At 43.2% G+C, this 255136-nt stretch overlaps 2 protein-coding genes across 6 annotated transcripts; one reads left to right on the plus strand and one right to left on the minus strand.

Moving 5' to 3' along the window:
* Positions 1 to 270: 270 nt before the first annotated feature.
* gjc2 (gap junction protein gamma 2) lies at positions 271 to 192199 on the minus strand. Of its 5 annotated transcripts, XM_048563395.2 has the most exons (3): positions 191869 to 192199; positions 168857 to 168954; positions 271 to 9215 (listed from the first exon to the last, which is right to left on the minus strand). In XM_048563395.2, the coding sequence occupies exon 3, from the start codon at positions 9193 to 9195 to the stop codon at positions 7960 to 7962; it is 1236 nt and encodes a 411-aa protein (XP_048419352.1). In that variant the 5' UTR covers positions 9196 to 9215; positions 168857 to 168954; positions 191869 to 192199; the 3' UTR covers positions 271 to 7959. The 5 variants fall into 5 exon arrangements, with proteins under 5 accessions (XP_048419352.1, XP_059496122.1, XP_048419361.1 ...); XM_059640139.1 differs by lacking the exons at positions 168857 to 168954; positions 191869 to 192199 and adding an exon at positions 156351 to 156493; XM_048563404.2 differs by lacking the exons at positions 168857 to 168954; positions 191869 to 192199 and adding an exon at positions 113211 to 113389.
* Positions 192200 to 240183: 47984 nt separating this feature from the next.
* LOC125449184 (5-beta-cholestane-3-alpha,7-alpha-diol 12-alpha-hydroxylase) lies at positions 240184 to 249967 on the plus strand. The gene has a single exon (XM_048524862.2). It carries the CDS (start codon positions 240228 to 240230, stop codon positions 241899 to 241901), a length of 1674 nt encoding a protein of 557 aa, XP_048380819.2. The 5' UTR covers positions 240184 to 240227; the 3' UTR covers positions 241902 to 249967.
* Positions 249968 to 255136: the final 5169 nt, after the last annotated feature.

Genomic DNA, 255136 nt, shown 5'->3' on the forward strand with positions numbered 1-255136 from the left:
AATATATTTTAAATGTATTTTTCTTAAATACATTTTCTACCTGTCTCTATTGGGATGATGATACATTTCATACACTGATACAGAGTGGGTTTTCATCTTTAGATACACGTAAATAATATTTTGATGAAACATAAATGTATGTGTTTATACAGATAAGGCAAGAATATATATTATATTCTCATCAGCTTTGCCCTGCTCGTTAAAACAAACCAAGATGACAAATGTGATTTTGTAATGAGTTTATTAAAAGATATTCAAAACATTCAATGACAAGCAGAAAAATGAAAACTGGATTAAAATTGACACTTCTTTTCATCCAAGAGGAGGACAGATGTTTCAAAAACAAGTGATGTGTTTGCTTTGATGATGAATTTGCTGATAGCACATTTTCTACCACTAGCTCTGTTCATTTAATTTAAAGGTTTCAGTGCTCGTTATGCATCAGGACACAGTGAACGAGCATATTGTGCACGTTATTGCTTGTATTTTATCTCCCTCCCAGAAACAGTGTTAGCAACTGGATAACAGTTTTTCTTTTTTAAAAAAATCACATCATACATGGGGTTACTTTATTAAAACCCCTCTGAAGAAAATCAGAGGCTAAAAGAAGCATGTTATTTTCCTCTTGATCAATTCAAGTATCTTCCAGGTTGGAGGAATGTAGACAGCTTTGAAGATAAAACACTTAGCACATGTATTAATTTATCCAGTAGGCGACAGAAAGGCACCTCTTTTATCATGAAATAGCTTACAGTTATGAGATAGAATGTGGTATTTACACTTAATGAACCACTTTACTTTGAATTAGGAAAGAAATCTATCTTGTTCATTTCTTAATTCTTACCCTATATTCATAGTGGCTGTATCTGTAAAGGTCAATTTCTTTTTGCAGGTGAAACCCATCACCTAACGGAAGGCAACAAAAGTTTGTTATTCTGTTAACTGTGTAACAGACTAATCAACTGTCTGGAAAGAAGTGAGTGGTATTGTTCATACAACAGCTGCATTGACAGACTGTGGTCTTCAGAACATCTGACAGTTTTTGGGAAATCTTAGACATGGTGCAACCCTAGTTTTTAGAGATTATTGTACCATTGAGAATTGCCATTAGGCTCATCGGTCAATAGATGTAAGTTTGGCCTAAATGTATGTACAAAACAGAACTAAATACAGATGCTAGTCAAATAGATTTTGCATTTTAAAAAATAAACTGCATAAATGTTTTTTGATACAGCAGACTTAAGGTCTGTAGTTCCAATTTTTTCTCTTTTCTGCTGCCTATGTAATAGACTTTATGTTGAGAACATTTATTGATTATTTATGATTAATTAATAATGGTGTTAATAAACTTTATTTAATTATTAATTCCATTTGTATAATGATTGAAGATCATTATTAAGATTATTCTTTTTCAAGCATGTAATTTATTGTCCAATGGTGCTAACTTGGATTTTCTGTTTCCTAAGATGTACTCTAGCAAAAGACATTTTGATTTCTGGCACTTAGAATTAAATCAAATAGTGATCAGTACTGCAACTTTGGACACAAGGATGTTGTGTGGATTTGACACAGCTAGAGGACTGTTATGGATTCCAGCTCAAAGTTCAATCACAGTTCACAAAAATGGTGCAAATTTGGTCAGTACTTGGATACACGTTACAGGAATTTTCACTGCCCTTGTTTTGGAATTATGGCATCCAATTTTCCCACACAAAGGTGAAGAAGTCAAAAGGACGAAGCTAAGAAGTAGGGCTCTTCACATTGGGAGTTCATCTTTCAGCAGTCTGATGCAAAATAGGAGACTGAAACAATGTGAAGGAAGAAATATGCTGGCCTCAGATATAGCAGGCCCAGCACTGGGCTGTGTTGGGGGTGCTTGGAGGGGGTTCAGGCCCTGGTTAGATTTTTTTGTTATAATTTTATTATTTTTCTCCTTAAAAAGAAACTTGAAAGGGTATCACCAAAGGGTAACAGACAAGGGACCTAATAATCTCTGAGCTCTCTTCACAGCCACAGACAACTGGTAACTTATGGGACCCCTAGTGCATCTTATATAGAGTTAACACTAGAGGTGTGTACATCATGAGCCCAGAAGTGGAATTTTGTGGCACAATTTTTTTTAAACAGCCACTGAATGTGTTACACAACAACTTAGTTTTACAGACTGAAATTTATACTTTTCACAGGAAACTCCATTGGCAGAATTGGGAGAGGGGCCGAAACGGGAGATGGGCAGAAACTCCAAAGAAATAACACTATTGACTGAAAACAGTTACTTCTCTGATATCCATATTCTGCCAATGGGGAAGTTCGTGGAATTTCAGATCCTATATAGTTAAGGAAAACTGGCAGTAATTCAATCATCTTTTTGAGATGCACAAGGAATATTGTCACAATAGAAATATGATTCTATAAGATGCCAAAATGTCTTACATCCAAATTCTCAACAGTATGTTGAGTCTAAAAGTTGAAGCAGATCATCCACCTGCTTGCTTCCAATTGTTATGAAAATTAGGAATTTCTGTAACAAAGGACAACTGGTGTGAAATTGATCTTGGCCATTGATGCAAATTAATTACATCATCCTCCTTTACCAGAATACTCAATGTTCAAATGGCACTAGTACCAATTACTGCTGGTGTCTGGGCTTCTGCAGAATCAAGGTAGCTGAACTCCAGCATAAGTTTTACATTTGTGCTATCTGATTGCCTTGACGTAGCTCAACCTCGGTCACAATCTCAAATGACTAAAATGTCAAAAACTGTTACCAATTTCAAATTGACTGTCATTGCCTTTTATGTGGCAGATGTTTCTTTTCAACCCTACAACATTGTGAAACTGCATTGGAAAAGGGGCTTTTTGCTGTAATTTTATTTCATACTCTCGTATTTTGAATCACCCACTAGTGCATTTAATTTTAAGTATAATCCAGTTAACACAATACAACTGATATAATCATCTGTTAATTGGCTATCTACTATTACCAGCACAAATTAACAATGGACCATTCTATTTCAGTAGCAAATTATCTACATTTTAATTCTTCTCCCAATGAATAGCCAACAAGTTGGTCAGTCCATGTTTTCTCTGTTTTTCAATGAAATATGACTAAAACGACATCGAATTCTTAATATAAATAAAAAATTTGTTTTAAAAAACTGGTTTCTCAAGAAACTTGCACTCCTTTACTGCTTGAAAAAGTGCCATGGAAAGTGACTTAAATCATGCCTCAATTGCATTATTTTTTACAATGTTTAAGACAACAACAGATGACTCAGAAAAAAAAATGTTTGTGATATTGCTGTGATCTTTCTGCAAAATCTAAGTCATTAATGATCTTTAGACAAGGAACTATACTGTCCTCACCTGGTCTGGCCTGTGGGTTATTCCAGACCTACAACAATGTGTTTTAACTGCACTCTGAAATGGTATAGCAAACCATTCAGTTCCAAGAGCAACGAGGGAATAGACAACTAATGACTTTACTGGTGATGCCAAGTCTCATGAATTAGTAAAAAAAATGTTTAATTTCTATCTGAAAATAGCTACATCAACTATTAAGGGTTTGATTCTCCTATTATTTTCTAATCATGCTCAAATATAATTCCTTGAAAACGATTTTCACTTCCAATATATCATGTAAGTAATCATTATAGATAGATATAATTAGTGAATGTCTTTATATTATTCAATTATAGAGGAAGTTACAGTTGAATGTGTTTGTGCAGCAGGTGTCATTCAATAATGATCAGCAAAAAGATCACAATTTGAATTTTCTCCTGCCTTAACCTTGGGTCGTTGAGATCAATTATTGTAGTCCAGCCACCACGAGCTCAGTGGGCAATCTAGCTCAGAATGGCGTGGAGTGATACTCTTGATCCTTCTGGCTTGGGAGATGCCCTAATTAATTCTACAAGACCTGGTGATGAAGGTTACCATTCCACAACTCACCTATGGTCAAAGAATTACAGAAGTGGAAAAACCAGCCATTGTTATCAGAAGTGCTTTTGATAAAAATGTTATAGCTTGTTTGTTCATTCAAATATGTTCCATGGGATCCCATTATCTACAGTTCAAACATTAGGCTTTGCAATGTTAGCACATGGATGGTTAGTGCATTTTTATGACAATCCATGTTCATTGAGAGGCAGTAATTAAAAAGTGTCATACAAACGTGCCATGTGTCTATGTGCTAATAATACAAAGCGCAGCTTTTTGTTTCTAACTCCTTCAAGCATCTTCTGAAATTCTTAGCTCAGACTTAACCCAGCTCGGTTCAGACCAACATAGATTGTTGTTTAAAAACCACAAATTGCTGGAAAAAGTCAGCGGGTCTGGCAGCATCTGTAGATAGAACACAGAATTAACGTTTCAGGTCCAGTGACCGTTCGTCATAACTGGATTGAGATTTGTTCATCTCTATTTTCAGGTAACCTACAACTCAATATGTACAGATCATGTACAAATACACAATATAAAATTTAACATTTATATAATATATAGATATAAAACTAAAAATGTTGTAAATTGACGTGACATGCTGTAAATGCACTGTGAGTCTTACCTGAAACATTAATTTATTTCTTCCAGATCCTGATCAATCTGCTGTGCATTTCCAGCATTTGTGTAATTTTAGAAAGAATTACTGTATGCAGGGAAAAAAATCTGAGCTAGAAATAGTTAGCTAAGCCATTGAATTCAAATTTCCTTTCAAAATCTCATCTGATGTATAAACATTTCTTTCCATAATATAAATGCAAACCCTCTAGATCGAAGAATGTAATTACTGTTTTGTGCTGTCATTTTTCATCGTAAAAATTTACATCTAAAGAATTTATTTTCATGAGCTAAGGCACTTAGTAAAAAGAATATATGTTTAAAACAAAAACTATAATACAGTCTATAAATGACAAGTGCCAAATAAGCAAACAAATTGATCCTGATTTTCAGTGCATTGGAAAATAAAGTTCACAGCGTATAACATCATCAACTGGGCAACTTACTGCCAATACACATTTGTGATCTGATGACTATTGTTCAGACGTCATAAACCAGTTCTTATGGGTTTGTATTTCCATTCAATCCATTCATTGTCCCATTATTTCGAGTACATACTTAAAAGGCCACATTTGCCTTTTAATCAATAAATTATGGTATAGTTTTAAGAATAAACAATGCCAGTAAATCATAAATATAAAGAGAAAGTGTGAGAAAAGCACAGCAAGTCAATCCAGTTCTCAAAAGATCAGCTTAGTTACATTTCCACGCTCGGTTGTTTGATTAGGAGCATAACATCATATTGTGATATTAGTCAGAGAGAGGAGTGAAAGAACAATGTATTTATTAATCAATAACAAAATATAAAAATTTCTGAATTGGGATTGAAAAGCAATAATGTGCATTCTGCATCTTGCATGGTGATAAACTGAAAAGTCTGGTGCACCAAGAATGCTTTACTTTCCTGTTCAACATAATTTTTAAATTGGAAAGCCTAATGCCCAATGTTGCACTGAACATTGCTGGATGGAGAAACAATTCTCCCAGCTACTCAGTTTCTGATTTTGGCTGCATTGTGGATAAATCTTAAGGAAAAATCTTCAACTTTAACAGAAGGAAGGAAAGGGAGAAGTAGAAATCACGATCTTCTCTCAGGATAACGCTAATCCCTGGCAATTCTGTAATTTTACTAAATGGCTCAAAGAAATGTATCGGGAGGTTGAGAAGCAAGTAACATAAAGCTTAGTTATTTTCTCAGTCTTACCTGGTGAACAATCTAAGGAGACCAGTGGGCTAAAAGTATAATCTGATAAACAAATGCATCACTGTTCACAATCAAAACATGTGAACTATTCAGACTGTTGCTAAAATCACTGCATGGATATTACATGATTGGGCTTTATTGTGACACTGACAATGGATTCTACTTCTGACTCCCTGAAAACTGAGCTTCAGTGTGAAAGGGATGGTGATAAGTTTAAAATTCCAGATGGCAAACTGGCAAATAACTTGGGAAAAGCTTAGTTACGTGCTTTATATCATTTAGCGTGACGTGAAATAAACTTAGACTTTGATAAACAAAATTTGTTTGAACTGCAATGTGGCACACATGACCTCGCCTTGTGAGATTCAGTTATCATATAGGAGTAGCAGTTTATCCTGATCATTCTGGGCAGTAACTTCCAACAGTTGATTAATCCTCTGCTGAAACCCATGCAGTTTAATTGATTTTTGAACCTTATGTAAACAAAGCATTATTATTGCCATCATTTTTTGTTTCTGTTTATCTATTTCAATCTGTTTTCACAATACCATCATACATTATGATGAAGGATCACACTTCAAACATCTGGTACTTGGCAGGCACCAAGCAGAGCCACTGCAAGTGCGTTCTTCTCTACTGTAAAATTTTTCAATTAGCCGGCTGTGCATTTCAAACATTTTCTGTTTCTAATTAAGGATTTTTGTAAGTCAGAGTTTCAAAAAGATTAATTCTTAAACAATTTGGATTTGTTTTTCCTGGTCATATGAATGGTTGGAAGAGGAAACAACAACACTTATTCTGTGCATAGTTTCAACTGTCACTTGAGGCTAAAGTGCAGTGTAGCATAAGCTTTAATGTTGAAATGCAGCGTACAAATCGGTTATTATTGTTATTAGATGAACCTGAATTAGGATTAATGCACTTCACTAACGAACACCATTGTGTGATAAAGCTACTGCAGAACCAAAATTCTAAAGTGGCATCTTAAGACAATGGCAACATTCCTTCAAATTTGTCTGCCCTTTTTTTTAAATAAAAGGCTTGCACTTCCCAACTCCTCTTCCCATCAACACTTTTTCATATAATTTCCTCAATCCTTAATCATAAAGTTGAGAATGTCCAATCTACAAATGTTTCTACACACACACTTCCTGACATTGCTCAGACAACATGTCAAATTTCCCTTCCTCCCATACTCTATATGCCTTTTAGGACAAAGATGCATAGCTTTTTTACATTTAACGCAGGTATATTTGATTTTCTTTGAAAATGAAACTATTTTATCTATGAAATGTTCACATTATAAGATGAGGTCATTTCATCAAGGTTAAAGAAATGCACAAACTCTACAGAAATTGAGACAAGAGCGATACAGCATGAAATTGTCCTAGATTTTGAACCAAAAGAGAGTAAAGAGTATTAGATAGGACAAATTTTTTTTAGCAAGCAAAGGACAACAAACAATGTGGCTGGAGAGTTTGTCTTTTCTAAAGCATATCAGTGTTTATATTTCCCTTTTACAGTTCGTCAAAGTCCTGACATTTTGAACCAATCCATTACCATAAGGTGAAGTGGCTACTAAAAGAAATTGGATGATAAGTAAAATGATAGTTGCGGTTTAATCATTTGTAGCCATAATGGAGTCAATGGTTTGTCTCCTGCAAAATAGGCACACAGTGAATCAGGTAAAGAAAATTAATAGCGACCCAACAACTATTTAAATTTTCAAGTGAAAACAACTATAATCTTTATCACTACAAATGCATGCATTCTTAATGCAGTAACTCTATATGTTACTCCATTTTAAATTTGAGTACAATCAGATACCTAGTGGTTTATGGGGAGTTGAGAGGGACAGCACTATGAGCCCAACATAAGGCTCTGTTCAATAGGACCAAATGATTAGTAAAACAATTTCTATATATGATTTGTGGGCCTCTCAGTTTTGCAATCATCGATTTTGATGGCTAGGAAATCAGCAACACCACCTCTGGCATCTGGTTTCAATTTTCTGATTTGCACCATCATTGAACCAGATTTCACACTGGGAGCCTTGTCTCACTAATCTTATAACCCAAGAAGCTGTATTGTTATTATGTTGGTTATCTAAAATAAAATAGACTGTAGTAAAATGTGCAGAAAGTGGCTACTGCCTTTTTTAAGGGACTATTGTAAACTTAATTGACTATAAACAGAAGTTAAATCCAAACTGATGTTTTTCCATCTCCAGATTTGCTACTGGAGCTGCCTTTCTCTGAGACAGGTTTGGGCTTAGCACCCTGTTTCTCATGAGCAGTGTTGACATGGTTTTGCTCCACTACAGTACCTCCTGATGTTGGGCTGCTGGTCCTGGATTTGAGTGCATTCTCTTGACTGTTATAACTCTGAAAAGCAATGTCCAACTGTTCCTGGGCATCTTTCAGGTGCTTGTGGAGTCTGGCCAAGTCAGGCGGGATGTTGTCATCTGGACTAGTGGGCTGTTGTTCTTGGGCTACATTAGCTAAGTTTTGCTCATGAGCCACAAGACCATTTGGAACCTTGGTGGATTTGTCCGATTTGACCACCAGATTGTAGCCAGGTGGCGATAATGGAATGTTCCGAGGATAATGGTAGGGGAAAGGTCGCATGTTGCTCTGGTTGCGCCGTTTGCTACGGATTATATCTCTGATGGTTCCAAAGCCCAGATGGAACATCTCACAGATATTAAGAATTAGGCAAAGGCAGCTGACTACATACATTACAATGAGGAAAACTGTCTTCTCTGTCGGCCTTGAGACAAAGCAGTCCACAGTGTGAGGACAGGGAATTCTAGTACAGACATAGGATGGATTAACTTCAAATCCATATAGAAAATATTGTCCCAGAAGGAAGGCCACCTCAAATAGCGCCCTGAAAATCAACTGGAAAACATACATTTTCATAAGACCTTCTTGCAAAATGCGTCGTCTTCCATCATGCTTTTCATTACTACTGACTCTTTTCTCACTTGCTGTTTCATCATTGATCATTGGCTCCTCCTCATCCTCATCCTCTGTTTGCTCTGAATTACGGTGGACTTGCCATCGTACTGTTGGCAGTCTTTTTTTCTTGAAGAACTTGTTCTTCTTTTCTTCTTCGGTAGATCTGGCAATCTTGTGGATGGCATAGCCAAGATACATTACAGATGGGGTAGATATCATGATGATCTGAAAAACCCAGAACCTCACGTGGGAGAGAGGTGCAAATGCATCATAGCAGACATTCTCACACCCAGGCTGTTTGGTGTTACAGACAAATTTGCTCTGTTCATCAGAATATATAGACTCCCCTCCAACTGCAGTCAGCACAATGCGGAAAATAATCAGCACTGTCAGCCATACCTTGCCAACAAAGGTGGAATGATTGTGGATTTCTTCAAGAAGACGTGTTAAGAAGGCCCAGCTCATATTTGTCATAAGGACTCCTCATCTAATATCTGCAATAGAACAAAAATGTTATCGACTTAATCCGTTGACCAAGTGCATAATACAAGAATTAAACACACGAAATTGTAAGCTTAGTGTCCAGAATGTAAAAATTTAGTTAATCCTCTTAGACTTAACATTACTTAAAATAAAACCAATTCACAACAATAGGATGTCCCAAAACATTTAACACCCAATGGATTACTTTAAAGTTATTGTTTTGTAGAAAAATGTGGACGTTAAAATGTCTGAATAGATTGTTAGGTTGTGGAAATATTGTACAAGAGAATTCCCAACTTTTCTTCAAATGTGACCATCCAAACTAGAAACTGATGCCTGGATTTAATCTTGCATCCGAAGGACAACACAACTCTCCCTCAAAACTGCATGGAAACCTAAGTCTAGATAATGTGCCGAAAGCTTTGATAAGGGACTCAGCACCCCAACCTTCTGATTCAGAGGAAACAGCATCATGGCCAAGACCTAAAAACTAAATTAACACATTCATGAAGAGACGAAAACTCAGTCCTGTGCACAAAGTCAGCAGTGAAGCCATAATAATATGAATGGGTTCATTTTCACAAGGATTCTAAAGCACATTGGTGATTATTTTGGCTGAAGAGATGTGGAATGCCATGGAGTCTCCCTCCTTGGAAGGATACTGTGAAACTAGAGAGAGTTCAGAAAAGATTTATAAAGATTTTACCAGGGTTGGAGCATTTGAGCTCTAGGAAGAGGCTTTCCCTGAAGCATCAGAGGCTGAGAAGTGACCTAATTGAAGTTTATAAAATCACGAGGGGCATGGACGGGGTAAAAAGGCAAGGCCTCTTCCCCGAGGTGGGGGAGTCCAAAACTCGAGGGCACAGGTTTAAGCTGAGACAGGTAAGATATAAAAGGGACAGGTAAGATGACTTTTTCATGCAGAGGGTGGTGCATGTATGGAATGAGCTACTAGAGGAAGTGGAGGAGGCTGGTACGATCACAACATTTATTTGGCATCTGAATGGGTATATGAATAGGAAGGCAGTAGAGCAATATGGGCCAAATCTTGGCAAATGGGACTAGATTTAGATAGGATATCTGGTCAGCATGGATGAGTTGGGCTGAAGGGTCTGTTTCTATGCAGTATATCTCGATGACTCTAAGAATGAAGCCTGCATCATTTGTATTACACCATGGATATTCTACTTTTTCGGGCTATTATACAAACAATACATGAAATGAAACATCTGGTATTGTGTTGACAGTGACCTTACGATCATGAATTTGTTTTCCAGTCAAACTGACAGAAAGAATCAAACATTCTGAGGTAACTTACCCCAAAATTATGCCTATTTTGGAAAAATGTGCAAATTCCAATCCTCAAAAGCTGGTTAATGGTTCATGTATATTGTAAGTCTGTACACAAATATTTGTCATTGACTTTTTGTGTGGGACTGTAAATTTGTGTCAAATTATGAATAGCTCACCGCAAACTTGTATCAGTTTTGACAAGATTTTGCAAAGATATCGCCCAACTCACTGGGAAAAATTCAATTTAGGCGAGAATGCAAATGGATAGTATTACATTTATATGTTCTTTGGTCATATTGCTAGAATTCTCTCCCTAAATGGCTCAACATCACCATAACCCTCATCTCTTTATAACTACCCTTTCTAATCCATTTTAAGCTATTTCAAATCTCTACAATGCAGGTGGAATTATTCAGCCAATCAAGTCAGCACTGACCCTCCAAACAGTTTCCTACAACCTCTCAGGTTTACTACAGTTAACCCACCTAGCCTCACATGACTGGGCAGTTTAGCGTGGCCAATCCACCTTACCTGCACATTTTTGGACTAGAACATAGAACATAGAACAGTACAGCACAGAACAGGCCCTTCAGCCCACAATGTTGTGCCGACCATTGATCCTCATGTGTCCCTCAAATTTCTGTGACCATATGCATGTCCAGCAGTCTCTTAAATGACCCCAATGACCTTGCTTCCACAACTGCTGCTGGCAACGCATTCCATGCTCTCACAACTCTCTGTGTAAAGAACCCGCCTCTGACATCCCCTCTATACTTTCCACCAACCAGCTTAAAACTATGACCCCTCGTGATAGCCATTTCTGCCCTGGGAAATAGTCTCTGGCTATCAACTCTATCTATGCCTCTCATTATCTTGTATACCTTAATTAGGTCCCCTCTCCTCCTCCTTTTCTCCAATGAAAAGAGACCAAGCTCAGTCAACCTCTCTTCATAAGATAAGCCCTCCAGTCCAGGCAGCATCCTGGTAAACCTCCTCTGAACCCTCTCCAAAGCATCCACATCTTTCCTATAATACGGCGACCAGAACTGGACGCAGTATTCCAAGTGCAGTCTAACCAAAGCTTTATAGAGCTGCAACAAGATCTTACGACTCTTAAACTCAATCCCCCTGTTAATGAAAGCCAAAACACCATATGCTTTCTTAACAACCCTGTCCACTTGGGTGGCCATTTTAAGGGATCTATGTATCTGCACACCAAGATCCCTCTGTTCCTCCACACTGCCAAGAATCCTATCCTTAATCCTGTACTCACCTTTCAAATTCGACCTTCCAAAATGCATCACCTCGCATTTATCCAGGTTGAACTCCATCTGCCACCTCTCAGCCCATTTCTGCCTCCTGTCAATGTCCCGCTGCAGCCTACAACAGCCCTCTACACTGTCAATGACACCTCCGACCTTTGTGTCATCTGCAAACTTGCTGACCCATCCTTCAATCCCCTCATCCAAGTCATTAATAAAAATTACAAACAGTAGAGGCCCAAGGACAGAGCCCTGTGGAACCCCACTCACCACTGACTTCCAGGCAGAATATTTTCCTTCTACTACCACTCGCTGTCTTCTGTTGGCCAGCCAATTCTGTATCCAAGCAGCTAAGTTCCCCTGTATCCCATTCCTCCTGACCTTCTGAATGAGCCTACCATGGAGAACCTTATGAAATGCCTTACTGAAGTCCATATACACCACATCCACAGCTCGACCCTCATCAACTTTTCTAGTCACATCCTCAAAGAACTCGATAAGGTTTGTGAGGCATGACCTACCCCTCACAAAGCCGTGTTGACTGTGGGAGGAATCAGGAGTAAACTCACACAGACACGGGGAGAATGTGCAAACTCTACACAGACAGTCACCCGACAGTGAGCCACCACACACTGCAGCACTGAGGAACTATGAAGAGCAGAAGAAAATCACCTATACAGCGTATTCGAAAAGAACGGATACCCAATGAACACAGTCTGCCGATTTCTCAGCAACAAACCCAAACAAACAGACAAAACGGGCCCGGAAACCATAACCACTCTCCCCTACATCAGACATTTCCGAAATGACTGCCAGACTACTTGGACCCCTTGGCAGCAGGGTAGCCCACAAACCCACCAACACACTAAAACAGCAGCTAATGAACTTAAAAGACCCTATACAGACAACTAGCAAAATGAACGTCATCTACCAAATACCTTGCAAGAACTGTGACAAACACTACATTGGACAAACTGGCAGAAAGCTAGCCACCAGGATACATGAACATCAACTAGCCACAAAAAGACATGACCCACTATCACTAGTATCCTTACATACAGATGAGGAAGGACACCACTTTGATTGGGACAACACATCCATCCTAGGACAAGCCAAACAGAGACATGCATGAGAATTCCTAGAAGCATGGCATTCCAACCGGAACTCCATCAACAAACACATTGGCTCCAAATCAATCTACCGTCCCCTGAGAAAAAGAACAGGAAATGACATCACCAATTCAGGAAATGACATCACCAACCCAAGGAAACCTAACCAGATAAATAGAAAGTGGGACATAATACCAGCGTTTTATCGGAGGCTCACTGTTGATGTTACCTAGAATGGTGATGAAACATCTGGGAACAAACCTTCCAGCTCAGTGAGCCAGCTTACATCTGGAACAAAATAAAGACCCACTCTTTTGTGGACCGAGAAGAGGAGAGCGCGACTGTGTTGGAGGTGGAAGGAAGACGTCGGGTTGGCTGTGCACCCTTGCAACTGGTGGATCTTAATACTGGCTTCGGCCTAACGCTGGTTCAGGGGAGCAGCCAACCTGCAACGATGGCTGCGGCGAGTGCTCGTGCCCCCGGTCAGGGGGTCCGGAACACCATCCGCGTTTCCATGAAGAAGGTGGGTGAAGGTGCACCTGTGGACCGTACCTTCTTTGTGAAGAGGGTCCTGTTGGACTGTTGTGGGTTCACTGCTGCAGACATTTACTGCCTGCAGAATTTCCCTGGAGGAGGTTTTTTTGATGTAACCTTCAGGAGTGCCAAGCTTTGCGAGTGCTTCCTGAAGGTCTTCAAGGAGAAAGGAGGTGAGGGCCACCTCTCTGTACTGACCGCTGTCCTGCTGTTCATGATGCTGGTGCAGAGGAGCTGTACGGTGAATATACACATGTACAATCCGCATGTGCCAGCAGTTGATGTCCTGACCTTCCCCGGAACGTACATGAAGGTGGAAGGGGACCTAACCAACATCATGGACTCCTTCAGGATTTGGACTAGTAAGAGGCAGGTCAGGGTGACGCTGAGGATGGGCTCGGACAGGAAAATCGTACACCCACCGTCCAGCTTCGCGATCGGCGGGAGCAAGGGCTACCTGACCTACGCAGGGCAACCTAAAGTCTGCCATGCCTGTGGTAGGTCAGGTCACATGGCGGCCGACTGCAAAGCCACCATCTGCAGGAACTGCAGGGAGGAGGGACACCTTGCAAAGGATTGCCCAAAAAAAAAATGCTGCAACCTTTGCAGGGAAGCGGGCCACCTCTATAGGGCATGCCCACAGCGGGGGACCACCTACGCCCAGGTCGCCAGCAGGGGCAATGCAGGGCCCAGAGGAGAGGAAGGCACCAGGGCCCTGCAAGGACCCCCCTAATGTGCAGGAGGGCCAGGTCATGCAGGAGGGCCCAGCCCCGCAGGATGGACCCGAGGCCAGCAAAGCACCCCTGCAGGCTCCGCTCCCCCCCAACAACCCGGAGTCAATAGAGGAGGCGACAGGTGACCCAGGGGAGTGGACGATGGTCCGGAAAGCAAAGAGGAAGGCGCGCTAGCGGGCCCAGGCACCGCAACCATCAGGTGGGAAGAGGCAGCTACAGGGGGGCTATAAGAGCTCCTCTGACAAGGGAGATTCGGAGGAGGCCCGCCCAAAGCAGAAGTTAAAGATCGCAAGGGAGAAGGAAAGCAGCATCCCGCTTCCAGGTGACGGGAGGCGTTCTGAGGCTCCCTCCGACACCTTGGAGGGCCCCCTGGAACTTTCAGGCGGCAAGGAGGAAACAGTGTGTCCCCAGCCTGACCCAGAGCCGGACTCTCCTGCCTCCGTACCCCCGATGGGGGGATGCCACCCGGAAGGCAGCACGGACGGTTTCCTGTGCCGGAAGAGCATCCAGCAGTTAGCCCGGGCAATGGGCATGAAGGGACAGATGGAGGGGCTGGACCTTGGACTTGGGGAGAGTACTGCAGTCACTGCCCACAATGGGGGTACGGGTTGCGAGCAATAATGTGTGCAGTGTCAAGTCCACCGCAAGATGTGTGTCCACGTTGGCCTACCTGACCACCGTCAAGGCAGGCCTCCTGTTTCTGCAGGAGTGCAGATACCGCACCTCAGCAGGTACAGGAAATGGTCGGGCGCCTGGACCTGTGGGCCTTCGATCTGGTCGGGGGGTAATGACTGTCGCTCCTCGGGCCTGGCTATTCTGCTGCGGGGGCGCAACTTCATCTCTCAAGTTCAGGAGGTGGGGGGGGGGGGCCTCCTCGTGGCTGGTGTCACCTACAGAAACGCTCCCCTGAGGCTGATCAACGTGTACGCCCCAGCTGTACGGAGTGAGCGGTTGGCCGTCCTGCAGCGGCTTCCACCCCTGCTGGCTACGTCCAGGCCGGTCATCCTAGGCGGAGACTTCAACTGCATCATCGATGCAGATGGAAGATCCGGCGTGGGGACAGCGGGTGGGGGGAGTCAACTGGACGTCACGTCCAGATTCCTGATGGGCACGGTGAAGGACGTCAAGCTGCTCAACGTCTTCAGCACCCCTGCATACGGAGTGCAGCGGAGATACACCTGGTCGCGGCCAGACGGGTCTATCCTTTCAAGGATAGACTTCCTGTTTGTGTCACGGGCGTTCTTGGTCAGGTCCACCAGCGTCAAGCCGGTGTTCTTCTCTGAACACTGCCTGCTGCTGGCTGACTGTCACTTACAGGACGACCAGCAGGCCGGCAAGGGGACTTGGAAGCTCAACACGACTCTGTTGACCCCAGAGAACATCGCGGAGCTTAAGAGGGAGTACGCTGGTTGGAGAACTGTGAAACCCCTCTTTGAGTCTCCGGGCGACTGGTGGGAGACGGTGAAGGAGAACATCAAGAGGTTCTTTGTCCTCAAGGGTGTTCGGAAGGCGAGAGAGAGGCGGGGAAAGCTGTCGCAACTCCAGAAAAGGGTGCAGGAACCTGCTCCTTCTACAGTTGATGGGGGTCGATGTCACGGAGAACCTCCACAAGGTGAGGGGCTAGCAAGCCTCTCTCTTCGCCGCGGAGGCCTCCAGGATAATCTTCTGGTCCAGGGTCCGCTCCGTGGAGCAGGACGAGACGTGCTCACGTTTCTTCTTTCAGAAGGTGCACAAAGAGAGCTCTGTGCTTAGCTGGCTGAAGGAGGACGACGGCTCGGTGACGTCGTCTCGGTCCGACATTTTGAGGATCAGCAGATCCTTCTATGCCGGACTGTACGACGCAAAGCCCACAGACAGCACCACCTCGGAGTCGTTCCTGTCGTCTATCACGGAGGTCTTAGACGACGGCACGAGGGAGTGGCTGGACTGGCCGATATCCCTGGACGAGCCGACCAGAGCCCTCAAGTCCTCGGAAAGGAATAAGACTCCCGGGAGCGACGGCTTACTGGTCGAGCTGTATTCCACTCTGTGGGACCTGGTTGGCCAGGACCTGCTGGAGGTGTAAGGGGAAATGTGCAAGTCCATGAGGAAGGGCATCATCACCCTCATTTACAAGAGGAAGGGGGAGAGGGAAGAAATTAAGAATTGGCGCCCCATGTCACTATTGAACGTGGACTACAAAATCCTGGCCAAGGTCATAGCCAACCGGGTCAGGTCTGTCCTGGAGTCGGTGATTCACCCTGACCAAACCTGTGCTGTGCCGGGCAGGAAGATCGCTGAGAACCTCGCACTCATCAGGGATACGATCGCCTACGTACAGGACAGGCAGGTGGACACCTGCCTCATCAGCCTGGACCAGGAGAAGGCCTTCGACAGGGTCTCTCATGCTTACATAAGGGACGTCCTCTCCAAATTGGGGTTCGGGGAGGGCATCCGCAATTGGATCTGGCTGCTCTACACCAACATTGTTAGCGCAGTCTCGATCAACGGGTGGGAATCGGACAGTTTTCCCGTCAGATCTGGAGTCAGGCAGGGCTGCTCGCTCTCTCCTGCCTTGTTCATGTGTTGTGTGGAGCCCTTCACCACATCCATCAGGAAGGACATGAGCCTGAAGGGCGTGACTATCCCAGGCAGCGGAGGCCTTCAGGTCAAGATCTCCCTGTACACGGACGACGTCGCCGTCTTCTGCGCCGATCGTCGGTCGGTGAGTAGGCTGTTGAACATCTGCGGCCAGGTTGAACTGGCCTCGAGTGCCAAAGTCAATAGGGGTAAGAGCGAGGCCACGTTCTTCAGGAACTGGGACGACCGCTCCTTCATCCCCTTCACTGTCAGGACAGACTACCTGAAGGTGCTGGGTGTTTGGTTCAGTGCACGCCCCAGCTCCACCAAGACTTGGGAGGAGCGTATCACCAAACTGAAGCAGAAGCTGGGCAGATAGATGCTCCGGTCCCTCTCCATCGTGGGTAAGAACCTGGTTGTCAGGTGCGAGGGGCTTTCGGTACTGTTATGTGTGGCGCAGGCCTGGCCTATTCCCTGGACCTGCTCCGCTGCGGTCACCCGGGCCATCTTCCACTTCATGTGGGGGTCGAGGATGGACCGGGTCCGCAGGGACACCATGTACAAAGACCTGGAAAATGGGGGAAAGGGCGTACCGAACGCCACCATCGCCCTGATGGCTACCTTTGTGTGTGGCTGCATCAAGCTGTGCGTAGATCCTCAGTACACAAACACCAAGTGTCACTACTTACTGAGGTTCTACCTGTCCCCGGTATTGCAAAGGATGGGCCTGGCCTCGTTGCCGCGGAACGCTCCGAGTAGTTGGACCGTCCCATACCACCTGTCCTTCGTGGAGAAATTTTTGAAGGGAAACACTTTTGACCACAAGGCCATTAGGCAATGGTCAGCACGTAGTATCCTCGAGACCCTTCAGAAAAAGGAGAGGGTGGATCCCGTTGTGTGGTTCCCCACGCAGACTGCCAAAGTCGTTTGGCAGAATGCCTCATCGCCAGAACTTTCAAACAAGCACAAGGACATTGCTTGGCTGGCAGTGAGAGGGGCTCTGCCAGTTAGATCCTTTCTGCACGCCCGGAATCTCTGCGCCATCGCACGCTGCCCTCAAGGCGGCTGCGGGGGAGGGGGGGGGGAAACGAGACTGTCGATCACCTCCTTCTGGAGTGTGCCTATGCGCAGGAGGTCTGGAGGGGGATGCAGTGGTATTTGTCAAGGTTCGTCCCGAGCAGCTCCGTGACACGGAGCTCCGTGACACGGGACTCCGTGCTCTGCGGGCTGTTTCCCGGGACGCACACCGAGACCAACATCAACTGCGCCTGGAGGACCATCAATGTGGTGAAAAACGCTCTTTGGTCTGCCAGCTGAAAGAACTGACCCCGACCGAGTGTTGCAGACTGGCGCACTCCAAGGTCCAGGACTACGTGCTGAGGGACGTGCTAAAACTTGGGGCAGCCGCCGCCAAGGCGCGGTGGGGAAAGACCACCGTATGAAACCCCTCGTCCAGAATAGAAAAAAAGGGCCCCATCTGGTAACTGGGCCCAGCTGGCGCCTTCCCCAATTGGTCAGGGGGCCAACGGGGACTGTGTGGGGAGATGACTGCTGGGTATTTTCTTTGCTTTGTTTTTTTTCTTCTTTGTTTTGTGTTTTTCCTTTAGTTGGTGTACGTACCCCCGGGTAACCCGGAGTGGCTTGCATGACTGGGTAGGTGTATAAATATGTTTTATTTTTTGTACATCTTATGAATAAAGTGTATTTTTTCAAATAAAAAAGAGTGACAAAACATCTGAAAACTAACCTTCCAGTTCAGCGAGCAAACTCACATCCAGAAACTCAACCGGAGCTACAAATCTTCTCAAAACTCGCTCACAGTCACCCAAGGCTGGAATCAGACCCGGGTCCCTGGCACTATGAGGGACTGTACCACTCTATCTCCCCTATTATCTCGCCTTTTGGACATTTTTTTTTACATTAGAAGTAAATAGCACAAAGTCAGCTTGATGAACTTCAACTCTGACAGCACTCAGTTCTGAAAATCTGTTCAGGAGGGGAATTCAATGCAATTAGGGGACAGGTCTTTTAAAGAACAGCAGCATTCCAAGTTGGGGAGTGGGAAACAACATCTGACAGCAGCAGTGACAGCCGATAAATTGGAACAAGGCGAAGTGAAGGTCTTCCCCATTGATTGGAAAACCAGCAATGTGACACATCAGATGAAGGTGGGTGGGTAAAGGCAAAATACTGCAGATGCTAGAAATCTGAAACAAACAGAATGCTGGAGAATCTCAGTAGGTCTGGCAACATCTGTTGAGAGGGAAACAGTTAACATTTTAGAATTAGGACCTGAAGCAGAGAAACATAGAAACAGGCACAGGTATAATTCGGCCCTTTGAGACTGCTTCACCATTCAATAAGATCGTAGCTGATCATCCAACTTAGTTCCCTATTCCTAATTTCTCCTTCTTAGCCTTGGCACCCTTTAGTCCCTTTATGTCAAACTCTTTATTGAAAAAAAAAATCAACATTTGGGAAAAGACCACTTTCTGTGGCAGAGAATTCCACAGGCTCATCATTCTCTGTTGGTGAGCCCTCTTCTGGAGTACTGTGCCTAGTTCTGGTCATCCTGTTTACAGGAAGATTATTATTAAGCAGGAGAGGGTTCTTGAGATATACCAGGATGTTGCCAAGAATGGAGGATTTGAGTTATAAGGAGAGGCTAGATAGGCTGGAGGAGCACAGCAGGCCAGGCAGCATCAGAGGAGCAGGAAAGTTGACATTTTGGGTCAGGATCCTTCTTCACAAATGGGGGAGGGGGAAGGGAGTTCAGAAATAAATAGAGGTGGGTGGGGCTGGGAAAGGGAGGTGGGATTGTGATAGGTGAGTGCAGGTAGGCAGTGGTGGCGATTGGTCAGTGAGGTGGGAGGAGCAAATAGGTGGGAGAGAAGATGGACAGGTTGTGTCAGGTCAAGGAGGCAGGGATGACAGGGTGGGTGGGTCATGGGATGAAGTGGGTGGGGAGATTTTGAAACTGGTAAAGTCGACATTTAGGCCTCTGGCCTGTAGGCTTCCAAGGCCGAATACGAGGTGCTGCTGCTCCTCCAGTTTCCGGGTGGCATCCTTGTGACACAGGAGGAGGCCCCACCTCCTTGACTTGACAAAAACTGTCCATCTTCTCTCCCACCCAAAGGCTCCCCCCGCCCCACTGACCAATCCCCATGACTGCCAGTCTGCACTCACCTATCACCATCCCACCAAACTTTCCCTGCCCCACCCCTCCTCTCTGTTTATTTCTGAGCTCCCTTCCCCCTCCCATGTTTCTGAAGAAAGATTGAAGAAGGAATTCAGGAACTTTTGAGCATAGGAAACTGAGGAGAGATCTTATAGAAATGTATAAGACCATCAGAGGCATGGATAAGGTGAATGCACACAGTCTTTTTCCCAGGGTTGGGGAATCAAAGACTAGACGGCATCAGTTTAAGCTAAGAGGGGAAAGAGTATATAGGAACCTGACGGGCATTTTCTTTTAAAACAGAAGCTGGTACGCATATGGAATGAGCTGCCAGTGGAAATGGTTGAAGCGAGTACTTTAACACCATTTAAAAGGCATTTGGAAGAATACATGGATAGAAAAAGTTGAGAAAGATATGGGCCAAGTGCAGGGAAATAGGGTTAGCGCGGATAGACATGTTGGTCGGCATGGACCAGTTTGGGCCAAGGGTCCGTCTCTGTGCTGTAAGACTCTATGAAATGCCTTTAGCTGCTTGAGTTCTAGCTCACAGTTTCTGAGTTTGAGGGGCAATTGGAATAGCTACAGAGTATCAAAGGATAAGAGTTTCCTGGATTATATATTCTAAGAGGTGGTTATCCTGTAGGTAGTTTGGGTTCAGTGGAGTTGATGGGGATCATCCAGAAAACTATGAAGAGGTAAGGGAATCTTCAAGGTGCATCACTCTCTAGTGGTGCTCAGTTTTGGAGTCTGTGGGAGAAGAAATTGGCTTAACGGCAGAATGTAACGAGTTACGGAAACAGATTATTTTCAGACCAAAGCCTGAAACAGATAGTGCGTCTCTCCAAGAGTCAATGCTAGGACCACTGCTTTTCTTATTAATAAAAATGACTTGGATATTAGAATGCAGAACAAATGAATTTGCCAATGATACTAAGTCTGGATGTGAGGCTGACAGTGAAGATGATACCAATCAAGTGCAGAAGAACATTGGCTCACAGAATGGACAGATGAGTAGCAGATGGAATGATAGAGGAAAGTGAGGTGATGCTTTTGGCACGAAGGAATAAGAAACTAAACTTCAGTTTTAAAGACCATACAGAGACCGAATGACACCAAGGTCATATCTGTAATCCTTCGTAGGTGAAAGAAAATATTGAGAGAGCAGTAAGCAAAGCATAAGGGATCTTAGGCTTCACAAACAGTAACTGTATATAATGGCAAGGAAGTTGAGCTGAACCTTTCTGAAGCTCTGATCACAGGAAATCAGAATTGTCGCAGTACAGGAGAAAGCTATTTAGCCCATCATGTCTGCACCAATTCCCCAAATGAGCATCATGACTTCACAGCACCACCCTTGCCTTTATACATTAACCTTGCACATTGTTTCGATGTAAATAATCATCTAATGCTCTTTTGAATGCCCCAATTTAATCTGCTTCCACCACTCTTCCATGAAATGTAATCCAAACAGAACCACTCTTGTGCGAAAATTTCTTTTTAACATCTAATTTACTCCTTTTGCAACGACTTTAAATCTGTGCGCTCTTAACCTGTTTATGAGTCAGAACAGTTTCGCCCTGTCTATGCAACCCAGATCTCTCGTGAACTTGAAAACTTCAATCAAATGTCCTCTAAGGCCAAAACTAGAGTACTGCATCCTGTTCTGGCAGTTTATGAAAGATGGACGAGCCCCTGAGAGAGTGTTGACAAGATTTGCCAAAATAATTCTTGGAATCAGTGTTTTAGTTACAGGGCTAAGTTGGAGAAGTTAAGGTTATTTGCCTGAGAGCAAACTAGCTTCAGAGATTTGATAGAAGGAAACCAGATGGGTACTTGAAGGAAATCAATTTACTGCTACAGGGATACAGTATGGTAATGGGACTGATTAGATTGTTCTACAGAGACTCAACATGGATTTGATGGGCTGGTCAGCTTCCATCTGTGCTGTAACAATCTACATCTATAAAAAAGCAAGTTAATTGTGGTTGTTCAATCAAAATCATGAAAACGTAGTAAAATTAGTTAGACCATAAGACCATACGACATAGGAGTGGAAGTAAGGCCATTCCACCCATCGAGTCCACTGTGCCATTTAATCATGGCTGATGGGCATTTCAACTCCACTTCCCTGCACTCTCCCCGTAGCCCTTAATTCCTTGCGAGATAAAGAATTTATCAATCTCCGCCTTGAAGACATTTAACGTCCTGGCCTCCACTGCACTCCGTGGCAATGAATTCCTCAGGCCCACCACTCTCTGGTTGAAGAAATGTCTCCTCATTTCCATTTTAAATTTATCCCCTCTAATTTTAAGGCTGTGCCCACGGGTCCTAGTCTCCCCGCCTAATGGAAGCAACTTCCCAGCATCCACTCTTTCTAAGCCATACATTATCTTGTAAGTTTCTATTAGATCTCCCCTCAACCTTCTAAACTCTAATGAATACAATCCCAGGATCCTTAGCCATTCATCATACATTAAACCTACCATTCCAGGGATCATCCGTGTGAATCTCTGCTGGACATGCTCCAGTGCCAGTAAGTCCTTCCTGAGGTGTAGGGCTCAAAATTGGACACAGTATTCTAAATGGGGCCTAACTAGAGCTTTATAAAGTCGCAGAAGCACATCACTGCTTTTATGTTCCAACCCTCTTGAGATAAACAACAACATTACATTCGCTTTCTTAATCACGGACTCAACCAGCAAGTTAATCTATACAATGCCTCCTGGGTCAAAAAGTATTGAAAATGGAGCTCCTACCTTCCACTCCACAGGTGCCTGAGAGTTTGAAATATCTTGCCTCCCTAAGCAGCAAATAGCTACTGCCAAAATGGGCATAAAGGCATGATCTGGGTCTTACTTAGCCATGAAGCAACTCAGTTACACTTTGGCAGGAGACTCATAGAATAGAATAGAATCAAATAGAATAGACTCCCTACAGCGTGGAAACAGACCCTCCAGCCCAACAAGTCCACACCAAACATCAAAGCATCCCATTGAGACCCATTCCCTATAACTCACCTAATCTACAAATCCCTGAACACTACAGGCAATTCAGCATGGCCAATCCACCTAGCCTGCACATCTTTAGACTGTGGGAGTAAACCAAAGTGCCCAGAGGAAACCCACGCAGATACAGGGAGAAAGTGCAAACTGCACAAACAGTTGCCCGTGACTGGAATAGAACCCAGGTCCCTGGCGCTGTGAGGCAACAGTGCTAACCACTGAGCCACCGTGCCGCCCCAAATTTGAATTCAAATTCCACCATCTGCCATGGTGGAATTTGAACTGAAGTCCCCAGAACATTACCTGGGTTTCTGGATTAACTGTCCAGTTAAAAGTGTAAGGTGATTCATTTTGGAAGGACAAACTTGAAAGCAGAATACAGGGTTAACGGAAAGATTCTTGACAGTGTGGAGGAGCAGAGGGCTCTTGGGGTTCATGTCCACAGTTCCCTGAAAGCTGCCACCCAGGTGGATAGAGTTGTTAAGAAGGCATATGGTGTGTTAGCTTTCATTTAACAGAGGAATTGAGTTCAGGGGCTGTGAAGTTATCCTCCAGCTGTTAAGAAGGCATACAGTGTTTTAGCTTTTATTAATAGAGGGATCGAGTTCCGGAACCAAGAGGTTACGGCGAAGCTGTACAAAACTCTGGTGCGGCCACACTTGGAGTATTGTGTACAGTTCTGGTCACCGCATTATAAGAAGGATGTGGAAGCTTTGGAAAGGGTGCAGAGGAGATTTACTAGGATGTTGCCTGGTATGGAGGGAAGGTGTTACGAGGAAAGGCTGAGGGACTTGAGGCTGTTTTCATCAGAGAGAAGAAGGTTGAGAGGTGACTTAATTGAAACATATAAAATAATCAGAGGGTTAGATAGGGTGGATAGGGAGAGCCTTTTTCCTAGGATGGTGATGGACAGCACGAGGGGGCATAGCTTTAAATTGAGGGGTGAAAGATATAGGACAGATGTCAGAGGTAGTTTCTTTAATCAGAGAGTAGTAAGGGAATGGAACGCTTTGCCTGCAACGGTAGTAGATTCACCAACTTTAGGTACATTTAAGTCGTCATTGGATAAGCATATGGACGTATATGGAACAGTGTAGGTTAGATGGGCTTGAGATCGGTATGACGGGTCGGCCCAACATCGAGGGCCGAAGGGCCTGTACTGTGCTGTAATGTTCTATGTTCTATTTAAAACCCTGGTTTGGTAACATCTGGAATATTGTGTCCAGTTCTGGTCGCCTCATCACAGGAAAGATGTGGAAGTGTTGGAAAAGGAGCAGAGGAAATTTACCAGGATGTTGCCTGGAATGGAGGGAAGGTTTTACGAGGAAAGGCTGAGATAGCTGGGGCTTTTCTCTTTAGAACGATGAAGGATGAGAGGTGATTTGACAGAGGTGTACAAAATGATCAGGAGTATAGATACAGTGGACTGCCAGAGACCTTTTCCTAGGGTGGAAAGCTATTACAAGGAGGCATAGTTTTAAAATGAGTGAAGGTGGATATAGGGGAGACGTCAGAGGTAGGTTCTTTACTCAGAGAGTGGTAGAAGTGTGGAATATATTGCTGGAGAGGGTAGTGGAGTTGGCCTCATTAGGGGCATTTAAGCAGCTATTAGATAGGCATAAGGATGACCGTATAAGGTAGGGGTGGAGGTTAGATAGGCCTTAGGATTAGGGTAAAAGTTCAGCACAACACCATGGGCTGAAGGGCCTGTACTGTGCTGTACTGTTCTATGTTCTTTGTGCAGCGATAATACCACTTAGCCATCGGCTCCCCACATCTACCACCTTTCTCTCACTACCAAAATAGCTTATCTGTGGGAAGACACTGGTTGTACCACTCACAAAATTCCATCCTGGAAGGGCTGGTAAACTTCAACAAGTCATATTTATGGTAAGCAAGAAAATAAATTGTCAGGCATAGATGAATTTCCAAGCATTTTTTAGGCAGATTGTACAATATGTTGTTTTTGATGAACATGACAAATTGTCTGTTTACCTATAGTGCACTGATCTGCAGAACTTGACATTTAACTTAATAACTCCCAAATATAGTACTAGAAATATGATTCTCTTTTGGAGTGTTCTGAACAGACATTGAAATTCATTCAGATGTCAATGATTACCTTCACAATTCTCTAAAAAGAGCATGTAGAACTGCATAATGTTATACAGATTAATGAAACATATTAACGAGAGAAATAAGTATCCAGGGGCTGAATTTTACCAAAAATTGGCTCTTTGTCAATTTCAGGGAGCTTCACAGAGAGGGTTTCTTTGTGAGTTCTAATGTGTAATCTCATGTAATTTTCTGCAAGTCTCTTCATTGTATATGCACCACGCTTCTAGTGCTTGTGCTCACCAGCAGCAAATGTACTCACTGCTGCAGGAACTTTCTGGGATTTTCATCATCCATAGCATATTTAAAGCCCAGATATGTACCAGGCAATCACTGTCAGCCATGAATAGTCCTTCACAGAGCATGTAATGGGATGGAATCAACAGGAGAAAAGCTTTTAGGAGCACATACACGGCACAGGTGACATCTTGTAGCAAATAGAAGCTCAGATTCATAAATATTGCCACTTCACATTTTTGCCTGCCTGATCAACTATCATTGTAAACACTGCTACAAGAATCAAGCTACTCAGGTTATACATCTTTAGCGTCAAAACATGTTTGAACCCTGTCTAAGGAAGTGCTACTCTTTCCATTCAATCTAGCATTGTTTAACACCTTGTCATTGGTCAGGATTGACTGTGGCCCACTCTCCTGGCCCATTGGCAAGGGAAGTCCCAATGATCAGTGACCACACTTCTGATCTGTGTAGCTGTTGACTGATTTAATCATTACTTGCTTCTCTGGTTGCAATGAACCTGCAGGGCTGATCATGGTCCACCCCCAGACTCTATTGATAAGGAACACCTAACTCTAACCATGTAGCTGTCTTGAGGTGTCTGGGGCTGCTGCCCAGAGGAGTAAGTGGCGAGCTGGAGCAGCCCGATTTTCATGTCAGGAATTGCCGCTGTCTTGTCTCTCTGCCACGTGGGAGAATAGTAAATTGCACTTTAATTAGGTGAGAAGAAGTAATAATGAGATGTTAATACATACAAATAGACCTCTCATCGCCCACTAGCAAGATTCTCATTGCACTGTTTAAGCCTTCAATGTTTTTCCTCTAGAATCTCATTTTTTCTGAGCTTGCCTTATTTTCCCAACTAACTTACCTCTACTATCATTCAGAGACTGGGCAAATTAAGTCCAATGTGTCTACATATTTGACATTTTGGAATGAGTGCAACAGCTTCCCAAAGAAATGGGCTCACATTTTATCCTCTCTTTATATTTTTTTTTGAGGAATTATTAGATCCTAAAATCCCTTATTATAGTTTCTGACTCCTAATAATAGTCTTAATTTTGTAATTTCCCGAAATCATTACAGAAATGTATACACAAAGGTGTCAGTCCATTTTTATTTACAGAAGCAAAATGCATTTCAACCATTTTACCAAAAGGTGATTTTGTATTTCTCCGCAAAATGAGAGTTGAAAAGATAAGGAATAATAACATCACATCTCCCCATCCCCCTTTCCTGATGAAGGGTCTAGGCCCAAAACGTCAGCTTTTGTGCTCCTGAGATGCTGCTTGGCCTACTGTGTTCATCCAGCTTCGCACTTTGTTGTCTTGGATTCTCCGGCATCTGCAGTTCCCATTATCTCTAATACTGTATCCTGTTCTCTTTAGGTTCCGAATGTAGTAATTGGTTTTTTGTATTAGTCAATTCATACATAGAATATAAAAAGCGGGGACTGCCCGCTGTTCGGGGAGAATCGCTTATGGAACTCGGCACTCTGTGCCAGGTTGTGTACAGCAATCCTGTAAGGCTAGTAGTTGCTTAATAATGAAGGATTGTGTTTTTGTAGCCAGGCCAGTATCTTGTTATTACATCAAGCCTGTGAGGGTCTCTGAAAACGAACCTGACATGACCATAACTCCATAAGATCTCGAGTAATCCTAGACAAGGACAAGAGTAGCCCTTGGGTGACGATGTTTAATTGGGCAAGAGCTAATTACATCCAGATTAGGGTAGAACTGGGGAATAGGGATTGGGGGCAGTTATTTGAGGGCAAATCTATGTCTGGCAAGTGAGAGGCTTTTAAAGACCAGTTGCTTTAAAGTGTAGGACATGCATGTCTCTGCAAAACTGAAAGATAGGAATGGCAGAATCCAGGAATCATGGATGACAAAGGAAATTGTAAACTTAGTCAAAAGAAAAAAGGAAGCATACAGTAGGTTTAGGTCAGCTACAAACTGTCAAAGCTCTTGAGTATGGAGAAATGAGCAAGGAACTGAAGTGCAGTATTAGGAACGTTAATAGGAACCATGAAATGTCTTTAGCAAACAGGGTCAAGGAGAATCCCAAGGCTTTTAATGCATGTATTAAAAGAAAGAGGTTAACAAAGGAAAGAGTAGGCCCCCTAAAGGACAAAAGAGGAAGTTATGCACAGAGCCACAGGAAGTTGGAGCGATCCTTAATGAGTACTTTTTATCGGCATTCACAGAGAAGGATGCGACTGATGTTAAGATCAGGGATATAGTAAGGGAATAGAATGCTTTGCCTGCAACTGTAGTAGATTCGCCAACTTTAGGTACATTTAAGTCGTCATTGGATAAGCATATGGACGTACATGGAATAGTGTAGGTTAGATGGGCTTCAGCTCAGTATGACAGGTCAGCACAACATCGAGGGCCAAAGGGCCTGTACTGTGCTGTAATGTTCTATGTTTGTCTCATAAAAGCATAAATAATCACTCATCATTTGAATAATCATACAACTGTATAAGTAAATTACTAACAAAATGAGTCCACTTCCAACACTGCGAGTAATGCAGTAGATGTGTTATTTTCACATCGACTTTCAGACAACTAAAAGACTGGTAATTGCTTCTGCCAGAAAACAGCTTATTCTTATTGCCTGGCTCCTGCACACTTTTGATACCAATTTGACTCATCAGAATGGCACCTTCTACATATCTAGAAGCATGTGTACAGACTTATATGTCTATCAGTTGAAAGTTACATGAGAAATCGCCTCCTTTTGAGTTCTGCACCACTTGGGTTTGGTATAGATCAGATCCTGACTGTCAAAGTATACTGCTGCTTTTAATTTGCTGCAAAGCACTTTACAGAAACATAAAATGTCCCATAAAACTACACAAATGCCCTCTCAAAAAGATAATAAGTCCTTGTTCTATTGGTTTTTAAGTCTTTTTGGATGAGTAAAATAAACACATACATGCAACTGAAATGTTTATCGTGATGATGTTCCATTTGGTTTGGTGTAGGCATGACGGACTGAACACACGACGCACTGAATGCCGTCCCCCACGCTGTAACAGTTCTATGATTCTGTGACAATCCCTTGCAAACTTTGCATTTTTAAATATTTGTTCATGGGATGCCAGCATTGCTGACTAGACTGCATTTATTGCTCAGAGGATAGTTAAGAGTCAAACACATTGCTGTGGATTTGCAGTCACATTAAGCCAGACCTGGTAAGATTGGCTGATTTCCTTCTCTGGAGGACCATATATGACAATCAATAGTGGTTACATTTTACAGACTAGCTGTTGGAATGACATAAAATGCCAAATTTAAAATGTCTTGCTACTCTGAATTATTACATTGGCAGCAGGTAACAGTCAAAAAACTTGGATTTTACAAGTGATCTTATCACATGTAGCAGAGAATTCACACAACAAAGTCCTGTAAACAGAAAATAAGACAAACAGCTACATAATGTTTCTGTGGTAGCATTGTTTGAGGTGGAAACATTAGCTAGGACACGTGAAATTAGCTCTCCGCTCCGCTTCAAATAGTGGCATATGATTTCTTAAATGCTGAAAAAAAATACAGGCCATGGTTTAAAGTCTCAACTAAGGAAATGCTTGCTTAGTTATGCAAAGTTGTACCAATAATAGGCTATTTCCTCAAATCCATGATGGGGCCTCAATCCACAACTGTTCAAAGATATTATTTAAATCTTTGAAATAAGGGAATCAAATCACGTAGTAACTGTTTCCATTCACAAACTGAAACTCTTAATCAAATAACTAGCCAGCTATTACATTATAGAAATGAAGCTAAGTTAAAATACATCTGAGTACTTACGTAAACATGTTCCTTCCCTTTTTTAAGAGAAGTGCAAAAGTTACTTGTTAAAGTTGGTTTTAAGAAAGGAGATTTAACTCTCAAAGGAGCTCTGTCTAAGAAAATAGCCTGCTTCAGCCTATACTGACAGGCTTTAAGCAACTTCAACAGGCTCCACCTTTATGCTTCATCATGTCTAGACAGGGATCATTTTAACTCACTCGCTTTCCACTGAATATGCATTAACCTTCTCTGCACTAACGACAGCATGAAACATAACTAATTTCTTTTTGAAAATAGAGAAACAGCACAGATTTCTTCTTCCCTCACCCATCGATTACAGTGTGAAACTTACTGGAAGTACAAACACGCAGGCAAAAAGTTTTAACAATGTTGAACTTGGGCTGTACTGCCCATCACCAATAATTAAACAAAAGGCAACATAAAAGGTTGGATGCATAGCAGGTTTTATTTTAGGAATAGGCAGCCTGCATGAAGGTCCAGTCTCTAGTTCACATTCCTCAGACCAAACACTCAACAACAGTTACAACCTCAAATATCCAAAATCCTTTTATTGTCATATATGGCGAAAAACTTTTACAATGTCTGCCTTCTTATGGCGACATCTTAAGTACAAGTACCCAGGTACAATTCCTGGATACAGTAAAGAAATAAAAGTAGTTGCACTACTTACAGAGTTGAAAACCCTTAAACAATTACAAGTTTCATTATTGTTCTCTAACTTTTAATTAGGATTTTTTGTCTTATCTCATAATCATAGTTTAGCACAAAGCTACTCAGGCAAATTCAGCTATTAAAGAAAAAAAAGTGCATTTTTATGAAAGAAGCACTGTCATTCTGCTAAGAGAGCATCTGTGTTATTTTAACAGGGTTAACAGGAATTGCTACGAACACCAACTTTGAAAACTGCAGTATTCTAAGTACTGTAGTTCACAGATGTTAAAATCTATTTGAATTATGAAATATGAAATGGGTTAAAAACTACTTTAAAATAGGAGGAACAGAAATTAGTGCAATTAGTGAATAAATTAATTGCCAAAATCTCATTCAACCATAACTGATATACATTCACAAAACTACTGGCAAATTTTCACTCACGCAAGTACACATTTCCTTTCAAGTAAAAGATTGTGGAGGGAAATCCTTTTGAGAGAAGGAATGAAAGTGGTGTGTTTTTTTTTAAAATGATAAGAAATTGTAAAAGTCCTGATATCTAAAAGGACTTGGGTCTCTTTCTTCATAAGTCACTACAATCCAGCAATGCAGGTGCAACAAGCAATTTGAAATGGCATGTTAACTTTTATTGTATAAGGATTACAGTGCAGAAGCAAAGAAGTCTTACTTTAATAATACAGCATACTAGTGATACTGCACCTGGATTATTCTGGTCACTTTGTGTAAGGAAGGACATACTTGCTTTTGCTTTAGAGTGAAAGGCTGATTCCTGGAAGGTGGGCTGTCTGATGAGGAAAGATTGAGCAGACTGAACTGATATTCTCTCTGGGCTGGCATGAGTTAGAAAGAATGAGAGGTGATCTCAAGAAATTTACAAAATTATGAAAAGACAGAGTAGATGCAGGAGAGATGTTTCCCCTGCCTATGGGTTCTAAAACCTCAGGCGTGACAGTCTCAGAATAAAAGGCAAACCATTTAAGACTATGATAGAGAGAAACATCTTCACTCGGGGTGGTTAATATTTGGAGTTCTCTAGCCCAGAAGGCTGAGAACATTCAATCATTGAACATGTTCAAGACTGAGATTGCTTAAATTTTCAAAAATCATTGACAGCATGATACATGCAAAGCGCGGGGAGATAACATTGCAATTGATGATCAGCCAAGATTAATTATTTGAGTCAAACCTGGCACAAAGGGAAGTGGTCAGGGCTGTTGAAGATTAGCCATCTCAGCTCTATGATATCTCAGCAGCTACTTCATCAATGTCATAAGGTCAAAATTGGGGATGTTCATTGATGATTGCACAAACAACATTCAAGAATCCTCAGAGAATGAAGTAGTCCATGTCCAACTGCAGCAAGACCTGGACAATATCTAGGTGTGGACTTACAAGTGGCAGTCAATGACCAGCTCCAGCAGCAGAGAATCTAACCATCATTCCTTGACATCAACAGCATTACCATTGCTGAATCTGATGCTATCAACAGCTGGAAGAAGCACAAGATAACCTAGGTTCTTGATAATATTCTATTCCTCACTGCTAACTCTTCTACTAGCCCACATCATCCTGAAACCCCACAGCCTATCCACCAACTACAAGGGACATGTCAGGAGTGTGACATAATAATCCTCATTCATATGGATGAGTGGAGTTCCAACAACACTCAAGAAGCTTGACACCATCCAAGTTAATTGGCATGATATCCACAAACATACAGTGCCTCCATCAAAGCAGCAGTAAAGAAGACCTACAGGGTGCACTGAAGAAATTCACCAAAGTTCCTTAGATAACACCTTTGAAATCCACAATCATGACCATTTAGAAGGATTAGTGCAGCAGATACTTGGGAACATCATCACCTGCAAGTTCCCTTCCAAGCCAATTTTCATCCTGACTTGGAAGTATATTGTCTATTTATTGTTCCTTCAGTGTTGTTAGGTAAAAATCTTGGATCTTCACCAAATTGCATTTTGGGTTAACCTACTTGAAATGGCAGTGGTTCAAGGATGCAGCTGGCCACCAGTTTCTCAAGGGATGGGCAATAATTGCTGACCCTCTTCATCTCCCTCCATTGCCTTCCTCTACTGGAACTTCAGGCTTTCTTTACAGAGCGAGATCTGGAGAGTCTAACACCCGGCGCTGAACTTCCTCATTTACGGTGGCTCAGTGGTTAGCATTGCAGCCTCACAGCACCAGGGACTTGGGTTCAATTCCAGCTTCAGGCGACAGTCCGTGTGGAGTTTGCATTTTCTCCCCGTGTCTGCATGGGTTTCCTCCGGGTGCTCCGGTTTCCCCCCCACAGTCCAAAGATGTGTAAATTAGGTGGATCGGCCATGCTAAATTGCCCATAATGTTCAGGGGTGTGTGGGTTATAGGAGAATTGGTCTGGGTGGGATGCTTCAAGGGGCAGTGTGGACTTGTTGGGCCAAACAGCCTGTTTCCACACTGTAGGTAATCTAACCTAACCTTATTCTAGGTTGTCTTGCGCTAAAGAAAGAGTCAAGATAACCATACTAAACATGGGCCACAGTACAATCAACCTGCAATGGATCGCCTACTGAAGAAAGGTACAAGGAGTTACATTCTGTATTTTTTATTAATGGTTTTGCAAAGTAACACCTTCATGTGATAGCATGGAAGTACTGGATGCTTTTGTTATTGATTTTTAAACACCATTTAGAATGGTCAAACAAAGTTTTTAAAATCGGAACAGCACTTTTCAATGACAATACTTTACTATTTTTTGAAAATTTGATGCTATTAGAAAAACCAGGTCAAGGAGCAGGGCTCATAAATGCAGGACTTTGCCAAGGTTAAAAATGAATGAGAGAAAAGATGAGATAAGATCAAAAATTAGTCATTAGGGAATATAACAGTTGATTTTGAAAACCTATAAGATTGTAGAAGAAAAGAAATTGGGTTATATGGCTTCACCTTTAATCACATAATAGTCAGAAAACAATATGCATCTGGCCAGGTTCTATATGTGACTAAATCAGGAATTCCTTAGATTGAATGTTGTGGAAGAATATGTTGGAGCAATGGACAGACAGCAATAGAGAAGGCTATGAGTACTGGTGTAAGCACCTCTGCTTTACTGTATTGATGTTGGTTGTATTTAATAAATTATATGCAGAGTTCCAGTATCTACTGTCTGGTGAACTGGTAACCAGAGGAGGAAGATTTTAAATAACTGGCGGAAAAACGAAGCAGTGATGGGACCTTTGTATAATGAATTATGAAGAACTGGAAAGGAGAAAGCCAATTTAATGGCAAATTTCAAAGCAAAGTGGAAATATACTTGAAGAGCAAGTCTCCTTTCTGCAGAAGGATGCTCCTGCTCTCGAGGGAGCACAGCAGAGGTATAACAGGCAAATTCCGGGGATGGCAGGACTGACATATGATGAGCGATTAACTAGGTTAGGATTGTTTTCATTGGAACTCAGGTGAATGAGGAGGGATCTCATAGAGACTGATAACATTCTAAAAGGACTAGAAAGGATAGATGCAGGGAGGATGCTCTCAATGGGGAGTGCGTCCTGAACCAAGGGTCACAGTATGACGATTCAGGGTAGACCATTTGGGACAGAGATGAGGAGACATTTCTTTACCCAAAGAGTGGTCAGCGAGTGGAATTCATTACCACAGGAAATAGTTGATGCCAAAACATTGGATGTATTCAAAAGGCAGCTAGATATAGCATTTGGGGCAAATGAGATTGAAGGTTAAGGGGAGAAAGCAGGATTAGGCTACTGAGTTGAAAGATCAGCCACAATTGTGAAGAATGGCAGAGCATGTTCAAGGGACCGAATGGCCTTGTCCTGCTGCTATCTTCTATGTTTCTACATTTTTATTCACAAGAGCTGCCAATGTACTTTAATAGAAGGTCATTCCAGTTTAGTATTCAAAGGAAAAAAAACATAAGTTATACTATACTACACAAGAGCTATTTAACAATTTCATTCCAAACACCAGAAGGAACAACTTATCCCCTTCACCTCAGTAATAACCTTATCGTCACACAAACGTCGGAAACAGCATCAAATATGTCTAAGCTAAAGCTTCTCGTCCAATTGGAATGGCTACAATTAGTTTCCTCTTTTGAAATATAATGTTAATTGCTCAATTCGCTCTTCAATTAACGCCTCTCCTTGAAACCTTTAAAAATGGCTGCTAACCTAACTCACTATTACTTTTCAACATGAATTCCTTAAACTCATGTTTTCAACAGTCTTGTATGATGTCTTCCTCTCTGACACCTCCATAACCTTCTCTCTTTAGCTTTCCAGAGATTTCTTTCCATTGTAAGTTTGCAAATGACACCAAAATTAGTGGTGTAGTGGATAGTGTAAAAGGCTAATACAGACAATAATGGAGTCTTGATCCGATGGGCAAATGGGTCGAGGAGTGGAGAATGAAGTTTAATCTAGATAAATGTGAGGTTTGTATTTTGGTAGGGCAAATCAGGGCAGGACTTATGCACTTAATGGTAGGTTCACAGGGACTTTTGCCGAACAAAGGGACCTTGGGGTGCAGGTTCATAGTTCCTTGGAAGGGGAGTTGCAGGTAGAATTTTTTTTGAAGGCAGTGTTTGGTATGCTTGCCTTTATTGGTCAGCACATTGAGTGTAGGAGTTGGGAGGTCATGTTGTGGCTGTACAGGACACTGGTTTGGAGACTTTTGGTTGCTGCATCCAATTCTGGTCTCCTTGCTGTAGGAAAGATGTTTTGAAACTTGAAAGCATTCAGAAAAGATTTACAAGGATATTGCCAGGGTTGAAAGGTTTCAGCAATAAGGAGATGCTGAATATGCTGTAGCTTTTTTCCCTGGAGTATCAGAGGATAAGGGGTAACCTTATAGAAGTTTATAAAATCAGGAGAGGCCTAGATAAGCTGAATAGTCAAGGTCTTTTCCCCAGGGTAGGGAAGTTCAAAATCAGAGGGCATAGGTTAAAGGTGAGAGGGGTAAGATTTAATAAGGACTGAAGGGGAAACATTTTCACGCAGGGCAGTGCATTTATGGAAAGAGCTGCCAGAGGTGGTGATGGAGGCTGGTGCAATTACAACATTTATTTGGCACCTGGGCTGGTAAATGGGACATGAAATGTGGAATGTCTGGTTGGCATGGACGAATTGGACCGAAGGGTCTGTTTCTGGATTCTACATCTGTATGACTCTACAACTTCTAGTGCTTCAGGACTCCTACCCCGTGCTGACTACATTGAGAATGCTAACAGCACTCCTTCTATAATTGACCTCTTCTTTTTGATTAACGTGCTCTGAGCCCTTTCTCTATGGGTTGTAAAACCTCATCAGCAAATACTTCAGCTATTATCTCCCCAGGTGGCTGTTCATCATTTAGCTAAAAATCACATGGCTTCTTATAAATAGTCTTTTTAACTCACAGTTAAAAATGATTTTCTCGCTTTAAAAACATGAATATATTCGTTTCAATGAAAATATATTTTGAGAGAACTGAAAACTAAAATGCAATTTTCCTTTACTTTAGGACCTAAGTTCCCAAATTAAATTTAAAATATCACTGATTGAAAACTGTGGCAGTGTATTTACAAATTCTGAGAGGTATTCATGATTATATCTTACCTTCTCTTTCCAACCTTTTAAAACAGTTTTAGGTCAAACATGTGACCTCTACAACGTACAGGTTTAAAGCTGGTTCTTGCCATACAATTGTACGTCTTCCTTTGAGTAGTTATAACTTTCGCTTGAACATTCCAATCTACAGCGAACATGTACAAGCACATGTACCACTGAGGCATCCAACAAGTTTCCAGCTTTGAACATCATACTGAAAAGAAGCAGACTTACCACAAAATAATACGTTGGATCAAACAGTATATCATTTGGCTCCATACGGCATTAAGGCAGCCAAAGGGTGCTGTCAGATTGCTTCGAAATCACAACCATTTTTGTCAATCTCAGATGTGCTCAACAGCCATGTTAATAACCTTGTTAATGTTGAAGCAGCCTATTAAACCTCATGAGAAGTCTCTGTATTCTGACTGGGTGTTCCATTAAGGTAGAACTTTATTGGCTTCATTTCAAACTTGCAGCAATAGGGCTTGTCTAGCATAATGTACAGCTATTGTCTGAGGTCCAGAGTAAATGACCTCTCTTGCACCCCCAACATAATCTCATTAACAACATTATGGGTGCATCTACACCACATAGCCTGCTCTGGTTAGAGAACGCGGATCCCCAACTGGCACTTATGGACAGGCAATAAATGCTGGCCTAGCCAGCGACAGCAACATGTCACGAATCAACAGAAAAAGTTGAAGGACATGTCAGTTAGGAAAGCATAGATAACAGAGTGTGGAGCTGGAGGAACACAGCAGGCCAAGCAGCATCAAAGGAGCAGGAAAGTTGATGTTTCGGGTCAGGGCCCTTCTTCAGAAATCATCTCTGACTCCAGCATCTGCAGTTCTTGCAATCTCTAAGTTAGGAAAGCATGTTATGTTGAGGATACAAACAGCCTTCAAAAGAATATAGATAGGTTATGTAAGTGGGCAAAAATTTGGCAAATGGTATACAAGGCGGGAAAATGCGAATTTGTCCATTTTGGCAGGAAGGATGGAAGTGCAGTATATTATTTAAATAGGTTGGGAATATGGAATGCTGCAGGTACAGCAAGTATTTAGGAAGACAAATAAAGGATGAATTTCAAGGGGACTGGTTCTAAAAGTAAGTAAATCTTGCTACAAATATGTAGGGCATGGGTGAGATCTTACCTGGAGTAATGTATACAATTTTGGCTGAGGGAACAGCATTCTTGCATTGAAAGCAGTCCAGAGAGGTCTCTTGTTTGATTCCTGGGAATAATTTATGAGGAGAAATTAGGCAGATTAGGCCTATACTTACTGCTAGTTAGAAGAATGGCATATGTAAAAAAATCATGTAGATTTCTGAGGGGTCCTGAATATTTCCTCTCATGGGGAATTCTGAACTAGGGGACAGTTTAAAATTATGGGAAAAATCTTTTGCTCTTGTCAATGGTGAGCTTGGAGGTGGAAAGGACACTTAACTAAATAAATTTGTGGCGGCTTCAATTTGCCACATTCCTACCTCTACCGGAGTTATTTTCAATGAAAGAGCCAATTGCTCACCATTTAAGGGTCTCAGCTTGCATCACTGCATTAACCCAAATGCAGTAGGTGCTTGTTACAATGCGGCTTCCATAATCTGCTGAGTGCCTGTGACTTCAGAGAACTGGGGAGAACCATTGATCAAAGACAGTGCCTGATCAAGGTCAGGACATTGAGTAGAGGCTTGACCACTGGGAGTCATGTCTTGCCCTTGCTTTCAACTGCTCTATCCCCATCTCATTGCGACTCCCAACCTGTGAAATCTCCCCACACACGTACCCGTAACTGGACTATGTTCTGCGTTAAGACTACCATCGTTTTTTCTTTATTTTTCTCATTTTTGCTTGGAACTGCGAGTTAAAGTTGTGAATCGAATTTTGAACACCAGCTTCTTTTGAAAAAAACAGAACAAATAAATTGATGTTTGCATATGGAAGCTGGCTTAGAAAGATAAGTGCAGGTTGATTACCGTTCCAGGAATACGTATGTTCCAACACCAGGATGTGTTATGGTCAAGGACTAGCAACTGGTTAGATATTGCATTGGTCAATGAAGGAGAAGCCAGTCCAGCCAGCTAAACACAAAGAACGTTGAAAAAGAAGGCAAAACCATAGATTGAACTGGTTTTATTTGGGCAGAAGGCTGCATGCTCAGAAGCTGCTGGATTGGGAAGTTGTGTTTGAGTTACTCTCTCTAGTTTTATGTTTAATTAAAGAATTATTGGATGTGCTGAGAAGAGAGTCCCAGTTTATAAGAAATAAGTGAATATCCCTTCGAGCCTGCTGGAAGCTGTTTGCATTGACCGGTAACTCTGGAAATCAAGCAAGACCCAATCCCATGTGCTATAAAATAAAACGTCATGCGAGGATTCCATAAAGACCTAATATTCACCATTGAAACACTTACTGAACGAGCAAATTACAACTCTTATTTACTTTGTAATTTAATCCTCAATGGTATCCGTCTGTGTGTCAGTGGGGGTTATGATTAAAGAAGATTGGATTTAAATCATAGGCTTTAATTGGATTACCTTGTGTGTTTTTTTCTGCTAAAGTTATAGTATTAATAATAAATTGTTAATTTCTGTTTGTTATAAACTTGCTGTCTGATATCTGTTATTCTTAAAAGCCGGCTAAGCACAACTGGGCATTTGAGGGTCATTCAATGTTTTAATTTCACTGTATTTTAAATGGAAAATGCTAAGCTCAAGAGCAGGTGGCCTCTGATTGGTCAGGTGGGATTTCTGGGCTCAGAATATGATTTTAGACTGCTGGCCTTGCAACTGCCTGATAATCATTAGATTGGCAAGGTCTTTCCAGGAAAAGACAGTAGGGCATTTCTTGCCAGGTCTCTAGCTGGCAGACAAGACCCTTGCAACTTCACTCACTGTGGACCAGCTAGCAGGAGTATTCACAGACATCTTTAAATTTTCTTTACTACGATTTGAAGACCCCATCTGCTTCAAGACCACCATCATCCCAGTGCCAAAGAAAAATCATGTAGCATCCTCACTGATTACCTCCCAGTGGATATGACCTCCATAATTATGAAGTACTTCAACAGGTTAGTTATGGCTCACATCAACTCCAGCCTACCAAACTATCTCGATCCTTTGCAATTCGCCTACCAGTGCAACAGAGACACAGCAGATGTCATTTCTCTAGCCCTACACTCATTCCTGGAACATCTGGATAACAAAAATACCTATGTCAGTTATCCAGTTATTAACTACAGTTCCGCCCTCAACACCGTAATTTCAAAAAAACTCATCTCTAAATTCTGAGACCTGGGTTTAGGCTCCTCTCTCTGTAGTGAATTCTTGACGTCCTGACCCATGGGTTGCAATCAGCAAGAATAGGCAATAACACCTCCTCCACAATAATCCTCAAGACTGGTGCCCAGCAAGACTGCGTACTCCGCCTCCTATTATTCTCCTAATACACACACGACCGTGTGGCCAAATTCTGCCCCAACTCCATTTACAGTTTGCTGACGACATCACCGTTGTAGGTCGTTGTTTGAGATTTGATGAAACAGAATTCAGAAAAGCAATTGAGTGCTGAGGAGCATGATATGAAGGCAACAACCTTTCCATCAAAGTCAGCAATATGAAGGAGCTGGTCATTAACTTCAGGAAGCAGAGTGGAAGGCATGAACCTGTCAGTATCAGTGGTGCTGGGTTGGAAATGGTCAAGAGCACCAAGCTCTTGGGAGTGACGATCACCAATATGTCCTTATCCACTCATGTCAACACGGTGGTCAAGAAAGCATAATAATGTCTCTACTTCTCAAAGAGGCTAAGGAAATTCGGCATGTTTACAAGAACTCTTACCAATTTTTAAAGGTGCACCATGAAAAGCATCCTATTTGGATGCATCTCAGTGTTTTATGGCAAATGCTCTTCCCAAGACCCCAAGAAATGGCAGACAATCATGAACACTGCCTAGTCCATCATGCAAACCAGTGTTTCATCCACTGACTCCACCTATACTTCCCACAGCCTCAGGAAAGCAACCAACATAATTAAAGACCCCTCTTCGATTATACTCTCTTCCACCCTCATCCATCGGGCAGAAGATATAAAAGTTTGAATACACGTACGAATAAATTCAAGAACAGCTTCTTCGCCCATTACCAGACTTTTGAACTGACCTCTCAAATGTTAATTCTGATATCTCTCTAGCACCTTCTCTGCAGCTCCAACACTGTATTCTGCACTCTGTTCTGCAACCTGATGCACTTTGTATGGTATGATCTGCACATATACCACACAAAACAACACATCCACTGTATCTGTACACGTGACAATAACAAATCAATTAATCGAGTTGATTTCCCTTTTGAGTCTCTTTTTAGAACAAAAGATGAAGAGAAATCTATTCTCTCAGTGAATTTTATTGTTTGGAATTCTCTTCTTAGTGAGCAGTGGAGTCTGGATCACTAAATTTATTCCAGGCTCAGTTGGGCAGATTTATTATTGTCAAGTGAGTGAGGATTATGGGAAAGCTGGCTGGAAAGTGGAGTTAAGTTCTTATTTTACTGTGGAGCAGGCTGAAGAGACCAAATCACCAAACAATTACTGCAATTCTCAACGTCCAAGCTCCGGGAAGTATAACTGTAAAGTCATAGAGGATGGAAACAGACCCTTCAGTCCAACTCCAAACTGAACTAAACTAGTCTCAATTACCCGCGTTTGGTCCATATACCTCTAAACCTTTACTATTCACGTACCTGTCCAAATGTCTTTTCAATGTTGTAACTGTACCTGCATCTGCCAGTTCCTCTGACAGTTCATCCTCCAGCATTTGAAACTAGACATTACAAAACTGTGCATTCCTGACGCATGGAAAGAAAGGAAAACACTGAGCAATATGAGCTTAAAAAATCTTACTTGAGCCAGATTTATGGCTTGTTAGCAAACTCCATTACAGTCTGAATCACCAATGAAGCAATAATCTCATGCTAAATGAAAAACAAAATGCACTAAGATTTCGATAGTCTGAAGCACTGGAACCCTTAAGATAGCATTTGGGATTTTTGCCAAATGATCTGTTCAACATCCGGATTATTCAAACAACCAGACTTGCCAGATCCAAGTTTTGATGCTTTACAGTTCATTAAAAAAAACAGAATATTGTTAAAAAGTAGGAAGATGAAAAGGTCATTCAGTATTCATCTCATTCCAATACAAGAGAGAGTGTCTGGTTTAAACCCAAACATATTACTTTCACTCAATCTTGGCATCAAATGTGGGAAGAACTTCCTTGTTACCTTTAGGTTAAAGATAAAATTAGTTCAGTTCACTCCTTAAAATCATGCTTTTCTCATTGTGATTAAAGTTTGTCACTCAAATCAGGTCTTGGGAGTGGAGGTGACAAGATGGGATTGATGTAGAAATCATATCAATTATTACAGCAATAGCTTTAAATTGAGGGGTGAAAGATATAAGCCAGATGTCAGAGGTAGTTCTTTACTCAGAGAGTAGTAAGGGAATGGAACGCTTTGCCTGCAACGGTAGTAGATTCGCCAACTTTAGGTACATTTAAGTCGTCATTGGATAAGCATATGGACGTACATGGAATAGTGTAGGTTAGATGGGCTTGAGATCGGTATGACAGGGCGGCACAACATCGAGGGCCGAAGGGCCTGTACTGTGCTGTAAAGTTCTATGTTCTATGTTCATTGTTATTAAACAATGGACACTAATTAGACATCATCTGGAGCAGATAAAGAGAAGTCTGGAAGAATGCTGCAGGCCAGGTAGCATCTGGAGGAAATGAGCAGTCAACGTTTCGGGTATTACCCTTCATCAAGACCACATGTGGGGGTAGGGAGCGCTGCTTAAAAAGATGGTGGTGGGGTAGCGGTGGAATGGTGTTAATGGGAGGATATCTGCGGCACTGCTTAAAGCTCTTGTCACAACACTAAAGATCTTTGAAATGGGGTGGACTGTGAACAACTATAGATGACTGCATCAATTTCCATTTCCTACTTTTGGCTGGAGCTGGAAAACTTTTTAAAATTTAGCTTCCAAACTCCACCCTTCATTCATCTTCATATAGTCCATATCCAATGCATCCCTTCCCTCCCTCACTCCTATGTCTCCATTCCAAGGGATAGACTTCTCCTGGTTTTGGAGAGGACACATCACAGTATATGGGTGGCAAGGTGGCCCAGTGGTTAGCACTGCTGCCTCACAGCGCCAGGGGCCTGGGTTTGATTCCGCCCTCAGGTGACTGTCGGAGTTTGCACTTTCTCCCTGTGTCTGCATGGGTTTCCTCCAGGTGCTCCAGTTTCCTCCCACGGTCCAATGATGTGCAGGGTAGGTGGATTGGCCATGCTAAATTGCCCATAGTGTTCAGGGATGTGTAGACTGGGTGTGTTATGGGGGGGATGAGTCTGGGTGGGATGCTCTGAGCATTGGTGTGGACTTGTTGGGCCAAACGGCTCGTTTCCACGCAGTAATGATTCTATGATTCAATGATTCTATACGTGATAAGCTTGCTGATTCCCACAGCTACCTTAACGAATTTGTACCAATCTACCATACAAAAACTCCACATTCAAAGGATTATCTTCTGCATTTTCAGTACGTCCTGCAATATGCCACCACCAAATATATCTTCTCTTGTCCCAAATCACCACTCTAAAGGAATCATCCCTTGACAATACCGTGGCCCACTCCTTAATTACTCTAATACATTATTGTCTCCACATGGCACCATTCCACGAAACCATCACAAGTGTAACACCTGTCCTTTCATCCTCTCTAATTTCACTATACGAGGCCCCAAACAATCCTTTCATGTAGCTCATTAGAACTGTACTTTAGTACTTCTCTAATCTATTATCACTGCTCAAAATCCAGTAACATCTTTAGGGGAGGACGAAACACAAGGTGGGTGACTACTTTGCAGAGCACTTCTGCTCAGTTAGCACGTATGCCCGAAGTTTCTAGTTGTTTTCCACTTTAATCCATGCTCACATTTCTGTCCTTAGCCTTGTGCACTGTTCCAATGAATCTCAGTACAAATTCTTCTACTTAGGCATTTTACAGCCATCCTGCACGCAACATTGAGTTCAAAGATTGCAGATTATGAACTCTGTCCCAATTAGATACATGTTTTCCCTCCCAAAATGTTGGTCCAAACCCTGCTTTGTGTTTTTGCTTCCAGGGTGAGCTGCTCAACATTCTGCCATTCAGGTTCACTCTGGACAATTATTTTGTTTCTCTACTACAACCATTACCATTCTCTTTTTCATTTTTGCTCAATGACACTTTTGTTATCTAATCTCTCCCAACCTTTACCCAACCCTGTCAAAGGATCACAGGACTTAGGAGCGGGAGTCCGCCATTTGGCTCCTTGGGTCTGCTCTACCATTCAATAAGATCATGGTCGATCTGCTTGTGATTACAGTTCCATTTTCTGTCCGCACCCTATAGCCGTCAACTCCCTTGTCCATCAAACCTTGAATATATTTAAAGGCCCAGACTCCACTACCAGCTGGGCAAGAAAATTTCACATACAAATGGCCCTTTGAGCGAGAAAAAATATTTCTTCATCCATGTTTCAGACGTCTTTCTCAGAAGGGGAAACTTTTTTTTAAATATTCTCCCTACCCAAACCCCTCAAGATCTTACTCGTTATAATAAGATTAACATTAACAGGCGGCACGGTGGCTAGCAACGCTGCCTCACAGCACCAGGGACCCGGGTTCAATCCCAGCCTCGGGCAACTGTCTGATGCTCCGAGGTTCGGTGTGGACTTGTTGGGCTGAAGGGCCTGTTTCCACACTGTAGGGATCCTATTCATTTTTGAAAACTCCAGCAAATCTAAATCTAACCTGTTCAACTCTACTCATAATATCCCCCTTGTTCTTCCTCTATCCCCTCTACTTTCAAAGGTACATAAGCCTACAGATTTCAATCTTCCTTCAGTTCAGAATCAATGTGCTGAAAATTATCATGGGTGGGGGAGCTCTTCCGTGCCCCTGACTAAAAAGTCAGAGGCTGACCAGCAAAGAAAAGCTCTGTTTTGCAGTAATAAAATGCTGCAGGTGGCATGAACAGGTTGAGAAGGATATTTACATCCTTTACTGGGAAGGAGGTCACATCTTCTGGACTAACAGTCCTGGCAGCATCAGAGATTGGTAGCTGATGCTGTCAATACCTTAGGCAGCCTATAAGGAAGATAGCAATCAATCTGGAGTGAAGTAAATCAAGGCAGCATTGGCTGGGAAAGCTTTGCTTACCTTAGGGAGAAGTGTGATGGGATATGAGGGCAGATTGGAATATGGACACACAGGAAGGAAGGGACTTGTATCTTCTCAGGGTTGTCTCTGATGGGCAAAGTGGACCCTACAAAGACTGAGAATAAAATGCCTGCCCACTTCCACATGACCTCTTGAAATCCTGACTGGCTGCTGCAAACAGAATCAATAGCAGCTTTCGGAGGGAATTGGATTTATATTTGAAATAGAAGAAAAAGTGCAGGGCTATTCGCAAGGAGTAGGTAAGTAGATTTTTAACTGGACAGCTTTTTTATTGAACCGAAACAGGTATGAAGGGCTGAATGGCTTCCTCCTGTTCTACATGATTCTAAAATACACAGGCAAACATGGCAGCAACTCAGTGCTTACCAAAATCCTACCAAGGTTGGCAAAGCTGGGGAGGTGAGGGAGTGTAGCACTAGAAGGGAAGAGAGGGTTGAGAAAAAGAGTATTTTGAACATTTCAACAACTAGAGGACGCTAATGCAATGAAAACTGCGCCAATTGAAGAATTTAGAATAGATCAGTTGAGATAAATAGGATATTTATGGGTTGCTTGGATGATGGAGGGGCATTGGCCAGCAATCCTGCTCATCCTGGCCCACAAAGGCAACATTAAAACTATAGTAGAATATTTATTTACTGTGTATGGCTCTGCACCCATTCCCTGAGAAGATAGTTACTGTATACAACTCTCATGCACTGGAGTTAAATTACACTGCTGTCTGAATTATGTCACCAGACATACATTTTGAAGACTTCACACTCCTCTTTAAACCCAGAAGTTAAAGTGGGTGCTTTAACAGAAAGACTGCACAAATAGAGAAGTAAGAATACTGTCCTTATTTTAATACCCCTACAACCAATTTTCCATCAAATGTTGCTGGGGTTGCAACAATTGTCATTAAACCAAAATGATCTAACTTTAACAAATATATTAGTGTTATTTTAGTTAGGTCCGAAAACTAATTTATTTTACTGTACTTCAATCTTATCGTAGAGCTCCAAGGTTTTAAAAGTAAAATCTTTAGTTGATTTATATGAAAGTTACATCATCTGGCGCCACAAAAAGTTTGCCCTTGAATGGTGCCAAACTAAACTGATTATCAACATGAAGGGGAAAAATTGCTCTGCTGCAGTCAATGGAAGTATATGCATTTACAGAAAAGGATTCCCATTCTTGTCTTGGTTAGACTGATGTAATGTTTGTGTTTAGTTGTGGTGCATTTACTTACTTACACTTTGATATGACTGGTGCCTGTACTTGAGCATGTCAGAATCAATTGTGTGAGAATCACTCAAAACATGTGGAGCGTAGTCAAATTTGCTGTTGCATGTCCCCAAAACACCCAGGAAAATTCAATCACAAACTGAGGGGGTCCTGGTGAACAAAAGGAGACTGTCCAAATTGGGGGAGGAGCTGCTCCTCCAATTATGGCCATTTTTTTCTCACATATGCTGCTGATAGCCTTATAGTGAGAGAAGCAGGCTGCTATTTGAGCAATATAGGAAAGACATGCAGCAATAGTGTGGAAGGCAGTGTATACACATGTAACCTTAAATCATTTGTGAAGTTTTTCTGCGTGGCTCCACTTTAACTCCTGGGTTTCAAGAGATGTCTGAAATCTTCAAGAAGTATGTCTCGGGATGTCATTCAGATAGCAGCACAGTTTTAACTCCAGGCTGTTGCATTCTGTACTGCCACTCATCTTGGGGAAAGCTAGTTGCAAATGGATATAGAACCAAAACTGTAATTTAATATGCTTACAGCTTTAATGGTATCCTTGTGGGCCAATATTCTTCCATTAACTGAGCAACACAGAAAAATGTTTATGTCAACTGTTCTATATTAAGTTATCCAACTGACACAATGTTCATAAAAACATAGAAGATAGTAGCAGGACGAGGCCGTTCGGCACTTTGAGCCTGCTCCACCATTCATCACGATCATGGTTGATCGTTCAACTCAATAGCCTTTTCTGCTTTCTCCCCATTACCTTTGATCCCATTTGTCCCAAATGCTATATCTAGCCATGTCTTGACTACATTCAATGTTTTGGTATCAACTACTTCCTGTGGCAATAAATTCTACATGCTCACCGCTCTTTGGGTGATGAAATGTCCCCTCATCTCCGTCCTAAATGCTGTACCCTGAATCCTCAGACCGTGACCCCTGGTTCTGGACACACAAGCACCAGGAACATCCTCCCTGCATCTACCCTGTTATAAGTGTCTATGAAATCCCCACTCATTCATCTGAACTCCAGCAAAAACAATCCTAACCTAGTCAATTACTCCTCATATTTCAGTCCCGCTAGCCCTGGAATCAGCCTAGTAAACCTTCACTGTACTCCCTCGAGAGCAAGAGCATCCTTCCTCAGAAAAGGAGACCAAAATTGCACACAATATTCAAGGCCCTGTATAACTGTAACAACACATCCCATTCCTGTACTCAAAACTTCTCACAATGAAGCCCAACGTACCATTTGCCTTCTTTACCGCCTGCTGCAGCTGCATGCTTACCTTCAGCAACTGGTGTTCAAGGACACCCAGGTCCTGTTGCACACTCACCTCTCCCAATGTATAGCCATTCAGGTAGTAAGCTGGCTTCTTGTTTTTGCTTCCAAAGTGAATAACCTCACACTCATCCAAATTATACTGTGTGTGTCATTGAAATGCCCACTCAGCCAACCTTTCCAGATCATGCTGAAGGATCTCTGCATCCTTGTTACAGTTCATCCTCCCACCCAACTTGGTATCTTCTGCAAACTTGGAGTTGTTACATGTTATCCCCGCAACCAAATCATTAATATATACTGCCAATAGCTGGGGTCCCAGCACCAATTCCTGTGGCACCCCACCAGTTACTGTATGCCAATTTGAAAAGAACTCATTAATTCCTACTCTTTGTTTCCTCTCTGCCAACCAGTTTCTTGTCCATCTCAACACATTTCCCGCAATCTCACGTACTTTAATTTTGCACAATGATCTCTTAGACGGGGCTTTGTCAAATGTTTTCTGGAAGTCCAAATATATCACAACAAATGGCAGTCCCTTGTTGACTTTACTAATTACATCTTCATAGAATTTCAACAGACTTGTCACGCATAACTTCTCCTTCATAAATCCATGCTGACTGTTTGATTCTGCCACTGCTTTCTAAATGCTCTGCTTTAAAGTTCTTCATAATGGATTTAAGAATTTTCCCTACTAAAGATGTTCAGCTTACTGGTCTCTAATTCCTTGTTTTCTCTCTACCTCCCTTTTTTGAATTTTGGAGTGCCATTACCTATCCTCCAATGTGCAGGTACTGTTCCAGAGTCTATAGAATCCTGGATGATGGCCACAAATACATCCACTATTTCTTAAGCCACTTCCTTAAGTACTCTGGGATGTAGATTATCAGGCCCTCAGGATTTATACATTTTCAATCCCAACAGTTTTCTGAGCACCATTTCTCTACTAATTGCAATAGAATCCTCTATCTATTGAAAGGTTCCAAACATTTTCTTCTTTTCTGTTCGAGATTGTTTGCAGCTCAACGTACATATATTTTAATGACCAGCCACCATAGTAACCAACTGCAAAAATCAAAATTATGATCAAACAAGCCAGATTCCAGAATCTAATGACTCAACAAACCATCATCTGGAATCATAACAGAGTTCTATTTCATTAGGATTTTTACTTTAATGTTATCACATCAAAACATCTCAAATAATGTTAACCACTTGAGGTACATGTTAGAGAAAAACATGCTGCCATTTAGCTGTGGCCTTACCTGTCTGTGAAAAATTGTGTTTGTGGTGATGGCCAGTTGTATATTGAGTACGTCAGTTATTTAAAAAATATTTTTGTTACTAATTCATGCCTATCATCTTTTGCCAAATTAACAATTTAAATTGAGGTGTCTAGGAAATTCTGTGATATGCCTTTAAGTTTAATGCAGCAGTGATAACTATTGAGGATGTTGATTCCAATTCTATTTCTATGCAAATCCAAATGCACTCACATATCAACACAAAAACAAAGTATTTATTACTTGACTGCATCAACTACTAAAGACGTCAATATCTATGAAAAAAGTGCCCCTGAGAACCAAAGGTAGCCCTCAAGGAAATCTCACATTAGCACACTAGAAAATCCCAAGAGGAGTCCTCGAGAAAATCTCAGGAGGAGTTCTCAAGAAAATCCCCAGAGGAATTTTTGAGAAAATCTCAGGAGGAGCCATTAAGAAAATCTCGAGAGGAGCCCCCTGAAAAAAAAATTGACCCCTGATAATACCATAAGTTATCTTAAAAGTTGATAGGTTATATAGAGGAAATGAAAATTGGGGACACAAAAGGCGGCAAGTTTTGATGTTCTGGAGGAAAGAAAGAGTATTATAGCCCTCCCGAATCTAACAAAAATGATCGATCTCCTCACTCCAGATGCTTAATATCATCACTTTATAAATACCTGAGTAGGAAACTTTCAAATTCTTTTCTGCAACTAGTTTGGAGAAAATGAGAAATAAATGTTGCAATGGAGATTTTGGACAGGAAGGTGGGAAATGGAGCTGTCTTTATACAAGGAGAAAAAAAGGATGTTGAACTGTAAATAGGGCTCATCTTTGGTCCATTCTTTTTGCTGAAAAAGACTACGTACTTCTACAATGGATGAATATAGGAATAATCAAGTTACCTGATTAATATCACTACTGTTAATCATTGATAAAATGATTAACAAGCTACAGAATAAGAAAATACTATTGATCTCAGCCTTAAAACAGTAAATAAAGTGAAATTTCAAGAAGATGCAACTCTGAAACTTCATAGAAATTTCAGAATCCCGACAATGTGGAAACAGGCCATTTGGCCCAACAAGTCCACACCGCCCCTCCAAAGAGCATCCCACCCTGACTCATTCCCCTACCCAGTTCCCCAAGTCTAAGCCACCTAATCTAAATATCCCTGGACACTATCAGCAATTTAGCATGGCAAATCCACCTACCCTGCATATCTCTGGACTGTGGGAAGAAACCGGAGCATCTGGAGGAAACCCACGCAGACACGCAGAGAATGTGCCAACTCCACACAAAGAGTTGCCAGAGGGTGAAATTGAACCCAGGTCCCTGGTGCTGTGAGGCAGCAGTGCTGAGCCACCATACTGCCCCTTCTTACTGCCTTTCACACCCAAGCAAAATTGCAGCATCTTGACCTAACACCACACAATTTGACTAAATTGCAATGGTTAATGTCTTTCCACTTAAAGAATGAAACTGACACCACAATGTCATTTAAACCTATTCCTAGCCTAACATTAACTTCAGTCCCCACTCATTGGATCTTTGTCCAGCTCTTTTTCAAGGAGTTGGTTAATAATATCTTAAAAGCTCTTGAAGACAGGGTACTGGGAAAATAACTTGAATGATGAAAATAATATTAATTTTGGCAAGATCTCTTGCAGTATTTTAAAATCTTGGAACATAACCATTATAAATCTCCACCGTTCTAATTAAAGTATATTTACTGCTGTGCACAAAGGAGACTGCTCATGTGGTTCTTTTCTGAATTCCTCCTTACAGAGCACTGAATCTTTGTTGAACAAATGTACATAAAATTGTACAAATATATTGCAAACATTATCTCAACAATGATCTATACTGAGGCTGATAACAAAAATGAATGCTATATACACTCACTGCCAACAAATTCAAGAGGCCAAAACAAATTTGTCAAGAAGCTCGAAAGGCTAACAACCAAAGAGCAAAGAAGACATTTGCCTGGAATCATACAACTCAAATAGCAAAGATCAGATATGAGGAATTGCCAACAAGATTTTACAGGCACTGGCTGATGTCTATTCAAAGAGAAGGATGGTGACGGGGGAGCAAATCTGCAAAAAATTTTGAGAAGACAAAAATAATTGAGTAATGATTATAGGGGGTTTCATTTATCCTTTTACAGGCAGGGAAAAAGAAGCATAAAAGGCAAAGGGGGAAGGGAGAGAAAACTTATTTCATTAGCATACTTATACTGCAAAAATTGTTGGAAGGCAGGTAGTGAGAATGACATGAAGAGTCCACAGAGGTACATAAACAGGTTGAGCAAATGGGTAAAATCTTGACAGATTAAAATAATGTGGGAAAATGTGACGTTCAGTACTAAGGCAGATAGAAGTTCCACAAGTAACGGGGAAGGCAAATAGAATATTGGCCTTTATTTCCAAGAGAATGAAGTATGAAGATAGCAAATCCTTGCTAAAACTATAAACACAATCCACCCCTGGAATACCAGGAACAATTTTGGTCCTCTTATCTAGGGAAAAACGTTCTTGCGTTACAAGCAGTCCAGAGAATGTTCGCTTGGTTGACCCCGGGTACAGAGGAACTATCTTATGAGGACAGGTTGACTACATTAGTCCTGTTCTCATCGGAGAATAGAAGAATGACAAGTGACCTTATCGAAACATGGAAGATTCTTAGGATAGATGCGGAAAAGTTGTGTCCCCTTACAGAAGAACCATTTACGAAAAAGACTAAGAAATTTCTTCTGAGTGTAGTGAACTATGGATTTTTTTTAAATCACAGAGCACAATAAAGGGTGGGTCTTTAAATTTAATCAAAGCTGAGAAAGATAGGTTTTTAATCAATAAGGGAATCAAGGATTATAAAAAAAGGAAGCAAAGTAGAGTTGAGGTGTATCAGATCACAAATAAGGGAGCAGACTCAATGAACTAAATCGCCTACTTCTGCTCCTACATCTTATGGTCTTATTCCAACAATGTAGGTAGCAGTACTGCAGATGCTGGAAATATGAAGAGAAGCAGAAGATTGTGGAAATGCTCAATAAATCTGTAGAGAGAAAATCATAGGCTGAAATAGTGCTGGACATAAATTTTGAGGAACAAAAATATGCATGTTTTGAGTGGGATAGGCTGGGACTTTTCTCACTAGAGTGCAAGAGGTTGAGAGGCGACCTGAAAGAAGTTCATAATATGATGGCAGGTATAGATAGAGTTAACGATAATTAGCTTTTCCCTAGGATGAGGGATTTCAAGACTAAGGTGCATATATTAAAGGTGAGAATGGAGAAATTTAAAAAAGATACAGGAGGCAAATCTTTTTTACACAGAAGGTGGTTCACGTGGAATGCATTTCCAGAGGAAGTGGTAGATGGAGGTACAAGTACAAAGTTTAAAAGCTATTTGGACAGATACATGAATAGGAAAGGTTTGGAGGGATATGGACCAGCAGCAGGCTGGTGGGACTAGTTTAGTTGGGGATTATGTCTGGTGTGGACTGATTAGACTAAAGGTTGTTTCCGCGCTGTATGACTTCAAGACTGTATGTCAAACTTTCTTATTTTTGAAAGCAATACACTGAAACTAAGATATATTTGGCACCAAATAAACCTTTGACGGTCATTCAATGCTGTTTCTGTGTTTCTCATAATCCTTTCCTTTAATTATCCCATGCTAGAATTCTGAAAAGTTAATTACTGCTAGTGACCGGGGTTCAATTGCATCCTCGGGTATGAAGTTTGCACATTCTCCTTGTACTTGTACGGGTTTCCTCCCACAGTCCAAAGATGTGCAGGTCAGGTGGATTGGCCTTGCTAAATTGCCCAGTGTTCAGGGATCTGTAGATTAAGTGTGTTAGCCATGGGAAATGCAGGGTTAGAGAGAAAGGGTATTGGGATGGGTCTAGGTGGGAAGATCTTCAGACGGTTGGTTGGAGTTGTTGGGCCGAATGGTGTGTTTCCATACTGTAGGGATTCTATGATTCTATAGTAAGTACTAAATGAAATCTCATGCTACTCAGTAAACACCAGGAAAATTCAGTTTTTAAGGGGCTCCAATATACTGCCGTGAATCTACAGGATAAAGGCAGCTGCCAGAATATTGTGCCATGGTTTTGATGGCATGATTGTCATGGTTGAAAAACTGAAGTACATGCAAGTTTTAGATGTAGGTGGGGGGATGCAATGAAGCATATGAATGCCAGGATTGACTCAGAATTGATATAGACACCACACGGGGGGTGGAGCAAATTGTGCAGTATCTAAAGCTAATAAAGCAGTGGAAGAATAAAGCTTTCACAGATAAATTCGCTGGCTTTGACCACTCATTTAAGGTGACTGCACGTCTTGCAGCAGTGAGGTATATGTGGCTTGATTCTATGGCTAACGGCTTCCACTGCCATTTGAATGTGCACAGAGCATCATGTGACTTTATGTGACTACAAGACATCTATCCTACTCAACTCCTTCACTAAGGCCTCCAGAACAGTGTCTGAAAGCTTTGGAGCCCAATCCCTTCCAAGTTTTGCTATTCTTCCACGTATCCAGGGACAAATTCATTTCTTGAATGTCCACTAACAACCACTTCAGCCAAAATACTCTCCCAATTTAAAAGATTCAGGTTATCCTCAAGCAGTACACACTTGCTTTCACATGGTACGAACCATTCATGTTAGTGCCACCTCAAATAACTGAAACAAAGGACCATGAAGTAGGATTCAGCTCCAGTTGATTCTTGTATGTATGTATGTATGCAGAACCCATTGGATTTCTATTTTCTTGCCAATCATTGTATCCTTGGCTGGTGATCTTTAGGTGCTACAGTATGTTTGTAGCTTATTCAATCTTTCTTCACATCAGAATACTATCGAGCTTTATTACTGAGATAGTAGGATCTGCAGATGCTGAAGAATCTGAGAATAACAAGGCGTAGAGCTGGATGAACACAGTAGGCCAAGCAGCATCAGAGGAACAGGAAGGTTCTTCTGCCTTTATTCAAGAACCTCAGTCATTTGCTCCAATAGCACTAAACTCTAGCTAAGGCTATAATTGCATCGAAAGGAACAAGCTGGTTTGAGCAGCTGGAGAAAACAGTGCCTTATATATCACAAAGGCAGGATTTGTTTCTATTTAAGTTTCAAATTTTTCAAATAACTTTTTTTCAAAGTTATAGATCTTAATGTTACGATGTCAATTCATAAAGAGTTGAATAATATAAATATATATGGAACTGAGTCAGAATCATTCAGATAAGTCTGTCCTTTTAGAAGTCAAATCCTTAGGTTGACTTTGCTTGAATTAACACTTTTATACAGTTTAGCAGTAAAAAACTAGGTGAACAACCAAGGCTTTCTGTACATCTCCTATCTGAAATTCAGATAAACTGAAAAAGCCCTTTAACTTTAATAAGTTTGACTTTTAAAAGCTACAGACTGAGGGAGGTTGTGAAGAATGACAGCAGTAAGGAGTTTAGAGTTCTCAAAAAGAATGAGGGAGAATAAAAAGTGCTATGATTCATAACTCAAATGGTTGAGCACACAAGGGATATAGGGTTATTTTCACTGGAAACAGAACAATCACATGGTACTGTCTGTCGATTTAGTGGGAAGTGACCAAGTTCTGAATGAGTTTTGGAACAGCTGTAGTTTTAGTTCAGAAAGCTATAACATGATAATCACTGTTGGCAAATGAATGTTTCCATCATTCTTCTGACAGCTACCTGCTTTAATGTAATTATTCATTTATTTCAAATGAATTTAGACACCCACTAAAGTGACAGGCAAAGAAATGCCTAATAAGCCTATTAAGTACTCATGCTTAACTCATCAACAGCAATTTCCAGGCTAATTGCTTGTCTTTTTGAGATAACAAAGTGTAGAGCTGGATGAACACAGCAGGAAGGCTAATGTTTCAGGCCTAGACCCTTCTTCATTTTTTCTTCACAGTTTAGAACTCTCCAATATCTTCCAGTTCATATGAAGGTTCATTGAGGTTCCTTGAAGGTCAACTTTGTTTCTCTTGCCATAGAAGCAATTTTTGTCTCCATTTAAGATTTCTAGCCTTTGGTTTTTCCAAAAATGTTGGAGGCTACAAACAGACAGAAGCCATGAGAAATAACTGAAGGTTGGGAGAAATATAATGGTATTTCTTGTGAGATTTCTAATTCCTTCCCTTTTATAGCTATCCAAGCTGGAAAATTAAATTCTATCTAGTTAGTTAGTTGGGAAGAAGCATTATTAGTTCTGAAGCTACTTAATGTGATGCAAAGAATACATGTTTGAAAAGAGAGAGAATCTGGCTGATGGTACTACTCGACAACAAGATTCCAGAATAAAATTTCACTTGACAGATCACATTTTTGATACATATCAGTGACACGCATTTTCCCACCACATGCTGGGTAGAAATGAGACAGCAACAAGTGCCAAAGTGAAAGTCAGAATGTCAGTAAGGCAGTACTCAGTGGCTCCAGCTCGCCCCTTGCTCCTCCAGGCCTCCATTGTGGACTGCCGTCAGTAACATGTTAAGATATACCTATAGGCAATGACTGCCCACATCCATGGAGGCTGGTGCAGGGAATATGCCAGCCTCACCATGTCATCATATCACATATCTGATCCACTTAAATTCTCCACTTTGGAGAGCACCATTATCTTTCATTATAATGTTGCTGCCAGGTCACTTTGCATGCAAAGATTTGCACCCATTTCATGGATCAGACTAGGTGCGTCTCAGGATCCTTGCTTTGCGCTCATTCAATCTGCACCTACTTGGACACTCACAGCACCTCTGCCTTGCCTTGCCTCTCATGCTTTGTCACATCATTCAGAACTTAAAGGCTCACAGCACATCTGTGCTCCATTGCCATTTAGCGCAGACACAAAGCCGGGCACCCTGTCATGGTGGTCAGCCATCAACGTCAAGGGGGTGGATATGTTGCTGTCAATATCCTTTTATATGCAATGCTGTCTTTCTTGGCTGATGTTAGGGAGTGGGTTCGGGGGTACAGGCTATCAGTAATCACATTGTATTTATAGTCTCTAATGTATTTGCACATCATGGCTTGTGCTGTTTACACTGGGGATTAGGTCCCTAATTGTCAAACGTCCTTGCAGAGGCATTCCACAGCCTTTCATGCTGGAATATTTTAGGAAAAAACAATTTATGGGATGGGCATTGCAGGCTGGCCAGCATTTATAGACCATCCTCGGTGCCCTTGAGAAGGTGATGGTGAGCTCCTTTCTCAAACGTTTGCTGTCCATGTGCTGTAAGTAGACCCACGATTGTATTAAGGAGCAAGTTCCAGAGTCTTGAACCCTTGTTTCATTGTATCATGGATTATACTGAACCATCCCTTGCGTATGATGGCAAACACTGGCTGATGCGGATGTTTCACACATTCCCACACAGATTAACTGGAAGCATGACCAACGATACAGCCACAGCACAGGGTTACATCAGTGGCTATTGTACTAAGAAGGTTCGGAGAAACCGAGGAGGAATAATTGTGCCATCAAGTCCAGCAGCTACTGAACAACCTCCGCATGAAGTGATCATAACTGAAGGTGCCGTCTTGTGCAGGAGGTACACAGTCTATTGTCTTCAGTACTATTCCAGACAAGCAAGCAGTGTGCCGTAGACAGAGAATGTCATGGGACACTATTGCAGAACTATGGCAAACTTCTAGAATGGGACCTGTGACCTGAAGGCATGGTGGCCATCTTGTTCTGATTGTTGTCAAGGTGACAACTGTGCTAGAATTTTATACAACTGATTCCTTCCAAGAATCTGAGTATCTATATTTATCTCACATCTCTCAACCCACAAATGTTTCAAGGTTTGTACTGAAGCAACTTGTGTCAAATCACACCACATCATCTAGTTTGCCTGAGACAATGCCAAAATTGTAACCCAGACAGTGGAGTTTGCCAATATACCCAGATTTCTCCAGGTGTAGGCCACTATAGCTTGTATACATATTGTGTTGAAAGCACCATATCATAATGTAGCAGTCTTCAGGTTCCACTTCATCACATACAAGTCAGCTGTGATCATCAGTACCATATCTTAGATGTCTGCACAAAGTACCTGAGAGCTGCTATGATGTCTACATCCTTCAGGACTCACACATTCCTGCTTTGTTTCAAGGGGCAGCTGCCATAAAATGATGGCTGCTGGAAGATAGGCTACAGGCTATGGCTGGTGATCTTGTTATGCAATCCCCTGACTGAGGCTGAGCATGGATACGCATTCTTCAATCAGGGCTATTGTGGAGCAAACAATAGGTCTCCTGATGCTTGGGTCATTCTCAGGGACCCTTGCTGTATGCTCCAGATGCTGCACAATTGAAACAGGTAGAGAAAGAACGTGATGGATACTGAAGAGATGGAAGAGAATCATCAGCCTTCTGAAGCATTTGCCTCATAGCTTACTCTGCCCAGGTGTTTTAAGTGCTCATTCAGATGCTTCTTAATTGTTGCCAGAGTATCTGCCTCCACCACCCTCTCAGGCAGCATGGTCTATATTTCTTCAACCCTCTGGGTGAAAAACTTCTTTCACAGCTTTCCATTAAATCACTTGCTCCTCACCTTGAATGTATGGCCCCTGGTCTTAACCATGTCTGCCACGGGGAAGAAATTCTCACCACCTGCTTTGTCTATAACTCTCGTTATTTTGTTTCTCAATCAGATTCCCCCTCACCTGCCTCTGCTCCAAAGAAAACAGGCCCAGACTATCCAGCCTCTCCCCATAACTGAGACTTTTCATCCCAGGCAACAATCTGGTGAATATTCTCTGCACCCTCCCAGTGCAATCACATCTTCCAATCGTGTGATAGCCAGAACTGTACACAGTATTCCACCTATGGTTTGACCAATGCTGTATAAAATTGCAGCAAGATTTGCTCTTATATTCTGTACCTGGCTAATGAAGGCAAGCTTGCCATGTGCCTTCTTCACCACTGTCTACTGTGCTGACACCTTCCAAGATCTATAAATTTGTACACCAAGGTCTCTTTGTTCCCCAATACTCCCCAGTGAGTACCCTTCATTGTACATGTCCTTTCTCCGTCAGCCCTCGTAAAACACTTTGCACTTACCAGGATTAAAATCCATCTGCCATTGCAGTGTCTAATTACCAGCTGATCAATATCGGACTATAGCTTTAGGCCATCCCCCTCAGCCTCAATAAACCCACCAATTTTTGTGTCATCTGCAAACTTACTAAGTGTACCTTCTACATTCACATCCAAGTTGTTACTGTAAAAAACAAAAAGCAATGGTCTCAGCACTGAATCCTGGAGGTACACTACTGGTCACAGGCTTCAATTACAAAAACAGCCCTTTACCATCACTCTCAGCCTCCTATTAATAAGCCAATTTTGGATCAAGTTCACCAACTTGCCTTGGATACCCTGGGCTCTTACAAACCAGCTTTCCATGTGGGAGCTTGACAAGGCATTACTGAAGTCCATGCGAACCACATCAACTGCACTATCCTCAGCAACATGTTTAGTCACCTTTTCAAAAAAACAACAATGGATTAGGCATGTGATGATGCAAAATAGTAATAGATTTAGGAATGTTAGCTTGTATTTGCAATGAGTGTCACCCCATGCCACCTCAGAAGCTTTTCCATTTTGGATTCTCCAGCATCTGCAGTTTCCATTATCTCTGGCTACCATATCCCAGTTGAGGGGAGAAGTTGACAAGGAGAGTGCTTCATGGTAACCTCTGCTGATGATTGGGCCGGTGGAATTCATTGCCACGGAGTGCAGTGGAGGCCGGGATGTTAAATGTCTTCAAGGCGGAGATTGATAAATTCTTGATCTCGCAAGGAATTAAAGGCTATGGGGAGAGTGCGGGTAAGTGGAGTTGAAATGCCCATCATCCATGATTAAATGACAGAGTGGACTCGATGGGCCGAATGGCCTTACGTCCACTCTTGTGTCTTATGGTCTTATGACAGGAACTGAACACACACTGTTGGCATTACACTGTTTCGCAAGCCAACTGTCAGGCAACTGAGCCAAATTGACCCCTGCTTGAAATATATTGAATAAGCGATATGACTCAGTAGCAAAACACAAAGAACTCTGTTTACAGCTTAAGCATTCAATGAAACTGTTGGCAGTGCTGCAACGTCTACAGAAACAAGTTGGCTGGGGAGGATGGTGGTGGAGGCTTGATGGTGAAAATAAATTGTTTATTTTTGTCATAATTTATTATTTGGAACAGTCTGGGATTTTTTAAAAAATGTACATTTACAAAAATGCTGATCTGAATTTATTAGTTCTCAAGATTTTGTTTCCAGAAAAATATTTCAATGTTTACAAAATACATAGCATTTTGCAAGGCTTTGAATTTCAAAGTGCCGCAAACTAAACCAGTCCTGCTGCAGAGATTCAATGCATGCAGAAATGAAAGATTCATTTTAATTCAAATTTCACTCTTTAATAGGTTACAATTAATTAATTTTACTTCTCTAGAACAAATTCCCTTAAATACACAAGTCCTAATACCTTTGATAGATTTTGTTATCCAATCTCAGGTTTAGAATTAACAACTGACCTACCAGCCACTGATTCCACAGCACGAGTTCCAAGCGTCCACCAAACTTTGCACTGAATGTTTTCTAATTTCAATCCTGAAAAGTCTGTCTCTACTTCTAAACTAATTCTAACTCCCCCAGCATAGAAAATTGTTTTCCATTTACTCTACCTGTTCCGCTAAATACTTTGAACACTTCAATTAAATCATCCTTAGTCTTCCAAATTTCAGGGAATGCAACATTAATTTGTCTAATCTCTCCTCAAAATTTCATCCTGGAAATCCATGTACTATTCTGGTGAATCTACAATACATTCCAAGGCTAATATAGGCTTCCCGAGGTGCCAACCCTGATCGGCTCTCAGTATACTTTGTGTGGGTTAACCAGGGCTTTGCATAGCTGAAGTACAACTTCTACACCTTTTTTTCCTCATCCTCCCGATATTGAGGTTTTTAGCCTCTTTTGACTACTTGTATGACTGTTCATGATAACTTAATGGCCTATGTACCTGGACACCCAAGAGTCCTTGGATCACTTTGAAAGTACCCTGTTATATCCTTTTTAGGTCCAAAGTGGTTGTCTCATACATGCATATATTAAAATTCACTTACCATCATTAATCTCAATCACTTAATCTTGGTATTTTTATTATTTAATTGATAGTGCAATTTATAATTTTCCTGATGATATTATGAGATTTGAGGAGACAGGCTAGAAAACTGCCAGCTTGTCCTCGGGACTGACGTAAATTGGGCACCCTGGGTGCAGACAAGCAAAGCCAAGATGGGACATGAGGCCCGAAACAAAAACAGATTGCTGGTGAAACACAACCGGTCTGGCAGCATCTTTGGAGAGAAAGTAGAGTTAACATTTCAAGCCCAATGACCATTCTTTGGAACTTGGACATGGAGGGACTTGCAACGGACTGTACATTTTATTCAGAGACAATACACCTGCTCTTACAGCTGGATTCTGAGATAACAAGGGTGAATGAACACAGCAGGCCAGGCAGTATCAGAGGAGGAGGAAAGCTGACATTTCGGGTCTGGACCCTTCTTCAGAAATGGGGAGGGAGAAGGGGGCTCTGAAATAAATAGAGAGGGGGGGAGATGGTGATAGGAGGAGGATAGTGGAGCAGATAGGTGGAGAAAGGACGGACAGGTCAAGGAGGCACGGATGAAACTGGCAAAGGTGAGTGCAGGCAGGGAGTTGGGATGGGGGTTGGATTGTGAGGAGGGAGGGGCGGGTAGGTGGAAGGGAACATGGACAGGTCAAGGAGGCAGGGATGAGAGGGGGTGCTGGTCTTGGGATGAGGTCAGGGGTGAAGAGATTTTGAAGCTAGTAAAGTCCGCATTGAGACCATTGGGTTGTAGGGTTCCAAGGTGGAATATGAGGTGCTGTTCCTCCAGTTTTTGGATGGCATTGTTGTGACACTGGAGGAGGCCCAGAATGCACATGACGTCCAGGGAGTGGGAGGGGGAGTTGAAGTGGTTCGCGACTGGGAGGAGGTGTCATTTGTCACGAACCAAGCATTGGTGTTCCACACAGCGGTCTCTGAACCTTCGCTTGGTCTACCCGATGTAGAGGAGGCCACATCCGGAACAGCGGACAGAACAGACCACATTAAACAGATGTTCACCTGCACATCCACTAATGTGGGAGGTTTTCTTGGGGCCTGGGATGGAGGTGAGGGGGGGAGGTGTAGGAGCAGGTGTAGCACTGTATGGCCAGAACTAGTATTCACATATACCTTGGTCTATCAAGAGTTAATCAAATATTTCTCAACCTAGTCATTCCATGTACAGACTTAACTGAGACCTAATTTACTTCTTATCATTTCATTGGATAGGACTGTCACTAGGTAGGCCTTCCTTTGATTGCCATCGCTAATTACCCTCGAGAGAAATCCCTTTCATAAATTGCTACAATCCTTGGGATATAGGGACATTCAGCACTGATAGGAAGGGAGTTGTATCATTTTGACCCACTGTCAGTGAAGGAACAATCTTATAGTACCAAATCAGGAACTTGTGTGACTTTAAGGGAATTTTTACACAGCAATGTTTAAATGCATCTTGCTGCCCTTGACCGTCTAGACAGTAGAGGTGGCAGACTTGGTCCACTGAGAAGTTCTGTGTGATCCACCGAGCTAGTTCTCCGTGCAAGACTGCAGCAGCAACTGCAACAGGGAAACAGTATGCAATTGGAGGAAGAGCAAGCAGTAAAACGTGAGTGATTTAATTTAATGAAAGGCCGGGAGCAGTGATAGTGCGTCTGCAGCACGAGGGCTAGGAGGATTTCAGAGAGACACTGGATTGAGATGGCGGGTGATGAAACTTGAGAGGTCGAGTAAAATTGAGAGTTGGCTGCCACTGCTGAGAGAACAGGAGGATTTGAAGAGGTCAGGAGGATCAGTGGTTACAACAACAGTACAGATCAGGATAACAGGAGCATTAGATCTGGAAGGAAGCAAGCGTTGCTACCTTCACACCTCAACCATACCACTCCTCAACGCTATTAATCATCAAACCTTTTAGGCCTGTGTGAGGGAACGAATGTGCTTAAGTGGGCGTGCGCATGTGGATGACTGTGAGGCAATGGGGTGCATGTGTTTATGTGGGTGGTGTATGAGTGAGACTGAATCAGTGACACACCCTGCCCCTCCCCTCTTCCTCCTACATCCACAAAGCAGGTTGAAATAAGAGGAAACTGCACGCCGGAAGGTGACCCAGTTTTGTCTGATATCTACATGACCCACCAGAGGCTAACCAAAGTCAGTGTTAGTTAAACCCAACTCCTTAGCTCAACCATGTTCCCTAGACACTTCCCTAGTGATGAGGACTTTGGGTACAGTATTTTTTCTCTCTTTAGCTGAACGTAAAGAAAGCTTTTGTTAGTTATCTGTTGAACTAGACACACTTTGTACTGATCACATTTAGTAAATACTCCAATAAGTCGACCAATTATTGCTTTGTTTTTGTCCTGCAATTCATATTTATTATCGTGGCAAACCTCGTTTTTTTCGCTGGTCCGTGGATGAAAGTGGCGATCAAACTGAACCAAAAATCTGAAGCAAGAAGGTTGGACAATTGTTTTGTGGATGGTACACACAGCAATCACTAAATAAAAAACCGAAAGAACTGCAGATGCTGTGAATCAGAAACAAAGTTGTAGTTAACGTTTCGGGTCCGGAGACCCTTCCTCTGAGCTACTGAGGAAGGGTCACTGGACTCGAAACATTAACTCTGTTTATTCCTTCACAAATGCTGCCAGACCTGCTGAACCTTTCCAGTAACTTTGTTTTTGCACACAGCAATCATGGTTTTGGCAGCAGAAGGAGGGAATGTTTAAAGGGTGCCAAGCTAAAAGAGCAATTTTTAATCTTGGATACCTATAAGCTTCAAGTGTTAGAATATCTATTCAGCAGATTGACTGTAGTACACTTTTGCTTTGTAGATGGTGAACAGGCCACAAATTTCCAGCCTCTATCCTAGAGTCCAATTTGAAGATATTAGAAAGGCTCCTGCCTGCTTTGGGTAACAAAGTGTGAAGCTGGATGAACACAGTAGGCCGAGCAGCATCTCAGGAGCACAAAAGCCGACGCTTCGGGCTTAGACACTTCTGATGAAGGGTCCAGGCCCGAAGCGTCAGCTTTTGTGCTCCTGAGATGCTGCTTGGCCTGCTGTGTTCATCCAGCTTCACACTTTGTTATCTTGGATTCTCCAGCATCTGCAGTTCCCATTATTTCTGATACAATTATGCCTGCTTTGGGTACATAGAACAGTACAGCACAGAACAGGCCCTTCAGCCCACAATGTTGTGCCGACCATTGATCCTCATGTATGCACCCTCAAATTTCTGTGACCATATACATGTCCAGCAGTCTCTTAAATGACCCCAATGACCTTGCTTCCACAACTGCTGCTGGCAACGCATTCCATGCTCTCACAACTCTCTGCGTAAAGAACCTGCCTCTGACATCCCGTCTATACTTTCCACCAACCAGCTTAAAACTATGACCCCTCGTGCTAGCCATTTCAGCCCTGGGTAGCTCACTTCAAGTTGGCAACTTATTTCGTTCTAATGATTTTTGTCTCTCTGCTACACTGCTTCTGCCCCAAAACAGGTGAGCAGTAATATTGGTCCCAATGCTTCCATGAGAGAGCAGAAATAGCATTTATCCCACAAAAAATAAGCTCTAATAATAACTATGAGGCAGCAGTAAATTTAAAACTACACAATCTCATGCTAAATGGTTGACTCCAACATGTTCTAACGTGCATTTTTGAAAGAGGGTGTATTTCCCCCTGGAAACATTTTAATTTTATGTTAGACTAGTTTAATTATAACCCAGCAGGATGGAGTTAAAAACAAACAGAATTGTATTCAAACTGTTCATCAACTTTCCAAACTATAATGCACATGATTAACTGAAGTTACAATCCACAGAGCCATAAATTTAGTTTCAGACAATTCTGCAAATCCTGCTTGAGCCTATTTAAATGGAATACCTAGTACTTTCCCAGACATTCTTTGTAATTCCGTAAGTTTATCGGGCAATGAACTAATGAAATGATAGATGTTAACAAGATGTAAGTTAAGTGCATGAATTTCATAATTTTACAGCACAAGTCTACCGTTCACAAATAACAGTGAACAACTATCTACTCCTTGAACTTTCTTATTTTTTTCTGTAAACCTATGGTAAGACTGTCATAGGAAACCAGTGATGTGAGAAAATGGGGCAAGAATGTAGGGGTTGTTTGCCTTTTACATGAACTTACACTTTAGTGCAGACCTGAAAAAAAGGCTCTGTGTCTAATATCCAGGAATGAGGTAGGAAACACTCACAGATACGATTAGATAATTTTACACTCTGAACCAATCTCAGATTGCTGAAAGTGAGGATTAAGATGAGATACCAGCAGTTGTTATAAATATGAAGCTTCTAAATTATGGAATTTATTGATACACAGCTTGGGCTGAATTTCCCAGTGGTGGTGAGACCCTGACCCACAACAATAAAGGAAATCCCAAGTCTGCGCACATCGCCAGGGTACCCTGCAAAACCTTCTTGGACAAGACATCAAACTGAAGGATGCTAACATTTCCATCCTGGGGCTGCTATTATTTCAATGAAGTTCAATGCAAGATGGAGAAACAATGTATCATTTTCCACAAGGCACTTTATGCCTCTAGCACTCAATATTGAGTGTTACAACTTCAGAGTACGACCGCTGTGCTCCATTTTTTGTGCAACCCACACTCTTTGCCAGACCTGTCTTCTTTGTGTCTTATGTAACAGTGTGAAGCTGGATGTTCACCAGCATCTGCAGTTCCCATTATCTCTGATCACAATCTTCTTTGTGTCTTGTTGACATTGTCCTCAGTAGAGTGGACCCATTTTTGCTTTTTCATAGCTAACACTTTCAACCTATACTCAGTTACCAACATCATCACTGCCTTGCCTTTTGCTCCAGGCACCCTCACAATCTATTCCATTTGTTCCTCCTCCCTATCTTCATACAGCATTAAAAAAACATTCTCCAGCTTCTTTCAGCTCCAAAAAGGAGTCAAATTGGACTCAAAATGTTAACTCTGGTTTCTGCCTCCACAGATGCCGCTAGATTTGTGAATTTTTCCAGCATTCTCTGTTTTTATTCCAAATTAAAGCATAGTAGACAAGTTCCCGAGACACGGGACCCAAAAGAAGGCTAGCAGCCCCACTGCTAAAAGTTGGTTAGAAATTCTGTGTTGGTGTACCTCTTCTTCCACATTACACCTGAGGAAGAAGCAGAGTTAGAACGCTAGCATTTTCAAGTAAACCTGTTAGACTATTACCTGGTGTCATGTGATTTTTGCCATGGTAAACAAGAGATGGCTAGAGCTCACAAACTGGAAATTCTGAAACTGACATAAAGCATCAGAAGAATTGCTGTCACAAGTGTGAAGGAAATGGACACGGGTAAATAAAAAAAATCAAGTTCAGGTTGGAAAAGACGTGTGCTGTGGGTCAGGAGCAGGCAGAAACAATCGTTTGTGGATTTTGGGAAGGAGATGGAAGCAGGATGTGTCAGGTTGAGGGAGTCATGGGGTGATCACCAGATGAAATGAGATTACTGACGGCGTAGACACAGCAGCCTGGTGTTCAGTGGTGGATCATCGTCCAGAGGGAGATGGATGGAGATGTTCGAGAGCTGGTGCTTTGCCTCTGCATTGTGGAGGTTAGTACAGCAGACAACTGCACCACGCTTGTTAGCGGCTTGATAACAAAGTCATGCTGGTATCTGAAAGCACAGAGTGCAATCAGTGCAGATGGAGCCGGGTTTGAATGGATAAGGGAAGGGACAGAGAAATTAAGGCAACGGAACAGATGTTGGAGTGGGCCATTCTGGACCTCAAGCCTGTTCTGTCATTCAATGAAAACATAATTGTCTGTGGTTTAACTCCATATACCTGCCTTTGGCCTATATCCCTTAATAGCTACGCCTAACAAAAAGTTAACAATCTTGGAATTAAAATTAACAACTGATCCACTGCTGTTTGAGGAAGAGTATTCCAAACCTCTACCATCTTTTGTGTGTAGTAGTGTTTCCCACCATCTCTCCAGATTGGTATGGCTCTAATTCTCAGACCATGGCCCCTATTTTTAGAATCCATAACCAATAGAATAGTTTAATTTTATCCATTCTTTCTTTTCCTGTTAATATCTTGTCGAGCTCAATCAGAATTCAATCTAATCATTTAGATTAACCTTTTAAATTCTTGAACTCAGATTACACTTAACTTCTAAATTCTTGGGTCTGGACAAAGCAGATGGAAGGAAAAGGTTCCCTCTTCTAAAAAGATGAACACCAGAGGAGTTTTAACATGCTTTGCAGCAGAAGCAAATTCAATGTAAAAATAATGTTTTTCACAGGTCCAGATTTGGAATGCACTTTCTGGAAGTGTAGTCAAGTCAAGGTCAATTGAGGCATTCAAGAAGGCATTAGATGACTATTCCAATAGAAACAATGTGCATGGTTATGTGGAAAGGGCAGGAATTTGGCACTGAATCAAAATGCTCGTTGAATTGGTGCAGCCATGATGGGTTGAATGGCCTCCTCACGCCCTGTAACAATTCTGTGATGCTATAAAATGTTTGCTCAAGTAGCTGTTTGAGACAGCTGCAACAAATAATGTCTATTTTATTGCTCTCTCGCTGAATGTGAGAGTTCTGTAAAACTGCATTAATAACCACGGATTTTCTCAGAACTTAAACAGCCTTATGACAATCATCAGCTCTATCTGTGGTTTCTATTGTGTATTCAGCTAAAATGAGCAAGTCAATATTCTCTAAACACACCAAGCCCAGCACAATATGGCTTTATGCTATTGAAATTCTAAAGTTTTCCAAGTTTAGTAAAAGCTCCAGTTGGCAACACAGGCAAAGAAATTGCAGGGTGTGATGGTGACATCTGACTGGTCTCAGAGTAAGTTAAATTCTCCCAGTTTTTTAATACTATAAGTATTTTCAGTGGACAATTGTTCATTTATATTTCTTTACTTGCTATATGAATGATTATATAGGCATGGCCCTTACGTCAAAAGCGCATTAGCATGCTAATAACATAAGGATGCCACTAAATTTCTGAATTTGAGTTAGTAAGAAACAATAATAGTAATTGAGAAAAGCAAGAGAGAGATTTGCTAAAACTAATGTCAACCTGTGATAGTTACTGTGCTTCTTTAGACTTTTAATCAACTAATCATTTTCAAGACAATGTTGATTCCCAACTTCCAGTGATAGCAATTTTTTTTAATTCATTCACAGATGTGTGGGCATTACTAACAAGGCCAGCATTAATTTTTGCCCATCACAGAATGTGACATCAAGAAGACACTAGGAAAACTGGAGCAAATAGGAATTGGGGGAAAATTCTGTGTTGGCACAAAGGAAGATGTTTGTGGTTACTGGACGTCAGGCAACTGAGCTCCAGGGGTAATGGTACAGGTATGGGGAATGAGGTCAGGGTTGGGGTTAGGATTAATGTTAAGTTAGCTGCATCACAAGAATTCCTCAGGATGGTATCCTCAGCCCAAACATGTTCTGCTGCTTCAACAACAACCTTCCCTCAATCATAACGTTAGAAGTGGGATGTTTGCTGACGACTGCGCAAGGTTCAGCGCAATTTGTGACTCCTCAGATACTGAAATTGTCAGAGTCAGATCTACAAACAGAAAAAGGCCCTTCATTGCATTGCACCCATGCCAGTCAAAAATAACCTAATTATTCTAAGATAGTACGATAGACATCTATCCTGGGCCTGCTGCAGTGCCACAATGATGCCACCTGAAGGTGGCAGGAACAGCACCTCATATCGCTTGCCTGCAGCTCAATGGCATCAACGTGGACTTCACAAGCTTCAAAATCTCCCCTCCCCCAAACGCAAACCAAAATGAGCCCAGCTTGTCTCCCCCCCCCCACCTTAACCTGTCCATCCTCCCTGGACTGATCTATCCCCTCCCTAACTCCCCACCAACACTCACCTTTACTGGTTCCACCCCCGCCTCTTTGACCTGTCTGTCTCCTCTCCGCCTATCTTCTTCTTTATCCATCTTATATCCACCTCCCCCCCACCCCATCATTTATTTCAGAATCCCCTTCCCGTCCCACATTTCTGAAGGGTCTAGACCCAAAACGTCAGCTTTCCTGCTCCTCTGGTGCTGCTTGGCCTGCTGTGTTCATTCAGCTCTACACCTTGTTATCTCTTACCCTCAGGTGAAAATGTTTTTCCTCACATCTTCTGTAAACCTTCCACCTCTTACCTTAAATCTAAGAACCCTGGTCATTGATTCTTCCATCAAGGGCCAAAAGTTTCTTCCTGTCTACCATATCTATGCTTCTCAATTTTATATCAAAAATGCCTCCTCTCAATCTCCTCTGCTCTAAGGAAGACATCCCCAGTCTGTTCACATCAAAAGGCCTGAGGACACTGTAAATCAGAGACAAAAACAGAAATTGCAAGAAAAGCTCAGCAAGTTTGGCAGCATCTGTGGTGAGAAATCAGAGTTAACATTTCAGGTCCAGTGACCCTTCATCAGAACAGAGTATCACCTCTTCACTGCCCTCTGGGCAATAAACGCAAGCCTAGTCAATGATGCCCACATCCCATGAACGTATTTTAAAAACAAAGGTGTCCAATCAATGTGATGAAGAGAGTGAATGTTGAAGGTGGTGGTTGGATTACCAAAGGACAAAGAAAATTACAGCACAGGAACAGGCCCTTCAGCCCTCCAAGCCTGCGCCGATCGAGATCCTCTGTCTAAACCTGTGATCTATTTTCTAAGTGCCTGTATCCCTTTGCACTCTGCCCACCCATGTACCTGGCCAGGTACATCTTAAAAGACACTATCGTGACTGCATCTACCACCTCCACTGGCAACGCGTTCCAGGCACCCACCACCCTCTGTGTAAAGAACTTCCCACGCACATCTCCCAAAAACTTTCTTCCTTTCACTTTGAGCTCATGACCCCAGTAATTGAGTCCCCCATTCTGGGAAAAAGCTTCTTGCTATCCACCTTGTCTATGCCCCTCATGATTCTGTAGACCTCGATCAGGTCTCCCCTCAACCTCTGCCTTTCTTATGTAAATAATCCTAATCTACTCAACCTTGAGGTTGGTTGGCTTGCCGAGCTGCTTTGTTGTTCCGCATATGTTTCATTACTGTGCTTGGTAACATCTTCAGCGCAGCCTCTGCTGAAGCATCGGTGTGTTTTCCCCACCTGGTTTTTTAAATCTGGGGTCCATTGCGATGGATTGCCTCACTTCCGGGTTTCCTCCATAATGGAATGTATATGGGGTCGAGTTCAATGTGTTTATTAATAGCATGCTTCGTGGAGTGCCATGCTTTCAGGAATTCTCATGCTTGTCTCTGCCTAGCCAATCCCAGGATCTTGGTGTTGTCCCAGTCGAAGTGGTAGTTCTCCTTTTCCACGTGGATTGAGAGCAGTGAGTATTGGTCGTGTCTTTTTGTAGCCAGTTGGTGTTCATGCACTCTTGTTGATCATTTCCTTCCTGTTTGTCTGATGTAGTGTTTCTCGCAGTCTCTGCAGGGGATCTTGTAGATGACACTGATCCTGTCCATGGAGGGGGGGGTGGGTCTTTAGTTCAGGTGAGCACTTGTCATAGCGTTGATGTGGGCTCATGACTCTGATGCCTATCGATCGTAGGAACAACAACATATTCCCCCGTTTCTGCCTGTAGGGAACCAACATTTATCTTGGCCAATTTCTTTCTCTTCACATTCCTATAGAAGCTGTTAGCATCAGTCTTTATGTTCCTTGCTGAATTCTTAACTGCTCCCAATCCTCAGATTTATTATTTTTCTCGGCCAATCTGTACGTTTCTTCCTTGGGTCAGATACTACCTCATACTTCTTTTGTAAGCCATGGATTGGCCCTCTTACCCATTTTGCTTTTGCAACAGACAGGAATAAACAGTTGTTGCAGTTCCTACATGCATTCCTTAAATGATTGCCATTATCTATCCACTGTCATCCTTTTAAGTAACTCTCCCCAAGGTCTCTCTATCAAGGTCAACTCAGGCATCATATTCTTGTCGTTCCTTTATTAAAGTCCAGCACCCTTGTGTCCAAATCAACAACCTCACTCTCCATCTTGATAAAAAATTCCACAATGTTATGGTTGCTCTTCGCAAGGAGTCTTGCACAGCTAGACTGGCAATGATTCCCTTCTTATTACACAGCACCTAGTCTAAGACGGGCTGCTCTCTAGTTGGTTCTCCACACACTGGTCAAGAAAATGTGGAGTTTAAGTTTCGCATTCGCCATGTGTGACTTTTGTTCAGGAGGAGGTAACCTTTTCTCATGCAGTTACCCCATTCTTCGCTCATTACCTACACTTAGACATGAAGCTCAGCAAATTTTGTAGTGGAGGTGGATAAGTCCTCATACCTGCTGATACATACTGAGGCTAAAACTCTTGACAACCAAATTTGATAAGCAGCTGAACAAAAATTCACTCACTGCAGCTCGTGGATACCCTGCAGCTAAGCATTCTGGGACTTGCACCCTTTCCGATCAGCTGCCCACCTTGACTTCTGACCGTGGCTAGTCTCCTTGACCCATGCCCATTTCACTCAATGTCTCTCCCTCAGAAGTCCTGTGTTCCTTGCAATTTAGACCATCCAATCTTAATCTTGGCATGCATAAACAAGCATTCATACATTCACACAATGCAAAAAAGGCCCTTCAGCTACCATTAAAGTTTCGCTAATCCCAATTTCCTGCACTCATCCCATATTGTTGAATGTTGAAATATTTCAAGTGTTCATCCAAATATTTTTTAAAGGTTGTAACATTTCTGGCCTCCACTACCTTCCCAATGCATTCCAGATTCCTACCATCCACTGAGTGAAAAAGTTATTTTTTCCCCCCCACATTCCCTCTGAATCACCTTCCCCTTACCCTAATTCTTTGCCCTCTTGTGACTGACCCTTCAAACAAAGGGAACAGTTGCTCTCTATTCACTCTGTCCGCTCATACCACTCATAATCATATACACCTCAATCATTTCCCCTCTCAGTCTTTCCTGCTTTGAAGAAAACAATCCAAACTATCTAGTTTGTCCATCTAGCTCAATTTCTCCATCTCAAGCAACATCCTGGTGAACCTTCTCTGTACCCCCTCTCATGTTATCACATCCTTCCTTTAGAGAGATGTTCAGAACTGCACAGTACTCCAAAGCTCCGTACATTACCTCCTTGCTCTTATACTCAATGCCACGACTGATGAAGGCAAGTGTCCCACATGCCTTCTTAACTATCCTATTCATGTGCGCTGCCAACTTCAGGGGTCTGTGAATAATTACCCCAAGATCCCTCTGCTTCTCCAAGCTACCCAGTGTCCTGCCATTCATTAAGTACTCTCTCATCTTGTTCCTTCTTCCAAAGTAAATCATTTCACACTTATCAGGGTGAAATACCATCTGACCAAACCATCTACGTGTTCCTGTAATTTATGGCCATCTTCTTCGCTAATAACCACAATAAGAATCTTGGTGTCACCTGCAAATTTGCTTTACATCCCCCGCCTCCATTTTCATCTATAATCATTTATATTATACCTCAAAAATGTCCTTGACCGCATCTGTTGCATTTCCTGCATTTCTGCCCTCAAATTCCCTCCCCACAACAAAACTATAGACAGAATCCCCCAGTCCTCACATTCCACTCCACCAACCTCCACAACCAGCATATCATTCTCTGCCACCTAGAATCCGACCCCACGGCCAAAGAAGTCTTTCTCTCCCCACCCGTATCTGCCTTTCACAGGGACTGCTCACTCCACGACTCCCTCATCCGCTCCACACTCCCCACTAACCCCACCATACTCAGCACCTTTCTCTGCAACCACAGGAAATGCTACATCTGCCCCTACACTACCCCCCTCACCACCATTCAAAGCCCAAAGCAAACCTTTCATATCAGACAGGGGTTCAACTGTACATCCACCAAATTGGTCTGCTATATCCGTTGCTCCTGATATGGCCTCCTCTAAATTGGTGAGACTAAGCGTAGACTCAGAAACCATTTCTTAAAGCATCTGAACTGTGTGTGACAAAACGACAACACCTTCTGGTTGCTAGCCATTTTAGCTCTCCCTCCCACTCCTTGGGTGACATGTCCATCCTGGGCCTCCTCCAGTGTCACAATAACACCACACACAAACTGGAGGAGCAACACCTTTATATTCATATTGGAAGCCTGCAGTCCGATGGTCTAAACATAGAATTCACCAGTTTTAAAATTTCCCATTGCCCCTGCCTCATCCCACGTCCAACCCTCTGTCTTACCTCTGCCTCCTTGACTTGACGCAATCTGTCCATCTTCTCTTCCACCTCTCCACCCCAACCATCCCAGTGACCAATTCCCACCATTCCCTATCTGCATTTACCTTTCACCATCACACATCTACCTCCCCCAGCCCCACCTCTATTTATTTCTGAGCTCCCCGTGCCCCCCCCCACCCCCCGTTTCTGAAGAAGAGTCCCAACCCAAAAAGTCAACTTCCGTGCTCTTCTGATGTTGCCTAGCCTGCTGTGTTCCTCCAGCTCTACACTGTATTGTCTTGGTTACACACTAATGTCAGGAAGAAGGCCACATCATCAAGTTCATTCTTCTAATATGAAAGCTGTGTTTCCCATCCACAAAAAAAACATAACTGGGAAGGGAACTTAATTCTGTTAAGCTGGTCTATTAAGCAACCTCTAGGAGAGGCAAGTGTATGTAAAAAGGTTTCTTGACACTTCTGGCAGAAAGCTTAACCACTATACCACAGCCAACACACCGGAAAATGGATGGATTAGTGACTAGTGATAAAAATTCTTTTTTATAGATTCATTCCCAGGCTAAGCCAGCATTTATTGCCCATCCTTAATTGTCCAGAGAGCAGTTAAGAGTCAACAAAATTGCTGCAGGTCTGGAGTCACATGTAGGCTAGACCACAGGAGGGTGGTGGATTTCCTTTCCTGAAGGATATCAGCAAGCCAGATTAGTTTTTCCTGACAATTGACACTTTCATGGTCATCATTAGACATTTTGGGATTCAAACCCACATAATTACTGGGGTCTCTGGATTAATAGTCAGGCAGTAATACCATTAGACCATTGCCTCCCCATCACGTACAGAACATAGTGTAAATTTTCAGAATATGGTCTCAACCACAAGTATTATTTCTCAAGCTTAGTGCTCACAAAGGATATGGTTAAACCATTTGATCCACATTAGTGGCAATAAAATTGGGTTCCACAGTACCAAAGATGGAATAGCAGACATGGCCCAAGAATGACCACAAAATGACCGCAGAACTGTACCATGTCCGTCAGGAAGGCTTTCAGCTTTACAGAAAGCTGAGGGTGGCACTGACAGTGAACAAAGAGATGAACAGAGATAATGGGAACTGCAGATGCTGGAGAATCCAAGATAACGAAGAGTGGGGCTGGATGAACACAGCAGGCCAAGCAGCATCTTAGGAGCACAAAAGCTGACGTTTCGGGCCTCGACTCTTCTTTCTGATGAAGGGTCTAGGCCCGAAAGGTCAGCTTTTGTGCTCCTAAGATGCTGCTTGGCCTGCTGTGTTCATCCAGCCCCACACTTTGTTATTAAAGAGATGAGCAGTTGTTTTTCATTTCTCCACTAGTGGATCTCTCAAGGCAGCAGTGAACAAGATAGAACTCCATTTATTGGCAGGGGGCTCTGTCACCTGCTGGGTCTATCGAAAAAGAGATGCAATTTGATGGTATTCTCTAAGCCAAAAGGTTAAGCAGGCACATGGGTTTGTCTAAATAGCAGGATTCCGAATGGAGCAGGGAGCCATCATGCCACCTGGCGTAACATACAAGTATTAAAAGAGTACCATTCCATCAATGTGAAGTTGATGGGCAACCTTGCACAAAACTGTAGAATGTGAATACCCATAACATGGCAGTGGTCATGACAATTGTATCCTGATGCAGTCTACTGCAACTACCATCTTTGGGCATCCAAGAAGAATCAAAGGATGGTCACAATGAGACCAGTACACCCGGGTGATAAATCTGCCCTTTCTGCCACGATCTGGCCACATGAGGAGAATGACCAAACAGTGAAAGCCATTAATATCATGGAACAGACTATCACAGTGTTCTCAATCGACAACACCTCTGCCTGCAAATCAGTGGAAACCCCGACAATACTTTCTAGAACATATCTCCAACCTTGGTCCAGTGCATCATTCACAACTTCACCATCTTGACGGTGTTAATAACACCAGCAGGTATCAGAAGGCCACCTATGAAAGACGATGAAAAGTAGAAAAGTAGAGAATCTGGCTGGGAGTATGCGGACAGGACCATTTCACCATGGAAGAGCTTCCTGAAAATACCTACTAAAACTCTGCATTTCTTAGGAGGTCATTCCTTCACCACTGTGGCTTCATCATTCTTCACCTTACCATCCATTCTTAATTCTCTAATCACAGCATGCTATTGGCTAAGGTCCTGAAATAAAGTTACCAACAAAAACTAATCTTACATCTTTATCTAAAAGCATTAACTTAGATAAACAATAGATGTTAACTTACGTTGCATTCTTTTAGTCTTGCATGTTCCTTTGCCTGTACTAGTGTCCTACGCTGTGCTACCCCACTGGTCGCAGCAAGACTAGCCAAGGTAGTCGGTCATAAATGAATGTGGGTGTCACCTCTCTGCCCTGGTGCTTCTGTTGCAGAAAGCTATGTAGAAACCATCAAATGTTGCCTCATTTCAGTCAATGCAGTGCCATTTGAGAGGGTCACTGCCGTCCAGAACCAGAGCCTGGTTTGAAAATGTGCTCATCTTACACGCAGTGATATACAGAATTCCCCTTGTCCTCACCGATCACCCCAACAATCTCCACCACTTCTGGCACCTGCAATCTGACCCCACTACGAAGGATATATTTCCCTCCCCACCCTTACCTGCGTTCCAGAGAGACCACTCTCTCCGTGACTCCCTCGTCCGCTCCACACTCCGCACTAGCCCCATCACCCGGCACCTTTCCCTGCAACCGCAGGTGGTGTTATACCTGCCCCTACACCTCCTCCTTCACCTACATCGCAGGCCCCAAAAAAATCTTCCACATTAAACAGGTGTTCACCTGCACGTCCGCTAATGTGGCCTATTGCATCTGCTGTTCCCAATGTGGACTCCTCTACATCGGGAAGACCAAGCGGAGGCTCAGAGACCGTTTCGTGGAGCACCTACTCTCTGTTCACAACAACACCTCCCAGTCACAAACCACTTCAACGCCCCCTTCCACTCCCTGGACGACATGTCCATCCTGGGGCTCCTCCAATGTCTCAACAATGCCACTCAAAAACTGGAGGAACAGCACCTCATATTCTGCCTTGGAATCCCAATGTGGGTTTTACGAGCTTCAAATCTCCCCACCTCATCCCAAGACCAGCCCCCCTCTCATCCCCTCCTCCTTGACCTGCCCATCTTCTCTCCCACCTACCTGCCCCTCCCTCCTCACTGACCAACCCCCATCCCAAGTCCCTACCTACACTCACCTTTACTGGCTTCATCCCCACCTCCTTGATCTGTCAGTCTTTTCTCCACCTTTCTGCTCCACTATCCATCTTCTATCACCACCTCCCCCTCTCTCTAATTATTTCAGAGCCCCCTTCCCCTCCCCCATTTCCGCAGAAGGGTCCAGACCGGAAACATCAGCTTTCCTGCTCCCCTGATGCTGCCTGGCCTGCTGTGTTCATCCAGTTCCACACCTTGTTATCCCTGTTACTCTTGCAGCTAAGCCAGCAGCATGATTGCAAATATGCTAGCTGCATACTAGCATTAGGCAATTGAGGAGGTAGCATGAGATTTCACATTGTCTTGCTTGATGGAAGCGATTGCAATTGATACCCAACCACCATCTCTGAAAATGATTATAGACACATTTTTAATCCAACAAACTTTATATAATCTTAAAATGCAGTGTAATGTGATGAGAAATACCTATCTTCATGACCTGAATTGCTCTGAGTTGGCGAAATTATCAAAAGATTCATAACTATGACTTGCATTTCTATAAGTTAGCTTTATGGCCTTGCAGTAATAGGGGTGACTTTAGAATCAGTAAATGTTACAGCAAAAAACATGGCATTCTATTTGTATAGTCTGCATGTGTGTTTTGTGTTAGTTAACTGTTGAACATCACTCTTGCATGCTCCCCAAACCTTTGATATTGCTTTTATCCAAAGCTAACCATAAGCCTTCATTCACAGTAACATTCATGTAAATCCAGTGCATCTTTTTCATTGATTTTACATTCTTCCTCTGAAACAACATAGAACACAGAACACAGAACAGTAGAAGAGGACAGTACAGGCCCTTCGACCCACAATGTTGTGCCAAACTTTATTCCTAATCCTAAAATATATCTAACCTCTACCCATACCTTACACTATCATCCATATGCCTATCTAATAGCCACTTAAATGCCCCTAATGAGGCTGACTCCACCACCCACTCCGACAATACAGTCCACACCCCGACCCACTCTCCCTTGACGTCTCCCCTATATCTACCTCCAATCAGTTTAAAACTATACCCCCTCGTAATAGCTACCTCCACTCTAGGAAAAGGTATATGGCTGACTACTCTATCTATACCTCTGTTCATTTGGTACACCTCCATCAAGTCACCTCTCATCCTTTGTCGTTCTAAAGAGAAAAGCCTTAGTTCTCTCAATCTTTCTTCATCAGACCTTCCCTCCATTCCAGGCAACATCCTGGTAAATCTCCTCTGCACCTTTTCCAACACTTCCACATCTTTCCTGTGATGAGGCAAACAGAATTGGACAAAATACTCCAGATGTGGCCAAACCAGACTTTTGTACAGCTGGAGCATAACTTCACGGCTCTTGAACTCAATCCCTCTATTAAATGAAAGCTAACATACCATATGTCTTCTTAACAACTCTATCCTCAACAATGATAATGGAAACTGCAGATGCTGTAGAATCCAAGATAACAAAGTGTGGGGCTGGATGAACACAGCAGGCCAAGTGCTCCTGAGATGCTGCTTGGCCTGCTGTGTTCATCCAGCACCCCCCTCTATCCTCAACAACTTCTCTTTTGATTCCTCCCACTTTTAACCTCTCTATCCACCTGGGTGGCAGCTTTCAGGGAACTGTGGACATGAATCCCAAGATCCCTCTACTCCTTCTCACTGCCAAGAATCTTTCCATTAACCTTGTATTCTGCTTTCAAGTTTGTCCTTCCAAAATGAATCATCTCACACTTTCCAGGGTTAAACTCCATCTGCTACCTCTCAGCCCAGCTTTGCATCCTATCAATGTCCCTTGGTAACTCAGAACAGCCCTCCACACTGTCCACAATGCAACCCATCTTCGTATTGTCTGCGAACTTACCAATCCACCCTTCCACTCCTTCATCCAAATCATTTACAAAAATCACAAATAGAAGAGGACCCAGGAAGATTCTTGTGGTACATCACTCGTAACTGAGCAACATGTTGAATATTTTCCATCCACTACCATCCTTTGTCTTCTAAGGGTCAGTCAATTCTGAATCCAATCTGCCACATTTTCCCTATTCCATGCCTCCTTACCTTCCGCATGAGCCTACTATGGGGAATTTTATCCATCCCCTCACTTAACTCCATATATACCGCATCCACTGCTTTACCTTCATCCAGGTGTTTGGTCACCTCTTCAAAAAATTCAATAAGGTTTGTGAGGCATGATCTACTCCTCACAAATCCATGCTGACTATCACGAATGAAACTGTGCCTTTCCATGTGATCATAAATCATATCTCTCAGAGCCCTTTCCAATAATTTGCCCACCACTGACACAAGACTAAGTGGCCTGTAATTTCCAGGGTTATCCCTATTCCCTTTTTTGAACAAGGGAATGTTGTTTGCCTCTCTCTAATCTTCCGGCAGTTGGATAGTGAGGAAGAAAAGATCATCGCCAAACACCCTGAGATCTCTTCCCTCACTTCCTATAGAATCCTTGGGCAAATCCCATCAGGCCCAGAGGATTTAGCCATCTTCATTCCTCACACATCTTCCTTACTAACATCAACCTCCTCTGGCCTACCAGCCTGTTTCACACTGTCCTCCTCTACAACTAGGTCCCTTTCAGTTGTGAATACCAAAGAAAAATATTCATTAAGGACCTCTCCTGTCTCTTTAGACTCCGTGCACAAATTCCCTTTACAATCCTTGATCACCCCTACCCTTTCTCTGCTTATTCTTCACATATGTGTAAAAAGCCCTGGGGTTTTTCTTGATCCTATCTGCCAAGGTTTTCTCATGCCCCCTTATAGCTCTCCTAAGCCCTTTCTTCGGCTCGTTCTTGAATATCCTTTCTTTAAGGCATAAAGGTGCTTGCTACTGAGTTAGATTTAAGTTGACTGATACAAAATTAGGTCTGTCTGGAAAAATAAAACCATCAGTTAATCAGGGTTTTCATACAGCTTGATGGTGGTTTATACATCTATTCAAGTTCAATAATGTTTTTGTATAATTGCATGAACGGAATTGTAAGCTGAACTTTTGAGACATTTGACTGATGACTTATATGTCAATAACACTACTTAAATTTGTTGAAGGAGTTCAGACAAAGTTTGCAACCTTACCCTCTCAGCTTCTGACATCATTAGACCTTAGTGCACAACAATTGGTCCCAAGTATTAATTTTCCTGTGTTTAAGCTAGGTAAAACCATAATCTGAGTAATACTATGCAATTTCTCCTAGGTGCCTATTATCTCAATCATTTTAATTTTCGTGCAGATATTCTGCCACAATTTTCAAAGTTTAATACTATGTTTGCACAAAAAAACTACAGGTTATACAACTCATAAAAAAGTTGGCAATAGCATTTGGCTGATGGTGTAACTTTTTTTAAAAGCAGAAATATGACATTGTTAAATGAACAAGCTGAATCATGCTGTTTGGTGTAAGCAATTCTTACAAGAACGACAAGTCTTAACAAGCTATATGAGAACAGCTTTATCTAAGTCATCACAGATTACAAAATTTTTGCTGATGGGAGTTATTTCCAGTTTCATCAGAACTCTGAAAATCAGGGGGATTTGGCAATGATCGCGGGCAGTAGTACATACATGTTGGAAGCAAGGGTAGGTCACTTGCCCCTTGAGATTGCTCTGCCATAAGGTAGAGTCACAGAGTCCTACAGAGACAGGCTGACCAAAATGTCCATCCATGCTAACCCCCATCTCCCTACACTTGGCCCATATCCTTCTAAGCCTTTCCTATCCACATATTTGTCCGAATGCCTTTTAAATGTTATTAATGCATCTGTCTCAACCACTTCCACTGGCATCTCATTCCATATGCATACCACCCTCTGTGTAAAAAAAGAGTTGCCCCTCAAGTTCCCACGTATTCTTTCTCCTCTAACCTTAAACTGATGCCCTCTAGTCTTCAATTCTCCAACCCTGGGAAAAAGACTGAGTGCATTCACCCTTTGCCTGTCATGAACTTATACACTTCTATAAGATACCCACTTCATCTCCTATGCTTTAAAGGAAAAACAAAGAGTCCGAGCTCATCCAACCTCTCCCTACAATTCAGTCCCTTGAGTCCTAGCAGCATCCTTTTACATTTCTTCTGCACTCTTTCCAGTTTAACAACATCCTTCCAAAAGCAAGGTGACCAAAACTGAACACAATACTCTAAATGCAGCCTCACCAATGTCCAGAACAACTGCAACATAACTTCCCAACTTCTACATTCAGTGCCCTTACTGATGAGGGCTAGCGTGCCAAAAGCTTTCTTTACTGCCCTGAGTACATAACCCCACTTTCAGAGAACTGTGCACCTGAACTCCAAGGTCGTTCTATTGCACCACACTTCTTGAGGCCCTGTCATTCACCATGAAACTCCTACCTTCATTTGATTTTCCAAACTGCAATACCTCACATTTATCCATATTAAGCTCCATTTGCCATTTCTCAGCCCACTTCTCCAGATGATTAAGATACTGCTGCAATTTCTGATAGCGTTCCTCACCATCCACAATACTGCCTATTTTTACTAATTACTAATCATGCCTTGTACATTCTAATCCAAATCATCAATATAGACAACAAACAAAAATGGGCCCAGCACCAACCCAAGGCACACCACTAGTCACAGGCCTCCAGTCAGACAAGCATCCTTCTAGAATTACCCTCTGCTTCCTATCATCAAGCCAACTGAGTATCTGATTTGCCAATTCTCCCTGAATTCCATGCAATCTAGCCTTCCAGAGTAGCCTACCATGTGGAACCTTACTAAAATCCATATAGACTACGTCTACTACCCTGCTGTCATCAATCTTCATCACTGGTCACTTCATCAAAGAGCTCTAACAAATTATGAGGCATGATCTATGCACGAAGCCAAGATGACTACTCTTATCAAACCCTGTATTTCTCAATGCATGTATATCTTATCCCTCAGAACCTTCTCAAGTAACTTACCTATCACAGATATTAAGCTTACTGGCCCATAATTCCCAGGTTTTTCTTTGCAGCCCTTCTTGAATAAGGGTACAACATTCGCTACCCTCCAGTCTTCCAGGACTTTACCTGTGGCTAACGACAATGCAAAAATATTAGCCAGGGTCCCCGCAATTTCTTCCCTATCACCTTGCAGTGTTCTTGGATATATCCAAAAGTCAGGAGATTTATCCACCTTCATACATTCTAATACTTCAAACAGTACTCCTCTACTGTGATATAGACTGTCCCCAAGATATTGCTACTAACTTCCCCAAGTTTCCAAGGAGTCACATCTTTCTCCACTGTAAAAACAGACGAGATGTAATGATTGAGGACTCTGCCCATCTCTAGCGGTTCCACACATACATGTCCATTTTGGTCCTCGAGGGGTCCTATTCTCTCTATAGTTATTTTTTCTCCTTTGGCATACTTAAAGAATCTCTTTGAATTCACCCTAATCTTCTCAGCCAAAGCTATCTCATGGCTCCTTTTCACCCACCTGATTTCCTTCTTTGGTAAACACCTGTATCCCCTTAATACATCCAGGGATTCCCTTGATCTCAGCTGCCTGCTCCTGAGCCATGCCTCCTTTTTGTTTATGGTCAAAGCCTCAATATCTCTTGTCATCCAGAGTTCCCTACTCCTGCCAACTTTTGCTCTTCACCCTCACAGGAACATTTAGACCTTGAACTCTAGCTATTATTTAAAGGCCTCCCACTTGCCAGAGGTTCCTTTGTCTGAAAATAAACTACTCCAATCAAACCCTGCAAGCTCCTGTCTAATTCCAGCGAATTTAGAACTTGAACCTATGGACTCATTTTGTCCTTCTCCATAACTATTCTGAAATTAAAAGAACTATGTTCACTGGTTCCAAAGTGCTCCCCCACTGTTACTCAGTCACCTGTCCTGCCCTATTTCCTAAAAGTAGGTCAAGTTTCGCCCCTTCCCAATTAGGACACTCTATATACTGCTTAAGGAAACTTTTCTGCACATATTTATCAAATTCCACCCCATCTAACCCTTTATCACTACAGCAGTGCCAGTCGGTGTGAGGAAAATTAAAATCTTCCCACAATGATAACACTATTGCTCCTGCAGATCTCCCTGCATATTTGTTCTTCTAAGTACCACTGACTATTTGGGGGGCCTATGGTACAAAGCCAATAATGTCAGCAACCCCTTCTTATTTTTTACTCCACCCACAAGCCTCATTGGATAATCCCTCAGTTATTTCATCTGACTATTCTGTTTCTGTAATGGCTATAATACTATGTACCTATCTACGCCCTCAGTTCAACAGTTTTACCTGTCAGCTCTCTTGCATTGAAATAGATGCAATTTAATCCAACAGGCATTCCTCACTCCTGTCCTGTTCCATCCTGACCTGCCTCTTCTAGTTGCCATTTCTGAGTACTGTATCTCCTTCCAGCCTCACACTTGTCTCCCTGCTGTTTAGAATTCCATCCCTCTGCCAATCTGGTTTAAATCCTCCCTTGCAGCACAAGCAAGTTTGCCCACCAGGACATGGGATTCCCTCCAGTGCAGGTGCAACCCATCCCTCTTAAACAGGCCACCTCTGCCCCAGAAAAGATCCCAACGATCCAGGAATTTGAATCCCTGCCCTCTGCACTAATTCTTTAGCCATGCATTTATCTGCCATATCCTACTGTTCTTAACCTCACTAGCATGTGGGTCTGGAAGTAATCCAGAGATCACCAACTTCAAGGGCTTGGTTTTTAACTTTTTTCCTAGCTCTCTATACTCACTCCACAGGACCTGAGCCCTATTTCTAGCTAAAATACTTGTGCCAACACACACTACTTCTGACTGCTCACCGTCCCCCTTGTGAATGTTCTGCAGCAGCTCCAAGACATCCCAGGCCTTGGCTTCTGGGACACAATACAGCATCCTGGATTCCCATTTGTGGCCGACAATCTTCTTTGTGTCCCCCAAACTACTGAATCTTCTGTCACTAAGGTCCTGTTTACCTTTACCCTTTCCCACTGCATCCCAGAGTCAGTTTTAGTGCCACCAATCTGGCTACTGGTGCTTTCCCCAGTCAGTCATCCCCACCAACAACATTCAAAATGGTATACTTGTTTTTGAGGGGAATGCCCACAGGGGATTCCTGCACTTCCTGCCTACTCTCTTTGCCTTTTCTGGTGGTCATCCAGCTACTCTCTACCTGCATCTCAGATACGACCACCTCACTAAAACTCTTATTTGTGATGTACTCAGCATCTCGGATGATCCTGACTGCATCCAGCTCCAGCTCCTTAACACAGTCTCTCAAGAGCTGCAGCTGGGTGCACATCCCATAGGTGCAGTCAACAAGGACGATGGAAGTCTCTCTGATCTCCCATGATTACAATCAAAAGTTATCTCAACTCCACGTTCTCACCTATCTTGATTAGTTTTCACTCCCTTGCTTCCCAAAAATCTATCTACCTCCCTTATTCTTTCATGGGACGTGGACATTGTTGGAAGGCCAGCATCATTTGACCATCTGTAATTGCCGATATGATTATCATGCAGGAGAATTATACTGTGAAGAGGCTACACATTTAATGATCCCCTATCCCCTTAACCCCCACTTGCTTCATGTTAGCTCAAAACAGCAAATAAACAAAGAAAAATAAAATATAAACACTACTACCAACAGGGTCTGCTGCTGCATGCAAACATGGTACAGTAGCAAGGTGTTGAAATAACTCCACAGAGGCTGACATCCCATCACCAAGTCACCCTTTATTTAGACATGAACATTCCTTGACTGTTTATTCAGAGTCAGATAGAGAGTGTGAGTATTTCTGACACTCACCCTTTTTATATGTCAGCCAGGGCTCCTTGATTAGACCAGAGTAACAGCACCAATCCACGAACGCACATTCTATGATATCCAGCTGGCTGACCTCATTACAATCAGTATATTCCCCCTCCACACGCTGAGTCCATGGACTTGAACCAGTCCTTTTTCTTGGAAAGCCTCTTGGGGTGTTTTAGCAGTACACTACATTGGACAAACTGGCAGAAAGCTAGCCACCAGGATACATGCACATTAACTAGCCACAAAACGACATGACCCACTATCACTAGTATTCTTACATACAGATGAGGAAGGACACCACTTTGATTGGGACAACACATTCATCCTAGGACAAGCCAAACGGAGACACACACCAGAATTCCTAGAGGCATGGCATTCCGGCCGGAGCTCCATCAACAAACACATTGATTTGGAGCCCATCTACCACCCTCTGAGAAAAAGAGCAGGAAATGACATCGCCAACCCAGGGAAACCTAGACAGATAAACAGAAAGCGGGACATAACACCAGCGCTTTATCGGAGGCTCACTGATGATGTTACCTAGAATGGTGACGAAATGTCTGAGAACGAACCTTCCAGCTCAGCGAGCAAACTTACATCCATTTCACTCTCTATTTCAGTATTGAGGTGGCTACTTCTATCATGTCCATCTCTGATTCAGAGGGCTTAACAATTGACAGAGAGGGCGAATCCATGGCCTCCAGCAGTATTTCCAAATGTTCCGAGGGGCAGGGCACATTTTGCTCCCACACCATTTGCGGCTTCGCAGCTTTATACAGTTCGCATATTTATTCGGGCTATGACAACTACCCGAACTTTCTATGTCACTGGTCCTGGATTCACATTGATCATACCTCTTACCCATGCAGGACCATTTCCGTGATTCTTACACCAACTTTGGTCCCCTGTATCAAAATGCTTTGTCTCGTTAAGCTGGCCAAGAAGGGATGTGTGGTCAGTGATTATCATAAATTTTCATCAATACAAGGTATTGGTGGAACTTACTGACTCCAAATATGACCGCCAATCTTTCTTTTTCTATCTGGGTATATTTACGCTCTGCATTAGCTAAAGCCATACATTAGCTATTAGGTGTTCTTTTCTATTGGGCACCTCGGAGCTAATGCCACCCCAATACTGTACGGGTAGGTATTACATCTCAATACTAGATCTTTCTGGGGATCACACTGTGCCAACACTTTAGAGAATTATAGCTGTTTCTTCACCTCATTGCAAGTTAGGGCTTGTCTATGCGACCATTCCCAAAGCTGACCCTTTTTAGGAGCTGGTCCAAAAGGTGCCAGCATGGATGCCAAGTTATGTATGAACTTTCCAAAATAATCAAAACATCTGGACAGACGTGGAAACTGGAGCACCTCTGATCACCCACACTTTATCTACCAACAGGTGCAACACAGACTGTCAACTCTGTAGCCCAAGGAGGTCACTTGGAGGGCCTGGAACACACTTTTCCTTCTAAGGCATACACCTACCTTGGAAAAACACGTTAGGATTATATCCAAGTTCAAAAGTGTTTCTTATTAGTTTTACTTGTTATCAGGGAATCACATAGATAAATATCGACATTAATTGACCTTGTAATATGTTCTACACAGTCCAGTGAAAAATTGACCAGGCTGACAATACCCGAACTTGCAGTCTTGTATATTGGTATGAGCCCTTATGGGTATCAACTGTAGCATACTTCTGAGAATCCTGTTCTAAAGACAACTGCAAATAAGCATGACATATGTGTCCAGTTTCATGAAGGACAGCCCACCATCATCTCTGCATGTAATTCCTCTATCCACAGGATTAGATTTCATTTCCAGCTGTGAAAAATGGCTTACTATTTGTTTAAAATCCCCACAAAGGCGAGCTGACCCATTAGACTTCAAAATCAGTACAACCGATACTACCCATTCTGCAAATTAGACTGGTTTGATGATTCCTTCATTTTCCAGCCTTCTGATTTCTGCCTCTACTGTTATCCATAACGCAAATGGCACTGGGTGGATCTCGAAGAATCGCAGAATTGCTTCCTGGTTAGCATGCATGGTAGCCTTGGCTTCTCTGATAGTCACTAGACATTCCTGGAAAACTTCCAGGGATTTAATTAAGATATCACTCAGGCATCCATTTCTAATTGAAAAATGTCAAATCAATCTAGGCGAATCTCTCGCAACTAATTTCACCCTATTAAGCTTCAGCCCAAACCCTTTACTACAATCACTGGTAACTAGTTCTGCAATCACAGACGTGGCCATGCCAGTATCGACCTCCATTAGAGCCAGATGACCATTTGGCTAGACATTTACCTTGATTGGTTCCAATTTTGATTTTGCTAAGCAATTTGACTGCTCCAAACCACATGTCGGTGGGCTTCCCAGTGTATGAACTCTCTTGAATACCCCCCTGATACCAGCCTATGAGTTCTCTTACTTAATTTAGATCTTGTAGGGCTCTTTTACTGTCTTGAGTTTGTATGTTGGCAATAACTACAATGGCTTGCTGGCCAGGATTCTCAAGAAAATTTTAACCATTTGGCTTTGTTTTGGGGTTTTACAAGGGCCAACCTCGAGTGCCTCTGATCATGATATGGCCTCAGTAAAACTACGCAATGGCCTCCACTGAACATAGTTGGACTGGTGAGGGCATTCACTTCCATCAGAATATCCTGCAATTCAAATGCTCCTCTTGCCGCATTTTCCAATGGTTAAGTCAGTTGTAGTGCCTGTTTGAAGCCCAGTTAGGTTTCAGCTAGCAATTGTCTTTCCACAGTTATTGGTCCCTCATCCAGATGGTCTCTAAATATCTCATTAAAGGCAGAACCAAAGTCACAAGTTTCTGCCAGTCACCTAAAACCTCGTCAAAAATCATGATACAGATTCTCCTGGTTCTCAAAATGCCAAGTAAAAGCAATAATGTCTCAGAATTAGAGGCAGCTTGGGGTCATAATACTCCTTAACTATGTCAGTCAGTTCTTGAAAAAGTTTTAGTATCTATTGCCTCAGGGTAGAGTAGGATCCTAATGACAGAAAAGGCTAGAGCCTCTGCTACTTATAAGAGTTGTACATCATGGAAGCAAACCCTTCAGTCCAACTCGTCCATGCTGACTAGATATCCTAAATTAATCTAGTCCTATTTTCCACCTTTGGATCTTAGTCTTCTAAACCCTTCCTATTATGTACGGATCCAAATACCCTTTAAATGTTGTAATTGTACCACCCTCCACCAATTCCTCCTCCTTCATGAAAATGTTGCCCCTTGGGTCCTTTTTATAACTTTCCCCTCTCATCTTAAACTTACGCCCTCTAGTTTTGGACTTCCCGACACTGGGTAAAAAAGACCTTGGCTATTCACCCTACCATTACCCTCATGATTTTATAAATTGCTAGAAGGTCAGCCCTCAGCTTCCAATGGTCATGAGGAGAAAGCCCTAGCTTATTCAGGCTCTCCCTATAGCTCAAACCCTCCAGCTCCAGCAACACCCTTTCAAGTTTAACAACATCTTTCCTATAGCAGAGAGCGCAAAACTGAATGCAGTATTCCAAAAATTTCCTAACCAATGTTCTGTACTGCTGCAACATGACACCCTAACTCCTACACTCAATGCACTCAAAGGCAAGTCAGCAAAGCCCTTTTAAAAACTTTCCTATTTTTATATTTCATTACCTTTGAAATGAATACCAGCTTTTCATTTGCTTTCTCACTCACTTACTCGCTTACTCACTTTGAACTATGTGATTCATGTACCATGACTCCAAGCTCACTGTATCATAGACTTCAGCATCTAAATATTATTCTCTCCATTTAAATATTATTCTTCATACCAAACTGCACAAGTTCAAGTTTTCCCACATTATATTCCATTTGTTAAACATTCTTCCCACTCATTTAATCTTTATGGACACTACTTCCTTCAGATACCTACTTTCCTTGCTATCTTGGTGCGTTGGCAAATTTAGCTATCATATATTTGGCTCCTACATTCAAACATTGACAGAGATTATAAATAGCTGAGGCATTGAAAACTGATCCCGTGGTACTCCACTAATTACAGAATGTCAACTCACAAAAGACCCTATTCTATGCTTAGACATTGATAAAAATGGATCTTAAGCCCTAGTTTTTCACCTTACACTCATTAAGAAAGGATACAAGGAAATCATCTTAGAAAGGAAACAGCAGGTTACACAATATGAGAAGAAGGGGAGACTGAGGAAGACATGGTTGAATATAAAATTATCACAGGCATAGATAGGGTAGACAGGAAACAACTTTTCCCCTCGGTGGAAGGATCAATAACCAGGGAGATAGATTGAAGGTAAGGGACAGGAGGTTTAAGAGGGTGGTGGGAATCTGGAACTCACTGCCTGTAAGGATGGTGGAGGCAGAAACCTCATAACATTAAAGAAGTATTCAGATGTGCATTTACAGTGCCAAGACGACCAAGGCTATGGGCAAAGTGCTGGAAAATGGGATTAGAATCATTAGGTGGTTGTTTTTGACAGGTGCAGATTTCTTCTGTTCTGTAATCCACTATGCTGTAAAGGGGCTAATTAGTTGGATTACGGTTTGTATCAAGTCAGGACATGTTGTGGGTAGACACCTAAGACTTGACAGCCCCCAATGAAAATGATGCAATGTGCAGACACATTCTTTTTGTCCATGAAGGGCTTTGCACGTGAATAAATGTAGCTTCTAGCATGCACAAATAAATCACATCTCAAGGCTCAGTCCAACAGAATTCTATCCAAATTTTCTTTCCCCAGTGTAGGCCTTCAAGTTACATGTGCAGCAGCAACTTCCAGAATGCTGCAAACTGTCCTGGCAAGACAATCACCGCTAAGGTGTGGAACATTGGAGCACCCGTGTATGTACAACTGCACTACTTACAGTGAATGCTCACTGATACCCTGGCTGACAATTTTTAACTGGTTTTTAGTGTACCTTTCTGCTCACTTAAGATTATTTAGTAAATATTATCCAATAGCAGAATCACGTCTAAAGTTTTGACACTATGTTCAGAGTGTCACAAACATAGCCAGAATGCTGCTCAAGGTGGCTAGTCAAGAGATTTGTCATTGAGACATACAACCTATATATCTGGCATCACACTATCAATGAAACTTACACACACGATGGATAGGCCAATCATCATTTTGGTTTGATGGCAGCGTCCCATCAATGGAGACCATACCATTCAGGTATTTACTGCAAACTAGCAACATGAGGTACCTATTCCTCAAATTTTTGAATAATGTCACCAATGTATTGCATGTATGAAATACAGTATCACAAACTATTAATTGCAGAACACCATTCAGCCCACTGTGCCTGCGTCTACTCTCTGAACTTTTTGGTTTTGTGCCAACTTCCTGCATTTTCCACATAACCCTGTACATTGGACAATTATTTAAATAGCAAAAGAGAGGAGATGGTCTAGTGGAATTATTGCTGGACTATTAATCTGGAGACCCAGATAATGTTCTGGAGACCTGGGTTCAAATCCCACCACAGTGGAATTTGAATTCAATTTTTAAAAATCTGGAATTAAGAGTGTAATAGTGATCATGAATCCATTTTTGAAAAAGCCCATCAGGGTCACTAAATGTCCTTTAGGGAAGGAAACTGCCATCCTTACCTGGTCTGGCCACCAATGACTCCAGCCCCACAACAATGTGGTTGACTCTTAACTGCCCTCTGAGCAATAAATGCTGGCCTAGCCAGTGGCACCCCCATCCCATATATGAATTTACAAAATTGAAACAATGGGCTGAATGTTATGTTTTATTGGCAGAGTGTCAGTTTTGTCAAGTCTTCTGAAGAGTTTCTAGCCATATCTTTGCAAATCACTCCATTAACCACCTACTCTGCCCCTTGGGCACTTCTTCTGTCTGATTCTAGTCCCAAATCATTCCATGCCATTCCTAGAAAAAGTTAGTGAGAGATATCCTGGAACCGACCAGCATCTTTTCCATCAGTGCCATCTTTAAGAGGCTGTTGTGCATCCATAAGAGCACTGTTAGTTCAGAGCCACTCTGCACAGTTCCTGACATTTGCCCGAGGCATGGCAGACAAGGGAAATTTATCACCCCAAATTGCAGCAACATGTGGTACAGAAACAAGATGGCCTCTATTTCCTTTCCCAGGAAAGGAAATAGAGGCCATCATAACAGAATGTGTCAGGCTGGTCCAACGGCACTACCAGGTCAAAGCAATCTCACATTTCTGTGCATTCCTCCAGACAGCTAAGGTGATCAATGACTTTCTCCACTCTGCCAGTGTAAGTACCACCAGCTTCTCTCCAAAGGCTCACACTCAATCTCCTCTCTGATACTATACACACCCTCCACTCTCATTATTGTGATGATACTGTTGCTTTACAAGGTGTATTTTGACCTGCGTTTTTTTAAATGAAGGAAGGTTGAGTCAAAGGCTGAGCGGTCCATTCAACGCCACAAGAGTAAACAGTTTAAGGCCTTGAATTTTTTTTTTAAAAGTTGGAACAATGGCAGCAGCCTGAATGGGTGGAGTCAAGCTCCCACACAACCAGCATTTTTAGTTTTGGCTTTCTGTGGTTGTTAAGATCTTGAAGCTGGATGTGGAAACTCTTACTCCTCTCTCTGTTACAGCTAAAAGCTGGGGTTCTCTTCCTGCTCCTATAATTGCACATGAAATTATTCATTTTACTGATTTTGCCGTTGCCAAGTTTCTATTTATGCAATGTTACTAAATTGGGAGCCAGTCAATTAGTAATAGTTAATAGAAATATTATTTTGTTAAACATTTCAATAGAATTACAGTTAAGCCAATTCTTTTATTTTGTCTGATTTTAATGGTAGTGTTGTAATAAAGTATTTTTACTTAACGTTGACCAATTAAATTGTATAAGAACACAACACCTTATACTTGCCTTTAAAATAAGAAAAGTGCAGGGTCCAAGCTATCTCCTTAATGTATTTTGAGAGGGTTTAGTCTGGTCCATAACACCATTGCCTGCAATATCTTCCCTTACTGTCACCCAACCCAGGCCCTAACCCCACTAATGCCTACATGCCCTCTGCAATGTCTACTCACTTGGACTTCCAACACAATGCTGCCACATTTCTCACCATAACCAACAACGATCAAATCATCTGAAGATTACACCCAATGCCCTCTTTAGTACCTTAATTGAACTCAGGTCATGCATTCCAGTTGCAGCCTGATTAATTTGCTAACTTGGCCTCAGATAGCATGGAAGAAGTCCGAGAGAAAATAGAGAGGACTGCACAGCATACATTCTATTTCAGCAATAACAGCTGGTTATTGGAGGAAGTATAGTTCTAAGAATGAGAAACTTCCTTGAACTCAGCCTGTTGTTCTTGGCTTGGAAAGCCAGTTGGAAAAATGAACATCCCTGCAATCAAACTCCTTCAACAACTTTTTGCAGCTTCCTCCTGTCGGTTTCTTTTTTGATTCTCTAGGTAAAGAAATGGTTAGAAGGACCCTGACAAAGAGAAAAGTACATCACCAGAAATCCCTCAAAAGTCTAAGTAACAACAATATCCCCCAATAAATTAATACAAGAAATTAATTTTTTAACACCTGATTTGGGTAATGTCAATGGCTGCATGAAGTCTCTCAAACAATAAGTGGATAAAGACAATAATGTTTTTGTATCTCTGTCAAACTTTGACTTTGACTTAATTCCTCAGATATTTTTGTAACAAAAGCAACAAATAATCCAACATCACTATTAGCAGCTAACTGTACTTTTCAAACAACAGAAACTGGTTCTGAACTTAGAAAAGAGGCCTTCCACAATCTCTGTCTGAATTCCTTACCAGTACTCTCCCACTAACAAGGCTTCAGCCTTGAATTTCTTTGATCTTACTTCCACTCCAGTTTGGTAACTTGAACAGAAGTGCGTCAGAAATCCTATTTACGCATGTCATCCCAAAGTTCCAATAGCAATAATCTAAGGAAATCCTTGGCCGTTGTTTTCCTTGTCTTTCTGCATCCTGAATGAGTAGGAAGTAGAGTGCTAGGGCTCTAGATAGGCAAAGCTCCAAAAGCTAAACATTTCACTTGCATTCAACTTTCCATGACAGGCTAACAATTAATTCACATATCACCAATGTTGATAGCAGCTTCCTACAACTGGCCATGCGGTCCTCCAATGACTAGACATACTCTCCAACTTAAAGTAACAGAAGCCCACCCCCACCCCCAATACAGCATTTCCTATTTGTGTGGATGTAGAAATGAAGTCAGCCCAGTTTCACACATTTAGGAATGCCATGACAATTAAACTTATTAGCGGCCATCACTCCAACAGGTACTTAGTGAGACAAGTAACTGAAAGTGTGATCAGCAAGGACATCTACGTGTGGAACCACACGAAATGGGAGAGAGACTAAATGAGTATTTGGCACCAGGGTTTACTGTGGAGGAGGATATGGAAGATAGAGAACTTAGGGGAATAGATAGCAACATCTTGAAAACATGGCCATATTACAGGTGTGGTGGTGCTGGATGTCTTAAAACTCAAAAGTAGATAAAGCTCCCCGAGCTGATCAGGTGTACCCTAGAACCTTGTGGGAAGCTAGGGAAGTGATTGCTGGGCCCCTTGCTGAGATATTTGTATCATTGATAGCCACAGGTGAGGTGCCTGAAGACTGGAGGTTGGCTAACATGGTGCCACTATTTAAGAGAAGGAGGAAGGAAATGCCAGGGAACTTTAGACTGGTGAGCCTGACATCAGTGGTGTGCAAGTTGTTGGAGGGGATGCTAAGGGATAGGATTTATATGCATTTGGAAAGGCAAGGATTGATTAGGGATAGTCAACATGGATTTGTGCATGTGAAATCTCATTGACTTAGTTGAGATTTTTGAAGAAGTAATGAAGAAGACTGTTGAAGGCAGAGTAGTAGATTTTAGTGAGACGTTCAAAACGGCTGCTCATGGTAGACTGTTTAACAAAGTTAGATCACACGGGCTGCAGGGAGGACTGGCCATTTGAATTCAGAACTCACTCGAAGATAGGAGACAGAGGATGGTGGCGGAGGGTTGCTTTTCAGACTGGAGGCCTGCAACCAGCGGTGTGCCATAAGGATCAGTGCTGGGTCCACTGCTTTTCATCATTTAATATACATACATTGAATAGATGTGTTGGGAGGTCATGTTGCAGCTGTGTAGGACATTGGTTAGGCCACTTTTGAAATACTGTGTTCATTTCTGGTCTTGCTACAGAAGGATGTTGTGAATCGTTGACAGGGTGAATAACCAAGGTCTTTTCTCCAGGGTAGCACAGTCCAAAACCAGACAGCATAGGTTTAAGGTGAGAGGGAAACAATACTAAAGGGATCTAAGGGGCACCTTTTTCACTCAGAGGGTGATGCATGTACGAAATGAGCTGCCAGAGGAAGTGGTGGAAGCTGTACAATTATAACATTTAAAAAGGCATCTAGATAGGTATACGACTAGGAAGGGTTTAAGAGGGATATGGACCAAATACTGGCAAATGGAATGAGATTCATTTAGGATACATAGTCGGCATGGACAAATTGGACCGAAGGATCAATTTCCACGTACAGCTCTATGGCTCTATTACTCTACGTGGGAACAGGTCTAAATCTAGAGAATTCACTTTGAAAGGTAAGGTACTCCTTTAGACCAGGTCCCCAGACACTTGTGGGATAAAAATGCCCTTTGATGTAGGTAAAACACTCCTTGGGAGAGGCAAGGTAACACATTTGGAATTGCTAAAGGCAGACATGCTTGTCAGTAAAATGTACATAAACTCATTGAGACTATCAAGCTATCAAAGAACTGTCAAAGCTATCAAGCCCATAAGACACTTAAACAAATATTTTAGTTTTTGAACATAAATTTTTTTGAAGAGTGAAAAATCCTTCCTTTCTGTTTCGATCTGTCTGTTGACATTAGCCAGAGGATTTCCATTTCTGGATCATTGCAGCATGGCTGATTTCATAAGAATCTACTATCACAGGAAGATGCCTTCCATTTCACAGTCTGATTGACAAATGCAAAGTGATTTTGGACACTGATACAGGAACTTTAAATTCCAGTGCTTACTGTTCTTTTAAAAATTATTCACTTTTGGGATCTGAGTATCCTTGGACAGGTCAGCATTTGTCAGCATCTAATTGCTTTTGAGAAGGTGATGGTGAGCTGCCTTCCTGAACCAATTCAACCCATGTACTGTAGGTACGCCTACAATATCATTAGTGAGGGTATTCCAGGATTTTGACCCAACATCACTGAAGGAATTTGACACTTAATAAAAATGTAGGAATTTAAATACTGTATTAGTTTTATGACAGACAGTGTTTTTTCTCAATAAAGTGGTCTGAAATATATTTATTTTACTTCACAAAACTTGACTTTTCACTTATTTATGTAGGGGTCCTGAGGTCTGTGCATGCCTTATACCAAGAGAGTTGACATAGTAGGTGAAAGACAAAGTGAGAATTGGGCACGTGGTTTGACACTAAGTTGGCCACAGACACTATGAATGAGGGATGATGAATGAGGGAGAAATTTAGCAGGTCTGATACCACCTGTATAGAAAAAGAAAAGAATCATTATACCCGAAATGATAACTATTCTTTCTCTCCACAGATGCTGCCAAACCTACTGAGTTTCACCAGCAATTTCTGATTTTGTTTCTGACTTCCAGCATCTTTGAATTGCAGTTCTTTGAATCCACCCAGGATCACAGGTGATGTACAACACTCCTCAGGCAGCTGTTCTCACCACATTATGAGATCCATATTCAGTGCCATGCATTGTCATATACACAGTTTATTTCTGTTGCCATCAGTGCGAGCTCACGCTGGCTCACAACTGCCCTGCCCTCAGTTCCAATTTATCTTCCAGCTCATTCAATATTCTAAACAAGAAACTTTTTCTTTTCCTTACAGGCAAAAACATCCTAAAGAAGGGTCAATGGTCCCAAAATGTTCAGGCTGCTTTCTCTCCAAAGATGATGCCAGACCTGCAGAGTTTCTCCAGCAATTTCTGCTTTTGTTCTTGTTAATGAATGAGAGACAAGAGTTGGCACAGTGGATATGAAAGGCCATGGGGCTAGAAGTCATAGGGTGTTACTGTGGGCATAAGGACCTATGGGGGTCATCTTGGGGCATATGCTGGCATTGGGATATGAGGCGGTATTGTTGTGAGTCAAGGTTGTAGGATGGCATTGGAGCTATGGGGGATGAGGGTTGGGAGAAATTTGTGATTCAATTTATTTTAAATTAACATTCCTCATTGGCCAGGCTCAGAGAAAAGCCTTGCCCACAGTCCAAATCCTCAGCTTTTGCTCTTGTTCTGGTGTCGCTTAGTCTACCTCAGAGGTAACCCCGTCACTCTGGAATAAAAATCTGACCTTTCAGGCCAGCATTTTCTACTGTTGTTTGCAATGCTGGGAAATGTCCTGTTACTGTACTTCTGATCCAGGAGTGAAAATCACCAGGTGTGATGATCACCAACAATCTGTCCTGGTCCATCCATGGTGGCATGACAGTCAGGGAAGCACAACAATATCTCTACTTCCTCAGGAGGCTAAGGAAATTCAGCATGTCCACAAGAACTCTTACCAATTTTTACAGATTCACCATAGGAAATATCCTATCTGGAGGCATCACAGCACGATATGGGAACTGCTCTTCCCAAGGGTCATGAACACAGCCCAGTCTATCATGCAAACCAGCCTTCCATCCATTGATTCTATCTATACTTCCCATTGCCTCAGGAAAGCAACCAACATAATCAAAGGCCCCTCCCACCTTGGTCACACTCTCTTCCAGCCTCTTCTGTTAGGCAGAAGATGTAGAAGTTTGAATACACATATGAACAGATTCAAGAACAGCTTCTTCAAATGTTAATTCTGATCTCTCTCTCTCTGCAGCTGAAATACAGTATTTTGTACTCTGTTCTGCCACCTTGATGCACTTTGTATGGTGCAAACTGCCTGTGTAATGTGCAAAACACTTTTCACTATGTACCAGTACATTTGACAACAATAAATAAAACTCAAATTTCAAACACCTAAAATGTGCCAGTGTTCTGTGTGGAAATAGGCCCTTCGGCCTCACGAGTACACACCAAGCATCAGATATCCCCCATCCCTCAGACCCATCCCCCATAACCTACCTAATCTACACATCTCTTAATACCAAGGGCAATTTAGAACGGTCAATCCACCTTGGCTGCACATCTGTGGACTCTGGGAGGAAACCAGAGAACCTGGAGAAAACCCACAGATATGGACAGAACATGCAAACTCAGCACACACAATCACGTGATGGTAGAATCAAACTTCCCTGACTGTCATGTCAACATGGATGGACCAGGACAGATTGTTGTGATCATCACACCTGGTGATTTTCACTCCTGGATCAGAACTACAGTAACAGGACATTTCCCAGCATTGCAAACATTGAGACAGCAGTGCTAACTACTGAGCCACTGTGCTGTTTGGTCATTAGTAAAATGAGATCAACTATTAACCCCACCACACCCAGCACCTTCCCCTGCAACCGCAGGAAGGGCTACACTTGCCCTCACACCTCCTCCCTCACCCCTGATGACTTTCCATATTAAGCAGAGGTTCACCTGCACATCTGCCAATGTGGTATACTGTATCCATTGTACCCGGTGTGGCTTCCTCTACATTGGAGAAACCAAGCGGAGGCTTGGTGACTGCTTTGCAGAACACCTCCGCTCAGTTCGCAATAAACAACTGCGCCTCCCAGTCGCAAACCATTTCCACTCCCCCTCCCATTCTTTAGATGACATGTCCATCATGGGCCTCCTGCAGTGCCACAATGATGCCACCCGAAGGTTGCAAGAACAGCAACTCATATTCCGCTTGGGAACTCTGCAGCACAATGGTATCAATGTGGACTTCACCAGCTTCAAAATCTCCCCTTCCCCCACTGCATCCCAAAACCACCCCAGTTCGTCCCCTCCCCCCACTGCATCACACAACCAGCCCAGCTCTTCCCCTCCCCCCACTGCATCCCAAAACCAGCTCAGCCTGTCTCTGCCTCCTTAACCTGTTCTTCCTCTCACCCATCCCTTCCTCCCACCCCAAGCCACACCTCCATTTCCTACCTACTGACCTCATCCCACCTCCTTGACCTGTCCGTCTTCCCTGGACTGACCTATCCCCTCCCTACCTCCCCACCTATACTCTCCTCTCCACCTATCTTCTTTTCTCTCCATCTTCGGTCCGCCTTCCCCTCTCTCCCTATTTATTTCAGAACGCTCTTCCCATCCCCCTCTCTGATGAAGGGTCTAGGCGTGAAACGTCAGCTTTTGCGCTCCTGAGATGCTGCTTGGCCTGCTGTGTTCATTCAGCTTCACACTTCATTATCTTGGATTCTCCAGCATCTGCTGTTCCCATTATCTCTATTAATGAGTCTTAACAAGTAGAGGCACTGTCTTCAAAAGATGTAGCTTGCTGCATTACACCAATAGGTGCTTGTTACATTGACTAGTTAGGTATCATGACTAAGATTATAAGCAGCAAGGAATGACAGTTCGACTCCACTGTGATCTTGAGCTCGATTCCTCTTTGCCCCAGTCAAGACTGTATATCATCATCAGAAGTTGTGCAGCATGATACAGTCTCTAATATCAACCCTTTAGGGCCTTTGTCTCATGCAACACCATTTGAAAAAATAGATTAATACTTTGCACATAGGATCCAATTTTTACCTCTTTCAGAAGCTGACAGCCCCTGCTGTGCATTTCTAGAATTATATGATTTATTTTCAATCATCTACTTTTTGTTGCCTTTTTGACATAGCTGAATGTTATAATATGAAGTGTGCAGATTAAAGTACAGGAGTAACTTTTTGGCAAATTATATCAAAAATCTATGATTCATCGGGGTTTATAAGACCATATGACCTGTGTTAGCTCTCTGAAACTGCAAAAACTTAGTTAATTTCTTTGCTCATTTAACATGTTTTTTCCCAAATATTCATCCATCATCCTATGAAGTGCTATTTACGGCTTCTGCTTCGGCTATTTAAAGCATTAGATGAGACAATGAAGTCTAGGTGGAATTTGGGCCCAGTCCACGTGCCTAAAGAAAAACGTAGAAATAAATTGAGAAAGAAAACGTTGCATTTATATAGCTCAATGCACAACCTCACAGACTTTCAAAGTACTTTTGAAAAGTATTTCACTGGCTATAACACAGTCACTGTTGCAGAAAATGCAGCAATCAATTTGTACACAATAAACGACCAGAAACTATGAAAGAAATCATGTGCTTTATAAAAAAATGTTGCTTGAAGAATATATATTGATCACATCACCGAGAGAACTGTCCTGTTCCTCTTCAAATAGTGCAAGTGAGCAATAGGACCTTTGGCTTGTAAAGAATAAGAACACTGACTCAGCTGAAGCAAATGTCAACCTCCTGTTCTAAGCCATTCTTCTCTAGAATGTCAAATCTTACCTCCATCAACTTTGTTTTCCATCTATCACAACACTGTTGGTGTCCTTCCACCTAAAAGGATTGCAGCGGTGCACAAAGGAAGCTCACCATCTTCTCCAGGGTAATTAGAGTCATAGAGTAATACAGCACAGAAACAGACCCTTTGGTCCAATTCACCCACGCCAACCAGGTTTGCCAAACTAAACTATTCCCACTTACTTGCATTAGGCCCATATCACTCTAAACGTTTCCTTCCATATACCTGTCTAAACAGCTTTTAAATGTTCTAACTGTAGCTGCATCTACAACATCCTCTGACAGTTCATTCCACAAATGAACCACCCTCTGAGTGAAAAAGCTGCTGCTCAGATTTAAAGGGGACCTTTCTCTTCTCATCTTAAAATTATGCCCTCTAGTTTTGAACACCCCTACTCTAGGGAAAAAAAATCTGTTATTCACCTTATCTATGCCCCTCATGATCTTATGAAGCTCCATAAGGTCACGCCTCAACCATCTATGCTCCAGTGAGAAAAGTCCAAGCCTATCCAGCCTTTCCTTATAACTCAAACCCTCCAGTTCTGGTAACATAGTTGTAAACCTTTTCTGCACACTTGCCAATTCAATAACATTCTTGATGGCCAATAAACATTGACCTAAACAAATAATAGAAAATGTAGACCATTCAGCCCATCAAGCCTGCTTCACCATTCAAGATGATCATGGTTACTCCTTAATCTCAATGCCATACTCTGCCCAGACCTCTTAATGCCTTTAGTATATAGATATCTCCTTCTTCCTCAAACATATTCAGTGACTTAACCTTCACAGTTTTACAGGGTACAGAATTCCACAGGTTCACCACCCTGAGCGAAGAAATTTCTCCTCATCTCAGTCCTAAATGGCCTAACCCTTGTTCTAGACACATTCACCTCCGTCTCCCAAAGGAGGAAAAGTTTGTCCCTGCATTTTGTCTGTCCAATTTCTATCCAATCTCATTTCATACAGAAAACTTGCCATCCAAGGAATCTCTCTAGTAAACCTTCACTGAACTCTATCTATGGCAAGCATATCCTTTCCTACAGGGGACCACAACTATACATTGCACTTCAGGTGTCATCTCACCAAGGCTTTGTATAGGTGCAGTAGGCATCCTCGTTCCTGTATTCAAATTGTCATGTAATAAAGGCCGTTTTTCTTCCTAACTATTTGCTGATGCAGCCAGTGACACCAATATCTCACAACCACTTTTTAAAAACACAAGTTTGTCTTTACTTAACAGAAACAGAATCATTTAAAATTTATAGCATAGCACACAGTTATTCAGCGTTTTGTGTGCCAGTGGTAATATCATGTCAATTCTCCTTACTATCTTCTCTGTTGCAAGAATTTTCTAAACTTTTCTAATTTCTTCTCAGAACTGAATCCTTCATCTATGGAAGCATTCTGGGTATATTTATGCTGCATTCTATCTCAGCTTTCATACTTTTCCTGAAGTGTGGTGACCAGAAACATCTACACTATTCCAGCAGTGACCTAACCACCAGCACCTTTTATTCTATAATCTATTCCCCCAATTCTGCTATTCCACTTTCTCCATTCACATTCTTCCCTATATTGCTCAATCTTCCTGATATACTGCAACATGACCCGTAGTCTAGGGTTTTATATGTTAACAATACAAATAATAGCCAACAGTTCAGTCTTCAATCTGTATAGATGTGAATTTTCAAACAGTATACAATAAAAAAGTATTAATTTTACAACATTTTAAAAATCTTGCTTCACAAGGGTTTCACAAACTCAGATTGTCACGTACAGTTTCTTCCAAGGATTGACTTGCTGTATTTTACTAATCTATTTCCAATATTGCACTACAAGGAAAAACTAACATCAACTTAACATAAATCATGGATAAGCTTCCCCTTAATAAATTAAAATGCACCTAAATAGACATAGGCGAATTATAGGAAGCCGGAATGAATTGTCTGGTTAAATTTAATCTAACCATGTGTCTAAACAGAGGAAGCACAGAGGATGTTGCATACTTGAACGATAAAATACTGCATAAGAAGCTTGTTGACTGAAACAAAATACAATACACTAGACTGAATATGGTGGGATGGATAAGAAACAAGGAAAAAAAGGCAGCCAAATACTAAACAGCTTTTGATTTCCCAGAAATCAGTATTTGAACCATTACTCTTCCCAATGTATGGAGCTGGCTATTGGGAAGAACAGTTTTGACATATGTAGAACACAGGAGGAAAAAAGATCATTAACACTACGGAACTTCAGAAAATCATACAGGTTAGTAAATTGGGAAGACAGATATCAGATAAAATTTAGCACAGAGAAATATGACAGTCATTAAATGGTAAAACTTTAAAGGAGTAGGGTAACAGACATACTTAGAAGCTCAAAAACATAAATCTTATAACAATACAGAAAAAATGGTAAAAATGTGGCGAAATGGCGTCTGGGATCACTGATTTTATAAATGTCAAAGCCGCTGTTTAATGTTATATAAATCACTGACTGAGCTGCAGTTAAAATATTTAGTCCTGCATGGAGTAGCATAGGATGGAAGGTAAGGCGATGAAAGAGTGTAGGTTTCCTAAGAATAAATCAGTAACAACAGGCTTTAGTTATTAAGTGTCATTTTGAAAACAAGTATTCAGGTCATTAGAAGATAAATATTAAGAGCAATTCTCAAAGAAATATTCAATATTTGAGAAGGTAGATCAGGAAAAATGCCATTTCTTAAGTCCTTGAATAATACCCAAAGAATTATCAGTTTGAGATGATCAGCAAGAGAACCAGTTTTCTCTCAGACAGAAGAACATGGGCTGCCCTGCTAAAAACAAGTGAAAACATAATGAATAGTTTTTAAAAAGTTGGATAAATGTATTTTTTTTAAATGAAATGGGTAAGGAATAAAGCTGAATGCATTTCATTTTCATAATTCTGTTGTTAGATTGAAGATTGTTATAGAAAAGGACAAGAATGGGCCTGAAGTCAAATTTCTAAACTTGGGGAAGATCGATTTTAATAAGGTAGGATTTGGCCAGAGTGGTTTGGAGAAGATACTTTTAGATAAGTCTATGTTGGTGCAGTTGGACGTATTCATGAAGGAAATAGAGAGAGTACAGAGCCAATAAAGATTAAGGGTGGGACCAACAAATCCAGTGAACTCTAGATATCAAGGAATACACAAGATTCGATAGAGAGAAAAAGGGAGATTTATGGCAGGTACCAAGGGTTCAAAACAACAAAGTCCTAGTGGAGTACAGTATGTGGAAGGGGAAATGTAAACTTAGCAAAGAAATTAGAAGAGAAAAAAAGGAGCATGAATGAATACTGGCCGGTAAAATAAATTAAATACCAAGTTATTTTGTAAGTCCATGCAGGATGAAAGGATGAATAGGGAAAGAGTAGGGACTATTAAAGGACCATAGTGGTAATTTGTGCGTGGAGCCAGAGGATATGGTGTTCTAAATTAATATGTGTGCCAGTGTTCACTGAGACAGACATTTTTAATAATTCATTTGTGGGGCGAGGGAATCATTGGCTGGTCTGCATTTAATGCTAGTTCCTAGTGGTCTTTCTTATTAGGAATAAGACGAGTTGCCTTCTTGAACTGCTGCAGGTATTTCTGGGTACAAGCAATCAATATAGACAGAGTCAAGGTTCTCAATGGTTTGGCAGGCTTAAAAAGTAGACAGGTCTCCGGTGCCAGGTGAAATGCATCCAAGGCTGTCGAGTGAGGCAAGGAAGGAAATAGCAGGGATGCTAGTGATAATTTTTGATTCCTCTCTGGTCACAGGAGGGGTGTCGGAGGACTGGAGAATATTGTTATTCAAGAAATAAGTATAGGCTAAATCAAGAAATTACAGGCTAGCCAGCCTCACCAACACCTCAGTGGTGGGAGTATTATTGGAAATAATTCTGAGGGACAGAATTATTCTGAACTTAGACAGGCAGGGATTAATCAAGAACAGTCAGCATGTTTTTGTTAATGGGAGGTTATAACTGAATTTTTCGAAGAGGTGACCAGATATGTAGCTGAGGGCAATACTTTTGATGTAGTCTTCTTGGATGGCAGAAGAGCTTTGATATGGTCCCATGTGGGCGACTGATAGCAAAGACAAGAGCCCAAGGAAATTCGGCAAACTGGATCCAGAATTGGCTGAGTAGCAGAAAGTACATGATGATGGATAAAGAGTGCTTTTGTGACTGGAAGTTTGTGTCCAGCAAGGTACCCCTTTAAACTTGAATGTAAGAGTGTTGCTCAAAAAATGGATAGATGACCCTAAAATTAATGGGTGCTAAACAGTGAGCAAGCTAGCCTGAGATTACAGAGGATAAAGACACACTGGTCAGATGGGCTGATTAGTAGCAAATGGAATTCAATCTGGATGAGTGTGAGGTGATGTACTTGGGGAGGGCAAACAAGGTAATACATGACGAATGGTAGGATCCTGGGAAGCATCAAGGGTCAGAGGGACTTTGGTGTTCAACGTCCAAGTCCCTTAAGGTAGCAGGACAGGTAGATAAAGAGGTTAAGGCAGCATATGGGATACTTGCCATTGTTAGCAGAGGCATAGAGTTTAAGATTGGGGAGGTTATACTGGAACTGTACAAAACATTGATTAGGCAATAGTTAGAATTTAATGTGCAGTTCTGAAATCCACACTATAGGAAGGATGCAAATGCACTGGAGAAGATGCAAAGGAGAATTACCAGGATGTTGCAGGACTGGAGAGTTTCCATTACCAAAAGAAATTGGATAGATTGGGGTTGTTTTCCTTGGAGCAGAGTAAATGCGACAGTCAAGGCGGCATAATAATGCACCTTCTTCCTCAGGCAGCTCAGGAAATTTGGCATGTCCATAAGGCCCCTCACCAACTTCCACAGGTACACCATTAAAAGCATACTGTCCAGGTTCATAGCAGGCTGGTGCGACAACTGCTCTGTCCAGGACCATAAGTAAGTACAGAAGGTTGTGTGCACAGCCCAGACCATCACAGAAGTCAGCCTTCCATTCATGGACTCCATTTACATGGTTCGCCGCAGAAAGGCAGCCTACATCATCGAAGACCCATTACGCCCTGGTAATGACCTCCTACAACCTCTTCCGTCAGGAAGATGATACCAAAGCCTGACACATGCACAAGCAGATTTAGGAACAGCTTCTTTCCAGCTGTTATCAGACTGTTGAATGGACTCTAGCTTCAAATAATGTAAACTGCAATGTAACCTGTATGCCTCCAAGTCTTTTTGATCTCTACATCTTTTGCTTGCTGTGATCTGCCTGCACCACTCGTAAACAAAACATTTCATTGTATTTCAGTATATGTGACAATAAAATCAAATGTTAACTGTTTCTTGCCTGATGAGTTTCTTCAGCACTTTCTGTTTTTACGTCAGGATCTCCGGCATCTGCATTACTTTGCAGGAGTAAATTACTGCAGATGGTGGAATCTGCACGGAAAACAAAAATTGCTGGAAATCACAGGTCAGGCAGCATCCGTGAAGAGAGAATAACCTAACACTAATTCTAGATAACTCTTTGTCATTAAGCTGAAACTGTATATGTTACCAAATATATGCACCTATAAATGAAACCTTTAAAAGTGAAATACCTTAAAAAAGAGAAGAAATACAAGTATTTGAAATACGTCGAGACTGCACTTACCAAATCAAATTTTAATTGACCAGGCTCCATCTGCTGGCAGAAGCTGGTCAATGGAGGCAGTGCCACTTGCATCAAACAAGTTCTGTCATCAAGTGGAACACACAACTTCAGTGCAACTTGAGAGAGAGAAGTAGACACTACAGATTTTAAAAGGTAGCAAGGGGTGGAGAGGAGCTGGGTTTAGGGGGAGAGGTGTGACAAAGAACTAACAGAAATGGCAGGAACTGGAGAAGGAACAGCAAGAATTAGAAACTGACATCAGGCACGTCGTGAAACAGGAAGCATGTTTTAAACAACATTTAAGTGAAATTCAACATTAATTAACTGTATTATCACTATTTCATTAATAGTATTAAAGATAAACAGTATTAATGGAGTCAACTTTAAACAGGGACTTCTTGACATTTCAAAATTGAACCTGCCTTCACACTCTTAGACAAAACAACACAGACCCTAACCATTAGCTGCATGGAACTGATATTCTTGGCTTTACTTTTCTTTTTCCTACTAATAATTTTAAATTTATTCACTCTTGTTCACAACCCTTTCACAAGTGCTAGAAATAAAACAGGCACTTGATCAATACTGCACACAATTAAGGTGCCGTCAAAAAAAAGTCCGTTTTTGCTCAGATTGGACATTGTTTGCCAAAAGCAGTGCACAGTGTGAACCTGTGGCAAACTCAAGTCAGTCACTCATCAGCAAAATCACATACTAAGACCAATACCGCCAAAAAGGTACCACATGTGTACCAATACAAAAAAAAGGGTCAGAGAAGGTAGCTATGACATTGAACATACTTTTGGGCTCCATTTTGACTTTACAGCAACCAGCCTTATGTGGCAGTGACCACTGGGGGCTCAGATGCAGATGCTCCCATAGACATAGGGACATCTGTCAGTCATAGTAGAAAATATGTTTAACACATTTCATGACTGCTGTATTCTCTGCTAACCAGACCACACAAAAACAGTAACAGCCATTGAAAGTTTTACACTTTTAAAACACCCATTTCATTCAGACACCAGAATGAATGTTATATTCTACTTCATATGTGGAGAATGTGGCATGCTCAAGTCTCCACACAGTCGAACATCTGCAAGCAACTGTAGATTCCTACAAACAGTAACAACAGTCTCCTATTGTATGCTGACGAGTTAATTGATGTTAACTACAAATAAGGTGCAAGTAGACCCAGTCACTCATCAACATCACAAATGCAATTTCATATCTGAAAGCAGGCAGAGAGGAACTTCTGCACCTACTTGCCCTTGATATTATGGAGAAGGCTAGATGTGAGCCTATCCTTGGACTTCACCTATACAGGTCATCAAGAGACCCAACAGTGAGAACGAATTTAGAATCTGTGTTGATACACTGTCATCAGACCAAATCAAGATACAAAATATTTAATGACAATCATACAGAAGGTGGTGAATGGTGCTAAACATTGCTAACCTTGACCTCAAATGCAGGCTAACATCAAATCGAGCTTAATAAAAACCAAAAGAACTGCAGATGCTGTAAATCAGCAACACAAACAAAGTTGCTGGAAAAGCTCAGCAGGTCTGGCAGCATCTGTGAAGGAGAGAACAGATTTCACAGTAATTCTCCTCCCATGAGACTATTTTTCACAAAAGACTCAACTTGGGAATCAAGTGAGCAGCTGCTTTCAGTCAGCAAATCAACAATGAACATATTGGTGGCACAGCACCGGGGACACGTGTGTGTGTGTGTGTGTGTGTGTGTGTGTGTGTGTGTGTGTGTGTGTGTGTGTGTGTGTGTGTGTGTGTGTGTGTGTGTGTGTGTGTGTGTGCGCGCGCGCTAGGTGTATGGGCAATGCTAAATTGCCCATAGCATTCCACATGTGTAGCTGAGGTGGGTTTTGGTGGAATGGGTCTGGGTGGGATGCACTGAGGTTCGGTGTGGACTTGTTGGGCCGAAGGGCCTGTTTCCACACTGTAGGGATTCTAATTCTTTAAAAAAAATCATTGAGCTGGGAGGTAGTTCGCTCTAGAGTTCCCAAAAATCAGTTTTTCCCAACTTACATTAATGACTTGAGCATTGAATATACCAATTTGAAAATGTGCGCAATACCAAACTTCAAAGAGTTGCAACCTGTGAGGCTGACAGTGAAGAATCTCAAAAGGAATTTGACAAGGAACGTCACCTTTAACAAAAACAAAGGGCAGAATTTTTTTTGTGGCTAAGCATGGAGCCAGCCATAAAAGCAGTGTGGCTTCTGCTCAAAACCAGGTTGCACTTTCCCACCTAATGTTCTTCTCAGCTCATTACACATGCATGCACATGCAGAACACCAAATTTTAGGGGCAAGTAATTCTTAAGTCCACCAAGACCCACTGGGCTAAAACATCCATGCTTAAAAAGGTACCAAAAAAAGCACTTCACCCTCTGAAGGAACATAAAATCAACCGACTGCTCATCACTCCCACCCACCCACAGACACATAGAAGACCAGGCCCTAATCAGAATAATTCTGTGGCAATAAAAAATCTCCTGAAAGCTGTGCAGGAGAGACAGGAAACACTTAGCACTATGGATAGCTACAAGCAACCAGCCAAACTGAAAAGGGGAGTCTGGACTGAATGGCTGTGGCGGTCAACATCCAAGGATAGCCCATGAGAACTTGGCTCCTGTGCCATAAAATGATGAATGATCTTCTATGCTCTGCTGGGATAACACCACTGTCCACTCAATATTTCATGCTTATGTGAGCTGAAAACAGAATTGTAAGGTTGTAAGAGGAATATTACACAGAAGGATGGTTGTGAGGCATCGCTATCACATTCAGAATATGAAATTAATGTCTGTTAATTCATTGCAGCTACCAGTAAAGGACTACTGACACCACACTGATACTGTCTCTCACACATTTGCTAACATTCATACTTAAAACCTAAAATGAGCTACATGTATCATTAGTTCACAGAGCTTTCATCATGACTATGGGAATGTAGAAAGCTGTTAGCTCTTCACAACGTCTTGCAAAGAGCAAGGGCATTGAAAAAGAGGCCAGAGGCCTTATGGGCCTGCACCCTAAACTGAACTAGAAAACATGCACAACAGGTTCAAGAATAACTTCCTCCCTGCTGTTATTAGACTGCTGAATGAACCTCTCTAACTTCAAATAATGTTGATCTTGCTTTTACGCACCTTTGTGTAGCTGTAACTTTGTTTGCCTTGCTGTGTCTAAGCACGCTTTGATCTATATGTCCTTGACTGCTATGATCCGCCCATACGGCTTACAACAAAAAAACTTTTCACTGTACTTGTGACTACAATAAATCAAACCAAATTCTTTAAATAATTTTAAAGTTTCCTGAGTTACTGCAGGGTCTTTAATCCATGTGAGTATTTGTTGTAATGTGGCTGTGGGCTTGTGTGCTCCCATGATTCATAGTGATCACAGGAGTCTTGTTGTCGGTTCTGATATGTTCTTGATTTTGGCCAGTGTGGGCCAGTGTGTTAAGACCATAAGACAGAGGAGTGGAAGTAAGGCCATTCGGCCCATCAAGTCCGCTCCGCCATTTAAATCATGGCTGATGGGCATTTCAACTCCACTTCCCTGCACTCTCCCCGTAGCCCTTGATTCCTTCTGAGATCAAGAATTTGTCGATCTCTGCCTTGAAGGCATCCAACGTTCCGGCCTCCACTGCACTCCGTGGCAATGAATTCCACAAGCCCACCACACACTGGTTGAAAAAAAGTCGACTCATTTCCGTTTTAAATTTACTCCCTCTAATTTTAAGGCTGTGCCCACGGGTCCTAGTCTCCCTGCCTAACGGAAACAGCTTCCTCGCGCCACCCCTTCTAAGCCATACATTATCTTCTAAGTTTCTATTAGATCTCCCCTCAACCTTCTAAACTCGAATGAGTACAATCTCAGGATCCTTAGCCATTCATCATAGTTAACCCTACCATTCCAGGGATCATATGCGTGAATCTCCACTGGAGACGCTCCAGGGCTAGTATGTCCTTCCTCAGGTGTGGGGCCCAAAATTGGACACAGTATTCTAAATGGGGCCTAACTAGAGCTTTATAAAGTCTCAGAAGCACAATGCTGCTTTTATATTCCAATCCTCTTGAGGTAAATGACAACATTACATTCGCTTTCTTAATCACGGACTCTGCCTGCATCCTGTGTCTTCTTGGTGTTGTCTATTTAGTAGATACCTGGGGAGGAAGTTGAGGGGATATCTATTCATTGCGAAGATTTTGTATAGGTGCTCTTCCTCTTTCCTGCCTAGTTCCGGCATGTTGCAGTGAGTTGTGGTCTGTTCAAGTAGTGTCCTAACACAGCTTTGTTTGCAGACGTTGGGGTGGTTTCTGTGGAAGTTGAGGATTTGGTCAGTGTGAGTTGCTTTCCTATACACCAAGGTTTAGAACTCCCCGTTGGTCATACGTTCAGCTCTGATGTCCAGAAAGGGCAGCTGATTTTTGTTTTCTTCTTGTCTCATGAATTTGATCTCAACAGATACGTTGTTGATGAGATGGCAGGTGTGTTCTAGTTTGGTGCGTTTAATGATGACAAACATGTTGTCCACATACCAGATCCACAGTTTCAGTTGAGTGAGGGGGATGGTAGTGCATTCTAGGCTTTGCATGACTGCCTCTGCATTGAGTCCTGAGATGGGCGACGCCATGGGTGTGCCATTGATCTGTTTGTTTACTTGATCATTAAAGATGAAGTGTGTGATGAGGCACAAGTCTAGTAGTTTGAGTATGTTGTCATTGTTGATGGAACTGCTGGTCTGTGTTACTGCTTCCTCTAGTTATTGTTTCTTTGGCTAGTGGGATGATAACCCGTGTGAATAATGCTGTGATGTCAAGGGATGCCATAATCCCGTCACACTAGTCGACGGATCACTCCATTCCGTTCGCTCAACCCAAGAATTCCTCAATACTATCAAGAACGTAAAAATCAGTGACAATGAGATTGCTTCATTGGAGGCCTCACAAATGATGTTACCTAGCATATTGACGAAATGGTTGAACAAAAACAAGCCAGCTCCGTGAGCAAGTCAATAACCTCATGCTAAATGATTCTATTTTGGAATTTCTTCTCTGTTCCTGGATCAAAATCCTGGAATTCCCTCCCTAACAATACTGAGTGTATCTACATGACACGAACTGTAGTGGTCCAAGAAGGCAGGTCATTACCATCTTCTCAACAGCAATTAGGAGTGACATTAAATACTAACACTCTGTTCCATCCTCTTCTCATAAATGAAGGAAGGGAAAAGAAAACTAATATTAAAACAGATCTTCTAATTACTTTTAAAAATGATTTAAACAGCTGCTTGAAAAAGATATTAACGATGACAGGGAGCAAAATTGGGATTTCACCAGCGGAGAAAAACAGACTTGATGGGCCTAATAACCTGTTGCTCTGTTATAAAAAAATTTGTTGTGTAAAAGCAAGCAGCACAGAGGCCTACTTTAGAACGATGAGGTATCAAACTGTAACTCACATTCCTGATGCTTACACTTTACAGTATTTACAGCTACTAGTCATAACAGTCTGCGAGTTTCAGCAGTAAGCTGTCATTGAGAATAATCAACTTTTAAATAATCTTTCAAGTTGTGTGGTTCACAGAAACCAAAGGTCCAGCCTTTATGCAGTAGATACATATTTTTCGGGTGCACAATTTACCAGTTGTGAATCAGAGTCATATAATATGGAAACAGGCACTTCGGCCCAAGTCCACGTCAACGAGGCTTCCGAAGCCGAACTAGTCCCATTTGCCTGCCTTTAGCTCACATCGCTCTAAACCTTTCCTACTTCTGTACCTTCCAAATGTCTTTTAAATGTTGCAGTTGTACCTGATCTCTACTACTTCCTCTGGCAGCTTATTCCATATATGCACCACCCTCAATATGAAAAAAGTTGCCTCTTTTTAAATCTTTCCCCTCTCACTTTAAACCTATGGCCTCTAGTCTTGGACTCTCTTACCCCAGGAAAAGATCTTAGCTATGCCCCTCATGTTTTTATAAACCTCTTTAAAGTCACCCCTCAGCTTCCCACACTCCAGGGAAAGAAATCCCAGCCATCCAGCCTCTCCTTATAACTCAAAACTTCCAATTCCAATAAACATTCTTGTTAATCTTCTTCACACCCTTTCCAGTTGAATAACATCCTTCCTGCAGAAGGGCGGCCAGATCAGAAATGAAGAAATTCTTCTTTATCTTTGTCCTCACTGGCCCGCGCCTTTCTCGGAGCTTATGCAGTCTACTCCATGACTTAACCACAAGTCAAGCTCTCTACATTTACCCCATCGACGAATGTTGTGTTATTTTCCAAGATGACCACTCCTGGTACTTTATGATATTTGCCACCACTACCAGTACGTGGTGCTGGGGAAGTGTTGTTTGAGATAATTATCTGATATCAATCTTTCTTGTAGCTTACTCATTGGACTAGGAGTAGAATGTGCACAACAGAGTATCTACACAAGAGAACTGTTCTTACATAACAAGCTGGCTTATTACAAGATAACAGTAAATACAACTGCATCAGTTCAGGCATAATTATAAGGACCTTAGGGAACTTGTATAGATACTCTGCTCCCTCCAATAACTAGAATAGAACTCCTCATGTCCACCTACAGTTTATGTGTAACATCAGTAGAATGGGAGAAGCCAATGTAGGATTCAGTGTAACAAACATAATCCCCTGCAGAACCATCATCTTATGCAACAAATTCTATTTCACAACTGCCTGTAATTTGGATTTATTTTTTCCTGAATTCTGATCGGCAAGTGATTAGGATCATTGAATCCGTACAGCGTGGAAACAGGGCCTTCAGCCTAAATAGCCCACACCAACCCTCAGAGCATCCCACTCAGACCCATATTCTTATAATCCACCCAATCTATACATCCCTGAACACTATGGACTATTTAGCATAGTCAATCCACCTAGCCTACACATCTTTGGACTGTAGGCTGTGGGAGGAAATCGGAGCACCTGGAGTAAACCCAAACAGACATCGTGAAAACAGTGAAAACTCCACACAGGCAGTTGCCCAAGGGTGGAATTGAACCCGGGTTCCTGGTAATGTGAGGCAGTAGTGCTAACCACTGAACCACCATGCCACCATATTGTGATGTGTTACTTGGAAGTAAAGCCAATGAATAGATTGCAGACATATTTAAAAGCAAGAGGTGTAAGACTATCTGAGCATACTCCTTTGATCATATCTTGTGGGAAATTGGTCATCAGGTGTCAAAACAAGGTAAATATATGCATAATGAAGCACAGGATTCATTACCATTATTAACTTTAACAAATTAATTAGAAAACATACCTGTATTTAAAGATATAATCATTCCTAAATATATAATCCATTGTTCTGAACCTGTGGAGATCTGTTGCCCCAGGAAGACAGAACAGAAGAACGAACAATGTATGTCCCTGACCTACTAAATTTACTATTCCCACAACTGTATCCAATAAACAGCTGGGGGGAAAAAAGCTACTTGACTTGGTCCTCACCAATTTGCCTGACACAGATGATTTATTGACACTTGTACACCACAATGAACAACACAGTAAAATACAGCGAAAAGCTTTAACTACTGTCACAATCTGGTACCATTTTGAATAATTTAAGAATAAAAAAGTTTGAGCTAAAACAGAGAGTTCATCTTTATTCCGCCGACTCCATGAGTCCTGAGCCAGCTAACTAACAACACCTGCACCAGACCCACGAGAGTTGCCACTCTTCAGGCACCACCTCTTCATCGCTTGGCCCAACTTGCCGACAGGAGACCGATGTCAGGTCCCATGCTGGACCCACACACACCTCGCAACCAGGAGTTCTGGCTCTGCTGTCGCTACCATGCCAATAACTAGGAGTCCTCAGTTCCAGGGCCAGCACAAGCAGGAGTTCTGCTGCCAGCTTTCTGATAACCAAGAGATCTGGCTCCGGCCCAGCACAACCAGGAGCTGCCACCACTGCTTCGCTGATAATGAACATTCACGACACAGTCCTTGTGGAGGCTAAATCCTGGCTTCACATTGAAAATACTCTCTACTGTGGAACATGACACGGTCATCATAAAAATTTAGGATAGACTTCAAATAGGTCTAACAACTCAAGACTGGGTATTTGAGTGGACAATGGGCCATCAGCAACAGCGAAATTACACTCTAACACAATCTGTAATCTCTAAAACAAGCATACCACCCACTCTACCATTTGGCCAGAGGATCAACCTTAGTTTGACGAAGATTGCGGGAGAGCATGCTAGGAGCAGCACCAGACATTTGTAAAAATGAAATCAATCTGGTGAAGTTATAACATAGGGACATTTGCTGCCTGTACTGTTTGATATGCAAGCGATAGGACTGAGGTCAGGAGAAACTTCTTCACCCAAAGGGTTGTGAATCTGTGGAATTCGCTGCCCAGTGAAGCAGTTGAAGCTACGTTGTTGAATGTTTTTAACGCAAGGCTAGATAAATGTTTGAACAGTAAAGGAATTAAAGTTTATGGTGAGTGGATGAGTAAGTGGAGCCAAGTCTCAAAAAGATCAGCCATGATCTTATTAAATGGCAGGGCAGGTTCGAGGGGCCAGATGGCCTACCTGCTCCTAGTTCTTATGCTCTTATGTCCTTAAGTGACAGATATAGCTAAGTAATTCCACAACCAATGGATCAGATCTACGTTCTGCATTCTGGCCACATGCAGTCACAAAACGGTTGAGGAGAATTAAACAACTCACTGGAGGAGGCAGCTCCATGAATTCATCTTAAGTAATAAGAGATTTGATCAGCACAAAAAGTAAGGCTGAAGTATTTGCAAGCCCAACTATCAGTCTATTCTCAAACATCAGCGAGGTGATGGAGGGAGTCATCAACAGTGATTTCAGGCAGCTCTTGCTTAGAAATAACCTTCTCAATAAACCTCAGTTTGGGTTCTGCCAGGGTCGAGTTCATTTCTAAAAAGAAAAAAATTTAACTATCACCCCCTGACAGTGACATTCATACATTATCATCAAAAGTAAAAGCTATGGCTCCTGGTTGCAGAGCAAGTGTGGGTCCAGCACAAGAACATGAAAGTTGGAAAAGAATGCTAAAGTACAACATTTTACCTCTTAAGTTAAAGAATTCAGAAACATGAGCGAACAGATGATTGATACGTTGACTGTATTCAAGATGTGGACAAATAGGAGAACGTCTATCCAGTGTGTATAGACGTTAGTTTTTTTCTCCTTTATTCACTCAGGGGGTGAGGGTGTCACTGGCTAGGCTAGCATTTACTGCCCATCCCTAATTGCCCTGAGGGCAGTTAAGAGTAAACCATATTGCTGTTTGTCTGGAATCACATGGGCCAGACCAGGTAAGGATGGCAGTTCAAGGACATTAGTGAACCAGATGGGTTTTTCCAACAATCGGCAATCGACTCTTGGTCATCATGAGACTCTTAATGCCAGATATTCATTGAATTCAACTTCTTCCATCTGCCATGGCAAGATTGGAACAGAGATCCCCAGAACATTACGTGGGTCTCTAAATTAACAGTCCAGCAATAATGCCACTAAGATATCACCTCCCCAGTTAGTGTTTATGGGGAAGTGTCTGAAATGGCTCGAGAAAATAAGAAATTCACACATAACAAAGAGAAAGATGCAATATTACCATCATATACAGCAAAAATTGGAGGGAAATATTGATGGAAAATGTGGGAGGGGAAATGAAGGAGGAAATGGATGAAAGGTATAATTGATCAAATGGATTTGACTTCAGGAATGTGCAAGGGCAACACAGGACAGGTAGAGGTGGAGGTGAGTGGAAGTCAACAGTCAATGAACAAGCAAACAATATTTTAGGAGCTCCTCCACCATGCACAGCAGTGGTTCAAGAATAACCACACTGCTTTCTTTGCACAGTATTGATATTCAATAAATGCCAACCAATGGTCCCATATCCTGAGAAGATTAGCAACATTGGAGTTTGAAATGCAGACACATTCATGTAATTACCTTGCACAAAATTGTAATTTTATCTTAGGAAGTATGTCCCATTAATATCATTTCTATGAAATGGTATCAAATAATTCTGACAGTTGTAGGAATGCTTGGCGAAAGAAGAAATTTAGTATCACAAGACCCATTAAAATAATTCTTATTTCTCAATTATTAATTTCTTAATGCAATGGTTTCTGTTAATTTTCAAAAAAGCAAGAATTGTAGAATTAGTATTTTACTCAAATGTGAGTAAAATACTAATTCTACAATTCTTGCTTTTTTGAAACTTTTCATTGAAAAATTGAAATTTTGAACAAGAAATATCTGAGAAATAACTGCCCCATGAATTTAGTAACAGCAGCACATTATTCTTAACAATCACTTCATCTAGCATCCTAAATTCCACCTGAATATTTGCAGGACAAATACTTTTAGTTTTGTTATTTGCATTTTATTATCATGAGCAAAAATGAAGTAATATTTCTTTTGCTACTTACATTGTATGCATGTTCATTCCTACACATACGAAAACAAATTTTATGAACTTTTGAGGAGTTGCCAGGACACATTTTCTACAGAATTCCTTCCAAGTTGGTAAGTAATGGAGGTTTTAGTGCACTCTCATGATATTACAATTTTATTAATGATGGAATTTGTCAATGACAAGCTGAAAGCCAAGCGTAAGATTGTTGATGCTGACCTTGCATCACCTACGGGATGTGCCTTCAGTTATGTTTGCCCTTTACTGGCATTAGTAACATACATATAGTGCAAAGTCCTTGTTTTAACTTTGTTTTCCTGTTTTCACAATTCTTTTCTCCCTAACCAAAGCTCACATTTTGATTGTTCATCCACAGAAGTCATCAAGCAGTATTCTGTATAAGCAGATGAATATGTAGGTATCAAACTCTGCCTTTCTGCTACCTCACCGTGATGACATTGCAAATACAGCTTCCTACTTGCATGTACAATTTCCTATTTGACTGAGGCCAAAATGCTGTCTCTGCTGCAATGATTGGTGCAAGTATGAAAGCAGTTCAGGTATATTTGAATATTTCCTGGAGTTTTAGAGTCCTGGCTAAAAGATTTTGTACATGTAAATCACCACAACCCAAATTATACTGAACTTTTCAAATATAAACATCTGGTTCCAAATCTGCCGGAATTAGGGCAAGTAAATTAAACAGCACATGCAAATGATCTCAAACATAAAACAACAGTTGCTACAACATTTTGCTTTTCAGCCATACTTAAGGTTTCATGCAGTTGTGTCTCCCACATTGTTCCACTTGCACATTGGCGAAAATTCTTCCATCCGAAAAGGAGATTCAGTCCAGATTCCATCAGCATTTCATTTTTATCATCTCTGGCTTAACATCAGCAGCACTCTCACAGTCAAATTTAGTGTTCATCTCAAAGAGATTTTTAATCCAAAGAGACTTTTTAATCCAAAGTAATATTGTCTCTTACATTGAAAACAAAACAGTATTCTTCCCTAAACTTGCCTTTTCGAGCAATGAAAGCTACCAAATTTGAAAATAATTTAAATAAAACAGAATTACTGTCTCCTTGCAAGCAGTATTTCCATGAGCTCAACTGGTAGGAAGCTGATGTGTATATTCACAGATGTGAATAATTCAGCAACATCTGCACACATCTGCAATGTCCATGCTCTCCTGGAATGTCATGTGAACGATTGGAAAATATTTCTGACTACGAAAGAACTAGAACACTGCCTACAATTTGACTTCAAAGAAAGAATCTGCCACATCAGCAGTTTGCACATTCTGCTTCTCCTCCTCAGTGTTCTTACAACCTCCTCAAGCATAAAGAGCATACAGTCCAAGCAAGACACAGATGGCTTATTTACGTTGAGTAGGGGGAAGTATGTGCTGTTTTTAAACTAAAACACACACACACACACACACACACACACACACACACACACACACTAAAAACAATGCAAGGATTTGTTGATGACAACAAGGCTGCCAACCTAATCTGGCAACTAAGTGAAATCAGACTTTTTTTTGGGAGAACTATTAAATAATTCAAGTGCAACTTTTTTCGCCGTTGCAATTTTTTTCCCAGTTCTCTCTCTCTCTCTTCCTTTCCTGAAGGTGCTGATTCTCAATGGGCGAGACTCCACCAGTGCTATAAGCTATCCGGTACCACGCCCGGGTGACCACTCATCATGTGGGATGAGTGTGTTTACAGGCCATTCAACCAGTGAATTTAGTTCAGCCATGCCCAAGTGTGTTCACACCAAATGTCCACACACATCCAATTTCCAGCTAGGGAGCATACACAACAATTAGCAACAGGAAGGCTGGCTGATTTTTCTAACACTTCACTGCCAAAATTTTCTCCTCTTTGTTTACATAAGAGACTCTTGCTATGCAGTCTGTACTGATAACACAATTTACTGTTGTGTATTTTCCAAATCTGCATGTTCATTGTAAATGTCAATCTGTTAACTATTCATCTGCTGAGTTGACAGAAATAAAACTTCAAAGTTCAGTTCTTTAGGTCCAAACAGTGCCTATACTGACATTTCAAAACTATAGATTCCTCTGTCCTAATATTCTTCATATCTGCTATTTTCTGTTCTTCTGACAGCAAGGTGGAATACAGAAAGGTTGTTCTTGGGGAAAAAAAGTACAAATTTTCTTACTGTATCACTTTGTTAATGCAATATTTGAAGGTGGTCAACTCTCATTTAGTTAATCTGGTACTTGTGTACAAATCAGTGCAAATTCATATCAGCATGACTGCAGGTTTCATGATGAAAATGAACATAACTTCATGATAAGATGGTTAAAGATGCCCCCTGAGATCAAAGAATTACAGAAGTGTTATGGCACAGAAGGAAGCCATTTGGCTCATTGTTCCTGCACAGACTTGAGTGAGCATTGTTACCACATGCTAATCTCTTGCTTTTTCTCTTCTCATTTCCTTGCTCATTATTTTTATCCAAACATGCATATGTTGCCCTCTTGAACGCATCATTTGAACCTACCTCACACACTTCCAGTCAGTGCATTCCATATCCTGACTACTTACTGAGTAAACAAAATGGCTTTCCTCACATCATCCTTGCATCTTTTGCAGATCACTTTAAAATAATAATGTTAGACATAATAGTGTTGAATGCAATGTTCCCAACATTGTGAATTATCTTTTTCACTTGGAAAAGATGAGACTGTACTCAGAGTTTATGAAGGATGAGATCATCCTAAATTGTTACATGCATAACTGCCCCGGCCAAATAGCCTTCCTGCTTTCTCTTTGGGTCTTGGAGATAATGTTCATTATTTTATATTCAGCTTTAGAGAATAATGTTCTCTGTTTCATATTATACCAATGCATCAAAATAGATTATCTTAAACTGTATTCTGCTTATGGGACTCTGCTGTGTCTACACTGACTGTCTACTTTCCCCACATTACAACAGGATTACACTTCAAAAGTATTGCAGTGATTGTGAAGTGTTTTAAGATCTCCTGAAGTCATGAAAAGTTCCTTCTTTTGTATAATATACCCTAACATGTCTACATTAGGTATCTATGGCAACGCTCTTACTTCTTATTTCAATGAGTGTGATTTTCAAACACCACTCTAGAACTTCAGTCTTGCACAGTGGCACAGTTTTGTGAAATGCTGCTTTTTCAGACGTTAAAGGGAGGCTCTTCGTCACCATTTGTGCAATATAAAAAAATTCAATACCATTTTGCAAGAACTGGAAGGTCACCCGGTATCTTGGCCAACATCTAACTCTCCACAGGCCACCAGAGATTTACCTAATTTCTGTTTGTACAACCCAATTATGTGCAAATAGAAATTGCATGACACACATGGCCATAAGACCACACTCGCCAAACTTCAAAAGTAAATTTATTCACTGTGAAATTCTTCGGCCTGTCCTCAGATAAAGACATCATTTGAATGAAAGATTACTTTCCTTACACGGGAAGAATCCGGTTTAAGTCCAAAAATGACAGCACAATGCCATCAGCTCACAATATCATAACGGACAAGATCTGTCCGTCAAACCTACTTGCTGGGTAAAAGGTAGCCTAGCACTATTCAAGATTATAAAGTGTGAAGCTGGATGAACACAGCAGGCCAAGCAGCATCTCAGCAGCACAAAAGCTGACTTTTCGGGCCTAGACCCTTCATCACAGAGAGGGGTATGGGGAGGGGGAACTGGAATAAATAGGGAGAGAGGGGGGAGGTGGACCGAAGATGGAGAGAAAAGAAGATAGGTAGAGAGGACAGTATAGGTGAGGAGGTAGGGAGGGGATAGGTCACAGTCCAGGGAAGACAGACAGGTCAAGGAGGCGGGAAGAGGTGGTAGGTAGGAAATGCGGCTTGAGGTGGGAGGAAGGGATGGGTGACAGGAAGAACAGGTTAGGGAAGCAGAGACAGGCTGGGCTGGTTTTGGGAGGCAGTGGGGGGAGGGGAAGAACTGGGCTGGTTTTGGGATGCAGTGGGGGAAGGAGGGATTTTGAAGCTTGTGATGTCCACATTGATACCATAGGGCTGCAGAGTTCGCAAGCGGAATATGAGTTGCTGTTCTTGCAACCTTCGGATGGCATCATTGTGGCACTGCAGGAGGCCCATGACGGACATGTCGTCTGAGGAATGGGAGGGGGAGTTAAAATGGTTCACGACTGGGAGGTGCAGTTGTTTGTTGCGAACCGATCGGACGTGTTCTGCAAAGCGGTCCCCAAGCCTCTGCTTGGTTTCCCCAATGTAGAGGAAAGCCACACCGGGTGCAATGGATACAATATACCACATTAGCAGATGTGCAGGTGAACATCTGCTTGATGTGGAAGGTCATCTTGGGGCCTGGGGGCTGGGGGGTGGGGGGGAATATTCAATGCCAACCTCCTCCTATTTACCGCCTTCATGTGTGGGTTGCATCAAGCTGTGCATAAATCCTCGTTACGCAAAAACCACGTGTCACTTTCTACTAAGGTTCCAACTGTGCCTGGTGTCACAAAGCATGGAATTGGTCTCATTGCCACAGAATGCTCCAAATAACTGGACCATTCCATATCACTTGCCCTTCGTGGAGAAATTTGCAGCGAAAAACCTCTTTGACCACAGGCCCATCAGGAAGTGGTCAACACACAGCATCCTCAAGACCTGAGGAAAAGGACAGTGTGGATCGTGTCAGGTTGGTTTCTAAGTAGACTGTCAAAGCCATTTGGCAGAATGCTTCATCACCAGAACTTTCCAACAAGAACCAAGACATTGCTTTGCTGGTGAGAAGGGCATTACCTGTGAGATCCTTCTTGTATGCTAGCCTCTGTGCCACCACATACTGTCTTCGAAACGTGGGGAAGGTGGTGGTTGTAGTTGTAGAGACTGTCACACATCTCCTTCTACAACATTCTTTTGCAAAGGAGGTCTGGAGAGAGATGCAGTGATTTTTCCCAAAGTTCATCCCAAGCAGCTTAGTGATTCAGGACTCTGCACACTATGGTTTGTTATGATTCTATGATTCCCCAGCAGACACGGAGAGTCAAACACTGACCGTGCCTGGAGGACCATCGACTTGGTGAAAGATACTCTTTGATCTGCTTGAAACTGGCTGGTCTTCCACAGCAAGGAGTTAACCTCAACCGAGTGTTACAGACAAGCGCATTCCAAGGTCCAGAACTACAGGCTGAGGGACGCACTAAAGCCTGGGGCATCAGCTGCCAATTAGCAATGGGGGAAAAACCACCAACTAAGGTCTTTCTGCCAAAATTAAATGTGGGTCCATTCAGTTATCAGAGCCTTTTAGAGGTTTAGAGGTTGAGAGGTTGAGGAGCAGTCACAGTTACAAATGTGCATCTATGAAACAAAACGTGGATAAGAGTTCAAGGAGGTGCTCAAACTACAAGTTGGGGCAAGCAGATAAGGAAAAAACAACCACCAGGCAATCCAAGAGCAACAGATAGGTAATATAGGAGTACCCAGAGGTTCTGTTCATTAACTGGTTTTCAATTCTGGATTCTGGTGGGGGAGAAAAATGTACTTTTAAGAGAATGCAGTAATAGCCAAGCATTTGGTACCATAGGTGGCCCAGAAGTACAGGAGAGGAGAGAATGGAAAAGTAATATCGGTAAGGGACTCTTCAGTTAGGTGAGCAGACAGGAGTTCTGTGGTCATTGATGCGCCTCTCCAGTGCTGCAGTCATACATGTCACAGAAAGGCTGCATAACAGACTTCTAAACGGAGGGTGATCAACCAAAGGTCATGATCCATTGATACTAATGACTTAGAGAGGGAGGGCATACAGGTCTGCAATAAGAATTAAAGGGGCTTAATAAGAAATTAGCAAGAGGACCTCAAAAATAATAACCTCTGGATTACTCCCAGTGCCATTTGCAAGTGAGCACAGGAATAGGAAGATAAGACAGTTGAATGCATGGCTGCCAAGATGCTGCACAAGACAGGGCTTTAGATTTCTGGTACACGTATAAGTGTGGAGTTGGGTTTGGGTGAGAGGATTCAGCTCTGAAAGTTGGAAGTTGTTGTCTGGTTTGAGGCAAATCAACCATGAAGGGTTGAAGGGTAGAGGCAGCGAGGTACTGTCAGGTCCAGCAGTGTTGGTTCAAGTGGGCTTAGACTCTCATCTGGACAGAGAGAGAGCGTTGTTAGGAGTACGTTGCTGTAATGGTCAAGAGATGGGAGGTTGGGAGATGTCAATTTAATATTTACCCATGAGTCACAAAATTTTTTTTCCCTGGATTATTTTTAAACTTAATAATCAGGACCCACCTAAGTTTCTGACATTAGAACATTAGAACATTACAGCACAGTACAGGCCCTTCGGCCCTCAATGTTGTGCCAACCTGTCATACCAATCTCAAGCCCATCTAACCTACACTATTCCATGTACGTCCATATGCTTATCCAAAAAGGGATTGAAAGGGCTTTCTCAGAGGGTTCTAGATGCAGGGGAATAGTCCATTGGAGTTGGAAAAAAATGCCAATTTCTCAGGCCATTCCCAAGGAATTTGATGCATCAAAGATCCCACATGATCCCAATGTCCGACAAGTCTATGAGGAGCTAATGACTCTCTGATCATCAGAACATTTGGATGAATGCTTATTTACGTGGGCTTAAGTGATTTCAATTGTCGTGTGCTGACAGGTATTGAAAGTTTAAACAGTCAGGATGATAGATACTGGGCCACTATGAATGGACCCTGTCTTCTAACATAGTGGCTTTAAGTTACAAATCAATATTTTATTAATATGTAATACTCAATATTTTTAATGTATTGAATTAATTGTTTTTGAAAAAAGATACTGGGTACACATTTAACTCTCAATACCGGGCTCACTGCTTCTCTAACAGTTATTGAATGGCAGTTCTGGGTGTGAATTTGCTCGCTGAGCTGGAAGATTCGTTTTCAGACCTTTCGTCACCATTCTAGGTAACATCATCAGTGAGCCTCCGACGAAGCCCAATGGGCAGTGTCGCTCGGCTGGCAGGGGGCAGTGGGTGTTGAGGCACTCTGATATATTGGGGGTTGTTTTCTGATTCCACACATTTTTTTTTGAGTTCACCTGCCACAGCTCCAAGAAACCCAAGCTCCAAAACAAAATTCTGGGGCACTTTCTTACAAGCTTGGTTTGTAGAGCTGGGATTTGTCCTAACTCTGCTCCTCTGATTTAGGAGTGAAAAGCCAGGCCTATGTAAAACTCACAGGTCAAATTATTAATATGTAACAAATGTCTCACCAGCACTTTCATTGTTTGAAAGAATAAAAGAATTGTCTTGACGTGTTACAAGAGATATTTAAAAAGCAAAATTAGGAACCACAAACAGAGAAAAACAAATAATATTTTCAAACATGGCGTCACAGAATAAAGAATGGAAAAAATGACTAACTTCTGTCATAATCTAAAATTTAATCAATCATTCTTTAATTCTTCAGAGTTATATGAAAGAAATTCTCAAGTATAATTCTGTCTAATTTGTACAACATGACATGTAATAGCTTCAATTAATTTTTAGTTGTGAATTCTCATTTAATGAGAATTACCTTGCAATTCACATGGTTTTTTTTTGCAAGGCCATCTATGGACTGCTTGGTGCCAAGCAACTAGCGATGGGGATTTGTCTGGAAGCTTATGTGTGTTTCCTGCAAGCCGGAAGTCAATTCACTGAAAATTTCTCACAATTATTCATCTGAATGTAACTTTTACATGTTGTCTTTTCTGCAGTGTCTTTTTCATGGCATTGGCTAATGTACAAGTGATTAACTTTCACGATTCCTTTGATGTGGATGACTAAAGGTACCTGAAAGTCAGACAATGACGTAAATTAATGCTTTCCTGCAGAGCAAGTAAAACCCCTCAGGAAGTTACGGGGAAGATGGAGAATATGAATGATAAGGCCAGGTTATCCTGACAACAGAAGAGGTCACCTCAGCATGATTTCCTGTGGATTATACATCTTGGTGTTGAAATTTTGATACCGTTTTGTTGGGAACTGCTCCAAACTGGGCTTACTTTTTAATTTTGTATTGTTCCTATCAGGAAACTTTGCAAAAACTCATTCAACTTGACAAGTCATGAAACAGTTGCTCATCATTGACTAGTCAGGAAATATTATCTGATATATTAACTTTCACTCTCAGACTTGATGTTGAGGTGCCTGTGTGGGTGGACAAGGACAGAAATCAAATGACACCAGGTCACAGTGCAACACGTTTATTTGAAAACGCAAGCGTTCGGTGTCTCATTCCTTCTTCAGGTTTAGTGAGGGGATAGCATCAAATGCAGAATTTATAAGCAAAAGATCAAAGCGTCACATCACTGACAAGGATACACTGAACAAACTTAAGATGCTGTTAAATCTTTAATATGTATAGTAAATCCCCAAATTCCTTTGAAGTCACTGTCCTGACAGAACTAAAGGTTTAATCAGTGTAAAAAAGCGGTGACATTTTAGGTCAGACAATACATGTCAGCTGTGAAGCCTTATTTAGAATCTGTTTGTATTTTGGTTTGGAGTCAGACTGGTTTTATTTCTAAAGTAGGAATTTATTCACCCCGTGGGTTCACATGTGAGTGTAAGCAAATGTGTGGGACACAGAGCGCATGTGGGGTGTATATGTGCACGCATGGGAGAGATAATGTGCGCATGCGTGCACACGCATCTAGTGTGGTCACCTGTAGTGCGATGTGAACCAAGATCCCAGCGAAGGCCATTCTCATGGGTACTGAACTTGGCCATCAGCCTCTGCTCGACAACTCTTCATTGTTGTGCATCCCAAAGTCCGCCTTGGGGGACGTTTACCCGAAGATCTGAGGCTGAATTTTTTTTTACCGCTGAAGTGTTCCCCCACTGGGAGGGAACATCCCTGTCTGGTGATTGTTGTGTGGTGTTCATTGATCCATTGTTGTAACATCTACATGGTTTCGCCAATATACCATGCATCGAGACATCGTTACCTGCAGCATATGAGATAGACAATGTTGGCCAGGTCACATGAATCTCTGCCATGCACATGGTTGGATGGCGATGTCACATGTGATAGCAGCGTATGACATGTCTTGCAGGGGTTGCGAAGACAGTGTTGCATTGTGCGGTGGTTGATAGTGCCTGATGAGATGTTAATGGGATAACATCCCATTGATTTCTATACTTCTATAAATTAAAGTCTTTTATCTGCCTTTGATTTCTATCTTTCTATAAAGATAAGTCTTTTATCTGCCTACACATAGGTATGCAGGCACTGCCCTGACGCTTCCTGCTCAGCTAGGAATTCAGTGTAAAACTTTTGTAACTCCTTATCTTCCCACACATCGGTATGCAGACACTGTCTTAAGCTTACCAACTGAATAAAATTAGAATTAAACTGTTTCAAATAAAGTTAAGTAAGGAATATTTGTAAAGGTGTGAGACTTCTAAAGCATGTAACTTCTGTCGCTGACAAAGGGGCCAGGGCACTGACTTTGTTCTAGCCAGACACACCGGCAACTTGAAATCACAATCTGTCCCGATAACAACTTGAAATCTCCTCCTGCCATTAGCAGCCACTTCACTAGCAAACGATACTATATCCTGGTCTTTTAGGTTCTTGATGTAATAATTGTTTGTTATCCTGTCTTTGTCTGTTGTAGTAATTGTTTCACGTCATTGTAAAATGTGAAATTGTTTTATGTATCATGTCTTTTGTAAAGTATAAAAAGCGGGGACTGTCCGCTGCTCGGGGAGAATTACTTGTGAGACTCTGCACTCTGTGCCGGGTTAAGTACAGTGATTCTCCACAGCTTGTACTTGATTGGTAATAAAAGGATTTGTGTTTTTCTAAACAGGTCAGTGTCTTGTTAGTGCATCAAGTCCGTGAGGGTCTCCGAAAACATACCTGACACTGGGTAGTTTGCTGCAAACAATGGTCTGTTTCAGGTTTAGTGGTTGTTTGAAGGCAAGAGGAAGACCTTGGCGAGTTGCTCATCATCGATAACATTTGAAGGCTGCAAAGAACATGGCACAGTTTCTACCCTCTTGGTAAGTATTAGACGATGAAAAGTACCCTATCAGATGCATCCCGTGTTTGTTTTCTGGAGGAGGAGGCTATTGTAATTTTTCGCTGTGGCATGTCAGAACTGGCAATCGAGGAGTTGAGCATCATATCGTGTTCCTATGAGGGCGTCCTTCAACACCTTCATGTCTCAGTCTTGATCCTGTTCATCTGAACAAACCCTGTTCACGTATAGGGCTTATCTTGAGGGGATGGCTGTTTTACTATGTTTAGGGTGGAAGCTAGATAATCACAGCATCATGAGGTTATCCATGGGTTTGTGGTAGAGTGAGATACAGATGTATCCATCCCTGATGAGGATGTGTATGTCCAAGAATAAGACAAATTCTAAGAATATCCATGGTAAGTCTGAAGGTGGGATGAAACTTGCTGATATCGCCACAGAGTTGTTTCAGTGATTCCTCACCATTAGTCCAAAAAGAAAGAAAATGCCATCAATGTACCTGGTTTACATCGTTGGTTCGCGGTTCTGTGCAGCAAAGAAGTCGAGTTCGAACCTGTGCATGAAAATGTCAGCATACTGGGGAGCAAATTAGGGCCCCATAGCTGTTCCGTGTGTCTGAAAGAAGAACTGGCTGTCAAAGGTGAAGATGTTGTGGATGAGGATGACGTAGATGAGTTGGACAATGGAGTCTGAAAATTGGCAGTTGATGGTACTGAGTACCGAGTCGGTCACAATGGGCTCTCTGCTGACATCTTGGAAGAATTTCCTAAGTCTCATTCTTCTGATGAATTACTCTTTGTCTGCCACGAAACCAATGGGGTCCATTTTGATGGTGGGGCAGAAACTGCACGCTCAGCTGAGAACTTCGATCTCAGCCAGATGAAGTGTTTGTTCAGATAAATTGACAATGGATTTCACCATGGTGGTGTTGCTTTCAACTGTGGGAACAGGGAAGACTTGGTGAAGGTGGCGATGCCAAGTTTCTCCAGCTTTTTAAAAACCAAAAGAACTGCGGATGCTGTAAAGCAGAAACAAAAACAAAGTTGCTGGAAAAGCTCTGCAGATCTGGCAGCATCTGTGGAGGAGAAAACAGGTTCTGAGGAAGGGTCACCGGACCCAAAATGTTAACTCTGTTTTCTCTGCCACAGATGCTGCCAGATCTGCTGAGCTTTTCAAGCAACTTTGTTTTTCTTCTCCAGCTTTTTGTTCTTGGTGTGCATGCAGATGACGTAGTTACGTTACCACGTCTATTTGGCAGTGTCCCATAATTGTACTGCTGTATCTTGATCACAAGCTGAGAATATGGATTCTATCTCGATTTCAAGGTTGTGGCACTTGCTGTAGAGTTGGTGTACAAGATGATTAAAATGTTTGCAAGAGGTGTGACAGCAAAGTCTCTCAGCACAATCAGTGGTGTAAGGGGACTTTAAAAAGCTGTTTGAATTGCTGTGTTCATTCAGCTCTACACTTTGTTATCTCAGATTTGCCAGCATCTGCAGTTCCTGTTATCTCAAGCTCATGATCTGTAGTGCTTTTGAGATCTTTTGTGGTTTTTTGCATTTCTGAGAAACTTGATGCCTTTGTTGATATATGCGTTCTTCTTGGAGGTCATCTCCTCTTTGAGCAATGAATTGGTGGTGTTCATTGTAGCTATGATGTAGAGGTGACGGTGTTGTTATCCCAACACAACAGATAGAACATAGGACATAGAACATTACAGCTCAGTACAGGCCCTTCGGCCCTCGATGTTGTGCCGACCTGTCATACCGATCTCAAGCCCATCTAACCTACACTATTCCATGTACATCCATATGCTTATCCAATGACGACTTAAATGTACCTAAAGTTGGTGAATCTACTACCGTTGCAGGCAAAGCGTTCCAATCCCTTACTACTCTCTGAATAAAGAAACTATCTCAGACATCTGTCCTATATCTTTCACCCCTCAATTTAAAGCTATGCCTCCTCGTGCTCGCCGTCACCATCCTAGGAAAAAGGCTCTCCCTATCCACCCTATCTAACCCTCTGATTATCTTATATGTTTCAATTAAGTCGTCTCACAACCTTCTTCTCTCTAATGAAAACAGCATCAAGTCCCTCAGCCTTTCCTCATAAGACCTTCCCTCCATACCAGGCAACATCCTAGTAAATCTCCTCTGCACCCTTTCACATCCACATCCTTCTTATAATGCAGTGACCAGAACTGTACACAATACACCAAGTGCAGCTGCACAAGAGTTTTGTACAGCTTCACCATAACTTCTTGGTTCCGGAACTCGATTCCTCTATTAATAAAAGCTAAAACACTGTATGCCTTCTTAACAGCCCTGTCAACCTGGGTAGCAACTTTCAACGATCTGTGTACATGGACACCGAGATCTCTCTGCTCATCTACACTACTAAGAATCTTACCATTAGCCCTGTACTTTGCCTCCTGGTTACTCCGACCAAAGTGCATCACCTCACACTTGTCTGCATTAAACTCCATTTGCCATCTCTCAGCCCAGCTCTGCAGCTTATCTATGTCTCTCTGCAACCTATCTATGTCTCTCTGCAACCTATAGCATCCTTCGTCACTATCCACAAGTCCACCAACCTTAGTGTCATCTGTAAATTTACTAACCCATCCTTCTACGCCCTCATCCAGGTCATTTATAAAAATGACAAACAGCAGTGGACCCAACACCGACCCTTGCAGTACACCACTAGTAACTGGTCTCCAGGATGACCATTTCCCATGAACTACCACCCTCTGTCTTCTTTCAGCAAGCCAATTTCCAATCCAAACTGCTATATCTCCCACAATTCCATTCCTCCGCATTTTGTACAATAGCCTACTGTGGGGAACCTTATCAAACGCCTTACTGAAATCCATATACACCACATCAACCGGTTTACTCTCATCTACCTGTCTGGTCACCTTCTCAAAGAACTCAATAAGGTTTGTGAGGCACGACCTTCCCTTCACAAAACCGTGCTGACTATCCCTAATCAATTTATTCTTTTCTAGATGATTATAAATCCTATCCCTTATAATCTTTTCCAACACTTTACCAACAAACTGAGTTAAGGCTCACTGGTCTATAATTACCAGGGTTGTCTCTACTCCCCTTCTTGAACAGGGGAACCACATTTGCTATCCTCCAGTCATCTGGCACTATTCCTATAGACAATGACGAGTTAAAGATCAATGCCAAAGGCTCGGCAATCTCCTCCCTGGCTTCCCAGAGGATCCGAGGATAATTCCCGTCTGCCCCAAGGGGACTTATCTATCTTCACCCTCTGAAGGATTTCTAATACCTCTCCCTTGTAAACCTCAATCCCACCTAGTCCAGTAGCCTGTATCTCAGTATTCTCCTCGACAACATTGTCGTTTTCTAGAGTGAATACTGTCAAAAAATATTCATTTAGTGCTTCCCCTATCTCCTCTGACTCCACACACAACTTACCACTACTATCCTTGATTGGGCCTAATCTTAATTTTGTCATTCTTTTATTCCTTAAATACCTATAGAAAGCCTTAGGGTGTACCCTGATCCTATCCGCCAACAACTTCTCATGTCTCCTCCTGACTCTTCTGAGCTCTCTCTTTAGGTCTTTCCTGGCTACCTCGTAGCCCTCAAGTGCCCTAACTGAGCCTTCACATCTCATCCTAACATAATCCTTCTTCTTTCTCTTGGCCAGAGATTCCACCTCCTACGTAAACCACGGCTCCCACACTCTCAGCTTCCTCCCTGCCTGACAGGTACATACTTATCCGGGACACACAGGAGCTTTTCCTTGAATAAGCTCCACATTTCTAATGTGCCCATCCCCTGCAGTTTCCTTCCCCATCCTATGCTCCCTAAATCTTGCCTAATCTCATCGTAATTGCCTTTCCCCCAGCTATAACTCTTGCCCAGTGCTATACACCTATCCCGTTCCATCACTGAAGTAAACATAACAGAATTGTGATCGCTATCACCAAAGTGCTCACCTACTTCCAAATCTAACACCTGGCCAGGCTCATTACCCAGTACCAAATCTAATGTGGCTTCGCCCCTTGTTGGCCTATCTACCTACTGTGTCAGGAAGCCCTCCTGCACACACTGGACAAAAACTGGAGGAATGGTATACAGGGGAACTTAGCTGCTTGGATACAGAATTGGCTGGCCAACAGAAGACAGCGAGTGGTAGAAGAAGGAAAATATTCTGCCTGGAAGTCAGTGGTGAGTGGAGTTCCACAGGGCTCTGTCCTTGGGCCTCTACTGTTTGTAATTTTTATTAATGACTTGGACGAGGGAATTGAAGGATGGGTCAGCAAGTTTGCAGACGACACAAAGGTCGGAGGTGTCGTTGACAGTGTAGAGGGCTGTTGTAGGCTGCAGCGGGACATTGACAGGATGCAGAGATGGGCCGAGAGGTGGCAGATGGAGTTCAACCTGGATAAATGCGAGGTGATGCATTTTGGAAGGTCGAATTTGAAAGCTGAGTACAGGATTAAGGATAGGATTCTTGGCAGCGTGGAGGAACAGAGGGATCTTGGTGTGCAGATACATAGATCCCTTAAAATGGCCACCCAAGTGGACAGGGTTGTTAAGAAAGCATATGGTGTTTTGGCTTTCATTAACAGGGGGATTGAGTTTAAGAGTCGTGAGATCTTGTTGCAGCTCTATAAAACTTTGGTTAGACCGCACTTGGAATACTGCGTCCAGTTCTGGGCGCCCTATTATCGGAAAGATGTGGATGCTTTGGAGAGGGTTCAGAGGAGGTTTACCAGGATGCTGCCTGGACTGGAGGGCTTATCTTATGAAGAGAGGTTGACTGAGCTCGGTCTCTTTTCATTGGAGAAAAGGAGGAGGAGAGGGGACCTAATTGAGGTATACAAGATAATGAGAGGCATAGATAGAGTCGATAGCCAGAGACTATTTCCCAGGGCAGAAATGGCTAGCACGAGGGGTCATAGTTTTAAGCTGGTTGGTGGAAAGTACCGAGGGGATGTCAGAGGCAGGTTCTTTATGCAGAGAGTTGTGAGAGCATGGAATGCGTTGCCAGCAGCAGTTGTGGAAGCAAGGTCATTGGGGTCATTTAAGAGACTGCTGGACATGTATATGGTCACAGAAATTTGAGGGTGCATACATGAGGATCAATGGTCGGCACAACATTGTGGGCTGAAGGGCCTGTTCTGTGCTGTACTGTTCTATGTTCTATGTTCTATGTTCTATAGTACTCGAACTATAGTGTTCCCAGTCAATATTTGGAAAGTTGAAGTACCCCATGACAACTACCCTGTCTCTCTCACTCCTATCGAGAATCATCTTTGCTATCCTTTCCTCTACATCTCTGGAACTATTCGGAGGCCTATAGAAAACTCCCAACATGGTGACCTCTCCTTTCCTGTTTCTAACCTCAGCCCATACTACCTCAGTTGACGAATCCCCAAACATCCTTTCTGCAACTGTAATACTGTCCTTGACCAACAATGCCACACCTCCGCCCCTTTTACCATCTTCTCTGTTCTTACTGAAACATCTAAATCCTGGAACCTGCAACAACCATTCCTGTCCCTGCTCTATTCATGTCTCCGAAACGGCCACAACATCGAAGTCCCAGGTACCAACCCATGCTGCAAGTTCACCCACCTTATTCCGGACACTCCTGGCATTGAAGTAGACACACTTCAAACCAACTTCTTGCTTGCCGGTGCCATCTTGCTTCCCTGAAACTTTATTTCGGACCACCCTCAACCTTTTCTCTAGTCGAACTACAATTTTGTTGCCAATCCCCCTGCTGAATTAGTTTAAACCCATGATTCAGTCATGGTAGATCCCATTTACTCTGCACACCTCTGAATTCCCTACTCATCAGGAATTCTTGTTGAGATTACCTCGACTATTCTCTTCATTGTCCATTAGGCTGAAGGCAAACTATGACATCACATAATGACAAGGCAATTAAGTGATGCAGGAGGAAGAAAAGGTTGGAAAAGGTTATAAGGGATAAGATTTATAATCATCTAGAAAAAAATACATTGATTCGGGATGGTCAGCACGGTTTTGTGAAGGGAAGGTCGTGCCTCACAAACCTTATTGAGTTCTTTGAGAAGGTGACCAAACAGGTAGATGAGAGTAAACCAGTTGATATGGTGTATATGGAATTTCAGCAAGGCATTCGATAAGGTTCCCCACAGTAGGCTATTGTACAAAATGCGGAGGAATGGAATTGTGGGAGATATAGCAGTTTGGATTGGAAATTGGCTTGCTGAAAGAAGACAGAGGGTGGTAGTTCATGGGAAATGTTCATCCTGGAGACCAGTTACTAGTGGTGTACTGCAAGGGTCGGTGTTGGGTCCACTGCTGTTTGTCATTTTTATAAATGACCTGGATGAGGGCGTAGAAGGATGGGTTAGTAAATTTACAGATGACACTAAGGTTGGTGGACTTGTGGATAGTGACGATGGATGCTATAGGTTGCAGGGAGACATAGGTAAGCTGCAGAGCTGGGCTGAGAGATGGCAAATGGAGTTTAATGCAGACAAGTGTGAGGAGATGCACTTTGGTAGGAGTAACTAGAAGGCAAAGTACAGGGCTAATGGTAAGATTCTTAATAGTGTAGATGAGCAGAGAGATCTCGGTGTCCATGTACACAGATCGTTGAAAGTTGCTACCCAGGTTGACAGGGCTGTTAAGAAGGCATACAGTGTTTTAGCTTTTATTAATAGAGGAATTGAGTTCCGGAACCAAGAGGTTATGGTGAAGCTGTACAAAACTCTGGTGCGGCCGCACTTGGAGTATTGTGTACAGTTCTGGTCACCGCATTATAAGAAGGATGTGGAAGCTCTGGAAAGGGTGCAGAGGAGATTTACTAGGATGTTGCCTGGTATGGAGGGAACATAGAACATAGAACATAGAACAGTACAGCACAGAACAGGCCCTTCAGCCCACAATGTTGTGCCGACCATTGATCCTCATGTATGCACCCTCAAATTTCTGTGACCATATACATGTCCAGCAGTCTCTTAAATGACCCCAATGACCTTGCTTCCACAACTGCTGCTGGCAACGCATTCCATGCTCTCACAACTCTCTGCGTAAGAACCTGCCTCTGACATCCCCTCTATACTTTCCACCAACCAGCTTAAAACTATGACCCCTCGTGCTAGCCATTTCTGCCCTGGGAAATAGTCTCTGGCTATCAACTCTATCTATGCCTCTCATTATCTTGTATACCTCAATTAGGTCCCCTCTCCTCCTCCTTTTCTCCAATGAAAAGAGACCGAGCTCAGTCAACCTCTCTTCATAAGATAAGCCCTCCAGTCCAGGCAGCATCCTGGTAAACCTCCTCTGAACCCTCTCCAAAGCATCCACATCTTTCCTATAATAGGGCGCCCAGAACTGGACGCAGTATTCCAAGTGCGGTCTAACCAAAGTTTTATAGAGCTGCAACAAGATCTCACGACTCTTAAACTCAATCCCCCTGTTCATGAAAGCCAAAACACCATATGCTTTCTTAACAACCCTGTCCACTTGGGTGGCCATTTTAAGGGATCTATGTATCTGCACACCAAGATCCCTCTGTTCCTCCACGCTGCCAAGAATCCTATCCTTAATCCTGTACTCAGCTTTCAAATTCGACCTTCCAAAATGCATCACCTCGCATTTATCCAGGTTGAACTCCATCTGCCACCTCTCAGCCCATCTCTGCATCCTGTCAATGTCCCGCTGCAGCCTACAACAGCCCTCTACACCGTCAACGACACCTCCGACCTTTGTGTCGTCTGCAAACTTGCTGACCCATCCTTCAATCCCCTCGTCCAAGTCATTAATAAAAATTACAAACAGTAGAGGCCCAAGGACAGAGCCCTGTGGAACTCCACTCACCACTGACTTCCAGGCAGAATATTTTCCTTCTACAACCACTCGCTGTCTTCTGTTGGCCAGCCAATTCTGTATCCAAGCAGCTAAGTTCCCCTGTATCCCATTCCTCCTGACCTTCTGAATGAGCCTACCATGGGGAACCTTATCAAATGCCTTGCTGAAGTCCATATACACCACATCCACAGCTCGACCCTCATCAACCTTTCTAGTCACATCCTCAAAAAACTCGATAAGGTTTGTAAGGCATGACCTACCCCTCACAAAGCCGTGTTGACTGTATTTGATCAAGCCATGCTCTTCCAGATGGTCATAAATCTTATCCCTCAGAATCCTTTCTAACACCTTGCAGACGACAGACGTGAGACTTACCGGTCTATAATTGCCGGGGATTTCCCTATTTCCTTTCTTGAAGAGAGGAATTACATTTGCCTCTCTCCAGTCCTCAGGTACGACTCCAGTGGAGAGCGAGGATGCAAAGATCTTCGCAAGTGGCGAAGCAATTGCATTTCTCGCTTCCCAAAGCAGCCGAGGACAAATCTGATCCGGGCCTGGCGACTTGTCAATCTTCATGTTTGACAAAATTTTCAGCACATCAGCTTCCTCTATCTCTATCCATTCCAGCATGCACACCTGCTCTTCAAAGGTTTCATTCACTACAAAGTTCGTTTCTTTCGTAAAGACAGAAGCAAAAAACTCATTTAGGGCTTCCCCTACCTCCTCAGGCTCCACACACAAGTTCCCTCTGCTATCCCTGATCGGCCCTACTCTTTCTTTGACCATTCTCTTATTCCTCACGTAAGTGTAAAATGCCTTTGTGTTTTCCCGGATTCCTTCTGCCAAGCCTTTCTCGTGCCCCCTCCTGGCTCTCCTCAGACCATTTTTGAGCTCCTTCCTTGCCTGCATGTAATCCTCTCTAGCTGAACTTGACCCTAGCTTCCTCCACCTTATGTAAGCTACCTTCTTCCTTTTCACTAGAAGCTCCACCGCTCTCGTCATCCAAGGTTCCCTAATCTTACCCCTTCTTGCCTGTCTCAGAGGGACATATTTACTCATCACTCCCAACAACTGTTCCTTAAACCGTCTCCACATGTCGATAGTTCCCTTACCATGTAACAACTGCTCCCAGTCCATGCTTCCTAACTCATGTCTAATCGCATCATAGTTTCCTCTTCCCCAATTAAATATCCTCCCATTCTGCCTAATCCTCTCCTTCTCCATAGCTATGTAGAATGTGAGGCAGTTATGGTCAAGTTAAGGTCTTATGAGGAAAGGCTGAGGGACTTGACGCTGTTTTCATGAGAGAAGAAGGTTGTGAGGTGACTTAATTGAAACATATAAGATAATCAGAGGGTTAGATAGGGTGGATAGGGAGAGCCTTTTTCCTAGGATGGTGACGGCGAGCATGAGGGGGCATAGCTTTAAATTGAGGGTTGAAAGATATAGGACAGATGTCAGAGGTAATTTCTTTATTCAGAGAGTAGTAAGGGAATGGAACGCTTTGCCTGCAACGGTAGTAGATTCACCAACTTTAGGTACATTTAAGTCGCCATTGGATAAGCATATGGATATACATGGAATAGTGTAGGTTAGATGGGCTTGAGATCGGTATGACAGGTCGGCACAACATCGAGGGCCGAAGGGCCTGTACTGTGCTGTAATGTTCTATGTTCCTAACTTCCTTTGACAAAAGCAGCAATGTATTATTCCGCAAAGTGGGAAACTCACCTGACTGCATTTACGTGAAAATTATGAAGAGATGCAGGACACTGGACAGATGTGATTAATCTATATCTACATCCAACCCGTCTTGCTTATCAAGAATTAATCTATCACTGCCTTAAGAATGTTCAAAGACTGTACTTTTGCTACCTTTTGGGGAAGTGAGCTAGCATTCACAACTCGTTGTGTGATAAAAAAAATCTGCTCAGCTGTGTCCCAGGCAGCCCCTTATTTTGAAAGAGCAACAACCTTGCTCTAAATTCTCCCAAAAGAAGAATCATCATTTCAACAGTCACCTTTCTAAGATCCCTCACCTTCTAATAAAATTCAAATCAAGTCAACTCTTACCCTTTTGAACACTAATGCTTACTAGCTTAACCTCTCCAACCTATCCTCATAAGAAAATTTGCCCAGTCCTCACAGAAAGGGTCACCAGACCTGAAACATTAACTCTGTTTTCTCCTTCACAGATGCTGCCAGGCCTGCTGAGCTTTTCCAGCAAGTTTGTTTTTGCCCCTAAGAATCTTTTATGTTTCAAAAAGGTCACCTCCTGTTCTTCGATATTCTAAACTATACAGGCCCAATTGATTCAAACTTTACTCATAAAACAGTCACTCCATACTGGAATCAAACTATTGAACCTTGTCTGGTCTGCCTCCAATGCCAGTACATCTTTCCTTAAATAAGGAGCCTAAAACTGTTCACAGTATATTCTAGCTGACTTGTGCCAGAGTTGGAGGGTTTGAGCTAAAGGGAGAGGTTGAATAGGCTGGGGCTATTTTCCCTGGAGCATCAGAAGCTGAGGGAGACCTTATACAGGTTTATAAAATCACGAGGGGAATCAATCGAGTGAACAGACGAGGTCTTTTCTCCACAGTAGGGGGAAAAGATAGAAGGGGGAAAGGTATAAAAAGGGCCTAAGGGACAACGTTTTCATATAGAGGGTTGTGAATGTATGGAATGAGATGCCAAAGGAGGTAGTGGAGGCTGGTACAATAGCAACATTTAAAAGGATCTGGATGAGTACATGAATAGGAGGCTTAGAAGTGGAAAATGGGACTAGATCAGTTAAAGATATCTGGCCAGCATGGATAAGTTGGACCAAAGGGTCTGTTTTCAATACTGCACATGTCTATGAGTAATGAGGCATACTTGATTGGGGAGCTGAAGGTGAAGAAACCCTGCAGGCGATGACCAACAAAGCCACACCTCCCCCTCTTTTACCACAAGATTAAACAGAACCAACTACAATGGGGAAGTCAATTACAATGGGGAAGTCAATTACAATGGGGAAGTCAATTACAATGGGGAAGCCAATTACAATGGGGAAGCCAATTACAATGGGGAAGCATTATCGCTGGACTATTAATCCACAGATGGTTCAAATCCCCCCATGGAATTAAGAGCCGAATTGTGATCACGGATCTATTGTCGATTGTCAGGGAAAACCCACCGGGTTCACTAATGACCCTGGGGTCATGATCTTCTTGTAGCTGACATCCTGAATTCCAGAGACCTGGTTGAGGTTTCTTTCTTGACCAGCTGTGCGACCATGCCAGTAATGTGCTAACCATAATGGTACTCCTGGCTCTAATTTTGAAAGAGAACCCACCAAGGTGAAAGTCTCTGAGCTGATGGAAGATGTAAGTGAAAGCCTTGCTGGTGCAGCCTCAGAGTTGAATTGCTTCCTTCACTAGTGGTGGCTGAGCTAAGGGTAGTCAGTGCTGGTCTGAGCAGTGGTTTACTGGGTCCCACTAATACCACCATAAGAGAAGAGAAGGAATTAGTTGCAGAAAAGGGCTAAAAGCTTGTTTGGGATGAGAAGTGTTAGCACTGTCATCCTTACTGTGTCTGGTCTACGTGTGACTACAGACCCACAGCAATGTAGTTGACTCTTCACTGTCCTCTGGACAATTAGGGATGGGCATTAAACGCTGGCCAAGCCAGTGATGCCCTCATCCCGGGTAAATAAAAAAAAAACCAGCAGGCTCCCCACCAGTCAGGTTGCAGATGTCAGGGTCGTGTTTAAGTCACAGTGGGAGGGAATCACTCTGCACCGGCTCTTCAAATGAGTTTCCCTACCTACTGCCAACTTCCTGCTTCTTCCCTTTGTACATTATTTGGGTAAATATTTTTATCCAAAGAAGGAAAAGAACCTAGAGGGTATATATGTTAAAAGGATGATGCTGCACCATTAACAGTCTTGTGTTTTTGTCAATATATGCACATTACAGCTTTAATTATCTGCTCAATTGTCTTTATAGCTGTTGGACCTAGTGACATCACACCAATTTGACCCAAAACCCAGTCTGGAAGGTCATTGATCCCTAGAGTCTGCTACAATCAAATGCCTGACTGCGTCCAATCCCTGGACTGAAATCAGGCAAACCTCCTGACTGACAGTGGCAACACCCTCCCTTCACGAAGGACCAGTCCCTTTTTGACTTTCAGACATTGGCTGAAGCATATCAGCACGTTTGCCACATAAGTTGCTGTCACCTGCTCCAGTGTTACACTAACTTAGCGTGGTGCCTAACAGCAACATGTTCACCCCTTCCACTGCTCAGCTACAATTCATAAATGCATCCCGTGTAAGTGCATTTGTCTGCCTCTCAGACCTCCAAGGGACGTAATGAGTTGTAACGGCCAAACTACTAACTCCTAGTCTGATAACAGTACAGATGTCAGGGATCATTGAATGTGATGTTGACAACTGCAACCAAGGACATTGCACTTTTGCAGGGCAAAACTGAGGCCACAAGCATCGTTCAAGGACAATGGTTTGGCCTTTTCTGCACAGATCATCTACATTTACACCAACCATGCGAGTGAGAGTACAGATTCAGATATGATTTCAAACACCTCTGCAGGGAACGTTTCATTAGTCTTTCAAACTTTCAGGGGAGCACATTGTCATTCATCACTCGGAGGTGCAGAATGGAAGATTCACATCTCTCGAGTCCTCTGTAGGTCAGTGACCTTCCAAGAGAAGCTACACAAATTGCTGACTCTCAGTTTGAATGCTATTATGTAGGTTGTTGAAGTATTTGACTGCAATTTAGCAAGAAAGTTGGAAGAATGAAAACATTCGATTTCTGACATCAAAAAAAAACTCCAGTTTACCTCCTCGGATTTAAACTGCAAATTCTGAATCTTGCTAATGATCTGCTGCTCATCTTAAATCAATACATTTAAATTTCATTAGTGCCTCATTTCTACACAGTTCCCATTTGTCCCCAGATTCCATGGAAAAAGCTAGATGGTGCCAATCTTGACATGAATCGCAGCAGTTACTTGTAAGCAGCAGCTCACTGCTTTTTTTCTCTGAATCTTCATCTAACCATACTGTCACCACCATTTCCCTGCATGCTGTCTGGCAACCATGCTCTTCAACCCTTCATCCATACAGATGAGTGTCACTAAGCCACCAGCCTCTCCAAATCCTGACCAGTTGTTTGGATCAAGTCTTCACTCACTTCATCCCTTCAGGACTCTGTTTTAGTGCTTAAGGACACTTGTACTTCTGCTGGTGAACATGTTGCTGTTAGGCACCACGCTAAGTTAATGTAACAGTGGAGCAGGTGACAGCAACTTATGTGGCAAACATGCTGATATGCTTCAGCCAACGTCCAAAAGTCAAAAAGGAACTGGTCCTTCGTGAAGGGAGGGTGTTGCCACCGTCAGTCAGGAGGTTTGCCCGATTTCAGTCCAGGGATTGGACGCAGTCGGGCATTTGATTGTAGCAGATTCTAGGGATCAATGACCTTCCAGACTGGATTTTGGGTCATTTTCCTTTCTGCAGGTCAACTGCATCCCCTCCAGGGTTCACAGTTTCAGCTGAGGTGTTATAAGATATCCATGTGAAGTCTGGGCTGATCTTATTTGGGTCAGTAGACAATTGTACCCATTATATTAAAAAATTTCATCATGTTGGCTGCATTACAGCAAGTGGTCAGCAACACTATATGAAATTCAAAATCATGTCCCAAAATACTTTAACTTTTCCTTAACTTCAAAATTAATATATCCACCACATTCAAACTTCACAGTACAACGGCAATAATTACATCCTTTTTCCACAGGAAAAATCTTTTCTGCCAGGCCAATTATTCCCAATCCAAATCTCCCCAGGTAATTGCTCCAGTCATCATCTTTCCTCTAAATCCTTTGGGTCTAATGCATTTACCGAGGGAATGTAATCAAAGATTGACAGACTTCAACTTCTGGTGTCAAATCGGAGCCTTTTTTGAGAGAATCATTCCTTTTTCAGTTTTATTGATTTGTATCCGAAGCCTGACGTTGCCCCAAAGAATAAATTGTGGTATCAGATCTCAGTTCCAGCAATTTAATACTCCTGAATTAATTATATAATGGTTCATATTCATTTGTCTCACTGTCTGAGCCTAGAGGCTGTCTGCACACTTGAGGCAGTGCCAATCTAGCTATGGGAGAATACAAGAGGGGGAAATCATATGCCTATGACAAAATTAAATCACTAACAGAGTAATTCACTGAGCAAATTTAAAAAGGGAGTTAATTTCATCTACTGACCTACAGTAAAGGCAAAGTCTCAAATATTTAAATTTATAATTGAAAAAAGGACAAAAACATTTTAATTGTATTATATCTGTTGCTAATTGTATTTTTCAAGGAGCAAGTTACTAGAACTATCCTAAAGTCATACCACTCAACAGTATTCTGATCTCAAACTCTTGGGGAGGTATTTAATAGTGGCAAGGGGATTTCTCACCAATGAGTAAGAGATTGAGCAAGAGGTTCTCTTCCTGACAGAGACGAATCAGATCAATGGCCACTCAGACACTTAGCTCTCAGACCAGTGACAGACCTGAGCCAGGATCAAGGATGCTGAGAGGGAGAAGGTATCAAACCAATGCTGGATTCCTGACCTTCCAAATAAAAGTTCAGTAAATCAGAAAATGTAAAAGCTCAAACAATTCTGGTTTGCTCCAGAATCATTGCTAAAATGGTTTCTTTGCTTTGTAGATCATCTGCTGGAAGATGAGTACAAGCTCTACCATCTCTCTAAAGTCCAATTGTTAAAATAATCTATTACTTTCAGAAACCAGAGATATGAAGGAGGATGGTGGGAAGATAGGCAGATGAGGTTTTCCATCAATCACTAAGGAAAGGGCTTGCTGAACCGTTATGATGCAATTTTCATTTTGGCAAATGTTATTCATGAGGCAGTTTCCATTCTCTGCTGAATACTACAGTACTTAATCAGAGAGAGTAGGAACTGCAGATGCTGGAGAATCTGTGATAACAAGGTGTAGAGCTGGATGAACACAACAGGCCAAGCAGCATTAGAAGGGCAGGAAGGCTGACATTTCGGGCCTAGACCCTTCTTCAGGCCCGAAACATTAGCCTTCCTGCTGCTCTGATGCTGTTTGGCCTGATGTGTTCATCCCGCTCTACACCTTGTTATCACAGTACTTAATCAGACCCGATTATACAGTAGCAATAATTGGCATGAAGTCCAAATAATCAAGGTCACTGAAAAGGTATACAGGAATTGTTTAAGAAGAGTAGCAGGGAACAATCCAGGTAATTATCGACCGATGAATCTGACGTCAGTGGTAGGGAAGCTGCTGGAAAAGATACTGAGGAATAGGATCTATTCCCATTTGGAAGAAAATGGGCTTATCAGTGATAGACAACATGGTTTTGTGCAGGCAAGGTCATGTCTTATCAATTTAACAGAATTCTTTGAGGACGTGACAAAGTTGATTGATGAGGGAAAGGCTGTAGATGTCATATATACGGACTTCAGTAAAACATTTGATACGGTTCCCCATGGCAGGCTGATGGAAAAAGTAAAACTGCATGGGGTCCAGGGTGTGCTAACTAGATGGATAAAAAACTGGCTAGGCAACAGGAGGCAGAGAGTAGTGGTGGAAGGGGGTTTCTCAAATTGGAGACCTGTGACCAGTGGTGTTCCACAGGGATCTGTGCTGGGACCACTGTTGTTTGTGATATATGTAAATGATTTGAAGGTATAGGTGGTCTGATTAGCAAGTTTGCAGATGACACGAAGATTGGTGGAGTAGCAGATAGTGAAGGGGACTGGCAGAGATTACAGCAGAATATAGATAGACTGGAGAATTGGGCACATAAATGGCAGATGGAGTTCAATCCGGGCAAATGCAAGGTGATGCATTTTGGAAGATCAAATTCAAGAGCGAACTATACAGTAAATGGAAAAGTCCTGGGGAAAATTGATGTACAGAGAGATCTGGGTGTTCGGGTCCATTGTACCCTGAAGGTGGCAACGCAGGTCAATAGAGTGGTCAAGAAGGCATGCGGCATGCTTTCCTTCATCGGACGGGGTATTCAGTACAAGAGTTGGCAGGTGATGTTACAGTTATATAAGACTTTGGTTTGGCCACATTTAGAGTACTGTGTACAGTTCTGGTCGCCACATAACCAAAAGGATGTGGATGCTTTGGAGAGGGTGCAGAGGAGATCTACCAGGATGCTGCCTGGTATGGAGGGCACTAGCTATGAAGAAAGGTTGAGTAGATTCAGATTATTTTCATTAGAAAGACGGAGATTGAGGGGGGACCTGATTGGAGGTATACAAAATCATGAGAGGTATAGACAGGGTGGATAGCAAGAAGCTTTTTCCCAGAGTGGGGGACTCAATTACTAGGGGTCATGAGTTCAAAGTGAGAGGAGGGAAGTTTACGGAGGATACTTGTGGAAAGTTCTTTCTGCAGAGGGTGGTGGGCGCCTAGAACGCGTTGCCAGCAGAGGTGATAGACGCAGGCATGATAGTGTCTTTTAAGATGTATCTGGACAGGTAGATGGATGGGCAGGGAGCAAAGGGATACAGACCCTTAGAAAACAGATGACAGGTTTAGACAGAGGACCTCAATCGGTACAGGCTTGGAGGGCCGAAGGGCCTGTTCTTGTGCTGTAATTTTCTTTGTTCTTTGAATTTGAGGAATATATATATGGGGAGTTTGTGTACCACGTGACAGAATCGGAAAGAACAGATACAGTAGCATATTTTTCAGAACTTGTTAGCTATGTTCCCTTATGCAAGTTCTCAACAAATGGTATGTTATCTTTGCTAAATGCCACTGGAGTCTTCATGTCCCCCAACTTTAAAATTCTCTTACCACAATTTCCAAATTTTTCCAGGACATTGGCCCACTATTCAGAATGAGATTTTTTTCCAATTTAAGTATTTCAGGTATGCAATCTCCCTATCGTCTGACTCCAGGGCTTTTTGAAAACCAATAAAAATACTCATCTCCGTCCTAAACTGTCTACTTCAAATCCTCAGACTGTGACCCCTGCGTCTGGACACACCCACCATCATGGACATCCTCCCAGCATCTACTCTTGTCCAGTCCTTTTAGAAAATCCTAAGTCTCTATGAGATTCCCCCCGGCAATTCGTCTGAACTCCAGCGAAAACAATCAAAGCGAAGTCAATGTCTCCTCATAGGTCAGCCCCACCTTCCCATGAATCAGTGTACGTTCCACTGTTTACTCAAGCTTCACATTCCAGTGAGAGTTTGCACTGTGAGTTTTCCACTGGCTACCTCAATTCGGCAGACTTGTTTGTCAGTTTGGGCTTTATTAAACACTGTCACTAGTCAGATAGCCTATGTGCAAGACTTACAAACTGATCAACAGGAAGAGGCTTCAACTCCAACACTATTCATTTATAAAATGTTCATTACGAAGGATCCAAGTAATTGAAGCAGTATGTACATATCACCCGTTTCCTATTTTGACTAAGATTATACTCCTGAATGTAATTCTAGAGGGTTGGTGTGCATCATGGCACACTAATAAATCAAAACAGGTTCTCGATGATGAAGCTGTGTGAAAAATTCTGAGAACATAATAGCAACTCTTCAACTGAACGTCTGCATTTCCCCCAGTCCATTTCAATTTAGCTCCCCTAACCTACCAGCTCAGGCCCAGAAAATTCCATCCCAGATTACTGCTTACTTCTTGTTTTCTCAACTTCGCCAATGAATGCTGTGCTTACACGGTCACTCTGTGCCTGTCTCTGAAATTGCCATCTGGAACCACTTTGAAATTCCCAGGACATTCCTACAAGTCATGCAAATATTCCTCATTTCGGCCATGCCTATCACCATCCTGCACCTGGAGTCTGAGTCGTACAGCATGGAATCAAACCCTTCGGTCCAACTAGTCCATGCCAACCATAATCCCAAACTAAACTAGCACCACCTACCTGCACTTGACCCACATCCCTCCAAACATTTCTTATTCATTTACTTATCCAAATATCTTTTGAATGGTAGGGCCGATCAGGGATAGCGTAGGGAATTTGTGCGTGGAGTCTGAGCAGATAGGGGAAGCCCGAAATGAGTTTTTTGCTTCGGTTTTCACTAAGGAAAGGGACCTTGTTGTGAATGAGAACGTTGAGGAGCAGGAAAACAGGCTTGAACAGATCAAGATTGAGGAAGTTGATGTGCTGGAAATTTTGGCAAACATTAAGATTGATAAGACCCCAGGGCCAGACCAGATTTATCCTAGGTTGCTCCGGGAAGCGAGAAAGGAGATTGCTAAGCTGCTGGCGAAGATCTTTGCTTCCTCACTCTCCACAGGAGTCGTACCGGAAGATTGGAGGGAGGCAAATGTTGTTCCTCTTTTCAACAAAGGGAATCGGGAAATCCCTGGAAATTACAGACTAGTCAATCTTACGTCTGTGGTCAGCAGGGTTTTGGAAAGAATTCTGAGGGATAGGATTTATGACTATTTGGAAAAGCATAGCGTGATTAAAGGGAGTCAGCATGGCTTTGTGAGGGGCAGGTCATGCCTCACAAATCTTATTGAGTTCTTTGAGGAGGTCACGAGACAGGTTGATGAGGGTCGAGCAGTGGATGTGGTGTACATGGACTTCAGCAAGGCATTTGATAAGGTTCCCCACGTCAGGCTCATTCAGAAGGTCAGGAGGTATGGGATACAGGGTGATTTGGCTGTCTGGATTCAGAATTAGTTGGCTGACAGGAGGCAGAGAGTGGTTGTAGATGGTAAGTATTCTGCCTGGAGGTCAGTGCTGAATGGTGTCCCGCAGGGCTCTGTTCTTGGGCCTCTGCTCTTTGTAGTTTTTATAAATGACTTGGGTGAGGAGGTTGAGGGGTGGGTTAGTATGTTTGCTGATGACACAAAGGTTGGAGGTGCCATTGATAGCATCGAGGGCTATTGCAGGCTTCAGCGAGACACTGACAGTATGCAGAGCTGGCCTGAGAAATGGCAGATGGAGTTCAACCAGGATAAATGCAAAGTGATGCATTTTGGAAGGTCGAAATTAAATGCTGAATATAGGATTAAAGGCAGGATTCTCGGCAGTGTGGAGGAACAGCGGGATCTTGGTGTTCAAGTGCATAGCTCCCTCAAAGTTGCCACCTAGGTGGATAAGGTTGTTAAGAAAGCATATGGTGTTTTGGCTTTCATTAACTGGGGGATCGAGTTTAAGGGCCTCAAGGTTATGCTGCAGCTCTACAAAACCCTGGTGAGACCACACTTGGAATATTGTGTCCAGTTCTGGTCGCCCTATTATAGAAAAGATGTGGAGGCTTTGGAGAGGGTGCAAAGGAGGTTTACCAGGATGCTGCCTGGACTGGAGGGCTTGTCTTACATGGAGAGGTTGACCAAGCTCGGACTTTTCTCTCTGGAGAGAGGGAGGAAGAGAGGTGACCTGATCGAGGTGTACAAGGTAATGAGAGGCATGGATAGAGTCGATAGCCAGAGACTTTTCCCCAGGGCAGGATTGACTGCCATGAGGGGTCATAGTTTTAAGGTGTTAGGAAGAAGGTATAGAGGAGACGTCAGAGGGAGGTTCTTCACCCAAAGAGTTGTTAGCGCATGGAATACTTTGCCAGTGGTAGTCATGAAAGCAGTCATTAGTGACATTTAAGCGACTGCTGGGCATGCACATGGACAGCAGTGAATTGAGGGGAATGTAGGTTAGGTTATTTTATTTTTGGATTAGGATTATTCCACGGCACAACATCGTGGGCTGAAGGGCCTGTACTGTGCTGTACTTTTCTATGTTCTATGTCGCTAACACTTGTTCCTCCACCTTCTTCTTGATAACCTGTCTGCTGAAGAGAGGTTTCTTTCATATGGAAACTCTACATATATGCAAACTAGTATCTTATACGAAGATAACAACATATTCACTATTGAAGCCACGTAAAACCAATAGAAACAGGGATCTTTCTGAACAGTGATAGAAAGCTATTAAGCAAAATGCAGATGATTTGAGAGGATGTATAAATAAGAGATTGTAAAGGTAGCGAATTGTCAATGTAACTTGTCTTTACTGTAAAAAAAATTTTCTTCAATTTTCTTCACATTTGAATATAGTAGCTCTGGAGGGTGGGGGCATCACAGATCTTAAGACACTTAGAGACTACTTTTTGCAGAACTTTGACAGTGTTGGTAAATTGTTAGAACTTGGGCTTGAGCCTACATTCATTCTACCTTCTCAGATACACTTTCCACAGTCACCTGGCAAGTGATTCAGAAAGAAGTGAGTAGACACATAGACCAGGCAACTGTAGCCAATTTTGATACCTCAACTGCTCCTCAAATTTGCTTAACTCAGCACTGATCTGAAACATAATTGAAAATTAGATGTGCTTTGGACTGCATTACTTGTTATTTTGTGCAACATAGGAGCCATTGGCAAGGTGACTAATATCCCTTGAAATGAGTGGCTTGCTAGTCCATCTCAGACGGCAGTTAACAATCAACTATATTAATGTAGAGCTGAAGCCACACGGAAGCTAAACTAGGCAGATTTTCTTCCTTTCAAGTCATTAATGAACCAAATGGGTATTTACAACTTGATGAAATCCATGATAGTCCCCATTGTTGGAGACTAGTTTTATTTTCATGTATACTAAGTGAATTTGATTTCCACCAGCTGCTGTGGTGGTCTTTGAACCCATGTCCACACAGCATTAACCTGGGCCTCCAGATTACTAGTTCAGTGACATTACCACTGTGCCAGCATACAGCATTTTTATTTCGAAATTTTTTAAATTGGAGAGCAGGATTCAGAAAAGCCTCTTTGATAAAATATAAAGCCAAATTTACCACTTTGCCAGCTGAGGCATGAGATAAAAGAGACAAAAGCAATTTATTTCACATCTAGAACATAGAACATAGAACATAGAACAGTTCAGCACAGAACAGGTCCTTCAGCCCACAATGTTGTGCCGACCATTGATCCTCATGTATGCACCCTCAAATTTCTGTGACCATATACATGTCCAGCAGTCTCTTAAATGACCCCAATGACCTTGCTTCCACAACTGCTGCTGGCAACGCATTCCATGCTCTCACAACTCTCTGCGTAAAGAACCTGCCTCTGACATCCCCTCGATACTTTCCACCAACCAGCTTAAAACTATGACCCCTCGTGCTAGCCATTTCTGCCCTGGGAAATAGTCTCTGGCTATCAACTCTATCTATGCCTCTCATTATCTTGTATACCTCAATTAGGTCCCCTCTCCTCCTCCTTTTCTCCAATGAAAAGAGACCGAGCTCAGTCAACCTCTCTTCATAAGATAAGCCCTCCAGTCCAGGCAGCATCCTGGTAAACCTCCTCTGAACCCTCTCCAAAGCATCCACATCTTTCCTATAATAGGGCGCCCAGAACTGGACGCAGTATTCCAAGTGCGGTCTAACCAAAGTTTTATAGAGCTGCAACAAGATCTCACGACTCTTAAACTCAATCCCCCTGTTCATGAAAGCCAAAACACCATATGCTTTCTTAACAACCCTGTCCACTTGGGTGGCCATTTTAAGGGATCTATGTATCTGCACACCAAGATCCCTCTGTTCCTCCACGCTGCCAAGAATCCTATCCTTAATCCTGTACTCAGCTTTCAAATTCGACCTTCCAAAATGCATCACCTCGCATTTATCCAGGTTGAACTCCATCTGCCACCTCTCAGCCCATCTCTGCATCCTGTCAATGTCCCGCTGCAGCCTACAACAGCCCTCTACACTGTCAACGACACCTCCGACCTTTGTGTCGTCTGCAAACTTGCTGACCCATCCTTCAATTCCCTCGTCCAAGTCATTAATAAAAATTACAAACAGTAGAGGCCCAAGGACAGAGCCCTGTGGAACTCCACTCACCACTGACTTCCAGGCAGAATATTTTCCTTCTACAACCACTCGCTGTCTTCTGTTGGCCAGCCAATTCTGTATCCAAGCAGCTAAGTTCCCCTGTATCCCATTCCTCCTGACCTTCTGAATGAGCCTACCATGGGGAACCTTATCAAATGCCTTACTGAAGTCCATATACACCACATCCACAGCTCGACCCTCATCAACCTTTCTAGTCACATCCTCAAAAGACTTGATAAGGTTTGTAAGGCATGAACTACCCCTCGCATCTGTTCTTGATACTCATTTCTGAGCAAATCACAACAACTGGTTGGCTATTCAATACCACAGAATTTTTCAAAGTTAAAAAAACTGATCAAAAAACCCAATGTTTAAGATGAACAAATTAAGAATTTTAAAAGGCATATAAACTTCTCACAGATTTATTATGTTTAAAATTTACGGATGTAGAAACACAAGTACAATTGCAAACTGCAAATAAGTTTATAAATGTAACCCAGCTTAATAACATAATTAAATGCAGTCCAACAAGCAAGATTTTGCATTTATAATTATTACAGCCACATTTAATATATTTTGGGCTTAGGGCAATTCCACTTTTGTGAGATGTATTCAGGACCATGATGACAGTTGAACCTCGGGTAATATTCTAATAATAGGCATTTGTTTTATAAATAATTTGCCAAAGAAAATTAAATAACATGCTTCAATGGCTGCCTGTTCAGTGAATGACTTTTGTGTGCACAATTATTCATTGCAGACACACAGTTGTTATTAGAATAGGAATTAAAAGTCACTTTTTGCTCTTGCTGAACAGTGTTTATGGACCTCAGAATTTCGGAATGGGAAACCTATTTTCAATTGTTTGAACTCATTTCTCAACTGTTCGGAAGCGCAGGATAAAACACAAAACTTTTCAGATGTGTGTGAACCAGTTCAGATAATGTCAAGAAAGAAAAAATGTCAGTGTGTGCAATTACTGAATTAGGAAATAACCGATCCCAAATATTGAGTAAAGAAGCAAGTAAGTTGTCTGCAAGTGCCATAAAGGAAATAGTGCAAACACTTTGTAAATGCTCACTGAAATCCCCAACATAATGCATTTAATTCATCTGATATCTGGACTCGTTAACTTATTTTTAACCTTTTCAGTCACTCAGAGTTTCTACAGACCAAAGTCCCTCAGCTATTCTGTTAAACTCCTGCTGCAACTCCATTGGCTGAAAGCCACAACTTTTCTTTGAAAAGAAAATATTCTTTAGGTTGAACAGCAAGAAATGTCTTACTTATCGCAGTGTTTTTAAAAGTAAATTTTTCACGATAAATTATTCCTGTCAAATGACAGTTACAGCCAGCCAAGTAACAAAACTATTTGTCCAAAATAAATGACATCAAACCACGAAGATTGTAGAAGGCTGTGGTTTGAATCCCAATCTATGAAAGTGAGCTGATCTCAGCTATTGCGTCTACTATAAATGGTCATAGTGCCAACTACAGTAGGTCTGTTTGATGAGGGAGAGGAGGAATCAGTGAGAATGTTGTTTATGAGGCGTGTACAGCTTGGCTACATAGAATGTTGATGTTTATTTCAATAATTCACTGCATGTGTAGTATGCTATGAAGTGTTTCTCAGAGAGATTGTATTGTTTGTAGAAAGAAGCATCTTTTTCCTAATTATAATCCAGCATGATTCTGACAATGCACGGACATCAGATGATGACTGATTGGATTTGGTTGTAGTACTCCTTTAAACACACAATTATGGAATCTGAGTATGTTCACATATATATAGCAGCCAATTCAATGGGACGCAGTTGTATTGGTGGAATTAATACTACCTTGCCTAGTCAGAATCTTTAAAGGATAAAGAGGAAAGGAAAAGTGAGTTTAAAAAATGCCCAGAAATGCAAGAATTCAGGTGGAAGGGGACACAGCAGGAATTCCACTTCTGCTGGTCCATGAATGCAGATACAAAAACAACGTTGCTGGAAAAGCTCAGCACGTCTGGCAACATTTGCATATAAACTGACTTTTTCCCAGCCACCATCAGTTCTGAGGAAAGGTCACCGGACCTGAAATGTTAACTGAAGGAGAAAACCGAGTCAACATTTCGGGTCCGGGGACCCTTCTGCAGAACTGATGGTGGCTGGGAAAACGACAGTTTATATGCAGAAAATTGGGAGGTGGGTGGGGTAGGGAGCAAATGATAGGATAGAGCCCAAAGAGAGAGAAAGACAGTTGGACAGACAAAGGAGTTGCTAAAGATCAGGCTGTGAGGGTGAATTGCTGTTAATGGGGACTGTTAGTGACTAACAACAGGGGATGCGAAATGGCAGGCTACGTGGTAACAAGGCCCCGTGTGTGGGACGGGGAGTGGGGACATGGGGTTGTTTAAGCCCTAAAATTATCGAACTCAATATTAAGTCTGGCGGGCTGTAGGGTCCCCAAGCGGAAAATGAGGTGTTGTTCTTCCAGCTTGCACCGGGCTTCACTGGAACAGTAGCAAGCTGGAGACAGAGACATTGGCCAGGGAACAAGGTAGTGCATTGAAGTGGCAGGCAACAGGTAGTTCAAGGTCTTTTTTGCAAGCAGAACGTAGATGTTCTGTGAAGCAGTCGCCAAGTCTATGCTTTGTTTCCCCAAAGCAGAGGGGACCACATTGTGAGCAGCGAATGCAATAGACTAGAATTTAGATATATCCATTCAGCCAGCTCCTGCCAGAAAATCACAACTTTGTAAATTCTAGCAGGTTGCAAGATGGCTGAAAAGTTACTGCTTGTCTGTTCCATTCTTCAATCATTCTAAACATATCAATTACATTTCTCCAATGTAGTCAAAGTATTCTACGAAGTTTGTCAAGCATGACAATCTTCCATGAAAATCATTCAATTATTATTTAACATAATAATCACTTCCTCCTTATCTCAATATTTAGTAATTACACCTTGATTCAAATCTTTAAAGATTTGAGTACCTATAACATCAGGTCTTCTGCTGCCTTACTCCTTTGAAATTGGGCCATATTACGGATTTTGTCTAATGAGTTTAATCATTTCACCAGCGTATTTGTGCCTGTGTCCCACAGAAGTCTAGACAATCCTCTTCATTGTGTGCTACAGGTATCAAAGTCCAGAGCTTTAATAATAGAATAAATATCAAAGTCCTTCACACTCTGCGAACTCTTTAAAGCCTTCCTAAAACGTGATGCTTAGAAGGAAAGACAGTACTCCAATTGGAGGCCAAACACGTGTCAAAAGACTTCTTAACAATTTTCTCAACCTTCCCTGCCACACTCAACGGTGTGCACACATGTCCCCTAAGGACTTTCCAACCCCCTTGAATATTATATACTTTTTTTTCCACATTGCCTATCCATATTCTTTCTACCAAAATATCTCCAACAAGTCAATCTGTGTCAGGAATTGAGCATGCTTTTGGCTTGTGTGCTAGTTTCCTTCTCAATTTCATCTTATGTCAGCAATGTGAAAGAGAGAGCTAAATTCATAAGTTTATCCACTGTCAGTCCCCAGCATTTGCATTAGCAAGTGCTCAACTTTTTTTCCCTGATAGCAAAGTCAAAAATCATATACTGCTCAGTTTCACATTTAAGCTTCAGAGAAACTCTGTGGAGGTTTAGCCCAGAAGTATTCATGAATCAAAACTTATGGTCAACAACTCTACTGTCCTGCGCACAGCTTGGAATCCTTGAAGGGTAAAGGAATAAAACATTACAAAACAAAAATGTCGAGTTGATTCCAAAGACAGACTGGTGTCAAAATATGTCAACATTTCAGCAATTCCTGCAAGGGGTTGGATCTGGATGGGATGCTCATCAGAGGGATGGTGTGACTGGATGGGTCAAATGGCCTGCTTCCACACTGTAGGGATTCTGTGATTCTATGATACTGCTCTGGAAATCCTTACCATTCTTAGCACACATCAGTAGAAGATTTAATGTTCATAGAACATAGAGCAGTACGAATCTTCGTCCCATGATGTTGAGCCAAACTTTTACCCTAATCCTAAGGTTTATCTAACCTCCACCCCTACCTTATACTAATCATCCATATGCCTATTTAATAGCCACTTAAATGCCCCTAATGAGCCTGCATTCACTACCCTCTCCAGCAATGCAGGCCACGCCTCAACCACTCTCCGAGTAAAGAACCTACCTCTGATGTCTCCCCTATATCTACCTCCACCCACTTTAAAACTATGCCCTCTTGTAATAGTTAACTTCACCTTAGGAAAAAAAAATCTCTCTATCCACTCTATCTATACCTCTGATCATTTTGTACACCTCTGTCAAGTCACTCCTCATCCTTCGTCGTTCTAAAGAGAAAAGCCCTGGCTCTCTCAACATTTCCTCGTAAGACCTTCCCTCCATTCCAGGCAACATCATGGTAAATTTCCTCTGCACCTTTTCTAACATCTTTCCTGTAATGAGGCAACCAGAACTGGTCATAATACTCCAGAGACTATTTCCCAGGGCAGAAATGGCTAGCACGAGGGGTCATAGTTTTAAGCTGGTTGGTGGAAAGTATAGAGGGGATGTCAGAGGCGGGTTCTTTACACAGAGAGTTGTGAGAGCATGGAATGCATTGCCAGCAGCAGTTGTGGAAGCAAGGTCATTGGGGGTCATTTAAGAGACTGCTGGACATGCATATGGTCACTGAAATTTGAGGGTGCATACATGAGGATCAATGGTCGGCACAACATCGTGGGCTGAAGGGCCTGTTCTGTGCTGTACTGTTCTATGTTCTATGTTCTAAATCAGGCTCACTTAGTTTACAAAATCTATATGCAGGTTGCCCATGATATGTGCTTCTCTGATCTCTTGACTAATACCCCTATGCCCCACATTACCACTACTGTGTGACGGCCTGTAAATAACTCCAATCCAATTTTAGCCCAAATACTTTATCCAAAAGAATTCTGCTGCGTCTGCCTGTTTCTTAGATCCACTTCGACTGATTGTAAATATTGTTTTTCCAATTTGATATCTGAGATCTTCATATCAGGAGTACTGTCAACAGTTTTGATCCTCTTATTAAAAGGAAGGATATTATTTCATTGGAGGTACCGAGTTCAGAGAAGGATCATTAGGCTGATCCCTGCATTGAGGGACTGGCTGATGATCAAAGCCTGAACAGTGAGACATTGCTGATTAGAGTTCTGAAAAATGAGAGGTGATCTTGTTTAAAATATATTGTTTTCTTAAGGAGATTGACAGGGCAAATGCTGAGAGGATGTTTCCCCTCACGGGGTACAGTCTGGGACTAAATGGCATCAGCTCAGAATTTAAGACTGAGGTGAGGAGGAATTTCTTCTCTCAGAGGGTTGAGTGTCTCTGGAAATCCTTGCCTCACAAAACTGTGGGTGCAAAGTCCTTTTGCATCTTTAACGTTGAGGTAGACAAATTCTTTATTAGTAAGGGAAATGACAGGTTATGTGGAAAGGCCAAGAAAATGGACCCAAGGTGTTTTGGATCAGCCACAATTCTATTGAAATGGTGGAGCTGAGAATGGGCTACTCCTGTTCCAATTTCTTATGTCTTGATGTATTGTTCCTATCACTTGTTATCAGCTGAATTCCTTTCTTTCTTGTCTATCCTTCTTAAATGATAAATATCCTTCAATATTCAGTTCCCAATACTGGTCACCATGAAACCACATTTCTGTAAGGGCAACTTAGCTAATATCCATATCTCTCTAATCGTGCTTTCTATCTTGTTGCAAATTCTGTGTGCATTCAGGAAGAACGCCTTCAACTCTAGCTTTTTGACAGCATTGAGCTATAGTGAATGTTTGACTTATTTCTCTTGTACTCTAATCTCCCATAGCAATTTTTGGCTTCTTGTTACCAACTTTACTTCTTTCTAATTTGGGTTACCCTTCAGCTTACCATCCCCCGGATGATCTAGTTAAAACCCAGCCCAACAAGGTCAGTACATCTCCCTACATGAATATAAGTCCCAATCCCGTTGAAGGTGTAACCCATCAAGCTTGTACAAGTACAAATCGGCCCCAGAAGCAATCCCAATTCCTCAGAAATCTGATGCCCCTACAACAGTCTCCATTAATATAGAATTGATCACTCCTCCTGTTCTTATCCTCAGAAGTTGAGGTTTATGTATGGCTTAGAAGGGGTGGACGCTAGGAAGTTGTTTCCGTTAGGCGGGGAGACCAGGACCCATGGGCACAGCCTTAAAATTAGAGGGGGTAAATTTAAAACTGAAATGAGATGACATTTCTTCAGCGAGAGTGTGGTGGGCTTGTGGAATTCATTGCCACGGAGTGCAGTGGAGGCCAGGACATTGGATGCCTTCAACGCAGAGATCGACAAATTCTTGATCTCAAAAGGAATCAAGGGCTACAGGGTGAGTGCAAGGAAGTGGAGTTGAAATGCCCATCAGCCATGATTTAAATGGCAGAGTGGACTTGATGGGCCAAATGGCCTTACTTCCACTCCTATGTCTTATGGTCTAAGCATATGGCACTTTTTGTAATTCAAAGATTACTAAACTGGAGCTCCAGATTTTTAATTTACTTCCTAATTGCTTCAAATCTGCCTCAAGGACTTTGTTACTCTTCCATAAATGTCATCAATAGAAACATCGAAAATAGAAGCAGCAATAGATTACTTGGCCCACAGGTCTGCTCTGCCAATCAATATGATCATGGCTGATCACCCTACTCAATACCATGTTCCCACATGCTTTGATTCTTTTAGCCCAAATACTTTATCCAACTCCTCCTTGAAGTCATATACTGTTTTGGCCTGACAGTTTTCTTTCGCAGGAAATTCCACAGGCACATTTCTCTCCAGATGAAGAAATTTCTCTTTATCTCAGTTCAAAATGGCCTATCCTGTATCCTAAGACTGTGACTCCTAGTTCTTGGCACCCCTGCCATCAGGAATATCTTTACTGCATCTATCCGGTCAAGTCCTATTTGAATTTTATAGGATTCAAGGATATCCTGCTTGTTCTTCTGAACTGCAGTGAACATAATCCCAACCGACTCATTATACCATCCAAGGTAGCAACGTGAACTACAGCTTCTCTCACTCACTGAAGGAAGACTTGCAACTGCTCAGTGCTATCCTTGACTCTGTCACCAGGGAGCAACACACCATCCTGGTGTCATGTTTACTGCCATGGAAATGCCTGTTGGATCCCCTGACTATGGAATCTCCTATAATTCTTGATCTTCCATTCTTCTTTCTTCTCCCTGGACAGCTGGTACCCATGATTCAATGGACTTGACTCTGGCTATGCTTCCCTGAGGAACCATCACCATCACTAGGATCCAAAACAGAATAACAATTAGCAAGTACAACAGACTCAGGGGACCCCTGCACTTTCTGCCTCATCTTCTCAGAATGCCAAGTCATCACCCATTCTCTCTCTCTCTATCAATCACCTCCTTCTGTATGCTGTCAAAGTAGTCCTCTCCTCATGGAATGATAATAGTGGCTCCAACTAATGATCAATTTCCAAATACCTGAATTTTAGCTTATGCAGTTGGTGACACTTCCTGTAGATGCGTTTATCTGTGACATATGGCATGTCCATGATATCACACATACTACAGGATTTACCCTTCTGAACTGCCATCCTCGTAACTCTTAAAGACCGTTTGTTACTTAAAACAAGTATGAGCTGTTGTAAAAATGTAACAAATGTTTCTCAGTAGAGAGAAAAAAAGTCTAAACATGTGACCACAAACTAACTACCAAATTTTCACTTTAAAGAATTGAAATATTACACAAACCTACTCACCAATCAGATGCTTTACCTGCACTCAGGATATCACACTGCTGCTGACCCCTTGACCTGCATCTCGTTTCCTTTTCAGCTCACTTCTTGTTCTAGAGACTATTTCTTGTTGAAAGCCTTAATTAAAGCACCTCTTTCACCCTGACCCCAGTATCCACTTTGTCTCAGTCTCACTGTGGAAAGTCCTCCCCACTCTTTGACCATGTGGCTTATACTGACCATGTTTTGAAACAGGCTCTTCTAATATAGACAGCTCTGATATGTAAGAGAGGTTCCCTGTCCTCTAGTGGGTGGCAGGGGCCCGTGAGTTGGTTGTACTTACGATTTTTGGGGACCGCTTTGCAGAACACCTCCGCTCAGTTCGCAACAAACAACTGCACCTCCCAGTCGCAAACCATTTCCACTCCCCCTCCCATTCTCTTGATGACATGTCCATCATGGGCCTCCTGCAGTGCCACAATGATGCCACCCGAAGGTTGCAGGAACAGCAACTCATATTCTGCTTGGGAACCCTGCAGCCATATGGTATCAATGTGGACTTCACCAGTTTCAAAATCTCCCCTTCCCCTACTGCATCCCTAAACCAGCCCAGTTCGTCCCCTCCCCCCACTGCACCACACAACCAGCCCAGCTCTTCCCCCCCACCCACTGCATCCCAAAACCAGTCCAACCTGTCTCTGCCTCCCTAACCGGTTCTTCCTCTCACCCATCCCTTCCTCCCACCCCAAGCCGCACCCCCAGCTACCTACTAACCTCATCCCACCTCCTTGACCTGTCCGTCTTCCCTGGACTGACCTATCCCCTCCCTACCTCCCCACCTACACTCTCTCCACCTATCTTCTTTACTCTCCATCTTCGGTCCGCCTCCCCCTCTCTCCCTATTTATTCCAGTTCCCTCTCCGATGAAGGGTCTAGGCCCGAAACGTCAGCTTTTGTGCTCCTGAGATGCTGCTCGGCCTGCTGTGTTCATCCAGCCTCACATTTTATTATCTTGAAGCTCTGATATGTAACTTTTTTTTCTTAACTTCCTGCTGTAGTAAACACCACCTAATTCAGGCAATGAATTCCAGGTGTTTGACAGATAACTGCTCCCATCAGGCAGCTTCTTGTTTAACCAGGCTATTTTTACTTCCTTAAAATCTATTGGTTCTGACTGTTATCCTTTAAATTAAACTTGCAAAAGATTTATCAGTTGAATTTCCACTTTAACCCAAATTCCCAGTTACTCACACTATGTCAGTCTCATCCTAACAAAGACTCCCTCACTCCGACAATGCAGCTTACTCGAATGCATCTTGCTTTGCATTTCTTTTGATTTAACCTGGGAAGTTGAAACAGGGACCTTGAAATTTGGGCACCCCAAAACTTTGTGCCCTTGAGAAAGCAGTCCAGTTTCAAAGCAGAACTTTAACAAAACACATGACAAACCCAATTTCATTAGTAAAGAAAATGGTTCTTTGAGACATCTCTGACAGCAGGAGAGACCAGTATATCCCATTAGTCAGCTAGTACCCACCTCAAGTTGGCTTGTTTCCGACTAGTAAAGTGCTTCCCAATGAAGAAGGGCATATACAGGGGAAGGTTCATTTCTTTGCATTTGTCCTGCAGCTGGCGCATGGCGAAAATCATGTCCATTGTGCCCCTTCATGATTGAAAGCCACACTGCAATTCTGGGAGGAGTTCCTCAGTCACAGGGAGGAGACAGTTGAGGAGAACTTTGGCGTTGACTTTTCCAATGGCCAACAGCAGGGAGATTCCCCTGTAGTTACCACAATTGGACCTGTGACTCCTCAAACAGGTGCTCTATACTCCCAGCTTTGAAATGGCAGGCAAGCCCCAGATAGCAGAGGAATTACTTCAGCAATACCCTCAAGGCCTCACTGGCAAAGTGCAGCATCCCCACTGATGCTGGGAATCACTGGCTCAAGAGTGTGCAAAGTGGTACAGGAGCATCCGGGAAGGTGTTAAGCACTGAGACTTGCCGTTAGAAAAAAAAAACAAAAACCAGGCAAAACAGCGAAAGAAGTGCACTGCCACGCCAACTCCCCACCCACCACTTCCCATGACCACCTTCTTTCCCCAGTGTAACAGAGCTTGCAGTAGCCACATTGGTCTGTACAACTGCCTATGGACTCACTTTGCGTGTGGAAGAGAGTCATCCTTGTCTGCAAAGGGCCACCAATGATGCTTAAAGTGCTGACCTCCCAAAGTCTTTCCACTTCAATAGGTGCTTGAAGCCTACAGTGTCTGCTCAACAAGAGGACCAAATCCATTACACCAGGTAAATAGCAAAACAAATGGAAAGATGGAAGAACTTATCGATTGACAAGCCAAACCACCAGGATCGCTTGCCTAGGACTGAGAGGGAACTTGTAATTGGTCAACATCGCATGCAACATAGATGTGATCAAATGAAATCTGATTGTCTGAATATGGACTCAACTGTTCTAAAAGAGGCTACCCAAGAAAGCATCATTGGAAGAAAAACACTGTGTGTTCATCTGACAGGGGAGAGTTGAGATAAGTGTGAGAGTAAGGTATACGCTTTGCTGTGAGGATCTTACGGAACTTCCTCACAAATTATTAAGAATGTGTCCTCTGCATCCACTTCTCAATACAAATAGATACCCATGAAGTTAACTGGGCCCTATGTTCCATACATGTGCTCCAATCCAGAGATGAAAGAGCTGTTTCAGGAGAAGCTTGACACAGCTAACAGCAGAATCCCTAATTCAGAACTTTTATACCGACCAATGGATTTCAATGCACTAGTGCATGTGGATCATGTGGCATGCTTCTCTGGCCTTGGACCATTTGAGCTTTAATTACACAAACTAAAACCTTCCTTCAGGACAAACCATGCCACAAATGTCCTGGAGATACCCAAGATTAGGGCATTGGAAACAACTAGATCTGATTATCCCCAGATGTGACTCTGAATAGCACTCTCAACACACGAAGCCACCACAGCACTAACTGTGATACAAATAAATCCATGGTGTACATAGCATTAGGATCTAATTCTTGAATTTTTACATTGAAAACAGAAATGCTGTCCTAGTATCAACATCAGCCGTTCTGTTTGCCCCAGATAAAAACCAGCTCCCCAACTATAATCAAACAGGTCCTCTCCTGCATTCCAATGCAGAATTCAGAAAGAAACTGAGCATATTTTGAGACAACCAAACATATTTCTATATATCATGTTTTCACTACATAAACAGATAGAATGGAAAATTTGAGGGCTTGAAGCTAACATTACAATGACAGAACCTGTCATTGAAACCAAAACAGTCCTGTCTCATTAATTCTAATGAGGTCTGAACAAGACGACTCCAGATGGACTCCAGAGATGCACTAGTTAGGTCCAATAGACAATATGGACAATACTTTTAAAAATTTGTTCATGTGATGTAGCCAGTAGTGGCTGGGCCAGCATTCATAACTGCCCTAGTGAAGATGGTGTGAGCAGCCGTCTTGAACTGGTGCAGTGCACAGTGTACAAAGACAGCCACAGTGCTGTTATAATAAAAGTTCCAGGATTCTGAGGAGACAACAATTTCAATAAAAGTTCGAACAAGCATGTATTTACAATGTAACTGTACATACAGGCATTTATTTTGTTCTTAAACTTAGACATACAGCAACCTATAAGTGATCGAAATGGGCCAGCAACCCAGAGGTTGTGTTTAAATCCCACCATGGCATATTGTGAAGATTAATTCAATGCACCTGGTAATTTGTGATGTCAGGAGACAGTCATGATGATTATACCTGTACTACTGCTGAGAAAAAATAATCCCAATTGTTTTAACTATTACGCTTCAGGGAAGGAAAACCTGCCACTTTTTTCTGGTTTGACTCAGCTCTCACACTATTAGACTCATTTTTTATGCTTTCCAGTAATAAATACCAGCACACAACCAAACTCAAACAATTTTTGTTTGTTAAATTCCAGATTTATTTAGGCAATACTGACTTTTTCTGGATGATCCTGAAGCTTCCTCCATTGTGTGAATTTCTGTGTTAATTCTTGTACACAGTTTGTACCACCATTAACTATGTACTATGATAAGCAACGACAAGAAGTGACAGCTCACTGTTGACAAAGATTCTGCATGGTATTGTTCCATGGAAATAAAGAGCTTACAATAAAGTGAAAAAACAACATTACATTTGGAAAACCACAAAATACGCTGCATTATAGTGCAAGCCTACTACTTATTTCTCGAACACACCAACGCATGTGAAATCTCGGAATATTTTCTTACAGTCAGCACCACAGTTATCAAGCCACATATTTAGGAATTGCTGAAAATATGACAGCATGATATATTTTACACATTATCTAGGTGCGAAATAAGAGTCAAAAACACAACTTACCTTCCTACAGTTTAAAAAAATGAAATAACCATGCTTAGTTGCAATTTGTCTTTCAAAGCACTTCACTGGCTATGGAACTTTCTAGCTTTCACTAGACCTTAAACAAATAGAAACAATACTGTATTATTGGACATTGCCAAGACATCCACTCACCACCAAGTACAATAGAATATACTTGAAATCTGGGTCTTTGCAATGGCTGCATTGTTCTACTGAGGAATCTATAACACAGAACAATTTCCTGAATTGGAGGTTTTGTTCCCATTCCATTAGAAAAAGAAGTCATTTAAGGCACTGTCCAATGTCACATGGGCACAGCATAGAACCGGACATGAACCACATGATGCTTTAAAATTCAAAAGCAGGACAAATCAAAATATTTTTAGAAGAAAACAAGAATTGATTGGCTTTATTTATATCAATACTAATAATCAAAGAAATCCAAGAAAAGGTGGGGGGGGGGGGGGGGGGGCAGTGGTTGTTGAGTCTGGGTGAATGGTCTCTGGAGAATCGGTGTGGACTGGTTAGGCCAAATGGCCTGCTCCCACACTGTAGGGATTCTATGTTAGCATGACGGGCAAGGCTGGTAGGTTTAGGAGATGCTGAATGACTAGAGAATTTGAGGTGCTCATCAAGAAAAAGGTGGCAGCTAATCTCAGGTATAGACAACTGGAATTGAGTGATATCTAGTGGAGTATAAGGGCAGCAGGAGTATATTTAAGAGGGAAATCAGGAAGGCAAAAAGGGGACAGGAGATAGCTTTGACAAATAGGTTTTAAGGAGAACCCAAAGAGATTCTACAAATACATTAAAAGGCAAAGAGTAACTTGGGACAGATTAGAGCTCCTTAAAGGTCAATGAGGCCGTCTATGCATGGAACCAGACGAGATGGGCAAGATACTAAACAGATGCTTCATGACTGTATTTACTGTGCAAAAGGATATGGAAGTTAAAGAACTCTGGGAAATTAATTGTGGTGTCTTCAAAAGTATCCATTTTACAGACAAGGAAATGCTGGAGGTCCTAAAACACAAAGGACCTGATCAGGCGTATCCCAAAACTTTGTAGGGAAACTAGGGAAAAGATTGCTGGGCTCCTTGCTGAGATATCTGTGTGAGGTGCCAAAAGGCTGCAGGGTGTCTAGCATGGTACCATTACTTAAGAAAGGCAGTAAGAAAAAAACCAGGGGCTTTAAACCAACGAGACTGACATCAGTGGTTGGCAAATTGTTGGAGAGGATTCTGAGGGACAGGATTTACATATATCTGAAAAAGGCAAGGACCGACTAGGGATGATCAACATGGCTTTGTGACCAAGATGGCACCAGCGAATGGTGATTATGTGCACTTTTCACTGCACTTGTATATTCCAATACTTAGTATATGTGACAATAGAATCTGAATCTAAAATCTATGGACTTGAACCCAAGATCTTTCTGTAAATCTTTCTGTTCAGGGTCCTGCCATTAGGAAACTGTGTCTCACTAATTTGACTGAGTTTTTTTTTGGAAGAGGCGACATAGAGGACTGATCGAGGCAGAATGGTGAATGTTGTCTATATAGACTTCAAAAGGCGTTCAACAAGGTTCTGCACGGTAGACTGGTTAGCCAGGTTAGATCACGTGAAATCTACAGAGAGCTGGCCAACTGGGTACAAAATTATCTTGAAGGTGATGGTAGACGCTTGTTTTTAAGACTGAAGGCCTGTGACCAGTGGTGTGTCAGAAGAATCGGAGCTGAGTTCACTGCTCTTTGTCATTTATATAAACATCAATGTGGATGTGAATATAGGAGGTGTGGTAGTAAGTTTGCAGATGGCAGCAAAATTTATGATGTAGTGGACAGTGAATAAATTCTCTCAGAGTATGGCAGGGACCCGATCATATGGGCTGATGGGCCAAGAAGTGGCATATGGAGCTTAATTTATAGAAATATGAGGTATTGCATTTTGGAAAGGGAAACCATGGCAGGGCTTATAAACTTAATGATGAGACCCAGGGGAATGTTGCCAAATAAAGAAACCTAGGGTGCAGACACAAAGTGCCTTGGAAATGGAGTCACAGGTAGACAGGACAGTGAAGGCGTTTGGCACACTTGCCTTCAATTGTCAGTGAATCAAGTGTAGGTGGTGGGCCGTCATGTTGCGGCTTTATAGGACATTGATGAAGTCACTTTTAGAATAGATGGATGTTGTCTACATGGATTTTAGTAAGGTACCTCATGGTAGGCTCATCCAGAAGATTAAGATGTATGGGATCCACGGTGACTTAGCTGTGTGGATTCAGAACTGGCTTGCCCATAGAAGGCAGACGGTACTGGTGGAAGGGTGTTTTTAGGGTTGGAGGTTTTTGACTAGTGGTGTCCTGTAGAGATCAGTACCAGGACCTCTGCTGTTTGTATCGTCTGCAAACATATATAAAGAGCAATGGAGTTGTGGATTGTGTAAAAGGTTGTTAAAGGATACAGATCAGTTGCAGTTATGGGCAGAGAAATGGCAGGTGGGGTTTAATCTGAGTTAAGTGTGAGGCGTTGCATTTTGGGAGATCAAATTTTAAATAAGTACACAGTTAATGGCAGGGCCCTGAACGGCACTGATACAGAAGGATCTTGGGGTTTGAGTCCATAGATTTTAGATTTAGATTTTATTGTCACATGTATTAAGTATTGGAATATACAAGTACACAGTGACCATTCTCTGGTGCAATCTTGGTTACAATGCCAGAATTAAAAGATTTAACAGAGTCAAAAAGGTAAAAGGAGAAAAAAAGTCCAGATCTCAAAATCCAACGTCCCATCTCCATAAACATGCTTGGAACGGTCAGTCACAGTGCAGCCACCTGAGCCCAGCTGTAGCCTAGAATCTAGGCTAGCCATGAGTCCTGCCCAGAGGAGCCACGCTTTTGCTGCAGCCACTTCCTCTAATCACCAAGAGGATTTCCTCCCACTGAGTACATTTAAGACTGAGCTAGATAGGTTCTTGGCTATCAAGGGGATCCAGGGTTATAGGGAGAAAGCAGGAGAACGGGATTGAGGAACTTATCAGACATAACTGAATGGCATAGCAGACTCAACGGGCCGAATGGCCTACTTTCTGCTCCTACATCTTATGGTCTTATAGTTCCATTATTATTGCTCAGAATGCCAGAAGGATCCATACCTCCATTCCTAATACCAGGACACCCAGGAGGCAAGAAAGGCCCGCTCTCGGCACCAAATCGATCACCAGGAATGAGGGCGGCCTAGGAGGAACCAAGACCACCGCCACCTCACCAGCCGATCTGCTGCTGACACCAGCCTATGCTGTATTGACTGCTGCTGCAAAACGTGGCCCATGCATTCAGCTTCTGCCTTGTCTCAGGTCGTGACTGGATTCCTTTCCTCAGATAGGGTTAAAAGTTAAGTGTTGGGCTGGGGTGGGGGTAATAAATACCACAGAGAGCAGAGAGCAATGAGAAAAAAAAAGAAAGGAGAAGAAAGGGAACTGTTGAGCAGAGGAGTTCCTATTGGAGCATCTTACCAGCTCCTTGAAAGTGGCACTGGGTACAGTGGGTAGTAAAGGAGACGTATGGCATGCTTGCCTTTATTGGTCAGGGAACTCAGTACAAGAGTCAGGATGGCATGTTGCAGCTTTATAAGACTTTGGTGAATTATAACAATTCTTTTTTTAAATTCATACTTTAACTATAGGTAAAAGGACAAAGTGAGATTTTCTTAAAACCTCCACCTCATCAAGGAGCAGCACTCCAAAAGCTTGTGATTTCAAATACACCTGGGTGGACTATAACCTGGTGTCGTATGACTTCTGATTTTGTCCATCCTCGTTCAAGATCAGCACCTCTACATCATTGCTTAAAACTGTGTAGTGTTAATTCGATTGGTTACATCTGGAACACAGCACCTTACGTGCATAGAAATAAAAGTTGGGGTTGATGCTGTCTCCTGTATGTATTTGAAGGGCATTTGGACTGGTCCATAACAAACTGAAGGCTTGTCCAGAATCAAAACCTCTAATTCCAGGGTAGGTTTAGGATGTTCTGCGGAAGGGTTAATCGGACCCAAAACGTTAACTCTGTTTTCGCCTTCACACCTGCTGAGCTTTTCCAGCAACTTTGTTTTTGTTCCTGGGTTTAGGATTATTCGACCTAAAGACAGTGAGTGGCGACGGTTTTCTTTATGGATGTCTTACTGCCTTCGAGTTGGCTGGTGTGATGTCAGCAGTGACTCCGGGTTCAGAGGCCCAAGGTGCAGACTCCTAGAATGACAGTGGGGCATCAGCTGCTGCATTGGCACAACAGGTAGCCTTGGCTGCAGCAGACCTGGAGTATGACTCTTTCGGCAGTGGCTGGTCATCAACAGCAACAATATTGGTGCCCAGAGCAGGAACTCCTGGCTGTGCAAGAGCTGGAACGGGACCTAGCAAAAGTCCTGGAGCAGTGTTTGGGACCCCAGTCAATGAAGGTGAACTCTCTTTCAGTACTTTTTAAAAATTCTTTTGTACCACAAAATGTACCAGATTGTGGCGACAGAACAATTTTCACAGTATCTCCGTAGATATATGTGGGACAATAAATCATTCATTCATTGTTTTTTTTTTGGATGTTGCATTCAGTTGATTTCAAAAGTGCATGCCTTGTGCAAGAATGGCTCTTTCAGTAGCTACGAGATTCCTTGGGGTGAACAAAGCCACTTCAGATACATTACAAAAAATGAGCAAGGCAAATCTTTTGGAATTGGCAAAAGAAGCTAAGGTTGTATTGCCTATGTCTTTGAGGAAAGGGGAAATAATTGTAACACCAGCTGCATGTCCTTCTCCAAGCCATCACCTTTCTGACTCAGAACCATAATTCTATTACCTCTCTGTTGTTGGGTCAAATCCTGGAGCTCCCTTCCCAGCAGTACTGCGAGTGTAGCGACAGATGATGGACTGCAACAACTGAAGAAAGCAGCATATTACCTCCTCCTCACCGTGAGGGACAGACAAAGTTTAAAAAAAAGGTGGCCTTGTCAACAGTGCTTAAATTCAACAACAGAAAAAAGCATTTCTGGAGAGGGTTGAGAAATAGATGTCAGGATTATTTCTGAAACAATGCTGCCTGCAGAAGAGACTTTGGAAAACCTGCTTATTATAGAACATAGAACAGTACAGCACAGAACAGGCCCTTCAGCCCACAATGTTGTGCCGACCATTGATCCTCATGTATGCACCCTCAAATTTCTGTGACCATATACATGTCCAGCAGTCTCTTAAATGACCCCAATGACCTTATTATGGGGATGACTTGTTTATTGCCTGACAACTAGACTGTGTGGACTGCTAGCAGTTACTGGGATGGGAACGTATGGGATTTGAAGTGAAAGTTTGATCTTAAAAACATTCCAGAGCAGGCAATACAGATGCCTGATACCACATGACACTGATTACAGATATCACCATTTTACAGATGCAATTGTGGCAACAGAATTGGACCAGTAAAGGCAGAACCTGGGGCAGCACTGTATCCTGATTGGTACAACTGAGATGCTCCTTGGAGGCAGTGAGGGAAAGAGTACTTTTTCTGGAGGACAGGCCACGTGATCAAGCCAAGAGATGTCTGAACACATTAGCAGATGGAGTGTGATCAAGACAATCTGGGTACAGTGCAGAAAAACATTCATTGAATCACTTTCTATATCCTCGGGCAATTCACCCTCCAACTGAGCAGACTGAGGCCTCCTGAATGTGGGAGTCATATGTACTCACTGAAACCTCAGTAAGGCTCAGAGTTGTAATGTTAATGAACAACTGACAGCACTAAGCAGTGGATGTTCCAATGGTCAGTGCCAAAAGCTCACTTACGTGGAGACCAGCAGTGTTTTATTATTCTCACTTTTTGTCCCCATAAGTGAAAAAGGGCATGTAATTAATTCAAAGGGGCCCAACCTACATATTGTAACTGTTTTGGAGACAAGAGTCATGGAGCTTGCCACAATCGATCAAGTCAAAGAAGCTAACATGAGCAGATGAGTATGCAATTATAAATGCATGCACAGATGAAGGGGGTGCAGTGCACTCTAATTCGTCTGGCAAAATGCCACAGACTCGGCTGCTACAGAAATGCTGGGCCAGTTTCTGTTCCTCAAGGCTTCCCTCATGACCTCTGGTCTTTCCCACATATTCAAACTTCATGAGAGGAGAAGAGATTTGTCTCTCTTTTCTGGGGCACGTGCTGCTGACAAAGACATGAGAGCAAGCATCATCATTTCTTGCAAGCCCAACTTCTTTCAAACCCAGTAAAGTCACGACAGTGGAGTATCACAGGTATAGTTAGGGCTGGGTGATGAGCATGTCATAGGTGAACAGGAGACAACGGTGGGCAGTTCCCCATGGAAGAGGGAGGACAGGCCATCAATCTTGGGGCAAGGATGCATGTCATAAAAAAAAGGCTATTTTTCGATCAGCATCAGATCTGCTTCCAAATCTCAATTCTAAGGCAGTTTGGGACTGAAAGGCGAAAAACATGGGATCCCATCCATATGCACCATCATGACTCAGGGTTTTAACTTGTAAGCTCCTCCATTGAGAGAGTAATCAATCTTTTGAAAGCCATATGCACATAGCATGTTGAGTACACGCTGACATTTATCAAATACATCAGAGATAATGGGAACTGCAGATGCTGGAAAATCCAAGATAACAAAGTGTGAAGCTGGATGAACACAGCAGGCCAAGCAACATCTCAGGAGCACAAAAGCTGACGTTTCGGGCCTAGACCCTTCATCCAAAACGTCAGCTTTGGTGCTCCTGAGATGCTGCTTGGCCTGCTGTGTTCATCCAACTTCACACTTTATTATCTTTATCAAATACATGTTAGTTTTAAGCATGGGCCTAGTCAGTGGCATTGTGACCAAGATATGTTTGGAATGAGTGCCAATTGCATTGTAGCTGGAGGTCAGCCTTCTGGACTATCCCACAGTACTTATGAGGTTACCGTTGCACAGGATGCAACTGAGTGAGTGACCACCTGTACAGCGAGCCGATTCCCTGCAATGACACCAGTGCATGACTCACTTCAGTCTAGTCCCCCCACTCACCCCACCAAAACTGGGACATCCAAGATGAGATAGCAGGAACTGCAAATGCAGGAGAATCTGAGATAACAAGGTGTAGAGAGCTGGATGAAAACAGCAGGCCGAGCAGCATCAGAGGAGCAGGAAGGCCGATGCTCCAGGCCTAGGCCCTTCTTCTACACCTGGTTATCTCTGCATCCAAGATGAGATTGACACCAGTGTATCTTAGTAACAAGCAGTCATTTTAGCTAAGGTCACAAAGAATGTATCACATTGAAATGGCCAAGAGTAGAAGAAATTACAACAGCCTGAGTCCTAAGTGGATCATTAGAATTTGTTTTGCTTGTAAATGTGCAGATTTTCTATTTGTCAACACCATGTAAAAAACTTGAGTACTGCTAAAAAACAAAGCCACATTGAGAAAGCTCTCTCTTTGTGCTCATCAGGACATTTCCCAAAAACACCATTTCAAAGGGGACATTTATACTGCTGGAGTAAAAGGTGCTAGTAAGTTGGCAAATGGACTCTTGAATAAGAGAAGAAAATAATTAATGATGATTAACAGCTAATAGCCAGTCTTTGTTGAAATTTTAAACCAGTCAGGTTGACTCTGATTGACCAATCCATTTCCCTGTAAAATGAACCAGCAAATCTATCTTTAGCTCCATTAGCACATCTAATATTACTTCTTTAGTGATGGTGATGATACCCAATTCCTCCCTCATATTCTTTAGTTTTAATGGAGTGTACATGGATGGGCAGGGAGCAAACGGACACAGACCGTTAGAAAATAGATGACAGGTTAGACAGAGGATCTTGATCGGCGCAGGCTGGGAGGGCCGAAGGGCCTGTTCCTGTGCTGTAGATTTCATTGTTTCTTTGTTCAAAGTATTGAAGTATCCGTAAGGATTTATGCAAAATTTGTTTAACTCCTCCTCATTCCCTAAAGCTCTCCATTGATTCTTTATCTCAGGTGACGATGTTCACTTTGACCTCTCTCCTCCTCTTCATATATTTAAAGAAATTCATTGTCAATTTTATATTCCTTGCCAGTTTGCCCTCAAAGTGTTTATTTTCCTGGCCTTTATTATCTCTGTAGTCTTTCTTAGCTAGATTCTGAATTTATTCCAGTCTTCGGGGCTGTCACTGATTTTGTTCTACTGTTATGCTTTTACTTTCAACTTACTGTCATCTCTGCCAAGCTATTTGGTCAGTTTACTTTAGCTAATGTAAAGGGAGTTACAATGAAATGAAAATTAAGTTAAACACAGTTGTTTCACAGAGTCACAGAGACATACAGCATAGAAACAGGCCCTTCAGTCCAACTCGTCCATACCGACCAGTTATCTGAAATTAATCTAGTCCCATTGGCCTTCATTTGGCCCACATATTTTTGAACGCTTCCTATTCATATACCCATCCAGATGCCTTTTAAATGTTGTAATTTTACCAGCCTCCTCAGAGCTCATTCCATACTCACGCCACCTTCTGCAAGGAAAATCTTTCCCCTCTCACCTTAAACTTATGCCCTCTTGTTTGGGAATTGCCCCAACCCAGGGAAAAGACCTTGTCTCTTCACCCTATCCACGGCCCTCATGATTCTATAAACCTCTGTAAGGTCACCCCTCAGCAGCCAATGCTCCAGGGAAAATAGTCACGCCTATTCAGTCTCTCTCTATAGCTCAAACCCTCCAAACTTGGCCACTGCCTCGTAAATCTTTTCTGAACCCCTTCAAGTTTCACAACATCTTTCCGACAGCAGGGAGACCAGAATTACACATAGAATTCCAAAAGTGACCTAAACAATGTCCTGTGGAGCTGTATCACGACCTCCCAAAGTTTCTCACTCACAAACTGAATATTGAATTAAATATCACGTTATGAATGGTACTTTGTAGAAGAAAATTTACTGTGAGATCATTTATTAAACCTGTCTTATTCATTACTAGATCCAAGATAACCAGGGAGCAGGTGAATGCATGATATATTACGCCAGGAAACTATTCCTAATGCACTCTATGAATTCATACTCATAGCTACCCTTTCCTATCAGAATAATTCAAATCAACATGAAAATTAAAGTCACCCATAATTATTTCTCTATTCTTTGCACATACTCCTATTATTTGTTGACTGGTAGAGGCAGGTAACCTCAACCTTTTTAAAAAGAACTTGGATGACCACTTGAGATGTCATAACATTTCAAGGCTATGGTCCTTGTGCTGGAAAGTGAGGCTAGTCTAGATATAGTGTATTTTTGACAGCAGAGATTCAATGTACTGAACGGCCTCTTCAGTATTGTAAAATTCTATGATTAAGTCAAGAAAAGAGAGACTGAGTGAAGGAAAGGAAGGATAATTGAATAGTGAACATGAAATCTCTGGACAGAGGTACATCCTTCACTGGCAGTAAGAGCGAATATCATTAGTTTGTTTTGATCAAAAGTGCTCCCACAAATAGCTCAAAATATGAAAATTTCTAATCATGCTGTTAGAAGGGTTCAGCTGAAACACGTCTGCATCCAATGATTTATGACATTAACAGCATTAGAAAGGAGATCTTGCAGTATTGTACCAGGACCAGCCACCTTACTGTGCAATTTAGACTCCTCTTTGATTTGCATCATCTGCTTCTATATCCTGCTCTTCCTCCAAATGAGCTGTGTTCGTTTAGAAATTTCAACCGCCATGGTACAGAGAGGCCTCCACAATGTATGAGGCCTTTGCGGGAGTCAACTGCAGTGCAACACCTGATTGATACAGGCAACAAAACTGCATCTTCAGTAGTGGTCCATTTAAGCAGATTACTTTGGTTGTACCACCTCTGCTGTTCTGTCTCAGGGCCATATAAAGGAATAAGTTTGGCCATCTTGTCCCCTAAAATCCTACCATTTAGGTTAAGCCATGGTGAGGTGCATGAGGGGTGATGGTTATAGAAGTGGGGTGTGGGGAACGAGGAGCTGTGGCAATCTGGACTAGTGGAAGATGCAGGAGACACAGCAGCTGCTAGGAAGCACACGTGCTTACTAGACGCCCTCTTTGTTGTCACAGGTCAGCTGAAGATTGTATCAGTGATAATGGGAACTGCAGATGCTGGAGAATCCAAGATAACAAAGTGTGGAGCTGGATGAACACAGCAGGCCAAGCAGCATCTCAGGAGCACAAAAGCTGACGTTTCGGGCCTAGACCCTTCATCAGAGAGGGGGATGGGGGGAGGGAACTGGAATAAATAGGGAGAGAGGGAGGCGGACTGGAGATGGAGAGAAAACAAGATAGGTAGAGAGGAGAGTATAGGTGGGGAGGTAGGGAGGGGATAGGTCAGTCCAGGGAAGATGGACAGGTCAAGGAGGCGGGATGAGGTGGTAGGTAGTAAATGGAGGTGCGGCTTGAGGTGGGAGGAAGGGATGGGTGAGAGGAAGAACAGGTTAGGGAAGCAGAGGCAGGCGGCGCAGGTTTTGGGATGCAGTGGAGGGGAGGGAAAGAACTGGGCTGGTTTTGGGATGCAGTAGGGGAAGGGGAGATTTTGAAGCTTGTGAAGTCCAGATTGATACCGTTGGACTGCAGGGTTCCCAAGCGGAAAATGAGTTGCTGTTCCTGCAACCTTCGGGTGGCATCATTGTGGCACTGCAGGAGGCCCATGATGGACATGTCATCTGAGGAATGGGAGGGGGAGTTGAAATTGTTCACGACTGGGAGGTGCAGTTGTTGCACCTCCCAGCCGCGAGCCATTTCAACTCCCCCTCCCATTCTTCAGATGACATGTCTATCATGGGCCTCCTCCAGTGCCACAATGATGCCACCTGAAGGTTGCAGGAACAGCAACTCATATTCCGCTTGGGAACCCTGCAGCCCAACTGTATCAATCTGGACTTCACAAGCTTCAAAATCTCCCCTTCCCCCACCGCAGCCCAAAACCAGCCCAGTTCTTCCCCTCCCCGCACTGCATCACACAACCAGCCCAGCTCTTCCCCTCCCCCCACTGCATCCCAAAACCAGTCCAGCCTGTCTCTGCCTCCCTAACCTGTTCTTCCTCTCACCCATCCCTTCCTCCCATCTCAAGCCACACCTCCATTTCCTACCTGCTAACCTCATCCCACCTCCTTGACCTGTCCGTCTTCCCTGGACTGACCTATCCCCTCCCTACCTCCCCACCTATACTCTCCTCTCTACCTATCTTGTTTTCTCTCTATCTTCGGTCTGCCTCTCCCTCTGCCTATTTATTCCAGTTCCCTCTCCCCATCCCCCTCTCTGATGAAGGATCTAGGCCCGAAACGTCAGCTTTTGTGCTCCTGAGATGCTGCTTGGCCTGCTGTGTTCATCCAGCTCCACACTTTGTTATCTCAGCTGAAGATTGGATGTGTTGAAGTTCTTCCTCTTGAAGAATCTCACTGGCTAATCACAGGATACCACGATGGCGATGTGGGTATAATCAACAAAGTTTGGCACCTGGGAATCCAGTGATGAAGGAGAAACCCAGTGCCTCTTATGACAGACCTTTGCTTTAAAACCTCCCCAAAAAAAACCAAACCAGGACAAGATATACCTGTTAAAGCCATCGTATTGTCACAACGGGAACGATTTAATTGTTTCGCCAGCTGAACAATGTGCTGTTAGAATTTAAGATCATCAAAATCGTTAGAAAGTACCATAAATTTTCCTCAACTCTTTTCTCTATCTGAATGTCAGCATCACCACCATTGCTGATGACCTCATGCAATTTTTTTGTTAAATCTCTTGTCTCATACTTTTTGAACACATTTCTCTCAATGAGCTGTAACTTTGCATTTCGTGCCACAAGGTTTCACAGGCAACTGAATCAACCTCGAACCTGCTCCAGCATTCATCACGATCATGGCTGATCATCCAACCTAATAGTCTAATCCTGCTTTCTCCCTAAAATCTTTGATCCCATTCGCCCCAAGTGCTATACTTAGTTGCTTCTTCAGTACATCCAATGTTTTAGCTTCAACGGTTTCCTATGGAAATGAATTCCACATGTTTACCACTCTTTGGGTTAAGAAATGATTTCTCATCTCCATCCTAAAGGATTTACCCCGAATCCTCAGACTGTGGCCCCTGGTTCTGGACACACCCACCAGTGGGATCATCATACCTGCATCTACCCTGTCCAGTCCTATCAGAATTTTGTAAGTCTCTATGAGATCGCCCCTCATTCATCTGAACTCCAGCAAAAACAATTCCAACCTAATCAATCAATCTCCCCTCATAGATCAGACCCGCCATCTCCAGAATCAGACTGGGAAGCCTTCACTGCACTCCTGAGGGCAAGAGCACCCTTCCTCAGAAAAGGAGACGAAAACTGCATAAAATATTCCAGGTGTGGTCTCACCAAGGCCCTGTACAACTGCAGCAACGCATTCCTGCTCCTGCATTTGAAACCTCTCACAATGAAGGCCAAACCATTTGCCTTCTTTACCACCTGCTGCATCTGCTTGCTTACCTTCAGCATCTGGTGCACAAGGATGGCCAGGTCCCACTGCATGCGCCCCTCTCCCAATCAAGAGCCATTCAGGCAGTAATCTTCCTTCTTGTTTTCGCCTGCAAAGTAAATAAACCTACATTTATCCAAATTATATCATCTGCCATTGATTTTCCTACTCATCCAACCTGCCCAGATCATACTGAAGATCTCTGCATCCTCAACACAGTTAACCTCCAGCCAACTTTGTATCATCTGCAAACTTGGAGATGTTACATTTTCTTCTGTCATCCAAATCATTAATATATATAACGAATAGCTGGGCCCCAGCACCATCCCTGTGGCAGCTCACTATTTATTGTCTGCCAATTTGAAAAGGACCCATTAATTCCTAATCTTTGTTTCTTCTCTGCCAATTAGTCTTCTATCCATCTCAATACACTTCCCCTAATCCCATGTGCTTTAATCTTGCATATTAAACCCTTATGTTGGGCTGTGTCAAACACTTTCAAGTCCAAATATACCTCATCAACTGGCTCCCCTTTGTCAACTCTACTGGTTACATCTTCATAGAATTCCAACAGATTTGTCAAGCATGAATTCCCCTTCATAAATCCATGCTGACTCTGTCTGATCCTGCCACTGCTTTTTAAATGCTCTGCTATAAAATCCTTGACAATGGGTTCTAGAATTTTCCCCACTACTGACGTTAGGCTCACTGGTCTATAATTCTCGGATTCCTCTACCTCCCTTTTTGAATACTGGAGAGTCATTAGCCACCCTCCAATCTGTTGGCACCATTTCAGTGTGTATATGTCCTGGAAGATGATCACCCATGCATCCACTATTTCTACAGCTACTTCCTTAAGTACTCTGGGATGTAGGTTATCAAGCCCCAGGGATTTAATCAGCCTTCAATCCCAACAATTTTCCCAGCGGCATTTCTATAATAATATTGATTTCCCTCTGCTCTTCCCTCTCACTAAATCTTGCCTCCTCTAACAATTCTAGTATTTGATTTGTGTCGTCTTTTGTGAGGACAGAACCAAAGTACGTGTTCAGTACCTCAGCCAAATTTGTCCCCTATACATTAACCTGTTTCTCTCTGTAGGACACTTACATTTGTCTTGACCAATCTCCTTCTCTTCAGGTACCTACAGAAACTCTTAGCATCAGTCTTTATGTTCCCTGCAAACTTACTTTCGTACTCTATTTTCCTCCTTCTTAAATCGATTCCTTGGTCCTTCTTTGCTGAATTCTAAACTGCTCCCTATCCTCAGATTTATTATTTTTCTTGGCCGATCTGTATGCATATTCCCTGAATCAAATACTCTCACTTATTTCCTTTGTAAGCCGTGGATTGGTCCTCTTTACCCAGTTTACTTTTGCAACAGACAAAAGTTCAGCAACAGGCACTAATACCTGAAGAAGGAGCAAAGTTTTATAAGCTTGTGTTTTCAAATAAACTTCTTGGACTATAACCTGGTGGCATATGATTTCTGACCTTGACCATCCCAGTCCAACAACGGCACCTCCATATCTTTATTAACTCTGGACTGGTCTATTCTAATGTAATCCTGGCCAATTTCTCATTCTACAATTCATAAATTAGACATCACCTGAAACTCTACTGCAAGTATCTTAAATCACACTAAGCCCTATTCATCTATCACCCTCTGCGAAATAATCTAGAACTGATTTGCAATCAAGCAACACATGATTTTCAAACCTCTCCATGGTATCTCTTCTGCTCTGCCTATCTTTGTATTATTCTACAGACAAATAAACCATCTTTCTTCTAATTCTGAGACATCCCATTTTAAATGCTCCGCCATTGGTTGCCTACGTCCCAAGGTATGAAATATTATTTCCAGACCCTGTTCCTCACTATTTTTCTTTAAGACCCTTCAAACCTATCTCCACCCTAGATTTTGGTGATTTGACCTAATATTTCCTTATAAAATACCAGTATTCCAGGTGTGGTCTCACCAAGGCCCTGTACAACTGCAACACACATATGTTTTATAATTTTCACGTGAAGTGGCTTGGGACAATATATAATAAGTCACTAGACAAACAAATTGCTGTGACAAAAACAAAAGCAGTGTCTATAATTGACAATAGATTCATTGGCTGCAGATATGAAAAGAGGCAATGTAAACTCTAATTCTTAATGCATTCATAATTCTTCCATATCCTCACAAAAAGCTGAACAATGACCTTTATAAAGGTCAGTTTCAGCAGCAGATTTTCCTTCAAAGTGAACATTGCCCCACAGGTCACCCATCTCACCCACGGAGATCACAAGAAGAATCCTGAATATGCAACCTCAGTTTTTATCAAAACAGAAGAAAAAAGAATCTACAAATAATAGGGGCTCTCATTTCATTGTGGGAACGCAGTGGCCGACTTGCATATTTACAGACGGAGAGTTTTGAGTTAATCCCTGTGAGTCCCGGACCAAATGGCTTTTTCAAAAAAAGAAGGGCCTGAGATATTTTGCAAATCAAAACAGCATGCTCAAAATTTTGTTATAAAACACAAGTGTCATTGTTTTCACCTACTTCTGAATCTTATGATACAATGATTTTAGTTATTTAGATTGGCAACAAATTTTCAGAAGAACATAACCCAAGAAATACGAAGAGTAGGCTATATGCCAGTTACTCAAAGTAATTTATAGGAAAATTTCTTAAGTAAAGTCACAATAGCCCCGTAAAGGATCATACCGCTACTTTCTCTTTACAGAGATAGAGACAGCTGGTGATGGCTAAACCTGACGTCACACAAAAACAGGTGAGGGGAGAGGCTCAGAAGGAAGGACATTCATAACAACATCAGCTGGCATGGAAATTGAACCCACACTGTTCGTATCACTAACACTTGCACAACCAGCCGTCCAGCCAGCTTAGCTAACTGTACTGATGCACGCTAGCAAGTGACTCAATCTGCAATGCCACACAAATGAAACAAAAAAAGGCTTCACTCACTCCAAGAACTGTTCTGAATGCACCTTTGGAAGTGCTATTCCACTACATAAGCCTTCAATACCAGCAAGCCTGGTCTGCAGCCATAGTAGAGAGTAACATCATTTTAGCTCTCATTTCTAACTTTTATCCTTCTTTAGTTTAAATTGTTGTGTTCAAACTTCAGTTAACAACTATTAATTTTTACTTAAATAAGAGAAAAACTAGCCTTTTAACAAGTTGAAAACTTAAATTTGTGCTGCCGGTTATTTTTAGACTAGAAACCTCCAAAACTAAATGGGAGCAACATACAAAATAATGGGAATTCTTAGTTCATGGACTACACTGGCGACATACTGTAAAGATTACTTGCACTATATGTAAAACAAATGAGGTATATGGTTTTGGTTTACTTGAAGATATCTGGTGGGTTTACGTAAGAAACTAGACAGTATAGAATAAATGTATAAACATTGTTTGCCTACATTGCTACAATGCAAAGTGATGACATCCAGGTATTTGGCTCATCTGCATGCTGAGTTTCTTAAAAAGGCGATCACTCTTCAAGCAACATTACAACATCCTTTTATTCCTTAAAAGTACTGCTCAGAATCTACAACTTTAAAAAAACACTGGGTCATAGTAAAATTAGTTATAAAAAGACAGGGATTGTAGAATATAATGAATTCAGAAATAATTATTGTAACATTTACAAGCACAGCAGTCTAAGAATCCATGTTATCATTTTGGTGATTTGACAACTCTTCCAGACCTTGTTATAGTGTAATCTTCTGGAGATGTGGATTTCACTCTTGGTTCTTCTTGAATCATAGATTTATTGATATTGTCCTGTTGCTCCATCACAATGTAATTAAGGATGGGCAACAAATGCTAGTTGTCCCAGCAATTCCCAAGTCACAAAAAAATTTAAAGAAAAACATTTTGGTTGAAGGCCTAGCCCTATTCAACAGCAAGCACTAGAATGCAAGCTATTTTTCTACTTCCTGACACAAATCTCTCATTTGGTCAATCAAAAATAAAATAGATTTCTGCTCCCGAGATGTGTCTAGCTCACCATGACAGGTACTATTGATTCCATCTCAAAACAGATTTTAATTCTAATGTGTGCGCTCAGGAAGGAAGATATGTTCTCTGGTTATGTAATCTTACTATAAATTTTTTATTGGATATGGTTCTATTGTTAAATTAGAAGAGCTCAAATCATGATAAAAAGGATAAACATGATATCTCCACACACTCATGAGAAGGTTAAACATGGAATACACCGATTATTTAGTTTGTCAAGATTTGTCGGAGGAAAGAAGAAACTTTCAAATGAATGTTCCTTTTCCAAAAATGGCTGTTATCAGAGAACCTACATTTTCCACACTTGAAAATTCTTGTTTCATTAAAATAACACGTGTATTTATATGTGGATAAAATTCTCACAGTCATACCTCTCCTGGGAACAAATTTAAATAAACATTCTTACAACAAATAAACCGATCACATGGTATGAGAGCGCGAGCGAGAGCGAGAGAGAATGAGGAGTGTGGATCCGATCAGAGATAGCTAGCTAGTGCGCGCGTGAGAGACAGAGAGAGAGAGACCGTGAAAGAGAGCATGAGGGTGCCATGAAGAGGAAGAAGATCTGGCTCAAAAAAATTGCAGAACTAGGTATTAATCATTCACGTACAGAAGACATTTAGGAAAAAAAACAGAAGCACTGGTTAAAGAAGGCACAGCAGCTGAAAGGAAAGTATGTCCCAGTGGTATTAAGGACGGAATCTATTTGGCTGAAGCAAAGGAACAAGAACAAGAATTACTTCACTCAGTGTAGTCTACAGGTCACCAAATAGAGGGAAGAATTTAATGAATTAAAGGGATGCGCAAAACCTGTAGTACTGTAATAAAGTGGGACTTAAATTATCTGAACATTGTATACTGCTCAAGTCACAATCAAAAGGAACAAGGGCTGGTACTGCATTTTCAGTTACTGCAGTACATTTCTTGTACCATGAGAAAGGGTGTATTATTAGACCTGTTTTTTTTTAAAAGAATGGAACATTTAGGAGGCAATGTTAGGATGTAGATTGTACTTGGAAAAGGAGGAAGAACATTCTAGAAGAATAATACTTAACTTGGAGAAATCCTGGTGAAATTGGCTAAGAATGGATTTCACCCAATTAAATTACAACTAAAGATTGTTAGCCAAGACTGAAACTGATCAGTGGTCCATCTCTAAAAGAAGGGATAGCTCAAACGTAGTAAAGATGTATTCCCTCAAAAAGAAAAAGGTAAGAAACAAAGAAACCTACAGCACAGGAACAGGCCCTTCGGCCCTCCAAGCCTGCGCCGATCAAGATCCTCTGTCTAACCTGTCATCTATTTTCTAACGGTCTGTGTCCATTTGCTCCCTGCTCATCCATGTACCTGTCCAAATATATCTTAAAAGACGCTAACGTGTCTGCGTCTACCACCTCCGCTGGCAACACGTTCCAGGTGCCCACCACCCTCTGTGTAAAGAACTTTCCACACATATCTCCCTTTAACTTTCCTCCTCTCACTTTGAACTCATGTTCACACACTTTGAAAACAAGTCTAGAGCTGCCACGATGGTAAGAAAAAGGTGGTAAAGAAATAAAGTGCGTTCATGATAAACATACAGTGGATAATACAACCAAAAACCAAGCTGAATATTACAGCCTGAAAGGAATTGAAAAATGCAAAGAGAAGTAACAAGACAGTATGAGAAACAGCCACCAGCTAACATAAAAAGGAAGCCCAAAAGTTATCAACGTATGAATTGCGAAAATAGTAAATATTAATAAAAGAGTTACGCATGGAGGCAGAGAGCATGGTTGATATATTAAGTCAATAACTGGCATCTCTATCAAGTTTAAAACTTAAAAAGGAGATATTGGCTGAGCTGTGCATATGCTTAAGTTCATAAGACATTAGGACTAGAGGAGTTACAAATGGAAGACAGAGAGGAATTTGTGGCCATAATGTTCCAAATTTCCATTAACTCAGGATGTGGTGCCAGAGGACAAGAGAATTGAAAATGTTACATCTTTGTTCAAAACAAGGGTCTTGCATTGATCAGGACAAATGCAAGAAGAATGCCAATTTTCAAACAATCACAGTAAGTTATACTTGTAGGAGAAAGGGGTGCTGTTTGGTTTGCAAGTCAACTCTGATTATCTAAGGTGTTGACATGGAAAAAAGCAATGAGCCTATATTGGCTCACTGCCAAGATCCCTCATAATTCAATAAAGGCATAAGACTTGATCTTGTTCTGTTTATTCATAGAGATCAATACAACTTTTACAATTGGCCCTTTCAATTTTCAAAGAGAAAATTTGGGGAAAAAAAACTTCTGCAGATAAAACATTGGAAGATAAACAAATATTCGTTTATGAGGCTCATGATAAGTTCTCATATAATAATAATCTGTAATCTAAAGAGGAGGAAAATGGATATGAATATTTTCAGTTCTGTGAAGATTTGGCCTTTTTTTGAAACAGGTCAGAAAGATACTTTGAGCATCAAGTTCAAAATCTCATTTGTTAGAAGTCATATACTTTTAGCTAAATCAGAAGCAAACCTCCTGGAAATACAAGTGCCAAGGTATTTGCTGACATGATGTTTTAAAATTTTCAGACAGGGAGGGTCAAAGACAGATTCGGGCACGGGAAAAAGACCTGTATAATAGAAGATGTCGCGGTCAGGGTGGGGAAGACATCCTGGGATGCTTAGAACTCAGTGAAAACAAAGCTAAAAAGGCAGAATATCTATGGGTGTGTCAGAGGGGAATGCAAGAGTTTAGGAAACTCATTAAGTAACAGTGAATTCAGTTAGCACTTAGTTTAAAGGTCTTGGGGTTAGACATTAATTGAAGGAAATAGCATCCAGCAAATTATGCAGCAAATTTGTCAAAAAGTCAACAATTACAACCATTCCATGAGCAAGAAGCTTCAATCTGGAGCTTGGGGTGACACAGAGATGGTGTGTGCCATAAGGGTTTATCTGGGATAAAACAGAATGAATCTCTCTTTTCTTATGTTTGCATTGAGATTGCTCCAATTGTTCTTGAACGGTACAAAATTTTGTTTTGTTTTTCTCTCCTTTTGTGTAATAATTTTTTATGTTGTTTTGTTAGAAATACATTTATAGGTTCTTGTCAATAAGTCCAGTGACTTATCTCCATGATACCCAAAAAGAAAAATAAAACTCAGCCTAACAAGCCAGATTTCTCTCTATAATCTTATATGCCTAGCATTATCAAAGATCATAACATCTATTCACAAAAAATAAAATCAATAATAGTTAGAGATAGTAAGAACTAACGATGCTGGAGTCAAAGATAACAGTGTGGAGCCATGGGAAAACCCATTTCTGAAGAAGGGTCTTGACCCAAAACGTCAACTTTCCTGCTCCTCTGATACTGCCTGGCCTGCAGTGTTCATCAATAATAGTACCAGGATGTAGGGCATATATCCAAACAATTTTAATTACCAAAATTCAGTTCACATTCTGTCAGAATTACTCACATTTATGCCTGAATGAAATTTGCAGATAAGACTCGAATGCCAGAACACCAGTGCAAGTAACTCTCCTTGATAAGAACTGAATTCATTGAATTAAGTCAAGCAATGACATGCCCTAACTGGGATTTACACTTTCATAGGATTCAACTTCATTCACAATTATTCCAATAATGCCAAGTATTTATTTAGCTAATTTAACATAAAATGTTCCCAGATGTTAAAATTATCCCATGCCTGTCTACTACATCACCTGAGCAAAATCCAGGTTTGTGCTGACGCGTGGCTAGTAACATTCACGTCACATATGAGCCAAATAATCACCACTGCCCATTATAAAACCGTTTGCTCTGATTTCCAAGGGCATCAATCACAGAGTCAGCATGGATTCACGAAGGGGAAATTGTGCTTGGCTAATCTTCTGGAATTTTTTGAGGATGTAACTATGAAGGTTGACAAGGGAGAACCAGTGGATGTAGTGTACCTGGACTTTCAGAAAGACTTTGATAAGTCCCACATAGGAGATTGTTGAGCAAAATTAGGGCACATGGTACTGGGGTCAAAATACCGACTTGGATTGAAAATTGGCTGGCTGACAGGAAGGAAAGCAAAGAGCAGTGATAAATGGGTCCCTTTCAGAATGGCAGGCGGTGACCAGTGGGGTACCGCAAGGTTCGGTGCTGGGACCACAGCTGTTTACAATATACATTAATGATATAGATGAAGGCATTAAAAGTAATATTAGCAAATTTGCTGATGACACAAAGCTGGGTGGCAGTGTGAAATGCGAGGAGGATGTTATGGGAATACAGGGTGACTTGGACAGGCTAGGTGAGTGGACGGATGCATGGCAGATGCAGTTAAATGTGGACAAATGTGAGGTTATCCACTTTGGTGGCAAGAACGGGAAGACAGATTACTATCTCAATGGAGTCAAGTTCGGTAAAGGGGAAGCACAACGAGATCTAGGTGTTCTTGTCCACCAGTCAATGAAAGCAAGCATGCAGGTACAGCAGGCAGTGAAGAAAGCTAATGGCATGCTGGCCTCCATAACAAGAAGAATTGAGTATAGGAGGAAAGAGGTCCTTCTGCAGCTGTACAGGGCCCTGGTGAGACCACACCTGGAGTACTGAGTGCAGTTTTGGTCTCCAAATTTGAGCAAGGACATTCTTGCTATTGAGGGAGTGCAGCGTAGGTTCACGAGGTCAATTCCTGGAATGGCAAGACCATCATATGTTGAAAGATTGGAGCGACTGGGCTTGTATGCACTTGAGTTTAGAAGGATGAGAGGGGATCTGATTGAGACGTATAAGATTATTAAGGGATTGGACACTCTGGAGGCAGGAAGCATGTCTCCACTGCTAGATGAATCCAGAACCAGAGGACACAGTTTAAAAAGGGTAGGCCATTTAGAACAGAGTTGAGGAAAAACTTCTTCACCCAGAGCGTGGTGGAAATATGGAATGCTCTGCCCCAGAAGGCAATGGAGGCCAAGTCGCTGGATACTTCCAAGAAAGAGATGGATAGAGCTCTTAAAGATAGTGGAATCAAGGGTTATGGGGATAAGGCAGGAACAGGATACTGACAGTGGATGATCAGCCACGATCATAATGAATGGTGGGGGTGCTGGCTCGAAGGGCCGAACGGCCTACTCCTGCACCTACTGTCTATTATCTATTGTCTATGATTATGATAAACATTAGAATTTTACTTCTTTTGATAGGCAGGAGAAAGATGTAATAGTGCCTCTCAATCATTTGTTTGTGTAAGATTTCCACAGGCTAATGTAATTTCAGGTCAAACTACAGAACTGCAAAAGTATGAACATAAAACAAAGAGCAAGAATAGAGAACTTGGTCCTTTGAGTTTACTCCACCTTTCACTAAGATCATAACTGATCTGATTTTAACCTCTTTTTTTAAATTTCTGCATCACCCCGCCCTCTCCCAGCAGCCTTTCATCCCAATGGTAATCAAAGTATCTACCTTTGCCTTAAAAATATTTTAAAATTCTGCAACCTCTGCCTTTTCAGTGAAGAGTTGAAAAGACTCAACCCTGAGAGATAATTATTTTCATTGTCTGCCTTAAATGTGTGGCTCCTCATCTTTAAACTATGTCCTCTTGTTCTAGATTCTCCCCCAAGAGGAAACTTCCTTTCCACATCCTTACCCATCTGGTAAAGTCCCTTCAGAATCGAACACATTTCAAATGAATTCATTTGTCTCTTCTCAAGTCCAGAAGATATAGACCAAGCTTATCTAGCCTTTCCTGATGATGTAATTCATTCATTCCAGGTATTAGGCTAGTAAACCTCTGAACTGGCTGGTAGACAGATGCTAGTAAACTTCTGAACTTCTTGCAACACATTAAACACCTTTCCCTACATACAGTGACTAGTATTGTACACAGTACTTGAGATGGATTCTTACTAACGGCCTAAGCTAATTTCTCTTGTATTTGATTCCCCTCTCAATAAAACATAGCATTCTATGATCGTTCATGCTTCAGGACACCCACGTCTCTCTGCATCTTTGTACCAGTGATCATAATTCTATCAACTTTAAAACAGTTATGGTAAGGGATAGGCCTTACATAAAAGATAAAGTTCTAAATTGGAGTAAGGCCAATTTTTGACAGTATGAAACAAGACTTTCAGAAGTTGATTGGTGTAGACTGTTCACAGGTAAAGGGACAACTGGCAAGTGGCAAGTTTTCAAAAATGAAAAAATAAGAGTTCACAGGCAGTATGTTCCTGTTAAGAGTGAAGGGTAAAGCTGACAAGGAGTGGGGAACAATGATGAATAGAGATATTGAAATACTGGTCAAAAATAAGGAGGTATGTGGCAAGTACAGACAACTTTGATCAAGTGTATCTCTTAAACAGAATAAAAGGAAGAGGGTCATTCTTAAGAGAGAATTCAGAAATGCAAAAAGGGGATGCAATAGCCTTGGCAGAAAAGGTTAATGATAATCCAAAGAGGTTCTACAAGTACAATAAGGGAAAAAAAGCAATTTGTACTGCCATGGGCGAGGTGCAGAAGGCTGGAGGTTAACTAATGAGTCCCGACCCAAAACTTCAACTTTCCTCCTCCTCTGACGCTTCCTGGCCTGCTGAGTTCCTCCAGTTCCACACTGTGTTGTCTCTGAAGGGTGACTAATGTTTGCTTTTATTTAAGAAAGGCTGTAATGGAGAAGCCTTGGAGCCATAGACCAGTAAACCTGACAGTGGTGTTGGGGGGGATTCTGAGAGATAGGATTTACATGCATTTGATGAAGCAAGGACTTATTTTAGGGATAATCAGCATGGTTTTGTGCATGGGAAATCATGTCGCTCAAACATATTTTTTGAGGACATTTTTAAGAACCAAAATGATTGATGAGGGCAGAGCGGTATATGATGTCTATGTGAACTTCAGTTAAGCCTTCAAAAATGGTTCCACATGGTAGGCTGATTAGTAAAGTTAGATCACATGAAATTCAGGGACAGCTTGCCAATTGGCTACAAAATGGCTTGACAGTAGGAGACAAAGGGTGGTGATGGAGGGTCATCTTTCCTGACTGGGTGCCTGTGACCGGCAGTGTTGTGTAGGGATCAGTGCTGGATCCATTGTTGTTTGTCATTTATGTATACAATTTGGGTGAGAGGTTAAGAGCCATGGTTAGTACGTTTGTGGATGACACCAAAGTTGGTGGTATAGTTGAGAGCGAAGAAGGTTACATAAGATTACAAAAAGTACTTTGATCAATCAGGCCAATGGGCTGAAGAGTGATAGATGGAGTTTAATTGGGATAAATGCAAGGTATTACATTTTAGCAAAAATGAATATGGGCAAGACTTATAAGTTAATGGTAGGACATTGGATAGCGTTCTCGAATAGAGACACCCAGGGGTTCAGGTACATAGTTCCTTCAAAGTGGTGTCACAGGTAGACAGTGGTTAAAAAGGCATTTAGTGCACTTGCCTTCATTGCTCAGACCATCCAGTATAGGATTTGGCATGTTACATTGAAATTGCACAGGATGTCGGTGAGGCCACTTCTGGAGTGCAGTGTGCAGTTTTGGTCGCCCTGCCACAGGAAGGATATTATTAAATTGGAGAGGGTGCTGAAAAGATTTACCAGGATGTTGCAGGGACTGGAGGGGTGGAGTTAAAGTGAGAGACTGCTTAGGCTGGGACTTTTTTCTACTGGAGCGGAGGAGGTTGAGGGGTGACATTATAGAGGTTTAGCAAATCACGAGGAGCACAGATAAGGTGAATAGCAAAAGGTCTTTTCCTTAGGGTAGGGGAGTTCAAAACTAGGGGACATATTTTTTAAAGTGACGGGGGCCTGAGGGTCAACTTTTTGCACACGGGTGGTTCGTATGCGGAATGTACTGCCAGAGGAAATGGTAAATGCAGGTACAGTTACAACATGTGGATAGGTACATGAATAGGAAAGGCTGAGAGGGATATGGGCCAGACTGGACTAGTTTACTTTGGGAAACTTGGTTGGCATGGACAAGTTAGACTAAAAGTCTGTTTCCCTGCTGTATGACTCTATGACCATAACTCTAACTCTATCTCAGAGTTAGAATGGTGAGTGGTTGCAGATATGCTTTTAATTCTGTCAAAATGGACAATTTCATATTTTCCCATGTTATAATCCATTTGTCAGAACCTTGCACACTCACTTAGAATCATAGAATCCCCAAGTGTGGAAACAGGTCATTCAGCCCAATGGGTCCACACCGACCCTTTGAAGAGTATTCCACCCAGACACATCTCCCTACCCTATTCCTGTAAACCTGCATTTCTCATTGCTAACGCACCTACACAGCCCTGAACACTATCTTCAATTTAGTATGGCAATCTACTTGACCTGCACATCTTTGGACTATCGGAGGAAATGGGAGCACACAGCAGAAACCCACACAGACATAGGGAGTACATGCAAACTCCACACGGACAGTTGCCTAACGGTGGAATCAAACTCAAGTCCCTGGCCCATGAGGCAGCAGTGCTAACCACTAAGCCACCGTGCCGCCTATCTATATCCCTTCGTAGGCTTATGTCTTCTTCACAACTCACTTTCCTATCTATCTTTTGCATCATTCGCAAATTTGACTACGACATCTTCAGTCCTTTCATCCTAATCATTTGAACAAATTGTAATGACTTGAGGGTTCAGCACTGATCCCTCATGATATCCTGCCCTGAAAAGGATCTATTTATTACCTACCCTTTGCTTCCTGTTAATCAGCCAATCTCCTATCCGTGCGAATATATTATCCCCAACATCTTGATCTTATGTTTTCCCCAGTACCTTTAATGTGGCACTTTATCAAATGCCTCCTGATAATCTAAGTACTATATATCCACTGATTCTCCTTTAACTACAGTCCTGCCGCATCCAGTCGTGCCTGACGGAGGATAATTAAACACATCAATGCACAGGTGATTACGAGGATCCACAAGTATCCCCATCCTCAAGGATGGAATAGCCCAGTACATTAGAGCAAAAGATTAGGTTCAAGTATTCGTGGAAACTTCAGCTAAAAGAACTGAGTGCATGATCCATCTTAACCTCCTCCATGGTCTCCAGCTTCACAGATATTGACAGTCAGCCAGTTCAATTCACTCCACATGATATCATGAAATTGTTGGAGGCACTGAACACTGCAAAGGCTGTGGGCCCTGACAATATTACGGCTCTACCAGTATGCCCCTCCCCAAGTTCTTCCAGTGTAGTTACAACACTGGCATCTGCTGGCAAATTGCCCAGATATGTCCTGCACACAAAAACGGACAAATCTGACCCGGTCCCATCAGTTTACCCTTGATCGTAAGTAAAATGATGAGAAGTGTCATCAGTGCTATCATGTGGTATGTGCGCAGCAATAGCCTGCTCACTGATGCCCATATTGGGTTCTGCCAGGGCCACTCAGCTTGTGACCTCATTACAGGCTTGTCTCAAAGATGGACAAAACAGCAAAATTGCAGAGGTGATGTGAGAGTGACAGCCCTTGACATCAAGGCTGCATTTGACCACACGTAGCATCAAGGAGCCCTAGTAAAACCGGGATCAATGGGCATTGGGGGTAACCTCTCCACTGGATGAAGTCATACCCAGAAAACAGGAAAACGGTTGTGGTTGTTAGAGGTCAGCCGTCTCAGGTCATCAGAAATAGGCCCGAAACATCAGCTATCCTGCTCCTAAGATGCTGCTTGGCCTACTGTGTTTATCCAGCTCCACACTTTGTTGAAGATCTCACTAGCTACTTTTGGTTAAGACCCTAGGATGAAATCTATCTGAAACACAGGTCTTGTCAACTCAGTTCCAACAATGTACTCTGCAGCATTCCCTGGTAAATGTAATTTTCTTGAGTTCCTCCCTCCAATTGCTGATTTACAGCCATTTTGGGAATATACTTGCATCTTCTCTAGTGAAGACAAACGCAAAACATCTAATCAATTTGCCTGCTATCTCCTTATCTTCCATTATTAATTCCCCAGATGCTCCCTTTCTTTTATTTTGTTCATTTGTGGGACATGGGCATTACTGGCTGGCCAGCAGTTACTGCCCGTCCCTAGCTGCCCTTGAGGTGGCAATTCTTGAACTGTTCTCGTCCACCTGCTGCCAGTTGACCTACAATGCCATTAGGGAGGGAATTCCTTCACTGTTGCTGGGTCAAAATGCTGGAACGGGGATTTAGTTCCAAGTCAGGATGGTGGTGATGCTCCCATGCATCTGCTCCCCATTATCCTTCTCAGTGGAAGAGGTCGTGGGTTTGGAAGCTGCTGTCTGAAGATCCTCAGTGATTTTCTGCTACCATCTACAAGATGCACTGCAGTAGTGTGTACTGAGTGGTGGTGGTGGAGGGAATGAATGCTTGTGGATGTAGTGCTATTGAGGCTGCACCCATCCAGGCAAGTGAGGAGTATCCCATCACACTCCTGACTTGTGCCTTGTAGATGTGGACATGCTTTGAGGAGTCAGGTGGTGAGTTACTCACTGCACTATTCCTAGCTTCTGACCTGCTGCTGTAGCTACTATGTTTACGTGGGGAGTCCAGTTGATCATCTGTTCAATGGTAACCCCCAGGATATCGATAGTTGGAGTTTCAGTGATGGTAATGCTATTGAATATCAAGGGGTGGTGGCTAGATTATCTCTTGATCACGATGGCCATAGCCTGGCATTTGTGTGGCGCAAATGTTCCTTGCCACTTGTCAGCTCAAACCTGGATATTGTTCAGATCTTGTTGCATTTGAACATGGACTGCTTCAGTATCTGAGGAGTCAAGAGTGATGCAGAATGTTGTGCAATCATCTGCTAAAATCCCCACTTCTGACTTTATGATGGAGTGAAGGTCATTGAGAAAGCAGCTGAAGATGGTTGAGCCAAGGATTCTACCCCCAGGAACTCCTGCAGAGACTTCCTGCAGCTGAGATGACTGACCTCCAATAACCACAACCATCTTCCTATGTGTTAGATCTGACTCCAACCACTAGAGAGTTTGCCCCTAATACCATTGATTCCAGCTTTGCAAGGGCTCAGACATTCATAGAATCCCTACAGTGTAGAAGCAGGCCATTCGGCCCAACAATTTCACACTGACCTTCAGAGCATCCCACCCAGACCCATCCTCTAATCTACACATCCATGAACACTATGGGAAATTTAACATAGCCAATCCACCTAGCCTGCACATCTCTGGACTGTGGGAGGAAACCTACACAGGCATGGGGAGAATGTGCAAACTCCACAGAGACAGTCACCCGAGAATAGAATTGAACCCGGGTTCCTGGCGCTGTGAGGCTGCAATGCTAACCACTGAGCCACCATGCTGCCCACTGTGGCTCCTTGATACGAGACCCAGTCAAATGCAGCCTTGATGTAAATGAGTTTTACTCTCACCTTACCACTTACTTTCATAATATTTTTCTTTTGAAATAGCTGAAGAAATTTTTCTTATCCATTTTTATAACTTTGGCTAACCTTGTCTTCTACTCTAATTTTTCCCTCATTATCATTTTGTGATTGTTTGCTGTTCCTAATACTGTGTCCAACCCTGCCCTGGCATCTATCATTGCACCATTATGTGCATTTTCTTTGACTTTTTTTAAGTTAACCACAGGCAGCAGATCAACTCCTTGGAATTTTTTTTTAATTTAAAGGACTGTATCTATTTTGCATTTTCTGGATTATTTTCTTAAATGTTTGCCAATGTACCTCTACTGACCTCTCCCTTAATCTAAACTGCCAATTCACATTTGCTAGCTCTACTTTCAAACCCTCACTTTAACTCAAAATAATCTCGGACCCACAATTTACATATAATTTAAGGGAGAACATCAATCCTTTTGACCTCCATGAGACTCAAAAAGAAAAGTAAACGTTATAGCCTGGCAAGAGATAGTAGGAACTGCAGATGCTTAAGAATCTGAGACAACAAGCCCACCTCTTCCTCCATTACATTGATGAGTGTATCGGCACCACCTCGTGCTCCCACAAGGAGCTCAAATAGTTCATCCACTTCACCAACACCTTCCACCGCAACCTTAAGTTCACCTGGACCATCTCTAATACTACCCTCTCCTTCCTGGGCCTCTCAGTCTCCATCTCCAGAAACCAATATCCATTTCAAGCCCACCACCTCCCACAGCTACCTAGAATACACCACCTCCCACACACTTTCCTGCAGAAAAGCCCCATTCCCAATTCCTCCACCTCCGCAGCATCTGCTCCCAGGATGAGGCATTCCATTCCCATACATCTCGGATGTCCTCGTTTTTCAAGGACCACAACACTCCCCCCTCCCACCCCGCAGTGGTCGAGAACGCCCTCGACTGTATCTCCTGCACTTCCCACAACTCAAACTTCACACCCCATTCCTGCAAAGAAAAACCAAAACAGAATTCCCCTCCTCCTCACATGCCACCCCACCAATCTCCGGATCCAACGCATCATCCTCCGACACTTCCGCCATCTGCAATTTGACCCCAAAGACATTTTTCCCTCCCCAACCTTTCTGCCTTCCAGAGGGACCACTCTCTCCGTGACTCCCTTGTCCACTACACACTCCACTCCAGCTCCACCCCACCCGGCACTTTTCCCTGCAGCCGCAGGAAGTGCTACACCTGCCCCTACACCTCCCGCACCCCACCTCACCCCCATCTCAGGCCACAAGAAAACTTTCCACATCAATCAGATGTTCACCTGCACATCTACCAATGTGGTATACTGCATCCGCTGTTCCCGTTGTGGCCTCCTCTAAATTGGGGAAACCAAGCAGAGGCTTCGGGACCGCTTTGCAGAACTAGGAATACGGCAAAAAGGAAGGATAGCTTAAGACATCTGAGGATTTCCAATCTCTCTAATAATAAGAAAGTTAGCATTAAGGCACTTCATCTAAATGCTCATAGTATTTGCAACAAAGTAGATGAATTAACAGCACAAATCCTCTTGAATGATTATGACGTGGTAGGCATCACAGAGACATGGTTGCAAGGAGTTCAGGACTGACAGCTAAACATCCAAGGATTCACAACATATCGAAAAGACAGAGAGGTGGGCAGAGGGGGTGGGGTTGCCTTGTTAGTTAAGAATGGAATTAAATCTATAGCACTGAATGACAGAGGGTCAGAAGATGTGGAGTCTGTGTGGGTGGAATTGAGGAACCACAAAGGCAAAAAAACTAATGGGAGTCATGTACAGACCTCCTAACAGTGATCAGGACCAGGGATGCAAGATGCACCGGGAAGTAGATAGGGCATGTCAGAAAGGCAAGGTCACGGTGATCATGGGGAACTTCAATATGCAGGTGGACTGGATGAATAATGTTGCTGGTGAATCCAAAGAAAGGGAATGGAATGTTTGCAGCATGGCTTTTTGGAACAGCTTGTGATGGAGCCCACAAGGGAGCATACTATTCTGGATTTAGTGCTACGTAATGAGCTAGACTTTATAAAAGACCTTAAAGTAAGGGAACACTTAGGAGGCAGCAATCATTATATATGGCAGAGTTCAGTCTGCAGTTTGAAAGAGAGAAGGCACAATCGGATGTAATGGTATTACAGTTAATAAAGGTAATCACAGGGGCATGGGAGAGGAATTGACAAAAATCAACTGGAAGCAGAGCCAGGGTTTACAAGGTTGAAGCAGGGTTGGAATATAAAAGCAGCGACGTGCTTCTGAGACTTTATAAGGCTCTGGTTAGGCCCCATTTGGAATACTATGGAATACGGTGCCTCACAGGAGGCTGCTGAGCAAGGGGAAGACTGTACAGCAACAATGGCAGGAGTTTCTGGGTGTAATTGAGGGCACAGTACAGAGGTTCATCCGAAAGAAAAGGAAGATTATCTGGGGTGGGATTAGACAGCCATGGCTGACAAAGGAAGTCAGGAAATATATCAAAGAAAAAGAGACACCTATAAAGTGGCCAAGAGCACTGGGAAATCAGAAGATTGGGAAGGCTACAAAAACAAACAGAGGATAACAAAAACAGCAATAGGGAAAGAGAGGATCAAATATGAAGGTAGGCTAGCTAGTAATATTAGAAATGATAGTAAAAGCTTCTTTCAGTACATAAGAAACAAACGAGATGCAAAAGTAGATATGGGGCTGCTCCAAATTGATGCTGGAAGGCTCAAGATGAGAGATAAGGAAATAGCTGAAGAACTTAATAAGTACTTTGCATCTGTGAAGAAGTACTTCACAGTGGAAGACATGAGTAGTATGCCAACAATTAGGGAGAGTCAGGGAGCAGAGTTGAGTATGGTAGGCATTACAAAAGAGAAAGTGCTAGAAAAGCTAAAAGGTCTAAAAATTGATAAATCTCCTGGCCCCGATGGGCAACATCCTATAGTTCTGAGGGAGGTGACTGAGGAAATAGCAGAGGCTTTGGTTGTGATCTTTCAAAAGTCACTGGAGTCTGGGAAAGTCCCAGATGATTGGAAAAAAAAAAAAAATCGCTGTTCTAACCCCCTTCTTTAAGAAGGGATCAAGGCAAAAGATGGAAAATTGTAGGCCGATTAGCCTAACCTCAGTAGTTGGTAAAATTCTAGAATCCATTGTCAAGGATGAGATTTCTAAATTCTTGTAAGTGCAGAGTCAGATTAGAACAAGTCAGCATGGATTTAGTAAGGGGAGGTCGTGCCTGACAAACCTGTTAGAATTCTTCGAAGAGGCAACAAGTATGTTTTCCCAGGGCAGAAATGGCTAGCACGAGGGGTCATAGTTTTAAGCTGGTTGGTGGAAAGTATAGAGGGGATGTCAGAGGCAGGTTCTTTATGCAGAGAGTTGTGAGAGCATGGAATGCGTTGCCAGCAGCAGTTGTGGAAGCAAGGTCATTGGGGTAATTTAAGAGACTGCTGGACATGTATATGGTCACAGAATTTTGAGGGTGCATAGATGAGGATCAATGGTCGGCACAACATTGTGGGCTGAAGGGCCTGTTCTGTGCTGTACTGTTCTATGTTCTATGTTCTATGTTAGACCTGGGAAACCCAGTAGATGTTAACTATCTAGACTTGCATAAGGCCTTTGATACGGTGCCTCACAGGAGGCTGCTGAGCAAGGCGAGGGCCCATGGTGTTCGAGGTGAGCTACTGGCTTGGATTGAGGATTGGCTGTCTGACAGAAGGCAGAGAGTTGGGTTAAAAGGCTCTTTTTCCAAATGGCAACTGGTGGCGCGTGGTGTCCCACAGGGTTCAGTGTTGGGGCCGCAGCTGTTCACTTTATATATTAATGATCTGGATGAAGGGACTGGGGGCATTCTAGCGAAGTTTGCCGATGATTCGAAGATAGGTGGACAGGCAGTTAGTACTGAAGAGGTGGGGAAGCTGCAGAAAGATTTAGACAGTTTAGGAGAGTGGTCCAGGAAATGGCTGATGAAATTCAATGTGAGTAAATGTGAGGTTTTGCACTTTGGAAAAAAGAATACAGGCATGGACTATTTTCTAAATGGTGAGAAAATTGGTAAAGCAGAAGTACAAAGGGTTCTGGGAGTGTTGGTCCAGGATTCTCTAAAAATTAACTTGCAGGTAGAATCCGTGATTGAGAAAGCAAATGTAATGTTGCCGTTTATCTCAAGCGGGTTAGAATATAAAAGCAGCGACATGCTTCTGAGACTTTGTAAGGCTCTGGTTAGGCCCCATTTGGAATACTATGTCCAATTTTGGGCCCCACACCTCAGGAAGGACGTACTGGCGCTGCAGCATGTCCAGCGGAGATTCACACGGATGATCCCTGGAATGGTAGGTTTAACGTATGATGATTGGATAAGAATCCTGGGAATGTAGTCATTAAGGTTTACAAGGTTGAGGGGAGATCTAATAGAAACTTAGAAGATAATGAATGGCTTAGAAGGGGTGGACACTAGGAAGTTGTTTCCGTTAGGCGGGGAGCCTTAAAATTAGAGGGGATAAATTTAAAATGGAAATGAGACGACATTTCTTCAGCCAGAGAGTGGTGGGCTTATGGAATTCATTGCCACGGAGTGCAGTGGAGGCCAGGACGTTAGATGCCATCAAGGCAGAGATCGACAAATTCTTGATCTCACAAGGAATCAAGGGCTACGGGGAGGGTGCAGGGAAGTGGAGTTGTAATGCCCATCAGCCATGATTTAAATGGCAGAGTGGACTTGATGGGCCGAATGGCCTTACTTCCACTCCTGTGTCTTATGGTCTTATGGTCTTAACACCTAGGCTCAGTTCGCACTAGACAACTGCACCTCCCAGTCGCAAGCCATTTCAACTCCCCTCCCAGTCCTCAGACGACATGACCATCTTCAGGATCCTGCAGCGCCACATTGATGCTACCCGAAGTTCGCAGGAACAGCAACTCATATTCCGCTTGGGAACCCTGCAGCCCAATGGTATCAATGTGGACTTCACAAGCTTCAAAATCTCCCCTCCCCCTGCCACATCCCAAAACGAGCCCAGTCCGTCCCCGCCTCCCTAACCTGTCCTTCCTCCCACCTCAAGCTCCACCCCCATCTCCTACCTACTAACCTCATCCTGTCCCCTTGATCTGTCCGTCCGTCCTGGGCTGATCTATCCCCTCCTTAACTCCCCACCTACACTCACATTTACTGGCTCCATCCCCACCTCTTTGACTGGACTGTCTCCTCTCCACCTATCTTCTCCTCTATCCATCTTCTATCCGCCTCCCCCCCCCATTTATTTCAGAACTCCCTCCCCACTCTCCCTCCCCCATTTCTGAAGAAGGGTTTAAGCCCGAAACGTCAGCCTTCCTGCTCCTCTGATGCTGCTTGGCCTGTTGTGTTCATTCAGCTGTATACCTTGTTATAACCTGGCAAGTCAGGTTTCACTCTAGGATCTGATTTGCCTCGTATTACCAACGTTGATCATAACACATATTCACAAAAAAAAGTAATCAATGTTAGTGGAGGAGGAAAAAAAAGTTAACGTTTCTGGTCCGGTGACCCTTCCTCAGAACAGTTCTGAGGAGGGGTCACCGGACCCGAAACGTTAACTCTTTTTTTCCTCCTCCACAGATGCTGCCAGACCTGCTGAGTTTTTCCAGCAACTTTGTTTTTGTTCCCGATTTACAGCATCCGCAGTTCTTTCGGTTTCTTAATCAAAGATAGTGCCAGGGTGCATGGCATATTCCCAAACAATTTGAGCAAAGTTCAGTTCACATTTTGCCATGATAACTCGCATTTATAACTGAATGAGGTTTGCAGACAAGGCGTGAATGCCAAAACACTGGTGAAAATAACTCCCTTTATCATCATGGTTGCTGCTACCCAGGTCCGCTTTCACTTTAGGATTAATCATTAATCTTATCCCATTGTTCAAAATGGTTTTTCACACTACAGGGAAGGTTAACTACTCAGAGACATTTGTCTAGGCTACGTGTCAGCACTATCATTTAGTAATGTTCAATCTAGAGGGCTGTCTAAGCTCTTCACCACATAAACATGTATTTTTGTTTGATATCGCTTATGTCCACCTTATTAATGTGCAATATGTTGTATTAAGCATTTACTCAAAATATCATAAATTCTTACACAAAACACACACCAGCTTTTCTTAGCAGATGGCTGTGCTCCAGACACACACTCAGCAAGATAATATATTTCATTATCAGACAGAATGGGGACTGCAGATGCTGGAGAATCCAAGATAACAAAGTGTGAAGCTGGATGAACACAGCAGGCCAAGCAGCATCTCAGGAGCACAAAAGCTGATGTTTCGAGCCTGGACCCTTCATCAGAGAGGGTTCTGAAGCCAGCATACCATAACAAACAAGGAATGACTTTAAGGAATGACCTTATTTTAAGCCTGATGATATCAAACATTAGCTACCACCAGAGAATTCTACATTAACCAAGCAGAATTATTGATAATACCAAACAAAAAATAATCAATTGCCTTGTTTGTTTGGGGAAAGATTTTCAAGTTCATTATTTGAATTACAAAAGTTAGCACTGCCTTTGAAAGGTCTGAAAAAGCATACCTGTGTCCAACATGGAATCAAGTTCACAACAAAATTCTGTTGCCTTTTATCTTAACAGCACCAGATCACAGTTTTGCAAAAAGTTAGAAAAAGAATTTATGGATCAACGTTTTGATGGTAAACAATTTCACATTATTTTTTAAAGAGGATCATGACAGCTTCATTAAAGCTCAGTACTATGGCCCCCATTAGAGTACCATTTAAAGTATTATTCTAGGAATCCCTTGCAGGAGCTACTCTGTGATCCCTCTGAGGAACTATCCTACAGGTTCCCTTTAAGAAGTGTTCTACAAACCTGCTTTAAAAACCTATGGGTAAATTTAGTGACATATTCCACAGGTCCCTTTTAGGGAGTGCTTCATGTTCTATTTAACAAGTCATTCTACAGGTTCCTTTGATGGAGAGTCCCATAGGTGCCTTTTAAAAAAAAAGCTAAAGCACCAATTAGTGACATATTCCACTGGTGCCCTTTAAAAGTGATTTGGGAGATTTGGTCCATTTTGGGAGATATTCCAAAGGTCCCTTGTAAAGAGTATTTCACACTCCGTTTAATGAAACCCTTGGAGGTAACAATTATACAGGTACCTTTTAAAAGGAGCGTCCCATAGGTGTTCTTACAAAAAAAACTACTGGTCCATTTAGGGAGATATTTCACGGGTCCCTATAAGGAATACTTCGTGGTGTATTTAGGTACTTGGCTCCTTCAGGAGCCATCCATTGAGAGTTTTTTTGTCTCTGATCAAGGCATTATCACACACCTCTAGAACAGGGGTATCCTGGCTCGGAGGTAGGGATGCTACCACTGTGCCACAAGATCCCGCGAAACAATCCAAACGGTCCCTTTAAGGAGCTGTGCCACAATCCCTCAAAAGAACTACCCCTCGGGGTCCCTTTAAGGAAGACATACCCCGGCTTTAAAACACACTCTTGAGGTCATCGTTCGGTCGTTATTAATATACTAAAAGCGGAGGGAGAGAGAGAAAAAATATTTTTAAAAAATAAGCGGCTGGAAAGTCCACACGATGAGTCATTTTGTTTGTAGGATACTTCACTCACTTTGGTTTTAATGTCTTCACCCCCCGGTTTTTCTCAGTGGTGCTTCACGCACCGGTTCTCCATCCTCTCGCCATCTGCCTCCAACTTTTCCATTTCCATCATCAGCGGTAAATAAATCTCCAACCGTCCCGGTCACTCCCACATAAATTACTTCACATTGTCCCCGAGGAAATGGGGAGAACTTCCCCCTCCACAACAACCCTTCAGTCGGGGACTGGGGTCTTCACACGCGTTTACTTCGAGCCACATTTATGGACATATATATATATATATTTTTAAAAAGTAGAGTAAAGGCCGCAGTGAATACTTTCACCAACTGCCATCCAACTTCTGACAGGAATATTCCAACCGAAAGGCGGGCTTCGAGCGCGCGAGGGGAGGGGCCCCCGCTGCCCACCCCCCACGACATGGGGACCGGCTCTGCCCCGCCCCCATCCTCACTGCCCTCATCCTCATCCCCGCTGCCCCACCCAGCCCTCTTTCCCATCCTCACTGCCCCATCCCAGCCCTTGCCCCACCCAGCCATCTGCGCACGCAGCCCTCTGCCCCTCACAACCTTCTGCCCCACCCCACTGCCCTTTGACACACTAAGCCCTCTGCCCCATCCCAATGCAGTCTGCCCCACCCAGTCCTCTGACTAACCACCACTGCCCCTCCCTCACTGCCCCACCCAGTCTATGCCCTGATCCCAAAGCCCCTTGCCCTCCTACCCTCTGCCCCTCTCCAACTGCCCTTTGCTGCTTCTGCCCATCCCACACTGCCCTCTTCCCCCTACAGCCATCTGGCCTGCCATGCCCTGCCTCCTGCCTCACAGCCCACTGTGCTTATCCTCCCAGCCATCTATCCCAACCCTACAACCTCCAGCCCTCTTCCCTACCCCCTCTGCTTCCTCCCCCCAACTGCCCTGTGCCCTGGCACTGTGCTCATCCCCCACTGCCCTGCACTACTCCTGCTGACCTGTCCCTCTCCCATGCCCTCTACCTCACCCCTGCTGATCTTTTAAATGGGCCAGCATTTATTGCCCTGGAGAAGATGATGTTGAACTGCCTTCTTAAACCATTGCAGTCCGTCTACTGTGGGTTGACCCACAATGCCATTAGGGAGGGAATTCTAGGATTATGACCCAGTGACGGTGAAGGAACGGCATTATATTTCCAAGTCAGGATGGTGAGTGGCTTGGAGGGAACTTGAAGGTGGTGGTGTTCCCATGTATCTGCTGCCCTTGTCCGTTTAGATGGGAGTGGTCATGGGATTGAAAGGTGTTGTCCGAGCATCTTTGGTAAATTTCTGCAGTGTATCTTAGATAGTACACACTGCTGCTACTGAGTGTTTGTTCTGGAGGGAGTAGATGCTTGTGTATGTTGTGCCAATCAAGCGGGTTGCTTTGTCCTGGATGGTGTCAAGCTTCTAGAGTGTTGTTGGCGCTGCATTCATCCAGGCAACTGGGGAGTATTCTACCACTGTCCTGACTTGTGCCTTGTTGATAGTGAACTGGCTTTGAGGAGTCAGGAGGTGAGTTTCTTGCAGCAGCATTCCTAGCTTCTGACCTGCTCTTGTAGCCATTGTGTTTATGTGGTGAGTCCAGTTGAGTTTCTGATCCACCACTTACATCCATTACTTCCTGTGGAAGTTCAAACCACTCTGTGTAACAAAATTGCCATGTGTCTTTTTTAAGTCGTCTACTCTCACCTTAAAAATGTGTCCCCTGGATGTGAAATCCCCTACTCTCGAGAAAGGACACCTACCATTCACCTTATCTGTACCACTCATGATTTTTAAACCTCAAGTTCACCCCTCAACCTCCTACGCTCCGATGAAAAACAATCTCAGCCTATCCAGCCTTTCTGCATAACTTCAATCCTCCATTCCCAGCAACATCCTGGTAAATCTCTTCTGAACCCTTTCCAGATTAATAATATCCTTCTTAAAACAGAGGAGGATACGGTATAGTGGTATTATCACAGGACTGTTAATCCAGAGACCCACCTTACGTTCTGGGGACCCAGGTTCAAATCCTGCTATGGTGGATGGTAGAATTTGAACTCAATAAAAATATCTGGAATTAACAAATTAAGAGGGCAACCAGAAAGATCACTTCCTTGGGCTTTCCTTGGCTTTGGTTCTTCTCCAGGGTCAGAGAGTGGCTGATGTTGAGGGTAATGGGAATATGCGAATGCTGCTAGGGAATGCAATATGGCTCCACCAGCCTCAGGGTCACTACCACTACCGGTGGCATTGCCTGGGCCAGGCGACCTGGCCCTTGGGATTACTCCTACATTTGCAACTCAATTGATCTGATGTGGTAGGGTTCTGGGCCCACAGGAAGCCTATCTACTGTCAACTGAACCTAGATCCTGACAGCTTTATTGTCAGCTTCAGAGTCTTTCCTATATTCAGCATATCTATGAGTTTTAGTATCTTCGATGTCTAAGATCCAGGAAAATTCAACACCCTCAGTCCCAAAGTTGCTGCATTTGACAGACAGCTTTCTGAGGGCTAGGTTCAGTTGCATGGAAAATTAGAAAATCAAGAGTAAAGGAGAAGGTAGGATTGCAGGTTAGCGACAGCTGTAGTTGTTACCAGAAAACAAAAGGAAGGGACAGAATGTACTAATGTCGTATTGTACCAAGGAACCATAAAAGTATAGGGAAATTTGATAAGTGAACAAACTCAAAGGCTTTGTATCTCGAAGCACTAAGCATTCAGAATAAGGTAGACAAATTGATGGCACAAATCAAGATAAGTGAATATGATCTCATAGCAATTACAGAAACATGGTTACAATGAGATAAAAATTGGGAACTTAACGTTGAGGGATATTTGACCTTTCAGAGAGCCAGGAGAGATGGAAAAGATGATGGGGTCCTTTCTCACAAGCCTGAATGAATAACAGCAGCTGATACAATGATTAAACCCAAGCTAATAAAGTGTGAAGCTGGATGAACACAGCAGGCCAAGCAGCATCTCAGGAGCACAAAAGCTGACGTTTCGGGCCTCGACCCTTCATCAATGTGCTCCTGAGATGCTGCTTGGCCTGCTGTGTTCATCCAGCTTCACACTTTATTATCTTGGATTCTCCAGCATCTGCAGTTCCCATTATCTCTTAAAGCCAAGCTGTTTGCTTTATATTGCACCCCATACTAGTCATCTAACCAACTGAGCTGACCAACCCATCCGCTCCCCCAGGAAGAATGAGGAGAAACAGTATAAAATAAAAGATACAGTTTTAAAAGGGTTGCAGGAACAAATAAGCCTGGACCATATGAAACACAGATTACTGGAGGTAACAGATGAATAGACCTTATTAATAGCAGCATAGAGTACAAAAGCAAGGATGTTATGGTAAATCTTTATATAAGATTGTTTTGGCGTCTAAAGTATGGTGTCTAGTTATAAGCACAGTACTTTAGAAAGGATGTGAAGGCCTTTAAAAGAGATTTACAAGAATAATTAAAGGAGTGAGAGACTTACGTTGATAGAATGGAAAAACAAGGATCCTCTACTTAGAGCAGAGATTCAAGAGAGGCGCTTAAAATCATGAGGGATGTGGACAAAGTACATATGAAGAAAACATTCCTATCGACAAAAGGTTCAAGAAACAGAAGACACCAATATGAGGTGAACTAATTATGGAATAAGGAAAACTTTTCTTATGAGGTGAGTGGTTAAGATTTGCAAGGCACTGCTTGAGATTGTGGCAAAATCGTCTTGGTTTTCAAAAGGGAATTGGATATACACCTGAACAATGTTCAGGGCTAAGGGGGACAATCAGGTGAAGACTGGCTAAGTTTTTCTAGCAACGAGTCAGCACGGCTCAATGGACTGAATGGCTTGTGCGCTGTAATTATTTTATGGTTCGAAGTAAAGAAAAGTAAACCTAAGGAAATCAACCCTGAAGTCAGTAGGATATTTGGTGCCCCGCGTGCTGGGAAAAAAAATTCTGCAAAATCCATATTTTACCATCATATCAGGATTTGTAAGCTGTATGGAAATGAAACATGTTGTCTGCAAATGATGGACAAATCAACAGCATCAATATCATCAGCATAACAATACATCCAAACTCTCAAAAAAAATAACTGTAGTATTAATATCAATAAATCATTACTGTTCAAACACAACAATTCAGGGTAGCTCACTGATCAGCAGATGTCTATATACACATTGGGTATGTGCACAGAAGCTCATCTTGGGATCAAATATGACATCAAGGTTATCAGTGAAACTAATGAAGTCCTTCTAAGGTTTGGTCACTGTTGTAGTGTTGGAAGTATGAAACCAATTTGCACACAACAAGGTCCCACAAACAGTAATGGGACAATGTCCATTATGTTTTCTTAGGTTTAAATGTTGGCCACAGTATTATATATTAATCTTTGCTCTTCATTCAAGTAGTACCATGGGAATTTCTGTATCCATATGAAAGGCCAAGCTCAGTTTTAAACATAAAAACATAGAAAGTATGAACAGGTGTGAACCATTCACTACTTTAAGCCTGCTCTGTCTTTCAATACAAACATGGCTGGTCATATTACTCAGTACCCTAATTCTGCCTTCACCCCATTACTTTTTGATCCTTTTAGCCCTAAGACCTATATGTACCTCCTTATAAACTTTCAATGTTTTGCCTTCGATGCTTTCTGTGGCAGAGAATTCCACAAACTCACCACACTCTAAGCGAAGGAGTTTGCCCTTATCATTCTCTTTATTCAAGAAATTTTTCCTCATCATTCTCTCAGTGAAAAGCATTCTTCATTGTTTTAACAGTGTGTCTGAATGATATGTACAATGCTGTGTTGCCTAACTATCATGTAGGAGTGTCAGCCTTACATTTTTAAATTCAAAACCCTGAGGTGAAGTTTGCAACCACAATGTTTTGACCCAGAGGTAAAATGTTAGTCACTGTGCAAGTCCCAGTTCCCTTTAAGCATAAGTGATGAATGAAGGACTGATAGTTCAATCTGAGGTTAGAAGACATCAAACTGACTGACTGAAGACTGTCTGCATGTTCTTCTTATAAACCATTCATCCCTCACAGCTGCATATTTGGGTTCAATCCAGCTTTTTCATTTCCTTTCTATGCAAATATTTGATACTAATATAATCTTTTATGTTGTACAGTTCGCAGCCAGACACTTGTTATTAATTGTGACCCAACATCACATGTTTGTTCCAAGCCTGGTACTGAAGCACTACCCTATGAATGCTTGTGCAATATAGTTGAAACAAAGGCCTTTGTCTCTAAACACCACTGCTTTAAGCCTTTCATTTCCTTTCCTGTCATCGTCCACTCACTTTCAATACACACAGTCTTGAACAAAAGGCACAAGTCACTCGATGACTCAGAAGGTAAGCACATCACTATGCTGGAAATGAGCCACTGAATCTGGAGGATAGCAGGCTGAGTCTGCACTGAGAAAATCTGATTATTTTCAACATTGGAAGCGGTACAGTGACCCCAATAATCCCTTTTTTTAGGGAAAGAAGAGGCAGTCAATCAATGAAGACTCAACAGTAAACTATCTAAAGGGATTAATATAGTCATGAAAGGAAACATTTCCGTAGCTTTGGAAATATGATGAAAATTGCAACAATTGGATTGCTATTAAATAGGTCATAAAAGACACTGACCAGACACACCATGGTAAATTCAGAAGAAATATCTTCACCCAAAAAGTGGTGAGAATGCAGAAGTCATTACAACAGGAAGTGGCTGAAGCAAATAGTATTGATGAGTTTAAGGAGAAACAAGAGAACCATAAAAGAAAGCAGGTATTATGGTGAAGATCGAAGGAGGCTTGAATGCAACATAAATTGCATGCACACTTTGGGCTGAAAGGCCTGTTTCCGTGCCATACATCCTGTGTAACAAAACATAACAATGTCACCAGAGTCCCAAACTCTCATTAGAGAGAGACAGCTGGTAGTGAGTTTAACCTGAGGGCCAATACACTTCAGGTGAGGGGTGAGGTTGAGAAGCTCGGATTTTCATGGTGACTTCAGCTAGTGCAGAGATTGAACCCACACTGTTGGCGTCATTCTGCCACCCAGCCAACTGAGCTAACTGCCCTATGTAACGCAGGCATTCTGAATGAATTGGTTTTCTCATGTGCTGTGATGTTCAGTGATTCTGTTCTTGCTTTTCACAATAGATTGTTTTTGGGATCTGGCTAATGCTTGCTGCTGACACTTTTCCCTGCTTTCCAATTTCGCTGCTTTAAAAAGAGCAATCCCACTCACCCTAGTCTCTCCATATGTTGCAATCCTGTATCCCTGTTACATTCCAGTAAATCTCCTTTGCATTCCCTGCAAGACCTTGACATTGTTGCTCAACTATGGTGACTAGAATCGAACACGTACAGCATACCCAGTAACTTTTATTAAGCTTTAATACACCTTCCTCTGCATTTGTTCTATACCTATAGCCACGAATCTCTGATCCCTTTTAACATCTTTCCCAACTTAATCCACCACCTTCAAAAATGTGTTCATGAGTACCCACCTCTTTTTTTATTTTCTGCATTCCCTTTAGAATTATAAACGTGGAATGCTCTGCCTGCAACTGCAGCAGATCTGCCAACTTTAAGGGCATTTAAATGGTCATTGGATAAACAGATGGATGATAATGGAATAGTGTGGGTTAGATGGGCTTCAGGTTGGTTGCACAGGTTGGTGCAACATCGAGGGCCGAAGGGCCTGTACTGCGCTGTAATGTTCGATGTTCTAGTTTGCTTCTCCTCATTCTTTCAACCAAGAGGAATCACTTTCCCCTACTTTTCATAAAATTTCATTTGCCGTCACGATTGCCGATTCTTCCAAACTATCTATGATCTCCAGAAATCTCTTAGCACCTCCTCACTTTACTACATTTCTGAGTTTTGTTTATTTTAAATTAGCTTGGACAAGGCAGTCATGAATAATGTGAAAACATTAGGGGTGGCATAATGGCTCATTGGTTAGCACTACTGCCTCAAAACGCTAGGGGACTGGATTGCCTGTTTGGAGTTCGTACATTTTCCCCGCATCCACGTGAGTTTGCTCTGGGTGCTCTGGTTTCTTCCCACAGCCCAAAGATGTGCAGGTAACATAGAACATAGAACATTACAGCACAGTACAGGCCCTTCGGCCCTCGATGTTGTGCTGACCTGTCATACCGATCTCAAGCCCATCTAACCACACGATTCCATGTACACCCATATGCTCGTCCAATGACGACTTAAATGTACCTAAAGTTGGCGAATCTACAACCGTTGCAGGCAAAGCGTTCCATTCCCTTACTACTCTCTGAGTAAAGAAACTACCTCTGACATCTGTCCTATATCTTTCACCCCTCAATTTAAAGCTATGCCCCCTCGTGCTCGCCATCACCATCTGAGGAAAAAGGCTCTCCCTATCCACCCTATCTAACCCTCTGATTATTTTATATGTTTCAATTAAGTCACCTGTCAACCTTCTTCTCTCGAATGAAAACAGCCTCAAGTCCCTCAGCCTTTCCTCATAAGACCTTCCCTCTATACCAGGCAACATCCTAGTAAATCTCCTCTGCACCCTTTCCAAAGCTTCCACATCCTTCCTATAATGTGGTGACCAGAACTGTATGCAATACTCCAAGTGTTGTCGCACCAGAGTTTTGTACAGCTGCAGCATAACCTCTTGGTTCCGGAACTCGATCCCTCTATTAATAAAAGCTAAAACACTGTATGCCTTCTTAACAGCCCTGTCAACCTGGGTGGCAACTTTCAATGATCTGTGTACATGGACGCTGAGATCTCTCTGCTCATCTACACTACTAAGAATCTTACCATTAGCCCTGTACTTTGCCTTCCGGTTACTCCTACCAAAGTGCATCACCTCACACTTGTCTGCATTAAACTTCATTTGCCACCTTTCAGCCCAGCTCTGCAGCTTATCTATGTCTCTCTGCAACCTACAGCATCCTTCGTCACTATCCACAACTCCACCGACCTTAGTGTCATCGGCAAATTTACGAACCCATCCTTCTACGCCCTCATCCAGGTCATTTATAAAAATGACAAACAGCAGTGGACCTAACACCCACATGAACATTTCCCATCAGCTACCACCCTCTGTCTTCTTTCAGCAAGCCAATTTCCATCCAAACTGCTGTATCTCCCACAATCCCATTCCTCCGCATTTTGTACAATAGCCTACTGTGGGGAACCTTATCGAAAGCCTTGCTGAAATCCATATACACCACATCAACCGGTTTACTCTCATCTACCTGTCTGGTCACCTTCTCAAAGAACTCAATAAGGTTTGTGAGGCACGACCTACCCTTCACAAAACCGTGCTGACTATCCCTAATCAATTTATTTTTTCTAGATGATTATAAATCCTATCCCTTATAACCTTTTCTAACACTTTACCAACAACTGAGGTAAGGCTCACTGGTCTATAATTACCAGGGTTGTCTCTATTCCCCTTCTTGAACAGGAGAACCACATTTGCTATTCTCCAGTCATCTGGCACTATTCCTGTAGACAATGACGAGACAAAGATCAGTGCCAAAGGCTCGGCAATCTCCTCCTTGGCTTCCCAGAGGATCCTACGATAAATCCCATCCGGCCCAGGGGACCTATCTATCTTCACCCTCTGTAGGATTTCTCATACCTCTTCCTTGTGAACCTCAATCCCACCTAGTCTAGTAGCCTGTATCTCAGTATTCTCCTCGACAACATTGTCGTTTTCTAGAGTGAATACTGTCAAAAAATATTCATTTAGTGCTTCCCCTATCTCCTCTGACTCCACACACAACTTCCCACTACTATCCTTGATTGGGCCTAATCTTACTTTTGTCATTCTTTTATTCCTTAAATGCCTATAGAAAGCCTTAGGGTTTACCCTGATCCTATCCGCCAACAACTTCTCATGTCTCCTCCTGGCTCTTCTGAGCTCTCTCTTTAGGTCTTTCCTGGCTACCTTGTAGCCTTCAAGCACCCTAACTGAGCCTTCACATCTCATCCTAACATAAGCCTTCTTCTTCCTCTTGACCAGAGATTCCACCTCCTTCGTAAACCACGGCTCCCATGATCTGCTTGACAGGTACATACTTATCTAGGACATACAGGAGCTTATCCTTTAATAAGCTCCACATTTCTAAAGTGCCCATCCACTGCAGTTTCCTTCCCCATTCTATGCTCCCTAAATCTTGCCTAATCTCATCGTAATTGTCTTGCCTCCAGCTATAACTCTTGCCCAGTGGTATACACCTATCCCTTTCCATCACTAAAGTAAACATAACAGAATTGTGATCGCTATCACCAAAGGTTAGGTGCATTGGTCATGCTAAATTGTCCAGGAATGGGCAGGCGAGGTGGGCTAGCCATGGAGAACGCAGGGTTACAGGGGATGGGTCTGAGTGGGAAGCTCTTTGGAGGGTTACTGTGACTTGATTGGCTGAATGGTCTGCTTCCGCACTGTAGGGATTCTGTGATTCACTGCCTTCAGGGAACTAGGAATGATACTTGGGTAGTTGAAAACATCAATTGTAATGCCTGGTATATTGCTTCACACATAGAAAGCACTGCTCTTTCAATATTACCCTCTTAAAAGCCTAGAACCCAACCCAAACAATTGCAATGTTTTGGAATGGAACAGAAGTTGTAATCTATGAACTCCACACCAACATGGCTAATCCCTACTTCCTGAACTCAGATTTCCAAAAATATTTGTATGGGCATGTCATCTCACTGTGCTTTATGAACTGCTTCTCAGGATGGAAGTGCCTGTCACCGTCCTCTTCAAGTATAGATTCTGGCTTGATTTGTTGTCATAGAAGAAAACCACTTTGTGGACTAGCTAGATGAGTCCCGTGCAGTTAACAAGATATAATTTACTGCATGTTAACAACTAGTCACAGGTAATATTGATATGGTAGACATTGCTACATAGTCTATAAGTGGACCTGGATGTTAGGTCTTAATCATTCAAGATCCTAAGCTGTTCTGCTAAGTGGTCTAACATGACATCATCATAGAGAGTGGTGCTTATGATATTTCTTTGTCTTAACCTTTTCAGACACAAATATAAAATTTGTCAACTACATTTTGTTTTTAGACTTGTCCCATTGCCATCTACATTGACCCTGCATTATGGAACCTGTTGATAGTTAATCTTAGATAATAAAGTGTGAAGCTGGATGAACACAGCAGGCCAAGCAGCATCCTAGGAGCTCAAAAGCTGACGTTTCAGGCCTAGACCCTTCATCAGAGAGGGGGATGGGGTGAGGGTTCTGGAATAAATAGGGAGAGAGGGGGAGGCGGACCGAAGATGGAGAGGAAAGAAGATAGTTGGAGAGGAGAGTATAGGTGGGGAGGTAGGGAGGGGATAGGTCAGTCCAGGGAAGACGGACAGGTCAAGGAGGTGGGATGAGGTTAGTAGGTAGGAAATGGAGGTGCGGCTTGGGGTGGGAGGAAGAACAGGTTAGGGAGGCAGAGACAGGCTAGGCTGGTTTTTGGATGCAGTGGGGGGAGTGGATGAGCTGGGCTGGTTGTGTGATGCAGTGGGGGGAGGGGACGAACTGGGCTGGTTTTGGGATGCGTTGGGGGAAGGGGAGATTTTGAAGCTGGTGAAGTCCACATTGATACCATTGGGCTGCAGGGTTCCCAAGTGGAATATGAGTTATGTTCCTGCAACCTTCGGGTGGCATCATTGTGGCACTGCAGGAGGCCCATGATGGACATGTCAACTAAAGAATGGGAGGGGGAGTTGAAATGGTTTGCAACTGGGAGGTGCAGTTGTTTATTGCGAACCGAGCGGAAGTGTTCTGCAAAGCGGTCCCCAAGCCTCTGCTTGGTTTTCCCAATGTAGAGGAAGCCACACCGGGTACAATGGATACAGTATACCACATTGGCAGATGTGCAGGTGAACCTCTGCTTAATATGGAAAGTCATCTTGGGACCTGGGATAGGGGTGAGGGAGGAGGTGTGGGGGCAAGTGTAGCATTTCCTGCGGTTGCAGGGGAAGGTGCCGGGTGTGGTGGGGTTGGAGGGCAGTGTGGAGCGAACAAGGGAGTCACGGAGAGAGTGGTCTCTCCGGAAAGCAGACAAGGGTGGGGATGGAAAAATGTCTTGGGTGGTGGGGTCGGATTGTAGATGGCGGAAGTGTCGGAGGATGATGCGTTGTATCCGGAGGTTGGTGGGGTGGTGTGTGAGAATGAGGGGGATCCTCTTTGGGCGTTTGTGGCGGGGGCAGGGTGTGAGGGCTGTGTTGCGGGAGATACGGTCAAGGGCGTTCTCGACCACTGTGGGGGGAAGTTGCGGTCCGTGAAGAACTTGGATGTGCGGGAGTGGAATGCCTCATCCTGGGAGCAGATGCAGCGGAGGCGGAGGAATTGGGAATAGGGGATGGAATTTTTGCAGGAGGGTGGGTGGGAGGAGGTGTATTCTCGGTAGCTGTGGTAATCGGTGGGCTTGAAATGGACATCAGTTACTAGCTGGTTGCCTGAGATGGAGACCGAGTGGTCCAGGAAGGTGAGGGATGTGTTGGAGATGGCCCAGGTGAACTTGAGGTTGGGGTAGAAGGTGTTGGTGAAGTGGATGAACTGTTCGAGCTCCTCTGGGGAGCAAGAGGCAGCGCCAATACAGTCATCAATGTAACAGAGGAAGAGGTGGGGTTTGGGGCCTGTGTAGGTGCGGAAGAGGAACTGTTCCACGTAACCTAAAAAGAGGCAGGCATAGCTGGGGCCCCTGCAGGTGCCCATGGCCACCCCCTTTGTCTGTAGGAAGTGGGAGGAATCGAAAGAGAAGTTGTTGAGGGTGAAGACGAGTTCGGCTAGGCGGATGAAAGTGTCAGTGGAGGGGGTCTGGTCGGGCCTGCGGGACAGGAAGAAGCGGAGGGCCTTCAGGCCATCTGCATGCGGAGTACAGGTGTATAGGGACTGGATGTCCATGGTGAAAAAGAGGTGTTGGGGGCCAGGGAATTGGAAGTTCTCGAGGAGGTGGAGGGTGTGGGTGGTGTCACGGACGTAGATGGGGAGTTCCTGCACCAAAGGGGAGAAAACGGAGTCCAGATAGGTGGAGATGAGTTCAGTGGTGCAGGAACAGGCTGAGACAATGGGTCGACCAGGGCAGGCAGGTTTGTGGATTTTGGGAAGGAGATAGAAACGGGCCGTGCGGGGTTGGGGAATATAAGGTTGGAGGCTGTGGATGGGATGTCCCCTGAGATGATGAGGTCATGAATGATGTTGGAGATGATGGTTTGGTGCTCAGGGGTGGGGGCATGATCAAGGCGGCGATAGTAGGAGGTGTCGGAGAGTTGGCGTTTAGCCTCGGCGATGTAGAGGTCAGTGCGCCATACTACCACTGCGCCACCCTTGTCTGCAGGTTTGATGGTGAGGTTGGGGTGGGAGCAGAGGGCTGCCCGTTTTACAGGGGAGAAGTTGGAGTGGGTGAGGGGGTGGAGAGGTTGAGGCGGTTAATGACTCGACGGCATTTGTAGATGAAGAGGTCGATGGAGGGTAGGAGGCCTGGGGGTGGTGTTCAGGAGGAGGACTTGTGTTGGAAGCGGGTGAAGGGGTCAGTGGAGGGAGGCTTCGGTTCCCAGTTGAAGAAGTAAGCGTAGAGGCGAAGGTGGCGGTAAAACTGCTCTATGTCCAAACGTGACTGGTATTCGTTGATGTGTGGTTGTAGGGGGACAAAGGTGAGCCCCTTGCTTAGGACTGACTGTTCGTCCTCAGTCAGTGGGAGGTCTTGGGGGATGGTGAAGATTCGGCAGGGCTCAGTGTGGCTGTCTTCTCTGGGGTTGCTGGCTGTGGAGGTTGTGGGCGGAGCGATGAGGTTGTCAGCTGTGGGCAAGTTTCCGTCGGCGTCAGCCGTGGGCAAGGTTCCGTCGGCTGTGGGCGCAGTTCCGTCGGCGGTGGGAGGAGCGGGGTGTCCGTCGGGAGGAGTGGGAGAAGTTCTTCAAGGACCGCAACTTTCCCCTCACAGTGGTCGAGAACGCCCTTGACCGCGTCTCCCACATTTCCGCAACACATCCCTCACACCCTGCCCCTGCCACAACCGCCCAAAAAGGATCCCCCTCGTTCTCACATACCACCCCACCAACCTCCGGATACAACGCATCATCCTCCAACACTTCCGCCATCTACAATCTGACCCCACCACTCAAGACATTTTTCCGTCCCCACCCTTGTCTGCTTTCCAGAGAGACCACTCTCTCCTTGACTCCCTTGTTCGCTCCACACTGCTCTCCAACCCCACCACACCTGGCACCTTCCCCTGCAACCGCAGGAAGTGCTACACTTGCCCCCACACCTCCTCCCTCACCCCTATCCCAGGCCCTAAGATGACTTTCCATATTGAGCAGAGGTTCACCTGCACATCTGCCAATGTGGTATACTGTATCCTTTGTACCCGGTGTGGCTTCCTCTACATTGGGAAAACCAAGCAGAGGCTTGGGGGCCGCTTTGCAGAACACCTCCGCTCGGTTCGCAATAAACAACTGCACCTCCCAGTCGCAAACCATTTCAACTCCCCCTCCCATTCTTTAGATGACATGTCCATAAGGGCCTCCTGCAGTGCCACAATGATGCCACCCGAAGGTTGCAGGAACATAACTCATATTCCACTTGGGAACCCTGCAGCCCAATGGTATCAATATGGACTTCACCAGCTTCAAAATCTCCCCTTCCCCCACCGCATCCCAAAACCAGCCCAGTTTGTCTCCTCCCCCCACTGCATCACATAACCAGCCCAGCTCATCCCCTCCAACCACTGCATCACAAAACCAGCCCAGCCTGTCTCTGCCTCCCTAACCTGTTCTTCTTCTCTCCCATCCCTTCCTCCCACCCCAAGCTGCACCTCCATTTCCTATCTACTAACCTCATCCCACCTCTTTGACCTGTCCGTCTTCCCTGGACTGACCTATCCCCTGCCTACCTCCCCACCTGTACTCTCCTCTCCACCTATCTTCTTTTCACTCCATCTTCGGTCCGCCTCCCCCTCTCTCCCTATTTATTCCAGAACCCTCACCCCATCCCCCTCTCTGATGAAGGGTCTAGGCCCGAAACGTTAGCTTTTGTGCTCCTGAGATGCTGCTTGGCCTGCTGTGTTCATCCAGCTTCACACTTTATTATCTTGGATTCTCTAGCATCTGCAGTTCCCATTATCTCTGATCGTTAATCTTGCCTGGTTTGTAAATCCTGAATCCTACACTTTTGTCCTAAGCTCCCTTCTTTGTACAAAACCACACACCACTACCTGCCACCTATCCTCCCATCACCCATAAATCTTGGCAACCCATGGTGCCTCTGCGGTTTCTATACAACTGTTTACAAATTATGTTAATGTCTCATGTGAAAGAAGTGAATGTACTGTAGCCAGATTTACAGACAATACAAAGTTAGGTGGGAAGTCAACTTGCGAGAGGGATACAAACAGTTTACAGAAAGATATTAATAGATTAAGCAAGCAAGTGGGCAAAAGGATATAATGTGGGAAAATGTAAAGTTGTTCATTTTGAAAAGGAGTTCAAAAAATTATTATTTTTACAGAGGCAAAATGGCAGAAAGCTACAACACAGAGGGACTTGGGGGAAACTTGTACATGAAACACAGAAAACTAGCATACAGGTGAAGCAGGTAATCAGGAAGGCTCGTGGAATGTTGACCCTTATTTCAACGGGGTTGGCGTAGAAGAGTAGGGAAGTCTTACTGCAACTGTACAAAATGCTGGCAAGACCACATCTGTTGTTCTGTGAGTAATTTTGGAAAATATAATATCATTGGAGGCAGTTCAGAGAAGGTTTACTGGGATGATTTCCGATATGAAGGGGTTGTATTATGAGCAAAGGTTAAACAGTTGGGACTGTACTCATTGGAGTTTAGAAGAATGAGAGATGATCTCATTGAGACACTCTTAAGGGGCTTGACAGGATAAATGCTGAGAACGTGTTTCCCCTCATAGGAGAATTTAGGACCACAGGGCATTGTTTCACACTAAAGTGGTGAATATTTAAGACTGAGGAGGAATGTCTTCTCTTAGAAGGTTGGGAATCTTTGGAACTCTTTGCCACAGAGAGCTGTGGAAGCAGAATCATTGTGAATATCTCAGGCTGAGATAGATAGATTCTTGAGTATAGGAGAATCAAGAGTTATGGGGAAAGGGGAGGAAGGTTGGTGTGAGGAATGAGCCTATTGAATCAGCCATGATCCTATTGAATCACTGAACAGCATCAAGGTGCCAAATGGCCTTTTCTTGTTCCCATTTCGTGCGATCTTATGTTCTTACACACAGAATATTTCCAATTCTGAGGAAAAGCCATCAATTTGACATGTCACTTCAGCCACTTTTCCCTCTCCACAGATGTTACTTGACCTACTGAGCACTGCCAATATTCTCTGCTTTTATTTGAGAATCCATAACTTTTCTCTTTTCCACTTTCGACAATGAATCCCCTGCAACCCAAATTTCCAGTGAATCTGCCCAGTTCCCACTGAGAATTGAAGAGAACAGGACTCTCTGAGATAACGACTGAAACAATGGCAAATTCCATTGTCATAATGGAGCTTTTCAGCAGCTCAAGTGTTAATGTAGTTTCGTACAAGGTATTCAGACTTTGTGTCAAAACAAATATGAGTACGTAGTTGACTATTCTGCCTTATGGTCTTACTTATGATTTATGATACATTTGACTACAGACAGTTCTAAGTTTTATGACGGGAGTTGGCTCCAAAGGAATAATTGGAGGTGAGGTCTTCCAACACTTTTCCTGAGGTCAATTAGCCTACACATCCTCTATTCTCATTATGACAACTCTTGGGAACCGACCATATTGTATATTTTAGAAAGTACTCATATCAATGGAATGTAAATGCTAGAAAATAACTGAAATCTCACAAGTGCAATCCTTTTAACCATGACCATGTTTAATTTTGTAGTACAAGCTCATACAACATAAATAATTATCTTCAATCTGCAAGGTGTTTTTCGTATAATTTGCCTTATTTCTTTTGATTAGGCATATACTGGGGTTCAACTTTTAGTTCCTAGAAAGACAAATCACTTGACACATTAACCTGTCCTTACCCCCATTTTTCTGCTGATAGACTTGTGACCCTTCTAAGCAAATGTACGTATTTGTTTAAAATGTCCAGTATTTGCAGCTTTCTTTTTATCTTTTATGCCCTTAAACATTTAAGTATTTGGCACCAGATTTTACCCTGCTTCGAAATATTTTCTTTCCACTATATTTGTTTTTCGTGTATCAATGTAAAATTGTTTAGTAGATGGCTCACTGTACAAAGATTCTTTGCTCACAGTCACAGAATAAACTTTGTCATTTAATTGATTCTAAAGAGACAGACTCCATTTAATTCGGGCCTGTGTTCCCTGTTCTTTATACAGACTTCTTTGCAATGCATAAATATTTATAAGATTCCACTTTCTCCCTCTGTTCCTGTTTCCGTTTCTCAGGTGGATGTGGTTTTATTGAATTAAACACTTTTGTTGATGAGAAGCCTGTTGCAGTGAATTAGGTCATGTATCAGTCTAAGTTGTTAGATAGGTCAGCAAAAATGATCAATGTAAACATTTCTAGTCAGATGCCCAAACTCACTTATGTATCCATTATATGTATCTGTAACATGTCCCTGTAATGAAAGTAGTTGCTTTCTTATTGCACTTTTTCTATTTTGGAAAACTTCTTGCTTTAACATTATTTTTAAATTATAACACATCCTCTCTATGGAATGATTCCATTCCCAATATTTCCTTTCTCACGGACACGCTCTGCAAAAGCCCTGAATTTTCTCATCTTCGTTTGCCAACTACAGGCCAACCTGTTAGAACCTTTTGCTATTTTTTCATTATTCATTATTTTTATTCATTTGTATAATTTTGATTTGGAGTTGTGAGCTGGGAACTATGATCCAGAAATGACTGGTGGACTTTTTAACAGCTGGTGGTAAAATAAAAATAGCAGACCTTCAAGCTTTGTTTGTGAGGCCAGGCCTGGAGGCTAATTGATGAGACTAGATTTGGATTTCGATCTAGTGGTCTCACATGTATATAAAAAAAAGTTACAAAGAAGTAGGAACTGCCGATTTTTCTGAAAAAGGGTCCCGACCCGAAACATCAAGCTTTCCTGCTCCTCTAATGCTGCTTCGCCTGCTGTGTTCATCCAGCTTCACACCATGTTATATAAAACAAGTGTTTTCTTGCATGTTACACGCAAAGTTTTGCCACGCTCTGGTGCCATATTGAAACACTGAATATAATGCAAGATTTTAATGGGATAGAGTTCATGTTACTCCCATCTTCTTGCTCGTTCCCCAGTTGGAGTCTGTGAAATGAGCTCTGGGGTCTCAGTTGCAGACATCTGCTGCAGCCACAATCAGAACTGCTGCCTCTGAGCCGTAGCCATAGCCCTGAGGATGCACAGTTTCCATCCTTCCTGTTCCCCATTTGACGCTCCTCCAGAAGTTGATGCCAGTCATCAAAGTCCTCTGCCATCCCTTTCCCTGATTCCTCTGCTCCTTCTGGTGCCCGGGCCTGGCCACAGACCCAGAGCCTTGGCTCAACCTATGAGTCTGAGCCGGGGATAATCAGCCTACCCCCTGCTCCTAACTCACTAGGAGATCCTAGGCTGGGATGGAGCTGTGTCAAGCTGGTCCTGGATTTGCTGCCGCTGCTGCCAGAGACATTCTCTTTCACCTGATTGCAGGCTGATGTTTGACTAAAAGAATTCCTACAAACACAGAAACCCCATGAAGAGCATTATGTTCAAACACATAGCAGAAGTTGGCTATTAATTAATTAATTAATTCAGTACCTGGGAATTGGTTTCAGCAAGTTTGGAAGAGGCCCCATGTTCAAGCAGATGGTAGTTGTTGAATGGTAATTGAGGCCTTAGGAAAATTCAATTAGTCTATCTGGGTGGAACCAGAATTGAAGTTGATTCTTTGAACGATGTTTTCTGATGAGGCGCATTTGGTTGCTGACAATACAGCAAGAAGATTTGAAAGCTTCCTGTTTAATCTCTCGCGTGAGGTCCAGAAGGCCAAAGATTAGAATGCTGAGGTAGAAGTTTTGCTAGCTGCACCTGAACACAGATCCCTGGCGCTGTGAGGCTGCAGTGTTAACCACTGAGCCACCCTTCTATTTATCTCTTAACTGTGTTAATGGGAGATTAAGACAAATGTTTCGGGTTTACAGCATAGACATTAATCAGCTTACCTTGTTGTTTAATTTTCCTCTGCTAAAGTTATTATGTATTTAATAAATTATTAAGTCTAAGGTTTTTGTGAAGATTTTGTAGCTGGGGTTGTGGATAAAGTTCTTGGCTTGCTCGCCAAGCTGGCTGGTTATCATACAAATGTTTCATCACCATGCTAGGTAACATCATCAGTGCAGCCTCCAATGAAACAATGTTGTTCTACTCCTCTTGGTAATTATGGGCATTTATATGATCCAGTCTGCTAAGTTGCGTTGTACTGTTCTACATGGGTTTTTATATGGGGTCTGATTTCACATTTGTTGATTGCATTACAGGTTGAAAACCAGGCCTGTAGGACTTAGCATATGTCTCTGCTTGCTAGGATGGTCACAGTTAAATTGATGGTTTTCCTTGTCCAAGTGCACTGAGATAAGGGAAAGTTTGTTGTGTCGTTTTGCTGCAAGCTGGTGATCGTGTATCCTGATGGCTAGTTTCTTTCTGGTCTGGCCGATGTAATATTTGTTGCAGTCATTACAAGGTATTTTGTAAACTACGTTGGTCCTGCATGTCATGGGTATGGGGTCTTTGATCCTTGTGAGTGTTTGTTGTCATGTGGCTATGGGTTTGTGGCTACCATGATTCCTAGTGTTTGTCAAAGTCTTATTGTCAGTTCTGAAATGTTCTTGATATAGGATAGTATGGCGAGTCGCTCTTCCTCCTCCCTGTGTAGTTCTGGCATATTGCAGTGAGTTGTGGCCCATTTGAATCATATCCTAACACAGCTTTGTTTGTGGATGTTGGTGTGATTGCTGTGGAAATTGGGGATTTGGTCAGTGTGAGTTGTGTTCCTATATACTATGGTTTGGAACTCTTAGTTGGTCGTTTGTTCTATGCTGACATCTAAAAGCAGAAGTTGATTGTTGTCTTCCTCTTCTATTGTAAATTTGATCCCAGTGAAAACATTGTTGATCCGATAATGTGTCTCTTCTAACTTGGTGCATTTAATGATGACAAACATGCCATCCACATATTGGATCCACAGATTTGGTTGTATGAGGGGAAGGGAAGTGCATTTCAGTCATTGCAGACTGACTCTGCAGTAAGTCCTGAGATGGGTGACCCCATAGCTGTGCCATTGATTTGTTTGTATATTTGGCCGTTAAAGATGAAGTGTGTGGTGAGGCATAGGTCCGGTAGTCTGAGTATGTTGTCCTTGCTGATGGAGTTGTTTGGAGTCAGTGTTTCTGCTGCAACCAGTAATGGTTGCAGGTATGTCAATGGACATGGATAGTGCTCTGACGTCAAAGGTTACCATAATCTTGTGGTCGTTGATTTTAAAGTTCTTGAGGTCAACAACCTACAGAGCTAGGACTGGGGAATGGGTCTTGTTGGTTAGCTCTTTTGGGAGTAGGTACAGATAAAATAGGTATAATGGCCTCCTTCTGCACTGTAAATTCTATGATTATACAGTTTAAGCAATATTTCCCTACTTTTAAACACTCGTCCTTTAGCAATAAATACCAAAATTCCATTTGCTGTCCTTATTACCTGCTGAATATTAGTTTTCTGCAATATATGCACAAGGACATCCAGATCCAACTGCACTGGAGCACTGAGGTTTCTGTCCGTTTAGCTAAGAAGTTGCCCTTCTATTCTTTCAACCAAAATAGATAACTTCACATTCATCCATGTTAAACCCCATCTACCAAATCATGGCCATTCACTGAATATATCCATATCCACTTGTAAATGTTTTATTTCTTGCAGTTTATAGTCCAACCTATTTTCGCATTATCAGCAAATTTGGATATAGTACCTTCTGTCCCTGCATCCACTTTGTTAACATAGATTGTAGATAGTTAGGGCCTGAGGTCCAAACTTTGTGGCACACAACTAGTTACAACTTACCAACCAGAAAAAGACCTATTTGTTCCAACTCTCTGTTTTCTTTTGGCTAGCCAGTCTTCTATCCCTCTGTACCCTCTCCAAAGCCTTCGCATCCTTCCAAAAGTGCGTCACCCAGAAGTAAATGCAATACTGCAGCTGACGTTTAATCAGTATTTTATACAGGTTCAGCATAACTTCTCTCTCATGTACTCTATTCTCCTATTAATAAGCTATGAACTTATTGAATGGTTGAACAGACATAGAGGGTTGAATGGCCTACCCTTGTTCCTTGTATATATGTTCATTCCATTGCATTAACTTCATCTGCCACACATGCACATTTACCCAATGAAAATAAATAAAAAGCAAAAGAAAGAATTTACAAATTAAGAATAATTTGAAACTCAAAGATATTGATGTTAATGTATGTGACTTTTGATTGAGTCCAAATATTGATGTCCAGTGAAGGCTCCTTTCTGTAGATGAGTGTAACTGTAGAATTCCTTTTACTGTGGATAGAAGCATATTACAATGAGATTGATGCCCACTTTTCCAGGAGATAGATTGGCCTAGATTTTCCAATGTCCAGACAATTGTTAGTCCAGTGTAGATGGTAGTACACATGGGGACCCCGCATAATCCCCATCATTGTGCATTCCAAAAGAATTGCCTAGGAAGTTGAACTTTCTGTTGGGCAATTCTCTGCATCCAGAGCCCTCTGAAATCTTCCAACTAAATCGCCAGAATTCAGAGGTTTCCAACTAAATTAAGGAAATTGTTACACAGGAAAAATTAGATTATTAAATACAGTTTAACACCTGAATAGCTATTCAACTGATCCCTAACTTACCACACACACCCTGAACTATACCTCCTCCAGGCGCTCTTGGAGGTTTCAGATTTCCACGACCTGCAGTTCTTTGATTTTTTTCATTTAGCATTTAACTACCCACCACATCTCTTCCAGCTGTACCCACCTCAAAGTTCTGCTTCTCTCTCTGACAGGATTTCCATTCTAATCTTTTTTCTTGTTTACCATCATTACCTCCGTTGTCACTCACAGTGTCTGACAAGGTATTTGCCAAAACGTGTTTCCACAGGCACATCGTATTCCTCAGTGACTGCCTCTGGCTCAGACGCAACCCACGTGGAATCTGACTGAAGTTTCATCCTTCTCATTTTGAATCCACCCAAAATCACAGATATGTCCATGATGTATAACGTTCCTCAGACACCTGCTCCCAATGTGTCCTGAGATTCACACTTGGTGCCATGCATCACCATGTGTATGTTCTCCAACTCTCTGTCCATCAGCAGCGCCTCACACCGGCTCAAAGCTGCCCTGCCGCCACCCCCCCAGCTCCACTGTTCCACTTTATCCTCTGGCTCATTCAACATTCTAACATGAAGCTTTTCTTTTCAAGCATTAAAAAACACAAGCTGTGACAACTCAGAGTACCCTGCCCCTCTGAAACCTTCCTCCCCTCCACTTGTCTCTCTTAACCACACATCTTGGCAAGCATTTATGATCCCTTCTGATATTCTGCTCACTGTTGAATGTTCTGTACTCAGCACAAGTCTCAATTTATCCCTCTATGTCACCACCTCAGTGAATTTTTGGCATGACATGATGTTGAACTCTTCTGTCACCTTTGCCTCCATGTCAATTTCTTTAGACTATTCTGTCCAATCCCTCATACCCGTTCACTCACCTCCAATACTCTCCCTCCATTCAAACCCTTACCTCTGGGCTTTTACCTGCACTCAACCTGCTGTTGGGAACTGTCACTGGGACATCAGTCACCTTAATTTCTCTGCCTCTCCCCTTTATCCATTCCAACCTATCTCCCCCTGGACTGGCTGTACTACATGCTTTCAGATCCAAAGCTGACTTTGTAATGAAGCCTGCTGTGACAAAGGTGACATTGTTGTTACCTGCTATACTGACCTCTACATTGCAAAGTCTGAGCACCAGCTCTCAGACACCTTGTCCTAGTCTGCCCTGGACCATGACCCCACCATCAAACACCTGGCTATTATGTCCTTAACAGTCACTCATATCATTTTATCTACTGCTCACCTCCACCACCAGGTTCATTGTCCTCCAACCCTGCCCACGCCACTTCTACCTTCTACCCAGAATCCACAAACAGGACTGCCCAGGCAGACTCCTTGTTTCAGCCTGCTCCTGCCCACAGAATTCATCTCTTCCAACCCTGACACGATTTTTGTTCTTCCCTTGTCCAGTACCCTTCCCACTTACATCTACAGTTCAGCTTCAGAATTTCCAGTTTGCTGGCTCCAGCTGCCTCCTCTTTACCATGGACATGCAATCCTTTTACCAACAGGATGGTCTCATGGCTCTCCGCTTCCCCCTGGAAAAAACGGTCTGACCCGTTCCCATCCATCACCATCCTCCTCTGCCTGGCTGGCCATGTCATCACTTTGTACAACTTCTTTCACACTTCTCACTTTATTCCAGTTAGAGGTCTGGCCAGGGGTAGCTGCATAGGCCCGAGTTATGCCCGTCTTGTTTTTTGGAGTATGTGGAACATTCTTTGCTCCAGTCCTCCTCTGGCCCCCACCCAAAACTGTTTCCCCAGTACATCAATGACAACATTGGCACTGCCTCCCTCTCTTGTCCAGAATTGGAAAAGTTAATCAGTTTTGCTTTCAATTTCCACTCTGTTCACACCTTCACCTGGTCCATCTCTGACTCCTCCCTTCCCTTCCTCAACATCATTGTTTCCATTTCTGGCGTTAGGCTGGCTACAATATCCACCACAAATCAACTGACTCTTAGTTACCAAGACTATACAACCTCACACCCTGATTCCTGTAAAGATTTCATTCCATTCTCCCAATTTCTCCATCTCCATTGCATCTGTTCTGATGATGCCACCTTCAACAGAGGATCCTCAGGTCTGTAGCACTGCAGCCTTCAGGACTCAGGATCAAGTTCAATAATTTTGGAGCCTGAGCACCTTCTTTCCCTCCCATACACCAAGCCTGGTCATGACATGGGCTACTTTCACCAGTACCAAGCCATTTTCACCTACTAATGATCTTTATTACTAGGTTTTCTTTCTTCCCAGCTCACTATTATCCACTCCTTCGCCTGCCCAACTGCTAATGTCTGTCATAAAAAAGAAAGGCAGCAGTCTGAAGTACTGTGTCCATTTCTGGTTTCCCCGTTATCGGAAGGATGTTATTAAGCTAAAGAGGATTCAGAAGAGATTTACCAAGATAATGCCTGGTGTGGAAAGTTTGAGTTATAAAGAAAGGCAGGATAGGCTGGGATTAAATTCACTGAAGTGTAGGCGGTTGAGAGGAGACCTTATAGAGGTTTATAAAATTGTGAGGAGTATAAACATGGTTAATGGTAGTGTCTTTTCCTTAAGAAGGGGGATTTCAAGACTAGGGGGCATATTTTTAGGGTAAGAGCAGAGAAATTTAACAAAGATGTAAGAGTCATTTTTTTTACACAAATGGTGAGGTTTGCATGTAAAATGAGCTTCCAGAGGAAATGATGGATGCAGGTACAGTTACAACATTTAAAAGACACTCAGGTAAGTACATGACTAGGAAAGGTTTGGCGGAATATGAGCCATGAGCAGACAGGTGGAACTCATTTAGTTTAGGATTATGTTTGGCTTAGACTAGTTGTACCGAAGGATGTTTATGTGCTGTCTGACTCTGTGAAGAAGGATCACTGGAACCGAAATCTTGTGTTTTCTCTCCACAGATGTTGCCAGAACTCATGAGTTTCTCCGGCAATTCCTGTTTTTGTTTCAGGCCTAGCCAAGCCTGAAGTCTGACTATGATGTCACCAGTTACATTCTTAGCAGACTAACATTAATAGTAAATAGATTCTTATCAAACAGAAGCAAGCTAGCCCAGAAGTTACAATTCAACCTTTCTTCAAAGAGCAAGAGGTTTGATCATATAACAGCATTCCTGGATGAATTGGTTTCAATTTAACAAGGCAAATTCTCTATGATGATTGGTTTATATCTCTCTGGCCAGGTCAATTGTTAATTTGTATGTGAACAAAGGTGAGCTATCAGTGCCACTTCGGGTATAATCTGTTTCAATAGCTTCTCTTTCTTGGCAGAGGAAAACACCTTGTCCATCTGGTCTTTTGTATTTCTGGAATTCAAGGGCCGCACAATGAAGGGACGGATGGAGGATGATGTCTGTATTCTGTCCTGGTAACTGCTGTTTGGAATCTTTCCAGAAATTGTGTCAATTGGCATTTGATGTTTCGTCCAGCATTCAAAATTTGTACAAGAAAGTGCTGCTTTTAAAACAATTTATGTCTTCTCCTCAAATCTTATTGACATGGCAATATTCTGAGATTGTGAAAGGAACTGTATAAATGCAAGACTTATTTTTGCTTCCACTTGTGTGGACCACTGCAGTTTGTTGATGGCGTCTGAACTTACTGGGAATCTGAGTGCAAAAAGAATCAAAGTATCAATTAAGCCTGCTGAACTCTGCCTCAGATGTATATTTAGATCTTGTGGAACTAGTTTGTTAGCATATAAAAATAACCTGAAGTGACACACAAGGAATTTTCTCTGCTCAACATTGGAGTGATTGGCTGCTCCTAAGCATCCTTAATCCACATTGATTGATCTGTTAAAAAGTCAGGAAATCTTGGATTTCTTTCAGGCAAATTGCTGGATTTAAAAGGGAAGTTCATTGCTCTCTACTGTCACAAAAATGCATGTGGAATGCACAGAAAACATCTGTTTCCTCTCTGGGACTTCACATTATCAGCATGCTTTCATCCTTAGGCCATTAGAGTACTGTTTTGTGTGAGGGGTGATGTGGGGGAGGGGAGAAGGTCAGTCCATTGAGAGCTGGCTATTGAGCAGGAATTGCTAGATAAAAGGTTGGCTGCCATGAATTGATTCCTATTTCAGAACAAAAATTTTAAAAAGTTCATTCCACACGCGATCCACCTTCTGTGTGAAAAATTATCCCCTTGTGTCTTTTTTAAATCTTTCTCTTCTCACCTTAAAAGTGTGCCCCCTAGTCTTGAAATCCCCCAACCTATTAATTCTATCTGTACCTCTCATTATTTTCGATCTGGTTGCCTCTCAACCTCCTATGCTCTAGTGAAAAAAGTCCCAGCTAACACAGCCTTTCTTCATAACTTAAAGCTTCCATACCCAACAATATCCTGGGAAATCTCTTCTGAACCCTCTCCAGCTTAATACTATCCTTCCTATAACTGGGTGACCAGAACTGGACGCAGAAGAGGTCTCACCAATGTCGTGTACAACCCCAACATGACTTCTTAACTGTTATACTGAAAGGACTGAGCAATGAAAGCAAAAGTGCCAAATATCTTTTTAACCACCCCTCCTCTCTATTTATTTGAGTTCCCTTCCCCCTCCCCATTTCTAAAGAAGGGTCCCGACCCAAAACATTAACTTTCCTGCTCCTCTGATGCTGCCTGGCCTGCTGTGTTCCTCCAGCTCCACCCTGTGTTATCTCTGACTCCAGCAACTGCAGTTCTTACTGCCTCTGAGTGAGTCATAACAGAGGTGGACACGAAGTTGAGTTGGGACAATGCATTCCTGAGCTTTAAAGGAAACAATTGGAGAAAAGATACATAATTATGTGTAGCGTCAATGCCTCACTATAAGGTGATCAACTTTTCACTTGTTCCGTTTTCCCAAATTGCATTGATTTGTTTTGAAGATCAACTGATTGTAGTGTATTTAACATTATCCAAATACTTGCCAGCAATCAGCTGTAGCTTCATCAATAGCTGTCTTGTCTATGAATCATGAAGGTTATGGATTCAAGTTTGTAGTATAGCCTTGAGCACAGAGATCAGGAAACCTTTCAGATTAAATGTTAAATCCTCAGATTTCTCTGTCTTCCTAAGTAAGTAAACAGTCTCACGACACTATTTTCAGCTGAATCAAGGAGGTGCTGGTGCTGGATTGGGGTGGACAAGGTCAGAAATCACATGACACCAGGTTATAGCTCAGCAGGTTTATTTGAAATCACAAGCGCTTGGAACTTCACTCCTTCTTCAGGTTTTAGTGAGAGAGGTAGATTCAGATGCAGAATTTATAAGTACAAGATCAAAGGGTCACACCGCTGATGAGGATCTATCAAACAAACCTAAGATGCAGTTAAATCTTTAATCTCCTGGTGTCCTGGACATTATGCCTTAACCAACATGACGCTAAACTTTTATTTACTCTGTCATGTAATGTGGAAATCACAGCTAGCTCAGCATTTATTGCCTGTCCCTAATTGACTTTGAGTAGGTGGTGGTGAGCTGCATCCTTGAACCATTAGGCTCTTAGGGAGGGAATTCCAGGATTTTGACCCAGCAAAAGTGAAGGACCAGCAATTATTTCCAAGTCAGGATGGCAAGTGGCCTGGAGGGGAATTTGCAGGTGGTGGTATTCCCATATATCTGCTGTCCTTGACCTTCTAGATGGAAGTGGTAATGGCCTTGGGTTTAAAAGTGGTGTTGAAGGACCTTTCATGAATTTCTGCAGTACATGTTGTGCATTTTATAAGTTCCCACTTTAGAAATAAAACCCAGTCTGCCTTCAAACCAAAACACACTGTTGCTACTAAGCATCGGTGGTGGAGGGAATGGATGTAGTCCAATACATTGAGCTGCCCTGTCCTGGATAACCATGACATGGAGGTGCTGGTGCTGGATTGGGGTGGACAAGGTCAGAAATCACATGACACCAGGTTATAGCTCAGCAGGTTTATTTGAAATCACAAGCGCTTGGAACTTCACTCCTTCTTCAGGTTTTAGTGAGAGAGGTAGATTCAGATGCAGAATTTATAAGTACAAGATCAAAGGGTCACACCACTGATGAGGATCTATCAAACAAACCTAAGATGCAAATAAATTTTTAATCAATTAGAAGGTTTTAATTGACTAATATGTATATGTAAATTCACGAAGTCCTTTCAAGTCACTGTTCTGAGAGAACGAAAGGTTTTTTCAGTGTAAAGAAGAGGTGACATTTTAGGTCAGACAATGCATGTTCGGTGTGAGACCTTGATAATTATCTGTTTGTGCTTTGGTTTGGAGTCAGACTGAGTTTTATTTCTAAAGCAGAAATTTATAGAACCTCACATCTTGTGACTTGAGGAAACATGTTCCAAACTTCTTTACTCTTTCCTTTCCATGTATCATTGTTCCCCAATTTCATTCGTGTTTAATTTAAGGCTGTTTCTTCTATTCCCAAAATTCCATAATCTATTTCCTGTAGCTGTTCCCTTGATGTCTTCAAAACATTTTTCAGTGTCAGTGAGAGTGTCAGCTTCAATTATTCACTAAAATCTCTCTCAAGTGGGACTCAAGCTCAGTCTTCCTTCTCAAGAGGTAAAAGAGCAGTCTCTGCACAGCCAAGCCTGAAAGTGGGATCAAGTACAAAGTTGCTGGAAAAGCTAAGCTGGTCTGGCAGCATCTGTGAAGGAAAAAACAGAGTTAACATTTCAGATCCAGTGACCCCATTTCTGAAGAAGGGTCCATGCCCGAAACGTCAGCTTTTGGGCTCCTAAGATGTTGCCTGACCTGCAGTGTTCATCCAGCTCCACAGTTTGTTATCTCCAGACCCAAAATGTCAACTTTCCTGCTCCTCTGATGTTGCTTGGCCTGCTGTGTTCATCCAGCTCTACACCTTGTTATCTCAGATTCTCCAGCATCGGCAGTTCCTACTATCCCAAAATGTTAGATAACAAAGTGTGGAGCTGGATGAACACAGCAGGGCAAGCAGCATCTCAGGAACACAAAAGCTGATGTTTCGGGCCTAGACCCTTCATCAGAGAGGGGGATGGGGAGGGGGTTCTGGAATAAATAGGGAGAGAGGGGGAGGCGGACGAAGATGGAGAGAAAAGAAGATAGGTGGAGAGGAGAGTATAGGTAGGGAGGGGATAGGTCAGTCCAGGGAAGACGGACAGGTCAAGGAGGCGGGATGAGGTGGTAGGTAGGAAATGGAGGTGCGGCTTGAGGTGGGAGGAAGGGATGGGTGAGAGGAAGAACAGGTCAGGGAAGTGGAGACAGGCTGGGCTGGTTTTGGGATGCAGTGGGGGGAGGGGATGAGCTGGGCTGACTGTGTGATGCAGTGAGGGGAGGGGAAGAACTGGGCTGGTTTTGGGATGCAGTGGGGGAAGGGGAGATTTTGAAGCTTGTGAAGTCCACATTGATACCATTGGGCTGCAGGGTTCCCAAGCGGAATATGAGTTGCTGTTCCTGCAACCTTCGGGTGGCATCACTGTGGCACTGCAGGAGGCCCATGATAGACATGTCGTCTGAGGAGTGGGAGGGGGAGTTAAAATGGTTCATGACTGGGAGGTGCAGTTGTTTATTGCAAACCAAGCGGAGGTGTTCTGCAAAGCGGTCCCCAAGCCTCCGCTTGGTTTCCCCAATGTAGAGGAAGCCACACCGGGACAATGGATACAGCATACCATATTGGCAGATGGGCAGGTGAACATCTGCTTAATATGGAAAGTCATCTTCGGGCCTGGGATGGGGGTAGGGAGGAGGTGTGGGGGCAAGTGTAGCACTTCCTGCGGTTGTAGGAGAAGGTGCTGGGTGTGGTGGGGTTGGAGGGGAGTGTGGAGCGGACAAGGGAGTCCCGGAGAGAGTGGTCTCTCCGGAAGGCCGACAAGGGTGGGGATGGAAAAATGGTTGGGTGGATTGTAGATGGTGGAAATGTCGGAGGATGATGCGTTGTATCCGGAGGTTGGTGGGCTGGTATGTCAGAACGAGGGGGATCCTCTTGGGGCAGGGGCGGGGTGTGAGGGATGTGTTGTGGGAAATGCGGGAGATGCTGTCAAGGGCATTCTCAACCACTGCGGGGGGAAAGTTGCGGTCCTTGAAGAACGTGAACTTCTGGGATGTGTGGGAGTGGAATGCCTCATCCTGGGAGCAGATGCGGCAGAGGCAGTGGAATTGGGAATAGGGGATGGAATTTTTGCAGGAGGGTGGGTGGGAGAAGGTGTATTCTAGGTAGCTGTGGGAGTCAGTGGGCTTGAAATGGACATCAGTTTCTAGCTGGTTACCTGAGACGGAGACTGAGAGGTCCAGGAAGGTGAGGGATGTGTTGGAGATGGCCCAGGTGAACTTGAGGTTGGGGTGGAAGGTATTGGTGAAGTGGATGAACTGTTCGAGCTCCTCTGGGGAGCAAGAGGCAGCGCCGATACAGTCATCAATGTAGCGGAGGAAGAGGTGGGGTTTGGGGCCTGTGTAGGTGCAGAAGAGGGACTGTTCCACGCTCGGGGTGAGGTCATGATCAAGGGGGCAGTAGGAGGAGGTGTCAGAGAGTTGGCGTTTGGCCTCGGCGATGTAGAGGTCAGATCATACTCCCACTGCGCCACCCTTTTCTGCGGGTTTGATAGTGAGGTAGGAGTATTCCATCCCCTATTTCCAATTTCTCCGCCTCCGCCGCATCTGCTCCCAGGATGAGGCATTCCACTCCCGCACATCCCAGATGTCCACGTTCTTCAAGGACCGCAACTTTCCCCCCGCAGTGGTCGAGTTGACTGCATCTCCCGCATTTCCCGCAACACATCCCTCACACCCCGCCCCTGCCCCAAAGAGGATCCCCCTCGTTCTCACAAACAACCCCACCAACCTCTGGATACAACGCATCATCCTCCGAAACTTCCGCCATCTACAATCCGACCCCACCACCCAACCATTTTTCCATCCCCACCCTTGTCGGCCTTCTGGAGAGACCACTCTCTCCGTGACTCCCTTGTCCGCTCCAGACTCCCCTCCAACCCCACCACACCCAGCACCTTCTCCTACAACCGCAGGAAGTGCTACACTTGCCCCCACACCTCTTCCCTACCCCCATCCCAGGCCCGAAGATGACTTTCCATATTAAGCGGATGTTCACCTGCACATCTGCCAATATGGTATACTGCATCCATTGTACCCAGTGTGGCCTATTCTACATTGGGGAAACCAAGCGGAGGCTTGGGGACCGCTTTGCAGAACACCTCCGCTTGGTTTGCAATAAACAACTGCACCTCCCAGTCATGAACCATTTTAACTCCCCCTCCCATTCCTCAGATGACATGTCTATCAAGGGCCTCCTGCAGTGCCACAATGATGCCACCCGAAGGTTGCAGGAACAGCAACTCATATTCCGCTTGGGAACCCTGCAGCCCAATGGTATCAATGTGGACTTCACCAGCTTCAAAATCTCCCCTTCCCCCACCGCATCCCAAAACCAGCCTAGTTCATCCCCTCCCCTCACTGCACCACACAACCAGCCCAGCTCTTCCCCTCCCCCCACTGCATCCCAAAACCAGTCCAACCTGTCTCTGCCCCCATAACCTGTTCTTCCTCTCACCCATCCCTTCCTCCCACCCCAAGCCGCACCTCCATTTCCTACCTACTAACCTCATCCCACCTCCTTGACCTGTCCGTCTTCCCTGGATTGACCAACCCCCTCCCTACCTCCCCACCTATACTCTCCTCCCCACCTATCTTCTTTTCTCTCCATCTTCGGTCCGCCTCCCCCTCGCTCCCTATTTATTCCAGAACCCTCTCACCATCCCCCTCTCTGATGAAGGGTCTAGGCCCGAAACGTCAGCTTTTGCGCTCCTGAGATGCTGCTTGGCCTGCTGAGTTCATCCAGCTCCCCACTTTATTATCTTGGATTCTCCAGCATCTGCAGTTCCCATTATCACAAAAACACTCCCCATTGTTTTTGTTAAACTTGTTCTTTCCATTGTCACTATTCTCTGGCCCTGCGGATAGGTTGTAATCATCTGCCACCCAGTGGCATCTATTGATACTGCAGGCTGCTTCCAGATTTTGTGCAGTTGAAAGCATCGTGAAGTTAGTTTGGGGAGACTAGCTCAGTTTTCTAATTCCCCCTAACGTGCAGAGTGAGGCCTTTTCTTTTGATATGCAGTTTTATGCTCACATCCATGAGTTTGTGTTCAAGAATGAATGGTTGAGGAGAAAAAAATACGGTGAACTGCAGCTGTTGGAGATCTGAAACAAAACAGAAAGTGCTGGAAAATCTCAGCAAGCCTGTTTTGGTTCAAGGAGAGGTGAGGTAGTTGTCTTCTTGTTTGGGCTTCTTGATAACACTGCTTATGACATATTCAGAATAAATACCACAATATGCGACATACAGAGAGATGTCAGATTCTGGTGTTATTGTCACATGACTGAAAGACTATTCCATGACTGCTATATATGCCCAGTGAGGGCCAGCACTATGACATTATCACAAGGTTGCTCCCAGGCCCACGAGCCCTGACACATTACCAAGTGGCCAAATTCGCATACATTCTCCATGGGCAATTCACCAATTAGGGTGTGGGAAAGCAGGCTCTGCTAAAGATTGTCAAAGGACCTCAGTTGTGGTAAGATCACAACTGAGCTGTTGATAGAAAGCAGCCCAGATCTATGTAAAGAACACCAACAAATTTTATCAGGTATACACAATATATACAGGAGATAGTATGAGGGCACATCTGAAACTCTACCCAGTTGGGCTCAGTTGCATGTGATCTGATAGCATCCTAACATACCTGCTTATGTATTGGCAGTGTGGCTACTGTTAGAGTTCTGAGACAGATAAGCCCTTTACTCTCCAGCTCTTCATCTCCACCACCTCTTCTAGGGACGCCTACCTTGAAGAAATTATCTCCCTCCCTCCAGAAAGACCTCAGTGGTTCTGTCTCCCACTGCAACCTTCAGGTAATCTCTTCGGCTCTGAAACTGCTCTCACACATACTTAAGTGAACCAGGTACTAGAGCCGCATTGCCTTTGGAACAGGATCATCGCCAATGGACTGCAATCTACATTCAGGCAAACACAATGTGGCCCTGACTGCGACAACCGCTACATACACAGATCCTCCAAAAACAGTTTTCTCTGAGTGTCCTCAAGCACACGCTCTCAACAATGCGTCGGCATCTCCTGGCCCTTCAGTCAAGCCTAACCCGGCTCAGAGCCACCCTCTTCCAAACCTGCAAAGGACCTCTTCTGTTTATCATTTTTCGCAGGATCAAGCTACAATTTTACTCCGCCCTATCGCACATTAAAAACCATAAGTACTCCAAACTTACTGGTGCCTGCCACCCCACCCCCACATGTGCCTGGTGCAATTGACCATGTGGTTACCGTCGCATTACCTGTGGACACTACCGATCTCATCACATCCGTTGACGCCAGTCTCGTCACTTACGGTACCACAAGCCTTACCGCTGCTACCGCCATCTACACCGCAAACGCTGCTGCTTCTGTTACCAAATCCAAAAAAAAGCGCCAACATCAAGGACACCCCTGCCGATGCTGCCAACATCAAGGACAACGTCACTTCCGCCAATGTCGCTCCGCCCACCACCGACGCTGCTCTGCCCATCACCCCCACAGCCACCAGCACTACAGTCAAGCCCAGCCCCAAACCCTGGCGGGTCTTCGCCATCCCTCCAGACCCCCCTCTCTCTGGGGACGAACAGTCAGTCCTCAGTAAAGGACTCACTTTCATCCCCCTCCACCCGAACATCAATAAATACTGCTCACACCTGGATGTCAAATAGTTTTTCTGCTGCCTCCGCGCCCATTTCTTTAACCACGAGTCTAGCCCACCCTGTGTCTCTTCTCCTGCCTCCAACACACCCCATCCACCTGTACACCCCCACCAGGCCTCCTACCCTCCCTCAACCTCTTAAATTTCCAACTGCTGTCGCAACATTGATTGCCTCAGCCTCTCCCTCACAAAATGTGCAGCCCTCCACTCCCTCCGCTCCAACCTCAACCTCACTATCAAACTCGCGGACAGAGGAGGTGCAGTTGTAGTATGGCGCACTGACCTTTACATCGCCAAGGCCAGGCGCCAACTCTCTAACACCTCCTCCTACTGCTCCCCTGACTATGACCACCAAAACATCAACTCCCAGACCATTTATAACCTTATCACGTCAGGTGGCCTCCCGCTCACAGCCTCCAACCGCATTGCTCCCTAACCCCACACCACCTGTTTAGATCTCCTTCCCAAAACCCACAAACCTGACTGCCCTGACCGACCCATTGGATCTGGGAGTGATTCGAACCACCTAAAAATCGGCAGATTACTGACTGCAAACCAGAATCCCTGGCACCCTAACAACATTTCGGCAAAAAGCCTGAAGCCTCATGCTCCAGAATTTTCCAATTCCCTATCCAAGCTGTTCCAGTACAGTTACAACACTGGCATCTACCAACAATGTGGAAAATTATCCAAGAATGTCCTGTACACATTAAAAAAAAGGACAAATTACTGCCCATCAGTCTACTCTCAATCATCAATAAAGTGATGGAAGGTGACATCAACAGTGCTATCAAGCAGCACCTGCTCAGAAATAACCTGCTCAGTGACACACAGTTTGGGCTTTGCCAGAGCCACTCATCTCCTGACCTCCTTACAGCCTTGGCTCAAACAAGAGAGAAACAAAACAGCTGAATTCCAGAGGTGAGGTGGGAGTGACAGCCCTTGATATCAAGGCTGCATACGACCAAGTGTGGCATCGAGGAGCCCTAGCAAACCTGGAGTCAATGTGTATCCGGGGGCAAACTCTCCGGTGGTTGGAGTCACAGCTGGCAAATAGGAAAATTGTTGTGTTTGTTAGAGGTCAGTCATCTCAGCTGTAGGACATCTCTGCAGGAGTTTGTCATGTTGGACTTAAAATTCAGACCTTCAATGGCAATGAGCAATTGACGGTTCGTAAAATACATGGAAAAGAGGCTTCATGCAAAAAATGCATAATTTGTCTGAGAGGCATCTGCATGACACTGATTGCCTATGGGAACTATTCTGTTTTGCAGTTACATGGGACCACCTGGATTTGATTCTCAGTCTGTTTTGGAGGTTGGAAAAGTATAGCAGTCATTACTAAAAGGAGATTGAGCATGTAATCTTAGATTCGGAATAGTATTAATATCAGAAACTTTGTTCCAGTCATCAGACTCTTCACCATCAGCTGGCATTCGTGAGACCAATCTCACGGAATCTGAGATAGAGTTCCAATTGCTGCCATTGTCAATGTCTCCAACGAATAGAAGGCAAAGAGAGTCTTATATGCATTATTAGGTTGTTTAAGCTAAAAGCTTGGCTTGATTGTAAAAGCCTGTAATATATTTTAAGTAGATTAGGCTGATATATTTGCTTGATATTAGATTTAGATTTTTGTCACATACTCAGATACAGAATACAGCAGTAAAAAAGTGCAAATTCTATAATATTGCCACACAGGGTACCATCTTAGGCACAAAGTAGTAAAAGAAACATTTAAAGAAGTTAAAAATTACCTTCATAGAATAAGTAAAAAAAAGAAAGAAATAAGGTAATAATTAACATTTAAGTTTTTCTTAATTTAATTTGAGAGTGTAGCCCTTTCATTAGGTCACTTCATCTGAGGGAGTGGCCCGGCTCCAATGGCTTGTGATTTCAAGTAAATTTCAAATAAACCTGTTGGACTATAACCTGGTGCTGTGTGACTTCGGAATTTGTCCACCTCAGTCCAATACCAGCACCTCCACGTCTTAATTTGAATCAAAAAGAATTAAGTTAAAAGTTCAACAGTCTTTGATGAGTTTTCTGCTTATCTCGCACTGTGGGAGACCTCAGCTGCCTGTTCTCACCAATGGCACTGAAGATACCAGGCGACCTCCCTCACTGCTCGCTCTTCCCACATTGGGCCCACGATGCCATCGCTGCTGCTGAAGCTGCCACCGCCCCGGTGCCTCCGGAACAAGCCCAGGCGGGACCCACTCACACACTACGCCGAGACATGCGACATGCTCCTGAAGCCAAGGCACCACCAAGACAGGTGCCTTGCTAGGTCCACACTGAGGCCGGGAAGAAACACATTTAAAAAAAAGAGAAGGAAACAAAAAATGAACACATGTAGCGGACAAGCTCCAACTGGAGCATCCTATTCTCCTACTATCCTGGCTTTTAGATAGGGGCTATAAAAGTCCATGTGTCCTCTTGTACAAATTTAGACCAGTCCTTAAAGAACCCTTCAGGTACTTTCTGCCTAATGATACAGGAGTAGTGTTCTCAGGATAGTGTCCTACGTCCGACCATCTTTACCTGCTTCATCATGACCTTCACTCTACTATCAGATCAGCAATGGGAATGTTCACCAGTAATTGCACAATGTTTGGCACCATTCACAACTGCTTTGATACTGAAGCAGTCCATGTTCCAAGTGCAAGATCTGGACGATATCCAGGATTGGGCTGACAACTGACAGACAAGCTATTCATGTTATACATTAACAACCTGGATGAAGAAACTGAGTGCATTATTACTAAGTTTGTGGATGACACAGGCAGGTGGAAGGGAAGGTAGAGCTGAGAAAGTTGGGGGGCTGCAGAAGGACTTGGACATACTAGGCAAGTGGGCAAAGTAGCAGGTGGAATACAAAATGGGAAAATATGAGATAATGCACTTTGGTAAGGAGAAGAGGTGTGTAGACTATTTCCTAAATGGGGAACAGCTTCAGAAATATAAGGCAACAAAGGGACTTGGGAGTCCTACTTCAAGATTCTCTTAAGGTTAACATGCAGGTTTAGTTGGCAGTTCGGAAGGCAAATGTAATTTTAGTATTCATTTCAAGAGGGCTAGAATACAAAAGCAGTGATCTACTGCTAAAGCTGTAGTCAACTGCATTTGGAATATTATGAGCAGTTTTGGGCCCGTGATCTAAGAAAGGATGCAGTGGCATTGGAGGGGGCCCAGAGGAGATTTACAAAAATGATTCCAGGGATGAAGGGCTTGTTATAGAAATGTTTGAGGATTATGAGTCTGTACTCATTGGAGTTTAGCAGGACAAGGAAAGAATCTTATTGAAATTTATAGATAATTGAGATACCTTGGATAGAATGGACATGCAGCTGTTTCCACAGTTAGATGAGACTAGGACCTGACGACAGTGCCTCAGAGTGGGATGACATTTTACAACTAAGGAATTTCTTCAGCCAATGAATGGTTAATCTGTGGAACTTAGTTCATCAGAGGGCTGTCAATGCCAAGTCATTGAGTATATTTAAGTCAGAGGTAGATAGGTTTTTGATTGTATTGGGAATCAAGTGGTATAGGGAGATGGCAGAAGAATGAGGTTGACAAACATATCAACCATGATCAAACAGCAGAGCAGAGCAGGGCCCAATTCTGCTCTGATATCTTCTGATCCGTATGGCTTTGAGGAGGGTGCAAAAGAGGATTACCAGGATATTAGATAATAAAACGTGAGGCTGGATGAACACAGCAGGCCCAGCAGCATCTCAGGAGCACAAAAGCTGACGTTTCGGGCCTAGACCCTTCATCAGAGAGCGGGATGGGGGGAGGGAACAGGAATAAATAGGGAGAGAGGGGGAGGCGGACCGAAGATGGAGAGTAAAGAAGATAGGTGGAGAGGAGAGTATAGGTGGGGAGGTAGGGAGGGGATAGGTCAGTCCAGGGAAGACGGACAGGTCAAGGAGGTGGGATGAGGTTAGTAGGTAGATGGGGGTGCGGCTTGGGGTGGGAGGAAGGGATGGGTGAGAGGAAGAACCGGTTAGGGAGGCAGAGACAGGTTGGACTGGTTTTGGGATGCAGTGGGTGGAGGGGAAGAGCTGGGCTGGTTGTGTGGTGCAGTGGGGGGAGGGGACGAGCTGGGCTGGTTTTGGGATGCAGTAGGGGAAGGGGAGATTTTGAAGCTGGTGAAGTCCACATTGATACCATTGGGCTGCAGGGTTCCCAAGCGGAATATGAGTTGCTGTTCCTGCAACCTTCGGGTGGCATCATTGTGGCACTGCAGGAGGCCCATGATGGACATGTCATCTAAAGAATGGGAGGGGGAGTGGAAATGGTTTGCGACTGGGAGGTGCAGTTGTTTATTGCGAACCGAGCGGAGGTGTTCTGCAAAGTGGTCCCCAAGCCTCCGCTTGGTTTCCCCAATGTAGAGGAAGCCACACCGGGTACAGTGGATGCAGTATACCACATTGGCAGATGTGCAGGTGAACCTCTGCTTAGTGTGGAAAGTCATCTTAGGGCATGGGATAGGGGTGAGGGAGGAGGTGTGGGGGCAAGTGTAGCATTTCCTGTGGTTGCAGGGGAAGGTGGTGGGGTTGGAGGGCAGTGTGGACCGAACAAGGGAGTCACGGAGAGAGCGGTCTCTCCGGAAAGCAGACAGGGGTGGGGATGGAAAAATGTCTTGGGTGATGGGGTCGGATTGTAGATGGCGGAAGTGTCGGAGGATGATGCGTTGTATCCGGAGGTCGGTGGGGTGGTGTGTGAGAACCAGGGGGATCCTCTTGGGGCGGTTGTGGCGGGGGCGGGGTGTGAGGGATGTGTTGCGAGAAATGCGCGAGACGCGGTCAAGGGCGTTCTCGACCACTGTAGGCGGAAATCCGTGGTCCCCGAAGAACTTGGACATCTGGGATGTGCGGGAGTGGAATGCCTCATCCTGGGAGCAGATGCGGCAGAGGTGGAGGAATTGGGAATAGGGGATGGAATTTTTGCAGGAGGGTGGGTGGGAGAAGGTGTATTCTAGGTAGCTGTGGGCTTGAAATGGACATCAGTTACAAGCTGGTTGCCTGAAATGGAGACTGAGAGACCCAGGAAGGTGAGGGATGTGCTGGAGATGGCCCAGGTGAACTGAAGGTTGGGGTGGAAGGTGTTGGTGAAGTGGATGAACTGTTCAAGCTCCTCTGGGGAGCAAGAGGCGGCACTGATACAGTCATCAATGTAACGGAGGAAGAGGTGGGGTTTGGGGTCTGTGTAGGTGTGGAAGAGGGACTGTTCCACGTAACCTACAAAGAGGCAGGCATAGCTGGGGCCCATGCGGGTGCCCATGGCCACCCCCTTAGTCTGTAGGAAGTGGATAGTTATCAGGATATTGCCCAGATTGGAGTATATTAGCTTTCAGTAGAAGTTGAACAAATTTGGATTTTTTTTCACGAAAGCATTGGAGGCTGAGGTGCAACCTGATAATAAGTGTATGAAGTTGTGAAAGGCCTGTGGGCACGGCCTTAAAATTAGAGGGGGTAAATTTAAAACTGAAATGAGACGACATTTCTTCATCCAGAGAGTGGTGGGCTTGTGGAATTCATTGCTGCAGAGTGCAGTGGAGGCCGGGACGTTGGATGCCTTCGAGGCAGAGATCGACAAATTCTTGATCTCAAAAGGAATCAAGGGCTACAGGGAGAGTGCAGGGAAGTGGTGTTGAAATGCCCATCAGCCATGATTTAAATGGCGGAGTGGACTTGATGGGCCGAATGGCCTTACTTCCACTCGTATGTCTTATGGTCTTATGGGCAAGGATCGGGTGGATAATCAGTTTTTTTCCCAGGTGGAAATGTCAAATTGTAGAGAGTGCCGGTTTCAGATGAGAGGGGAGAAGTTTAAGTGAAATGCGCAAGGCAAGTTTTTTCTTGCACAGAGAGTGTTAGGTATCTGGGACATACTGCCAGGGAAAGCAGTAGAGCAGATACATAAATAACAATTATGAGACTTTTAGATAGACACATGAACAGGCAAAAAACAGAGGAATACGGAACATCTGCAGACAGGTAAGATTCATTTAGGCTGCCATCATGTTTGGCAGAGACATGGTGGGCCATAGGGTCCATTCCTGTAAGGTACTATATTCTATTGAAAGAATGTCCAAAGATTATTTCCTGAGCAAACAAAAATTATTTGAAAACCTTAGGCAGCCATGCACGATTAGTGAATTGACCACACATGACAAACATCACAGCAACAGACTCTGGTACATCCTGTACTTCTTCATTTTGTCTTTAAGAGGGACCAATTAGCTGAACTGGCTTTTTCCAAAAATACAGTCTCTGTAACTGTTTCTCTTTTTCTATTTTGCTTGAAAGAGGGAGAGTTTGTGTGTTTTGGAATATTAATGCTTCTATATATTGACTGTGTATATTAACCAATCATTGCATCTTTGAATAAGTTTTGTTTTGATAACAAATCCAGAATTGTGTTTATTAAGAAACCTAGTTGACACAGATTTTTGTTTAAACCCTGATATAGATGAGGCACTCAACTGGTCTTTATATTAAACAGAAAGTTTTTTTTCTCCACATTGCAATCTGTACAGTAGTTACACTATAGAGATGATTATCACAATTCTTATATGACTATTGCCCCACATGTAACTAATGTCATAGGTTTGCCAGAACTGCTGCACCTCAGGTCATTGATACTTGATGCTCATATGAGTAAGTTTGGATGATTACCAGATACTATTTCAGGATTCTTCCCTATTTGCAATTCTCTTTCAAACTTCATCAATTGAAACCCCTGATTGGGCAGCACAGTGGTTAGCACTGCTGCCTCAGTGTCAGAGACCCAGGTTCAATTCCACCCTCTGGCAGCTACCTGTGTGCAGTTTTACACATTCTCTCCATTTCTGCAAGAATTGCCTTCCACAGCCAAGCCACTAACCTACATGTCATTGCACTATGCCAATTTGCCCATCGTGTCCACGGATGTACAGACCAGCTGAGTAAACTGTGGAAAATGCAGGGTTACAGGGAATAGGGCGGAGGATGGATCTGGGTCGAATGCCGTTCGGCAGGTTGGTGCAGAGTTGATGGGCCGAATGGATTGCTTTCACACTGTAGGGAATCTATGATCTCACAGCATCTCCATTTACTGCAGATTCTATAAATGTCTGATTTGATTTCATTCTTGTAGCCTAGAATAATAATTAGAACATAGAACATAGAACATTACAGCACAGTACAGGGCCTTCGGCCCTCGATGTTGTGCCGACCTGTCATACCGATCTCAAGCCCATCTAACCTACACTATTCCATGTACGTCCATATGCTTGTCCAATGATGACTTAAATGTACCTAAAGTTGGCGAATCTACTACCGTTGCAGGCAAAGCGTTCCATTCCCTTACTACTCTCTGAGTAAAGAAACTACCTCTGACATCTGTCCTATATCTTTCACCCCTCAATTTAAAGCTATGCCCCCTCATGCTCGCCGTCACCATCCTAGGAAAAAGGCTCTCCCTATCCACCCTATCTAACCCTCTGATTATTTTATATGTTTCAATTAAGTCACCTCTCAACCTTCTTCTTTCTAATGAAAACAGCCTCAAGTCCCTCAGCCTTTCCTTGTAAGACCTTCCCTCCATACCAGTCAACATCCTAGTAAATCTCCTCTGCACCCTTTCCAAAGCTTCCACATCCTCCTTATAATGCGGTGACCAGAACTGTACACAATACTCCAAGTGCGGCCGCACCAGAGTTTTGTACAGCTTCACCACAACCTCTTGGTTCCGGAACTCGATCCCTCTATTAATAAAAGCTAAAACACTGTATGCCTTCTTAACAGCCCTGTCAACCTGGGTGGCAACTTTCAAGGATCTGTGTACATGTACGCCGAGATCTCTCTGCTCATCTACACTACCAAGAATGTTACCATTAGCCCTGTACTTTGCCTTCCGGTTACTCCTACCAAAGTGCATCACCTCACACTTGTACGTGGTAAGCTTCAGGGACAAACTTATATATGTTATTGTTGTTCCTTTTAATAGTTTCGCAGTCTGCAGAATGTTCTTCTGACAAACTAGTATACACATTCATAAGCGTATCTATCAGAATTTATGTAACAATAAAGTTGAAAACATTTTTCAGCCACTTCTACATTGCTGTTTTAAGGTTCGGCACAAAACACATATTTAGTTAAATAAAATCCTTTAATGGAATCAGAATTATGCCCCAAGCCATATTTCATTGTCTTCCTTTAGATTTTATTGTTACGCAAACACACGTGTGCGAGTATCGTGAGAAGTCTATAATCTCACCACAGAAGGAACCATCTTAAGATACCAAGGTGCAAAAAAACTTTGTTTCTCTTATCTTTTTAACCCAGGTACAAAGTCTCAAGCATGACTTCATAGAATTAGTAGAAAAATAAGGTAATAGTTAACATTATTAATTTAAACTAGGAAAATAAAAACTTTAAAAGGAATAAATTTTAAAAGTTCAACAGTCTTTGACGAGTACTGTCTTACTCTCCAAGAGACCTCAATTGTCTGTTCTTGACGCCACTGCCGTAGATACTGTTGCCTCTCCAATCTTCCCCCGGTGCCTGGCCAGAAGGTTAAGAAACACCAAGGTGGGGGAAGCACCAAAACAAAAGGGGAAGGGGGTGGGGACAGGGAGGAAGAGAGAAGGAAAGGAGAATTAAAACAGACAGAGCGAAGGAGCTCTGGCTAGAGTGGCCTACTCCGCCATCTTGGACAAAATGTGAGCTTCTCTTCACACAAATCACATTGCCTGATTTCCCTCTTTGTTTCAAATTGAAGATTGTTCTTTTTTGTTTCCTCATCTCTTTCTAAGTCCTTCTTTTCCCTCTACATTGCCTTTGCAATTGTGTTGGCCAAAGTTGTTACATTTCAAGTTATTTTCCCCTCACTTATTACTCAATCTCAGCTGATTCTGGCAGTGACATCAATTTCAAGGTTGACTCCTTTTAATTCTCAATGTTACTGTACAATTGCAATTTCTCCAAGTCATGCAGCCTTAGTAAAAGATTTCAAATAATCCATTAAGATAACAAAGTGTGGAGCTGGATGAACACAGCAGGCCAAGCAGCATCAGAGGAGGAGGAAGGCTGACGTTTTAGGCCCAGACCCTTCATCAGAAAAAGGAGGAGGGTGAATGGGATTCTGAAATAAATAGGCAGGGGGGAGGCGGATAGGAGATGGATAGAGGAGAAGAAGGTGGCGAGGACACAGGCAGGTCAAAGAGGCGAGGGTGGAGCCAGTAAAGATGAGTGTAGGTAGGAAGTTAGGGAGAGGATAGGTCAGTCCAGGGAGGATGGACGGGTCAAGGGGGCAGGATGTAGCTAGTAGATAGGAGATGGGGGTGGGGCTTGACATGGGAGCAAGGAGAGGTTAGGGAGGGGTGGTGACAAGCTGGGCTGGTTTTGGGATGCAGCAGGGGTATTTCCCCGATGTAGAGGAGACCACATCTGGAACAGCAGACACAGTATACCACATTAGCAGATGTGCAGGTGAACATCTGCCTGTTATGGAAGGTCTTCTTGGGGCCTGGAATGGCGGGGTGAGGCGTAGGAACAGGTGTAGCACTTCCTGTGGTTGCAGGGAAAGGTGCCGGAAATGGTGGGGAGTGTGGAGTGGACAAGGGAGTCACGGAGAGAGTGGTCCCTCTGGAAAGCAGATAAGGTTGGGGAGGGAAAAATGCCCCATCACCAAAGACATGTGGCCTCCTCTACATCAGGGAAAGCAAGTGGAGGCTTCATGACCACTTTGCGGAACACCTACACTCAGTTCACACTAAACAACTGCACCTCACAGTTGTGAGCCATTTCAACTCCCCCTCCCATTCCTCAGACGACATGTCCATCCTGGGCCTCTTGCAGTGCCATAATGATGCCACCTGAACGTTGCAGGAACAGCAACTCATATTCCGCTTGGGAACCCTGCGGCCCAATGGTATCAATGTGGATTTCAAAAGCTTCAAAATCTCCCCTTCCCTCTATTGCATCCCAAAACCAGCCCAACTTGTCCCTGCCTCCCTAACCTGTCCTTCCTCCCACCTCAAGCCCCACCCCCCCATCTCCTACCTACTAGTCTCATTCTGCCCGCTTGACGTGTCCATCCTCCCTACACTAACCTATTCCCTCCCTAACTCCCCACCTACACTCACCTTTACTGGCTCCATCCCGGCCTTTTTGACCTGTTTGTCTCCACTCCAACTGTCTTCTCCTTTATCCATCTTCTATCCACCACCCCCCTCCCTATTTATTTCAGAACCCCCTTTTCTCCCGCCATTTCTGAATAAGGGTCTAAGCCCGAAACATCAGCTTTCCTGTTCCTCTGATGCTGCTTGGCCTGCTGTGTTCACCCAGCTCTACACCTTGTTACCTCAGATTCTCCAGCACCTGCCATTCCTATCTCTCAAATAATCCACTGTTGCGTTTTCTATTCCCAGAAACTCTAGCATTTCAAATGACTGCAATGCCTTAATCTGTGTAAGAGCAATTCTTCCAGTTTTAAACTCAGGACATACACATACCCTTCCCAAACAGATAGGCATCCATCAAGTGTTCTTATTCTGTCATGATCCCAGCAGCCGGTAATACTAGCCAAGTCCGATCCCAGATTACATTTATGGGCTTGATAGGCCATAAATTTTGTTCTTGGTAATTGTCTGTTATGATTACCACTGAACATACTATATTTACAAGAGGCTGTCATCATGCCTTTAACAAAAGATTATTTCACACAAAAAAGCACATTACTTTAAGTGCCATTTGTAACTTTTATTACAAATATTAGAAGTGACATTCAGCCTCTTACACTCCACCTTAGAGATAGAGGTTTCCACTTGAAAGTTGGTACAGTTGAACTTGGTTGACGTATGGCAAAACTTCTGCACTGAGTGCTAATTCTTTCAATGTCTTGTCTTGAGGTGAGGAAACAAACTGCTAATAAAGCTCTCAGTTTTGATGTGGATTCTTTAAATGAGTATTCCAATGCCTTCTATTTCTGAAGCTTTTTCACCCCATTGGCATTAAGCCTAAATTGCTTTAGAGACCACTAAGTTGCAGTGCAGAATAACAGACTTTGTCATCTCATTAGCCCACCATCACTTGCAGGTGTCAGAAGTGAATCCAAGTCCTTCCCTTCTTAACCCACATACTGTACTTTTAACCATCCAGTCAAAAATGGCACACCTTGAATGGCACTACATCCACAAAAACTCACTCCCTCCACCACCAATGTTCTGTAGCAGCAGTCTACAAGACACAATACAAAAATTCATCAAGGGTCCTCAGACAGCACCTCCCAAATGCACGACAACTTCCATTAAGGTCAAAGCAGCAGATTCAACTTCCAACCAAGCCACTCGTCATCCCGACTTGAAAATATATCACTGCTCTTTCAACTGTCTCTGGGTCAAAATCCTGGAATTCCCTCCTGAATGGCAATATGCCTCCACTAGAGTTCAAGAAAACAGCTGATGTTGTCAAGTTCATTTTCAGAGACCCTCACGGACTTGCTGCAATAACAAGACAGTGACCTGTTTAGAAAAACACAAATCCCTTTATTAGCAAGCAAGTACAAGCTGTGGAGAATCACCGTACTTAACCCGGCACAAAGTGCAGAGTCTCGCAAGCAGTTCTCCCCGAGCAGCAGACAGTCCCCGCTTTTTATACTTTACAAAAGACATGATACATAAAACAATTTCACAATGACATGATACATGAAACAATTACTACAACAGACAAAGTCAGGATACCAAACAATTATTACATCAAGAACATAAAAGACCAGGAAGCCTTCTTAACAGCCCTGTCAACCTGGGTGGCAACTTTCAAGGATCTGTGTACATGGACACCGAGATCTCTCTGCTCATCTACACTACTAAGAAAGCAACTGCAGTTCTTACTGTCTCTGAGTGAGTCATAACACGAAGTTGAGTTGGGACAATGCATTCTTGAGCTTTAAAGGAAACAATTGGAGAAAAGATACATAATTATGTGTAGCGTCAATAAAGTTTAGCAAAGATCATCATCTAGGTGTTGCTATATCTTAAAAGCGACTCGTTACAAAATGTTCAAGGTTCAGCAGCTATGTTATGGAAAACATGTAACCATTTAGATGCAACCTCCAGGAATCTGCAGTAAGCATATTTAATGGTTTTGCCAGTGACAAAAGGCTACTGTACGGGGTAGCTTTAAGTTTACTGGAGCCATGATGGTTATTGAAGATATTGACGAATTCTTCCAAATCCCTTCATGCAAGTTCACATCACCCCATCTCAGAGCAGACAAGCTTCCCTCAAACACAGAATGCCCAAGAAATTCAGTAAGTCAGGCAGCATCTGTGGGCAGGAGAACTGAAGAAGTTGTTCTGGACTCGAAACATTATCTGTTGTTTTGTTCTTCCAGATGCTGCCAGGCTCTGAGTTTCTCCAGCACTCTTGTGTTTGTTTCAGATTCTCAGCATTTTGCTTTTATTTAAGCCTCCTTCAAGTATGGAGGCAGGGAAGGGCTGCACATGATTTTCCTCGAACAGGTGGAATAGAATGCCACCCCCACAGATGGCCTCTGATTTCATTTCGCAGTGTATGTACTGGTCATGAGCAGAAGTTGCTGTGAAAACTCAGCAGGCGCTGGATAAGTGATAACGGGAACTGCAGATGCTGGAGAATCCAAGATAATAAAGTGTGAAGCTGGATGAACACAGCAGGCCCAGCAGCATCTCAGGAGCACAAAAGCTGATGTTTTGGGCCTAGACCCTTCATCAGAGAGGGGGATGGGGAGAGGGTTCTGGAATAAATAGGGAGAGAGGGGGAGGCGGACCGAAGATGGAGAGAAAAGAAGATAGGTGGAGAGGAGAGTAGAGTATCGGTGGGGAGGGAGGGAGGAGATAGGTCAGTCCAGGGAAGACGGACAGGTCAAGGAGGTGGGATGAGGTTAGTAGGTAGGAGATGGAGGTGCAGCTTGGGATGGGAGGAAGGGATGGGTGACAGGAAGAACAGGCTAGGGAGGCAGAGACAGGCTGGACTGGTTTTGGAATGCACTGGGTGCTGGATAACCTGTGGAGAAAAAGCAGATTTGAGTCCAGGGACCCTACTTCAGAACTGAGTTGGGATCCTGTACTCATATGTAACTGAGAACTGGATAGCTAGTTCTGAAGAAGGGTCACTGGATCTGCAACATTTCTCTGCTTTTTTACCCTCAAATGTTGTCACACCGGCTGTGGTTTTCCCCTGCACATTTTGATTTTGCTTCCGCATGTCCAACATTTGCCGCTCTGCGTGCTTTTTGTTTGTGCGAGGGAGTTTGAACTGATAAATGCATCAGTTAATATTAAAGCAGCGAAACCCCTCCCAGAGCAGTTGGCTGCCACGATCAGCGAATAACAGGGGACTGGCTTGGGCTAGAACACATTGCTCGTCTACAGCTCAATCTCAGCAAAGGAGCGCAGACACAGTGACAACCCGGGACATGGCTGTTCTGCTGAGCCTGGGCGCCCTGTTGCTCGCCCTGCTGTACTGGGTGGGCGCCTTCAGAAGGCGGCGGCCGGGCGAGCCCCACTTCGACCGGGGCTGGCTGCCTTGGCTGGGGCCTTCTTAACAGCCCTGTCAACCTGGGTGGCAACTTTCAAGGATCTGTGTACATGGACACCGAGATCTCTCTGCTCATCTACACTACTAAGAAACTTACCATTAGCCCAGTCCATTGAGAGCTGGCTATTGAGCAGGAATTGCCAGATAAAAGGTTGGCTGCCATGAATTGATTCCTATTTCAGAACAAAAATTTTAAAAAGTTCATTCCACACGCGAACCACCTTCTGTGTGAAAAATTATCCCCTTGTGTCTTTTTTAAATCTTTCTCCTCTCACCTTAAAAGTGTGCCCCCTAGTCTTGAAATCTCCCAACCTATTAATTCTATCTGTACCTCTCATTATTTTCGATCTGGTTGCCTCTCAACCTCCTATGCTCTAGTGAAAAAAGTCCCAGCTAACACAGCCTTTCTTCATAACTTAAAGCTTCCATACCCAACAATATCCTGGGAAATCTCTTCTGAACCCTCTCCAGCTTAATACTATCCTTCCTATAACTGGGTGACCAGAACTGGACGCAGAAGAGGTCTCACCAATGTCGTGTACAACCCCAACATGACTTCTTAACTGTTATACTGAAAGGACTGAGCAATGAAAGCAAAAGTGCCAAATATCTTTTTAACCACCCCTCCTCTCTATTTATTTGAGTTCCCTTCCCCCTCCCCATTTCTAAAGAAGGGTCCCGACACAAAACGTCAACTTTCCTGCTCCTCTGATGCTGCCTGGCCTGCTGTGGTCCTCCAGCTCCACCTTGTGTTATCTCTGACTCCAGCAACTGCAGTTCTTACTGTCTCTGAGTGAGTCATAACACGAAGTTGAGTTGGGACAATGCATTCTTGAGCTTTAAAGGAAACAATTGGAGAAAAGATACATAATTATGTGTAGCGTCAATAAAGTTCAACAAAGATCATCATCTAGGTGTTGCTATATCTTAAAAGCGACTCGTTACAAAATGTTCAAGGTTCAGCAGCTATGTTATGGAAAACATGTAACCATTTAGATGCAACCTCCAGGAATCTGCAGTAAGCATATTTAATGGTTTTGCCAGTGACAAAAGGCTACTGTATGGGGTAGCTTTAAGTTTACTGGAGCCATGATGGTTATTGAAGATATTGACGAATTCTTCCAAATCCATTCACGCAAGTTCACATCACCCCATCTCAGAGCGGACAAGCTTCCCTCAAACACAGAATGCCCAAGAAATTCAGTAAGTCAGGCAGCATCTGTGGGCAGGAGAACTGAAGAAGTTGTTCTGGACTCGAAACATTATCTGTTGTTTTGTTCTTCCAGATGCTGCCAGGCTCTGAGTTTCTCCAGCACTCTTGTGTTTGTTTCAGATTCTCAGCATTTTGCTTTTATTTAAGCCTCCTTCAAGTATGGAGGCAGGGAAGGGCTGCACATGATTTTCCTCAAACAGGTGGAATAGAATGCCTCCCCCACAGATGGCCTCTGATTTCATTTCGCAGTGTACGTACTGGTCATGAGCAGAAGTTGCTGTGAAAACTCAGCAGGCGCTGGATAAGTGATAACGGGAACTGCAGATGCTGGAGAATCCAAGATAATAAAGTGTGAAGCTGGATGAACACAGCAGGCCCAGCAGCATCTCAGGAGCACAAAAGCTGATGTTTTGGGCCTAGACCCTTCATCAGAGAGGGGGATGGGGAGAGGGTTCTGGAATAAATAGGGAGAGAGGGGGAGGCGGACCGAAGATGGAGAGAAAAGAAGATAGGTGGAGAGGAGAATAGAGTATAGGTGGGGAGGTAGGGAGGAGATAGGTCAGTCCAGGGAAGACGGACAGGTCAAGGAGGTGGGATGAGGTTAGTAGGTAGGAGATGGAGGTGCAGCTTGGGGTGGGAGGAAGGGATGGGTGACAGGAAGAACAGGTTAGGGAGGCAGAGACAGGCTGGACTAGTTTTGGAATGCACTGGGTGCTGGATAACCTGTGGAGAAAAAGCAGATTTGAGTCCAGGGACCCTACTTCAGAACTGAGTTGGGATCCTGTACTCATATGTAACTGAGAACTGGATCTGCAACATTTCTCTGCTTTTTTACCCTCAAATGTTGTCACACCGGCTGTGGTTTTCCCCTGCACATTTTGATTTTGCTTCCGCATGTCCAACGTTTGCCGCTCTGCGTGCTTTTTGTTTGTGCAAGGGAGTTTGAACTGATAAATGCATCAGTTAATATTAAAGCAGAGAAACCCCTCCCAGAGCAGTTGGCTGCCACGATCAGCGAATAACAGGGGACTGGCTTGGGCTAGAACACATTGCTCGTCTACAGCTCAATCTCAGCAAAGGAGCGCAGACACAGTGACAACCCGGGACATGGCTGTTCTGCTGCCGGTTCTGCTGTGCCTGGGCGCCCTGCTGCTCGCCCTGCTGTACTGGGTGGGCGCCTTCAGAAGGCGGCGGCCGGGCGAGCCCCCCTTTGACCGGGGCTGGCTGCCTTGGCTGGGGCACGTCCTGTCGTTCAGGCGGGACACGGCGGAGTTCCTGCGGCGGATGCAGGGCAAGCACGGCGACATCTTCACGGTGCAGCTGGCCGGCGACTACGTGACCTTCCTGATGGAGCCGCACTCGTTCGGCGCGGTGGTGAAGGAGTCCCGGGCCAAGCTGGACTTCGAGAAGTTCGCCACAGAGCTGGTGGCGCGGGTGTTCGGCTACCACGCCCGGGAAAACGACCACCAGCTGCTGGAGGCGCTGAGCCACAAGTACCTGATGGGGGATGGCCTGGAGGAGCTGACCCAGGCCATGACGTTGAACCTGCAGAACCTGATGCTGGAAGGGCTACCCGAGGGAGAGTGGATGGAGGACGGCCTCTTCCACTTCTGCTACAACATGGTCTTCCGAGCCGGCTACCTCTCGCTGTTCGGTAACGAGCAGGGCCCCGGCGGTGACAAGGGCGCAGGACGGCTCGTGGACCGCCAGCACTCCGAGACCCTCTTCACCGAGTTCCGGCGCTACGACCGCCTCTTCCCGCGCCTGGCCTACGCCGTGCTGCTCCCGGGGCAGAAGGTGGAGGCCGAGAGGCTCAAGCGGTACTTCTGGGAGACGCTGTCCGTCGACAAGATGCGGCACCGGGAGAACATCAGCGGCTGGGTGTCGGAGCGCCAGCGCCAGATGGAGGAGCAAGGCCTGGAGAAGGGCATGCGGAACCGCTACATGTTGCTGCTACTGTGGGCGTCGCAGGGTAACACCGGGCCGTCCGCCTTCTGGCTGCTCCTCCACCTGGCCCGTCACCCCGAAGCCCTGCAGGCCGTGCGGGCCGAGGCCGACAACATGTTGCGGGAGAGCGGCCAAGAGGCCGGGCCCGGCAAGCCACCCGTCCGCCTGACCAGGCGCATGCTGCAGCAGTGCCCGGTGCTCGACAGCGCCGTGGAGGAGAGCATGAGGCTCGCCGCCGCTCCCGTGCTGATCCGGGCCGTGCTGCAGGACATGGCGCTCCGGCTGCACGACGGCCGCGAATACCGCCTGAGGCGGGGAGACCGCCTGGCGCTCTTCCCCCACCTATCCCTGCAGATGGACCCGGAGATCTACCCGGAGCCCACCGAGTTCCGCTACGACCGCTTCCTGCAACCCAGCGGCCTCCGCAAGACCGACTTCTACAAGGGCGGGCGCCGCCTCAAGTACTTCACGATGCCGTGGGGAGCGGGGGTCAGCATATGCCCCGGCCGCTTCTTCGCCGTGAACGAGCTCAAGCAGTTCATCTTCCTCATGCTCATCTACTTCGACTTCGAGCTGCTGCAGCCCGAGGACGCGGTCCCGCCGATCGACCGCAGCCGCTGGGGCTTCGGCGTCATGCAGCCCTGCCACGAAGTCCGCTTCAGGTACCGCCAGCGGTCCTAAGGCTTGGCCCGGGCGCCACCCCCCTGCAAAGAACTCAATAAGATTTGTAAGGCATGACCTGCCCCTCACAAAGCCATGCTGACTGCCTTTAATCACGCTATTAATCAGCTTTAATCATGCTTTTCCAAATAATCATAAATCCTATCCCTCAGGAACTATTGCTTTCGACATAAAATGCTGTATGAACATCCTTGATACAGGGCTACAGGGAAAAGGCGACAGGGAGTAGATCCGAAATAACAACAGGTAGAGCTGGATGAACACAGCAGGCCAAACAGCATCATACGAGCAGGAAGGCTGACATTTTGGGCCTAGAGATAATGGGAACTGCAGATGCTGGAGAATCCAAGACAACAAAATGTGAGGCTGGATGAACACAGCAGGCCAAGCAGCATCTCAGGAGCACAAAACCTGACATTTCGGGCCTCGACCCTTCATCAGAGAGGACCCTTCTTCAGAAGTGGGTGAGGGGAAGGGGCTTCCGAAATAAATGGGGAGAGAGTGGGAAGCGGATAGAAGATGGGTAGAGGAAAACATAGGTGGAGAGGAAGCAGATCAAAGAGGCGGGGATGAGGCCAGTAAAGGTGAGTGTAGGTGGGGAGTTAGGGAGCAGATAGGTCAGTCCAGGGAGGACGGACAGGTCAAGGGGGCCGGATGAGGTTAGTAGGTGGGAGATGGGGGTGGGACTTGAGGTGGGAGGAGAGGATGGGTGGGAGGAATGATAGGTTAGGACGAGCTGGGCTGGTTTTGGGATGCTGTAGAGGGAGGGACAATTTTAAAGGTGGTGAAGTCCACACTTATGCCATTGGGCTGCAGGGTTCACAAACGAAATATGAGTTGCTGTTCCTGCAACATTGGGAAGGCATTGTTGTGGCACTGCAGGAGCCCCAGAATGGACATATCATCTGCGGAATGGGAGGGTGGGTTGAAATGGTTTGTGACCGGTAGGCGCAGTTGTTTCGTGCGAACTGAGCGGAGGTGTTCTGCAAAGCAATCGCCAAGCCTCCGCTTGATTTCCCCGAAGTAGAGGAGGCCACAAGGGGAACAGTGGATGCAGTATACCACATTGGCAGATGTGGAGGTGAACATCTGATTGATGTGGAAAATCTTCTTTGGACCTGGGATGGGGGTGAGGGAGGAAGTGTGGGGGCAGGTGTTGCACTTCCTGCGGTTGTAGGGAAAAAAGCCGGGTGTGGTGGGGCTGGAAGGGAGTGTGGAGCGTACAAGGGAGTCACGGAGAGAGTGGTTCCTCTGGAAAGCAGATAAGGGTGGGGAGAGAAAAATGTCTTTAGTGGTGGGGTCGGACTGCAGAGGGTGGAAGTGTCAGAGGATGATGCGTTGGATCAGTAGATCCAGCTGAGTTTCTCTGTTATGCCTACCTGCACTCTCTGAGGCACAGAATGAAAACTGGATTGATTAGTCATGTGGTTAATTGTGTTTTCAGTTAATGTGGTGGTTCAGATTGAGACAAGTCTGCAATTGTCCTGCAACTCATCTACTTCCCCAACTTTACCCTGTAGATCTGCAAGTTCTTCTTATTCAGCTATTTAAATATGATAAAAAAGAAATGTAAGTCGGATGGCATTTCTGATTAAAGAGACAGTAACATATTAGTGAGGAAGGATATTAGCTTTAGTGAATTGGAACGTGTTTTGGGTAGACCTTAGAAATGTCAAGGGGCAATAAAATGACAGTGGGAGTAGTGCACAGACTCCCAAACCCTCGTGGTAATTTTGGGGAAGGTGTTAAATAGGAAAATAGAGATACAAGCTGTATAGGTACAGCTGTAATTATGGGATGTTTTAATCTGCATACACATTGGCTAAGTCAAATCGATCACAATACCATGGAGGAGGAATTTCTAGATTGTGTGTGAGATAGCTTTCTGGATCAAGACACGAGGAACCAACTACAGATAGGCCATCCTTGACTAATGTGGGGATGGCAATGTTGTACAAGGGTGGACAAAGTCAGAAGTCACACGACTCCAGGCTATAGTCCAACATGCTTATTTGAGATCACAAGACTTCAGAGTACACAGACACAGAACTTACAGGCAGAGAGATCAAAAGATCATACAAATGGTGTGAGTGGAGTGTCAAATGATAATTTTCGGCTGGAGACCAAAAGTACGAGACAGTGTGAGTAAGGTGTCAACAGCTGAATAACAAGCAAAGGTGTGACCTGTAATTTGATTAAAAGAGGCAGAAAGATAATTTTTAAAAATTAATAATAAGGTGTGCTGGACACAAAAGTAATAAGTGATCCAAAACTGTACAAACTAATTAATGTAGAGGGATCATAATAATTTATCAAGGTGCTATGTAGAAACAGGATAGCAAGGAAGGTTTTACAGATACAGAACAGTGTGGTAGGGTCATATATAGTGCAATATGAACGCAAGGTGTGCAAAATGATCAGCGGTATAGACAGAGTGGACAGCCAGAGACTTTTTCCTGGGGTGGAAAGCTATTACGAGGGGGCATAGTTTTAAAGTGAGTGGAGGTAGATATAGGGGAGATGTTAGAGGTAGGTTCTTTACTCAGAGAGTGGACAGGATGTGGAATGCATTGCCGGAGAGGGTGGTGGAGTTGGCCTCATTAGGGGCATTTAAGCGGCTATTAGATAGGCAGATGGATGATAGTATAAGGTAGGGGTGGAGGTTAGAACATAAGAACTAGGAGCAGGAGTAGGCCATTCGGCCCTTGGAGCCTGCTCCGTAACTCAATAAGATCGTGGCTGACCTTTTCGTGGACGCAGATCCACTTACCCGCATTCTCACCATATCCCTTATTTCCTTTATTGTTCAAAAAAATATCTACCTCAGCTTTTAAAACGTTTACTGAAGTAGCGCCAACTACTTCACTGGGCAAGGAATTCCATAGATTAACAACCCTCTGGGTGAAGAAGTTCCTTCTCAATTCAGCCCTAAATCAGCTCCCTCTAATCTTGAGGCTGTGCCCTCTTGTCCGAGCTTCACCTGCCAGTGGGAACATCCTCTCTATTTCTATCTTATCTGTTGCCTTCATAATCTTATATGTTTCAATGAGAACCCCCCTCAATCTTCTGAATTCCAATGAATATAATCCCAATCTACTCAGTCTCTCCTCATAAGCCAACCCCCTCAAGTCCGGAATCAACCTAGCGAACCCCCTCTACACCCCCTCCAATGCTAGTATATCCCTTCTCAAGTAAGGAGACAAAAGCTGCACACAGTACTCCAGGTGTGGCCTCACCAGCACCTTGTACAGCTGCAAGATAACCTCTCTGTTTTTAAACTCAATCCCTTTCGCAATGAAGAACAAAATTCCATTTGCCTTCCTAATTATTTGTTGTACCTACAGACCAACCTTCTGTGATTCATGGACAAGGACACCCAGGTCCCTCTGCATAGCAGCATGCTGCAACTTTTTACCATTGAAGTAATAATCCTTTTTGCTATTCCTCCTACCAAAATGTATGACTTCACATTTATTTGCATTATGTTCCATCTGCCAGACCTTTGCCCACTCACTCAATGTATCTACATTCCTCTGCAATGTTTCACAGTCCTCTGCACACTTTGCTCTGCCACTCATCTTAGTGTCACCTGCAAACTTTGATACCCTACACGTGGTCCCCAACTCCAAATCATCTATATAAATTGTAAATAATTGCAGTCCCAACACTGATCCTTGAGGCACACCACTAGTCACTGATTGCCAGCCAGAATAGCACTCATTTATCCCCACTCTTTGCTTCCTGTTAGTCGACCAATCCTCTATCCATGCTAATACTTTACCCCTAACGCCATGTATCCTTATCTTGTGCAGCAGCCTCTAGTGCAGCACCTTGTTGAAGGCCTTTTAGAAATCTAGATACACCACATCCACTGGGTCCCCATTGTCCACTGGCTCGTAATGTCTACATAGAATTCCAAAATAGTTGTGATGCATGACCTGCCCTTCATGAGCCCAAGCTGCATCTGCCGAATGGGACAATTTCTTTCGAGATGCCTTGCTATTTCTTCCTTGATAATACACTCAAGCAACTTCCCCACTGCAGAGGTTAAGCTAATCACTCTATCATTCCCCATCTTTTGTCGACCTCCCTTTTTAAACAGTGGTGTCACATTGCTGTTTTCCAATCTGCTGGGACTGCCCCAGAGTCTGGCGCGTTTTAGAAAATTACCGCCAGTTCACCTGTTATTTCTCCGACCATTTCTTTTAGAACCCTGGGATGCATTCCATCAGGGCCAGGAGACTTATCAATCCTTAACTCAGTTAGCTTGCCCAACATTACCTCTTCAGTAATAATGATTGTTTCCAGGTCCTCACCTACCTTTGTCTCTTTGTCAATTACTGACATGTTATTCATGTCCTCGACTGTGAAGACTGATACAAAATACCTGTTCAAAGCCTTGGCCATTTCATCATATCCCAGAACTAAATTCCCCTTCTCATCCTCTAAAGGGCCAACGTTTCCTTTAGCCACTCTTTTTCGTTCTATATATTTATGAAAGTTTTGCTATCTGTCTTTATATTCTGTGCTAGTTTTTTCTCATGTGCTATCTTGCTTTTATTTATAGCTCTTTTTGTGGCTTTCTGTTGACCTTTAAGGTTTTCCCAATCTTCTAGTTTCATGCTGTTTTGGCCACTTTGTATGCCTTCTCTTTCAATTTGATAGAAATTAGATAGACCTTAGATTTAGGGGAAAAGTTCAGCACAAGATTGAGGGCTGAAGGGCCTGTACTATACTGTACTGTTCTATGTTCTATGTTCTCAGATCATGGCTGAGGCTGTATTCATGGGTATGGGACTTGGCTATCAAGTTTCTGCTCGTTGTTGTGTGTTGTGTTTCTCAAAGTCCACCTTGGTGGACGCTTACCCAAAGATCACAGGCTGAATGTTCTTGACTGCTGAAGTGCTCCCTGACTGGAAAGGAACATTCCTGTCTGGCAATTGTTGCTCGGTGTCCATTCATCCGTTGTCATAGCATTTGCATGGTCTCACCAATATGCCATGTTTCATGGCATCCTTGCCTGCAGAGTACGAGATAGACAGCATTGACCAAGACACATGAGTATTGCTCTGTGTGTGGTGGCTGGTGTTCCATTTGTGAGGGTAGTATCCATGTCGATGATCTGACACTTCTTGCAGAGGTTGCCAGGATTGTGTGGTGTTGGGAATGATGTTGTCTCAAACGATGGTTTGTTTGCTCCGAACGATGGTTTGTTTAAGGTTTGGAGGCATGGGGAAGATCTTGGCAAGATGCTCATCATCATTGCTGGCGTGTTGAAGGCAGTGAAGAACATGGCATAATGTCTCCTCTCCACGATATCTGTCTTCCGAGGATCTCACTGCAGTTTTTCGCTGAGGCACATGGGAACTGGCGATCGATGAGTTGAGCATCGTATCCTGTTGTTATGAGGCCATCTTTCCAAACCTTCAGGTGTTCATATGCTTCTCATCTAAGAGGATCCTGTGTACGCGCAGGGCTTGTCCGTGGAGGATGATCTCTATAATATGTTTAGGGTGGAAGCTAGAGAAGAGCACCATCGTGAGTGTTTCTGTGGTCTTGGGTTAGAGTGAGGTACTGAGGTGTCTGTCCTTGATGGAGACTGGGTATTGTTTAATCAGAAATTATTAATTGACAATTAGTTGTGCAAAACGTCTTGAGCAAGAGTGACCATTCAAATATTTAAAGAGCGCATGGAGGAACTGCAACAATTCATTACTGTCTGGCACAAATAGGAAACATGGCTTGACTGCGGCTAACAAGTGAAATTAAGGATAGTATTAGATTCAAGAATGGGCATACAAAACGGCCAAAGAAAACAACAGACTTTAGGGTTGGGAGCAATTTAGATTTCAGCCAAGGGGGCCAAAGGAATTGATTAACAGGAGGGAAAATTGAGTATGACAGTAAGCTTACAGTGAACATACAAACTGATTTTTAAATTACCAATAGGTACGTAAAGAGAAAAAGATTATTTAAAAGAAATGTAGCCTCTTACATTCAGAAACAGGGGATGGTATAATAAGAACATAAAAACTAGGAGATAACAAAGTGTGGAGCTGGATGAACACAGCAGGCCAAGCAGCATCTTCGGAGCTCCATGTGTTCATCCAGCTCCACACTTTTTTATGTTGGATTCTCCAGCATCAGCAGTTTCCAGGTAGAACTATCGAATCCCTACAGGGTACAAGTAGGCCATTCAGCCCATCGTGTCCGCACCGACCCTCTAACGAGGTTCCCACCCATACTCACATCCCCTATCCCTGTAATCTTGCATTCCCCATGGCTAACCCACTTAGCCTGCATATTCCTAGACAAAATGGGCAGTTTAGCTTGGCCAATCCAACTAACCTGCTCACCTTTGGACTATGAGAGGAAACCCGAGCACGCAGAGGAAACCCACGCAGACATAGGGAGGAGGTGCAAACACCACGCAGACAGTCACCTGAGGCTGGAGATGATCTTGGGACCCTGGAACTGCAGTAGTGCAAATCACTGAGCCACCATGCCATCCTATGACATCTGTCAGGTCATTCCAAGTTCTTGCACTGGAACTGAGAGGATGAGATGTTCACTCTGGGTGACAGAAGTTTAAGCTTCTCTGGCAATTCCCACATAATCAATTCCTGAAGACTTCCACAGATCCCTGCAACCTTGGGGGTACATCTTTTCTCTGACTATACAGAAACTGGGAAATCTAGAGTATTATAATAACTGACGGTTGCATGTGGTGACGCAGTAGTACTGTCTATAATGTTCCCTGCCAATGGAGTACTTGTGAAATTTGGTCACTATTTAACGTAGACAAAGAGCTGAATATACAGAAAAAAAATTGTTCGTAGTTCAAATCAGCTCCAGGGATTTACCAGAAATAGTAAATTTTCTCATCCTCCTTTTCCTTAAAGAAGCAATAGCATCCTCATATATTCTAGCCTGAGGGTAGCACCCAAATTTATACATGACTCTAGATCTATAGGAACATTGTAAAACCCACAGACTCACCACATGATTCCTAAGTCTAGCAGAGCAGAACTCTGCACTAGGGTCAGCGCAACAATTTTTAAATTTTTTAGGATGGTATGAGCCACTTGAATTCTGTCACTGTCAAAGAGTTGAAAATACAGTTTCACAATGGCAGAGAAGATGAGGAACTGTTGACAGTCACAGACCATGGGGGAAGCCACTTAATTCAGATGCAAACAGTGGTAAATTATCCTATCTTTGATCTTCTGAGCATATCTGTGGTCCTAGGCACAGTTAACCACATTATTATTCTCCAATGTCTTTCCCCTGTTGTCCAGCTGGGTGGGCCTACAGCCAACTGAGTTGCTGTTCCTGCAACCTTCGGGTGGCATCATTGTGACACTGCAGGAGGCCCATGATGGACAGCAACTCATATTCTGCTTGGGAACCCTGCAGCCCAATGGTATCAATGTCGACTTCACCAGCTTCAAAATCTCCCCTTCCCCCACCGCATCCCAAAACCAGCCCAGTTCATCCCCTCCCCCCACTGCACCACACAACCAGCCCAGCTCTTCCCCTCCACCCACTGCATCCCAAAACTAGTCCAACCTGTCTCTGCTCCCATAACCTGTTCTTCCTCTCACCCATCCCTTCCTCCCACCACAAGCCGCACCTCCATCCTCTACCTACTAACCTCATCCCACCTCCTTGACCTGTCCGTCTTCCCTGGACTGACCTATCCCCTCCCTACCTCCCCACCTATACTCTCCTCTCCACCTATCTTCTTTTCTCTCCATCTTCGGTCCGCCTCCCCCTCTCTTCCTATTTATTCCAGAACCCTCACCCCAACCCCCTCTCTGATGAAGGGTCTAGGCCCGAAACGTCAGCTTTTGTGCTCCTGAGATGCTGCTGGGCCTGCTGTGTTCATCCAGCCTCACGTTTTATTATCTTGGATTCTCCAGCATCTGCAGTTCCCATTGTCACTCATAAGAAACATAACTCTGTTGTATCAAATGCCCTGTTTCTGTGGTATAACAACGTTCTGATTTTTTTTATGCTGTAGGATTTATACATTGCAAATAATAAATGAAATCAATTACCAAATATATTACTGTTTCAACTTTTGTGAATCTGTTTAAAACATTAAGGAATTAACCAAATAAAAAGGAAAAACGTTTACTGCCTTGGATAGAATGATTTCCATGTTATGTGTAATTTCAGTCCTAAAGATATCTTCACTAAGATTGATTGAAAGAGATGTTTGTCACATTTCTATCACTTCTTGAAATTCCATCCAATGTGAATGAAATCAAGAAATTGGCTTAGTAATGTTTCCAAAACAAATGTGTAAAATACACCGAAAGACTTGGCAGTCCTTTTTATTCTCAGGCCATACAGTAGAACATAGAAAAGTACAGCACAGTACAGGCCCTTCGGCCCATGATGTTGTGCCGTGGAATAATCATAAGACCATAAGGCATAGGAGTGGAAGAAAGGCCATTCGGACCAAGAAGCCCACTCCGCCATTTAAATCATGGCTGATGGGCATTCCAACACCACTTCCCTGCACTCTCCCCGTAGCCCTTGATTCCTTCTGAGATCAAGAATTTGTCGATCTCTGCCTCGAAGGCATCCAACGTCCCGGCCTCCACTGCACTCTGCGGCAATGAATTCCACAAGCCCACCACTCTCTGGCTGAAGAAATGTTGTCTCATTTCAGGTTTAAATTTACCCCCTCTAATTTTAAGGCTGTGCCCATGGGTCCTAGTCTCCCCGCCTAACGGAAGCAACTTTCTAGCGTCCACCCCTTCTAAGCCATACATTATCTTGTAAGTTTTTATTAGATCTCCCCTCAACCTTCTAAACTCTAATGAGGACAATCCCAGGATCGTTAGCCGCTCATCATACGTTAAACCTACCATTCCAGGGATCATCCATGTGAAGCTCCGCTGGACACGCTCCAGGGCTAGTATGTCCTTCCTGAGGTGTGGGGCCCAAAATTGGACACAGTATTCGAAATGGGGCCTAACTAGAGCCTTATAAAGCCCCAGAAGCACATCTGTGCTTTTATATTCCAACCCTCTTGAGATAAACGACAACATTACATTTGCTTTCTTAATTATGGACTCTACCTGCAAGTTAACCTTTAGAGAATCCAGGATCAACACTCCCAGATCCCCTTGCACTTCTGGTTTGTGAATTTTCTCACCGTTTAGAAAATAGTCCATGCCTGCATTCTTTGTCCCAAAGTGCAAAAGCTCACATTTACTCACATTGAATTTCATCAGTCATTTCCTGGACCACTCTCCTGAACTGTCTAAATCTTTCTGCAGCTTCCCCACCTCCTCAGTACTACATGCATGTCCACCTATCTTCGTATCATCGGCAAACTTCGCCAGAATGCCCCCGGTCCCTTCATCCAGATCATTAATAGATAAGGTGAACAGCTGTGGCCCCTACACTGAACGCTGCGGGACACCACTCGTCACCAGTTGCCATTTGGAAAAAGAGCCTTTTATCCCAACTCTCTGCCTTCTGTCAGACAGTCAATCCCCAATCCAAGCCAGTAGCTCACCTCGAACACCATGGGCTCTCACTTTGCTCAGCAGCCTCCCGTGAGGCACCGTATCAGATGCCTTTTGGAAGTCTAGATAGATAACATCTACTGGGTTTCCCTGGTCTAACATACTTGTTACCACTTCAAAGAATTCTAACAGGTTTTTCAGGCATGACCTCCCCTTACTAAAACCATGCTGACTTGTTTTAATCTGAACCTGCACTTCCAGGAATTTAGAAATCTCATCCTTGACAATGGATTCTAGAATTTTACCAACTACCGAGGTTAGGCTAATCAGCCTATAATTTTCCATCTTTTGCCTTGATCCTTTCTTAAACATGGGAGTTCCAACAGCAATTTTCCAATCATCTGGGACTTTCCCTGACTCCAGTGACTTTTGAAAGATCACGACCAGAGCCTCTGCTATTTCCTCAGCCGCCTCCCTCAGAACTCTAGGATGTAGCCCATCGGGGCCAGGATATTTATCAATTTTTAGACCCTTTAGCTTTTCTAGCTTGTTTCTAATCCTAATCCAAAAATAAAATAACCTAACCTACATTCCCCTCAATTCACTGCTGTCCATGTGCATGTCCAGCAGTCGCTTAAATGCCACTAATGACTCTGCTTCCACGACTTCCACTAGCAAAGTATTTCATGCGCTCTCTGGGTGAAGAACCTCCCTCTGACGTCTCCTCTATATCTTCCTCTCAACACCTTAAAACTATGACCCCTCGTGGCAGTCAATCCTGCCCTGGGGAAAAGTCTCTGTCTATCGACTCTATCCATGCCTCTCATTACCTTGTACACCTCGATCATGTCACCTCCCTTCCTCCTTCTCTCCAGAGAGAAAAGTCCGAGCTCAGTCAACCTCTCCTCGTAAGACAAGCACTCCAGTCCAGGCAGCATCCTGGTAAACCTCGTTTGCACCCTCTCCAAAGCCTCCACATCTTTCCTATAATAGGGCCACCAGAACTGGACACAATATTCCAAGTCTGGTCTCACCAGGGTTTTGTAGAGCTGCAGCATAACCTCGCGGCTCTTAAACTCGATTCCCCTGTTAATGAAAGCCAAAACACCATATGCTTTCTTAACAACTTTATCCACCTGGGTGGCAACTTTGAGGGAGCTATACACTTGAACACCAAGATCCCGCTGTTCCTCCACACTGCCGAGAATCCTGCCTTTAATCCTATATTCAGCATTTAAGTTCAACCTTCCAAAATGCATCACCTCGCATTTATCCAGGTTGAACTCCATCTGCCGTTTCTCAGCCCAGCACTGCATTCTGTCGATGTCTCACTGAAGCCTGCAATAGCCCTCGATACTATCAACGGCACCTCCAACCTTTGTGTTATCAGCAAACATACTAACCCACCCCTCAACCTCCTCACCCAAGTCATTTATAAAATCTACAAAGAGCAGATGCCCAAGAACAGAGCCCTGTGGGACACCACTCAGCACTGACCTCCAGGCAGAATACTTACCATCTGCAACCACTCTCTGCCTCCTGTCAGCCAACCATTTCTGAATCCAGACAGCCAAATCACCCTGTATCCCATACTTCCTGACTTTATGAATGAGCCTGCCGTGGGGAACCTTATCAGATGCCTTGCTGAAGTCCGTGTTCACCACATCCACTGCTCGACCTTCATCAACCTATCTCGTGACTTCCGCAAAGAACTCAATAAGATTTGTAAGGCATGACCTGCCCCTCACAAAGCCATGCTGACTCCCTTTAATCACGCTATGCTTTTCCATAATCATAAATCTTATCCCTCAGGACCTATTGCGTTTGACATAAAATGCTGTATGAACATCCTTGATACAGGGCTACAGGGAAAAGGCTACAGGGAGTAGATCCGAGATAACAACAGGTAGAGCTGGATGAACACAGCAGGCCAAGCAGCATCATAGGAGCAGGAAAGCTGACATTTTGGGCCTAGAGATAATGGGAACTGCAGATGCTGGAGAATCCAAGATAATAAAATGTGAAGCTGGATGAACACAGCAGGCCAAGCAGCATCTCAGGAGCACAAAAGCTGACGTTTCGGGCCTCGACCCTTCATCAGAGAGGACCTTCTTCAGAAATGGGTGAGGGGAAGGGGGTTCTGAAATAAATGGGCAGAGAGTGGGAAGCGGATAGAAGATGGGTAGAGGAAAACATAGGTGGAGAGGAAGCAGATCAAAGAGGCGGGGATGAGGCCAGTAAAGGTGAGTGTAGGTGGGGAGTTAGGGAGCAGATATGTCAGTCCAGGGAGGACGGACAGGTCAAGGGGGCCGGATGAGGCTAGTAGGTGGGAGATGGGGGTGGGACTTGAGGTGGGAGGAGAGGATGGGTGGGAGGAATGATAGGTTAGGGAGGTGGGGACGAGCTGGGCTGGTTTTGGGATGCTGTAGAGGGAGGGACAATTTTGAAGGTGGTGAAGTCCACACTTATGCCATTGGGCTGCAGGGTTCACAAACGAAATATGAGTTGCTGTTCCTGCAACATTTGGGTGGCATTGTTGTGGCACTGCAGGAGCCCCAGAATGGACATGTCATCTGCGGAATGGGAGGGTGGCTAGAAATGGTTTGTGACCGGTAGGCGCAGTTGTTTAATGCAAACCGAGCAGAGCTGTTCTGCAAAGCAATCCCCAAGCCTCTGCTTGGTTTCCCCGAAGTAGAGGAGGCCACAAGGGGAACAGTGGATGCAGTATACCACATTGGCAGATGTGGAGGTGAACATCTGATTGATGTGGAAAATCTTCTTTGGACCTGGGATGGGCGTGAGGGAGGAGGTTGGGGCAGGTGTTGCACTTCCTGCGGTTGTAGGGAAAAGAGCCGGGTGTGGTGGGGCTGGAAGGGAGTGTGGAGCGGACAAAGGAGTCACGGAGAGAGTGGTTCCTCTGGAAAGCAGATAAGGGTGGGGAGAGAAAAATGTCTTTAGTGGTGGGGTCGGACTGCAGAGGGTGGAAGTGTCAGAGGATGATGCGTTGGATCAGTAGATCCAGCTGAGTTTCTCTGTTATGCCTACCTGCACTCTCTGAGGCACAGAATGAAAACTGGATTGATTAGTCATGTGGTTAATTGTGTTTTCAGTTAATGTGGTGGTTCAGATTGAGACAAGTCTGCAATTGTCCTGCAACTCATCTACTTCCCCAACTTTACCCTGTAGATCTGCAAGTTCTTCTTATTCAGCTATTTAAATATGATAAAAAAGAAATGGAAGTCAGATGGCATTTCTGATTAAAGAGACAGTAACATAATAGTGGGGAAGGATATTAACTTTAGTGAATTGGAACGTGTTTTGGGTAGACCTTAGAAATGTCAAGGGGCAATAAAATGACAGTGGGAGTAATGCACAGACTCGCAAACCCTCGTGGTAATTTTGGGGAAGGTGTTAAATAGGAAAATAGAGATACAAGCTGTATAGGTACAGCTGTAATTATGGGATGTTTTAATCTGCATACACATTGGCTAAGTCAAATCGATCACAATACCATGGAGGACAAAGTTCTATATTGTGTGTGAGATAGCTTTCTGGATCAAGACACGAGGAACCAACTACAGATAGGCCATCCTTGACTAATGTGGGGATGGCAATGTTGTACAAGGGTGGACAAAGTCAGAAGTCACACGACTCCAGGCTATAGTCCAACAGGCTTATTTGAGATCACAAGACTTCAGAGTACACAGACACAGAACTTACAGGCAGAGAGATCAAAAGATCATACAAATG

This window comes from Stegostoma tigrinum, chromosome 2 (assembly GCF_030684315.1).
Source record: "Stegostoma tigrinum isolate sSteTig4 chromosome 2, sSteTig4.hap1, whole genome shotgun sequence".
Classification (NCBI taxonomy): domain Eukaryota; kingdom Metazoa; phylum Chordata; class Chondrichthyes; order Orectolobiformes; family Stegostomatidae; genus Stegostoma; species Stegostoma tigrinum.

Coding starts and splice junctions, on each gene's coding strand:
- gjc2 (XM_048563395.2), bottom strand. CDS start 9,195: ATGACAAATATGAGCTGGGCCTTCTTAACACGTCTTCTTGAAGAAATC.
- LOC125449184 (XM_048524862.2), top strand. CDS start 240,228: ATGCATCAGTTAATATTAAAGCAGAGAAACCCCTCCCAGAGCAGTTGG.